The sequence below is a fragment of the Lacerta agilis genome, chromosome 3, assembly GCF_009819535.1.
Source record: "Lacerta agilis isolate rLacAgi1 chromosome 3, rLacAgi1.pri, whole genome shotgun sequence".
Classification (NCBI taxonomy): Eukaryota; Metazoa; Chordata; class Lepidosauria; order Squamata; family Lacertidae; genus Lacerta; species Lacerta agilis.
Window position 1 is genome coordinate 10,456,929 of NC_046314.1, and position 288,358 is coordinate 10,745,286.

Below are 288,358 nucleotides of genomic sequence, written 5' to 3' on the forward strand. Positions count from 1 at the left end.
GTGCAGCTTGCCATGTCACAGGGCTTTCAAGGGTTTGGAAAACTGCACCCCCTTTAATTTCCTTGCTCCAGCCAAGTATGCAGAACATATTTATGCCCTCCTAATGACAGTGAAATATTAATTTCCTGTTTTAGCAGTCCTTTTCTGTGCTTGGTCTTCAGACTATGACAAATTATATAATGGGTGCCAAGAAGAGGCTATACATGCACACATATAACGTTTGGGTGTCTTGATTACTGTCAGCTCAGATGTTTAGGGTACACAATCAGTAAGTGTTTGCTGTCTTCCAGGTTTAGCTGCCCATGATTGAAGGGTGTCCATAAAAGAGAACTTTCCTTTCTGACAAGAATAGCATGGCCTCGTGAAACTAAGGATCATCCGTCCCCAGTGATCCTGGCACGGGTGAGTCTAGATAGAACCTTCAAATTTTAATTACTTCATACATGTCCTTTGTGGGGGGGGGGGGCAGAAACAGCTACGAGGAGGACCCAGCCCCATTCAACTATATATGCATTTGTAGCCAGAAAGCAGTTACGTTTTTTTTGTAGGGTTGAATGCTGACTGATCAGATGTGTTAGCCATTTCTGTTATAGAGGACAAGATGTCCATGCTTTAAGCATGTAGCACAAACAGCTGACCTTGCTCCTCCACTCTTGGGAATGCTATGAGTCTGCAGGGCCTGATCAGCAGATTAAAACTGTGGAAACCCCCGCTTCACAAAGCAATATATCACTGATTTATTCCTGAAGCTGATGGTCTTCTTTGTCCTGAACTTCATAAACACTAGGGCATATGTGGACTTGAAGCACACAGATGCTTTGGAAAGGTCACGCTGTGCCTGGCGCCATGATGGTCAAGTTTTACTCCGTATGTTTATTTCATTCCAAAGAGCATGACTGGATTTCTTGGAAGGCAGCTGTTTGCGTGACAGGTGTTGTCAGAGCACGCAGCTAGCTTGTTTGTCTTTGGCAGGTTTCCCGAAAGAACAGTTGCAATGTCGGAGCAATCTTCGCCACTTCGGTGTGAGTGAAATGAGGAGCTCTTCAAAAACGTTAGCTCCAGCTTAGATTTCCACGAAATCAGCTGCTTTGCAACTAATCCCCGATCAGCTTTGTGACCATTTTCTGCCCCTGCTTCTTCTGATTCATGTGTCTCTTAACTTTTCTACTTCTCTCCTTTTAGAAAAGTAGAAAAGGCAAGTGAATGAGATTAAACCATGATGATTTGGTTACTGCTGTTCACAGTAGGCTTTTTTTGAATTGGCACAAAAACATTGCTCAGTTAAACAATGCTTTTGTGCTGATTTAGTTTAGTTCAATGAAACACAAGAACTGGGCAAAATATCCATTGAGAAATGGCTGTAGTTTATGTTCTCAAAAAAACCTGTTAATATAATTCCCAGACCTGAGAAATCATATGAGCGCATGCTGCCTTATACTGACTGTGACCATTGGTACATCTAGCCTGGTATTGTCTGCTCTGAATGGCAGCACCTCTTCAGAGGGTCTCAGGCAGAGATCTATCCCAGCCTTGCTGTCGAGTCTTTTGAGTGAAGAATCTGGTAACTGAACTTGGGACCTCATGCATCCAAGTTTTCACCCAAAGTTTCACTTGGCAATACTGTAACTTGCTTTTCCTGCCTCACCCCTGTCCCTGTTATCTTAACATGGAAACTGTTCTTATTAGCATTAACCTTGCCTCTGTTCTCTAGGTCAAGTAAACTGATCATGTTCTGATCAGAAAACTGATACGGTGGAGTTAAGTAGCAAGTATGATGCAAAGGGCAAGTTCAACAGCATTCTGTAGAAGCACACCCACCCACACACACAAAATAAATAAATATCTGGAGCCAATAGAAAAGATCTCTCTGTATTTATTTAAAATTATTTTTGTTTGTAGGGGTGGAATGGGTCTAACAGGGAATATTGGAACCACTTTTCACCATACCACACAGTTGAAAGTTCAAAAACACATGCAGGCATAATGCTTTCTCTAAGCTAATTGTGTAAATTGTTCTCGCTTGCTTGACAATAGCAATGTGCTGGAAAAGAGCTCTCTGGTGTCGTCTTCTCCGACCTGGTTGAATGTCATTGGCATTGTAGCACCTCGTGTCTGTATATTCTCAAACACAAGGGTGACATAATACAGTTATGAAAAATTGCTTCCAATGTGTAAGTTTTTTTCACAAAATTTTGGCCAGTGATTCCCACACTTCTAAGGGGCTCTGCTAGGGCAGCATAGTTGTACCCATCTGTCAGTCCCAGCATTCAAACTATGAGGCAGCGCTCTCACACTTTTTGTGATACATTCTTCCTACTGTCAGCAGTATGATTCCCATGCATGATTGTTGTGCCTGCACTAGGGCTGCACATAATACTTCAGTGTGCAGGCTTTTCCTACTTTGAGATTGCTCTTCATGTAGAACAGGGCTGGAAAAGTTGTGGTCCTCCAGATGTTACTCCATTTGCTCATACTCCATTAAAATTTCCCTTGGAACAGATAATTCATCCTTATTTTCTTTTTGTAGTTAGGTAAAGAAATTATTTTGAGTAGCTGCCATACGTATTCTGATCTTTGCTCTCAGTTTGTGCAAATCGTGGTTGTGCCTGATAAACTTGATGGGTAATCGGGCGTTTTAACAAATGGTGCATAGTGCTTTAAAGCCCAAACCACCAGTTGACAATCACAATGCCTGAGAGTAGATTCTTGACCTGGATGCAAAAAGATAGTGGTGTAAGTATTAGGTGGACCTCTACTGAAAAAAACTCTTGGTCCGGTCACCCTTCATTTTTCTACCAGAGGAGGCACTCAGAGAAGGGCCTCCAGTGGTGACCTGATGGTCTGGGCAGGTTCATACAGGAAGAGATGCTCCCTAAGGATAAAAGTTACCCAATAGAAGCTGCTGGATTGTGTCTTTAAAGATTTGGTCCTGCGCATTTGTTTGGAATTCTTTTATCAAGTTATGTAGTCCCTTCTGGTTTTCCTCCGTTGAGTCTGCTTAGAGCAGGCATGGCCAAACTTGGCCCTCCACATGTTTTGGGACTACAACTCCCACCATCCCTAGCTAACAGGACCAGTGGTCAGGGATGATGGGAATTGTAGTCCCAAAACATCTGGAGGGCAAAGTTTGGCCATGCCTGGCTTAGAGGTTTCTCTAAAATGCATTACTGGAGAGTTGCCTCTCAGCCTCTCCTGTGTAGCACAACTTGCTCATCATGATGTCAGCTCCTCCTTTGTTGGCTACTTTAATTATGATGTCAGCACTGCTTTTGAGACTGTGGGTGGCTTTATATGCTGCACGGCTGAGCCCCTGAATATCAGAAAGGCAATATGCATTTTCAATGTACTCTTCTCCCTCCCTCGAAGGAAACAAAATACTTCAGTGCTGCCTATGGACCTCTTACCACTGGGAGTGCTTTATAGCATGTTTCCAGAATGTACCGTACACAGTATTCCCCCAACAGAGAAAACCACCAGCTTTGTATCTTAAGACAATTCCAAGCTAAGATATGTCATGGTGGTGTTCCCATGCGAAGAAGCCCATAGTCAGCATAATAAATCTCCCAGTTTGCAAACGGGGTTCTGCTTTTCAGTTCATTCTACATTTACTCAAAACTGGAAGGCCGGCTGAGTTCAGTGGGGCTTGCACCCAGGTATGTATGTCTAGGTCACTTTGTTGCAAACAGGCTTGCTTTGGAGTATTTCCCCCTTTCTGTTTTCTAATGGGTGGAGTGAAATACTACACAACATCCTGAAATGAAAAAGTGGGCTGTCAAAATAAATCTAAAGAGCAAAATCAATTCTTGCCTTTGTTTCAGTGGTCTTGCCATGGAAGGAAGCGAAGCGGCTTCAAGCTGCCAGTCTGGAGAAAGCAGCTTGCTGGACATACCATGCGCCATAAGTGCAGAAAGTTTTCTGCTGAATCCCAGAACTGGGAGAAGTGATGATATTCTCAGCCCTGCTGGCACATTTGTTTCTCCGGCATCCACAGAAGTTGACGCAGGTACAGGACCATCACTGATACTACTCTCATTGGCACTTATGCTCCCCTTCCCCTGCACAGAGTAGCCAGGTAGAGCAAGGGCACATATTTCTCTAATACTAGGCAGCTGTTTGCACGAATATGAATGATTTGCTTGCCTTTCAAAAAGTTGGGATCACGACACCTTTTAATTCAAGTTCAGAATTAAGAACATAGGAAGCTGCCTTATACCAAATTGGACCATCAGTCCATCTTAGCATTTTCTTCAGTGACTGGCAGTGGTGCTCCAGGGTTGGAGACAGGAGTCATTCTCAGCCATGCCACTGAGCTACGGCTCTTCCCCATAGGGGGAATTGTCACACGGCAGTGCTGGCTTAAAGTTATATTTGTGCCACGAAGTTCTGGGTCAAGTTGATTTGGCGACTTGCCTTGCTGAGTCATTCATTCCCTGCTTCGTGTCTGGCAAAGGTGACTTACTGCAATCTCTTGTGCTATTCTCATTCAATTGTTCTCTCTTCCTGGGCAGAGGACTGTTTTGGTGGACAGGGGACCGAGATTAATATGAATCAATGAGATCATGTCTGCAGTTTCAAAATAAGCTTTTAGATGAAAATTTTTGGTTGGAAATAGAAGTACAAACCATGGTACAAAACTTAGGGGTTTTTTGTTTTTGTTTTAAAAAGGAAACTCTCTTCCTGCTTCCTGACTGAAGCCATTCAGTCTGTGTATAAGTAGAAGAGCACCCAATAGGGAGTTGTCCACTTCCCTCTGGAGTCAACCAACAATTGGCCTTTCTATTTGTAGTAGCACACCCCACGTCACAAACACCTACCAAGGATACATGGTGGGAGGGTGGGGGAACCTGCTTGGGGGCTTAGAAAGGGTTTTCTAGTAGCTCCTAATAGGGAAACATAGCATCTCAAAATAGGGTTATGTGGCTGTTGTTGTAGTTACAAGAAAGCAACTAGGCTAGTCTGAAATCCTTCTGAAATTTCTCAGTACACGTGGAATCCAGTCACATGGTCAGAAACACAAGTATAGTGGGGGCAGACTGTCCTACTTCCCTTGAAGTGAATGTTATTTTTGCCCACCAAAATACTGTCAAGCAGAAATCCTCAAACTCAGCTCTCTTGTGTTGTGGTTACAGGTAGGTAGCCATGTTGGTCTGCCGTAGTCGAAACAAAATAAAAAATAAAAAAATCCTTCCAGTAGCACCTTAGAGACCAACTAAGTTTGTTATTAGTATGAGCTTTCGTGTGCATGCACACTTTCTCAGATACACTGAAGATACACTGTTGTGGGCATTAGATGCCCCAGCTCTGTAACCTCACATGCCGTAACTAGAAAAGGTCATACTGGGATCTGGCATCCTATGCATAGGAGATTATGACACCTTCCTTGTAGTCATGCCAGCATTACTATCACAAGCCATGCCCATTTCTGGAATACTCTCTGTGTGTTTTCTTTTAAACTGGTCTAAAACGTATTCTGCTCCAGTTTGACAGACAGATACACCTGTTACAGTGCTGCATATTTGGTGTATTTGGTCTTGGAGTAGTTTGAGTATACTGCTGTCTGCTTTCTGTTTTCTGCTTTCTCTCTTTTCTACAGTGCGGGGGCAGAGATAGACTTTGGCATCTCACTACGTTGCATCATGTGATGCTGTCTGAGATCATGTTGTGATCTGCCATTTGTTCTTCCTCTCTGACACGTTTACACAGGCGGTTAAAATGGCATAGTTGCCCTCTGCCTCTTAGAGTCACAAGGGTGTGTGAGAGTGTGTGTGTTCTGTTTATTACCTTACATTAGACCAGGATAAGCTATCCTCGTCTGTCAGAAGTTAAATTCCTTTTGCGCTTGCATATCGTAGACGTCATGTCAACTCCTGGTTTCTGGCTCCATCCACATACTAATTTAGATGGGGAAACTAGTGGCAGGGAGAAGGATGAACCCCTTATCTGCCAGCACTTGCTGCTCTAATTCCAATTTAGATTTCCATTCCCTGCAAGCTCCCACTGTTTAAGTAAAACTTAAAAAACAAAATATCATGTGTCGTTTGACCCTTGAGAGTGGATAGGTGGTATTTGCTATAGGGTAATTTAAATATCCAGCTGATGCGATCAGCAAGAGATAATAGGATAAGTCAGATTTTTGCTCTATCCTGTCAGAATTGTAATAAAACTGCCTCATAGTTTTAGGACTACTAGCCAGTAGAAACCTACAGAGGGCAAATAAACAAAGTATTAGTTATTTTTCCCTTTCTTGAAGAGGTGATATTAAATTGTCAGATTAGTTAATCTCTGTTGTGAGGTTTTTGTACTGTTTTCCATTTGGGTGATTCAGGAAAGAGAAGAACATATTTTATGTTCAACTTAATTTCTGATGATTTCAGCTTTATTGGTGGTGTGCGTTTTAAAACAATACATAGTTTTGCTGCGTGTTCTTTGCTAAACTGTCTTCTTTGCTAAACTGACAGCCCAATTCTATGCCTGATTATTCAGAAGTATGTACCGCTGAAGCAAATTCCCAAGTAAGAGTACCTAGGATTGTGGCCTAATGGTTTACTTGAAAGTAACTCCTATTGTGTTCAGGGGGACAACTCCCCAGTAAGTGTGTTTAAGAGTGCAGTCTGAGTACCCTAAAAATTAGGTGCCACTCCCCCCCTAAATAATATTCTGTAATATTTAGTTTTCTGATTTCAAATGTAAAGCAAAAAAGAGCCATGCCTATATTGGTGAGAAACACGAGCTGGTCACTGCTTCCATTTCCACTAGAGGGCTGTCAAAGTAGGGTTTTTGCAATAACCTGATTTTTTTCAGACTTTGGTGTGGGAAGACCCAATTTATATACCTTATCATAAGGTACTGCTCTGCATCTCATGCTTCCTAAACTGTTGGTTTCCAGATGCAACACTACCCTTGCTTTATATTTAAAAAATACAGATGAGGGATAGGGAAATGGAATTAGCCAAATTCTTATCCTCCATCCTCTGTGGGACAACTTTGACAGGTGGGTGGGGGTTGCTCACTTGTCAAGGTGTTACCTGGTGACCCGTTTTTGCTGATGCAGATGTTCCGTAGAGAGTTGAGGCTTGGAAAGTGTCACGCATGGTGCTAAGCAACTCCTGACAATCAGCTGCTATCCTTTATAGGGTGGTACTTTATAGGGTGGACGCGGGTGGCGCTGTGGTCTAAACCATAGAGCCTAGGGCTTGCCGATCAGAAAATTGGCGGTTCGCATCCCTGCGACGGGGTGAGGTCCCGTTGCTCGGTCCCTGCTCCTGCCAACCTAGCAGTTCAAAAGCACGTCAAAGTGCAAGTACTGTAGATAAATAGGTACCGCTCTGGCGGGAAGGTAAACGGCATTTCTGTGCGCTGCTCTGGTTCGCCAGAAGCAGCTTACCATAGTCATGCTGGCCACATGACCTGGAAGCTGTACGCCTGCTCCCTTAGCCAGTAAAGCGAGATGAGCGCCGCAACCCCAGAGTCTTTCGCAACTGGACCTGATGGTCAGGGGCCCCTTTACCTTTACCTTTTCAATGCTATTCCTTCTATGAGTAGACTCACTGAAGTTAATGAACATGACTTAGGTTCATTAATTTCAATGGGTCTCCTCTGAGTAGGATTAGCAAAATGTTGGTGTTTATAGAATTTCTGACTTCCATTTTTTGACTGTCAAACTCCGAAAGATATTTTAGCAGGGTTGCTTCAATCCAAATGAAGAAAAAGTATGTCTTAGCTGCATTTTAAGCTGGCAATGTGTACATAGCCTTTGTTGAATTGTGCATTGCTTCCATAGGAATTTTCCCAGGGTGGGAGGTAAAGTAAAATACCAGAGGTGGACAGTAGTCAAGTTTCCCCCACACGAAAATGAGTGCCTACACATGCTACCTCATATACCTCAGATTCTACAAAAATACTTACTTTTTAAAATGGAAATCTGGGGATTATAGTTCATTCAGGGCAGGGGGTGGATTCCCCCTCTTCAATCCCAAGGTCATAGAGACATAAGTGCTCATATTGAGCAGCCAGTGTGACATCTGAAGTGAGAAACTATGCTCACTTGAAAATGCACATGTGAATTGGGCTTATTAAAAAATTAATGGAGATTAATACCATCACAGCTTTTGAGTTCTTGATGTGTCTTTGAAAAAGTGGAAGCCTTGTTCATCATAATAGTGGGGAAAGGGCAGGCAAGTCTCGTAAGCTTCCTTCAGGATCATTCTGTGGCTGCCTCTCTGACATCTACAGCAGTTCCATTTCCCTTTCGCCATTCACGCAGTCTTAAAACTTCCTCTCATGTATCATGAGGTCTTCTTCCTTTTACTCCTTTATACGCCATTATTCCTCAAAGTTTAGAGTCAACCCCACAATAGTGAGGACTAGAATCTTACCGTGGCGGAGTAGGATGAGAGCCACATGGCGGGCAGCTGCAGTGCTACAGCTTCTAAAAGGAGCCATTTCTAGCTGAATAGCATAGGCTGGAACTAAAACATCAATCCTTGAGACATATATTTAAAGGTGAGGGATTCAAATGTTCCTTAAATAAGGTAATGTGTGCATGATTGGTAAGGGAAATAATTCTTCACCACCACAAGTTTGCTTTTATCCATTTGTGCAGCAAGACATTCCCATTGTGGTTCAGCTTCATGAGTTTTTATTTCATTTTTTTCTGTTTAATTTCAACCCACAGTCCTGAAAGGATATTTGCTTCTGGAAGACAAAGTCATGCATTACCAGTTAGGTTGTATTGGAAAAGGCTTTACAATGGAAAAGTCTTGGTGTTTTGGGTTGTAATCATTTAGTGTAAAATGGCCATGGACTCCTGTGGTACTTGCAGAGTAGGGAGCACTTCAAGTGGCAAAACAGGACATGCCGTTCCTGAGTGGGGCTGCCTCGTTTGGTGGGTTTTGTTACCTATCACTGCTGCAAAACCTATTCATAAACCAGCCTGGCCAGAGTAGACAGATGGACACTTACCTTTGACTCCCTTGACTCTGTGCCCAGGACAAGAACCAGAGCTAGCAGATAAATTGCTTGCCTTTCCCATATTCACTTTCAAACTTAATTACAGTTAGGCAGCTTAGGTTTCATTTTCTCGAGAGTGCTTTTGAGACAGTTAGAAAATGTCTTTCTTAAGCCGTAGACATTCTAGGTTGCTCTCTCCACACACACACACACCCCACTGCCACCCTTGGGATCTAATTTGAGCTGGAATTTAAAAGAAGCACCATAGTTTAGTTCACAAGATTAGAATCTGAAGATGAACACAGGATGTTCTTGCTGGGGAGGAAATCTCACTGATACCTGTGTTGGTTCCTTTCCCAAGCGCGGTATCTTATCCTTCAGGAGGACTGAACTTTATATATTGCTGTGGGCAAGAGTGGAAATACAGAGAGCAGAGAAGCAAAACAGGAAATTAAATTCCAATCTATAAAGCTAAGCCCATGTCAAATGTCATTCTGTTGCAGCAGAAGCCGTATGCTTTATTGTAACATTTCCAAAGCAAAATAAATCCAAAGCCTAGCAGGTAGTATGGGTTGCAAGGGTCGTGCATGGATGTCATGCTCTTGCTATCTTTTGCCCCCTGCTAATGATATGTTGGCCTTTTTCTGAGGACTGAGAGAGGATATACAGTATTGGTATTTTTCAGTCTAACTAGACATACATGAATCCTCTCATTTACTGTTGGTAACCTTGTAGGGTAGTTAAAACCCAGATACTTTGATTGAAATGCATATTTTTAAAAAAGGATAAGTGCACATGCATCTAATGAAGTAGGTCTACCCCCTCCCCAAACCCCCCATTAACAAGTGTCACAGTAAACAAAATACCATAAATGAAATGGCACTCTTTTCAACTATTGCATAGACATGGGTAGAGACTCTGTGGTCCTCCAAATGTTGCAGGACTACAGCTCTCATCATCTCTGACCTTTGGCCATTCTAGCAGAGGATGATGGGAGTTACATCTGGGAGAGTCACAGGTTCGCCACACTTATTTCTTTCGTCAAGTTTATAAACCGCTTGATTGTAAGAACAACAACCACCCAACAACCTCAAAGTGGTTCATGTGTAGAAGCACACACTAAAGTCTCATTAGACATGCATTTGCAACAACACATTTCTCAAATATGTAGCTGTTAATGAGCATCACTAGGAATTTGAATTCCTCTGACTCTTGACTGAAAAAGTAAGTTTTCTGGCCCTTCAAAAATAAATTTAGAATTTAGAAATATTTGTCAGGGCTGCTGGAGATTGCTTTCCCACAATAGGTTAAGAAATGATGTTTGGATCAGTGCTCACTCCCATCACTGGGAGCCAGTCATGACTTAATGCATTTGTCTAGAAGCAGAGCACGTGGCAGGGTAGAGAGAAAGTGGTCTGGAAGGGCTCTCCTGCTGGGATATAAGTTGCTCAGACTGAAGAGCAGGCCTTGCAGGTGCGGCTTTATAGGACCGGGTTCTCTTGAGTCATATGACTGGGTGCTAAGTCAGGTGGCAGCATTGATTATGTACCCAGATGGCATTTCTGGACAGTAGAGTTCAGTCTGCTGTTCTTTCAGCAGAGATTCTACCTAGTGGCACAGGAGGTTAGCTGCTGGAGCCAGGTTGGCAAGACTCCTGGTTCAAGACCTCCTTGCACCTTAAGATGCATCTAGTGAACATAGCTCTCAATACCTTTTGTCACCCATTCTCTTGACACTATTCTGAAATTCTCCATCCTGTTCCGATACACTTATTGCCAAAACAGGAGTAAGTAGAGTGTTTCATTTTAAACATGGGGCTTTGGGCACCCTAAGAACCTTTCTTATTAGAAGGAATCAGCAAATTCAGTAAAAGGCAGCTTATGTATGTACTACTTCTGTTAATTAAAGATTGGCCTCATTTTGATCGGATTGTTTTGATCAGATTCCCTGCGGACAGGCAGGTGGTTGCTGTGCTTGCATGTTAGAGGGAGGTCAAGATGATTGACAGTGATGGTGTGGGGGGACTTGCTAGTTCAGAGGGGCAGGTGCATTTGACCAGTCTGCACCAGCATGTTGCTCATTGACTCTAATAATTATTTATTGTTTTATTTATTAAATTTGTATACCGCCCGTCGGGGACGTGGGTGGTGCTGTGGTCTAAACCACTGAGCCTTGGGCTTGCCGATCAGAAGGTCGGTGGTTCGAATCCCCACAACTGGGTGAGCTCCCATTGCTTGTTCCCTGCTCCTGCCAACCTAGCAGTTCGAAAGCACATCAAAGTGCAAGTAGATAAATAGGTACCGCTCCGGCGGGAAGGTAAACGGCGTTTACGTGCACTGCTCTGGTTCGCCAGAAGCGGCTTAGTCATGCTCGCCACATGACCCGGAAGCTGTCTGGGGACAAACACCTGCTCTCTTGGCCAGTAAAGCGAGATGAGCGCTGCAACCCCCGAGTCATCCGTGACTGGACCTAACGGTCAGGGGTACCTTTACCTTTATACCGCCCGTCATGCGTATGAACTGATGTCGCTGAGGTGGTCAACATGGGTCTGGCTGCATTACTTGCAAGCAGGGGCACATGTAACTGAACATACATCATTAAAAAAGATGTCATTCCCCCACCATGCAAAACTAGCATGTCAGGAAGAAGGCTAGATGAGAACCTTACTTCACAAGCTATTTTTCTCTGTGGAGGGAACTTTCAATTTGGAGGGGCATTCAGTCTTGTGTGCAATCTGAAATAGTGCAGCCCAGATTTGGTTTATCACCTCTATGATAACTAGGCATATTCCAGAGGTGAGGCAGCTGCTAGTACATTTATTCTGGTGGTGTTCAAAGTGTTTTCTCCTCCCTGTTATGGGACCAAACATTTCCTCCTTTCTGAGCCCAGGAGAGGTGAAAACACTTCTTAGGTGTCAGATGTAAACATAGCATGAAGCTATGCTGCTTTGTTGATGCTGCTTGATTTTGGCATTGGATATTCAGTTGTCAGCTCACACAAAGATGCCAGATTTATTTTCTGAATAAAGATGCTGTGCCTGCGATGCATATAACCTGTCGCAGATCGATTGTCTTGAAGGCTTCATGAAAAATGAGCAGCACTGCTGCATGATGATTTGCTGTTTCAGGTTTCAGCGAGTTAAAACCCCAATAGAACAGTTGCTGTACAGTAGCTGTAAGGCTGTATTACTCTAGAGTTTGTACTGTGGTTGAATTAGTAAGAGGACCACGCAGAAGTACATAAACAGCCTAGGAGGCACCCTTTAATCATTATAATGTGATAGCAGTAGAGTGGGGATGTGTTGGTGCAGAATTTGCATTGTGTCGACTCTCTACAGGTCCTAAGACCCTCCTGCATGTCCCGTGCATGCAATCTAGAGAGATAGTTAACAGAGGGACCCATCAGATGATGCACTGTAACTCAACCCCAGCAAGTATGACCAGTGTTCAGGGATGATGAAAGTTGAGTAAGAGTAGTCAACACAGGGCCTTACTCTAGCTCCATCAGCCTTTCTCAACCTTGGGTCCCTAAATGTTGTTGAACTACAGCTCCCATCATCCATAGCCAGCAGATGCAGCAGTCAGGGATGATGGGAGTGGTAGTCCAACAACATATAGGAATCCTAGGCCGAGAAAGGCTGCTCTAGACCAACAAATCCCATCATCCCTGGCTGTGTTTGCTGAAGCTGATAAGTGTTACAGTCTGTCAGGGACTAGCAGCATGCTGACAAGTGTGCACAGAGTGAAGCGGGGCTGGAGTCGGACTCAGGAGAGGGGGCCAGTGATTTGTGGAGAACTCAACCAGCAAGGAGGCAAGAGCCGGAGACAGGGAAAGCTGAGCTGGAGGGTGGAACATAGCATGGGTGTGGAAAAGGAAGAAGAAGCATGTCGAGCAACAGAAAGGCTCTCCCTGCACCACTGTCTCGCAGAATCAAAGGGAGTTGAAGAGGAAAGAGCAAAGGAAGCTTCCACGCAGGTATAGTCTCTGGCTGTGTGTGCACAGCTCACCGGGAGAAGGTACAGAAACTGGTGAAGTGGGGAGTGACCCCTTGTTGTTGCAACTGCTTCATAGAGTGCAGACCTGGGAATAGATACTAGACTGGTTTTTGTGAGTATTTGGAGCTGTAGAAATGACTGTAAGTGTCCACTTTGACAATGAAGAATTCTCTATCTGTCATGTGTGCTCCTTTGGCTGGTGAGCACCCCTGACACACTCCCAACAACAACAGGAGGGCACCATGTTGGCTATCCTGGTCTACAGTTTCCTCGTGTATGGGGAAGATATTTTAAATGTGAAGGGGGTGCTGTTTTCCCAAGGCCAATCCAACACAGCCACAGGCCACACAAGCCTAGCTCCAACAGTGTGGTCCAAGTGTGGTATTTGGTAGGTGGCTTCCTAAGTCCTTCCAGATGCCAGTGGAAACAGAGAAGGCCTCTGGATCCCACCGCAGGGTTTACACACAAAGGTAGCTGACACTCAAAATATATTCAGCAGGCACAGAGCTCCCAGGAGTCTAGCTGTCAGAGGTGTTCACATTCATGTCCCAGCTACAAACACAGTGTGAGTGTTTTGAAGATGCAAGAAACAGACATATTTCCCTGCTACCTTAGTTCATCTTCTAGATGGAAATAATTTTCTGGCTTCTGAGTTAGTTCTTAAGGTTACCCATCTGGGAGGTGAGAAACTGTTGATACTCTTAAATAAATGAAGTGCAGATTATCTGAGGGCCGTAAAATATTCTGCAATCCTGTTTACTTTTCTAACCGAACAGAACTCTGGCTTACCCTGCTTGGCGTTGTGTACCTGGAGCTTAAAAATTCAGTGGGGTCAAGAGCAGAACAATCTGTGCCTTGTAGAAGGCTTACTTCATTTTCCCTTTTGCCTGACTGTTGCCTTCTCAAGTAAGGAATCATTTTCTGAGTGTTTATTTTGAAATGCTGCTCTGATCTCTGTTCCTCAAGGGAACATTTCAAGCTCTTAGATTTTGCACCTGCCAAAAAACGGAGCTGCGCAAGGTCTGCTTCTCTTGCCTGCTGGGTTGGCAAGTTGAGAAGAATTTAACAATTAGTGTTCTTCACCCACTGGCTAACATGTACTGTCACATCTCCTTGGATTTCTCGTGTCCATGATTTCAGTCTTTTCAAATCTGGTTCTGAAGGACATGTTTTCCTTCTCAGTTTTCATGCTATATCATTATCTTGTAGATTTGTCTGTGCTTGGAGTTCTTAATCATTACCAGTCATTTATGTGGAGGGAACTTTGAGCTACACGTAGTTCAGCCTTCGCCAATCTGGTGCCCATCAGATGTTTTGGATTACAATTCCCATCAGCTTCAGCCAGTACAACTGTCTGATGGGGCTAATGGGATCATGGTTATGTTGGGTGAGTGGGAATCTGATGGGATTTGTAATTCAAAACACGTGGAGGGCACCAGGGTAACAAAGGCTGGTATTGCTAATCCTCTTCCCATCTCTTTGCTTTTGTATTTTGAGTTTGGACGTTTTATATTACAATCTTCATTACAAAGAGTATTCATTTGCTAGACTGCAATATATTAGGAAATACTTGGAACAGCTCCTGTTGCTTTTCTGCCCAAAGATTTTGCTCCTCTTTAGGAGGAGGGAGAGGGTGTTTGGGGGAATTTGAGTGAACAGCAGATGCTATGTGGATCCATTCAGACATTTGTAACAAGAAGTTGAAATGCACTGGACTTATTAGAGTTATTTTCTACCTTTGTATTGCCTTGTTGATCTTTTCTTATGATGCTCCATAGTGGTTGAGTGCAACCAGCTTGCTGGATTATCCTACAAGAGACCTTGTTTGCGCGGGTGACTGCAAAGTCAGAGCAGAGGGAGCTTAAACAGGCCCTGAGATTCCACTGCAAGGCATAACATTCCTCAGCCTTTACGGTTGCAGTATTGGTACATGATTGCTCAGGTTCTGTATTGGCAGTGACTCCAGTGTTCAAAAGGTATGTGGTGTGTCTTTGTTGCTGCTGTTCTCTTCAGCAGTAATTTTCGCAAAATTAAATGCTACTTTCAATTGAAGTGTGAGACTGGAGGAAGGCACAATTACAACGCTCCCACATCCATGCAGTTAAGAAAGCACCACTTTGGGTTTTTTAGTATACTAAACTGGATTGCTTTTTGGTTTAATAATAATTCTCCTGGTCTCAGCTTAATTAAAAGATATTTTTGGTGTATATAAAAAGTTAAAATATATCATTGCTGCAAAGGTTGAAGAAAAACACTAGTCCAGCCCCTTTCTTCCCATGCTCTGCTTTGAACCCTTGCTGCTATTTCCGGGAGAGTATCATGTCATAACAATTCCTAGGGCTGTGACTCCATTTATTCACTCCTCTCCAGGACCGGCCCTACCATGAGGCAGATTGAGGCAGCAGCCTCAGGTGGCAGATGCTGAGGGGTGGGGAGCAGATAGAGAGCTCTTTGTGCCATTTTGTCTGCTCAGCAACATCTAAGTTAGGCTGCTGCCCTCTTGTGCACTGGAGGACACAGACCTGGTCAGCTTTTGTAGATGGAATGGGGACAGCTACCATCTTGTCCTTTGTCTTCTCAGGCAGCAAGATGCTTTTGGCTGGCCCTGCTATTCTTCCCCTCCCCGGCCTTGTAGTTATCCTGTTCTGGTTCTGTGCCTGCAGGATGAGGCTGTTTGGTTGTCACAGCACCACGGAGAGCTCCTATTGAGCAACTTGCTCCAACAAGGGTTGAAAGTGAACTACGTCTTTCTTCAGTCCACTGCTTCTGTGCTCTACCCCAAGGGTAGCCAACATGGTGCCCTCCAGTGTGTTGTCAGAGTTCAGCTCCCATTCTCCCTCACCGTTGGTTTTGCTGACTGGAGTTGCTGGGAATTGTAGTCTATCAACTTTTGGAGGGCACTGCATCTGGCCACTTTGTTGGAGAGCTACAGATTCTTTAAGGGCCAGTTGCCTGGCCTGAAGATTCACACTTCTGCTGTTGTTCATAGAATCATAGAATCATAGAGTTGGAAGAGACCACAAGGGCCATACAGTCCAACCCTCCGCCAAGCAGGAAACACCATCAAAGCATTCCTGACAGATGGCTGTCAAGCCTCTGCTTAAAGACCTCCAAAGAAGGTGACTCCACCACACTCCTTGGTAGCAAATTCCACTGCCGAACAGCTCTTACTGTCAGGAAGTTCTTCCTAATGTTTAGGTGGAATCTTCTTTCTTGTAGTTTGAATCCATTGCCCCATGTCCGCTTCTCTGGAGCAGCAGAAAACAACCTTTCACCCTCCTCCATATGACATCCTTTTATATATTTGAACATGGCTATCATATCACCCCTTAACCTTCTCTTCTCCAGGCTAAACATACCCAGCTCCCTAAGCCATTCCTCATAAGGCATTGTTTCCAGGCCTTTGACCATTTTGGTTGCCCTCTTCTGGACACGTTCCAGCTTGTCAGTATCCATCTTGAACTGTGGTGCCCAGAACTGGACACAGTATTATTCCAGGTGAGGTCTGACCAGAGCAGAATATAGTGGTACTATTACCTCCCTTGATCTTGTTGGTGACCTTCCACCTAGTCTGTGACATTTAGACTGGTGAGCTTGTTATGGGAGGCCTTGGGTCCACAGGAAGGATCCTGTGGGAGTCTTTGTTCTGGCTCTATGGGCCATGGAATTCTGGGATCAGTCCCAGCAGCTTCCTACCTTCAGTGGGTCCCTGGTCAGCAACATCAGGCTCACAGCCAGGAACCTGATCTGGCTGCTCAGCTGGTGGCATTGCAGCCTCCATTTATTGTTCACTGCTGGGCTCCCGCAGTCATGACAGCTATGCAGTAGTTTTTGCACTGAAAGCAAGTACCCGATCAGACTTTGTTTCGAAGGATGCCACAGCTGACAGGACCTGAAAATATGCAAATAACCAGGCACATGGTGAAGCTGTTGTTGCATGGGAAAACTTGTTGGGTGACCTTTGGCTGGTTGCAGTCTCTCACAACCTGACCTACCAAAGCATTGTTGTGAGAATTAAACAGGGAGGGAGAGAACCATGTAGCCACCTTCAGCTCCTTGGAGGAAAGGTGGTGTATAAATGTAATAAATAAATAAGTAAATAAAAAATGGGGTCATGTGAACCTACCCTCCAAGCATACTAGAAACTTGTGAATATTTTATGCAGCTTCTCACCATGCAAATGCCTACTTAATTTGATCCCTTTCACTTTGGGGAACAGGAATCTGTTCATCTGTTTCCCTTAATATTTTATGCCCAAACCGTGTGAGGAAGAGGAAATGAAAATGTTTCCAGATAGAGAACTTTTATTAAAGAAAAAGGGAGAAAAAGGAACAACTAGCGATGTGTAACTGTGTGGGATACGCAGCAGCAGCGAGCCATCCTTCCTTACAAAAATAAATCTCAACTGATACGGAAAGTTTAATTAAATTTAGCATTCTGCCTGAGCAGGGCTTGTCTGGGGATCTGTAATTTTTGATGCATCTACCATTGTGCAGATGGTCTTTATTAAAACAAGGGTATATTAAATATTTTTTTGGGGGGGAGACAGTGTCACGATGTTGCTTACACAGGTACATGTGCTGGAAACTAATTACCTCTCTTAAAGATAAGCCTGATAAGGTGGGTTTGCTTGGCATCTGTGGCAAAAGCAATTAAAAGCTCTGCACTCTTTTTCTTTGTTTGTTTTAACAATTACAAATGACCTGGTTTTTTAAAGGACAATTTAATATGCCTTGATGTTTATCACTGCCTAAAGTGTTTCTTGCTGGGTAGCCTGCTCTGACTAATATAATTTACCTGCCTCTGTAATGCAATTTCTTTCAATCACCTCCTTTCCTATCCCTAGGCTGTTAATGTTGGAAAACACACTAGTCTTCTCTATTTTGTTGAGTGGTCATGAGGTGGGGTGGAGGTGAGAGAGAAACATGTTTTTGCAGTGGCTGTTTTTCACATTAGTAGAGAGATGCAGTTGCATAGTTTTCACAGAAAGGCAGGGAGCTCTGGTTCCTATATTTCACCCGAGGCGCTGCTGAAGCAGCAGGAAACAGCTCTTCTTCCCTACACTGCACCCATCACCCTCCCTTGTGAACTAGGATTGCTCTGGTTTAATCATCTAGCCAGCCACGTTGAGGGTCAGTTTGGATGATCCTTTCTCTCCCACCTTTTTGTATGACCCCTGCTTACTGTTAATATGCCATTTTAAGATTAGGAGGCTACAGAACCCCAAAGGAAAGAAGGCAAGCCACTTTACACTACAGAACTCCTGGGTCAGCTTCTGGCTAGTGATAGCTCTGCCTGATCTACAGGAGGAGAGATACCTCACTGCGATACAAAATCTCATTGGCTCATTGGTGTGTGGTCATGGGCAGTGGTTTGGTGTTCCAGTTTGCTCCTTGTGTGCAACAAGGGCAGTACTCATTCTTGCCCCCCTTTTCCCTGCTCCCCAGCATCTACCACCTGAGGCAGCCGCTCACTGCCTAATATTAGGACTGGCCCATCTCACTCTAGTTCTAGTGAAGGCAATCCAAAAGCAGAGTTCAGAAAGTGATGGAGGGTTTCTGACATGTCCCTGTGGTTAATATGGAAGCAGAGACTAGGCCATAAATTCTCTATTTTATACTGTGGTGCTGATTAGGTTGTTAATGTGTCCACTGGGAGTAAGCCCCACCTTGTTTCCCCTGCTAAATAACTTTTTATTCATTCACAGAAGCAACTGTTCATAAACTGTGCTCTTTTACCAGTTTATAATTGTGACAGATGGGATTGTAAATATGCTGTATGAAAGATAGTTATGGAAATGAAGCTTGTTCAGTTATTAATTGGTACCTTTTTGACTAGGGTGAATTTCATGTAGGCACTTTAGACTGGCAGGCAGTCTGCTGATTGATAAAGCCATCCACCCTTTTAAAGACTCCTTATTGTCAGCATTCTGCGCAAGACATTTCAAGAAGGTGTCAAGTGGATTTCCTGATTTACAAAGTACTGTGTAGATTATTCATCCCCTGGAATGCCTCTTTTGAAGAATTGGGAAAATTCTCATTTCCATGAGACATGGAAGCCTTTGTTCTGAAAGAGGTGCCAGTGTTGGCTTCTCAAAAACTCTGCATCCTGGATCCACTTCCTTTGGCTTTCATCAGAAGGGAACAAGATCATTCTTTTTTATATCCTTTTCTATTTATGGCAGAACTTTAGATAAACACAAACAATTCAGACTTGATGGGCCTGTGTAAATCATGCTTTGTACTTTCAACTGCTACATATACTGACTTTACACATACTCTAGCCCAGAGCTTTCCAAATTGTGTGTCACAACAGGTTAGTGTGTCGGCAGCAGTGTGTAGATGTGTCGTGACAACCCTCCCTGTGCTCCTCCCGTGGCTGGAAAGGGGTTAGTTTAACCTCCGGTTTGCTAGTAAAACTGAATTACTGTGTCACAGAATGCTGCATGTCTAAAAAGTGTGTCACCAACATGAAAGGTTTAGAAAGCTCTGCTGTAGCCTATCTTCTATAATGGCCAGGTCAAAGATAATGCAACATGTCACGTTTGCAAATACAAACACTGAAAATATTATGTATATAAAACATACAGTAATAAAAGTCAGAATCAAGGATTAAAAAACAAACAAAACCCAAGCGATAAAACAAAGGACATAAAGAGCAATAAAAAATAAGTAAAGCTGTCATCTTGTCAAGGTCCCTTTGTAGTGTGAATCCTGACTTTTAAATGGGCCTTTGAACTTCTAGCAAGTATTCAGCCTTCTTCAAAGCACTATAGTGGAAGAAAGGCTGTTAACTTGTCTTAGTATAGATTTAAAGCAAGGCTCCCCATCCTTTCCAAGCCCAGAATCACATTTGGAACAAGCTGTCATGAGCACTACCCATTTCACAGAAAAAACTAGTGATGCTCATGGTCCTTTGGTCTGCATTACAAATACATGCCAAAAGGTAAACAAATTGGAGGCATTGTGGAGTTGCTGTAATAATGGTGTGTGTTTCGTGCGTGATCAACACACACACATACACACTGATTGGTATCCAACTAAACATTTACACAAGCACAATGATGTTTACCTGCACAGTGTAACTTCCTTGCCCTCTCCTCTCCCTGTGTGAGCCCCACACACCTTAAGTCTGCTGCAGTTGGTTAGGGGAACCCCTGTAGCAGGTTTAAGGGGCGCACAGGGGAGGGATGGATGAGGAGGTTACATTGTGCAGGTAAAAGTTGTTGTGCTAGTGTAACTGGTCACTTGGTCCTATAGTGCAGTCATTTGGTTAACTGTTATAATGTTCAGAGTTACTTGTTGTGTCTATTGTTTTTTTAACCAAGTACAAATAAAAGGTTAAATACATAGACGGCGAGATTATAATAGCTTGGTAGGCTGAGCCCACTCTTTAAAAGGATAGGCACATTTCAGTATCTTGTGGTTCTTTTCTAGTCGAGCTGGGCTCTGATTGGGCAAAAAGTGTCAAGTGTATAGCTCCCATTGAGTATTTCTATTTTGTACTTTCTTTTACCACACACACAGTGAATGTGTTTTTCCCAGATAAAACTACTCATTATGATTAGCAATGACGACTGCTAATTTTACTAGGGGTCAAAAACAGGCTACCATTTTTAATCCTTCAAGATAGTCCCAATGGTGCCATTTTTTGGACCTGTGGACTAAGAAGAACATTGTGGGGAAGCTTATTAGAGTCTCCTCCCTTGTATCTTGTCAATTTAATTGGCTCTGAGCGTTCAGGATAAGTGGTTTTCATCCCTATGGCTTCATTTAAGCATGTCAAATCCTTTTCATTATTCAAGAAGCTATCTTTGAAGACATTTGACTGTTTTCACGCCTTCAACAGAGCAAAGTGCACACATACCTCCCACAACCCCTTTCTGTTAAAAAAATATTAGTCCATGAAAATAGTTTGACACCATAAACTGTGGTAACTACAGAATACAGGGGATTTAAGCCAAAAGAATTCAGGTAGCCCCTTTCACCCAAGGTTGAAACAGGTGACTAGCTCTCAGTTCATTTTTCTTGTTCCCAGCCAGTCATGGAGATGTATGATATGGCGCAGCCCACAACTTATTTTGGGGACGCAGAAGCACATAGACATCAGTTCCTTATTCAGGCTGCTCATGCAACTCTTGTTTTGAGTAAGGAACTAGGAGACAGCAATACGGTGTTGAGAGATAATAACCAGCTTCAGCCTCATCACTTTCACCCAGTTGGAAGCTCTGTAAGTCAAATGTGCAAAGGGGGAGCAGGATCTTGCTCCTTGTCCTTGTCATCACCGCAGTTCTTCAGCTGTGGGTGGACCAGGAGCTGTCTCCAATCTGGTGCCCTCCAGAAGTTTCTCATCTCCTGGTAATTTGTCAGAGATGATAGCATTTGTGATGGAAACACATTGAGGGCACCCGGTTAGGAAAGTCTGATCTAGAGCAATAGCCTTCAATGGTTTTCAGACCTGGGACACACTTTTAAGCCAAACATGCATTTCGGAGCCTGTTTCTTAACCTTTTAAACCATATCTTTGCGTAGTGGTAGTGCTGTTGTTGCAACCCACCTTAGGTCAGGATGCTGACCCACCATGCAGACTCGGGAGCATTCCATTTTTTAAACTACAGTATAGCAGCCTGTTGTGACAATGGCTGAAGTTTAGGTTGCAACAGGCCTACAAATCCTACTTGGTGGCTGCACAATACACACAAACTGTGGTGTGGATTCTGGAACCTTAACTTACTATAAAGCTTTGTGATATGTGTGCTGTTGGAGAAAAAGATAACTGGGAAAACGTGTGGCATCAGTCTTCAGCCCCTCTTCCTATAGTTACATCTGTCCTTTTTATGAGCAGTCTTATTTTAATAAAATGTTGTGCATATAACCTACTTCAGTAGAGTCTGCCAGCCAGTTAGCATGCTTAAAATGTTTAAAATGCAAACCCAAAAGGATTGTCTAATAAACAAATCTCAGTTTTTGTTTCATTGTCTTACACTATACATTTTTATCTGGTTCCTTTTCTTTCTGATTTTGCTTTACATATTTTTTTCTTTAGTAGCAAGTTATCATTTTGGGGACTGATTGGTATCTATGGTCCAATTATTTTTTACGTTCTCATCCTTTATTATCCACTATAGTTTGAAAAGAAGAAGAACTGCATTAATTTGCTTCAGTTCAGAAGACGGGGGGGGGGGGCAACCCAGAGCCCTGTTAGCAGCTTGGGAGACAGAAAATAAGAATGAAAGTTAACAACTTAATAATGTTTTGAAATATATTGGAAGAGTTGTCTCCCACTTGTGCTATTTTTGAACATAGAAGTTACTGTTCATTCATTTGTTCTGTTGGCACCTGAGCATGCACCAAGCAGGTGAAAAGTGTTTTGTGTGTGGTTTTTTTAAGAGCGCAGAGCGATATAGACTAGCCTAGGTGATCAAAAGTCTCTGTGTGTAGAGGGGGAGAAGGAAGTAGAGTCCAAAGTAGAGAAGGAAGTAGAGTTCAAAGGAGTTAGCCAACCTTTTGAGGGTCTATAGGTTCATCTGGAATTTTGAGAAAATCATGTGAGCACCACTCAGAAAATGACTGCCACCAGGGCATGGAGTAGCACAAAATGACTGCCATGGGGGTGTGGCATAGTGCAAAATGGCTGCCACATACAAAAGAGCAAAAAACAAAACAAAAAACAACCTAGCAGTACTTTAAGGAAACCATTGAAGACATTTTTGTTTTGACATACTTTTCCAGCTAGATGAAAATGTGTCCACCTTAGGTGTTCATTTTTTACAGTTTTAAAATTATAAATTTGTACTCGTTTTAACATTACTTTAACTAATTTTAAGGATATGTCTGTGAATCACCTTGGGATATAGCTGTAAGGTTCTCAGTTAGTTGCTCATGAGCAGCCAGGACTCCGCTGTCTCCTTTAAAGATTTTATTGTGCAACTATGTACAGTGCAGAGCTAAAAAGTTCATGTCTGTATCAAGCGGTGTCAGAATCCGGGAATGGCCCCTTCCGGTTCTGACCCCAACAAAAGAGCTTCGGTATATGAAAACCCCGCCTTCCATCCTTTCTCTTCACCCCATGACGTCTTTGGGGTGACGGAAATTGCATTCCCCCTGTATCGCCCTCGGGACTGTGGGAGTGCTGGGTCTCTCTTGCATCCCCATAGCCTCTACTCCCTTTCCCCTGTGAACTCTCCCGTCTCGCCGCTCCTTTCGCTACCAGAGGAGGAGCTGCTTTCAAGGTGGGACTAGGGCTCTCTGTAGCATCTGGAGAGCCCTTCCACCACCTTGCGCTGCATTGGGGACAGTTCCCTGACAATATGTGTGGAATGTGATTCACAAATCAGCAAATAGATGAGACCACAAAATGGTGTAGGCATAGCTTCCTGCTTCATCAGCCCCCATAAACAGGAAAAAGATACCTACATCAGATACTATTTCACTTGCCCACAGAGAGAAGTGATTCCCACTTTTCCTCTGTTCATAACATTTGGGAGGGCGGGTATTCAATAAGTGGACATATTTAAGGGAACATGTTCAGTGTAGGAGAGGCTGAGCCGAGGGAGGTACTAGTGGGCACAATGGTGCCCATGGGCACCACACAGCCCCCCCCCCACTTTTCCAAACACATTTTATTTAAGGGAGGGAGAGCTGACTGTAGAATTCTAGACATGTCTACTCAGGAGTAAGTCCCATTGAGTTTAGTGGGGTTATCCGCAGCTAAGTGGGTATAAGATTGCAGCCTAAGCCCGAACATTTCATTTTTAAGCCAGCTTTATTTAAGACATTTTAAGCTGCCTTTAAAAATAACGAGAGAGCACAACAATAAAATAAATGTAAAATTATGCAGCAAATGCACACACAGATTAAAAGCACACCAACAGACATCTGAGAAACCTCGAGGGAATAAGAATGTTTCCAGAGCCCTTCTAAAAGTGGGAAGAGAGTGGGGATTTCCTTTTCAGCAAAGCTCAGTTGGTTAGAGCATGGTGCTGATAACACCAAGGTTTGATACCCATATGGGACAGCTGAATATTCCTGCAATGCAGGGGGTTGGACTAGATGATCCTCAGGGTCCCTTCCAACCCTACAGTTCTATGATTCTATGATTTTTCAAAGACCAGTTATGACACCACCACTGTCCCTGTTACCTGCCTATCTGATCTTAACTAATGATGGGCCAGAAAGCAGGGCATCTTAAAAGTCCCTGGTGGGTTTTCATGGGTATAAGTAATCATTTGAATAACCTGATCTCAAGCCATTATACGGACTCTAAAGGTCAAGACCAACGCTTTAAACTGAGTTCAGAAATGAATCGCTGACCAACATAATTGGTGTAAGATAGGCGTGGCATGTTCTGACTATCTTGCTCCTACAGTCATCCTGCCAGCAAAACATCTTTACAGCAGGGATGGAGAACCCTACAGGTGTCGCTGGACTCCCAATCAGCCCTGGACCAGCCAGCATCGCCAGTGGTCAGAGACGATAGGATCTGTAGTCTAGCACATCTCCCGGGGTATCGGTTCCCCAGGCCTGTTTTAAAGGCAGAACTATTGTATTTAAAATTGGGTGTCGTCTTATACACGGATAGTGAATGCAGAGGGGGGGGGGAACGTGCGATTAATGGCAGCAGCAAGCAGGAGATTGGCAGCGGTGATTGGGCGTGTGATTGGTGGCTGTAGCAAGGCCTGCTAGTGATTGGCTGCGGCTGCGGCAATTGGGTAGGTGATTGGCGGTTGTGGCGAGGTGTGCGATCGGCAGTGGCTGTGGCAAACGATCAGCAGTGGCGGGCAGGCGATTGAGCGATTGGCAGAAGTGACCTACCCTCCCCCCCCCCAAAGCCAAACAACTTAATTTCTTAATTTATGGTTAAAATAAATAGGGGTTGTCTTATATGTGGGGGTGTCTTATACACGGAAAAATACGGTACATAGATTGTGTGTAGTCATCCAGTCCAGATGTCTCCAGTGCAGGAGTCATGGAGGCAGGTGTTTGCTAAACACATAGCCCAGAAGCACAGGCTGTCCTAATGATCTTTCACGCTGGCTATATTTTGCATCAGATTCTAGCTGTACCATGTTACACAACATGGTCCATTTGTAAATATATGGAGCTGCCTCACATGCCAGTGTGTGGCATCAGATTGCTTACTTGTCGAGCTGCCAAAGGATCTTGCGTAACGTTGATATAGAATGGCACAGAGGTGGAGGGGGGTGCAGACCGAAAGGTGGACAGCGCTGCATCTGGCATAGAACAAAGGATCTCTGTTGACCACATGCCTAGAATTTATTTAGGCTTTCATATTCACATATTGCCACTTCATAGAATCCTAGTTTTGTAGAGCTGAAAGAGCTCTTACATATCAGAGAATTTTCAGGTGTACATTCACAAATTCAAAACTTGATTCGAGTTGTTCACAACCACTTAAAGGTAAAGGTCAAGGGACCCCTGACCATTAAGTCCAGTCGTGTCCGACTCTGGGGTTGCGGCGCTCATCTCGCGTTACTGGCCCAAGGGAGCCGGCGTACAGCTTCTGGGTCATGTGGCCAGCATGACAAAGCCACTTCTGGCGAACCAGAGCAGCACACGGAAACGCCATTTACCTTCCCACGAGAGCGGTACCTATTTATCTACTTGCACTTTGACATGCTTTCAAACTGCTAGGTGGGCAGGAGCAGGGACCGAGCAACAGGAGCTCACCCCGTCGCAGGGATTCAAGCTGCCGACCTTCTGATCAGCAAGTCCTAGGCACAGTGGTTTAAGCCACAGCGCCACCTGGGTCCCCCTCACAACCACCTACTTTGACCCTATTCCAGAGATTGGGATCCAACTGTAAACCCCCCCCCCCTTTCTAGGCCTCCCTATCTAGTCCTCAGGACTTTACCCAGACCACACTCCTCCCCCTGCTTTGCACATTCCTGAAGTGGTTTTTTTCCTGGGCAGAAATCATTGAATTCTGAGAATGTCTCTTGCTTGTCTGGATAGAGAGAGGTGTGTGAGTGCGCACAGAAACTAGACAATTGTACAAAGGTAATATTTGCATCAGTGCTTCTGACCACTTTTGCCTCTTGCCCTGCCCATCACTAACTCTTGTCCCCCAGAATGGCCTTTGGGCAGAAAAAGGTTTCCCACTGGGAAGGCTGCATTTCCTTCCCCACATCTGATGTAGGCCCGAATCCTGTTTTGCCTGTGGGGGAGCCCAGTCTTCTTGGTTTGAATCCCCATTGAACAGCTGCCCTTCCTCCTATTTCATGAGGCCACTTCATTCCCCCCCCCTGCCTTTTAGAAGAAATTCAGCTCTCGGATAAGGATAATATATTTGTTTCTGAAATGTGGCACAAAGGACGGGATTCTGAGTGGAAGGCTCAAGGGGTTTGACTGAGTTTCCTGCAGAGACCTCTTTCTTTGCTGAGAAGCAATTAAGGAGGCTGTTAACTGTCATTTCTTATCTTTCTATATGTTATGGCTTTATAATGCTGGCAGTGGAGGAAGGCAGAACATGATCCATTTATTTGTAACAAAGAACATACAGAGCTTGGTTATCTGTTTTCCAACTTAAAAATACACATTATTTTTCTTCAACAATACTTAGCTTTTGGTGTATCCATTAATCACCCTATTCAAAGTTCATATCAGGTAATTACTCCCAGACCACATTAGTTTTACTCACATCGTGTCTTTGCTCTGTGCCTTTAAAAGTACGTGTTAAAGCTTTTTGGACCTGTTTGCTTTGCATTCAGAGTTCAGACCTTTTAATATCAAAATCCTAAGTGGCTTATGAAGAGCCTTCCCATCATAAGACTGGAGTGTGTAAGGCAATACTAGTAATTACAGGAGCCAGTGCAAATTTGTGAAGTTAGAAAAGGAAGCTGTGGAAGGAAAATGAGATATTTATTATCAAAGCTTCAAAACCAGAAGCACAAAGGGAAATGAGTGAAGGAGCGCAAACATCGTGTAGCTGGCAACATAGTTTTTCCAAAAGCCATCTGCAGAGGAATGAGAAGATACCTTCTTGTCCCCCCAAGGAATGAGACCTTTCAAAGTGACAATTTCCCTCAAAGGGACACCCTGCTTTCCTGAGACCTTCACTCGCTGTGACAGCAGAGGAGCTGAGCAGGGCACATCTATCAAGTTTCCAAAGGCCTCATCCAACAACCTTTCTCTGCCTCTCTTAGCTTCTTCAGGTAAACCACCTTGGCAGCAAGGGAATGACCTCATTCATGACTTTTGTCTAACAGGCAGATAGTCATACATGTTCTGTACAATATACTGAATAGCTCCCAGCCCTGCTACTGGTTTTTCACCCTCTTGCTCATGAAGCAGCACTTGAGATGCTATATTTTAAACACGAACCTGTACATCTCCCCCAGATGTTTCCCCAGTGGCTAGAATGAGTAAGACAATGCAAAGAACATAACAGAGCTTAAAAGACTGTTCCTTGGTACCACAGCCCATTCATGGATTTTGAAGTCACAGAAGGCCAGTTTACCATATTCAGGTTAGGTTAGCTTGAAGCTGAAGTTCAAGGAGTCAATCCTGTATGTATTTCTCCTTTACTGTATCTGGCTACTGAATGTTCAGTTCAAACTGGTTACTTTCCCAAGAGTTGTGGTACTTCAGACAATGAAAGCAGCAGAAATATACAGTGGACGCTCGGGTTGCGAACGTGATCCGTGAGGGAGGCAATTTGCAACCCGTAGCGCCGCGTGTGCACTCGTGCGGGTCACGATTCGGTGCTTCTGTGCATGTGCAAAGCAGATTAGTGCTTTTGCACATGCATGAGCGCTGAAACCCGGAAGTAACCCATTCCGGTACTTCCGGGTTCGGCGCGGTGCACAACCCGAAACGCACAACCTGAAGCAGCCGTAAGCTGAGGTATTGACTGTATTCCTATTTTTAGCCACCCCTTTTAATACTTTGTTCCTTCCTTTCAAGACAAACACACTTTCCTGGTGCTGCTGCTGCTGCTCATAGTTTTCCTGTATTACCCATTGCAGTGGTGGGATTTAGCAGCAGCAACAGCAACAATTCCCAACTGGCTTGAAGGCAACTTCAGTGAGGCTTTGTTGTTTCTGTGACATCACAGTTGATCAATTCGGAGTCGGGACAACTTTTTTGCCCTACGTTGTTGCCTGGGACACACTTTTAAAAAGTATTGCATGATTTCCTTTTTCCTCCTTTCTTTTTATCTCAGGGGTTTCCCCCCCTCATCTCTTTACTCTGTCGCTCCCAGTTTTTGTGCCTCATTGAAACTTCTCTGAAACTTCAGTGTCTTAAATTAGAAGCTATCAAAGCCAAATTGAAGTGAACTTCCTTTTGTCTGAAATGTACTTAAGAGAATTTTGAATCCTAGGCAATGCTGTACGCAAGTGGTTTAGAGTGGCTTATGAGTGCTTTAGAGTACCCAATTCATCTCTTTCTGAGTGGCATAATCACACCAAAGGTAAGGAAGTTATTTTCATTTCCTGTTTGATGCAACTCTACCATGAAAGGGGCTGTTCTTCCTCTTCCTCCTGCTTCTGTTGCCCCTGATTTATGTGATGCTTGTGAGAGTTACGTTGTTAAATTGTCAGCTGTCAATGGTTTTTCAATAGGGCATTTGTTGTAATTGTCAGGAGTATAGATCAATAGCTTCACCTGAAGGCCATGTGTTTCTGACTGCAAATTATTTTCATCTCTAATGCTGAAAAAAAACCAGTGCTAGAGGGAGGTTCTGCAACAGGCAGCCTTGTGGTTGCCTACATCGTCATAAGAATCTAGAGTTGATGCGGCCAAAATTCTCAAACTCCTGGAGAAAATCTTTTAGATATCTACTGCCCTCTTGTAGCCCTTATTAAGAGGGAATGGCAATGTATCTTTGAGCTGCATTCCAGCAGGGTATTGATACCGCTACTTGTTGCTATTTACAATTATTTGGTTGTTGTTTTTTTTTATTAAAGATTTTCTTGGTTTACAAAGTGTGTGTAAGTCTCTCGTATTTTTCCATAAACATTTTTACAGATCAATTTTAGTTGTTGAGACATTAGGGAGAGGGGGGGAAGGAAGTGGGTGGGGATGGATGGGAGGGTGGGGTAGGGTGGGGAGATGAGGTTTCTATTTTCCTTAATATATGTAGGATGTGTATTCAGCGCGCTTGTGTTGGTTCTCTGTTGTTTGCTTGTGTTTCTTTGCCGTGAGAGGTCGTGATCGGCGTAGGGTTTGATTGTTCATTTGTGGTGGCTGTGGTGATCTTTGTTTTCCTGTGTGAGTGGGTGGGTGGGTGTTTTGGATCAGGTTAGCCATATTGATTTGTATGCTGTCGGTAGATTTTTGTCATTGTCTTGTTGGGCTGCGTGTGGGATGAAGGGGGACTATACGGGGGTGAAGGTGTCTTCTTCTGTTTGTCCCCGTGCTAGTTTTAGGTTGCTGCTTAATTTTTCTAGTAGGGGCTGTTTCCCATACTACTTGGTACCATTGGTCCATGTTGACTCCTGACAGGTCTTTCCAGTGTCTGGTTATGATGTTTCTGGTTGCGAGAGTAGATGGATTATGAGTTCCTTGTTGTGTAAGTGGGCATTATTGTCTTGGTGCTATTTACAATTATGAAGGTTGTCTACCTGCTAGATTGCCAGAACTGCACTGGATCCTCCTCTCCCAGTGATAATTAACTGTCTACATGGATGCAGAGCCCAAACAAAAGTATGTCAAGCATAGTATGTAATCCTGTTCTAAATAGGGATCTCCACAATCAGAGAACTTCTTCCTTGCCTGTCATGTGGAGAGTTATCATGTATTGACTCTACACATGGCAGTGGGACGATCTTTGCACAAACAGTTCTACATGCACGTGGAATAGATTCTGTTTAGCAGTTGTAATGTATAGGCTTGCGCTCAGAGCCGTAACCGAAGATGGTAGAGAGCTAGAAACTAGATAATCTCACCTGAATTTCTTTGTACTACTTGATGCCAAGTTAAATTTGATATTTGTCATTATAAAACTATTGTTTGAAATATTATCCTCCTTGCTTATTTCAAAGTGCAGTGTATTAATTCTGTTTAGATAAGGGAAGGGTGGTGCATACTGTATTGCCACCAAGATCTGGGTTGTGCAATGGATGAGATGTTGTAAATGAGCAACTCTAAAGGGAGCTTCTGAGTGGACGACCAATGGATTAAAGTGAGAGGGACATTCAGAGCACCTGATAACATGCTTATTATTGCTTGCATTGCTTGATGATACTTTAGCATGCTGCACACTTCCTCCATTAGTATCTGATGCTGCAAAATCAGAGGGAAATCTATAAAGGGCTGCATTGAAATGCACAGTTGTAGCAGAAGGTTATAATGATCTACAAGGTCAAATATCAAGAAAATGGAAAAATAAAGCAATTTCTACATTCAGTGGCCAGCACAGTAGGTCAAAACCTCAGCTAGTTTAAAATTGTCTGTTAATTCCCTGCCAACAAAAGGAAAAGAAAACTTCTTAGCAAGCATGAGAAACATGTAAAAATGCTTAATGTATTTATATGTCTACTTTTCTAAACTGAAGTGGTACACCATTAAGTTATAAATGGTCTCTCGAGCAATTGCATTGATTACATTATATCCACCCTTTCCTCCAATGGAGCTCAAAGTGGTGTACAAGTTTCCTTTTCCTCCCCACTTTATCTCACAACAACCCTGTGAGGTAGGCTAGGCTGTGAATGAGTGACTAGCCTGAGGCCACCCAATGAGCTTCAGAGCTGAGTGAGGATTTGAACCAGGTCTCCAGATTTAGTCCAACACTCTAACACAGGCATAGGCAAACTCGGCACTCCAGATGTTTGGGACTACAACTCCCGTGATTCCCTAGTAACATGAACCAGTAGTCAGGGATGATGGGAATTGTAGTCCCGAAACATCGGGAGGGCACGAGTGTTGTCTATGCCTGCTATAACCGCTACATCCACACTGACTCTATTCTAGAAAGCTAGTAATTATTTACGTTTTTACACATGCATCAGGATGGAGAGAAGCTCCATATTGGTTTCCCTTTCGATAACAACAACACCACCACCACAACAACAACAATCCCTTGTATGGTTATGATGTGGTGCGTCACTCTGGACTTTGTTGAGTCCTCTCCCACCTCAACTGAATCCATTTTTTCATAGTTAAAAGGTGGTTTCTATTTTGTGCCACTATATAAATGCAAATTGTATGTCAGGGAGAGGCATTTTTGTTCCCAATTGCTTATGAAGGGATTCATTAGGGAAGATGAAAGCTGGCAAATAAAAAGGAGAAAGCTCCCTTGATAACAGCACAATGTACTTGAGTGGGTGGGGTGGAGGGTATGCCCATACTGTGATTACTTTTTAATAGTCACATCATAAGATGACTCAGCTTTGTGTTTAATAGCCTTGTGTATTCAGCTCTGTTTCCTTTGAACGGGATTTCATATTTATATGAAGTGTTGTTCCACTCTTCGATTTTCAATGAATTATAAAAGACCTGGCTTTTTAAAACAAACCAACAAGGCACAAGTGGCTTATATAACAGACAGCCACAAATCTCATAAGGTTATAGAGGCGGAAGAGGGCAAGAAGCCATAAGCATTTGTCCCCCCCCCCCCCCATGAAACCTCAAGGATCACATCTGTTAGCAATGTGGGTTAACTTGGCTTGCAGATGCGCTAAGCACAAAAAATGGGTAAAGGCAGAATCTAGGGTTAGATCCCCACAGGTCACGCTCCACCCCGTTTCCCCAATATGTAGGAAAGGACAGTGACTTGTGCAGCATGCGGTTGTTGCATTTTTCTCGCACTGACGCTGCCCTCCCCGGATCCCAGCCTTGCAAGGCTGCTGGGGGTTGCCGGCGTGGGAATGTGATAGGCCTTTTGTCGCCTTGCCACTGCCTTTGGGGGTCCATTGAAAGCATCCGGATCAGAGACACGCTCCACTGCTGGTTAGAAGACCCCTGTTTTGTAATACAGATTCCAATTTTGACAATCAAACTCTCAGCACCGTTAACAAGTGACAGGTCTCTGGATTTCCTGGCGAAAGCCATTACTGCTTCCAGTGCTACCGTATGTTGCTGCTTGCAATGTATTGTATAATGCAGACGGGGCCTGCGTTTCAGAAAGGGTCTCCACACTGCTTCTCTTTCCAACTATTTGCCTTCTGAAAGTGCCCCCCCACACACCTCAAACCGCTTTCCTGCACATGGGGTAGCGCCATACCTTTTCTCCCACAGAGAGAAAAGCAACCCTGGGTGTGATTTTTAAAAAGTAATGTGATTTCATAAAAATAGCCTGCTGGATCAGGCCATCTAGTTCAGCCTCCAGTTCTCACAGCAGCCCACCAGAGGCCTGTGGGAAACTAGGAAGCAGAACATGAGCACAGGAGCACTTTTCCCTCCCATGGTTTCCAGTATCTGGTATTCAGAAGCATTGCTGCCTCCAGATGTGGAGCTAGAGCATAGCTATCATGGCAAGTCATAGTAAATAACAACAACAATTGTACCCCAACCATCTGACTGGGTTGTCCCAGTAGTCTTTGACAGCCTTATCTTCCATGAAATTTGAATTTGTGGGGGTGTGTGTGTGGAATTTAGAGGAAAGGGTTTAGTAGCTGTTCCTCCCTCTCAGTGCAATGCTGAAGATTCCAGTCTCCTATAGCCACTTTTCATTTTTTGAAACAAGATGAAAAGCGGAGAGGAAATTACAGTAACAAATGACTAATCAAGTATAACAGGCATGTCCAACAGGTAGATCGTGATCTACTGGTAGATCACTGGACGTCTGTGGTAGATCACTGGTAGATCACTGGCTCCCCCCCAAAGAAACTCAGCAACTTTGGCTCCCCTAAAGAAAGCTCTACATCTTTGCCCTGAAGCCCCCAAAACAGGGCTTTCCTTCCTAAACAAAGCTCAACTTTGACCCGAACCCCCCAAAACATGGATGGCTTTCCTTCCTAAAAAAAGCTCAACAACTTGAACCTGAACCCCTCAAAAGGGGGTAGATCACTGCCAGTTTTTAACTCTGTGAGTAGATCGCAGTCTCTTGGAAGTTGGCCACCCCTGAAGTATAACATGTAGTTTGAGCCTCAGCATAGCATAAAATCTAGCGCAGCGATAACTTACATATTACTCATGTTAATGTACATATAATGTGTTTGTATGCATATCTACAGTCATCTCGGATGGGTCATTATGTATATAGCCAGGTAGTTGACCAATTATTGCTCTTTTGCAAATGTACATTTTTACAGGAAACTTACTGCCGTAACCACTGGCAACATTCCCACCCTGTTTTGTTGTTTGGCTTTATTAAACAAACTATCCTCATTTTCAAAGAAAATTACAAACACTTCTAAGCTTCTTATTTCCCCAAGGAAGCTCACATCATTTCAGCCACAGCATTCAAGTGATACAGGAACTCCTTGCAGATAAACATTGAAACTTCATTTTGCCATTGTTGTGTTTTGTAATGTTGTGGGATTTTGGGCCACTGATGAGGGGCTGTCATGGGGATGGCAGAGCATCCATTTTGATCCCTTGTGCCATGAAAATAATAGAATCATAGAGTTGGAATGGATCCTCTAGTCCAACTCCCTGAAATGCAGGAATATTTCCCCCAATGTGGGGCTTGAACCCACTACCCTGAGATTAAGAGTCTCATGCTCTACTAATTGAGCTAATATTGGATACCATATGAATGTGCCTTAATGGAGTCACACTATGGCCCCATCTTACAGCACCACTGTTATCCCTGACCCAGTTAAGCAGGGCATGGGTAAGGAACACTTAAGGAACCCCCTCCATCCCCTACCAGAGATGAATGGCAAACCAAGCTGTTAAACTATGCTGAAATGGCAAACCTGAAAGCTCAGAAACCAAGAGGACAAAAACGTTAGGAAAGAATGTGACAAAATTACAGTATAATTTATTTAGGGGACCACTGTAAGCAGATTAAAACATTAGTAGGATTTTAACCTCACTTGTAATGTAACAAATACTATGGATAATGTGGATAGATACAAAACATAGACTATGAAATAATATGCAGTTGGAAATGTTAACAACAGGACCAAGGGAGGGATGGGGGGGGGGAAGTCTCGAGATTCAGAGAAATCTCATGCATTTGTAATTGGTATTGTAATAAATTTACACTTATAGAATCAAATAAAAATGATTTCAAGAACAAAACAAACCTGGTCAGCTTTTTGTATTTCCATTTCCTTACTTCAGTCTGAATAATATGTCTTTGCAATTTCTTTCCTGGCAGACCCAGATAATGCCATCTTCCTAGCGCACACAGTTGGAACCAGCGTAGCTTGGAGGCCTAGACGATGTGAGAAGGCAGAGCCAAGTAACTGTGTGGACGGTGAGCTCCCTCAGCCTAGTCAACTTCCCTTGTCTTGGACATGTGAGCAAACGGAGGAAGGGGGGCCTGCCATCAGACAATCTCTGGATAAGTTTTATGGGACTTGCTGCCAGAAGAAGCCATTTGGAGGGAGTCCAGCCTACGAAGCGGCTTCCCAGTGCCTGTCTGTCAAAATTGCAGAGCTGGCAGGCAAAGAAGGAATGACGTACGCACAGAAGAGTCTCCAAATGGCCCAGCTGGTTTTGAACCGAGATGAGAACAAGGTGTTTCCTCAGCGCTCCAGCAGCACCTGCTTTTCCATTCCCACGGAAACCAGAGTTATTCTGGAGGAAAGAAAGCATATGCCTGGGCTCTCAAATGATATCCTTCAATTCATCTTGAATCAGAACGTAACAAAGTGATTTACCGGTATTTATTTTGCTGGAGATGGTTAGCTTTTTAAGCACATGTGCGATTTGTTGTCATTTGTCATCCAGCAATGAGGGCCAAGACATCCGCTAGTGCTATGGGGCTTTCCTTCTTCTCCTCCCCCTGTGTGCTCCATCACCCACGATTGGGGAGTGGTTAGGGAGTACCCTCCCCCAGAACAGTGCATGGTGGGGTGGGGTGGGGAAGAGGGGGGTGGATTCTTCCCCTGGCAAGCAAAAATGCTTGCGCTGGTGGAGTAATCTGCTCAGCCCTACGTTGAATTCCTTCCAAGGCATTGGATTTCTTCAAAAAAACAGAATCATTGGGGAGTGTTGTTATTTTAAAAAGAATAAAGCTGACTTTCAAGAGAGATCAAGCATAGCCTTCCCCCGGTGGGATTGACCTAATCAGTGTGTTGCAATGTATGCATACGGTAACCTGCTCCTTTCTCCTCAGGGAGGGGATTGTAAAGCTTGTTCTACTGTCACTGCTCTGGGCATGCATCAATTGGCAGGATATAAATTGGGGTTTTATGTCCCTTCCCTCCTATTCTTTGCATAACTTTAAAAGAGACAATGTAAACACATTGCTGAAACTGAAGAATATAATTCCCTGGGGAAGTAGAAATAGCTAGTGGTTGGTTTTTTTTAAGTGCAAGATCTTGTTGAATCTTTGAAGCGTGTGCCTTGCTTGTCTCCCAACTGCTGAAAGGGCAATGAGAAAGCTGTGGCTGCTGCTGAGTCCAAAGGTAGCTCTTTCTCTTTTTAAGAGCTAAAACCTTAAAATAACCCAAATACTGCAACCATCGCTGGTGGTAATTCAGTGTGTGGCTCACACCAGCTGAGCATCTGGCCTCTGCTTATTCAGCTTATTCAGCTAATAAGATTAATATTCTCAGTTCTATACAGGACCTGTGATCATTGGTGGTTGCTGTTTTTTAAGAGCAAAGTTAGCATCTGTGTATATCAAGAATATAGAGGTTTCTCCCCTTGTATCAGTAGAAGTAAATGATACCGTGGAAATTCTCTTGAAGCTTGCTGTTTGGATCATTGTAGCAGCTGCTGGGGAATGAATTTGCAGTGACTGGGCTTTCACTAGATTGAATCTTCCTCCTGTTTAGCTTTATTGCTCCTTTTGTTGTTGTCTTACAGAAATAATTGATCCACTGTTGCTCCGTTCAGAGTAGCTTTGTTTTGTTTAATTCATTAGTATTACATCCCACTTTTCCTCCAAGGAACTCTGAGTTATATTCTCATAGCTACCTTCTAAGGTAGGTTATGGTGACAACAGGGAGTGATTTAATCAAGGTCAGCCAATGAACTTCATTAGCCAAGCAGCATTTTATATCTGGGGTTTTGACAAACCAAACCAATTCCCAGCCCTGCCATCAAAGGCCCCAGAGCATCTGACAGAACTTCCTGGACCATGGATTTCAGCACTAGCTAGCTTAGCAACAGTGTCAAAGGACAGCCACAATTCCTCTTAATTATTATTCCACAGGAGTTGAGTACCACACCATACTCACCGTATACCTACCACCTTTTTTTACCCTGGAGCTCTCCCTTTTTACCGCTTTTTTTACAGCAACACCTGGAGGGCCAAAGGTCTTAGGATTTATGCAAGCCGCAGACATGCATTCACAGACCATTTTGCCTGTTGTACCTTCCACAATCCAGATAATAAATAAACACCATCTGGACATTATTTGTCAGGGATGCTTTGCGCCCTTTTTTCAAATCTTTTCCCCAAAAGTTGTTGAACTCATTGGGGCTCTTACATAAACTGAGCATTGGAGCTTTATTCCCAGAAGAATTGGGGGGGGGGGCGGTGGCGCTATTTTCTGCGAAACACAAATGAGCTTAAAATCTTTGCATAAAGAGCCTCCTTGCAAATTCTGCAGAGCAAACATCTCTGCCTGGGGAACTGCAAGCCTATGTCTGACTTAGCTAGATTTTCCACCCACTCGTTTTTGAGATTCAGTAAATTATAGATTTGTTTTCTTCCTCTCTTAACCTGTGTTGTATAAGTGAAACACACAGAGGCATTGGGATGGTTGCTGTAACTGCCTTTGGAGCTCACTTTTTCTTCTCTCTGCAGTTCTCATGGAAACATGTCAGCTGCAGGAGGAAATGAGGGAACCGCAAATGAAAGGAATTCCTAGGGCATTTCCATATGAAATTGTTGCCTTCAAGCAAGCTGCACTTGCTGTTATCTATAAAAACAATCTAGTGGGGAGGTTGTACTAGAGTGAAGGAAGCAGTTCCCTGAGCATTCCAAGCTCACTTTTTGATCCACCAAGTAATAGGCATATTGAGCTTACCCTTTTCCTTTTAGTAAGAGGTGAGCATTTCAATGCTTATTAGTAATGATCTGTTAAATAATCTGTTAAGCCGTCTTTTCCCTGTCCACCTCTTTTCTACTTTCTCTCACTTTGGAGCATAAGTAGGTGGCTTGAGTTGCTGTGCTTAATAACAATAACTGTTCTTTATGGAAGAATGTCTAAGGACTGCACTGTCAACACATTAGGAGCCTTTCTTATACCAAATCAGACTGCCTAGTTCAGTGTTGTTTACAGCAGAGGTAACCAAAGCTATAGTTAAAGCTATGGTTTTCCCAGTAGTAATACGGAAGTGAGAGCTGGACCATAAAGAAGGCTGATCGCAGTGATGCTTTTGAATTGTGGTGCTGGAGGAGACTCTTGAGAGTCCCATGGACTGCAAGAAGATCAAACCTATCCATTCTTAAAGAAATCAGCCCTGAGTGCTCACTAGAAGGACAGATCCTGAAGTTGAGGCTCTGGCCACCTCATGAGAAGAGAAGACTCCCTGGAAAAGACCCTGATGTTGGGAAAGGTGGAGGGCACAAGGAGAAGGGGACGACAGAGGATGAGATGGCTGGACAGTGTTCTTGAAGCTACTAACATGAGTTTGGCCAAACTGCGAGAGGCAGTGAGGGATAGGCGTGCCTGGTGTGCTCTGGTCCATGGGGTCACGAAGAGTCGGACACGACTGAACAACAACAACAACAACCAATCTGGTGCCTTCCATATATTGTTGCCCTCTCAATACCCTGCTGCCTTCCTCTGCTTCCCCAGCATCTGTTGCCTGAGGCAGCTGCCTCACTCTGTCTAATGGAGCCAGTCCTGAGTAAGTCCAGAGTTCAGTGAGGCTTACACTACACAGTGTGTCAAAGTTTTGCAACCTTCTCTCCTGGCTCCTGTATGTAGAGCTCCACATTATCTGCCTTTCCTAATTGCTCTTCTTTTGGCTTGTGAAAGTGAAAGCTCCACATTGTCCTAATTACCTAATGAATATTTCCACTTACCTACTGTATATGGTTTCTAGAAATGCAGAAGAAACTGACTCATTCAGACATATTGACTAATGCTTCTTGGGTCAAGAGAGACTCAAAATAGGCAATTATTTCTCTCAGCATATGTTCCAATGGAAGAGATTTCGCCTCACTTTCCATTTCTAGCTCCACATTTTCCAATGTTTGTAGTAGGCAAGTATGTCACAGCATATGGTTGCTAAACCGAGCACACATCAGCCAATTTGCCGGCTCTATAAATGCATCCCTTTTGTTGTTCTGTGTGGGTAGTTGTGTAGCATGATTTCCCCCCCTAATGTGATGAAAATATACCTGATTCTGTTTGTTCATAAGGTAATGGCTATTTTGAATGCTTTCCTTATTTTAAACAATGGCAATCCTTGTCATGAGTGGCTATCTTTAAAACACTTTCCGAAACTCACTTTTGGAAAGGGGGTGAGTAATTAAAGTTATTAATCTAAACTTTACAAGTTGTAGCTGAAGTAGGGTTGCCAGGTCAGATCTTCTGAGATCACACACTCACACTGATATATCTTATACCTAAGGAATGGAGAACTGGGTCTGGTGAAAGGATCCTACCAGGTGTTGCTGGACTTCAACTCCTTTCATAAGCTGGGGGTGATGGGAGTTCAGCGACATCTGGGGGGGCATAGTTTCCCCACCCATGCTCTAAAAGCTGGTTTTGTTTGTACAGTGGTTCTATCCACAAAGGTTTGAGAAGAACTTTGCCATATTAAAAGGCAGTGTTACTTCCCTAGTGTGGTGAAAGTTTCAGTGCTGGTTGGGTTCGTTGTGACTGTTCCTTGCTTGTTAAATGCTCTAAGAGCACCTGGCCATAGGAGTGCACCAACAGATCTCTAATTTCATGAGGGGTTTGGGTTTCTCTATATGCATTTTGTGTGTGTGTGTGTGTGTGTGGTGTGTGAGAGAGAGAGAGAGAGAGAGGCAGGCGCAGTTCTTGTCTCTCACATGGCACTGGCAGAAAGTGTAGGTCAAAAGTGTGATGCTGTTGTTTTTAATATTTTTTATTAATTTTCCATTAATAACATTCCAATTAATAATGTTAATAACATATCAAATACCAATTCATAACACAAATAATAAAGTCAATTATACATTCCAAATTAAAAGCCAATTATACATTCCAAATTAAATAAATTAAAAAGGACCTCCCATGTTCTGGCCGGAAGGAGAAAGTCTTTTATTCTTGTTCCTGCATTTTCTCTGTTGCTTGTTCTCAATTTCATAATTCTGATGTTAACCCTTTATCATCATCACAATCACTGCTATGTGATTTTCCATTGTATTTAACAAATCCATATTTATGTTAACATGCAAGAGGAATTTTTCTTCTTTCTATAATTGTCCTCAGTCATTTTCGGCTGCATCCCCTCAGAGAGCCCCCTTTCCGTTTAATGCTTTTACCTCTAAAATTCTGGGCTGTATTCCAACTATCCTTTAATTAAGTTCAAAGTACTGGTATATTCCGGAATTTGGTTCCTCTAAGTTCCAAGCTTGCTCTCCCCAGGCCCTAGGGAGGGTTCGCCAGGACCAAAGATCCAGCTTCATTTTGATAATCCATATATGATACAAATCCATACAAGCAGATGCAGTTTGATGTGATGTGAAATACACCCCATTTTTAGTGTATCAGCTGTCTTGCGCCCCCTTAAAGAAGCTTCTTATTTTTCCCCCAAATCTTTTTTAATCATTTTATAAAACATACAAAATACAATACAAACACTAGTACAAAATACCAATATTCAACATATTGAAAAGCATAAAAATAAAACGACACTACCACAAACACTAAAAAACATTTAAAAAACAAAAATATATTTTTATATATTCCATCTTCTATTAACATTGTATGGTGACTTCCTTCTTTCCCTCAGTTCGCCATTTTATGATCTCAAGCGGAAAGCACACCCTTGTTCTTGTCAGTTCTAATTAGAGCCCTCCACAGAAGGTGGCGCCATAAAGCATCTCAAATCGTTACATGGTTCCTCTCGCATTCCATTTGTTTAATTAGATCTTTCTTAGTGAGGCTTGCCAAATCGTGAAATAAAGAAGTATAGGAAAAGAAAACAGCCACTCACCTCACATAAACTGCAGCAAAACAACTTAAGTCCATCTCAGATCAAAGCTTTGGCACATGGTGACTGAATTAATTAGCAGGTCTTTTTTTATCTCTTTCTTTCCAGAACATGCCTGTTTCTTAGTCCGAATTCTAATAATTTTTGAAAAGTAGGGATCCTCCCGCTCCTGGCGATGACTCTGGAGACTTTCCAATTCGTGCAGTGCTCAGCACCCAGCGTCCCTGCCCCCGCATTCTGTAGCGAGTGGCAGTTATTGGATGACCCGCAGGTGTCGGCCAGTCCCTCTCTACCCTGGGGGGTGGGGTCAGCAGGGATAATTACTCCCATGTTGTCCCTGAAAACCTGCACAATTGGAGTCCGGTGCTCTGGGAAAGCAGCCAAATGCCATGGAAGTCTTGCAAGATGTCTAGGAGAGCAAATATGTATTGAGATTTGGGAGAGATCTTGCATGCTCTTTAAGGGACCAATGCCAGCACTGCTGCAGCGCCAAGGGCAGGTGGCTAAGTGGTGGTGAGTGTCCCATGGATGGTGGTGGGGTGGCAGAGCAGGGTGGCACTTCCTGTTTGGCCTCAAGGAGCGAAATGGGACATACAGGTGAAACTCGAAAAATTGGAATATCGTGGAAAGGTTCAAGGCTTAGATCAACTCTCCAGATGTTCAGTGTCCAGGGGTTTAGTGCCTGGCACCCAGAAACTCATAACATTTCACTTCCTTGCAGCCTAAGGAAAGCTGTTTATTGGTAGAACAGTGGGACAAAATTGAAAGAAACTGGGATGAGGAGGTCTAAGGGTGAAGTCTTGCTCCTGTCCATCATAATACTGGACAGATTACTGCAGGGTGTTGAGAGGGGTTATTTTTAACTATTAAGTGAGAAACAGCAGCCATAGTCTAGGCCAGAAGTGTTTTCCCTTGGTGACCCCGTCATGTTGAAAAGTGTCCTTAACCCACTAATATATATATATAATATATATATATATATATATAACCACACACACACACACACACACACACACACACACACACCATATATATATATAATATATATATATATTATATATATATATATTATGAATATTAAGGGGAGCCATGCCCCTTGTAAAGCAAGGTAGCTAATGTTGTCATGTCCTCCGTTGTGACACATTCCCCTGCTGAGTGACTTAGCTGAGGACTTTGGGAAGAGCAACTATTTGAGGATAGTGAGTCCAGGAGCTAGTTTGTGAGAAAGGATAGTTGCTTTCTGGCGCAATGAAGAGACTTTCTTCATCTAAAGTGTAAGTAGGATTTCTCATTCTTTCCGCAGTCTGCTTCTTTTGCTATCCCTCAAGATTTAGAAACATAGGGAACCATGTCATGGTTAGATTAGTTTTTAAAGATTGTCCTCAGGACCCCCCTTAGATGCTTTGAGGGAAATGACTTGCCTTCTCCCTTGTGGGCATCATCACAAGAAGGGCATCTCCCAGTTTTGGAGGGTCTTTTGACAAGATGCCCTCCTCCGTGGGTTCAGCTGCTTGCTGAACTCTCCATGATAGGTTTGTGAAAGCAAGTTCAGCTGTCAGGTGCCCCAGATTCAGCGCAGAGACAGAGAGTATCAAGGAAGTAACTTGACTCCTTTTCCTATGTATTTTCCCTCTTCTTCCCTAGGTTTCGTGGTCTTTGCAGGCTGCGTGAACTGCTGGCCTCCTGCTGTCGTGCCCCCAGAATCTATCCCCTGGTCTGCTAGGAGGAGGAGGAAGAGATATTGGAAGATAGATGAGATAACAAAGTTAATGTTAGGAAAGATCAGAAGGAAGAGTTACTGAAGGTTAAAACTATTTATGTGAGACCATGCGACCAGGGGATGGATGCCGCCATTGCTGATATGGATGGTGAGTGTTGATCTTTGTTTATGAGAGAATCTGCCTGGGGGGGGGGGGCAGCTCCCTGATTCAATAGAGTTCAGGGATGGGATGAGGACTTTGGGAAGAGCAACTATTTGAGGATAGTTCAGGTGAGAAAAGGTCGTTTTTGAGGAAGCAAACATGTTTTCTAGTGCAAGGAAGAGACTTTCTTCATTTAAAATGTAAGTAGGATTCCTAATTATTTCTGCATTCTGCTTACTATCCCTCAAGATTTAGAAACATAGGGAACCAAATTCAGCGCAGAGATAGAGAGTATCAAGGAAGTAACTAGAATCCATTTCCTGACTATTTCCCCTCTTCCCTGGATTCCGCAGTCTGCACAGGCTGGGTGAGCTGCTAGTCTCCTGCTGCCATGCCACTAAGATCCATCCCCTGGTGACTGAGTGTGTGCCACACTCAGTTGTTCTCAAAGCCTGTTGAAAGAGAGAATGGCCAGTGTGGCAGGCTGTATCTGCTGGCCTCCTGCTGTTGTGCCCCTATAATCCATCATCTTGGGCATGGATAGGCAAACTAAGGCCCAGGGGCCGGATCCGGCCGAATCGCCTTCTAAATCCAGCCCGCGGACGGTCCGGGAATCAGCATGTTTTTACATGAGTAGAATGTGTCCTTTTATTTAAAATGCATCTCTGGGTTATTTGTGGGGCATAGGAATTCGTTCATTATTTCCCCCAAAAATATAGTCCGGTCCCCCACAGGGTCTGAGGGAAAGTGGACTAGACCCCTGCTGAAGAAGGATTGAACCTTGGGGATTGAACCTTGGCTCATTCATGCTTTCCATAGGCTGGCCACTGTGAGAACAGGATGCTGTAGATAGGACATTGGCTTGATCCATCAGGGCTCTTTGTTTTTGTTTTTTTAATTTTAATTTTATTTACTTTTAATTTTATTTACTTTATTACATCTATACAAAAGAAAAAGAACATTGAATAAAAACAAACAAACGATAACCAAAGAATAGCAATGTTAAAAGATTACATTTAAATTCTTCCTAAAAACCACAAAATGCATTCAATTAATGCCTTCCTATATTCCAAATAATTCAGTTGTAAATAATACAAAGGAAAACATAACATCCAATTCCATATTCATATAAATCCATTCTACTAACCTTTAGTAGAATCAGGGCTCTTTGTGTGTTCTTGTGTCACCATGAGCCACCATGCCTCACCTGCTGTATAGCTGAGAGGATGGTGCCACCTCTTTGTGTCTTTTCACATGAGCAATGGGAGTGATTGGCACATTTGCAGGATGTCAAGGGGATCTTTCCACTATGAATGAACAGTTAGAAAGAACTAGGTGTCCCTCTTTTGAACGAAGTGCTTTTGCTTAAGGCTTCCCATTACTTTGATGATATACAGTGTAATCCATAAGAATAAATCTGGGAAATCCTTCCACTCCCATTTGAGAGCCAATAGAGAAAAATGCTGGTAAAATAGTGAGCGTTAAATGCATGGCTGTGTGCTAATAGACCTTGGGATTTTAAAAATGCTTATAGCTCCCATAGTCACTATATATTGTTGCACATAAAGATGGGTTTAATTTATAGTGCCGAGATTCCTCTGTGAATCTAGCACACAGCTAGAAAACTCAAAAGTGATTTTTTAATTATTATTAAGCAGTACTTAGAATTAAAGCACTATAAATATTTAAATGTGTGAATTATTAAGGCAGCCAGACTAGCCCAGTTTGCTGAGAATATTAAATGGGATATGGGCAGATAAATCACTACCTGTAGTCCACGGCCAAATATAGCAAATGAACTGTTCCATCGCTAGGAAAGAATGGTATGTTTTAAAATATTCTCTCTAAGGAGGGTAGCTTAACCCCAACTGAATTCTTGCAACGGCATGCAAGACAATAAAGCTCTTAGTTAGTATAATGCAAAGGTTAAAGTTGCAATCCTATAGACACTATAGAGATTGAACATTGAATAGAATTTACTTCTGAAGAAAATTGGATTGCCTCTTCATGTGCATAAATGTTCGTGCTTGCATGTGCACTTAAAGGGGGGGGAGCTCTTTCTCCCTTCTCACTCCACTTGTCAATCCCCCATTCCCCCCAGACTCAGTGGTTTAGATCACAGCACCACCTGTGTCACTACAACACCTGGTAGCCGTCATGGAATACACTGTGTGAAGGTACTGTGAAATATTTCAGGGCTCCACCTCCATAATCTTATTCTTATGACGAAGATGAGGAGTGGAAGAAGTAGAAGTTTGAGTGCAACAAGAAGCGAGGGACACTGAAGTATTCCCCGCATTTCTCCCAGTGCTCCCTCTTGCTCCTCCGCAGCAAGACAGATGCCCCTTTTAGCCCCATCCACATCTAGCTGGCCTTTCCCCAGTTCTCTCCCCTTTCCACCCTATCACCAGAGGCCTAAAAGTTCCTCCCTCTCTCACACCCACCTTCCTCCCTCCCTCCCATCGCTTTCCTTTCCCCCCCCCATCCTGCATGCTTGAATAAAAAAGTAAAGGGACCCCTGACCATTAGGTCCAGTCGTGTCCGACTCTGGGGCGCGGCACTCATCTCGCGTTACTGGCCGAGGGATCCGGCGTACAGCTTCCGGATCATGTGGCCACCATGACAAAGCCGCTTCTGGTGAACCAGAGCAGCGCACGGAAAGGCCATTTACCTTCCCGCCGGAGCGGTACTAATTTATTTGCTTGCACTTTGACGTGCTTTTGAACTGCTAGGTGGGCAGGAGCTGGGACCGAACAACGGGAGCTCACCCCATCGCAGGGATTCGAACCACTGACCTTCTGATCAGCAAGCCCTAGGCTCTGTGGTTTAACCCACAGCGCCACCTGGGTCCCTTGCATGTTTGAATAAGGTTGCACAAAAAGCACTCTGAAAATTGAGTTTGCTGACAGGATCTTCCTCCCCACTTCCCATTAAAGTGCATTAAAGTGGTTTGCTGTTGTTTCCTCTCTCCCCTTTCTGTATGTGTTTTTCTGTGTAAATAATGTTTAAAACTCAATACCAAAAAAAAAAACCCAACCCTATACATAAAACAAGCAAATCCCAATGTACCCGTAATCATTGGGTTTTTCTGACCTGTGGCTGACTGTTGAATCCCACGGGGAACATACATACATTTAGTCAGAACTTTGGTTCATCTAGCTCCGTATTATCTAAACTGACAGCCTCCCCAGGTTTTCAGACTGGACTCTTTCCCTGCCCTACTTGGAGAAGCTGGGGATTGAACCTGGGACATTCTGCATGCAAAGCATGTCTTCTGCCACTGAGCCACGGGCCTTGTCTGAATTTTAGAATGCAAGGGATTTTCTTGACTGGTTTCTACAGCAGCTGTATCCCCGAGAGGAGCAGCATAGAGAAGCAGCAGCCACAGAAGCCTGGAGTAGAGGAGAGGAGAGGCTCACAAAAGGATGCACTCATACCTTTTCAGTAAAGCTTTCATCCTTCAGAAAAAGACCCCCTGGTTCCCTGCCGGGCTCCATAGCTCTTTAACAATCCCTTCACATCAAGGCTTTGCACAATTGTTAGGAGATGTGCCTCTTTCTCCAGAATGTTTCTGAGCCTTTGTTAAATTCAAGCTGTTATCTGTTGCTGTTTGAATGCACTCTTCTGCTCACTTTCCATGGCAGGTTATGATCAGTTTTCATCTTCTTTTGAAAATAGATAACCTGATCTGTCACTTTCAGAGTTGCAAATGGGGAAAATTTGCATTGATTGATCCCAGAAATGACAACCCCAGATGTGAAGAGGACTCTCTTGATCAGATCAAGCTGCCATCAGGCTACAATAAAAATAATTTTAGAAATGTTCTAAAGCAGGCAGAACCCCTTTCAGAACTTGCAGTGTTGTATTTGATGAGAGAAATTTACTGGCTCAGACCTCACTGAGCGGGGTCACATAAGCATAATTACAAGAGAAATGCTACAATTATTGCCTGAAGCAAACCAAGCTCAGTTGAGGACCTGATACAAAAACCCACTAGGAAACTGCAGTGTTGCTCAGAGCCCAGACATGTTGGGCATACAATATGGCGATATTGTCCTTAGTTCAGTGACTCTGTGCCATTCCAACCAGGCTTGGGGACCTGGGCAGCAATGGGTCTAGGGCTCAAACCCCCAGATCCTGGGCATGCCTGTACATGGACAACCCCAGAGCTATGTATACAGTGCAAGAGGGTTGGCTGTAGTGAAAACAGCAGTCCAGAGACACCTGGTGTTCAGCAATCCCTGAAACCTAGTTGTTATGTCCCCATGATAGAAAAGCCCGCTACACACTTCTAGGACAGCCTGAGAGGGCTGTGAACAAGCCTGCCATCATGGATGCTTCCTGGTGAGGTTATAACCCCTGTATGTGCCTGGCAACGGGTAGAGGATGTCATCATTTGCCATCAGGCCCCAGAGACTGTAGGGTCTCCTATCAGGCTGACGGTCCACAGTCCACACCTCATGACCATAGTTTAGTGGTAGAATCCCTGCTTCACAGGCAGAAGGTTCTAGGTTCAATCTCTGCCACCTCCAGATAGGCTTGAGGAAAGCTTCTGTCCAAAACTTTGGAAAGCCACTGCCAGTCACTGTAGATTATATTGAGCTAGAGGGACCAGTGGTCTAACTGAGTATAAGGCAGCTTCCTATGCAAACATCTCTTGAACCTGCTGAGGAGATCCAGAGGAGTGTAGATGCTGGGGAGAAGGTTTGAGCCAGTATGGCTTGGAGGTGCCATGAGAGCATCACTGCTCAGCTCTGCAGAATTTGACTTGCCTATGGGAGCATAAGCCCAGGGCTTATGGGGCACTATCCATGACCCACCCTGCTCAGGGACTTGGACTATTCAGGGGAGGAGAGGGTAGACATAATTCGGCATTGCTGGCTCCATCCCACAGCCCACCATGTGCCTCTTCACCCTTGACACCTGGACCCCTGGTACACATGATGGTGGCAGGCCTACACTCACCACCACAGCTTGAGGCTCCAGAGAGGCCTCCGGGACACTGCTGCTGTTGATGCTCCTGTGAGTGCTTGGGAAGACCGCTCCCTCCTCTGGCCAACTCCATTGGGCCTAGGAGGCGGGGCTTACACTCACCCACCATCACACCAAGAAGGGCAGCCTCGGCTCTTGCTCTGTAATGTACTAGTGTTTGTATATTTTTACATTGCAATGTAGCCAAATCAAATTCCAAGTATGTTGGAAAATGTACTTGGCCAATAAAATTATTCCTATTCCTAGAAATAGTAGTAACAATAAATACATGTAGTGCTATAAATTTCCTAGTCCTGCCTTGCTTTAGTAATACCAGCTATGACTACATATTTTGCTTTCCGTGAGCTCAATAGCTCTGCTGGTTATACGGCTGCCCCTGCCTCACATTGAGCACTGTAAAGAGTTCATAGAAAGATGGATTGAGACATACTGCAAGATCGGTATGTGTGTGGTCTTTCAGAGTTAGGTAGGCAATATAGGCAAATCTCTGTTCCCAAGGAGCTGACAGTCTCCAACAGGCAGCTGGAAAGCAACAGAAGGCAGTAGGGAGAAAGGAGGTAAAGGAGTGAAGAATGTGGGCAGATTTCTCTAATCCATAGTGGTGTTTCGAGACAATGCATTTGCTGTGAGGAAGGAGTGTGGGGTCCATTCATTCTGCTCAGGGCAAATCAAACACCCCCCCCCGCGAACTCTTTGGACAAATTCTTACGTCAAGGGTCGTCGTGTCCTCCCCCCCCCCGTTTGTTCCATTTCCCCCAAATCATTACAAGCACTTCAATAAAGAGGATGTTGCCGTGGAACATTTTTCATTTAGCCTCTCTCCAGGAGTTTCTATCAGCTCATTAGATAGATCGGCAGTGGGATGAGACAAGGTGAGGAAACGTAATTGCTGAAATAGGGCTCATTTGACAGGGATTTCTACGCAGGGGGGGGGAGAGAGAGAGAGAGAGAAAGAAAGGAGGAGTGTGTGGGGGCGTGAGTGAATGCGGGCGCATTTGCCTGTGAGTGACGCTGGAGGAGGGAATATTAATTATTTTACAGAGAGGAGCTGGAAATCCCTTAGCATCGAAGCCCTCAAATAAGAACGGTGGCTCTTTATTCCTGCAGGTTCAAGTCAGTTCTGCACTTAGTTACCCCGCCACCGCACCCACCATGGAGGCCAGTGGGGACGATGATCTTCTTGCAGGCATCTTGTTGGGTCCGTGTGTATAATATGAGGGAGGGGATCCCTGTGCTCTGATGCGGGATAGGAATCTTCAGTTGTCATAATGAGAGGGGTGGAGGTGGGCATAGAAACTATCTTTATCTGGGGCCGCTGGGCGCTGCAGAGAATCATAAGATAAAATTGCGCTCACAGTGAAAAAATGGATTGAAGATGGAAGTGAGGCTCTCTCTTCTACCCATAGCAGGGTAGGGACATTATCCAGGTGGTCTTCTGGGAAGGAACATACCAAGCTGCCTTCTACTGACTCAGACCATTGCGCCCCACTAGCTCAGTATTGCCTTCCCTGACTGGCAGCGGCTCTCCAGGAGCTGGGTTGGACACCATGCCATGCAGATACTCTACCACCTAGCCGTTGTGTGCTAGGAGGAGCGAAGGGGCGTCGGGGGCGAGAGCGGGCTTGGCAAGCTATTGAGAGGAGTTTTGTCTGGGGGTTGGCTTTGCGCGGTGGCAAGGAAGCGTTGTGTGGGCTGCTGGCAGCGGTAGAGGGAGTCTCGCTGTCTTCGGCAGCTTCTGGAGCAGGATCTTTCTGGCGATCCCAGGGACTCTCCGCCCCGATCCCCTGGGGGCCACCTCTGACGCAAACCCCTTTCCCCTGGCTCCGACGCCCCCTTCCTCCTCTGTATTCCCCACCCTCCCTTAAATAGCGTGGAGCTGCGGCCAGGAGGCGAGCTGGTGGCGAAGCAGCTTCAGCTGTTGCAAGCAAGTCTGTCCCTCCTGCTTGCCTGCCTGTCGGCCGGCCATGGTACCTTCCGTGGCGCTGCTCAGTCTCCTCGGAGCCGCAGCTCTGGCAGGTGAGTGAGGGCGCAGGGGGCCGCGCGGGTTGGGTCAGCACCACGAAGAGCGCCGCGGGGTCCGATCAGCACTGTGGACAGCGGCACGGCTCGGATCAGCGGCACGGAGAGCGACGCAGGCGCGGCAGACCGCAGGGAACAGTGGAGGGGAAGGCGGGATAGGGATATGGAGTCCGGTGGTGCTTTCCTAACCCTCGCCCACCTACAGCTGAGTCAATGCACCATAACCAAGAACCGGGTGGCAGGGACCTCGCCTGGGCACGGGAAAGCCCTCTCTCAGTCTGCCAAGGGATCCATCTCCTGTATCTCGTCAGGTTTCCATTCATCCATCCACATACCCACCCCTTCAGTTATGCACCTAAAAGAGAGAATCATGTCTTGTGTTTGGCTTGAACGCATATAGGGAGTATTCATTCAACAGCTTCCAGCTCCAGTTATGCCCACTTCAGTGCCCTAGAAGGAGAGCCAGTCTGCACTAGCTTCTCTTCAAAGGCAACAGCATCTCATACAATGCATGGGAGACCAAACCCAAAGATGGGCTCCTTGCCCATGTCAGAAGTGCATTGGGTTTCAAGTGCGCATAACTTGAATTCAGGGTCCCCTGACAGCAGGAGGAGAAAAGATCATTAAAAGGGAAATATATATAAAATATACCTTCTCGGTGTGTGTTCTCACACACCCATGTATGTAAGGGGAGGAGGAGGAGGAAAGGAGTAATTTATACATGCTCAGTATTTGTGTGTAGTTACCGAGGGCATGTACCAAATCCACTGTGGGTGAACAAGCACTCCTACATGCTGGTTGTTCATTCAGTTTTTTGCCTGAATGGAACCAGACAGCTCAAATTAAGCATGTTAAAATGCTGAAGACACGTTTCTAGAAACAGGCATTTTATAGGTATAAAACTGAAAGATAAAGTGACAGCCAGCACTTTTCACACATTTGCTATTTGTCCATTTCGTAAAAGTATATACCGGTATGCCACTTGACTGTAAAAGACAAATGAAAGAAACCTCAAAGCATTTGCTTTGGTTTGAATTTAATTGTCTGGCAAGATCAGGAAACAAGGATAATTGAAAATTCCATATCAATTTTATCGATTTTAATAACATACTGGATGTTTTAAGAAATCCTTGCTTTAAAACTTGCCTTATTAACTATAAATGCTGTTGAGGTGAACTTGACTTGCCTGTAAAGAGAACAATTTCATTGTGGAATGAGGCACCCACTGCTGAAGTTCTGTTGCTCTTTCCCTCCACTCTGGCAACTGGATTGAGGGTGCGTGTTGCCTTTTCCTGAGATGAGTCACTTACATGCGAGTGCTTCCCAAGTCTTGGAGCTGTAGGAAGGGTAGGGAAAGCCCATTAATTCTCAAAACGTTTACTTCTGTCAAAAGCAATATGCTGTGTTTTATGTGGGCATGTTGGTCTGTAATACTGCTCATGAAGAAAAACCTGAACACTCAACCAGTGGTTTTAAGTGCCATGGACCAGCTGATGTGTACTATTTTAAAAAGTGATAGCTATATATGATTGATTTCTATAAAAATCAACTGCAATACTGCACTACCATGATAGATAATTAAGGCTGCAATCCTGGGTGGATAATTAAGGCTGCAAGTTGCACTGAGACAGTATAGTGCAGTTGTTAGAGACTAGGAACTGGGGGACCAGGGCTACCCAGCAATTCCTTCCTTTTACAGCACAGATGGAGAACCATTTTCAACTTTTCTGGGCAACCTTCTGAGGACCACATGCCTTTAATGGGCCAAAGGCAAGAAATGGAAGAGGAATGAATGTGAATTTTACTTTTGTAGAGTAGTCTAGTTTCTACATACACACTCCCACACTACTTCTACTCTCCTTCCAGGCAAGCAAGAAGCACTATCACTGTTCAAGGAGGCATTGCAGAGAGCCAGAAGCAAGGTCAGTGGGGAGAGGCAGGTGGCCTGGGGAAAATCCCGAGGTCCAAATAGAGAGGGCTGCATTTCATCCTCCAGACCTGAGGATCCCGTAAAACACATTTTTACCGTAAAACACATTTTGAATGCTAAATAAATTAAACCAATTGAGTTATTCTTGGTGGTGGCAGTATTCAGTGGTGGTGAAACAAAACTGATTGCCTTTTTTGCACATTGTCATAAATGTATGTATTAAGCTCTTAACCCCCTTCGGCAGAAGGTTCTCTAAGACATTATTGCCCCAGCCAATCGCACGGACAGTTGCCCACATTGTTGGAGATTGTGCTCTCCAGCAGTGATCCATTTGGTGCAATTCAGCCTGTACTGTAATGGACAGGTGCTCCTTTTTGTGCAATATGGCTCTACAGCCATCATATGGTATAATAGGTAAAGGTAAAGGGACCCCTGACCATTAGGTCCAGTCGCGGATGACTCTGGGGTTGTGGTGCTCATCGCTTTATTGGCCGATTGAGCCGGTGTACAGCTTCCAGGTCATGTGGCCAGCATGACTAAGCCGCTTCTGGCGAATGAGAGCAGCGCACAGAAATGCTGTTTACCTTCCCGCTGGAGCGGTACCTATTTATCTACTTGCACTTTGACGTGCTTTCAAACTGCTAGGTTGGCAGGAGCTGGGACCGGGCAACGGGAGCTCACCCTGTTGCGGGGATTCGAACCGCTGACCTTCTGATCGACAAGCCCTAGGCTCAGTGGTTTAACCCATAGCGCCATCCGCGTCCCTCATGTGATATAATACCTTATCCCAAATGGAACTCTATCTGAAATATGCCTTTGATGATGTAACATCGCAACAGACAGCACAAACTATATTTAATGTTGCTTGCTTAATTTAGTCAGTGAGTGTTCCCTTCATTCAGGGCAGGGAAGTATTGCCTTTGTTTTGAAATAATAATAATAATAATAATAATAATAATATATAATAATAATACAATATGGCTTTATTGTCTCAGTAACACTTTACCCATTCCCACTCCCCCACCCCCCCTTTACTTGTTAATCTGCTGCTCCTGTCCTCCTTCTAGTTTCTTGATATAAAAATCCATAATTCTAAGAGGACCACATGTTCCCCACCACTGTTTTCAAGAAAAGGGTCAGTTTCCCCATCCCACCTTTTTTTGAGATGTGATTCTGTCTCAGGATTAACCTCCCCCCCTGGTTAGCTCATTCTAACAAAATGAATTTCAGCAGGGACAAATGTAAGGTTTTGCACTTAGCCAGGAAGAACCAGCTGCACAAATACAAGATATGGAGCACCTGGATTGCCAATAGTACATGTGAAAAGAATCTGGTGGTCTTAGTAGACCACAAGCTTAACATGGGTCAACAGTATGCAGCGACAAAGAAGGCAACATCTCTTCTAGGCAACATCAACAGAAGTATCAAGTCCTGATCAAGAGAAGTCATAGTTCCACTCTATTCTGCCTTGGTCAGGCCACTCTTGGGAGTACTGTGTCAAGTTCTGGGTGTCACAATTTAAGAAGGATATTGACAAGCCGGAACATGTGCAAAGGAGGGTGACCAAGATGATCAAGGGTCTGGAAACCAAGCCTTGTGAGGAACAGTTGAGGGAGCTGGGTGTGTTTAGCCTGGAGAAGAGAAGAATGAGATATGATAGCCATCTTCAAATATCTAAAGGGCTGTCATGTGGAGGATGGAGCAAGCTTGTTTTCTTCTGCTCCGGATGCTAGGAGCTGAACAAATGGCTTCAAGATACAAGAAAGGAGATTCAGACTCAACATCGGGAATAACTCTGACAGTAAGAGCTGTTTGACAGTGGAGCAGTCTCCCTCGGGAGGTTGTGGACTCTTCTTCCTTGGATGTTTTTAAGCAGAGATTGGAGATAGCCATCTGTCATTGATGCTTTAGCTGAGATTCCTTCATCACTGTGGGTTGGACTAGATGACCCCCCAGGTCCCTTCCAGCTGTATGATTATATGATTCTTCATGCTGACAAATTATTGTTATATGCAAAAGTATGAAGCATGCATGTCAAAAGCACAAATCATTTTGCTCAAACAATCGGGGGGGGGGAGTTTTATTATTTATTATAAAGCCTTCAAAATTGGTGTCAGTGACTGCATCTTCTGGTACATCATCCCACAAATCAGTTGCGTGGTCTGTGATTAAGGCAGAGATCCGAATCATGTGTACTCAGAAGTAAGACTCCTTGAGTTTAATGGGACTTGCTCCCATATATGTGGGGTTAGGATTACAGGCTAAACACTTAGCCTGTCCTAAACACATGGCCTAGTCACAATGGTTATATTCAGTTTTTTTCTCCTTTTAAAAAATGTATAGGGGTACTCTCATTTTCCTACTCATATCGAAATATTGCCCCTCAGTGAGGCCAAACTTAGATTCACAAAATGTTTAGGGGTATGCATACCCCTGCATCCCCCCAGAAAAAAAGCACCGGTTATATTCTACCTCAAGGGAACAAAAGGGGGAGAATGCTATTGCCCTCCTGTCCTTCCAGCGTTCACAGAGGCACCAGCTTGGCCACTGTGGAAAACAGGATGTGAGGCTTGATAGGCCTTTGGTACAACCCAGCAGGGCTCTGTCTAAGTTTTTACAGTCAATTAATCTCACAGGGAATCCCAAGTTGTAAAATGTTGATAGAAGAGTGGAAGAATTGCTATCTATTTGCTGTCTCTAGACCACACATTACGACAAAAATATATTAAGTCAGCTACTTTCCCACCCTAAACTAAAAAGTCCCGAACAATTCTGCTTTTCTAAAGCCCCACCCCACCCCTTGGTCATTTTGGTTACCTTTTTTCTGCACCTTTCCCATCTCTTCGATCCCCATTCTGAGAAGGGATGACCGGAACTGTCCTTGGCATTCTGTGCAGCTGCACCATAGATTTATATGATGAATTGAACTAGAACTCTGTGGCGTTCCATTTGATGCTGTTGGACTCCAACTCCCATCATCCCTGCGCATTGACCATTCCGGCTGGAGCTGCTGGGAGCTGGAGTCTAGCAGCATCTAGAGAGCCACAGAATCTCCCCAACCCACATCTAGAAGGTGGAACTCAGAAATTCAGTGCTCTGCTCTGGCTCTGAAGAGGAGGTCCAAAAGCTGCAAACAGCATCACCCAGGATAGAGAAGCAACGGTAACGTCTGTTATGCAACTCCCGCTACAGTTTTGATGCAGAGTTCATGTGAGGGGAGGAGTGTGGCTAGAATAAGCAGCGCTCCAGGAATACCATGCAGGCAGATGGTCCTCTGTAGTCCTCTGCCAGCTGGCTGATGGCTGCTTTCAACGGTTAGATTTATGCTAGGCAGAACTGGCGGTGCTGCAACTGGCTTCATTACATTCTCTGTCTCCTTAGGCTAGGGAATAGGGAACCTTTTTTTCAGTCTGAGGGCCACATTCATTTTTGAGTAACCTTCCAGGGGCCATGTGACAGCAGTGGATGGGGCCAGAGGCAAAAGTAGGCAGGGCAATGAATGGAAGTTTTGTTGTAATATACAGTTACTGATTCACACTTGCAGGCATGAAAGAGTTAACCTGAGCCCAGACCTCAGGTTGCAGGTGGGTGTGGCTTAGCAAGCGCTCAGCAGCCTCTGCTCCCCTCCCTTTCTCAATCTTTGTCTTCATGCTTCCTGGAACAAGTGAAGAAGGAACCCTGTGCGGGGAAAGTGCCCACACCATCTTAAATCCAGAGCTGATGAGAGCTGGTGTCCAGCAATGTCTGGACATATTCCTTTTTCTGGTGCATACTCAAGGGATTAGCTGAAGTATACAATTATTATGGCTGAAATGGTGCACGCTGGTGCAGAGCTGTGCATGTTTTGTTCCAGACCATAAGTTCTTTGATTCACAAAACCAGAAAAGGTCTCCCTGTGTCTCCTTTAGGCTGCTGCTAGATGTAATAATTCAAGGTATGCAAAAATCTATAAAAGGGTAGCTGCATCTGTCATTAGAATAATGTGGTGATGGATGTCGGACATCTTGGGGGCTAAACTAATTATCCTCAATGATAAATACTGCAGAAATTGAATGTGGGCTTAAACACTAAAGGGTTATTTCATTGTTTTATTCAGTGAACTTCCATTCTGCTCTGGCGTAGCTGCTACTGCCTTCATTAAGTATTGAAGATCATATATCCTCGTCACAGCGTTATTGTTTAATAAGCACGCTTGGTTTTGAGGAGTTTGGAACTATGGAATTATGCAAACAGGCAGTAAATTCACTTTGCATTTCCTGACGGAAAGGAGGTTTTGGACTGGTGGCACCAAAGCTCAATCTTGGCTAGCTCACTTTGAATTATGGCATCTAATATGTTGAGCCTATTCTGCACTGGTGGGTGGTTGTTTTTGCACTAGTGTAATGTTGGATGGATTGCTGCATACTCAAGTTATTCATTCATTATTAAAAACTGCTTCAGCAAAACAGCTCGCTTCCAATGATGCAGCAACAGAAGCCTGCGCTCTTCTGGCTTTGGACTGGCTGCGTTGCAGAACAAGTCAGGCGCATTCGTGGAAGCGAGCGGGGTCGGGTGATGGGGCATTTTCACAGAGACAGAAAATGTGATCTAGCTGACTCATGGAGGCAGGGAAATGCCAGCTCCCATTGCCAGCACATGACTCGCTCTCGTGAATAAATTTGTTTTATTACTGCCATAACTCACGCACAAAGCAAGCATTTAAAAAATGATATCGCTGCTTAATGTTCATGCTTCCGTATCTTTTTATTACCATTTGAATCTAGGGAATGTTAAAAAAAACAAAAACAAAAAAACCCCACTCACTTTGAGCAAGCAATATCCAAGAGCTAAACAAGTAATAGCTTTTAACGACGATGAAAGATCATGGGATTAAATTCATATTTCACACTGGATATGAATCTGTCTAGAAAGGAGCTGGGGAAGAGGCTGTAAACCATTTCCCCACCCGTGTACAGTAACAGAACCATATAAGGGGGGGGGGGGGGGTCAAAATACCTAAAGACTGAAACAGAATGAGTCGCAAGCATAGGAAACCAGTATGTGGAAGGATTTCATTCATTTGAAGTTTGTCCGGGCTTTTTTGCAGATTCCTTTTCAAAATCAGAGCAGCAGGCACAACAGAGGCCTGCTGTTCTAACTCTGCAAACAACTTGCAGACTGTAAAGCAGGGATAACTAATATGGTTTACCACCCTGCTATCTAGCATCCTAGTAAAGAGGCGTCTCCTCTTCTCACTGACTTTCATCAAGGATAAAGAATGAAATGGGGACTGGGAATCTGAATTAAAGCAGGGAAGTATTGCAAGCAACAAGACCCTGCATTTGGAAGCGACTTGTTCAGCATTCCTGTTATGTACTCCGGTGGTTGACATGATATATTCAGGGTACCAGGGAAGACTGGAAAATTATGTTCTTATTGAAGAAGGAAGGCTGTAATATGCAAAGCACATAGTTAGGATTCCAGGAGTCAAGCATCACACAAAATACCAATTTAATTATGGTGCAAAGGTTGGAATCGGCGAGTGAAACAAAGACAATGGGTTGTGGTGCTGGAGGAGACTCTTGAGAGTCCCATGGACTGCAAGAAGATCGAACCTATCCGTTCTGAAGGAAATCAGCCCTGAGTGCTCACTGGAAGGACACATCCTGAAGCTCCAATACTTTGGCCACCTCATGAGAAGGGAAGACTCCCTGGAAAAGACCCTGATGTTGGGAATGATTGAGGGCACAGGGAGATGGGGATGACAGAGGACGAGATCATTGGACAGTGTTCTCGAAGCTACCAACTGCGGGAGGCAGTGGAAGACAGGAGTGCCTGGCATGCTCTGGTCCATGGGGTCACGAAGAGTCGGACATGACTAAATGACTAAACAACAAATGTTGGGGCTCATGCAGACTTGCCCTGGCCCCACCACTTTCCCTTGGAAAAACACAATATTAAAACGCTGAATCAGAGCAAACACCAATTGGGTTTTCTCCAGATCGATGTTTGCTCCAATTTATTGGTAAAGAGTGGGTTTTCCAGGTGAAAAAGGTGAGGCCAGGGCAAAACTGCTTGAAGCCATGCCTAGGAAGCATGGGACAAGCAGAAAACTGCCCAAACACATGCTTTCTAGGTGCAGGACAAGTGCAAGTGTAGGATCCACTGGAATCAATGGGTCAAGTTAGTCATGCCTTAAATCCCATTGATTTCAATGGGAACTAAGTGCAACCAATTTAGTCTGCTCTGCTTATGGGTGCCATGATTTAGAAGGTTTGGCTACCGCTTTCTAAGGGAAGATACATTTGCTGGTCTGGAGACAAATGTCTTGCAATGCAGCAAATATCTGTTGAAACCAAACCGATTTTTGCTGCAGTTTATAATGTTGGTTTGTTTTCACCTGTTACAACCTGCCATTGGGGTTCCCATGTTTCTGACATTGGAAATGTTTTTATTCAAAGGTGTTCATTCAGCACCGGTGGAAAAAGATGACCATGTTGAAGAAATGGTGAGTAGGAAAACTCTTTATTGCACTAAAATATAGGTGAATTAAATTGCCCACCACGGGTGATTAAAGCTCCTTGCCTGCAGTAAGAAATGCTCTTTACTAAACAAGGGTGGGGTGGAGAATATCTTTCTATTTCCTTTGAGAGGAATCCGAGACTCATATGTTGACATATGTCTGGGAACAGGTAGGTAGCCATGTTGGTCTGCCATAGTCAAAACAAAATAATATTAATAGTAAATTCCTTCCCACCAATAAATGTGAGGGATCCTATTCCCTCCCCTTTTCAATGCTTCCCCAACAGTGACTCTCCCTAGGTTTCACTGACAACTAGAATGAATCCTTCAGTGTTCATATGGGAGTTGTCTCTGGGGTACCTCAGGGCTCTACGTTTGAAAACCTCTTGCCCCCTATGGGATCTCCCTCCCAGGGTTCCCAACTACTGCAGTTTGCCTTCCCTTTAGGCAGATAAGTGGCACATTTGGCTTCACTGTCCAGCCCTCTGTATGACAGGAGAATAAGCAAACAGTTTCCTCTTCCTCAGGAAAGCTTTGTTCTCTCCTCTTCGGCACACCTCTTAAGGTACTGATACACTGCCACAGTCAGCGAACGTTTAAGCACATTTAACTTTATTAGGTAACTTGAAAACATGGATGTCTCGGGTTATTACTGGTACAAATCTTCTACTCATGTAATTCAGCTTTGTTATAATATTTCCTGCATCCCTTTAGCAATGGTAATGACCTTTCCTCCCATTTCCCAAAGCCTAACCTCTCCTTTTCTCTCTAATCCTCCACCCCCAACTGCCAACCCCCCAACTGCCTTTCCATTATTATTAATAATAATAAAATTCCTTCCAGTAGCAACCCAGAGGCCTATTTCAGACATTTCAAGATGTCTTTCCACTTTAAGAACCTAAGAGTATTAAACACCGGGTGGAGGAGTGGGTAAGAATGTGTCACGCAAATGTTGTATTCTATCCCGAAAATGCCTCTGACCCACAATAATGCCTGGCAGTGTTCCATCTGCAATTAGGGAAAAGCTTTGGCTTAATAGTTCTTTAATGCTATGCCAAGCAGATCATCCAATTACATTTGATTCGGGGGGGGGGATATACATTGTATGGTACAGGTTGCCCTCCTGAGCACACTTACTTGGGAGTAAGCCTGTTGGAGCTCAGTGAGATTTTTCTTCTGAGTAAATATTCCTAGAAGTGCATGGGTCAACAATTCCCTCTGCATTAGAAGACAAAAGATTAATGACATTAAATACCACTTCAAAGGACTGTTTGCTTTCAAATTAGTGTAATGGGCTGTGCACAGAGTATATCAGTCTTGTACCCACTACGTTCAAAGGAAGCATCCATTCTCACTCTGGGATATTTGGATCTCCTCTTCCTTTTTGGTGGCAAATGAATATGCTTGTTGTTGAGTTGGGTGTTTGTTTATAGAGTATTCTCTCTCTCAAAAAAACACAACAACCCTGGAAATTTGGCTTCTGCTGTGCTTCATTGTTTTGACTGATGTGTATTAATTCACTTTTGTATTTTTTTAAAAAGCAAACACTTGTATTCCAATCCTATTCTGACTCTCTTGAAGGTCTCAGTTGGAGTAGAGTATTTTTTAAAAACAAATAAAGAAAGAAAACATATTGACCTCTCTTTCCTGTTACTGCTCTAGGTGACGCGGTGCATTGTGGAAGTCCTTTTGAACGGTTTGTCGAAAGCTAATGTTCCACCCATCAACCCCCTGTGCAAAGAGCTTCTGAAGAGAAGTAAGTGCTCAGGTCTTAAGGAAATCCGACCCATCTCATCTAGCCCCACTTTTACACTAAGGAAATATGGTAGATGATGCAATTTCACAAGCAAAGCTATCACGACTTTGTCCGAGAACCCGTTCATGTTGAAGTGGCCCTTAATCAAGTGCGGCAAACTTGCTGTTTGTTTGGGAAACTCAAGGAGGATTACGCTTTCGGAAGATTTAAGATGGGGTGGGCAAACTAAGGTCCGCAGGCCAGATCAGGCCCAATTGCCCTCTGGATCCGGCCCTCAAACGGTTCTGCAATTGCTGCTTGGATCGGCACAATCGCCATTTGTTTTCATTTTCCCCCAGGCATCATTTTTTGGCGATCCCCCCTCACCGTGGCGGCGCCTCCTACCTCCTCCCTCCCTTCCTGGCTTCTCCTCACCCCGAGGAGAAAGGGGGCTGGGCTTTGATAGGAAGCCCGCCCACCGCCTCTCCCCATGGTTGCTCTGTGGGCTGGAGCTTGGCATGATTGCTGGCCCCTCGCCACCCACCCAGGAAAGCTGGCCTGAAAAAGAGAGGCTCTGCCACTGCCGCCGGCACCCAGCCACAGGCAGAGCGGTGGAGGAGTAGGCAGGGGGGAGGGGCTGGGGAAGAGAGGGGGGGAGAGAAGCCCCCTCTGCAGAACACGCAGTCTGGCCTGCCACTAGGTCTGGAGGACGGTGAACAGGCCCCCTCCAAAAAAAGTTTGCTGGCCCCTGATTTAAGAGCTTAACAGGAATCACTGTGCTCAAGTACATTTGTTTATTTTTCTAAGGAATTTTCTTCCTCCTCCTCATCCACAACACATTTTAACCGTCTTATCACACGCATCAGTGTAGTGAGATTATGGTCAACAGGTTGTTTCCATTCCCATCTTTGAAGTGCATGAATGTTGGCAGGTGTGTGCCTTAAGAGACAATGGAGTGCTCCTCTGGGGGTGAAGTTAAACTGCTGGAGAATCACAGTGCCTGCTGTGGCTGCAGAGACCAGTAACTCACAACTGCTGTCTCCCACAGTGTGGTGTGGTGTGGTGTAGTGGTTAAGAGCGGTAGACTCATAATCTGGTGAACCGGGTTCGCGTCCCCGCTCCTCCACCTGCAGCTGCTGGGTGACCTTGGGCTAGTCACACTTCTCTGAAGTCTCTCAGCCCCACTCACCTTGTTGTGGGGGAGGAAGGGAAAGGAGAACGTTAGCTGCTTTGAGACTCCTTCGGGATATCAAATCCAAACTCTTCTACTCTTCTTTATGCAGCCTTAGCAGCATTGAAGTGACCTCTCTGAGCCACAAGTCTGGGCAGTGTATGTGGAGGTCCTGGACTGCCCAGATGACAAGACCCCCCCCCCCATTGGCTTCATTGATGTGGTCCAAAGGAAAGCAGAGCAATACATTTGGTACTAGCTTGACTGCAAGAGTTGCCAGAAAGAGACATACAAAGTGCCATCTAACCACCTTAGGGACCCCACTGATTTGTTTAGGGCAGAAGTCGGCAACCTCTGACCCATGGGCCAGATGCGGCCCATGAAGACTGCTTTATCGGCCCATGAGCCACCCACTCACCGAGCCACCTGCTCGTCAGGTCCCCTGCGTGCCGTGCTAAACCGGCGCAGCGTGGGGTGGAGATTCCGAGTGGTGCTGGAAATGGCATCTGCACATACGCAGATGCCGGAAATCGCGCCTGCGCATGTCCAGACACCGGAAATCGCTTCTGCGCAGGCACGGTTTTCGGTTTCTGGGCATGCACAGACGCGATTTCCAGCATCGTGGACATGCGCAGACGTGATTTTTGGTGTAGCAGACATGCGCAAACGCGATTTCCAGTGTTGCGCTGCGCATGTCCGGCCCACGGACAGTCTCTGTGGGAATGATCTGGCCCATTGCTGGAAAACCTTGCCGACCCCTGATTTAGGGTTTACGCCTTAGCCCAGGGGTCAGCAAACTTTTTCAGAAGGGGGCCGGTCCACTGTCCCTCAGACCTTGTGTGGGGCCAGACTATATTTTGGAAAAAATAAATAATAATGAACGAATTCCTGTGCCCCACAAATAACCCAGAGATGCATTTTAAATAAAAGGACACATTCTACTCATGTAAAAACACGCTGATTCCCGGACCGTCCGCGGGCCGCATTTAGAAGGCGATTGGGCCGCATCCAGCCCCTGGGCCTTAGTTTGCCTACCCATGCCTTAGCCTTTTCTCCTCCTGAAGATGTCACACAAGGCAGCAGGTAAGTATGACTTCATGTATTATATGTTTATGCCACCTTTCTTCCAAGTAGCTTCAAGGCAGCATTCTTCCTTCCCATTTTTGTTCTCACAACAACCTTATGAGGTGTGTAAGGCTGACTCAGGGCCTTGCATTGAAAGCTTACAAACCAGAGAATTAGTATCTACTCCCAGTTTCCTCCTGAATGGCAAGCATTTCGTGTGTGTGTGTGTGTGTGTGTGGTGTGTGTGTGTTTTGGCATGGACATGTTCTCTGAGAAGCAACTGACCATGTGTATCAGCCTGTGAGAGTAGCCTATATGTTTCAGATTAAATATTTGAATCAGTTCACTGTAAATGCAAAACCAGTAAGTGACTGTTGTTCTGGATTTATTAATTTATGGGCTGCAGGTACGGGATCCTAGATAGGTCATCATAGGTGCCCCTAAGACACCCCAAGCTTGCAAATGTACATCTGTGGTTTTTTGAGAGGCCCAACAGTGGCCTGACGAATGAGTCAGAGGGAAAAAGCAAAAATGAGCGAAGAACTAGAGCAGAACAGAACTGAGAAATTACAGGCTCTTTTCGATGCATCTGTGGCCATGACATTTCACGGTTTGTTTTCAATAGCCTTGTCCATGAGGAGGATTATTTAAGACACAGATGGGGAATATTGAGGAGAGGAAATGGAAAACCAGATGGGAGGGGAAATGGCTGACTGATGGGAGCAATGAGCAGGAGCATTCCACAAGGCAACGTTTTATTGGTTCTCCTACTTGTTCCCTTGCAATTATATCACAATTACCGAAACAGTGGGTAGTGAAAAAAGTCTCCCACATTAAGGCTGCACGCACACTGTACATTTAAAGCGAATGACTTCGCCCCAAAGAATCTCGGGAGGCGCAGTTTGTTAAGGGTGCTGGGAATTATAGCTCTGTGAGGGGATAAACTACAGTTCCCAAGATTATCCTGGGGGGGGGGGTGTCACATGCCTTAAATATGTAGTATATATTCAACCTACGCCTGTCACTAAAATAGTGTGAACTCTTGTGCATTAATGATGCTGTTTTGGCAACATGAGCAATAGCATTTCGACCTGAATTGGGAGAATCAACGATGTTCTTTTTTCTGGTCCTCAGTCTCCCAGATGAGCTGTAAGAAGAGAACAGGAATGGGAGGCAGGCAGGGATGGAAAACAGGGCAGGCAGAGGGTGAAAACATGATGGCACCGTCCTAAAGAATCCACAACTTGTTTTGTTTTGTTTTTAGCCAATCGACAAAAGCAAGAAGAAGAAAATATAGGCAAAGATGCAGAACTTGAGCTGAGGCATTTATCAGAATCAGAGGAGTTAGAGAAGCCACCAAAAGGAACTGTGAGAGGAGGAGAAGGAGAAGAAGAAGCGAATGAAGAATTGAAAAGACAGGCGGAAGGAAGTGAGAAGTGGCACCCTGAGGAGAAAATCCACAGGGGAAATGTCAACCCACAAGCCATCTCCCAGAGAGTCCTTATTCTTTTGATGAAGCCCATAAGAAAAAAAAGGGTGATGCCGAGAAAAGAACTGAGGAAGAAGGTAGCTATAAAAGAAATCACCAGAGTGAAGAAGAAAGCAATGAGAAAAAACACAGCGAGGAGCTGGATCCTGAGCTTCTTGACAAAAAGTCTCCTCCTACAGCAGGAAGGGTGGCTGAGGGTGACCTCAAACCTTCTGGAGGCCAAAAGTACTTGGAGGAAAACGCACATAGTCAAGAGAGGGAATCCAGAAAGCAAGGAAGAGGAAGATGCTGAGGAGGAGGAAGAAGAGGAGAGCAGCGAAAAATATCACCACAGCTTTCACCGAGAAGACGAAGACTCTTATGAGAGGAGAGAACCTGATGCAGAGAAGCGAGGCCGCAGACCGAGACATTATCACAGGAAATCAAGGCTGGGCAACTCCTCTGAATACAAGAGACATCATAATGGTGAGAAGAGGGACTCGCCCGAAGAGTCTAGCGAGGAAGAAAGCGAATTCTGGGATAAAAGGAGCCACCACCCCAGACATTATTATGAGGTAGGGCACCATTTTGAGGAGAAGAGAAACTCTGGCGAGGTGCATGGCTCTGAGGAGATGGAGGGGAAGAGCAGGGGCAGGTGGCATCACAGCAGGGAGGACAATGAAGGGGGAGACATGAGGCAGCGCAGCAGGGAAAATGAAGAGAAACAGCACCACTACGAGAGAAGACTCCATGACGAACCACAAAAGGAGTTGAGGCGCCACTATGAGGAAGGGACTCTTCGCAGCAAGGCGAGTGAGGAAGATATAGGCAAGCAGCATAGCTACGGCATCCGGGATGAGAAAGGCACCAACACGACAAAGAACGGCAGCGCTTGGAATGGGAGGAGCTGTCAAAACCGCAAACTCTAGAAAAGGGAGATGGAGCAGAGGTTCTATGGTCCAGAAGAAAGGCACAACCCCGGCCCAGAAGAGCCAGAGATGAGGCGACACAGTGAGGGTGGGAGGCATGAGGGCAACAAAAGGGCCCTTCTGATGGAGGAGGGCTATCCAAGAAGCCACTACCTTGTGGAAACTGTGAAAAGAGCTGTGCCTCCACACATCCCTTACTACCAGCAGCTCAGGTGGAAGGGCAGACACGCTGAAAAGAAGGGCGGCATCGCCGATCCGTTTCTGGAGAGCGAAGAAGAAGAAGAAAGAAGAGGAGCCCAGGTCCCACCCAAACGAGAGCGCTCTTTCCCGAGTATAACGATTATGACACGCCATGGGAGGAAGCAGCTGACGGATGGCGTGAGCCGCAAGCATAACAGCAACGACCCCAGATTTGAGGTGAAAAGGCAATACAACCGGATGGATGAACTTGCCCATCTTCTGAGCAACCGGAAGAAATCTGCAGAGTTCCCAGAGTTATACAGCTCCAAGGAAGACGTGAAAAGGGGGCACGCCGTGAGGAGCGGCAAAGGGAAACTGAGTCAGCGGCCTCTCACGCTGGAAGAGGTATTCCTTTATGATTTTGTATGAAATGCTCATTTTTTTGGGGGGGGGGAGGAGTCAAACTTTAATTTCAGCAACATGACTAGGGCAAAAGCTTATGACTGCCGTCATTTCCAAAGCCTTATAGTGGTGGCCTGATAGCAGGATCAGCAAGTCCTATCCACGGGGTTGTGCCCTACAATGGGCAAAAGATTCCTGCATTTCAGGGGGTTGCACTCAGAGGACTCTTGTGTTCCCCTCCAACTCTGATTCTGTGATTCCCTATTCTAAAATATCTCTACATTTCGCAGTAGAGGCTTTCACTACAGAGTCAGGCAAATTTTATTATGCACATTTGTTTTGAAACTGCTGATTTTAGTTATGCTTTGATAAATTTTTATGGTGACTTGTTTTTAGAGTTTGATTTTATCAGTATTTTTAATGAGTATTTAATATTATGTAAACAGCTTATAGGTTTTTGTGGATTAAGTGGTGTGTGTGTGTGGTGTGTATATATACACACACACACACACCACCACACACACACACACACACATGTATACAGTCATACCTTGGGTTGCGTTCGCTGCGGGTTGCGTTCGCTACAGGTTATGAACGCGCCGAACCCGGAAGTACCGGAACGGGTTACTTCTAGTTTTCGGCACGTGCGCATGCGCAGAAGCACTAAATCACGCTTTGCACATGCGCAGAAGCGCTGAATCATGCCGCACACATGCGCAGATACGGCGCTTCAGGTTGTGGACCTTTCAGGTTGTGAACTGGGCTCCGGAACGGACCCCGTTCGCAACCAGAGGTACCACTGTATATATCTTGTTAATACTTGTTTCCCATATACCTTACAATGCAATCCTATATATTTTCACTACAAACTAAGTCCCATTTGGAATGGAACTTGCTCCCAGGTAAGTGGACGTAGGATTGTGTAAGGTCCTTGGGTGGTTGCTCATGAGAAACCAGGCAAAACTCCAGCCGTTTCTTTAGTAGTTTTATTGTGCATACTATGTGCAGCGCAGAGCTTTAAAGTTCATGTCTGTATCAACCGTCTTCAGAATCCGGGAGTGGCCCCTTCCGGTTCTGACCCCAACATAAGAGTTTTGGTATACGAAATCTCCACCTCCCCTCTTTTCGTTTCACCCCTCTGCGTACTTGGGGCGACGGAAATAGCGTGTCTCCCTCCTCGCCCGCTGAGCGAGAGGAGTGCAGGGTCTCTCCAACATCCCCAGAGCCTCGGCTCTCCAGCTCCTGAGCTGCCTGCTCCTCCCCAATGGAGACCTCGCTGCTCCCTCCGCTGGATAGGTGCTGCTACTGGTCAGGTGGGGCTGAGGCTCTCTGTAGCACCCCGAGAGCCCTTCCACCTCCCTGCGCTGACCGGGCGACAGTTCCCTGACAGATTGCAACCACAATCATAGTTTTTCCTTAGTTGCCCTCAGGAACTTCTCCTAAGGTGCTAACTGTATCCTGCTGTTCTGTAATTGGCTCTACTGTAATCTGAATCTATGCCAACCTATTGTGGGTGTTTGGGCAGGGTGCATATTTTGGGTTCCTGCCAGCTACATGATATTGGGATTCACTCAGCAGTAATGAAGATTTATATGTAGTGCATGATATCTGACCCCTTTTCTTCTGAGAGCAACCGGATATTTAAACAGAAGCACATTTCTTCATAAACTCTAGATTTTTGGAGAACTGTTGATTCACAACTGAGAGACTCTCCTTTTAGTATATGGGACAGAATACTTTGCGATGTTTGCCCTTGCGGAACTGACCGCAGAGCCTTCTGCAAGGCTGCAAATATTTCTCATGAGTGGCACATTCCGACTCTCGGTACTACATGATACTACAGTACAGTATGCTTCTCTGAAATTACCGACCGAGGGACTGTAAGGGCAGTGGCAGAGTCACAGCACTAAAATTGCTATCCTGAGAAAACCCACAAGCTAAATTACTTGACCTAATTGGTGGGAAGGTGCCAGGCATTCCTGAAATGGAATATGTTGTTGTAGATTTGAAATGAGCTCTGATGATCGGGCAAAACAAACAAAAACCACCGCCCAGGTACCCCAATGTAACAGGCTAGTCCTTAGGTTTAATGTAGCTCCACATCAGTGCGGAGGACAAACTCGCAAAACATGAACTTGCATAAACATTGTGGTGTCCAATATTGCGTTCCTATGGTGGTATTCATGGGAAGAATGTCTGGGTGTAACCAGGGTGCTCACTGGAGAGTGAATATGAGAGAGCAAGCTGGACTGGAGATCCAAAGAGATTCCAGAAAAAAGGTCTGGGATCTAGCTGGTCACCAGTAGTAGTTGTTGTTGTTCAGTCGTTCAGTCGTGTCCGACTCTTCATGACCCCATAGACCAGAGCACGCCAGGCACGCCTATCCTTCACTGCCTCTCGTAGTTTGGCCAAACTCATGTTAGTAGCTTCGAGAACACTGTCCAACCATGTCCAACCATCCCATAGTTCATTATGTGTATTAATGGTGGCAGAGAACACCTTTCATGGGATTCTCTCATTTGTGGAGGTGTTACTGGTGACCTGTTGACCTGACAAAGACAACAGGTCACCAGTAACACCTCCACAAATGAGAGAATCCCATGAAAGGTGTTCTCTGCCACCATTAATACACATAAGATGAACTATGGAAGAATTGTTCCTTCAGGAACCCTCAATCCAGGCAATTTGAGGCTTTAAAGTTCAGAACCAGCACTTCAGATAGCCCAGAAACAAACTTAGTAGCGGATGAAGATGTTGATGATTGGGAGTAATCTGATCTTGGCAGCCAGGGTCTAGACCCAAAGCTATTAATGTTTTTATTAGAGAACGTTTGATTACAAATCAAGGTTCGCGCAGTGAAACAGCATATACAATTCCTGTGGAAATTGCATGCAAAGAAAGTTTTAGTACTTAACTGTAGGAAGTATATAGTAAGGCATGGAAGTCCGTCATGTACAAGGTAGATGGCAGGTTGAAGTCAACATCTGACTAAGGAATACAGTGGTACCTCAGGTTACAGACGCTTCAGGTTACAGACTCCGCTAACCCAGAAATAATGCTTCAGGTTAAGAACTTTGCTTCAGGATAAGAACAGAAATCGTGCTCTGGCGGCGCAGAGGCACTGTCCTCCTCTATCATGTCACGAGGATCCAAAAAGCTGGTACAGTTGGGTGTCAGCAGTATGCTGATGACACCCAACTCTGCACAGCCTCTCCTGGGAACTCCATGCAGCTGTTAAATAGCAGAAGCTGGATCCTAACAATACCCTGTGGGGAAACTCCTATGGGCCAGCATAAAGGTAAAGGGACCCCTGACCATTAGGTCCAGTCGTGGACGACTCTGGGGTTGCGGCGCTCATCTCGCTTTACTGGCTGAGGGAGCCGGCGTACAGCTTCCAGGTTATGTGGCCAGCATGACCAAGCCGCTTCTGGTGAACCAGAGCAGCGCACGGAAACGCCGTTTACCTTCCCGCCAGAGCGCTACCTATTTATCTACTTGCACTTTGAAGTGCTTTCGAACTGCTAGGTTGGCAGGAGCAGGGACCGAGCAACGGGAGCTCACCCTGCCGCGGGGATTCAAATTGCCGACCTTCTGATCGGCAAGCCCTAGGCTCTGTGGTTTAACCCACAGCGCCACCCAAACACCACCTTTCCTTTCAGCTTCCCTGACAAGTAGGAACAGAACCACTTCAGGCAATGCCACCGGGCCCTTTCTGCGACAAGAAAGGGCGGTATTGAAGGCTGCTGAGAGATCCCGGGGGAAAATAGCGGTGTCACACCGCGAGTAAAATAATATGTGCAAACGAGCAATGGCCAGGTGTAGTTTTCTTCCACCTTGAGGGGTGACAACACGCCTTTGATGTAAGTGATGAATGCTAAAGAACAAAGGAATATTTGTACCATGATCCGGGGTTGCTAATAAAGAGTAATCTAAACCTGTGGTATCTTGGCCTACAATGATTTGCATTGTTTCCATTCTTCACAGGAAAAGGAACTGGAAAATCTGGCTGCTATGGATTTGGAGTTGCAGAAGATAGCAGAGAAGTTCAACGGTAACAGGAGGGGATGAATCTGGCCTGGCCTAACGTGGGTATGGGAAAGTGCAGCTTTGTTTAACAGTATACTATAGTTACTGGTGAAGTCACTGCCACAAGTGTTAACTCTCCTTCCCTTCCTAATAAAGAAGTAAATGCAGTTTACTGCCCACTAGTTACCCAAGTGATGGCTTGCACAGGCCCAAGTATCTTTATTCCAAATATGCTAGGAAGACCAGATCAGCATGAATTTTAAGCATCTAGACCTGTGCGCAAGGCAGACATTTTAAAATGCGTGTGGAAATAATTGTGTGTGTATGTTCTTCAGAACTATGTTGTCTCTTAGTTTGAAATAATAAAAAAGTATGTTGTTCACATTTAGCGCACGCTTGCCTTCTCTGTTAAGTCTCATAATGATTTGCAGTGTTGCATCGATCAGGGGAATAAGGTGTGTGGGGGGGGGGGGCCAGCAACACTTAAAACAACCAAGTCTGAGGTTCAGCCATTTTTGCCCAACGTATGTTAAGTCACACCAGCAAACAGTGGTGTCACAGGCACACAACACACCATACATTTAAAGTACATTTAACGCACAGGGCTTCTCCCAAAGAATTCTGGAAACTGTAGCCAAGGGCGCTGGGAATTGTAGTTCTGTGAGGTGCGAACTACAGCTTCTGGGATTCCTGGGGGGAAACCATGTGCCTCATAGGTATGTTGTGGATGTGAGGCTCTTTGGGTGATGGCACCAAAGCAAGTACAACAGTGAACCATGTTACAGTGGGGCAATGGCAAATGCTCATTCCTTGGAACCCGTTTTTGAGCCTGTTGAATCTCAAATTGAACCTGTTTTTGAAGCACAAACATACCCAAAGGAAGCATGGTGTTGACATAACCCTGAAGGAGCATCTCCACCCTCATCGTTCAGCCTGGACGCTGAGGTCCAGTGCTGAGGGCCTTCTGGCGGTTCCCTCACTGCGAGAAGCAACGTTACAGGGAACCAGGCAGAGGGCCTTCTTAGTGGTGGCGCCCAGCCTGTGGAACACCCTCCCACCAGATTCCAAGGAGATAACTATACAACTTTTAGAAGATATCTGAAGGCAGCCCTGTATAGGGAGGTTTTTAAAGTTTGACGTTTTCTTACGTGTTGGAATCTGCCAAGAGCCACCCACCCAGATGGACTGGGAATAATAATATGTTCTATTTTGGCGCTTATCATTCTAAATTATGCAAGTATTGCTAAGAATCTTTAAAAAAACCCAATATATATAAACACTATCATGCTTATATATATATGTATGGGCCGTTTTCTAGGATTACACTCTTCAGAATCGTGGCCAATATGTCTGGTGTAAATATTTGTAATGTGGTTTTGGTTGTGCAATTTTCTGGTTTGGGTCAAATTTTGAGGGATGCGTCCTGCGTTAATGCCGACAGTCTGGAGGCTCTCTAGCGTGGCACAGAATTTGGTGTGGATATGGAAGCATATTTTTTTAAAAAAAATACTCTGAAAATGGAAATGGGGAGGAGAGTAAAAAGACAAAAAAGCAGGCAGGCCCACAAGCGATTTCTGACAGTTCACAAAAGGAGGCCCAGATGTTTCCCACAGCTGTCTACACGTTTATCAGCAGGCTTGCCACCACCCTGACTCCACGACTGCCACCTACTGTACATCAGAAGTGCTGCTCCGCATAAGACCCATTCTGTGTTCAGAGCAGTAGTCAGTGGTCAGGAGTTGTATTTCGACAAGATCTAAAGGGTCTTATGCAACCCCATTTCTGGCATGCGTGATTTGCTTTGTGTAACTGGGCTATAAAGGAACATCTTTCTTTTTTTTCTTCTTTCTACAAACCATGCCTAACTGGGGTCTGTGCGGAAAGCTAGGACACTATGCACAATGGAAATACCATCAAGGAGAAGGGGATTCGCTGTGTAAATGGCCCCATTTCACACACTATCTGGCTTCATGCGAAGCGAGTTTTTCACTTTGGCCGCTGAGCGGATACGGAGATCTGCCAGCAGCTGTTGAGCCATAGGTTTTGCCAGCAAGTATCCAAAACTTGGGACGGGGGGGCGCTGTGGGTAAACCACAGAGCCCAGGGCTTGTGATCAGAAGGTTGGCGGTTTGAATCCCCGCGATGGCTGTGAGCTCCGGTTGCTCGGTCCCAGCTCCTGCCCACCTAGCAGTTCGAAAGCACGTCAAAAGTGCAAGTAGATAAATAGGTACCGTTCCGGCGGGAAGGTAAATGGCGTTTCCGTGCGCTTCTGGTTCACCAGAAGTGGCTTGTCATGCGGGCCATGTGACCCAGAGCTGTCACCGGCTCCCGCGGCAGTAATGCGCAAGATGAGCCCTGCAACCCCAGTCGTCGCCGGTGGACCTAATGGTCGGTCCTTGACCTTTTACAAAACACAGACACCAGATGGTATCCAATTAAACAAGTTGCTAGGGGAAGGAGTTTGCGCGGCGCTCGCAATGCCCATGTACCTGGCACACGAAGTCTTGCTGTCTTCTTTTAAGTATCATTCACTGCGTTGGCAACAGCACTGGAAGAGGCTACCAGAAGCGGTTTTGTCGTCGCATCCCATAGGACTCTGAGGGCTGGGGACCCTTCAAGAGTGTTACTTAGTCTGATCCTCCAAAATACAGTAGTTACAGGGCTAAACTGTTTCCAACTTACTGTTTCATGTTCAGAAGAAATAACTCTTGCATAGGGGAAAAAAACCCTTAGAATTTATTGAAATGCAGGTTTACAGATCATAGACTCTACATAACAATATGCAGTTATCACATGTTAAAAAGGCGAAGAGGGAAACCAGCTTTTACATTTTTAAAAGTTATAGTAAGTGAAAATGAACTATTGAGTTGTTTCCAACCAAGCTCTACTCAGAGGAGAACCACTTGAAATTAACAGACCTCAGCTAGCCATGTCTATTAATTTCAGTGGGTTTACTCAGTGTATGACTAACACTGGGTAGGTAAAAAATGATAAAACCAACTGTTACTCTAAAATGCACAAACATGATGATCCTTAGTTCTTGTATCCAAAACAGATTAAAAAATACAGTTTTCTAGCTTCAATCCTGTTTCACCCATCCATAATGAAACTGCATGATTTTGTAATATCCATTTCACTTATTAGTATTAACAACTTGATTTCAAGGGCTTGAAATGAAAAAAAAATATTATGGATTTTTAACCAACAACATAATATGACATCAGATTTCAAATGAGGTGGTGGTATAAATAAGAGATTCAAATTCAAACACAACTTTGAAGAAGAACAAGACTGGAGTTTCGGTCAATTTTTGCAGCAGCTCCAGGAAGAGTGATTCTTATATCCTGAAGTCTTTAACTGTGCGAACATTGTAATACGTTGGTTTTTTTTTAAAGCTATGGCACTATCCGTGTACGAGTTGGATAGGATTCGAATGCGGTCCCTTCTCTGGATAACCTTCTCTGCCAACAGCTGGCAAATGCAAGACAAAGTACGTTTCTCTGTGCTCTTAAGCACAGGTAGCGATAGAACACACTGTTCCATCTGGTGCCCTAAGAAAAACAAGTGTTTCTTCAAGTGTCAACGCTGCTCTTGAAGTTTGCGTTTCTTAGATGTCGGCTCTTCATCTGCCTGTTCTGAGCAGTCCTCGGATTTTACACTCTCATTTATAACAGTGATGCCTGTCAGAAGGTACCCACCGGCACCACTCATCATCAATTTGGGGTGACTCCGATCTGGCAAGACCTTTACAAAGAGCAAGAAAATGGCACGCAATCATGATTACAGGGAATAGTTTTAAGTAGCCACACAATGCATTTTCCCCCCGGCAAGGTTTAAGTTCTAACTGAATTCAGATGGAGATATATATCGTATCAGGCATGTACAACAGGTCGATTGCGATGTACCGGTGGATCTCAAAGGTGCTCTAGGTTGATTGCAAAGGTGTTTCCCCCCCCAAAAAAAGCTCAACAACTCTGGTTCCCCCCTCAAAATAAGCTCAACAACTGTGGGTCCTCCATCCCCCCCCCAAAAAAGCTCAACGACTCTTGACAATGACAATGGGTAGATCACGGTCAGTTTTTTTTCCCTGGGAATTCTGGCCTGTACTACATCATTTAACACCTACCAAGAAACAGATCTGCCATAACACTCACGTTTCACAAAACGGCCAGCGCCATTTTGGAAATGTGATGGGCTAGTTCATGCATAATGCTAAGCCATGGTTTAGTGCCACTCAGAAAAGTCTCAGTGAACCACAGCAGAGGATTGCCTTATATTTAATCCATTTCCAAGTATCTCAGCATAGTGTGTGGGAATCAGGAATTCTGGTTTAAAAATCAAATATAAACAAGTGAGCTTGGGGAAGCTGTGTCATTTAACCACTGTTTTTTTTTTTTAAACTAGGATCCCTGGTTTGCATATCATGAAATATTTTGTCCGTTTCTTGAAAGTGAAAGTAAACACAGCCAAAGTTATTATCTATTGTGCCATTGGTCCCACGCTGTAAAACTCAGTTAACAGTTTTGCATTGATGGAAGAAAAACCCTCCCAATACAGAGATGCCAGTGACCGGTTGATATTTTATTTAGCAGAAAACTAAAAGTTACTGCTGACTTAAACAGTGATTTGTGTTTCTGCTCATACTCCCAATTCCTCGAGAACTGAAGGCAGCCTTGCATTAACACGGCTACTTAGGCTAAAACAGACACTGAATTTTGAGAGTGGTGCTAAGTTAAATGTTAGAATGCTTGATTCCTCTATTTTATCCATTGGGCAGCTGAGATTGAGAGGGAAGGAAAGAGGCATTAGATACAATTTTCTTTTTCACACTTTCCTATACTAAACTTCCCATTTGCACCACCATATGTATGGCGATACATATATACGTGCAATTCTTACCTGATAATTTCGTAACCACGTTTCGGAGAGTTTCAGATTAATGACACCCCCCTTTTCTCTCAGTTTCGTGTAGCATTCCAGTAATGGCTAAGAGAGGAAAAACTGGTTAAACGAACTTGCTGAAAACTCAGGGGGATAATAAAAAATGAAAGGTATTGGATTCACCTCTTTATATTGGCAGTAGACAACAAAAGGCCTTGAGGGAGCAACAAATTCTAATAAGGAGAGTAATAAAGGCGCTGGATGAAATCGACTGGCAACAATTAAACTGCAACAGAAAGTTGTACACAGGTTAGATCAAAAGATTGTTCATATTTGCCTGGGCAAACCAAGCTGAAATAAGGAAAGGCAATCTCTGGCAAAGCATATTGTCCATTTATTAATGTTGTTGTAGATGCAGGCTTTAGTGCCACGCTGAGTCAATATATTTCACTTTCAGGCGCATTTTGCCTACATGTGGAAATCTGCAAGTCACTCATACAGCTTGGAAGGAGCCGATAAAACTCAGGTAATTAGGTCTACTTCAGTAAATTTTCAGAGCTTGCATTTCTACAGTATAAAACATAACAATTTTTTTATTTTTTTAATGTTTTACAAAGGAACATTTCTCCCCAAGCAAAACACATTTAATGCTCTGGTCCAGAGATCTCAAATAAAATTCTGTGAGTCAATATTTCACGACAGCCTTCAATAAATCCCCGTTTCATTCCAATTTTCCAGAATGGTCAGCAAAGATTAGCGATCACTATGCTGGGACAGAAGACGAGCAAAATAATTTAGAAATGAGTTGCTTTAAAGTCATTTATGCACACATGATTTAGGTAGAAGTGAACCGCTAAAGGAAATGAGAAATATTTCCTTTATATTTCCCAAATGAGAAATATCTCTTTTGACTCTGTTCTCTTCTTATCTTTGGTTTTCATTATGCCCATTCTACTTTATGGTTTGTTTTGGCATCCTAAATCATCCTTCATAGGAAAGAGGGCGAGGGAAGAATTGAGGAAAGAATTTTAAATGTCGTGAAAAAGCTCCTAGCGCAATACCAGGTGAAGTTCAAAGAGCAAGATGGACAATGCTAGGCAACAAAACCCAACTTACCACTGTGAACAACTAACATTCAGCCCACGCTTGGTATTGTAAGGAAAGACCCATTAGGCTTTGTTGGGTATTTGCACACATGTTTAACTTGGGGAATAAAGTACAGGTGAAACTCAAAAAATTAGAATATCGTGGGAAAGTCCATTTATGTAAGAGATTGTTTTCATTAGCTACTGGAGTTTAATATATGAGATAGAGACATGTCATGCAAAGTGAGATATGTCAAGCCTTTATTTGTTATAATTGTGATGATTATGGCGTACAGCTGATGAAAACCCCCAAGTTGAAATTGTTAATTTGGGGTTCTCATCAGCTGTACGCCATAATCATCACAATTATAGCAAATAAAGCCTTGACATATCCTGCTTTGCATGTCATGAGTCTATCTCATATATTAGTTTCACCTTTAAAGTTGAATTGCTGAAAGAAACGAACCTTTCCACGATATTCTAATTTTTCGAGTTTCACCTGTAAGGCCCTTAATTTTCCAGGAACATTTAGCGTTATGTAAATCAAACTCACCCATCAGCATTTTTTTCTTTCAATAAAGCTGCAGCTTCTATCAACTTTTTCTGCCTCTCCTCTTGTTTCTTTTGTTTGTCATGTGTCTGGGAAGAAAAAAAACAAACAGCTGACAACCCATCTGTTGGATGCTTTGACTTTTAATGCCTACGTTCTTTAAATTTAAAGGGCTATTCAAACTAGAAGAGCTGCAGGAAGTAAGATATGCTCCACTGTTTTCCTCTGGGGGCACCCTCAGTGGACCACCACATATAAGATATCTTGCCCCTAAGCTCAAAATAATTTATATTAGGAATGTGAAACCGAACCGCTTTCCAAAAGCTTCGCAAGCCGCAAAGTGCATTAGGAGCACTTTGCAAAGATCTTCCCTACACTCTAATCCTAACATCTGTTGAGCTAGCACAGAAAGGCTTAAGCTATTTGTTTGACATACTCTACAGCTAACTTTACACCGTAAAACCTATTGATAAGAGTTGGAAGGGACCCCGCGGGTCAGCTAAAAGATCACATTATTCTGGTGCTGCAGGTAAACATGCCTGGCGATTCTGAATAACTAGCAAGTGTAAATAAACGCAAAGGCGTCGCAAAAAAAGTTTCGAGTTCTATCAAAAGACCCTGATGGCTGACATCAGTCACAAATGAACAGTGGTACCTTGGTTCTTGAATGGCTTAGCTGACGAAGAAATCGGCTCCTGAACGTTGAAAACCTGGAAGCAAGTGCTCCGGTTTTCGAACGCTTTTCGGAAGCCGAACGTCTGATGCGGCTTCCGTTTGAGTGCAGGAAGCTCCTGCAGCCAATCGGAAGCCGTGCCTTGGTTTTCAAACCATTTTGGGAGTCGAACGGATTAAGTTCGAGAATCAAGGTTCCACTGTAACTATTCCACTAGTCACTGAAGCTATAGGGTGCCAGTGAGATGATGATGATGATGATGATGATTATTATTGTTATTTATACCCTGCCCATCTGGCTGGGTTTCCCCAGCCATTCTGGGCGGCTTCCAACAAAATATTAAAATAAAATACCGTAGTCCTTCAGATATTAAAAGCTTCCCTAAACAGAGTGAGAAATGTTTTAAGGTTTCAAGTGACTGTAAATCACTCTGGAAGCTGCAAAACTCATGGGTGGGTCACCACATCTTTCAGATAAATGACGAGATGAACACCACTTGGATTAATCCCAAAACGGCAACATTTCCTTGAGGACAGTGCCTAAAAGTTAAGTCAGTAGATTCTTACTGTTCCCTTTGCTTTACTGTCTTCAAATGCATCGCCCTCCGTTGGAATGTCCATTATTTCTTGTTCTTCAGGCTGATTGTCTTCCGCAGCTATCTCAGTGCTGCATTCTGCGTCGGCTTCTTGGACGGAAACCGGTTTGTCATCCACCGAGCCATTGCTTTCTTCGGCCACCGCCGTATTCTCTTCAGACTCTAAAGGCAGTTTCTTTAAAGAAAATGTACCGGAGAGAAGACTGTCCACTTTGCTGAGAGGGAAATCGTAAAGCGTTTGGAAGAAGGATCCTGGAAACCCAAAGCAGGTTGTGGCTGCTCTAACAGGTCCTCCTCCGGGTACATTTGAATAATGGATCCATAACCTGCAAGCATGGATCACAGTCATTACAACAAACATGGAGGCTCACACCCTGCACTGGGACAGTCTACGTACCTGTGTATGCTTATCAGAAAATGACTTGCATGAATATAAACACCAACACAAGCAACACTTCACAGAAGTTTCACATCACATCAATTCAAACTATTGCTGCTCACAGTGGCATTCAGTTTTGCACATTCAGTTTTAAATCAGGTACCATATTTTTCGCTCCATAAGACACACATTTTTCCTCCTAAAAAGTAAGGGGAAATATCTGTGCGTCTTATGGAGCGAATGGTAGTCCCTGGAGCTAAATTGCCCAGGGGCCAAAAGCAGATTGTGCTTTTTATTTTACAAAGAGAAAAGGGGGTGTTGAAAGGACCCCGCTCAGCAGCTGATCAGCAAGAGATCAGGAGAGAGATAAGAGTCCCTGGCTCCCTTTCAGCCCCGCCCTCCTTTGTTGAATGTGCTGCAGAGGGAGGTTGTTTGTTTCCCCAGGACATGTGACTGGCTGATTAGATTATCTGTCTGGAAACAGTAGAAACTGCTCCCTTTCCTTCAGAAGCTGCAGAAATGTGAGTTGAACCCCATAAAAATGGGGCTTTTCCTCTTTGCTTTTCCCCCTTTGCAAAATAAGCTGCAAAACTTTTAGCTGATCCTCAAAAAAAACAGGGCTTTTAGAGGAGGAAAACCAGAAAAAAATCCCTTGTTTCCTCCTCTAAAAATGAGGTGCGCCCTATGGTCCAGTGCGTCCTATGGAGCGAATAATACCGTATTTAAGGACATGATGAGAACCCAAGCAACTTTGGGGTGATTACACCAAAGATACAGGTGAAACTCAAAAAATTTGAATGTCGTGGAAAAGTCCATTTATGCAAGCAATTGTTTTCATTAGCTACTGGAGTTTAATATATGAGATAGACTCATGACATGCAAAGGGAGATATGTCAAGCCTTTATTTGTTATTAATTGTGATGATTATGGCGTACAGCTGATGAAAACCCCAAAGCTGAAATTGTTAATTTGGGGTTCTCATCAGCTGTACGCCGTAATCATCACAATTATAACAAATAAAGGCTTGGCATACCTTGCTCTGCATGATGTCTATCTATATTAGTTTCACCTTTTAAGTTGAATTACTGAAAGAAATGAACTTTTCCTCGATATTCTAATTTTTCAAGTTTCACCTGTACGTGCATACAATTGCTGTCTGCTCCACCCTGCCATGCGGCAAACCTGCTTTGAAGCTGAACCGAACTCCAAAAGCAGTTGGACGTGACCAGGAAAAGACATTATTTTTATTTTAAATTAAAAAGCCACTGAACAGGCCCAAGCGGGCACATCTGAAGCAGCTCATTAGATACTGATTAAATATTCACCAGAGACCAACCCCCAGCAGTAAATAACAAGAGAGAATGAAAAAACAGAAGTTCTAAAATTTCTCTTCAGTTGCTTACGCCAAAGAGGTTGCCAAGGCAAAATAAAACGGCAGATGGCGGGGAGGAGAGAGAGGAGAGAATTTGTGTTCTCCGACAACTCATATTTTAATACTTTTTTTTTGGAGCTTTACATTTTGGTAGAACTGCCGTTATCAGGCTCGAGAAATTCTCTCCCCGCCACCCCCGATGGTTTCAAGAAGCAGGGGAGAAACAAGAAAGCTCTTGGTTATGACTTATTCAGTCATTTGTGACTCGAGGACCCGCACTCAGAAATAAAACACAATGACACAAAAAATTTTGGTTAATGGAGGGAAAAGGCCACAACTTTATTGGTTACAGCATGTGAGTGGTATTGCCTTAGGCATTGGGTTGAACAAACTACAGTTGACTCCCCCTGCAGAGCGTGGAGTCACACTAAGGGTTAACCGCCCAGGAGGTGGAGCCTGTTGATGCAAGATACAACTGGAAGCTCCACCCCTGAAGTCACCGGGGGTCGTGCCATGGCCCTAGCCACCAACAGGGCATCGGACAGGATCCACAACCGCCGGATTCCTTTACGGAATACCCACCATTTTGAAACAACGCTAGAATAAGGGAATTTCCCGCAAAAAAGGGAAAGTTGACAGCTATGTACCGGCGCTCTGGACTGAAGGGGAAATGCCAGCCAGAGAAGGCCACGGGAAGACATTCCGGAGACTTGGGGAGTCTGCCGTCTCTCCCCAGGGCGTTTTTTCCAACAACCTCCACCACTCCCTCCTCCTCTTCATTCCAGTCCCTGACACTTATTTGCAAGAGTGATTTTGAGCATGAACTCCTTAAGACCTAAAGATGATATAAGACTCATGGTTTTTTTTTTTTAAAAAAAGGTCAAATAAATATGCTACCATAGAAGCAAGACTATGTAAATGTTCCACATTTACATTAAAAAAACTAAACAAAACCACCACGAGGTTCTGCATACTGCAACCCTGCTATTCTTACCTCCCATTCGCTCCATTATAGCACCTAGAACCAACCCAGCGCAGGTTTCCATTACAATCATCTTATTGCCAGCACGGACGTTTCCCCAAGTCAGCATCTGGGCTAAAGTATCGTATCGCAGATAGCTGAGAAAGGAAAAACAACGTCCACTTTATTATCAGCACATGACAACAACAACAACAATTTTATCATTTGTGTGCCCCCCCCCATCTGACTGGGTTTCCCCAGCCACTCTGGATGGCTCCCAGCAGAATATTAAAAACACGATAAAACCAAAGCCTCGAAGTTGTTATCAATCCAGGATTCTGCTCTTGAATTAGCGCCTTTATGTTAGAAATACAAAAAGCTAGAGAAGGAATTGGCAAGTTAAGGATACGCTGACTAAATGTTATAGGAAAATATATAGGAGGACTGTAGAGCAGGATTGGAGGACCCACCCACTCAGTGTTGCCAACAGGGCTATACTTGATTATAGTAGCCAACTAATATAAAGGTAAAGGTAAAGGGAGCCCTGACCGTAAGGTCCAGTTGTGGATGACTCTGGGGTTGCGGCGCTCATCTCGCGTTACTGGCCGAGGGAGCAGGCGTACAGCTTCCGGGTCATGTGGCCAGCATGTCAAAGCCGCTTCTGGCGAACCAGAGCAGCGCACAGAAATGCCGTTTACCTTCTTGCCAGAGTGGTACCTATTTATCTACTTGCACTTTTTTTTTTGACGTGCTTTCGAACTGCTAGGTGGGCAGGAGCTGGGACCGAGCAATGGGAGCTCACCCCGTCGCGGGGATTCAAACCGCCGACCTTCTGATCGGCAAGCCCTAGGCTCTGTGGTTTAACAAACGTAAGACTTATTTTAAATCACTGATGGAAATCAATCCTCTCAAGAAGTTAAGATCAAGTCACCCTGCTCCATGCAGGAGCTAATGGACTCACTGACTCACAACACAAAGTTGGTCTAAACTGCTTTTTTGTTCCGTCCAATGCTAGGATTCAGACACCCACTAACATGCCACAGATATTACTGTCTTAGGTGCTGGCTGAAGCAATCAAGAACACAAATCAAGCTATAAACAACACAAATAACTGCTATTCTATGTAGTCAGTGTTCGGACAAACCTTGGTTTTTGCTCATGGTTTGTCTGGAGAGAGTAAACTATGAGACCAGACTCAGATGATACACTAAGCCAAATCCCACCTTATTAAAAACATGACAAAACAAAAACTTTAAACTTTGTTATTAATTCATGATTCTGTTCTTGACTTAGCTCCTTATGTTAGGAATACAAAAAGCTAGAGTCATAGCCAAATGACCGGGAAGGAGTTCCTATCCAGGAGTTCCTAAGTTTGCTTGTTTGCGCTAAGCTATGGTTTGGCTTGCTGTTAAGTGTAAACTGAGCCATAGTCAATATAGCAAATCTCCTACATCAGCTTTTAAGTTCTACTCTTGTAGAACCTACTACAAAAAAAGAAAGAAAAGGGAAAAAAAATGTTGATACTCAGATCAGAATGTTTAACATGCATTCACAAAACATTATAGGTTGTGTTCTTTCAGGTGAAGGCTCTCAAGTTTAATACACCAGGTTTCCCATATGACTGAAATAAATTGAGCCTTACTTTATTTTTCCCGGTTCTCTTCCATAGTACATTGTTGACAGAATACGTGTTGATGGCTTTACGATTGTAATAACTGCCTCGTATCTGTAAGCAAAGCACAGCAATTGTGTTTTAAACTAAAGCACAGATAATTTGAGAGCCACAATATACTGCTCCTGGCTTGCTAATTTGCAACTTACTTTTTTCTCTTTTTCTTGATGTATTTATGCTGGGCAAATTCCGTCTTGTCTCTGAACGTGGTGCTGTTCTCTATCAATTGTTGAACTATTTCCTTTAGAGAGAGGTGTGTCAGCATTGTCTCCCTACATTATACTTACTTGAAGAAGAAAAATAAAGTTTTCACATTTAAACCAGAGTACACAAGCAACATCTAATGAAAGTACCGTATTTTTCGCTTCATAAGACACACTTTTTTCCTCCTAAAAAGTAAGAGGAAATGTCTGTGCATCTTATGGAGCGAATGCATGGTCTCTGGAGCCGAATTGCCTAGGGGCCAAAAGCAGATCGTGCTCTTTTTTTAACAAAGAGAGAAGGGGGTGTTGAAAGGAAGCCGCTGAACAGCTGTTCGGCAAGTGGTCGGGAGAGAGATAAGGCTCCCTTTCCAGCCCCGCCCCCTTGCCCAGGCCTCAATTGTTGAATGCAGAGGGAGGCTGTTTGTTTCCCCAGCGACATCTGATTGGCTGATTAGATTATCTGTCTGGAAACTGTAGAAATGGCTGTAGGACTAGAAGCTGCAGAACTGTGAGTTGAACCCCATAAAAATGGGGCTTTTCCTCTTTGAAAAAGAAGCTGTACCACTTTCAGCTGATCCTCAAAAAGCAGGGCTTTTCCCTTTGCAAAGAAAGCTGCACCATTTTCAGCTGATCCTCAAAAAACGGCTTTTCCCTTTTCAAAAAAAAAAAAAAAGCTGCACCACTATGAGCTGATCCTCAAAAAAAACAGGACTTTCCCACCTTTCCTCCTCTAAAAACTAGGTCCATCTTATGTTCAGGTGCGTCTTATGGAGCGAAAAATACGGTGCGCACTTTTGGTTGACTACCGGTTTTGGGTAGCATATACTTAACCTCATGGGGGAGGAAGAGGAGGGAAGAGAAGAAATGTGCTTGGCAAACACTCTGCCACAAAACAAACAATCCAGGGACTTCACTCTTCCCCAGGATCACAGCAGGCAAGATTAATTATGTGCCAACTGAAAACACCATGCACCCCAAGGAGAGAAGCAGATCCACTGGATTTTTCTATGATGGAATAAAAGGTCTTTTCATTTCACATTAGGGCCACATGGCCCTGCATCCAGCCAGCTGGGGGAGGGAGGAAAAGACTGCTATGTGAGACATGGAGTACAGTTGCCAACCAGGGAAGACAACAGCATGTCAAGAAGAAGAAGAAGAAGAAGAGGAGGAGTTTGGATTTGATATCCTGCTTTATCACTACCCGAAGGAGTCTCAGAGCGGCTAACATTCCCTTCCTCCCCCACAACAAACACTCTGTGAGGTGAGTGGGGCTGAGAGACTTCCAGGAAGTGTGACTAGCCCAAGGTCACCCAGCAGCTGCGTGTGGAGGAGCGGGGACGCGAACCCGGTTCCCCGGATTACGAGTCTACCGCTCTTAACCACTACACCACACTGGCTCGCAGCAGCCTATGATCCCAATGGGGCTGCCTCTGAAGACGGATCGGAAACTTCAGCTGGGGAAGAATTCAGCAGCCAGGCTGCTCATTGGGCGACACGGTTTGAGCATATAAACTATGGTTGCATACGTCTGGAATTTTCGGGACATAGCCGGTATTCGATTCAAAAACTAAAAAATATTCTTTTGCCAAAAAAAGCTCGACAAGTTTTGTGTCTGGATTTTCACCCTTTAAAATATGGCACCAACCCTAGCCCAACTGAACTGGCTGCCAATCAGCTTCCAGGGCCCATACTGGAATTTACCTATAAAGCTTTAAACGGCTCAGGCCTGCAATACCTCAAGGACCGCCTCTCTTCATATAAACTGAAAGTCATCTGAGGCCCCTCCTCCTTCACAAGAGGTCCGGATGGTGGTAAAATGAGAATGGGCTTTTTCTGCAGTGCTTTCCTTTTTTTGGAGTGCTCTCCCCAGGGAAGCTCACCTGGGCCTTCATTTCATCCCTTCAGGTGCCAGACAAAAGAAACCCCCTTCTTCCAGGCCTTTGTTTAAGTAGCCAAACTATGGGCTTTTAAACTGGGGAGGGGGGGTCTTGTTTTTGTTTGTTACTATGGTTTTTGTTTTTGTTTTTATGTTGTAAACTAAGCACCCAGTGATCTTTAGGTGAAGGGCGGTATAGAAATGTAAACAGCAATAGTAATAATCACCTCCTGGCAAATTGAAGGGGAAGAAATGGAGGCAGTGAGAGATTTTACTTTCTTGGGTTCCACGATCACTGCAGATGGTGACAGCAGTCACGAAATTAGAAGACGCCTGCTTCTTGGGAGAAAAGCGATGACAAACCTAGTCAGCATCTTAAAAAGCAGAGACATCACCTTGCCGACAAAGGTCCGTATAGTTAAAGCTATGGTTTTCCCAGTAGTAATGTACGGAAGTGAGAGCTGGACCACAAAGAAGGCTGATCGCCGAAGAATTGATGCTTTTGAATTATGGTGCTGGAGGAGACTCTGGAGAGTCCCATGGACTGCAAGAAGATCAAACCTATCCATTCTGAAGGAAATCAGTCCCGAGTGCTCACTGGAAGGACAGATCCTGAAGCTGAGGCTCCAATACTTTGGCCACCTCATGAGAAGAGAAGACTCCCTGGAAAAGACCCTGATGTTGGGAAAGATGGAGGGCACAAGGAAAAGGGGACGACAGAGGACGAGATGTTTGGACAGTGTTCTCGAAGTTACCAACTTGAGTCTGACCAAACTGCAGGGAGCAGTGAAGGATAGGGGTGCCTGGCGTGCTCTGGCCCATGGGGTCACAAAGAGTTGGACACGACTAAACAACAACAACAACAACAACAATAATAATGGCACAGAGATGCACTGATGGGAGAGGGATAGTGCCAATGCTGTTTGTACATTAGAATGCATCTTCTTTAGCTGCAGTGCTCAAACGTGTGTCTTTAAAGGTAGGGAAGCAATGCTGTGTATGTGGGGAAAAGCAGAAGAAGTTACTTTTAGATTCCAGCCTTGTGACAACTCTACATGGCTGCCGTCAACCTCAGAACATCGGATAAAGCAAACTGTCTAGCATTATATGTCACAGCGAGAAGAGTGTGCTGGATAACCAACAGAGAAGGGTGAGAATCACAATTGTTAGTTACCTGTCCTTTAATGCCTTTATCCTTCAAAGCCTTTATATCATCATGAGTCAGTTTTTGAGACTTTCCATCATCAACTATATTACGATTATCTGCACCTGCTTCTTTCGTTTCTGAAAACAAAAGCACATAAAATTGTGAAATATCGGTGGAGAAATGTGCAGAACAATCGTCTTAAAGCTACTTTTAAAGCCATAAAACCCGGGGTTCCAAAACTGTTAGCCACAGTTTCCCAGTTGGGACAAAACAGGAAACTATGGTTAGTTAAGAGTCTTCCTGCTTTGATTCTTCACATCGTAAAGGGAAAAGATTCAGGTTCAATACATCTTGGCTTATTAAGACAAATTATTCCCAATGGAATAAGGTCATTCAGTTCTCTAAGTCACAGCCTGTGACTTGGAAAATGCTGGGCCACTGTGTTGCAGACATTTCCCTCCAGACAGACAATTCCTAAGCGTTCATAATCTTTTATCAGACAACTAGTTTACTTCCTCCTGACTATTTCCAGCTTGAGGTGTAGCTGGACTGATGCCTCCCCCTGACTTTTGCCTAACAGCAGAGCTGAATCAATGCTGACTCTATACTATACAAATATTAAAAAGGGGTGAAAATAGCCCTCTCAGAAAGGTTAACATTTACAAGTCAAACTCGAAAAATCAGAATATCGTGGAAAGGTTCATTTCTTTCAGTAATTCAAATTAAAAGGTGAAACTAATATATGAGATAGACTCATGACATGCAAAGCAAGATATGTCAAGCCTTAATTTGTTATAATTGTGATGATTATGGCGTACAGCTGATGAGAACCCCAAATTAACAATTTCAACTTTGGGGTTTTCATCAGCTGTGCACCATAATCATCACAATTATAACAAGCAAAGGCTTGACATATCTCGCTTTGCATGTCATGAGTCTATCTCATATATTAAACTCCAGTAGCTACTGAAAACAATTGCTTACATAAATGGACTTTTCCACAATATTCTAATTTTTCGAGTTTCACCCGTAATTCAAGCAGATAACCTCCACCCTCACCCTGCAAAGGCTACACTTTGGTCAGATGTGCCAAAAATTGTTACGCAGGACTGTACATACAATTTTTATGCTACAAAACTATTTGCCGGTTTTCTCTTACCTGTGGCAGCCTCTTGCACCCTGTTCTTCGGCTGAAGGGTCCCACCGCTGGTCACTTCAAACGTTGTTCCATAGATATGCCCAATAGCGTTATCCAGACAGAACCACTGTTTTTCAAATACGATTTTCCTAAGAGGAAAGTCAGAAGTAAAAAACTGAATGATGTGGGATACTAACCTCCAAAAGATCATGGAAATCGGAATCTCCCCATTCAAACTACTGGAGCAGGATATAGTTCCTGCTAAAAGAACAGTAACGTGTAGATTAGAGGAGATGGACTTGCAGCAGAAAATGGTGTTGGGTAATGGTACCTGTTCACCTCTAAACCTTGGTTTACTACCCCCCCTTAAAACTCCCAAATTATTTGAATTCCTTAACTTCCTCAGCTCATAGATATGCCTTTATAAAGGAAAGATTCAACACCTTCCCATCCAACGTGTTGGGAATATAGATTCTCCAATGGACAAATATCGCTCTTATGTGACTGTAATTGCGGAGCACCAGAATCGTTGTATCACTATAATCTTTGATTGTGCTCTTCACTCATCCAGGAGTAAGTTTCTTGCTCCATATTTAAAGGGAATTGCCGATGACTCGAACAAAGCCAAACTGAGATACCTACTGAATGATGAAGACCCTCCATGATCACTTACGGTTGCCAGATTTTTGATCAGTGTCCTATCCCAAAGAAGAAAAGCGGACTTCTGTGCGGCTTGGGCCATCCTTTTAATCATGACTCAGGATGTAATTACGTGATACCCTAATTGATGTTTTTATAAATTTATGAATAGGGGTGATGTTTTATGTTGTAAATTTACTGCATAGTCTGTTACTTTAAAGTTCTCTCGAAGTTTTAAGTTGAAAGGCTAAGTATATATATGTTGTTTGAAAAATTGTGTGCGATGGGCCAATGGCCGTAATAAAATATATCTAACCTCCAAAAGCAATCAAAAACTAAGTAGATGTGACATGGAACACATTTTCCCCGTGTATAAGACGATATTTTATTATTAGAAAAAAATAGGCAAAAATAGCAGAGGGGGTACGGGCGAGTGGTGTCAGCAGGCAGCATGAGACTGGCAGCAGCGATTGGGTGTGTGATTGGTTTGCTCTGGCAAGGCCTGCTGCTGTTTGACTGCGACTGTGGCAACTGGGCGGCAGATTTACGGCATCGCCGAGGCGTGTAAACGGCTGTGTTTGCGTCGAGCGTACAGGTGGGCTTTGGGCGGTGAGCGTGCAGAGGACTGGTGGCTGCGGCAATGCGTGCGATTTGCACTGCCGGGCAGGCTTGTCTTGCTCAAAAACTGTGGGCAATTTCTGCCCCCCCCAAAGCTCTACAACTCTGGGCAATCTCCCCCCCACAAAAAAGCTCAACAACTTTGGGGCAATTTGGCCCTCCCCCATTTTTGCTGTCCAAAAAAATAGGGGCCTTCTTATACATGGGGGTGTATTATACACAGGAAAAATATGGTAAGCAGACAAGTTATAGTGCGAATAGCTTCTCGTGGGCTTCTGGATGTATACGAGATTAGAAGTTTCGACATGCCTTCATAGGAGCAAAACAGTTAATTTAGTTTCATTTTCTAGTCTCTTTATTAGTACTGTAGTGGTTAAGCCTGGGAAGGAACAGAAGAAGCCTGTTGTTGTTCAGTCGTTCAGGTCGTGTCCGACTCTTTCGATGACCCCATGGACCAGAGCACGCCCAGGCACGCCTATCCTTCACTGCCTCCCGCAGTTTGGCCAAACTCAATGTTAGTAGCTTCGAGAATACTGTCCAACCATCTCATCCTTTGTCGTCCCCTTCTCCTTGTGCCCCTCCATCTTTCCCAACATCAGGGTCTTTTCCAGGGAGTCTTCTCTTCTCATGAGGTGGCCCAAAGTACTGGAGCCTCAACTTCAGGATCTGTCCTTCTAGTGAGCACTCAGGGCCGATTTCCTTGAGAATGGATAGGTTTGATCTTCTTGCAGTCCATGGGACTCTCAAGAGTCTCCTTCCAGCACCATAATTCAAAAGCATCAATTCTACGGCGATCAGCCTTCTTTATGGTCCAGCTCTCACTTCCGTACATTACTACTGGGGAAAACCATAGCTTTAACTATACGGACCTTTGTTGGCAAGGTGATGTCTTTGCTTTTTAAGATGCTGTCTAGGTTTGTCATTGCTTTTCTCCCAAGAAGCAGGCGTCTTCTAATTTCGTGACTGCTGTCACCATCTGCAGTGATCATGGAACCCAAGAAGTGAAATCTCTCACTGCCTCCATTTCTTCCCCTTCTATTTGCCAGGAGGTGATGGGACCAGTGGCCATGATCTTAGTTTTTTTGATGTTGAGCTTCAGACCATATTTTGCGCTTTCCTCTTTCACCCTCATTAAAAGGTTCTTCAATTCCTCCTCACTTTCTGCCATCAAGGTTGTATCATCAGCATATCTGAGGTTGTTGATATTTTTTCCGGCAATCTTAATTCCGGTTTGGGATTCATCCAGCCCAGCCTTTCGCATGATGAATTCTGCATATAAGTTAAATAAGCAGGGAGACAATATACAGCCTTGTCGTACTCCTTTCCCAATTTTGAACCAATCAGTTATTCCATATCCAGTTCTAACTGTAGCTTCTTGTCCCAAATAGAGATTTCTCAGGAGACAGATGAGGTGATCCGGCACTCCCATTTCTTTAAGAACTTTCCATAGTTTGCTGTGGTCGACACAGTCAAATGCTTTTGCGTAGTCAATGAAGCAGAAGTAGATGTTTTTCTGGAACTCTCTGGCTTTCCTCCATAATCCAGCGCATGTTTGCAATTTGGTCTCTGGTTCCTCTGCCCCAGAGGCAGAGCTGAGGCTGTTGGAGGTTGTAGAAGAAGCCTACAAACCTCCAACAGCCTCAGCTCTGCCTCTGATTTGGAAAACTAATACTGGTGCAGAGCTGTCATTATACCATAGATGACATCCACTACTAGTAGATACAAACCTCCTGTGTTCAAGGACTAGATGACCCCATGGTCCCCCCAAGACTCCAGCGTGGCAGGAGGTTGGCCTAGAACCCTAGATGACCCTCGGGACCCCTTCCAAAAAGCTCCTGCGTTTCATGGACTAGATGACCCCATGGTCCCCCCAAGACTCCAGGGTGGCAGGGGGTTGGTCTAGATGACCCTCGGGATTCCTCCCAAGGAACTCTTGCATGGCAGGGGGTTGGACTAGATGACCCCCGGGTGCCCCTCAAACCACCGATTCCGTGATTTATCAGCCTCCGGAGGTGCCACCACAAGGCTCCTTTTCGCCGCCCCCCCCTCCCACGTGTTTCATGCGAGCGAGGGTCGGGGGAGCCAATAAGCGAGCGGGGCTTCCGGTGGGTGCGCGTCATAAAGCCCCCGCGGGCCCCGTGGCCCCTTACCTCCGCCTCGCCACCGCCACCGCCTTGAAGACCTCGTCGCGCTTGAGGACGGCGAAGTCCCCCTCGCGGATCACGCCGGGGAAGCCGGGTCCGGGCTCCCCCTCCATCGTGAGCGACGCACGCGCGTAAGCCACGCCCCCTCGCCCGCCTGCCTTCCGCCCAAAAACCGGCCAAGGCGCCGGAACGGAAGCGGGACCGCCCTCCTCGCCCCGCTCCCCTGTTTCAACGGGGAAGCAGCGCGTCTCCAAAACGGGGGCAGGAGAAGGCGGCAAATGGGCAGAGCTCCTCCTCTCGCAAATCCCGGGGCTGGAGTTTCAAAGGCGAGATGGGAGCAGGAAGAAACAGACAATGTTTTTTCTGTACCAAGTTTTACAAGGTTACAGTTGACTAGTAGTGACATTAAACGTTGGAAGCCAGGGATTTTGCTCTTTTGAAGAGGGTGCTGGAAACCCAATAAAGTCTATAGGAAGAAGGATGCATCTTACCCACTGCCAAGGCAAGCATCTCATTACTAACTATTCCCTGGTCCAGACTCATAAATGGCACCTTCATGCAATCTATTGCAATATAGGCAAGTGAAAACTGGAAATTGAGCGAGAGCCCTGGCTGCACACATGCCATAGATTTAAACAGTGCTTTCCCCCCCCCTCTAAAAAAATGTTTAGGGTACTCTCATTTTCCTACTCATATTGAAATACTGCCCCAGACCTGAAAATCTGCAATAACAGCAATTATTTTCATAGCAATGGGCAGGCACCACGCGTATTTTATGCAATGAAAATGGAATAGGATGGAATGAGGGCGCTGAGAGGGTTGTGCCTGAACGGCGCTTAGCTCTTTTATTTTTTAGTTGCTCTTTTGTTAAATGTTGCTCTACAGATCGTAGTGCCCGTGATGATTTGCTGATCGTGTGACATGTAGTTTTCCTGGCGGTGGTTTGGTCGATGATTCGTTCATTATGAACGCTGCATTCGCGATGTTATTGGTAAGCCGCCTCGAGATTCAGTGAAGGGAAAGCAGCGCAGAGATGCAATAAATCAAATCCAAAGGTTCCCTCGAGTCTAGCTTCGCTCCAAGCCTTTGTCACCTCCTCTGCTGGAAAGCGGCGGGGGAGAAAAGTGAGAAAAAGAGCCATCTCTATAACTCTGCACCAACATGGATAGGGGGATGGTGCAATTGTTTGGAGAAGGAGCTTCCAGGCTCGATTACTATTACTATTCTTTCATCTCATCATCATCATATTTGGGGGGATGTCTTCTCATTTGGGGCGACAGTGAGAAGCAAGGAGTGTAAAGTACTGTAAACGTTTTCGCAATACGTATGTCCTAAATCGAGCCAAGAAACCCTGTTTTGTAAAAGGTTGCACCCATGGCATGCGGTACACGGGGCACGCACACATTTTAAAACTGAAGAAGTGTGCATGCACACGAAAGCTCATACCAGAACTCAGTTGGTCTCTAAGGTGCTACTGGAAAGAATTTTCTATTTTGTTTCGACAATGGCAGACCAACCACGGCTACCCACCTGTAACTGGGAACATTTTAAAACTGTCCCGCCAACGGCCAGGCAAACCATTTCTTGCAAACAGTGCAATTTGGGGTTTCTTTGTTTAAGCGTAGTAAAAGGAAACACGCCAAATAGGAATAGGACTTAAGAAAAGAGCAGCAAGTTCCCCATCTCTTTGCTTCTGCACCCGCCCCCGTCTCGCCCCATTCCCAGGGAGGTGAGAAGAGCGGAAATGCTGCTGCCCAAACGCAGCTCGGCTACGGCCCTGGATCTCCCTCCGTCGTTTCCTATGGGACAAAGGCGTCTGAAATCAAGCTGCGCGCTAGTCTAGCGGCTGCCCCTGCGCGGGGAACCGGGAGCCCAGCCTCTGCCTCGTTTCCCCTTCCCGGCCAAGCAAAAGGCGACGAGGAATCACCCTAGCCTCCCTATTTCCTTCCAGAAAGGAAAAAAAGAAGAAGAGGGAATTGAAGGGTGCTCTCCCTTTGGGGACGCAGGCGCAGTAGCCGTCTCCCGTTTGTTGACGCCTTTAGGGAAAGAGGAGGTTCCCATGGTAACCGGGCAGCCTGCGGACGCGCGCCTTTCATGGGCTTTCTGAAAGCCCGGCGCGTTGGGTGACGACAAGACGGAGCGCGTTTCATGGCCTTCTGACGGCCTGGCGACAAAGGCGACGCGTCAATCGCGCGCCAAAATTCGAAAAGCGGAAGCTGCCTGAGGAAGAACGAGTGGACGGGCCGGAAAGGGGTTTGGTGAGCAGCTGCTGCTTTCAGCTCTGGGGTTGCCCCACATGACCCGGAGGTGGCAGGTGGATGTGGGCAGTGCCGGATTTAGTATAAGCTAAGCAAGGGACCCAGGTGGCGCTGTGGGTTAAACCACAGAGTCTAGGGCTTGCTGATCAGAAGGTTGGCGGTTCGAATCCCTGCCACGGGGTGAGCTCCCGTTGCTCGGTCCCAGCTCCTGCCCACCTAGCAGTTCGAAAGCACATCAAAGTGCAAGTAGATAAATAGGGACCGCTCCAGCGGGAAGGTAAACGGCGTTTCCGTGCGCTGCTCTGGTTCACCAGAAGCGGCTTTGTCATGCTGGCCACATGACCCGGAAGCTGTCTGCGGACAAACGCCGGCTCCCTCGGCCTATAGAGCGAGATGAGCGCCGCAACCCCAGAGTCGGACACGACTGGACCTGGTGGTCAGGGGTCCCTTTACCTTTACCTTTAAGCAAGCTATAGCTTAGTGCCCCACTCTCTTGGCCCGCCCCCCACAATTCACTATTAATATACTTCTTAATTGTATTTCAGTTCAACAATTACTTTGATAAAATACATACTTTGTTATGTGCAAATGGCTTTAGATACCTATAAACTCCATAAATTACCACATAGCATATATTCAACACAAAAACAGCGACAATTTGTTCCTAACAAAGGACAGCTGGACATATAAAGGGCCCCATTACCTTCAGTAGCTTAGGGCCTCATCAAACCTAAATCCGGCCCTGAGTGAGGGTGTTGGTAATGAAAACGAGGCATGTCTCCCTGACATGCTAGATTTTTATGAGAAGAGATGATTGTTGTTATTGGTTAAAGGGGGTTGGACTAGATGACCCTGGAGGTCCCTTTCAACTGATTCTATGAACATGTAGCACCTGTACTGTAGTCTGAATGGGCGTAGGCTGCATTATAGGCTGGCCATGCTCCTTGAGAACTGCATAATGTCTAACTGGCTCAAATGAGAGCATTTGTGGCTCAGGGATGCAATGTATCCTATCCAAAGTACAGTACTGCTGTTATCTGTTGAGTGTTTTTAAAATCCCTTTGCTGCTAAGTTTTAAACAAATGTGTAGGCTGCTTCACAGCTTAATGCCTTCAGAATGATGCTCAACACAGAAACAGGCTAAAACGCAGATTCTTTCAAACAGCAATCATGTCAACAAACTCTTGGAAAAAGCATTTTTTTCAGAGATATAATTGTTCCATAGGTCGCACCTTCTTAAATGAAAATGCTCTTGAATTTTGTAATTAATGTATGTTGATTCAAAAGAAAATTCCCTTATGTTCAATGGGACTTACTCTGACATTTGCATAGGATTGCAACCTAAGTGTCTTCTCTACTCACTGTGCATTGGATCATTGGATTTCCATGCTAGCTCACTCCCAAGTGTTTTACCTACAAGGAGTGGTCATCATTTCATTTCATATATGGATTACTTGCAAGGTGTAATGTTACTTGCCACACATGTATTGAAAGCAACGTCCTTTTTGTTTAACTCTGGTTTCAGGTCCCTTAAGAGTGCTGAGATGAGCAGTGAACCCAGAGGAAAAGGTTCTGGGCGAGGAGGAGGTGGTTTTCAGAGATGGCGAGGAAGAGGAGCATGGCAAGGGAGAGGGAAAGGACGTGGACAGAGAGGAGAAGGGAAAAGTGCTGCCGGGAAGTCAGAGTCTGGTATGTTAATTCCACAACGTGATTTGCTTTTGTATTATTTTTATTAAAGGAAGGTGTTTGTTGTTGGAAGGATAACATAAAGAAAATGTGTCCTGTGATAACATAATGCAAGGCCTGGGGCTTGGGGTTGCCATATTGTGGTATTAAGATGGAGGGAAATTTTAAAATGTGAACCCCTTGCAAATGTTGCATCTGTGTACCGTTTGAGCAACTGTTATCTTTTAAAAAAATAACTTTAGTTCTAAACTGTATTTTATTTATTATTTTGAACTTATAAATTTATAGCCTGTCCTGCCTTCCCAAGAGGACCCCAGTGAGTCTTTAAACAATAAAATTGCATAAAACATTATGAAATATTACAGGCAGAGCCAGTTTCTTATTCCACAGGGTATGCTAGAAAAGAAGGCATAAATGTCATATGTGGTAAATATGACCCTGTGGACAGAACAGGCAGATATGTTATGATTGTTCTTGCTTTGTGTATTTACCTTTTGCTATTGCATTTTTGTGGATCTTTTTATATTGCTATATATTTGGATATTTAATAAAAATGATATTATATGGTATATATTGCAGACATCATTTAAAAGCAGCATACAGGTGAAACTCGAAAAATTAGAGTATCGTGGAAAGGTTCATTTCTTTCAGTAATTCAACTTAAAAGGTGGAACTAATATATGAGATAGACTCATGACATGCAAAGCGAGATATGTCAAGCCATTATTTGTTATAATTGTGATGATTATGGCGTACAGCTGATGAGAACCCCAAATTAATAATTTCAACTTTGGGGTTTTTATCAGCTGTGCACCATAATCATCACAATTATAACAAGCAAAGGCTTGACATATCTCGCTTTGCATGTCATGAGTCTATTTCATATATTAAACTCCAGTAGCTAATGAAAACAATTGCTTATAAATTGACTTTTCCACGATATTCTAATTTTTCGAGTTTCACCTGTATGTAGGCAGATATATCTATGAAAAATTGAGAACTGAAAATTGACTAATATCACTGACTTTCTTGGGAAATGCTTTTCAGCTCTGCCTCAGTTCATTCAGATGACTCTGGATCAGATTCCTAATTATAGAGGCTGGAAACTATATTTCTCTGAAGGTAAGCTTTTTCTGTAGTTCTATACAGAACTGACTTGATGGCTTGAGAATAGAATAACATTTTGGCTTGTATTTAATTCTCCTCTTTAACTCAATGCCTGATGAAGCCAAATCCTTGATACTGTATGGTATAAAATACATACTTACGCAAAAAGGACAATTTGAAGTTAATGAGACTTGTACATATCTGCTAGTAGTTTATCATCTTGTCACTTTATATGTAAAGCACTATGAATATTTATGGTGCTATATAATATATGGTTTATGTGAGCTGTGTTCAGTAAGTCAATATGCAAACAACCCTTTTTTTATGGTGGTTCCAGTGTGACCAGATATTTTGCATTTCCCTCAGAAATGCTACTCGCTCAACAGCTTCCTTGTCATCTAACCTAAGCCTATGTTTGTGTACTATTAAGTAAATCCAGAAGAGTTCAGTGGAACTTACTCCTAAGGTCAGCAGAATCCTATGCAGAGTTAGGCATGCCAAAAATCATTGATTGCCTAGCACTTCATAAGATCAGGATGTAAGTGTGTTTAAGGTTATAATTTTAGTGGATTTTAATGTCCATAGAGCTAGAGTTGGCCATAAGCATCAGAAAGAATGAGTTGGTTTGTGCATAGTTTTTTAGGATGGGATTTGAGAAATTGTGTTTTTGAATTTTAAGCAAGATGTTTAAAGCTGCACCAAAAATGTTAAATAACTAATGAAAATTGTCCAATTCAGCATATGATGAAACTCCCCTTTTGTTCAGAAGATTGAAGCATTTGAGAAGTTTTTTGTGTCTCGAATAGAGCTTTATGATAAGGTAAGTCTTCACAATCCCTTTCTCATTCCTTATCTTCTCCCCAGCTTCCACTATCCTATGGTCTGTAATAATGATAATGATAATTTATTATTTATACCCCACCCATCTGGCTGGGTTTCCCCAGCCACTCTGGGCAGCTCCCAATAGAATATTAAAAACACATAAATAACATCAAATATTAAAAAAAACTTCCCTATACAGGGCTGCCTTCAGATGTTTTCTAAAAGTCAGGTAATTGTTTCTTTCCTTGACATCTGATGGGAGGGCTTCCACAGGAAGGGCGCCACTACCGAGAAGGCCCTCTGCCTAGTTCCTTGTAACCTCACTTCTCACAATGAGGGAACTGCCAAAAGGCCTTCAGCACTGGACCTCAGTATCTGGGCTGAACGATGAGGATGGAGACGCTCCTTCAGGTATACTATACTGGGCCGAGGCCGTTTAGGGCTTCAAAGGTCAGGACCAGCACTTTGAATTGTGCTTGGAAATGTACTGGGAGTCAATGTAGGTCTTTCAGTACTGGTGTTATATGGTCTCAGCAGCCACTCCCAGTCACCAGTCTAGCTGCCGCATTCTGGATTAGTTGTAGTTTCTGGGTCACCTTCAAAGGTAGTTCCACGTAGAGCGCATTGCAGTAGTCCAAGCTTGTTTTGGACACCTTTCCTTCTGAGGCTTCCATCACCCACAAGTAGTAATATTTTCCATGGTGTGACTTTCCTAGAAAGGCTTAACAAGTTCTGCAGTGGCTTTTAGAAGATCTGTAAAACCCTGTACTCTCAGATGTGGAGGTTGTGGTCTATTTGGATCCTTGCTGCTGACCGAGTCCTTACTAAGTTTTATAGTGTTCAAATGTATATTTTTAGGACACATTTATGATTTTACTCTGTGTCTTGAAGGCTTTGGTGGGCATAAAGCGAGGCTTTCATTAATTATTATTAATGTGCGTGCAATCAATTAGCAAACTTCATTAGCAGTCAATACAATTTCAGGACTGGAGGGAGCTGAACAAATTCTTGTCGGCTTCCTTGTTCTGACAGGATCTTTATGTGCTAAACCTCTTGCTATAACACTCGTATCCCGTGTTGTCAGTATTTCTGAAAACAATTCAGACAAGCCTTTGAAAATACTGTGACAGATTCACACAGTTCCCTTTTATAGGATGAAATAGAAAGAAAAGGAAGTATTCTTGTGGATTATAAAGAGCTGGCACATGATAAAGAATTAATGGAATCAATGCCTGATATTGCTTCTGAATTAAGAGATATGCCACAAAAGATATTGGACTGCATGGGCCTAGCCATACATCAGGTAAATACATCAAGCACATGGTTAGCAGTAAAATTTTGAATGTAAATCATGCACAGACCTGTGGGAGGAAGAGGTGAAAAGTGTCATTTAAGATTCTTTTTAACAAGTGTATGTGAAAGGAAGAGAAACCCATATTTCTAAATTTCTCATAGAACTAGCCAGGGAACTTCCCTCTCCATGACTGTCTTTTATATTTGATAACCAAATACTTTTCTCTATGAGCCAGCAGAAAGAAACTTATTTTTTTGTGACTGTGCTGGAGTATTTTCAAAGAAATAAACAGCTAATGAGTTTTTTGATTTTCTAACTTGGCTGCTTGTTTGAAATATGAAGCTTATGAAATCGTAAGACACTTCACCTTTTGGTTTCAGGGGTCTGAAGTCTATTTTTGTGTTATAACTTGGATTTTATGCATGATTGACTTAAAATGACTTAGGACCACAATACCTCAAGGAACACCTCTCTCCATATAAGCCGACCTGGACCCTTTGTTTATGGTCTGAGGCCCTTCTTTGTGTGCCTCCTCCATGACAGGTCCGGAGGATGTCAACATGAGAATGGGGCTTTTCTGCGGGGGCTCCCTGTTTGTAGAATGCTCTCCCCAAGGAGGTTCAACTGGTGCCTTATCTTTAGGTGCCAGGCAAAATGTTCCTCATCAACCAAGCATTTGGATGATTAACATTCTACAGCCTTTTAAATGTGTTTGTGGGAGGGGGGTTATTATTTTGTTGTTTCAGCTATTTATTTGTGCTTTCATCTCGTGTTTTTTATATTGTGAATCACCCTGAGATCTTTGTAAATAAATAAAATAAATAAGCAAGCAAGCCTCTTCCTTGGATTAAACAAAACTACTCTCAGAGCCAGTATTATGCCAAATAAAAGGATCAGAAAATGATTTTTAAGAAAGGGGTGTGTGTAAAATGACTGTTAAGAATGCAGAGTTTTGATTCTTGAAACCTTTGTGATTTTTTTTCGTACAGGTTGGAAAATACTGTTCAGTGTTACCAACATCTTTATTATGATGGTTGAGGCTTTCTGAGTATTTTTTTTTTTATGTTACAGGTGCTAAGCAAAGATCTTGAAAAACATGCAGCACAACTTCAGGAACAAGAAGGGCTGTCCATTGATGAAGAACCCATAATTAATGTACCGTATATTCATGCAAGGTAGCTATTGCTTAAAAAAGAACAAGTTTTCTTAAAAGGCTCAAACTCCACATGCTACATGTTATTTGCAAAGCTCTGGTCCATTTCCCAGATATTGGAAAATTAGTCTTAAGTTCCATTGAAATCAATGGCACAAATTATGATGAATAGCTTGTTGATTCTAACCCGCCCTACTGCCAGACTGAGATTTTCAGTATGATCCTATGCATGTTTTCTCTGAAGAAAATCCCTTTGTGTTAAGTAGTAGTTAGCTCCAAGTATAGTTGTGCATAGTAGCACTGTAGCTTTTAACATGATTAACTTTCTGATGTTCAGAACCAGCTCTCTGGCATCATCTGCAGAGGTGTGGGACCCAGCAGAGAGCCTGAAGCTGGCAACCAGGAAGAAGCTTAAGACCGTAAGCTCAAGACCCTCAGAAATCATTTCTCTTGACTGATCTTCTTCCAATAGGCTTCATGTCATTGCACCAGGCACCTCTCATCCCCAGTGCCTACTCATCAGTGCAGGGAGTTTACCAAGCAGGAAGTAACGGAGATTGTATGGTTGCAGGCCTGAGGATCCCCTTTAAGGGCCTTTGCTTTCAGCAAGGGGCTGGAACCTGAGAGGGGTAATGTGGGCCAATATATTTAAGAGGGATTGACTGGTGCTGGCACTACATTGGAGTAAGTTGCTTTCTCTCAGTGAACTGTCCATGGTCCTGCAAGACTTGTGTCGTACCATCCTTCTCCTCCAGAGATTTGTCAATATCCTGTCTTCCTTCCATGTGTGTGTCTGAAACCTCCATAGGAATATAGGAAGCCACCTCATACTGGGTCAGACCATTAGTCCATCTAGCTCAGTAGTGTTCCCAGTGAGTCATAATGGCTCTCCAGGGTTTCAGACAAGGAGATGCCAGGGATGGAACCTGGGACTATGTGTGTTGTTTTTTGGGAGGGTCATGCTAACCCTGGTCTACTCTGATGGGGGGACAATTATGAAACCCTTTAGGGAGGATGTATCCATAGAAGTTGCTGGTTGACAAGGAAGCATGCCCAAGGGTGGATGAACTTACTTTGTACCATGCTTTCTTGTTGGCCACAAGGTTGGACTGGGAAGTTTTATTGAATTTATTGAATTTGTGTACTGCTAAAGGATGTTGAGAGACAAAATATTGCGGCAGCAGTAAACAAAATTTGCTCTCCTATATTCTATGATTTAAATATCCTCGATAGGGTCAACTACGTTACTAAAATAATACCAGCCCAACGTAGGGCATTTATGTTGGCCCGACTGAATATCTTTCCCTCGGCATTTGTCAGGGGTAGATATCAGAATGTTCCCAGAAACAAGAGATACTGCAGATGTCCCCTGAATGTCCCGGACACTGTGGAGCATATTCTCTTTTATTGTCCACTGCACAGTACGCTGCGTGAACGTGTGTTATCCCCCCGTTTGGACGGTTTGGAACCGCAGCAGGGTGGAAGTGTTGGATTCTGTCTCTCTGACATCGACCAAGGGTGACTGCGGGGGTAGCTGAATTTTTGGCAGCAGTGCTTCAAGGAGCACTTTAACAGGAGGAAATTTTAGATTTTACTAACACACACCATACATCAGCCTATGAGTTTAAATGTTGTTTCTTTGTCTATATATTTTAAAGTTTTTGTCCGTGATTCTTGATCTTGCAATTTTATATGTAAATGCCTAATAAAGGTTTGATAAGTAGATTAACTTTCTCTGACAGTCATCTAATTTTCCATATTGTTTTATTTTAGGGTGTACAACTATGACCCACTTACTCAGCTTAGGAATATTCGAGCTAATTGCTATGGGAAATTTGTTGCTTTGCGTGGGACTGTGGTGCGTGTCAGTAACATTAGGCCTATCTGCACCAAGATGGCATTTATATGCAGTGCCTGTGGAAATACTCAGAGTTTCCCTTTACCTGATGGCAAATATACTCTTCCTTCAAAGGTAATGAACACTTTAAAACCATTTTTTTTTTAGTCACCGTTTATTATTAGACTGCTGGGACTTTAAAACATCAGGCAATAAAGGGAAATCGGTTAACACGGGGAAAAGACTAGGCTGAATTGCTGAAAATGAACCTGTCACGTCTTCTGGTTTACTGCCAGTTTATATACATGGCTAAATTAAGCTAAAGCATTCTTTATCTTCAGAGCATTGTTTTCCAAAGAAGGATTTGTACAAACTGAAGCCTCTGAGAATTAGTGTGGATGAGCTTTCTGCTCCTCCAAAACAAATGGGATAACGTCAAGTATTACAGTTTCCAGGGTGGCAGCCATGTTAAGTTTGTTGCAGCAAAAATGAATCTTGTGCCACTTTTAAGGTTAATAAAAATATTGTGGCATAAGTTTTTGTAGAGCAGATGAAGTGCAACTGATGAAGGGGACTATGGCCCACCAAAGCTTGTAAAGGTAAAGGTAAAGGGACCCCTGACCGTTAGGTCCAGTTGCAGATGACTCTGGGGTTGTGGCGCTCATCTTGCTTTACTGGCTGAGGGAGCCGGCGTACAGCTTCCGGGTCACGTGGCCAGCATGACTAAGCCGCTTCTGGCGAACCAGAGCAGCGCACGGAAACGCCGTTTACCTTCCCGCTGGAGCGGTACCTATTTATCTACTTGCACTTTGACATGCTTTCGAACTGCTAGGTTGGCAGGAGCAGGGACTGAACTCACCCCATCACGGGGATTCGAACCGCCGACCTTCTGATCGGCAAGCCCTAGGCTCTGTGGTTTAACCCACAGCACCACTCGTGTCGAAGGATAGGCGTGCCTGGCGTGCTCTGGTCCATGGGGTCACGAAGAGTCGGACACGACTGAACGACTGAACAACAACAACCACTCGTGTCCCTATAATAAATTTGTTAGTCTTTAAAGTGCCACAAGATTTTTTGTTTCAGTACTGTACTTTAAAATAAACTTTTTTGTGCTAAATTTGAACATGCATTTTTTAGTGTCCTTTGCCCGAATGTCATGGACGATCATTCACTGCTGACAGAAGTTCTCCTTATACAGTTACTGTGGACTGGCAGTCTATTAAGTAAGTATATTTCGGTTTTGCTCTGTGTTTTTTGTTTTGTTTTGAATCTATGATATTTTGAATGTATCAACTGAAATAGATTTTTGTGCGTGTGTTTGTAAGTATGTATGATACAGATTGCAATTAAAGGTTTGGATGTATTCTGTGGAAGGCTTCTAGGGTATAGATGTCCTGCTGGTGGTGGGGACTGAGACTGAAAAGTGTTTGAGTGAGGCTGGGGATTCCCAGGATTCACAGACCCTTAAATGGGCATGGTTAATACCCTACCATTGCAAATTGGGATGTTAGTGATGACTATTGTGAATAGCCTAGTTTGTCCTTCCTTACTGATACTTACTTGGACTACTGCAATGCGCTCTATGTGGGGCTACCTTTGAAGGTGACCCGGAAACTGCAATTAATCCAGAATGCGGCTGCTAGACTGGTGATCGGGAGTGGCTGCCGGGACCACAAACACCGGTCCTGAGAGATCTACATTGGCTCCCAGTACATTTCCGAGCACAATTCTAAGTGTTGGTGCTGACCTTTAAAGCCCTAAACGGCCTCGGTCCTGTATACCTGAAGGAGCATCTCCAGCCCCATCGTTCTGCCCAGATACTGAGGTCCAGCGCCAAGAGCCTTCTGGCGGTTCCCTCATTGAGAGAAGTGAGGTTACAGGGAACCAGGCAGAGGGCCTTCTCGGTAGTGGCACCTGCCCTGTGGAACGCCCTTCCAGCAGAGGTCAAGGAAATAAGCAGCTATCCTATTATTAAAAAGACATCTGTAGGCAGCCCTGTTTAGGGAAGTTTTTAATATTTAATGCTGTATTGTTTTTAACACTCGACTGGGAGCCGCCCAGAGTGACTGGGGAGACTCAGCCAGATGGGCGGGGTACAAATAATAAATTATTATTATTATTATACATCCCCCATAACTATTTAGCATATTTCCTTTGATTTAGACCAGGGGGTGTAAATTTTGACTATCTTTACTGTAATCTGTCAAGGTTCAGGAAATCCTATCCCTCCCCCTGTAGCAGCCCAAAAAGCAGATAACACGAAGAGTCCTTACCATGGAATTTATTCAGTATTCATAGAGGGAGACAAAGGGATGTAGTCTTTATGCCATGATGGCGTTGCTCCAAGTAAAGTGTCCCGTCCCCCCACCGCATCATCTCTTTTCCACATCATCTCTGCGCCGATTAATCAGAGCTTTCTGTCTCTGAGCTCTCTCTTCTACTACCCATAATGCCCGCCTGGCTATGGGGGGGGGGGGTCAGGAATGCTTTCCAAGGCAACTGATTCTGTCAGCTGTCTCTTCCTAGTGCTTCTTCATCTTCCTGCTATTCCTCTTCCAATATTCCCCAGCTTCTCCCCTCTGCAGCCTCTGATTCTGCAAACCACTGTTCTAAATCTGTACTGTCCTCCTGTTCCCAGGAAGGTTCAGGAGAAGGGGGGACGGCCCCCACCATTCGTCTTCCGTCCAGCCCCTGACAAATATCACGAATACTAAAAGTATTATAACATTTAATTCTAGGATTCAAGAACTCATGTCCGATGATCAGCGAGAAGCGGGAAGAATTCCTCGAACAATAGAATGTGAACTGGCACAGGATCTTGTAGACAGCTGCGTTCCGGGAGATGTGATTACCGTCACAGGCATTGTCAAAGTGTCAAACACCGAGGAAGGTACACTTTAACTGGCCGTAGCTTTTGAATGTTGACATTTGTGCAAGTTTTCTCTGTTTTTGGCAGAGTGAGAGGAAGTGACCAAAGTAATCCAACTACCTGACAAAGGTATCTACGTGCGTGAATCTAATCTAATAAATTATTTTAGGGAGAGCTGCAATAGTGTAGTGCAGTGGGTCTCAATTAGCAAATTACTGAGGACCCCCTATTTTTCAAAAGCCAAGCCACGGACCCCCTATCTTTGAAAATTTTGATAGCTCTACCGTAGTTACCTCCGCAAAGTAATTTTTTGAACATACTGTGGGATAGCCCCTAGTAAGCAAATGATTTTAGGTATGCTAGAAAACAGACTAGGGCTGAGCGATATATGGTTTTCACCGTGATATATCAGCACCTAAACATTGCAATGCAGTGGTACCTCGGTTTAAGAACAGCCCTGTTTACAAACGATTTGGTTTACAAACTCTGCAAAACCGGAGTAGTGTCCTGGTTTGCAAACTTTACCTCGGTCTAAAATGGAATCTGAACGATGGAAGGGCACCGGCAGCGGGAGGCCTCATTTAAGCGCACCTTTTAAGCGCGCCTTGGTTTAAGAACGGCTTTGGTTGAAGAACGGACTTCCGGAACGGATTAAGTTCGTAAACTGAGGTACCACTGTAATCTGATATATCACGATGTCTGAAATTGGAGATCAGGCGTGGGGATGAGGGAAGGAGCAGCTGCGGAGATCGGATGGGTGAGAGGAGGAGAGGAAGCAGAGTCACCTCCACTACACGATTTTAGTGGGAGGGGATAGGGGTGTGCCTCAAACCACTGTCTGTGGGGGGCAGCCAGCGAAGAGCCACATCCACCGTGGCTACTACTACTTTCCTGCTGTCTGAGAAAAGTTGCTCCACGGTGCCTTGAAGTGAGGGCAATCAGCTGCCCTTGTCTCCCTCAGCGTGAGGGAAGGCAGCTTAGAACAGCAGCGTTATCGCTGAGATCATTGTGCGATATCAGCGGTGCCTTGAAATCGGCTACCCTCCTGTCCCTCATGCGAGGAGCGATATATTGCTGCATATTGCTGGGTCAAGATCGTTATCGTGGTGTGATTTCAAACCAATTTGGTCAGTATATTGAAAGTGTTATAGTTCTTGTATATATCTTGTATTCAGGAATTATCACCCTGTGTTTGAAACTGTGTGTGTGTGTGTGTGTGTGTGTGTGTATACATCTATCTATCTATCTATCTATCTATCTATCTATCTAATATCCCCATATAGAGAGAATAATGTGATTGTTGCTGTGATATTTTAACAGGAGCATCTAGAAATAAAAATGATAAATGTGTCTTCCTGTTATACATCGAAGCAAACTCTATCAGCAACACAAAAGGACAGAAATTCAAGGACTATGAACATGGAATAAACCACCAAGCCTGCATGGAGTTTTCACTTAAAGATCTTTATGCTGTCCGGGAAATACAAGCAGAAGAGAACCTGTTTAAGCTCATTGTCAAGTATGTCACTTGTTGCACGTCATTGTGAATTTTAGACTTCGCATACTATCTTGTTTCAACAATCCCAGACGATCCACTCGTGACGCCCTCTCCTCTTCAGTTTTTCACTTCCAGACCCCTTAATTCATTTAATGTAAGGAAAGAAGGAAGTGTCTGCATGAATCTGCTTTTCTACAGAAGAATCTCCTTTTAAAATAATCCTTGAAACACACGCTGGAACAACTTGTTCTGTTCTCCATTCTACTTACCTGGAACTAGATGGCTGACTGCTAAGTTAAGAGAGCCAGTGTGGTGTAGTGGTTAAGAGAGCCGTGTGTAGTGGTTAGAGCGGTAGACTCGTAATCTGGTGAACTGGGTTTCGTGTCTCCGCTCCTCCACATGCAGCTGTGGGTGACCTTGGGCTAGTCACACTTCTCTGAAGTCTCTCAGCCCCACTCACCTCACAGAGTGTTTGTTGTGGGGGAGGAAGGGAAAGGAGAATGTTAGCCGCTTTGAGACTCCTTTGGGTAGTGAAAAGCTGGATATCAAATCCAAACTCTCTCTTCTTCTTCTTTCTTCTTCTCTTCTTCTTCTTTTCTTCTTAGGACATGAAGCAGATTGTACATGTTTCTTGGGGGGGGAGGCTATTAGAAGAGGAATCTTAAATGCTCATTCTATGCTCCTTGGAGTCTAGGACATTGTTCTGAGCGATCTGATGCTTTGGTAGGGGAGACAGTGAGTGCAGGTACTGTTTGTGTAACTAGTACACATTGATACAGTAAGTGTCCATAAATACACTTTCCATGTTAAAACAGTTCTGATATTAACTTACCTCGATCTCAACAGAAGAGAGATAGTGATTGAAATCAATGGGTGGTGTCAATGAAGTTTTACCCAGGGTAAAGGTAAAGGGACCCCTGACAATTAAGTCCAGTCGCGAAAGACTCTGGGGTTGCGGCACTCATCTCGCTTTACAGGCCGAGGGAGCTGGCATTTGTCCGCTTCCGCAGACAGTTTTTTGGGTCATGTGGCCAGCATGACTAAGCCGCTTCTGGCAAAATCAGAGCAGCACGGAAACGCGTTTACCTTCCCACCGGAGCGGCACCTATTTATCTACTCGCACTTTGACGTGCTTTCAAACTGCTAGGTTGGCAGGAGTTTACCCAGGGTAGACTCATTTAAAATAATGAACATGTACATGTCTAAGTTAAGTCCACTAATTTCAAAAGGTCTCCTCTGAGTAAAAGTTAGTTAATTCCACCCAATGGGTCTTAAAAGTGCTGAACTTTGGCGGGATCATGCCATTGTATTGTTAAGAACTTAGGTTTCGACGCTTGCATAGTTGTGAGACTTGGTAAGAAAACCCAAGTATCCTTTCTATTTCTGTAATTGCTATCAAGCTGTTACCAGGGCAGTGTGCATTTCATAATTCCGTGTAAGGAAACTGATGTGATCATTGAGATTTAAAAATCTCAGCATTTTTGTTACCAGCTGTTATAGATGCAGAGAAATTTGAAAATGTGTAGGCAATGCTTGTTAATTAGAAGCTGGGTTAGGATGGTGCTGTGGTTGGCGGTTTGAATCCCGGGCAGGGTGAGCGCCCGTTGCTCTGTCCCAGCTCCTGCCAACCTAGCAGTTCGAAAGCACGCCAGTGCAAGTAGATAAATAGGTACCGCTGTGGGGGAAGGTAAACGGTGTTTCCGTGCACTCTGGATTCCGTCATGGTGTTCCATTGTGCTAGAAGCCGTTTAGTCCTGCTGGCCATGTGGCCCAGAAAGTTGTCTGTGCACAAACACCGGCTCCCTTGGCCTGAAAGCGAGATGAGCGCCACAATTCCATAGTTTGCCTTTGACTGGACTTAACCATACAGGGGTCCTTTACCATTTACCTTTACCTACCTTTTGTGTACAAATAAATGTGGCTAATTCATTACCTTGTTATTATAGACCTCTGGTAAGGAAACCTAGTATGCAGGAACAGGAGAGTTTAAGCAAGTTAAGAAACCCCAGTTTGGTCCAAGGTGCAAAGGACATAATTCTCATGAACATGGTGAGCAATGTGCTGGCGTGCCAGGCAGTGTCTGCTTGTTATTCAGGTGAACAGCAGTTGTGGGCTGGTACATTGGCCTGTTTCTCTCTCCTTCAGCATCAGCATGACATCACAATGGCCTGTGTCTCTCCTTCTGGTTGGACACATCCGTGTGAGAACACAGTGGCCAGTCTGTGAAATAGGCAGCATCAGCATGAGATCACAGTGGCCAGTTTTTCTCCCTCAGATGGCTAGCATGGGCCACAGTGGGCAGCCCTGTCCTTCAGGCAGGGAGCATCATCTGTGGGGAGAGGCATCCATTCGTCTTCATTCCTCTTCCACTCAGGCAGGCAGTAGCATGTGGGCAGAATATTTATTTCTCTTACGGAAGCTGCCAAAAGCAGGTACATGTCAGCACAACCTCTTTCCCAGTGAGGCGGGCTTAGTTGGGAGCAGATGGTGGACCCTGTATGTTCTTCTCTTAGTGAGGTGGCCAGCAGAAGTATGAGTGTAGTGGTCATCTCACCGAAATGGGCAGCAGCATGCGGACAGAGAAGCAGCAGGCAAGGCAAAGAGCTGGCAAGTAGGCAACCCATCTATTACAGGGCCTCTCTACTTACAGAAAGTGGATGCGGGTGGCGCTGTGGTCTAAACCCCCGAGCCTCTCGTGCTTGCTGATTGTGAGATCGGCAGTTCAAGTCCGTGCAAAGGGGTGAGCTCCTGTTGCTCAGTCCCAACTTCTGCCAACCTAGCAGTTCGAAAGCACACCAGTGGAAGTAGATAAATAGGTACCACTGCAGCAGGAAGGTAAACGGCGTTTCTGTGCGCTCTGGTGTTCCATTGTTCCAGAAGCAGTTAGTCCTGCTGGGCACGTGACCCGGAAAGCTGTCTGTGGACAAACGCCGGCTCCCTCAGCCTGAAAACGAGATGAGCGCTGCAACCCCATAGTTGCCTGGACTTAACTGTCCCTACATAGCACCTTGCCCCTCTCCATAACTGTTAGGAGCAGCATAAACCATGAACTGTGCATGCAGATTTGCTTAAATAGCACCATCTATGTAGAATTCAGTTTATGCTACGAAATCTATATTCTTTTAGCAAAACACTTGACACAGTGTTTTGCACTACCCTGGGTACATAACATGCATACCCTGGGTACTTGTCTTAAAATTATGTGTTAATTTGGTTTTTCTCTTCCTTCTAGTTCTCTTTGTCCTACTATCTACGGTCATGAGGTAAGTGCATCCCTATGGAAAAATTCTGATGTCTGTTCTAAATGCTCACCGGAAAAACGTCCCCCCGCCCCCCCCCCCCCCCCCCCCCCCCCCCCCCCCCCCCCCCCCCCCCCGTAACCTAGTTTTGTCAAGTGGTTGGAAATTCAGGATGAGTAACTTGGAATATGAGATTGGGATGTTCTTCGCTCTTTTGTTTCCCTGTCCCTTGTAGGAGTTCAGTCAGTTATGTTAGCATTAAAAAATAAATAAAAATATTTATTCATATGGACTAGGCCTGTTTTGAAGCCCCCTGACAAATTGTACATTGGCTGCATTTTCATACATTTTAAAATGTATGTTTTAATTTTCAGTGTTATGCTACAGGTTTGTAATATTTTATAGGAGCTTCTTGTTTAATGTTGTAAATAGATTTCCTGTGAGTGTAAAACAATCAAACTGTCAATCTTTTATTGCATTGTTTCTGATACACGCAGCTCCTGCTTTTTGAACACCATTTATTCCCAGGAAATGGTTGTTAGGCGGGTTTTCACATAATGAGCTGACAATTTCCATTATTTCTAATGGGAACATTTCTAGTCAGTGTTTCTAGTCTAGTCTCCCTCCTTTCCCCATAGTTTCTGCCCAGAACTGCTTAAGCAACCAGCAAAAGACAAAGGAAGAACTGATTTGTCTGATCCCTCCTGCTCCCTGATTTGTTTGATTTCCTTCCCTCCCTCCATGGAGAGCCAGTGTGGTGTGGTGGTTAAGAGCGGTAGACTCGTAATCTGGTGAACCGGGTTCGCGTCTCCACTCCTCCACATGCAGCTGCTGGGTGACCTTGGGCTAGTTCTTTGAAGTCTCTCATCCCCACTCACCTCACAGAGTGTTTGTTGTGGGGTAGGAAGGGAAAGGAAAATGTTAGCTGCTTTGAGATTCCTTCGGGTAGTGATAAAGCGGGATATCAAATCCAAACTCTTTCTTTTCTTCTTTCTGCCCAAAATGTCTGCTGCCAACCAGCAAAACTCAAACAAGTAAGGAAGTGGACAAACTCGGCTGTTCAGGTACCTGAATCAGCCATTTGTTTAGCGAGGTTTGGGTATAATTCTTTGTGTTCAGATAAAATTTTGGATAATGAGCATTTCAGGAGCAGGACCTACGTGTACTTAGTATTTTGCCATTTTGCCTGCACCTCAGGCTGGGATTCTCACACTCCTAAGAGGTATGAACAGACCACATGTGGACTATATGCCGCTGCCTTGAGCTATCCATTCCAATACTTATGTATCATGCTTCCATTTAACAGATTGTGAAAGCTGGCTTAGTGTTGGCATTGTTTGGAGGCTGTCAAAAGTTATGGATGATAAAAATCGAATTCCTATTCGAGGAGACCCTCATCTTCGGTGGTTGGAGATCCAGGACTGGGGAAGAGTCAGAGTTGCAAGTATATATTCTTTCAAGTGTATATTATTCATTTATTAATGAATAGCGCTTATTTGTTGTGGTTTTTTCTTACTGACATCCAAAGTGGTTTTTAAAGCATACCATATTTTCGCTCCATAGGACGCTCCGGACCATAGGGTGCACCTCGTTTTAGAGGAGGAAACAAGGGAAAAAATATTTTTCTGGTTTTCTTCCTCTAAAACCCATGTTTTCTTTGTTTTAATCAGCTCAAAGTTTGCAGTTTTTTTGCAAAGGGAAAAGCCCTGCTTTTTTGAGGATCAGTTCAGATTTGTGCAGCTTTTGCAAAGGGGGAAAAGCATTGCTTACAAACCAGTAAGCACCAGTACAGACCAGTACAGACCAGTAAGCACTAGTAGAAACCAGTACAGACCAGTAAGCACCAGTAGAAACCAGTACGCACCAGCAGGTATAGGAAGCAAGAGGAAAGCAAACCAGTACAAACCAGTAAGCACCTGTACAAACCAGTACAAACCAGTAAGCACCAGTACAAACCAGTACGCACCAGCAAGTAATAGGAAGCAAGAGGAAAGCGAGCTAGTACAAAGCAGTAAGCTTACTAACTTACTCAAACTTACGCAAACTTACTAACTTACACAAACTTACTAAAACTTACTAACTTACGCAAACATACTAACTTACGCAACATACTAACTTACGCAAACTTACTAACTTACGCAAACTTACTCAAACTTACTAACTTATGCAAACATACTAACTTACGCAAACATACTAACTTACGCAAACTTACTAACTTACGCAAACTTACTCAAACTTACTAACTTACACAAACTTACTCAAACTTACTAACTTACGCAAAGTTACTAACTTACTCAACGTTACTAACTTACGCTAACATACTAACTTACGCAAACTTACTAACATACGCAAACATACTTACGCAAACATATAACTTACGCAAATTACTAACTTACGCAAACTTACTAACTACGCAAACTTACTAACTTACGCAAACTTACTCAAACTTACTAACTTACGCAAACTTACTAACTTACGCAAACATACTAACTTACGCAAACTTACTAACATATGCAAACTTACTAACTTACGCAAACTTACTCAAACTTACTAACTTACTCAAACTTACTAACTTACTCAAACTTAATGTATTTTTCGCTCCATAGTACAAACCAGTACAGACCAGTAAGCACCAGTACAAACCAGTACGCCCCAGCAAGTAATAGGAAGCAAGAGGAAAGCCAACCAGTACAAACCAGTAAGCACCAGTACAAACCAGTGCACACCAGTAAGCACAGTAAAACCAGTACACACCAGCAAGTAATAGGAAGCAAGAGGAAAGCCAACCAGTACAAACCAGTAAGCACCAGTACAGACCAGTAAGCACCAGTACAAACCAGTACAGACCAGTAACCACCAGTACAAACCAGTACGCACCAGCAAGTAACGGAAGCAAGAGGAAAGCCAACCACTACAAACCAGTAAGCACCAGTAAGCACCAGTACAGACTAGTAAGCACCAGTAGAAACCAGTACGCACCAGCAAGTAATAGGAAGCAAGAGGAAAGCGAACTAGTACAAAGCAGTAAGCTTACTAACTTACGCAAACTTACTAACTTACGCAAACATACTAAAACTTACTAACTTACTCAAACTTACTAACTTACTCAAACTTACTAACTTACGCAAACATACTAACTTACGCAAGCATACTAAAACTTACTAACTTACGCAAACTTACTAACTTATGCAAACTACTAACTTACGCAAACATACTAACTTACGCAAACTTACTCAAACTTACTATCTTACATAAACTTACTAACTTACTCAAACTAACTTACTCAAACTTACTAACTTACACAAACATACTAACTTACGCAAACTTAATAACTTACGCAAACTTATACTTACGCAAACTTACTCAAACTTAAAAACTTACTCAAAGTTACTAACTTACGCAAACTTACTAACTTACGGAAACATACTAACTTCGCAAACTTACTAACATACTCAAACTTACTAACTTACTCAAACTTAACGTATTTTTCACTCCATAGTACAAACCAGTACAGACCAGTAAGCACCAGTACAAACCAGTACGCATCAGCAAGTAATAGGAAGCAAGAGGAAAGCAGCCAGTACAAACCAGTAAGCACCAGTACAAACCCAGTACAGACCAGTAAGCACCAGTACAAACCAGCACACACCAGCAAGTAATAGGAAGCAAGAGGAAAACAAACCAGTACAAACCAGTAAGCACCAGTACAAACCAGTAAGCAGCAGTACTAACCAGTATGCACCAGAGTAATAGGAAGCAAGAGGAAAGCCAACCACTATAAACCAGTAAGCACCAGTACCAGACCAGTAGAACCAGTACGCACCAGTAAGCACCAGTAGAAACCAGTACGCCAGCAAGTAATAGGAAGCAGAGGAAAGCCAACCAGTACAAACCAGTAAGCACCAGTACAAACCAGTACAGACCAGTAAGCACCAGCAAGAGGAAAGTGCACCAGTACAAACCAGTAAGCACCAGTAGGTAATAGGAAGCAAGAAGAAAGCAAACCAGTAAGCACCAGCAAGTAACAGAAAGCGAGAGGAAAAGTAACAGAAAGCCCCAAATGGCTGAAAAACTCAATTTCCCAGGATCCTCAGCCCTTGCAAAGGAACTACTGCTAGCTCCCTTATCTCCCTCCCCGATCTCTTGCAATCAGCTGTTGAGCGGGTTCCTTTCAACACACTCTTTCTTTCCCTCTTGTTAGCCTTTAGCTCTTGCTAAAACAGAAAAAGCAGGATCTGCCTTTCCCCCCTGGGCAATTTGGCTCCAGGGACCATGCATTCGCTCCACAAGACGCACAGACCTTTCCCCTTACTTTTTAGGAGGAAAAAAGTGCGTCTTATGGAGCAAAAAATAGGGTACTTTAGCTATATCAATCTGAATGCAGGGAAAAGACGTATATTCTTCAATGGGGAGGTTGTTCTTTTTAGTATAAGTAAATAGTATATAGTATGCAAAACTAGCCTTTACCCTTTGTTTCTTAGGCTGTATGCAATATTGCACCTCGTGGTGTGTATGTGTGTGGCAATGCGACGACTGCAGCTGGTCTGACTGTAACTCTGTCCAGAGACAGTTCTTCTGGAGATTTTCTTTGGAAGCTGGTGCCCTTGTGCTTGGAGATCAAGGTACTATAGAAATCATCCTCTGTAGCTGGAAACTTTGAGCCAATGCATAATCCCTTCAGCTGGTAGCTGATATGGTACATTACCTTGTTAGTTCTAGAAATATTAAAAAACTGTGGCTGTAGCCTTCAAAGCACTTTTTGACATTGACTTTGGTACTACAACACAGAAGGCCAGTCCATTCCTCATTTGTGATCTTGTAGGAAGTTAGTTTTTGCTTTCCCCACCTTTTCCGTCTGGGTATTTGATACTCTACTGGAAGATGATCCAGCTCACAGGGTGTGCAGAATACTTACAGTACCATGGTGGTTGGCTGAATTAGGGTGGCCAGTTGCAAATGAGGACACACACACACATACATTTTATTAAATTTTCTGTTTTACAATTTAAATACGGTACTCATTTTACATCCTTAAGATATCAATGATATTATTCTCTTTCCATGGTTCATTTTACATACCATAAATCCCTGCATATTTTACAAAAACAATACCATTAAGTATTCCATTATTACATCCATCAAAACATATTTACACTGTTGAATTTATCTTAATGTTAATAATTTCATTTCATTGTACATACTGGTAGGTTGTACATTGACAATAAAAGTATTATTATTATTATTATTATTAATGCTGCCAGCGTTTCCAGCTATATACAATTTTTTTTTTTACCAGAATTTATTAACTTTTCCATACAAAAAAAAAAAAACAGAAACACAAACCCGACCCCACACCAACAAATATAAAAACAAAAACAAATACACATAATGTCAGGATTTTTCTTCTTAACAATATTCCTTACAAAAAAAAAATTTCTACTTTCGAATCTTGACGTTTGACTTCCCCCGCCTTTTCACCTTCGGTTTTAAAACAATATACTTGATTCCTTAACAACTTCACTTTAAAAAAAGATTAGTTTTGCTCAAAAATAACACAAATATCTTAATTTACCATTTTAACTTCAGTCATAATCAAATATTCTTATAACTAAACTTATTCTTCTATCCATTAACATGTGCTTTTAACTTAAAGTTCAATATCTCCTTTCTTACTTAAAAATAAACTTTTACTTCGCGCGCCGATTTCGGATACCATGACAGACCATTTAAGTTATAAATTTAATACTTCAACCCACCCTTCTGTCCATTATCTTTTTCTGTCCTGCACTGGAACTGACTCTCCAAAGATCTTCCTCCAAACGTCCACAGATCCAGGCTGCACTCGCAACAGGCATTGCATCGGGCTCCAGGGTGTTCAACCTTCTCCTTCTGTGCTTCTCCGTTCCTTGCCATTCTTGTTCTTGTAAAAATCTTAATTCAATGTCCCTCAACATCAAGCTGCCACCTTGACGTCTGGATATTATAAATTTCCTCGACCTGGGGCTGCCACCCCCAGAAATCGGTTCCTGTTTCCGGAGTTGCACAAGCTCTTCAGTAAATTTTCCAATCACCCCTTCCAGCCCTTTGCACAGACATGATTCCATTCCGTCAAATCCTTTCCAAGCCTCCTCTGTGGAAAATAAATTCTTTCACTTATAATTCCACAAAGCTTGTAGTTTACGATTTATCAGTTCCAGCCCCAAGAGAGCAAGTTTTCCTTCATCTTGTAAATCAGAGTTCAGCGATAATGCAATCACAAAGTTCAGCATTCTCAGAGGGAGAGTGGGTATCACGTTTCAATTCCTGTCTCTTCCTCCCTTTGTTTCAATTTTTTCCTGCGTCAGTCCCGGTCGCCATTTTTTCCGAAGCCGAGGCACAAAGCCCAAAACTTCAAAAGGAGATATTTATCACCAATTAACCCCCTAAGGGGAATCTCTGCAGTCTCAGTTTTAAAATTCCCAGTGCCTTCTATGATTGTAGTAGCAGCAGTCACTTAAAGAGTTAATTTCTTTCCTCTCCGAAGGGAAAGAGGCGGGCTGCCTTTCTCCTTTGCCCCAGGTCATTCCAAGAAAACAAAGAGCCATTCAATTACTCACAGTCACTGGGTTCTTATCAGCTCATCAAAGACAGGTAGAACTTAGACGCTCATCAAAGGCTTTGTCGCCGCATTTACATCCCGGTTGGGGCATGTCCCCTATAGCCCAGCTCCGTCGTCCCTTCACCCCCACCTCCCCTTTACAGGGGAAGCGGGGGAAGGGTTCGGAGCCACAATGGGCACAGCCGGGGAGCCCAGGGTGTGGGACGCTCTTCCCACACCCCAACCAGAGCCCCGATATGCGGGTACAGGGCTCCTAACCCCCGGGACGTACTGGCTGCTTCGCAAGCGAAGCAGCCACGACCACCATCAATGGCGTCGCCGCCGGAAGTGTCCAGCTATATACAATTATCTCCCATATATTCAATAAACGTTTTCCAATCTGTTTTAAATATATGTTCTTCTTGTTCTCTTATTCTATATGGTATGTCTGCAAGTTGTGCATGTTCTGTCAACTTTAGTTGCCATTCTTCTTTGTTTGTGACCTCGCTTGTGTTCCATTTTGGGGCTAACAAAACATGGGCCACAGTAGTGGCATACATAACCTTTTTTGACACTTGGGAATTTCAGTCCTAATTATCCCCAACAGAAAGGACTCTGGGTTTTTTTGGGGAAAGTACATTTAAACATTTTTTTCTCCATTCATTATGGATCATTTCCCAATACTTCTTTACCCTTTTACAAGTCCACCATATATGAAAGAACGTTCCCTCTACCTCTTTGCATCTCCAGGTCTTCTCCACTTTCTATAGTTTTGAAAATGAGGGAGTTTCATCAGGCATAGCTTGTCACGCAGGCAGGAACCTTTCCTCTTCTGCATGGGACCACTCTGTTGTTGTTCAGTCGTGTCTGACTCTTCGTGACCCATGGACCAGAGCACGCCAGGCACACCTATCTTTCACTGCCTCCCGCTTCGAGAACATTGCTTGTCGCTTCGAGAACACTGCCCAACCATCTCATCCTCTGTCGTCCCCTTCTCCTTGTGCCCTCCATCTTTCCCAACATCAGGGTCTTTTCCAGGGAGTCTTCTCTTCTCATGAGGTGGCCAAAGTACTGGAGCCTCAGCTTCAGGATCTGCCCTTCCAGTGAGCACTCAGGGCTGATTTCTTTAGGGATGGATAAGTTTGATCTTTTTGCAGTCCATGGGACTCTCAAGAGTCTCTTCCAGCACCATAATTCACTCTAGTCTGCATCAAGTCCCCTTCTTTTCAAGTAGATGTTCACTACTGGCTTTACTTCTGGCACTGATAATCTGATGGGTGGCTTAGCATGAGCAACTGTATGTGTGCATGCGGACCTTGACAAAGCCAAATGCTAAAGTTTGCCAGAACCTATTGCCATGCTTTTTTTTTTTTAAACACACACATTCAAAAATAAGATTGCATAGCTCCAGTTGTTGAAAGTGCTGGTTCAAACAAGTTTTTTGGCGCACCATCTTCACTCTCTGCCGCCTTTCACTTACCAAGTTTATGAGAGTACGGGAATAGCACCTCTCTTTTCGTCGATTTGTTTTTCAGGTATTTGTGGAATAGATGAGTTTGATAAGATGGGTAACCAGCACCAAGCCTTGCTAGAAGCTATGGAACAGCAAAGCATCAGCCTCGCCAAGGCTGGTATTGTTTGCAGTTTGCCAGCGAGGACGTCAATAATAGCGGCTGCAAATCCAGTCGGGGGGCACTACAACAAGGCCAAAACGGTATCTGAGAATTTAAAGTAAGTACTTCTAAAATGCATGCATCAGAAAGAATGAAGGGGGGATATTTTTTTATTTTAAAAGTGACTTTTAAGTCTGCATCACTGATTTGTCAGAAAGGTGACCTTTCTGGAGGGAATTACTTATTTCTCCCTTTAAAAGTTCAATGTAAATATTCTCCCCACCTACCCACCCCTTTTTTGCTGAATGTTGTAAAATTCTGAACAAAGAGCAACCAAATTACTGTACTTTTCTGTGTACTAAAAATTAAGAAAATGGGGGAAGATTGCCCAGAGTTGTTGAGCTTTTTGGGGGTGGGGGTGGGGCAGGGTTTGCCAAAAACCACTCACCCCACAACAATACAAACACAACACGTAGGCTAATAGTTGGTAGAAATATATAATAGAATAATGAGATTCATTATTCTATTATATATTTTCTGTTAACTATTTGCCTACATGTTGTGTTTGTATTGTCATGATTGAAAATCACTCACCGGCCTGGCCAATGCTAACACTCGCGTGCATCGCAACAGCCTCCTAACGTCTGTCTCCTTGCCGGCAGAAACAGACTACAGTGGCACCTCGCAAGCCGAATGCCTCGCGAAATGAAAAACCCACTAGACGAAAGGGTTTTGCGATCGCAGTGGTGACATGCAAGACGACTTTTTCTATGGCCGTTTTTCGCAAGACGAAAACGTTTTGCGATGTTTTTTTTGCACAGCCGTTTCAATACAAACCGCGCTTCGCAAGACGACATTCTTGCAAGACAAAGCGACTCGCGGAACGAATTAATTCCGTCTTGCGAGGCACCACTGTATTTCCCGCCCATTTGCCTCAGCAACACCCAATCAACACCACCCTTGCTGCAGACACCAATAACACACATACCATCTCCAGCTCATGGCATCAACCGATCTCACGTCCTCCCTAGGCACTACCAATGTATAAGACTACCCTCTATTTTAAACATAATTTTTCAGTAAAAACACCTAGTCTTATACGCGGAAAAGTACGGCATGTTCAAATTGATGTAAACTTGTATATAGAATTTTTTTCTGCTCAAGAGACCTCAAATTATTTTGAATTCTTCACACTAACTGTGCTTTCAAGTATGCTATAAAGAATATACCCAGGGGTATGTGTGTGGGTTTAAGCACACGCACTGTACTCACAGATTTTTCTTTCCGTGTAGAATGGGGAGCGCTTTATTGTCGCGATTTGACCTGGTGTTCATACTGCTGGATATACCGAATGAAGATCATGACTACCTGCTTTCCGAACACGTGATGGCAATGCGAGCAGGAAAACAAACTGCATGCCGCAGTGCAGTAGTGGTTCGTGCGAGCTCTCAGAATTCAAACATATCGGTCCTTGAAGCCGTTTCAGACAAGCCGTTGTCAGAAAGATTGAAGGTAGTGCATACTGTTCAGATTTCCTGGCCCTATACCAGGGGTCCCCAAACTAAGGTCCACGGGCCGGATATGCCCCTGCCGTCTGTTCTTGGCAACGCAGCTGCCCACTTCCAAGTCAGCAGAGCACCGGAAATAGCTTGTGTGCATGTGCAAGCATTATTTCTGGCGCACTTCCGGGTCGGAGGAGGCCATGCGCATGCACAAGCTATTTGCGGTATTCCGCTGACCGGAAGTGCGCCGGTAATGACGCTTGTGCGTGTGCACAAGCTATTTCTGGTGCTCCGCCGACCTGGAAGTGCGCCGGAAATAGTATGTGTGCATGCATATGTGTGCACGCTCCCCCGCCCTCTGGCCTGCCGCGAGATTGCCACTGGAGAAACCGGCCTGAGGCCGGATAGGTTTGCCAACCCTGCCCTATACTATCCTATCTCTCTAGGCAATGATCAGAGGCTGCCATGAAATGAATTCTAGGAACTCGCTTGTTCAATTTTTCTCCTGTTTTTGTTAAGTATCTAAGGTGCTACTGTATCTGAATGGGGTTTTCACATCCAAGTCTGAATTTTGTTGTAATAAAAAGAAAGGCGAAGTTTGAGGGCAGGAAATGCTTCCTGAAACTGGGCACTACAGGGATATTCCTGTTATCAATACCAGATTTAGATATAATTTTTATTGTGAGGATTTTTGTAAGCCCCTTTTTTGAGAGACTCTTTGTGAGGGATCGTGCTGAGGAGGGCTACACTGAGGAGAAATGGAGCCCCCCCCCCCTCCCCCTGATCCTGATCAGGAACAGTGGTTTAGTATAGATTTGGAACAGTGGTTTGCAGAGGGACATAGTTCAGAAGGCAGAAGTTGGGAAGAACGGCGTGGTCAGGGGCGTCGCTGGGGAGGGGCGGTGGGGGCGGGACGCCCCCAGTGACAGGGTGAGCAGCGGCGGGTGTGGGTGACAAGCGGCGGCCCCTTCCACCACTCCCAGCGCCGCTGCCCTCCGTCACCCCGGGAGCAGCAGCACACAGGATGGGGTGCTTCGCCGCTTTTTTTCGGCGGGGGGGGTCGACCAGCGAGGGGGGGGTGTCACGCTTGTCACCCCCTCCTCGCTGGTCGCCACCCCCGCCGAAAAAAACCGCGGGGGGGGGGGCGGGGAAAGCCTGGAAAGGAAGCAGAGCAGGCGCGTTTAAGCGCTGCTCTGCTTCTTTTTTCCCTTTTTCGCCGCTGTTTTTCGGCGGGGGGGGCCCGACCAGCGAGGTGGGGGTCACGCTTGTCACTCCTCCTCGCTGGTCACCACCCCCCGCCGAAAAAAACCGCGGGGGGGGGCGGGGAAAGCCTGGAAAGGAAGCAGAGCAGGCGCGTTTAAGCGCTGCTCTGCTTCTTTTTTCCCTTTTTCGCCGCTGTTTTTCGGCAGGGGGGGCCCGACCAGCGAGGTGGGGGTCACGCTTGTCACCTCCTCCTCGCTGGTCACCACCCCCCGCCGAAAAAACCGCGGGGGGGGGGCGGGGAAAGCCTGGAAAGGAAGCAGAGCAGGCGCGTTTAAGCGCTGCTCTGCTTCTTTTTCCCTTTTTCGCCGCTGTTTTTCGGCGGGGGGGGGGCCCGACCAGCGAGGTGGGGGTCACGCTTGTCATCCCCTCCTCACTGGTCACCACCCCCGCCGAAAAAAAACCGCGGGGGGGGGCGGGGAAAGCGTGGAAAGGAAGCAGAGCAGGCGCGTTTAAGCGCCGCTCTGCTTCTTTTTCGCCCTTTCCGCCGCTGTTTTTCGGCGGGGGGGGGGGTCCCGACCAGCCCCCCCGCCGAAAAAAAGCCTCGGAAAGGGGGAAATCCCCCCTTTTTGCATACACATGCGTCGTGACGTCATGATGACGTCACGGCGCACGCGTCGTGCCCCTCCCCCAGGGGGGTGCCTCTGCGCTGCCGCCGCCCCCAGCAGCGCAGAGGCTAGCGACGCCACTGGGCGTGGTGAACAGCTAGGAGAAGAAGAACTGGGAGAGAGAGAGTTAACAGACTCAATTTTGCTGGAAAGCGTCCCTCTGCTCAGCCCAAGGTCAAGGAGAGCAGATAAGGTGGCAGTACAGAAAGCACAGTGGTTGTGAGATCAGGTTGCCAGACGCGGAAGTGACATGGATGACTAGGGGGAAGTGGGTGGTACCCTTAATTGGGAGCACCTTCATTCCTAGGAATGGATTCTTTGTTCTCTCGCTGTGATCGTTAAAATTTCTAACTGGTAAGAGACTCCTTTCGCTTTGTTCTGCTTATCTACTGCCAAAGGGTGGTTGGGGGGGCAGTCCCTGAAGCCTGACACCCTTGGGGGAATATAAATCAGGATATAAGTATTCAAAATAAATGAAGCCCATGTTTGTGTATAAGTAGCTAAGACTCTTAAGTGCCTTGTGTGGTGGTCTGCTCGTGTATGGGGACTTTTCAGCTCCCCACTTCCCAACAACTGCCCCTGTTGCCAACTCCCAATTCCTCTGATGATATCCCATAAAGTACAAAGATCTGCCAGTGGATGGAAGTCTATCCCCCTCCCCTGCTTGCACAAAACACTTACACCCAGGATGGGAAGCTAGATCCCAGCCATTGCGTTTGCTATTTAGTATTTAAGCGTTCAAAGCGTTTTTACAAGTGTTACAGCCATTCTCACAATCTACCCTGTGTTGTGAGGATCTGTGAGGCAGAGTGCCTTACATGAGGTGAGAGACTTCGGCCTGGGTCTCCCAAGTTTCTCACTCTTACCGTGGGAGCCGCAGTGGTTCAAATCTGACGGCACTGTCCATTTCCACAGCAAGGTGGAATGCCATAGTACCTAAAGCGTGTTTTCCATCGTCAGGTCATTCCGGGAGAAAGTTTTGACCCAATTCCGCACCAGCTGTTGAGGAAGTATGTTGGCTATGCCCGTCAGTATGTGCACCCCACGCTGTCTCCAGAGGCCGCTCAAGTCCTCCAGGAATTCTACCTTCAGCTCCGACAACAAAGCCAAAGAGCAGACACCACACCTATCACCACACGACAGTTGGAGTCGCTGATACGCCTTACCGAGGTTTCCATTCATTTTTATATTTCTTGCCGCTTGGATTTCTTGCAATAAGAAAGTTTCGACAAGTGACAGACCGCTCAAATGTTAGTGATTTTAATGTGGGCGGTGGGAGACAGCACAAATATTTTCTTTAAAAAAAACTAATTTAAATAAATAAACATAATTCCATCAACCTGGTGGGACTAGATTTGGATCAAATCTGAGTTGCCAGATATTTGAGATTCTAGGGAAGCAAGGAAAACTCTCACCATTTGGTTTTTTTTTTAACGCTGCTACCGTCTTTTCTGTAAATAAAGTTGAGGATACTAAAAGTTAACAAACTGGGCTCAGCCGTGTTTGCTCCCTTCCGTTTCTTGAATGACTCCCTCGTACATCCCTTAAATTTAATGCCTCATGCTGGACATTATTTCAGAAAAAGATCTTGCAAACATAGAGATATCTCACTTTTTAAATATGATTCTGCTGGTGCCACCCGGATTATCCGTTCTTTCAGTATCTTGTGGCTGATTCAACTTCTCTCTCCCCAATCCATTACGTTGATGCTCTAAGCTGCCTTTGTTCCAAGGAAGGAGTTCAGTGATGTGCTCTTTTTAATCATTTCTTCAGCACAAGTATGGAGCAATCCCCATTCTTCCTCTTTAGTTTTAAACTGTATGAAACTGCCTTAAACTGGGCCATGCCATGGAATCCTCTAGTCCAGCATTACTTATTCCATCTGTCAGTGATTCTTCAAGGTCTTGGCACAGGGACAGTTCCCAGGTTGGTTACTTGATGTCCTTAAAGTAGAGATACCAGGGATTAAACCTTGTGTGTACGAAGCATGTGTTCTCAGCCATTACTGATGGAGTTCTGTTCTGTTCTGTTCTTTCCTAAATGCCACAAAATTCAGCAGCTTTGCTGAACCATATCCACATTCAAACTGAAAAATGTAGGGTGTATTTGTCTGTATTTTCAGCTGCTGGTGTAAACTGCTTTCACATAGCTTTTCTGATCTGAATAAATTAGGGAGGTTATTGCAAAGGGTTATTGCTGACTAAATCCCACTTGGCCTACCCATTGAAGTCAATGGACTTAAGTTAATCAGGCCCCTTTATTTCAGCAGGTCTACTCGAGTATGACTTGGATAAAACCCATTTTAATTTTAATTATTGTTTGTTTGCTTCAGGCACGGTCAAGGTTAGAATTAAAAGAAAAGGCCACCAAAGAAGATGCTGAAGATGTCATAGAAATAATGAAATACAGGTAGTATGCACCAGAATAAACCCAATTTACAGCAAACCAAAGGTCTGCGGGGCTCTTATGCACACCTGGTGGTGCTTTTATTTATTTCCGTGATATGTACACATTTTCCTGCAGGGAGGAGGGTATCCTCACTTGGGGTGTCCCTCCACTCACTGTACCAGGCAGGAATATGCAAACTGAGCTGCTCAAATTCAGTGGCTCCAATGTTCACAGTAGGCCCAATGTTACATTCTCCATTGGGTACACTAGAATGGAAGGAGAAGCCATGGATGATGGCAGGTGGGGGAGAGAGCTCTAATTGATTGATCCACTGGTGATTCCCTCCATTCCCTGCAGAAAATAATCAACAGCTTCAAGCTTGTATGGTTAACTCTTCCAAAGGCACTTCTCTGCCTAGTTTTACGCCTTCATTGTTTATTGATGTTTCTGTGTGTTTCTCCTTCAAGCATGTTAGGAACTTACTCCGATGAGTTTGGGAAGTTGGATTTTGATCGTTCGCAACACGGTTCCGGAATGAGCAACAGGTCGCAAGCAAAGAGGTTTGTTTCTGCCCTTCATCGTATTGCAGAAAGAACCTACAACAGCCTTTTTGAGGTTCAACAGCTGCGGCAGATTGCAAAGGAGGTAAACGTAAAAGTAAGTAAAAATAATTGTGTATTTGGAAAGGATTAACTTTGGTATTGGAATTATCAGTTGGAAAAACAAGCTCCGATCCCAGCACCTGTACTTTCATGGTTCAGAGGACTCTAATCATATTGCTCCAGCTTTGATTGCTGAACTTTGCCTATGTATTTAGAAATTGTATTTGAGACTTTGTTGTTACTGAAACTTGCCTTTCTTCTGCCTGACATCTGTGAACCATCTTGAAGTGTGTTGCAATTTATGCAAATTTTAATTTTTTCTTCACTATTTTGCTGTGCGAACACTGACAATTGGACAGTCAGAGAGAGTTTAATGTGCCCTGCTGCACTTGTAACTAGAGAATGATTGAAAATGATCACTTTTTTAAAAAGAAAAAAAAATTAAATATCAATGGTGAGGAGAGGTGAAAATATGGTACTTGATATGCTGCTTCATGCAGCTTTGAAAACACACTTCAAAACATTCCTGGCAGCTTGACACAAAATGTGTTTTGATGATTTCATGGAGCGTTTCCACATAATAGCAAGGAAACAAGGTGTTCCTTCAGATGAAGGGCTTGTATTAGCTTAGGAGAGTTTTTGATCCCTCCACCCTTTCACATAGCAGATACTTGTGCCACAAATTGTTTTTGAAATTCCCTTCCTGATGAAAAATATTTAAATAGTTTAAATATCAACTACTTGTGAGGAAAGAGGCTTATAGCATAATGTGTAGTGTTTTGTCTCTCCAGATAATAAACTTACTTTGTGTGATTCTTCCAGGTAGCTGACTTTGAAAACTTCATTGGCTCTTTAAATGATCAGGGTTATTTCTTGAAAAAGGTCCAAGGCTGTATCAGCTTCAAACTATGTGAAGGAATTCAGCAACCAAAGTAACAGATTTTTTGGAAGAGGATCAGTAGAACAGAACACGATACTCTTGTTAAGGCTACCAAGGCTTAAATTCAAGATGTTTCTAAAAATCAGTATTTTCTGTTACACCAGGTGGCCGAATTACACATAATATGTGCAGAAACCTACTCAAACAGATTATAGTAGTAATAATGGAGAAAATGACTTCAGCTGCCATTTCAAAGTCATGTAAATAAGTAAAACTTAAACAATAAGTGAAACTTATGCATTGTTTTAAGATGCCATCTTCAAAAGGCACTGCAAGAGAGAATGTTAATCCAACATGTTTAATTGCAACTGCAATGATTAAAAATGCTTAGCAGATTCTCATGTTGGCTCTATGCAGACAAGCAGAAACATACAAGTGTGTTGCGTGTTCACAAAAGGCTTCCTTTTGGTTTGTGTGTGGTGGTTTTCAGAGGTGAGTTGTGCTGCTGGTCTGGTTGCTGTTAGATCTTGGGTTCCCCATGTTCCTTTTGCTGTTTCATGTGTCGGTTGAAAAGGCTTCCTTTTCAACTTTTATCTCAGTTTGAACTGTAGCTCACTGATTCAAACATGACAGCAAACAGTGGTTACCAATAAACGAGATGGACATAGAAGCCGTATGTGAGAAGGGAGTATGAAAGTGTGTAACTCATTCATGATTCTTGTATGAGTGATTGCTTTTTAAAATGTTCATTTTGAAAAATTGGGCACAGTAGTAGTAAATGTTGATATTTTGTTTAAATACAACAAATAATGCGCTCAGTAATAATATTGGGTTGCATCCAACCAAGGTATGCTTGGGTTAGATTCATTGGATTTAAAGTTAGACATGTCCATTCATTTCAATGGTTCTATTCTAAGTGTAGCTAATATTGGAATGCAACCCATAATATTTAGCATGGTTTTTAAAAAGGGAGAGAAAGAGTGTCAAGTGAAGGTAACATGTGATTTTGAAATAGTTCTGTATTGTGTTGAACTTATCCTTGGCTGATAGCCAGTTTCGAAGGCAGGTTTTGAAGACTGTAAGACCACTTACAATCAACCGTAGGCTTGGGAATACTGGAGAAACTTCCAACACAGCGCACGAATACTGTTTTAGAATGTTATTATTTTTCCATTACATTTGTATAGAAGAGGAAGGTATCAGCTGTGACTGTATTGAATTTGCTTATGGGTAGAATAGGAACACTTTGTGCCGTTCCCCACGCTGTGCCTACCTGTTGCTGGTTAGGTGGAAGAGGAGGGTTTGTGAATAGTAGACCATTGCTGTTCAAGTGAATCACAGCCTCAACTAAGGCGGCTCACAACAACAGCATTGCCACCATACAAACATACAGTAAAAAGTTAAGGGAGTCATGGTTGGGTTAAAGCTGCAGCCCTTGTCTTCGAAGGTTTAAGATTACTCATGCAGACAGTCTTGTAGCCTTTGAATTGATCAGGTATTGTTACTGCGTCCTTAAATTCAGGGAAAAAGCAAGCTGCCAACATTTTAAAATTACGGACAGAGTCAACACCCCTCCTCAACCTGCTGTTACATTCATCTACAGAATTTATTTGTGTGCAATAAAACTATTCTGTTTTGTTTTAACTACTCGTTTAGCGGTTTCTGTGAATAAAAAATAAAATACTGTTCTAATTATTTGTTCAATAGTTTTGAGTGCAATAAAGCTATTTTAAAAAACCAAAACCACTTACTGCTTTGATTAAATAGTCATTTATTAGTTTGCATGCCACAGAGCTATTTTTTATCATGACTTTAGGCGTTAAGCTGCGGATACCTTAAAAAAAAAAACAACCCACCAGCTGGCTTTGGCGACCGGAAGCCAGGAAAAGCGTCAAATCAGCACGCGGCGAGCGCGCTCCCCCGCGCAGGCTGCGTCCTGACGTTCTCCCACGTGCCGCGACGCTCCGTCTCCTAAGCAACGCCGCCGCCCGCCGCCTTTCAGAGCCGCAGGTAGGGAGCTTCGCCGTAAAGCGCGGCGCTGTCGCGAAAGGCGCATAAGACGCCGCTCTGAGGCAGAAGGCCCAACACGGCCTAAGTTGAATGGAGGGCGAGGAGAAGGCGGCGGCGGCCGGCGGGGGGGCAGCAGGGGAGGAGGAGCCGCCGCTGCCGCCCCTCAGCGTCGTCGTCGCCGTCCTCTGAGCGGGCGGAGAGTCCTCTCGGGCGAGCCATGTTGCCCGCGGCCTGGCTGGCCAAGGGCGGCGCTTGCGGCTGGCGGTTCGTGAGGGGAGCCAACCCCGCCAGGCGCGCCGACGGACCTCCTCTCCCCGGGCGCCGCTCTCCGCGGACGCCGCCGCCGCCTATCCTCGCCGCCTGCTGCGCCGACGGCCTCCGGCAGCAGCAGCTTCTGGCCTGGGCTTGGCCCGGGTGCTCAGCCCGAGGGCCCGGGCAGCAGCCGCGACCGCGAGCGGACCAGCTGCGGGGTCGAAGGTCCTGCGGGGAACTCGGAGAGCGGCGCCGGGAAAGCGAGGCCTCCCCCCGGATACGCCGAACTGGTAAGGGGAGAAGCGCGCCGGGAAAACAGAACCACAACCCACCCTCGCCTCCGGCTTCTCACGCCGAAGTAGGTAGCCTGGGCCTGGGCTTCGCGGTCACTCGAGGCCCGGATGCGGCCCTCGTGGCCCATAGCGCCTCCACAGCAACAGGGTCAAGGGGGCGGTCGCGGGGAACACGCACAAAAAAAACAACAAACCGTCATCACAAACCATATTTCCGGCATTGGCAAACTCGAGGAAGGTTTCGCTCTGGCTTTTTTACTACTTCAAAAGGTTTTGGAGGGGTTTTTGATTTTTTTGTTTTTTGTTTTTCCCCTCCCGTATGTGAAAGGGCATTTAATTAGCGCGCGTCCTCACCCTGCGATGGGCAGAGATGGATCGAATGGGTCAGTTGGGTTCCTTGCGATGGTTTTAGAAGACTAGGAGATCCCAATTTTTTTACATTGGGGGAACTAATCTGTCGGGCTCAAGGAGGGTCTGGGCTGTACTACTTCTGCAAGCGAAACAAATAAAAAATAAAAAAATTCATTCCAGTAGCACCCTTAGAGACCAACTAAGTTTGTTCTTGGTATGAGCTTCGTGTGCATGCACACTTCTTCAGATACACTGAAACAGAAGTCACTAGACCCTTATAAATATACCACACCTATCAGCCGAACCACCCATTCCCACCTCCCTTCTGAGTAATACCCCTCCCCACCCTACTCTACTATATATAAGGGTTTGGTGACTTCTGTTTCAGTGTATCTGAAGAAGTGTGCATGCACACGAAAGCTCATACCAAGAACAAACTTAGTGGTCTCTAAGGGCTACTGGAAGGAATTTTTTTTATTTTTTATTTTGTTTCAACTACGGCCAGACCAACACGGCTACCTACCTGTAGCTACTTCTGCAGGAAGGTTCTCAATATGGAAAGAGTTGCTGGCTTTGTATGCACTCCTCTTTTTGACCTGCTAATTGTCTGTGGCCTGGGAAGGTGTTTTTTTGTATTGGTCCTGGATATCGGATACAGCAGACCCTCCCAAGTGTCCCTATTTTCCAGGGACAGCCCTGATTAGAGAAGCCGTCCTGGTTTCTGATTTGATCCTGAAATATTCTCCACTTTTCCTTAGGATGTTCCTATTTTCATTGGATAAATGTTGGAGGGTATGGAGTTATCAGACCCCCTTGAGCTGTCTGAAGGCAATCCTGTATAGGGAAGTGTTTTTGTAATGTTTTAATATGCTTTTATGTATGTTGGAAGCTGTCCAGAGTGGCTGGGGCAACCTAGTAAGATGTGTGTGGTAGAAATTGTAAAATTATCATTCTGGGATGGCATGCCCCTGTTTTCATCGGAGAAATGTTGGAGGGTTTGTAAACACACAGGCTTGTATACAGGCTGCCTGCATCAGTAAGAGCTTGGCTTCCATTTCTCTGTGTACCAGTCTCACTGTGGTGATGAGTGAAAACGTCTTTCCCACTGACCTTAGAGAAAACTCCTTCCCCTTACTATTTTGGGCACAATCCCGGATGGCAAATTCTAATAATGTGTTCTGCAGTGTTAGTCCTGAACCTGTTTCCACCTGTACTTGAAATGACTTCCTTTGTAGGTCTGCCAGATTGCCTAATGGAGACTGACATCGGCTGGTGCCAAGTGCTCGCTTTGCAATCTTGTGCAGATCCACAGAGAAAACGGGTTCAAACTACTCCATAATCATGTCAGGTTCCAACCCCATGTGATAATAAGAACTCATGCAGTTGTTAAGTTTGGAAAGTTTTATGCTTGGCTTTCGGTATATAGGGGACGCAGGTGGCGCTGTGGATTAAACCACAGAGCCTAGGGCTTGCCGATCAGAAGGTCAGCGGTTCGAATCCCCTGCAACAGGGTGAGCTCCCGTTGTTTGGTCCCAGCTCCTGCCAACCTAGCAGTTCGAAAGCACACAGTGCAAGTAGATAAATAGGTACCGCTCCAGTGGGAAGGTAAAACGGCGTTTCATGTGCTGCTCTGGTTCGCCAGAAGCGACTAGTCATGCTGGCCACATGACCCGGAAGCTGTATGCCAGTAAAGCAAGATGAGCGCCGCAACCCCAGAGTCATCCGGGACTGGACCTAATGGTCAGGGGTCCCTTTACCCTTTACCTTCCATATATAAGCTTATACTTGATTGTGGAGATGGAAAAAGAAGCAAGCTGCTTCAGAGAAAAAAAAATGCATTTTGAGATCTTAAAATGGCTATTGCGACCTTTATTTCCCCATTTCAAATATTAGGAAATTATATTATTATGGATATAGGCCATTCATGTTTATTGGAAGACATAGTCATGTGCAGGACCTTGTTTCCATATGGAGAATTGAAACATACCAATGGAGTTAAGAAGTAGAAGAGTTAATGCATGGCTGCAATTACAGGCTGACCAGTAATGTAATGATGTGTAAACATCAACTCAGCAGTTCTTACAAGCTGCTAAGCACATAGGTGGTTGCAGATGCCTGTTTCAAATGTACATAGAATCATAGAGTTGGAAGGGAACCCAAAGGTAATCTAGCCCAATCCCCTGGAATTCAGGAATCGTAGCCAAAGAATCCCTGACATGTGGCCATCCAACCTCTGTTTAAAAATCTCCAGTGAAGGAGAGTACATTAATGACCTTGTGTTTAAGTAGTAGCTTGAAAATAATAGACATCATAGATCACTACAGAAAACTTCCTTCCTTCCAGCCTATTTTCAGTGGAGCCAATTCATACATTCAGTTATGAATCAGAAAAAAGCAATGTGCGAATTGGCTCTGAAGTGAATTGTCATTCTTTACATGGGGATTTGCTTATTTGAAAATATTTTTATGTCAAAAATCACTTCAGATTCTAAACCGGGAAGACTTTCTCTAGGGCATTGTTTTCACATGTGTCCCTTATAGTACAGTCCTAGCCATGTCTGCCTTTTGTTTCAGTGCAGCAGACTTCCAGGTAAGCAGGGTTAGGACTGCAGTCTTAGCCATCTCAATGTGTTTTCCTGTGTTTTTTTTGGGGGGGGGGTATTGTTTATGAGTAGCCTTTCCTCGCCTGCTTTTCATTCTGAATGCTAAAAACAATACTAAGCAGATTGAGTTCAGGTAATGGGCACAGTGGTACCTTGGGTGAAGACTTAATTCGTTCTGGAGGTCAGTTCTTAACCTGAAACTGTCTTAATCTGAGGTACAACTTTAGCTGATGGGGCCTCCCGCTGCCGCTGTGCCACCACTGCGCAATTTCTGATTTCATCCTGAAGCAAAGTTCTTAACCCAAGGTAAAATTTCTGGGTAGTGGAGTCTGCAACCTGAAGTGACTGTAACCCGAGGTACCACTCTTACTTGATTTGAATAAGCCTACTTCCTGTTGTTTTGTTCTTTCAGTATGAAAACCCTTGGACAATTCCTAATTTACTCTCAATGGCAAGGATTGGTCTGGCACCGGTTTTGGGCTACTTGATTGTTGAAGAAAATTTCAATATTGCATTGGGTGTATTTACCCTGGCTGGAATAACAGATTTTGTAAGTTTTAGCATACCAGTTTGAAACGTTTTACAGAAGAAATGAGAACGTCTTTCAGTTTAGTTTTTGTACATCTTTTTATTTTATAGAATAATATGATTCAATAGATAAGAGAAATATTTCTGTTCTTTTCATTTGCAGCTTAAGATAAGAGACTGACTATGGTTGAAACTACTTTTTACAATTCTTTGACTGTGTGCTTCTAATCTCTACTTGGTTTTTTTTTTAAGCATGACTTTAACAATTTCCCTAAGAATAAATGCTTGTGTCATTGTACTTGGCCATTATTGTATGCAAGAGGTGCTTCTATTTAGGATGCCAGCCAGCCAGCCAGCCCTGCCCTCTTTCAGGTTGCTATAAGAAATTTAAGGAAGACATTTCATTCTCTTGCTCCTCTACCCCAACCCTTGGTTTATGTTTTACTTTTCCAACCGATACTAAATATTTCATAGCTACTGAGTATGCTCAGTTCAACATATATAGTTGTATTTCTGCAAGCCTCGGATACCTCCTGTTGCACTAATAGTCTATTGTTTCTCAGTAGCCCCATTTTGATCCATTCCTACCAGCCCTCACCACCCAATTCCTGCCCCCACCCCCAGTCCACAGATTAGGTTCAAATGTCTGAACATGCCTGTACCATCTCTTTCCAAACTAAGGAGACTTTCAAAAGCAATTTGTGATATGGCATGCTGCCATGCTCAGGTGTCTGCTGTTCAAAGGGTTGAGGGGAGTCAGAAATCTCACTTTGGCATGTCTTAAGCCCATGGGCACTCCTGAATAAGCTCTTTAAATTCTGGCAAAGGTTTATAGGTTAATAGTAGCATTAAAAGAGTTACTTTGTCTTAGCTGTCTGTTCCACTTGGGTTTCAGTTGGATGGCTTTATTGCACGAAACTGGGCCAACCAAAAAATCTGCTTTGGGAAGTGCCCTGGACCCTCTGGCTGATAAAGTTCTATCAGCGTCCTGTACATTAGCCTGACTTGTGCAAATCTTATTCCAGGTAAGCAGATGAATATTGTTTTTGAATGCCTTGAATAGTTAATCACTTTAATTGTATAGGGCAATATCCCCCCAAAAAAGGGACGTGGGTGGCGCTGTGGGTTAAACCACAGAGCCTTGGACTTGCTGATCAGAAGTTCAGCGCTTCGAATCCCCGCGATGACGGGGTGAGCTCCTGTTGCTTGGTCCCAGCTCCTGCCCACCTAGCAGTTCGAAAGCACGTCAAAGTGCAAGTAGATAAATAGGTACCGCTCGGCGGGAAGGTAAACAGCGTTTCCGTGTGCTGCTCTGGTTCGCCAGAAGCGGCTTAGTCATGCTGGCCACATGACCTGGAAGCTGTACGCCGGATCCCTCGGCCAGTAACGCGAGATGAGCGCCGCAACCCCAGAGTCGGACACGACTGGACCTAATGGTCAGGGGTCCCTTTACCTTTAATATCCAAAAAACTCATTCTGTCAGTACAAGGGTAGCCACTTGCGCAACAGAATTTCCCCCTTCCTATGTGTGAGACCCTTGCCCTCCCCAAATCTGCTCCAGGGAGTTGGGGGAACCCATGAACAGATTTGGAGGGAATTACATTGCACAAGCTGATGGAGCAAGTTATCTGGAGACCACACATATTGTATTTTCGCTCCCCCTCAAAGTCATTGCCTAACTGCCAAACCTTACAAAGGGACCGAGCAACGTGCTTCCCTTCTCTCCAGCTGGCTTTAAAGCAGCGGCAAAGGGGCAGGGGAGGAAGGAGGAGCGTTCCCCCTCCGCCCCTTTGCCGCTGGCGATGGCGGCTGCAGAGGAGGAACATGCAGCCCAAAAGCTGCTTTCTTCTCCACAGCCACCGCCACCAGGTTTGATGCAGATTTTTTTTTTCTTGTTTTCCCCCTTAAAAAAATAGGTGCGTCTTATGGACAGAAAAAACATGGTAGCTCCCCAGCTTGCCCTCACAATATAGTATCCAGACAGTGTGATGACAGGGTTCACATAATCATCCACCTGCAGAGCAGTGTATTAAGACTTTACGTTTAGTTAATACATGTTCTTCCTTGAAGTCACTTACTGAATTCATATTTGTAGAGAGTGGTGGCTTTAAATGTTTGTTACTCCTTCATGAATTATGTTGCATTTGTTTGCTTTCCGGGATTTCTGTCCTACCTTTCTAGGATGCAAGTTAGAAATATTTAAACAACAAAAGATAAACAGTTAAAAGATAAAAAACACACATTTTATCTATAAGTTTTATTAAATTTTCTGTTTTAGACTATTCATTTACACAACCTTAAAATATCAATGACTTCCCTTCTCTTTCCATGGTTCACTTTGGATAACATAAATCCCTGCATATTTTATATAAACTGAACCATTCAGTACTCCATTATTACATCCATCAAAACTTATTTACACTGTTGAATTCATCTTAATGCTGCCAACTTTTTTCAAGTGTACACAATTTCCCCCATATAACCAATAAATATTTTCCAATCTCTTTAAATGTATGTTCTTCTTGTTCTCTTGTTCTAGATGTTAGGTGCGCAAGCTGCGCATATTCCATCAATTTAAGTTGCCATTCTTCTTTACTTGGGACCTCACTCATTTTCCATTTTGGGGCTAACAAAACACGGGACGCAGTAGTAGCATACATAAATAACCATATAAATAAGGTTATTTATCTATGCAAACACACATTTAAAAGTATCCTAAAAAAAGTATCCTAAAAAAAGCCTCCATTAACTTAATATATCTGAATGAGAAGTTGATTGCTGTGGAGATGTTAACCGCTTGGTTTAATACTACTCAAGACATTACTTAAGGAGAATGTATGCTTTATTTTTTTAATGGGTTTATTAATTGACTTTTATCCACTTTACAGTTGTACTTTTGTAGCAGCCAGTGCATATTAAACAATGGGTTTTTGTATTCCTTACCTGACCTTAACATACTGTGTTTTAATGTGTGGTATTCAGTAGGTGGACAGCAAACTAAATGCCCTAATTTATGCTAATAAAAGAGAGCAAATTATTTAAAAAATTATTTATGTGCTGATGGGTCATTGGATGTTATACAGTGCTACCTCGAGTTACAGATACTTTGCGTTACGAACTCCGCTAACCCGGAAGTAGTTGCTCTGGGTTGCGAACTTTGCCCCAGGATGAGAATGGAAATCGTGCGGCGGCAGCAGGAGACCCCATTAGCGAAAGCGGGCCTCAGGTTAAGAACGGAGCTGCAGAACAAATTAAGTTCGTAACCGAAGTACCACTGTACACTTGTATATATTAGGATTTGAATTGCCTTTCTGCATGCTTATGTTAATAAATATCATGGTTTTTTCCCCAGTTCCTCTTACATCTATGATCATTTTAAGGGACATTGCATTAATTGCTGCTGTTTTTTATGTGCGATACAGAACTCTTCCTCCACCAGTAAGTATGCAGGTGTTTGTTTTGACTTTTTAAATAATAGTCACACCTTATTGTACCAAGGGGGATGGAATATAAATAGTAAAATCACCATTTAAATTATTATATTATTAAATAAGAAGGTGAAAAATGATTGTGTTGCTTTTCTAAATGCCTTAGTTGGTTCTTACCAGCTCACATGCTTATTAGACTTTTCTCCTCGATAGTATTACAAATCAAACTTTCTGTCTTCCACAGAGAACACTTAGTAGATATTTCAATCCATGTTATGCCACTGCTCAGTTAAAGCCAACATTTATCAGCAAGGTAAGAGCAATTGTACATCTTGCTATTCATTTGATACTTAGTCTGTGTCACCATGTAGCACTGTTGGGTATGGATGTTAAGTCGATGACAAGCATGAACTGGCTGTATCATGGCTTCCACAATGCTGTCATGGAGAGTACAGATAAGTGACAGCTTTGTACTATTCTCTACATCAACAGGCCCCAGTGAAGTATAAGAGAGAGGACTTGGGTGGAGGCTCCAAGTTCTGATCTGGCAGTGTGGGTTTTCTTCCTCTAAATTCTGACATCTCTTTTAAAGGGACAAGTATGGGATCCCTTTAGGGGATATCTGTGCTGCCTCAACTTCTCACCAGTGAAAAATGTTCATTTAAGCCTTCAGTTTGCAGAATCCTGTTCTTTATGAGAAGTTAATTTCAGCAGGGTTTTACTTCCGGCCTGGTTCAAACATAACAGTAAACCATATTTTAAGCGTTACTTGTGCGAGTCACAGTTTGTGAACTCCTTTTACAAGGAGGTGTGAATGCTTCTGTCTTAAATCATACAAGTTTTCTGTTAATGTCTGAACTTTGGAAACTCTGGTTCATTCATACCACAGTTTAATCCTGGTTTATTTAAGCAACTACAATAATCTGCACTTTCCCAAGTTTGAAACAGGAAATTGTTGCTTTTTTAAAAACTGAATTGGGCCCCTAATGTTCACGGTGTCAGAGGAAAACTGCAGGAATTACTTCTCACATTCTTTGTTTTATTTTTCCAAATGTTTAGCCTTTAATTTACAAATTTTCATTACTGCTAAAAGTCCAGCACTTTTAGTTCCCGTTGATTTCAGGGTGGAAAAGGAACGTTAATGTGTGACTTCAGTTTTCATGTAATCTCTCACCAGATGAACACGGTTGTACAGCTCATCTTAGGTGGCAGCTTCTTTAGCAGCTCCAGTTTTCAATTATGTGGACAGTATGTATCTTTCAAACCTTATGGTATGTAGCCTTATAATTGTTAAGATACAACTGATATGTGGGGGGACAGGCAATTCTGAAAGAATAGGATGCAATGAAAGATGGGATCCTGAGCAGTTTTGGGACATCACTGATTTGTATGGTTGCTGAAATCACACTATAGTGGCTGCAAGCAACCAAGTTAAAGCAATTGCAGATCAATTTTGGGCCGTAGTAACATGGGATTGTATTCCTATAGACAGAGTTACTACTTATGCCGAGTGGTATGTGGTCAGTAAATTTAGGACTAGAATTATCTCTAGGCAATCAGCACTCCTAGGCTCTTCATGCAGTATGAGGTAAATAATGCTGTACTAAAGATTCCCTCATTGCGGGGGCTGGTCTAGATGGAAGTGTTTTAAGTGGGGTAACAAGATGATATGTGTGAATCAGTTTAGAAGTATTGTAATGGAGAGGCCCCTTGACCGTATACTTAACCCTGCAATTTACAAAGTCTGGTTCAGTCCTCTTCAGCTCTTTGGTAAGTAGACTGCAGAAGACCTCTACAAGAGCTGCAGCCAGTGACCAGATGGGTTGGTGGTCTAGCTTGTTATAAGGAAGATTCAGATGTTCCTATTTTGGCTTAACTAGATTTTTGTTTGGGCTTCCAGGCAGCTCAGTGTTAAAATCAGCTCCAGCTGCTGTAGGATAAATTTGTTCTATTCACAAGAAGTCGAACATCCCTTGCCCTTATGTATCCTCCTTTGGTACTTTTTTCTCTGTGTGATCCTAGGGAACTAATACGATTGTTTCCTCCCTGAAGGTGCATCACAGCTTTCACAACAACAGCATCTGCTTACAGTTACTATCATATGGCCGAAAAACAGTTCAGGTACTAAACAGCAAATGAAGGCTCCGAGTGAGTTGCTTACTTCCTGCACAGTTTGTGCTGGGATGGCATTGCCTGCATTATATTTGGACGATAGATAAATAACACTTTTGATAGCTTTGTCTCAGTGGAAACCATGTCTCACATTGAAGCTAATCAGAAGTTAAAATGAAGTTTTGATCATGTAAATATGCAGAATTTTCAATGTACTTTTTCAATTTGTTACAAATAAAATATAATTTTCTACCTTAATGCACAAACACTTGCAGAGATTATCACTGATGGTTTTGCTCATTGCTTTTCTGAAGTTTTCACTTACTTGGGGGGCATTGCTATGCTACACTCCTTGATGTATCTGTATTCAACACATCAGCCCATTTCATTGTTTTTAGGATGTGGGGCAATCTGTTGAGAGACAGTATGTTGATGTAGGAAGGTAAACAGATGCCTACATCTATAATATTTTGAAAGTCACGGTCCTTTGGTTTAAGTCTTCCTGATTAAACATTTTTATCAACAGTGTAGGGAAGATAAACTAAAACCTTGAACCACCCTTCTCAATAGTCTAATGTTTAGGAAAGGGCAGCCTTTGTTATGCAAGCACATGGTAAATTATGATGTACACTAACCTTGCGATTCATATAAATGTTTAGATTTGAATTGCCGACTAAGCAAGGCAACCCTGAACCTTTGGAAGATATAAATGGTCTCCTCACAAATTAGACATAATGATTAAATGTGTTGAAATAATGAAAAACGTTGGTGTAGCATAGTACATAAGAAAATGGATTACTAAAATTGATGTATGAAGCTGCTAATATTGCCAGAACAGATGCTCCTCTTGTTACCTGTATGGTACAAGAGTTTGGTTGCCCATATTCAACAAATAGCACAACACACAATATTCAGCATAACACAATAAAATAGAAAGGACTTACAGTGTGGTTAGCTTGTAGGATGTTGAAAAGTCCACTGATGGAAAAAACATGAAGGGATTAAGACATACGGTCCAAATCTCAAGTTCAGGGTTTTGTTAAAAACCTAGGCAATGTTACAGGTGATCTCTAGCACTTCTGTAGCTCAAGCAAGCAAGTATTCTGCATTAGTGGTCAGAATGAAATGGATATGCTAGTTCTTTTAATAGAATAGTAGGAGGCAGTTTTTAAATTTCCTGTTTAAAACATCAGAATGGAAGATAAATGATGGCCTGTCAGAGCACAGTCCATCTATAGGCATGTAGTCTTTTGCATCTGGTGAGCAAGATGACCTGTAAAAAGGTTTTATAAACTGAAAATGAACTTTTGCATGTTGGATTATGCTGCTATCTCACCAGGAGTGAATTTATTGTGGAATCAAAGGCTTGATGGAGTATAAAAACAAGTTTAATACATTTGATATATTTTAACTTGTATAAAGGTGGTATATTGAAAAGATACTTGATAGTTTATGTAACAACAGAATGCTGCAGTCCAATTGTGTTGCAGTGTAAGAAGATAAAGAAGCTTTTTATCAAGACAAAATAGAGCATGATGTACTGTAGAAGCACTCAGGTACATTCTTTCAACTGGACAAGAATAGATACCACATGTCTCAATGTTTTAAAGAGAACTGAAAAATGATGTGAAGGCTTGTCCATAGTCAGTGCCTCTGCACTTTTAAAATAAATTTTTCTATGACTTGACTATTGGTGTCTAATTGTGCTGCTAGTTGTTATCCAACTCCTATGGTAGGAATAATGTGAAGATGGATTGGCTTTCTAATGTGGCTTCTACACATTTATTCTAGTATCTTTATCTCACTGGTAGATTAATCTAGCTGTTGCTAGCATTAACTTAGCCTGATCTCTCTTCACTATCGTGTGCATCTGCTTCCAGCCTGACCACTTATTTGATACTGCAGATCACAACATCATAATTACATAACCAGGCTGTCCCAGATAAATAGAAGGTGCTGCTAGGAACAACAACCTTGCAAAAAGGCTTTTTAGCCCATGTAAAGCAGATACAGCGATGAAAAATTGCACGCTCAATTTTTTGTTCTGAAACTTGATGTAGAATTGAAATTAACACATGGCATTGTGCAAGGGACACAATGGCCAGGATTCCACTAATGAGTCACGTTAAAGAAGGTGGTAGCAGCATCGGACTGGGGCTCAATTTTCTGACAGCAGGCTCCTGGCCAACATTAGAGGAAGTGGGAGGTACTTTTTTTGCTGATTCTCTCTCCTGCTGCCCACAATCTTTTAGGGAGCTACAGGGAGAAGGAATAATGGGGGTGGAACCCCCCCCCCCTGCAAATTTAGATTCAACCCTTCATTTTTCCAAAACTAATTTCCAATAACAATGTTCAAAAAATCTTAATGAATACTTTAGTTTTTTTAAGACACTTTCAAAAGCAAAGAAATACTTTCCTGTGCCTAACTTCCCCTATTTATTTATTTACTGTACTTATGCAAACAACAATTAAATTCTAGAAAGAATTTTAAAAAATTCTCACAGAGGAGGAAAGGTATTTTAAACTTTTCTTCCCTTTTGCTGTACAAAAAGGCAAATGCCATCAAATAGATTATTTTTTTTTGCCAATCCTGTTCACCTTTATTTTAAGGAGTAATCAAAGCAGGGTTTTTATACGAGACAAGGTGTGTGTTATAATGCTCAATGTGGCGTCCTTTACACTTTTTGCAGAGACACACTGACAAGAATATGGTAGCAATAAGAAGGAATCCACTCGTTGCACACAAAGTGGCAAAGATAGTTTTGTAGCTGGACTTTGTTTTAAAGGAACCACATGGAGCACTGGGCACATTCCAGTCTGCAGTCTGGCTCAATCCTGCCTTGTTTGAAGCCATTATGCATACTTGGTAAGTTGAGCCAGGCAGGAGATTGTACAGCGTGTATCGCCTAGCCGTGGCATAAATCTCTCCAGATACAGTGAAATTCTTGCTGTCCTGAGGGCGGTAAGCAAGCTGGTAGAATCTTACTGCTGAATATGGGGCACACCAGCAGACCTCTGCTGAAGTGTCCCTAATTTCAGATATCTCGCGGAGCCTCGGAGGATCTGGGATGGTGAATTCATCAGAGATCCCCGGGCACAGGCAAGGAGACAACAACTGGAGATCAGAGCAAGGCTTTTGGAGGTGCCTGCATGGATCGTAATCACAAGGCCCAAGGCCCTGAGCCACAAATTCCTCCTCCTGCTTATCGTAGTCATAATTGTCTTCATAAGATTTCGGACTGTTACGAGTGGTTGCAATATTCAGAAGTGGGACTGCCTTGTTGGGGCTTTGTGTAGACTGAGCTGGCCTTACCGTATTGTGTGGGATCAACACAGAAGAATCTGCCGCTGTTTCTTCAGCTGTAGGACTGAGCGGAGCGAAGTGGGACCATGTTTCGTCCATGTGGCCAATAGAATCATCCACTACTGTGGTGTCATGTTTCCTTTGATTCATTCCAGTCATGCTCACTAGGGTTGGATCAGAAGAGAGTTCCCTCAGAGTTCTTGAGGAAGCTGCTGTGTGAAGAGCTGCTGTGGTGGGTGGGCCGTCGGTAGATCTGCCAAATGTTTTATCTTTGTAGGCAAGAATGTCTGCTTTGGTTGGAGCCTCCTTTGCTGTATCTCCCCAAGTCAAATGAGGGTATTGAGAAGAAGAAGGGCTGCTGGGCCATTCTTGGGGAAATGTACTGGAGTCTGTAAGGGTGTCTGTCGTGAAGCTGGGAGACGTACCGTAAAGCTTGACTTGAGTGAAGTTGGAAATTCTTTGCCTTTGGCACCACTCAGTGTTGAACTTGGACAGCCGCATACGTGCAAATGAAGATGCTTCTTTGGCCTCTGGGTAGCACAAAATTTCTGATGCCCTAATATATGGGAAACAAGTAAGAACAGTAGTCATTATTGTCCTCAACATAATATCACTCAGAGATATATCCATAGTTTGAGGCAGGGGCGTTTATTTGCATGCATGCATGAGTGTTTCAGACCATTATACCATGTGGGCCAGCCACAGGCTGACAACTCAGTTTAGAAATGTAACCTAATTGTAATAATTCTAGAATCCTAGAACTCTAATCCTCTCATCAACAATATTCCAGTCACAGTGCATATTTCTGGTGCATAAGTTTAGCCTGCATGTCCTTTTCTTGAAAGATATAGTGAAACTGACAGGCATCTGAGCACGTATCTTCGAGCTGATGCTCTTAAATGTGTGTGAGGGGGAACTGTGTGTGCTAGCCCCACAAAAACCGAAATAAGGCTATTTTAGAGAGATATTTTTTAAAAATTTCCCCTTATCAAACCTTTATTAGGCATTTACATATAAAATTGCAAGATCAAGAATCACGTACAAAAACTTTAAAATATATTAAACCAGCATTTCCCCCAACCTGCTATCCTCCAGATGTTGTGGACTCCAGCATAGCCAGTGTTGGTCAGGGATGATGATAAGTGTTTTCCAAAACATCTGGAGGACAATAGATTTGGGGAGGCAATTTTTATTCATCTGTAGTACTTATTGCTATTATATGCTCAGTGTTATCTTTGCCACCACTAGAGTTAGACATTTTTTTTATATCAAAAGGAAAGAGATGAGAGCAGGAGTTTACAAGCAGCATCCTGCCCTGAGCAGAGCAACTTCAGGCAATTCTGCACTGAATACAGCACCACAGACTGCTAACAAAGTACCTTGAACCAGCTTCTAAATTTCTCCTTACCTCTCTAGAACTATTCTGACTGGCTTGGAGAGCAGCCATGAAATAGCACAACTACACACCAAAGGGTTGCCATAGAGGTTGACCGTTGGGATTACCGATGAGCTGAGATTCCATGGACTGAAAGAGCTCAAATTGCAGCTGGAATAAGAGAAACAAGGTCAACCAATGTATAGACTTATCATTTTAATAGCTAATTCTATCAAATTACATGCAGTTTCTGCCTTCTCCAGAGGAGAGTGATTACCGTATATATACATACAGTGGTACCCTGTGTTACGTATGCGATCCGTTCTGGGTCGTGCCACGTAACCCGGGCGTACGTAACGTGAACGAACAAAAAACCAAAACGACCCCCCACCCGGAAGTTCGCTTTTTTGTGCTTCTGCGCATGCGCGAAGTACGCAGGATGTTTTTGTGCACCTGCGCACCACGCACGCTCCATGGAGGACTTCCGGGTCGCGGAGGTGTGTAACTTGAACGTACGCAACATGAGGTATGAGTGTGTGTGTGTGTGTGTGTGTGTGTGTGTGTATGTATCCACCTTCCCTTTCAGAAACACCCAAGACAGCTAACAATGTATTAGATCAAACACATCAGGCCTGGCCCACCCATGAGGCAAGGTGAAGTGACTGCCTCAGGCAACAGGATCCACAGGGCCAGCAGACCTGACCTCCAAGGAATTCTTCAGCTGCAGCGCATTCCTTGGAGGCTGGATTTGCCACCTCCTGAGCGGCCTTCCTCCATGCCGCTTCTACAAGAACCTCTTCACGAATAGGAGGCTCTGCTAGTCTCCACCTACCCTTGTTCCTAATGTAGATCTTCACTCAAAATGGTGCCATTTTGTGCTTTACCTCAGGTGCCAGAATATTGGACCAGCACATGCACACACACATGTATGCGCGCACACACACACACACACAGAGAGACAGATCAGTTCAAAGACCTGCGTAGGAATGAACGTTGAAACGGAGAAATAGAAAATCTAAAATGTCTGACGATGTATAAACCCTAAATCATTCTGATAGAAGCATACCAACATTTGGTTTTCATTCAGGATGCAGAGTTCAGTCTTGCCCCTTACCCAGAAAATACAAACAAGCTTAAAACCAGATCAAATAACTGAACAAACACATTTTTACAGGTCGCTTTCAGTGCATCTCCAGGTAGCAAAATGTCCCCAAACGAAGCCATGTACTAGTCAGAAGAAAGGTGGTTACGCCTCCCTCCCTGCATCTGTGTCCGTTTTTGTGAGAGGCATTTTAAACACGTTAACATTAGCTAGGGGAGGGGGGAATGGGACAACACAGTGGCCAATAATCAATATTCTTATTTTTAGACAACTTTTGTCCTAAGGTCTTTTTGTTTTCAAAAAGCAAACTGTGCCTGGGCCCTTAAATTTACACCACTGGATTACTGGAAGATATTTACCCAAACACTTTTCCTCATTTGATGGGACAAAAAAAGATCCCCATAATTGGTTTTCTTTGAATACTTTTTGGCTCCAGAAACATTTTGCATACAGAAGGAAAACTGAATAGTAAATAAAATAAAATAAATTCTTCCAGTAGCACCTTAGAGACCAACTAAGTTTGTAACTAGTATGAGATTTTGCGTGCATGCACACTTCTTCAGATCTGAATACCAATAACAAACTTAGTTGGTCTCTAAGGTGCTACTGGAAGGAATTTTTTTTATTTTGTTTCAACTATGGCAGACCAACACGGCTACCTACCTGTGAATAGTAAATGACTACTTTATAGGTGTACACCAGTTTAAATTTGGTAATGAAAAGTGTTCTCTCTCTCTCCTTGTCTGTGTGTGTGTGTGTGTGTGTGTGTGTGTGATTTTATCCCCTAAAGTCTGGGTAATGGTTTAATTCTTGCATCCCAGCCAGCAATTTTGTCACCTTCAAGTGTCCCAAGAACCCTTCCACCATTACAGAATCAGTCCATTTGATGTCGTAATAATTTATCAGATTATCAGACCACAGTCCTACAACTGAATTCAAGTCTTAACAATGTTCACCTGTGCTTACAAGGGAGGCCTGGAGTCAGGGGAATCCTCAGAGATAGGAAAACTTACTTTTGGAATAGGAGGAGAGCCATGTGAGGTGTGTGGGTGAAAGACTCTGTTTCCACCAGACTGAGGGCACGGGAATCTCGGCAGTCCAATAATCTCAGTTCAGGAAGATGCAGGAAGGTGTCAGCGTCAAGGCTTCTCAGCCTGCTCATTTTTGTTAAATAAAGGTTTGAGAGCCTGGGCAGATATTTGATCCAGTCCTGATGCACTGAGGTTCAAGCAGAAGACAAACAAACAAACAAACATATTAAAGAGGAAACTCCATTTGAGATGGGACTGACCCAACCATCATACAAGCAACCTTCATGACATCTTAAAGAGAACTTGTTTTGCTCCTGACAAATACTGGCGAGTGTGCAAATATTCTCTAGCGGCTGAGTTGAAGAGAAGCAAGAATTACATGAAGGCTGAGATGTTTCCTGAGTCCTTAGTTACACTTCCGGAATTCAGTATTGGGGTGGAGTTGCATAGAGGTCCTCTGAAATATACTATGGGCTTGTATATTGGTTCATAGTTACGTCCCTACCATGTAGACAATTCCAATAGAATATTCCAGATTGATGTAATCGGTGTGAATGTCTCTGTGCTCTGAACTATAGTGCCATTTGTTTGTGAATAGAACTGGTGTTTCAGGCTGTATGAGATTACTGGGAACCACTCCATTTTGACTCTCCAAAATGGAGACTCTCCAAGTTCAGACACTTCTGGCTGTTCACAGGCTTCAAGGCCCCCAGTCTTCCAATTGGTTGCCATTGATTGCTCATCTTCCAATAAAAAAAACTAGGAGGTGATCAACTCTGCATCCCGGTGTGGACTACCCCACATTGTATTCTGCACCACCAGGAAGTTAGCCTTTATGACTGCTGCCTAGTCTGAAAATGTATGCTTTTCTGTAGTCCAAATGTTAGTTTATTCCTTAATCTCTTGCAAACAGAGGACTGTCCTCTGATATAGCCCATTAAACAGGACTTTTCCCTCTGTAAAAGCAAGTCACATAACTACCCAAATCTGGGATGTCAAGGGCTCTGATGTGCATCCTATGAGATGATGTTGTTAATACCCCACCCATCTGACTCTGGGTGGGTTCAATCAGAATATTAAAAACATGACAAAATATCAAACATTAAAATCTTCCCTACACAGTTGTTTATTCCCTTGACATTGGATGGGAGGGCGTTCCAAAGGGCGGGCGCCACTACCGAGAAGGCCTGGTTCAGTGACTACTGATTTTATTTATTTTTTGGTTGGTTGCAAGTTTGGGTTTCCTTTTAGCGTTTTCCATACAAGTAGGCTAAGGCATTACATAAATTAAAATACAATAGAATAAAAGATGTCATGTAGTTGTGTGGGGTTTATCCACAAGATTGCTGTGCATGAGTTATTTTGAGGGTTCGACAAGTCACTATGGCTACTATTGATTTTGAATTACAGTGGTACCTCTAGTTGCGAACGCTTCTGGTTATGTGCTCCGCTGGTTGTGAACTTTGCCCCAGGATGCGAGCGGAAATTGCGTGCTGTTGGCGTGAATGCGCAGCGGGAGATACCATTAACGAAAGCGCATCTCAGGATAAGAACGGTTTCCGGTTACGAATGGACCTCCGAAACAGATTCGGTTCGTAACCAGAAGAACCACTGTATTAAAACTTTCTATGTAATGTACCATGAGCATTGGGGACGGGGGTTATGAAAAATTGAATTCATGCTAAGTAGGGTTGAATTTTTGCCCAAATATTCCTTAACAAATTCATCCAAAGACTGAATTTGTATTTCAATTTTAAATACGTGATTTATTCACAGATATACTTCGGGATGGGGTCCAGGTTTTGCCTTAGAAATTTTGGTGAACGCTCAAACAAAAATTTATAAATGTCCTGAAGCGGAAAACGCAGTCGAGCTATTCCCTCATTCATTTTGCACTTTTATAGTCAGGCTTTAAACGTGCGAACAAATTATGTGTTTCCAGTTCAAATTTAGTTCTAGTGTTACACACGGAATTATCCTCACCACCACATTGGCAAAACAATTGAAATCCTTACAGTCGCTGTCTGCTCTTTCCCCCGCACCCTAAGTGGTGCTTGACGCTTTCCTTTTAAGTTTCGGTACTTACATCTCTCCAGATAGGTTGCGCTCAGGTCCAGCACATGGATATCACTTCCAGCCTTTTTAGTGGTGTCCCCAGGCAAGATTGTCGCAAAGGCAGATTCCTTAATCCCCTCTTTCCCATCCTTCCCCAGCCAAGTAGAAGACAGGTTTAGGAAATGCAGCTGACGGTAGTAGGAGAAAGCAAATGGATGGATTTCAACAATGGGGTTTCCAGCTAGAGAAAACCACTTGAGGTTTTGCAGAACAGATGGGTTGCATGCGGGCACAACTGATAGCAAATTGAAGCTCAGGTCCAGCGTCTGGAGGCGGCTGAGGTTGCTGCCGTCCCATGTCACTTGCTGGATCTTATTCTGCCTGAGAAAGAGGAATTTCAACGTCGGCAAGTCAGCCACCTCCTGGCTGTTGAATTCAGGCAAGAGGTTGACACTCAGATCCAAATACTCCAGAGGCTCAGGCAGGCAGGCAGGGAAAGAAGTCAGGTTCTGATTTCTGAGGTGCAAGGAGGTCCATGGCTGGGCCCGCAGATCCCCACAGGACAGGCTACTGAGGTTGACATTTTCCTCCCCAATGTTCTGCTTCACCAACTGGAAGAGGGCTTTCGCATCTCCAGGAGCTGCAGATGCCGTTTCCTTCGTTGGCCTGGTTGGCACTTCCTGTACAAGAACCAACAGGCAGGCAAGGAAGCAGAACATGGTAACCGCTCCCTCAAGAAGATGAGAAGCCTGTTTTCAGAAAGAGAAGGAAAGCAGTGATGTTGAGTGCTGCCAAATATTAACTTCAAGCAAGTCCACAAAAGCGTATCATGGCATCTTATCTGGGCCTTCAAGGGGCCACAATATGCAGTGAACAAGACTAGCATGGCTGCCCAGCTGGAAACTGCCAAATATCCATGTTCACAAAAGAACGTCTCCATTATCCTAATAATAATCCATATATCACAAGAAGCTGAACTGACAAGAGAACACTACCGTGTTTCTCCTAAAATAAGACACCGTCTTGTATTTTTTCCCCCCTCAACAAAACACAGTATGGCTTATTTTCAGGGGATGTCTTATTTTAACCACGTCGCATCGATACGCTGCATAGCCACGCCTCTCCAGGCTGTTTTAATGGGAGGTGCCGCGTCACTATGGCTTATTTTCGGGGAACAGCTTACATTTTGCAAATGCATAGAATTCCTGCTATGGCTTATTTTATGGCTATGTCTTATTTTAGGATAAATACAGTAAGGCAAGTGTGTTGGAAACTCGCCTGGTTCACTGGGCTGGCTGCAGACAGCTTTTTTGATAATCCCAAATAATGAGTCCTACCTCAAAGGATTGCTGTGAAGTTAAGGATTTGGTCAGGCATAGGCAAACTTGGCCCTCCAGATGTTTTGAGACTACAATTCCCATCATCCCTGACCACTGGGTCCTGCTAGCTAGGAATCATGGGAGCTGTAGTCCCAAAATATCTGGAGGGCCGAGTTTGCCTATGCCTAGATTTGGTAAACACTGCTTTGGGGGACAGTGAGAGTAGACGACCGCCTGGCCTAAGGCTACAAACGTCCATATTGGCCGCCTCTGCTCTGGCTGCTAGGCATAACCATGCAAGTGTTCTTTCGTGGCACTGCTGGATGAGGGCCAGAGACAACAGTGGCACGAAGGTAGGCTATGTCCCCTGAAAAAAGTGCACCAAGAACTCTGGCCAGTAAATTTCAATGGCGGGGATAAATCCTACTCACAAGTCAAAAATCAAACAAAAGTATGCATTCTGAAAAGAATTACAAACTTAAACAAAGAATGCAAACTTAAACAAACAATACAACTTCAAACTCCCAGTGATATGTGTGGCACAATAATTCGTTACAGTATAAGAATACAAAAGTTTTTAAGTAACAAATTCATATTAGTCCATACTCAGAATGCCCGTTTCATGTATTGAGCCGAAGTTAAGAGTCGATTCCGGGTCAAAAACCTGTTTTGATGTGGACACCTTCGTCAGCTAGTTTTTTAGGGGTCGTGTTAATTTGTAGAACTCGCATGAATATATCTTGTAATTTCTATGATGTAGCAACTTGGGTGTGGATTGATCAATGTGTATCTCAAACTTTTCTGTGCTATGTCCCCTGGCATCAAGTTTGCATCCTTACACCAGACCACTGCAACCCTAAACATGGGCGTAGCCAGGGGGTGCAGGGAACGGCAGCTCTCGCTCCCCCCAATCAAATCAATAAATAGAAATACTTAACTGACCAACTGCGCGGCAGATAACTCGGTTCTGCTCCCCCCATAAAGGCCCCCCCCCAAAAAAATAAATCCTGGCTACACCCATTGCCCTACAGGTCTGATGTTTTTTCCTATCACATTGTAACCCTAAGAAAAACGCACACCTCTTTTACCTAGATGCATAATTTTTTTACTTACTCTTCGCTTGGAAGGTATCAGGGAGCTCAGTTCTCACTTGTTTGCTCATAGAGGGGGTGTCTTCTGGTCTTTTAAAAGCTGAGGCGCAGAAACCCCCCGTCGAAGCCTTGCCGTGGGAGAAGAAACGGCACGTGCAGAATTCCCCCCCTTTAATGTGAACATAAAGAGGAGCTTCATTTGCGTCAGAAGATGCTGGCGTAGCGCTAAACCCAACCACCCCTGCTTGCCGTCTTGCCCTCTATTGCAAAACTTGGTTTCTCTGTCCTATTCATTGGGGGGAGGGGACACCCAACCTCCCAAGAGCAAATCCGTCTCCCTTTCGCGCCCTTTTAGGATCAGCAAGCACTTACCCGCCAAGGTGCTTCTCAGGAAGATCGCTCTGCTCCGTGTCAAGGCTCCCCGAGTTTTCCAGCACTTGCTTTATACATTCCGATGATTCAGAGCTCAAGCATGAACCGCTGTCTGTTCCCTTGTTCCTGTCCTCTCTCACCACATCCGCTGATTCCAAGTCAGGCCCCTTATGCCAGTTTGCCCCTTCTTCTTAGGGAAGGGGCTGTTCCTTTTTTTTTTTTACTACACCACACCTATCTCCATCCCTTTATGGGAGGTGGGCAAGATTTATTCCCCAAGCTACACAAATGGACTGTCAGCAACTCCCTGCATAGCTTGGAGGTGGGGGGAGAGGCTGGTGGGCTGAAAAACATCTTTATTGTAAGAGGAGAGGATTGCTTTTTCTTTTTCTTTTTCTGCAAAGGTGAAAGGTCCATGGAGAGTGCCAGACTGCTGATAAGGAGGCCAATGTCTTCTCCCTCTCCCACTAGAAATAGGCAATTTTGACTTCTCTGCAAGTATAAAGGGCAAACTACACCTTGTATCTATTTAAGGAGCTCCACCATTTATTTATTTTGTAAAAGAAGTGGACTTGGGAATATACGGTTTCAAATGGAGGTAGAGGAGGAGGGTGGGGGGTGGGAGACCCTAAACCAGTTCCCTGCTCAGAATTGCTCACCACCAATGGCCTGTGCATCTCATCTCTCTTCTGCCTCCCATCAGAGACTGTGTCATGAAAATGCACACCCTTTGTGAGGTAATGATCTGGTCATAAAGGTGACACCTACATCCCCCATCCTCAGGCTGCCTGTTTCCATGACAGCGTAATACAACAAATCCAACATAGTACCTGTCACATGTGTCAGTAACAATGACTTGATGTAGCTGAGTGTGTTATGAGGGACATGTATTTTTGAGCCACAGCCTAGGAGGTGGCCTCAGGATGAGATACCTGGATACGCCACATGAGGCATGGGGCTTCAGCAGATCAAAAAGCCCTGGATCTCATTATAAGGTATATGCATTCAAATTTGATTGTGCATAATGTATCCAAAGGGACGTATATTCTTTCAAAGAAGTGTGATCCTGTTTCATTAAACTCCATCCCATGTTTGATCAAGTGGAGTAGTCCAGAGAGTCCTTGGGGGAATTATGAAAGTGATGAGGAGAGGGATGTGTGCTAAAGCCGGTATATAGAAATCGAAAAGAAATAAGAAGACCGATAACTAGAATATATAGACATCAACATTGTCAACTGGGAGAATTAACATGTTATCTGGAATAACAGGCAGCTATGGTTTTTGATAGGGTATAACTGTCTCAAGGGTCAAAATGCCATGTGAGTTTTCTGTTCCCATTTCTTGCCTAACAATGGAAAATCAGTACTCAAGAGTACAATGCAACACAGTATGAGGGAAGCTGGATTTCACTCTAGATTAAATAATGTTGGCTGGGCAAAACCCTGCTCTGAAGCCTTGGTGTGGTGTTACCATTCACAGCAGGCAGTGCAGGAAATAATAAATTCAGGATTCAGACTTGGGGCAGGTTGAGTGCCAGTTTAGGCCCAGATTTGTGTGTGCATGCGCATAGCCCTACACACAGGCTTACCCTAGCTTAGCAACTGAGTAACTAATGCTAGTAGGGTCCAATGAGTGTCAGTCATCCCAAGGGCCCTGTTCTGGAGTGGTCTAGACTACATCTTACTGTTAAGATGTGAAGTTGTGAAGAAATGTGGATTCAACATTAAAAGCTGTAACATTAAAAGCCCTGAGCAGATTGGGCCCAGGATACTTGAATAACCACCTGCACTCATGCCAACCTATCCATTTACTGTTCATTTAGTGTTGGAAGACTTACTTAGGTGTCCACCTGTGAAGATGATTAGGTTGGTGGGCACCCTTAACAGAGCCTTTTCATTGGCTCGGCAACAATGGAACTCCATCGCTTTGTAGGCTCTATGTAGAGCAGATTGTTAGCAGCATAAATGCCCCCAAACCCAACACTTTTGAACACCTGTCCTACAAGAAACCTGCCAAATAACAAAACGAGTACGAGAAGCAACTCTAGAACATAGCCCTAGTAAACATCTGCCAAGACAACAATGCACACTGACCTTACAAAGAACTCATAAGCCACCTACTCTCAGCAGCGAGGAGCGTCATAACTAAACACTGGAGGGACCGGCCACTGCTACCAAACTGTATGGGAAACGGCCCTACTAGAAAAGTTAATCAACAAATTGAAACTAGCACAGGGACAAACAAAAGAAGATGCCATAAATGCTGGTATGGCTCCCCTTTATTACACATACAGCCCAGCAAGACAACAACATAACCCCCCCCCCACAGCATACCAATTGATGCGGCTAACTTGACCCAACCACCCTCCACCCTCTCTCACCGGTGTGGTGTAGTGGTTAAGAGCGGTAGACTCATAATCTGGTGAACCGGGTTCGCGTCTCCGCTCTTCCACATGCAGCTGCTGGGTGACCTTGGGCTAGTCACACTTCTTTGAGGCCTCTCAGCCCCACTCACCTCACAGAGTGTTTGTTGTGGGGGAGGAAGGGAAAGGAGAATGTGAGCCGCTTTGAGACTCCTTCAGGTAGTGATAATGTGGGATATCAAATCCAAACTCCTCCTCTTCTTCTCACATACAAACAAAACTCATTGCAACCAACCATGCTCTGGGCTCTCGGTCCGCCAAAACAGACAGACAGACAGACAAATAAAGAACCTATCCCTGTGATGCCGACACAAAGCAAAAGAATGGAAAACCATTTATCCCCTTTCTACCCCACCTCTCTCCCCAGTTCAATGCCCCCCCACCTCACAGTGTCTCTCACCAGACGGAACTGGCCTATAGAAAGGACTCTATGAACCGAGAACAAATATGTTTGTTGTATGTACCCTTGCAGTTCTAGGAAAATCCAATAATAATAATAATAATAATAATAATAATAATAATAATAATAATAATAATGGCATCACACTCCAAATCCCTGGGAGGCATCTCCCAGCGGTTTCATATAGCTATTAAATAGGTTGGCTATGACACATTGAGAAAGAGACTACAAAATCACAATTTGCCACCCTCCCAGAGTCACTTTTCTAGAACAAGCCAGTGTCAAGGCTTAATTATTTTTGTGCAAATTAGCAGTTTGCTGCTCAGTTTAAAGCAAGTGAGTGAAAAACAGCAGGTATCATTGTCCAAGGAAAACCATGCACACCGTACAACTACCATAGCAATTAAAGCTATGCTTTTCAAAGGGCCTCGAGAATGCATGCTGGGCTTATCTTTGCACATGTCACTCATCATCAGGGGAGCCTTGAGATCTAGCAGGCTTCACAGAAACTCTTAACGGGACTGTCTGGAGCCCTTTTGGGTTCTGCCTCCTTTGTTACGAACAGATCAGTGTGTACTTTTAGAAAACCCCTTTCAAGCGAAGGAGCGTCATCTGGTATTGCCCAATGCTGTTCAAACTCCGGTGAATACTGAAAGGTAATTTCTCCCGCAGCAACTGTCCTGGAAAAACAAAGCCCAGGCAGAAGTAGGTCAAAAAGAGGAATACCTCAGATTACAGACACATTTGGTCAAACTGTCAGAGATGACAGAAGGTCAATGCAGTTAGATGCTTCAGAATGCCCAACTGTCTGATTTAAAATATATTTATAAAATGCACGTCCCAAGTGCTCAAGTTGCTTCATTCACCACTACCCAGAGGTCCTTATGGCAATCCAGTCAGCTTAAAATAAATACTATTTTATTTCCAAAATAAAACAAACAACAAAAATCAAAAAGTTACACCATATAAATACTAACAGAAGGTGATGATGCATTTAAACCCATTTCTCCTCTGTAGGTATTTAGGTATGCAATATGCACTGGCAACTTGGGAGATTTTGTTCTGCTTCTTCGTAATATTACAATTTCTACTTAAGCTCTTTCCCACAATCTATGGAAAGCCTTTGATACGTGTCCCTGATTTGTATACGAGATAAAAGCACACCACACTCTATAAAAGTTTTGTCTTTAGCTGATTTACATTCAATTTTTCCCCCAGTCCATTTTTTCCCCTGCCATGGCTATTTGCCAGCAGTTTGTGGTATTAGGAAGTCAATACAAAAAGCTCTTGCAGTTTTCCAGTTAGTTCCTTAGATGTCGCTTTGATGAGGTTGACTGGTTTTATTATCCTGCTAATGCATACGGGGAGAAGGGAAGCTGAGAGCTCAGAGTTTACCTAGGGCTATCTAAAGCGTTAATGGCTAAACTGGGATTTGAACTAGTGACATCTGCCTCGTATCTCATGATCTTAACTGCACTGCTTCTGTAAGTGAAACACATTCCTGATTTCACAGGTTGAAAGCAGAAAAAACAACGCAAAAGAAAAAGCAAGCGAGAGTGCGCATGGCCATCTCAAGCTTAACGTTTCATTCTCCAGGAAATGACATAAACTGCCAAGATATTAAAGAAGAAAGATGGAAGGCGGAAGACAGCAATAAATCACCTGCGTTTGGGGTGACCCTGATACTTGGGACAGTTAGCCCTGGTGATCCCACTGATGTTTGTTTTTTATGCTGTTTTTTAGCTGTTTTTTAAGTTGTTTTAATCATTGTCTTATATTTGTTGTCAGCCACCCGGAGCCCAGTTTTTGGATTGGGAAGGGCGGGGTAGAAATAAAATTTATTATTATTATTATTATTTCAAATTTTGATCCATAATTTAGAGAACAAATCTTATAACAAAATTAGACTGAAAGTTAAATAAAGTGATCCATTTTGATTTATGGAGAAAATAAAGGTACAATAAATATTCACTGGTGATTGGGCTTAGCACTATTATCAGCATCTTCCGACGCAAATGAGCTCTGTTCACATTAAAGGGGGGAAATTCTGCATGTGCCTGTGTCCTGGTCCCTTCCCACATCTGCTCCAGAGATAGGTTAGGGTAAGGTTACCAGAATTTTTTCAATGAATCTGGGGACACTTTTCAACTTCAATGTATTTTGTATGGGGACTGATCTGTAAATCTGGAGACTGTCCCGGGAAACAGGGACATCTGGTAACCTTAGACTGTTAAAAGGGACCCCTAACCGTTAGGTCTAGTGGTGTCCGACTCTGGGGTTGCGGTGCTCATCTCGCGTTACTGGCCGAGGGAGCCGGCGGGTCATGTGGCCAGCATGACTAAGCCGCTTCTGGCAAACCAGAGCAGCGCATGGAAATGCTGTTTACCTTCCCGCCGGAGTGGTACCTATTCATCTACTTGCACTTTGACATGCTTTCGAACTGCTAGGTGGGCAGGAGCTGGGACCGAGCAACAGGAGCTACCCTGTGGCGGGGATTCGAACCACCAACCTTCTGATCAGCAAGCCCTAGGCTCTGTGGTTTAACCCACAGTGCCACCCGCGTCCTCTTAGACCGTTAGGGGAACATATTTAGGAGGCACTCAGTGGGAAAAGAGTGGGAGAACATTTCACTGCACAAGCAGAAATCCTCACACTAACCAAACAAAGCGCTACATTAGATACAACCCATTATCATTTATTTTTAAAAGTTATTGTAAAACGTCTGCTACACTATAAGCTGGTGGTTTCGTCATCTAAAGTGCCTTAAGAAATATCTCATTTTTTGATCCCACCGCACAGCTACTATTAACAAGTTGCTGAAGTCGTATTGGCCACTTGGTGCCCTAGTTACCACTGTTGGGAAGTGCAAAACTGGTCCAGGTTCTCTGGCTGTGAAGTACTGAGCATATGGTGAGCATTCCCTCATCCATTTTAGCATGCAAACTACTTCACTGAATGAGAGTGATTATTTCCAAATGCACACAGGATCACGGTTTTGGAATCATTATCTCATTTACTACTGGATAAAAATGGTCGAAATCGACTCGCTCAAAGGGATTTAAACCCAGATCTCCAAGTTTTCGAGGCCGCAAGGAGGGGGGGGGGGATAAAATTAGGGCGAGAACTAGGAAAAATACAGAAGTACAAAAAAGGTAAGGAGGAAAAGAAAATGTTAAGAATTAGACAAGGAATATAAATGTTTATGTAAAAATGTTTAGGAGGAAAGAAAAGTGGTTTAAATTAGATTTAAAAGATGAAAGGAAAACTGTAAATTATATGTTATTATGGAGTCAGCGGGGGGGGGGGGGAATCTGAGGTCAGTGCAAAAGATTGGATATATGATTTCCTGACCCAGGAGGGGGGTTGGGACTAAGCAATGATGTTAATATTGTATGTGGTTAAACGTGAAATGATTTTAGTTGCTCCTGTGAGAGAGGGGTCTGGATATTTAGCTCCCCTCAGTGGGAGTGGGGGGAGTCATGAAAAGTTTAACCGTGTAATGATTTGTGCTTTTAATTGGAAAATCTTATAAAATTTTAATAAAAAATAAATAAAAATAAACCCAGATCTCCTAAACCAGGGGTCAGCAACCTTTTTCAGCCGTGGGCTGGTCCACCGTCCCTCAGACCATGTGGTGGGCCAGACTATATTTTGAGGGGGGAAATGAACGAATTCCTATGTCCCACAAATAACCCAGAGATGTATTTTAAATAAAAGCATGCATTCTACTCATTTAAAAACACGCTGATTCCCGGACCATCCGCGGGCTGGATTGAGAAGGCGATTGGGCCGCATTCCGGCCCATGGGCCTCAGGTTGCCCATCCCTGTCCTAAACATACAGGAAGTAGACTACACAGATGTGTGTTTGCTTCAGAAACAGGATAGAAGTAAGTTGCACTGTGTATATTATAATAGCACCTTGAAAGCTACAACCTCCTTCTCCTCTCCAACTCTAAAGGGATGAATCAACGCTGGCTGCAAATCATCCAGGCTGGAATGTGAAGACTGAAAGCTGAATTCCTTACTGACACAGGAAGATAAACAGACCAGAGCAGTCCCAAGACGAGATGGTACCAGGCTCCAGAGATGAGCTCCTCCTTTAGCAAATAGAGAATGATAAGAACTGAAATATTCAACAAAGGCTGAGGAATATCTATCTATCTATCTATATATCGCACTCCATAAAAATAGCATGTCATATTCAACCCAGACTGAATCAGATCCCTGCATACAACTAATGTGTAATGAAGGAAAAGAAAATATCCCTCAGAGAGAAAGAACATGCTGTTTTCTTCTCTGCCCCACATTCTGACACCAAAAATCGAGGCGATTTCTACAGAGGACCAAAAGATCCGTTACGTTTTAATTAGTTTGGCATTAACTCCATAGAATATAGTTCATGTAGCAGGAGATGCTGTTTCAGTCCCCCGTTCCCCCCCCCCATTTGCACTGAAGGAAACCACCACCATGAAAAGCACGATAGAATGTGCCCTCTGGAAAACAAGACTGTATGTTAAAGCCTGCAGTGTAGCGCCCTTGGCAGGACGCGGGTGGCGCTGTGGTCTAAACCACTGAGCCTGTTGGGCTTGCCGATCAGAGGGTCTGTGGTTCGAAGCCCCCCCGCGACAGAGTGAGCTCCTGTTGCTCTGTCCCAGCTCCTGCCAACGTAGCAGTTCGAAAGCACACCACTACAAGTAGATAAATAGGTACGGCTGCAGCGGGAAGGTAAACGGCGTTTCCGTGCGCTCTGGTTTCCGTCATGGTGTTTGGTTGCGCCAGAAGCGGTTTAGTGATGCTGGCCACACGACCTGGAAAGCTGTCTGTGGACAAACGCCGGCTCCCTCGGCCTGAGAGCAAGATGAGTGCTGCAACCCCATAGTTGCCTTTGACTGCACTTTACCATCCAGGGGTCCTTTACCTTTTACCTTTTACCTAGCACCCGTGGCACTGGATTGGATCCAAATAACTATGAACAGAAGAAAGCACCAGGGCAAGAAGCACCAGGAAGATACCTGTGCCCTTGTGTCCGTGGGCACGACATTGGCAACTCCTGTTGGACTCCAACACGACAATTGCCCATGTTGACTGGGCCAAAGGGAGTTGGAGACAAACAGCAGCTAAAGTGCTACAGGTTAGCCACCCCCAGTGGCGTAGGAAGGGGGGGCGATGGGGATGGGGTGCCCCGTGTTCCACCCTGGAGGGGGTGACACTCTGGGCGCCCCCCCCCCCGGTGACACCCAAGCCGAGCCCCGCGGCTGCCCGGTAAAAATCCACGCTCGGCGGAAGGGCTCGCAAACCTGCCCGGTGTGCGCTTTGCTGCTTGGGCTGCGGGAGGAGGCGAGCTGCGGGCCAAGTTCAGCCCCTCCCCTCCGCCCACAGCCTGCGCGGGAAGGAATGAAGCAAAGCACCGAGCGGGCTTCTCTTGGGCTGCTGACGCCCCTCCCTGGCTTGCCTCCGCTCCGTAGCGCGCATGCGCAGCATTGCTACGCATGCGTCAAATATAATGACATATGGGTTGTGCGTAGCAATGTTGCACATGCGTGCTATGGAGTGACTCCGACCCCGCGTGCCCCCGGGTTTGCCGCCCTGGGTGGCGAAGCGGCTTCCTCCGCCAGGGGCCACCCCTGCAAGGTAGAAAAACAGCCTTTTTTTTGGAATGAAAGGTACGTTCTGGATGAAACCTTTGGATCCAGCTTGTCCCCTCTTTCTCACTGCATATACAATTCCTTTGCAAGTTTTTCGAGTCCTGCCCCTGCTTTGAGAAAAATTACAAACTCATTGGGAAAGTGCTACATCCAGGGACATGAAGATTAGAATTTTTTTTTTTTGTTCTCTAAAATTTATATACCGCTTGATTGTAGAAACCTCAAAGTAGTTTTTATTTTTAAAAAAGAAGGCAGCATAGAATAAGTACAAAAGGAAAGGCTTTCGCAGATATCCTGGAAGCATCACTTGGATGCTATTATTTTGCAAGAATGTATGTATTTATTTCAAAATCTCTATTACACAGCTTAAAAAATTATGGTTTCAATAGGTTCATTACTACATGCCGGCAGTTTTGATATAAAATGTGAAAATGGCTAAACGTTAAGAACAAACTGGAAGTTGAATTTCTTCAGAAGATGGCATGAAATTAAAACTGCAGTTTCCCTTCAGCAAGGCACTAGTTGCAAAGCTTTACAAAATGCAAAAGCGCTGTACAAAAAACAGGTACTAATGGCTTATGAAAATACGAGCAATTGCAACAAAAACTGGGAGGACGCTGATCAAATCCTTTCCATGAGAACAACAACAACAACAAAAATGCCCAGGTGCAACAACACCCTAAAAATAACATTAAATCTTTTGGTGGCACTTGTTTTCTTGACTTATTTAAGGAGTAAGGAAAAAAATCATTGGAATTAATGAATTCAAATGAATGCTTTTCACAGCTTGTGTGTGTCTGACAGTTCATAGTCTTTGGGAGTGAACCCCAAGGAAAAATCCATACCTGATGCATTGTGGGACATCTTTAGGGGGAAAAAAGCTAAGCACAAATCTGGAGAGGAGTCCCTAAGACAGTTGAATGTCGTCTTGTATGCCTCCTTCTGGCAACTCCTGCAGCCAAACTGGTGCCAAACGTATCGCTCTGGTTTCCTTTGGACCACATCAGCGAGGACATTGGACCGAGATTTGTTATCTGGGCAGCCCAGGTCCCCTATACACACTGCCCAGAGGTCACTTTGGTGCTGCTGATACAGCAAAAACAACGCAGGAGGCAAGCGGTTACAAGTTACCAGTCTCTGCAGCTACAGCAGGCGCCGTGGTTCTCCAGCGGATTGACTCCTCCCCGGAGGAGCACTCCCTTGTGTCTCGAGACGGATGGATGCCAACAACCATGCCGAAGGGGTTCAGGAGTGGGCGGAGGTGAGGAATGGGAGGCACAAAAGGAAACTGGATTGGTCCTCTATAAAGTATTTGCCGCATTGGAGCCTTAACTGGATTTCACAGGCTCCCCCTGCGTCACACGCCAATAAAGATTACGGATAAGTCAAAACCGTGTGCTCTACACACATTGTAGATCAGGGATAGAGAACTCTTGGACTACAACTCCCATCATCCCGGTCCATGCTGGCTGGGGCTGATGCGGCTTGGATTGCAGTATCACCTGGAAGATTGCAGGCTCCACATTATCTCTGCCGCAGGTACTTGGTTGCAATACAGTGGACTCTAGGTTTGTTGTTACACAGTAGGCTCCAAGCCAAGGATGGGGAGCGTGAGGGCTTCCTGATTACATGGACTACAACTCCCATCGACCCTGCCAGCACACCCAGCGGTCAGGAATAATGGGAGTTGAACAGCATTCAGCAAGACACGAGTTAGTTCAGGGGCCCCCAAACTAAGGCCCGGGGGCCGGATGCAGCCCAATCACCTTCTAAATGCGGCCTGCGGACGGTCCGGGATTCAGCGTGTTTTTACATGAGTAGAATGTGTCCTTTTATTTAAAATGCATCTCTGGATTGTTTGTGGGGCATAGTTCATCTTTTTTTTCAAAATATAGTCGCCCCCCCCCAAGGTCGGAGGGACAGTGGAGCGGCCCCCTGCTGAAAAAGTTTGCTGACCCCTGGGTTAGTCTCTCAGCCCCACTCACCTCACAGAGTGTTTGTTGTGGGGAAGGAAGGGAAAGGAGAATGTTAGCCGCTTTGATACTCCTTAGGGTAGTGATAAAGCGGGATAAAAAATATCCAAACTCTTCTTCTTCTAGCCACTCCTGTGCCAAGTACTTACATCCAACTTAGGTAAACCCTTGAGGTAAGCTTTTGTTTCTTTCCCAACAGGTTACTGGGCTGCATCCCTTTAAACTTTTCAGGTTCAAAACCAAGACGAACCTAGAAGAGGCACTCTCATTTTGGAGTTGTCGATAGGCTTCTTGCTTCTCCTCATTCCCATCCTCCAGTTAACTTGTGGAACAAGTCCTCGTCCAGTGTTTCGTTCTGGTCTTTGGAACGGGTCGACAGGAAGATGTAACCTCCAATGTATTCGTGCACCACCTTGCAGTCTGCGCTCAGGCAAGCGAAAGCAATGGACACGTTCTGGTCAAACTCAATGGCAACCTGAAGGGGAAATGCAAAGAGGTATATATATATGTGTGTGTGTGTGTGTGTGTGTGTGTGTGTGTGTGTTGATGTATCACCCAGGCTTAGTTCCAGCACACTGGTTCCTGAAACGTAAGAGCATCAGAAGAGCTTGTTTGGATCAGACCAACGGCCCATTTAACCATGCATCTTTTATCCAATGCCTCCACACAGCCTGTAAAGATAATGGTAAAGGGACCCCTGACCATCAGGTCCAGTCGTGTCCGACTCTGGGGTTGCGGCGCTCATCTCGCTCTATAGGCCGAGGGAGCCGGCGTTTGTCCGCAGACAGCTTCCGGGTCATGTGGCCAGCATGACAAAGCCACTTCTGGCGAACCAGAGCAGCGCACGGAAACGCCGTTTACCTTCCCGCTGGAGCGGTCCCTATTTATCTACTTGCACTATGACGTGCTTTCGAACTGCTAGGTGGGCAGGAGCTGGGACCGAGCAACGGGAGCTCACCCCGTGGCAGGGATTCGAACCGCCGACCTTCTGATCAGCAAGCCCTAGACTCTGTGGTTTAACCCACAGCGCCACCTGGGTCCCTACACAGCCTGTAGGCAGGGCCCAAAGGCCCAACCTTTCCCACCAGTCACTGGTATTAGGAGGCTAGACTGCCTCTGCACTTGGAGGTTCTGTTTAGCCACAACTGCTGAAAGACTGTGACAGACTTTTCCCTCGTGAATTTGCCTCGGTCCCCTTGACAGCTTGTGTCTATCAACGCTTCTTGCAGTAGCAAATTCTGTTAAGTGAATTATGCATTCTGCGAAGCATGTTTGCTTCTTTGCCCTGAAACTATGAACATATTTCAGAGATTATCTTTTTTGTGACTCCCAGCTGAGTTTACGCCATGCTCTATCCCCTTGCATTCATCACATTTATGTCTCCCACACTCCCAGTTTTCCTTCAAATGACCGTTAAAGAAAGAAACTCCACAGCGATATTTTATATCATGGTGGAGATCGTGAAGTCCAAAGCCTTAAATAAAAACCGTAGTGAATAAAACAGCCCAATGTGATGAAAAACCACCCAATATAATAAAGTATATTTCTGTGATGCATATTAGGAAACACATTAATGCAGAGATAGGGAACCTGCGGCCCCCCAGATACTATTGGACTACAATACCCATCAGCCCCGGCTGACATGGCCAACAATAAGGGATTATGGGAGTTGTAGTCCAATAGCCGCTGTAGGGCCACGGGGGGTCGTCCTCCCCGCATTCATATAAGGGTTTCTATGTATATTATTCTGCAATTTCAAGTACATCACAAAAGGGCAGTTTGCCAGGTTTATTTGCGGAAAAGCTTAATCGCAGTGTGAGAGGCAACTTTACCTGCCGTATCTCCCAGTTCACATTCCACTGTTTCATATTTGAGAATCTCCATGTCGTAATTGGGTCCCCGGTGGCTGTATCTATCCTTATCAGCCTGTTGTAAGAAACGCCCAAGAGGTCATCCTTCTTGCTTCCTTTAAATCTAAGGAGGGGGGGAAACCCAGTCAATTACCGGTAATTGCTCCCCTCGACTTCCGGGAGGGGAGGGAGTAACATCTCTCTCTGATTGCCGTACCTCCTTGGTTTGTTTTTCCTTGATTTTTACTATTTTATATCGTTTTATCTTTTAACTTTTTTAGCTTAATTTTTAGCTTAAACCATCCGGTTTTATCCTAAATATTTCAAAGGAATTAAGCTCCAAGGAAGTTGCTATAAACTGTTGATTTTCACTTGGATACGAGCCAGGGGAGTGTCGGGGCCTTCAGCGTTAACTGAAGAAGGAAGCCTCATATTTTGCGGCCGCCTTCACCCTAACCATCCTTTCATCTTTATCTCTGCCTGACTGTACTCCCTGCCATTATTATCTCAGCTAATGAATGGCAGTGTGACTTTTTTTAAAAAAAAAACTTTAAGCAAAATAATGGTGTCGACTTGGAGTGGCTGTAAAACTTCCAAGGCCTCCACTGAAAGATTCGGGATCTTGCACAAAAAGACCTACTCCTAAGAAAGTGCAAACAAAAATTACTCGTTGCTATCGGAGCAAGGGCAAAGTGGGGGTGACTAAGAAACGGCGGGACCCAGACTCTATCCCCTCCCTCGCCGAGCCTCCTAACATCCACAATGAAGGACCTGCTGTGCAGAGAGAGGATTGTGCTGAGGGAAGTTACACCAAGGGGACAAAAGTAAGCGTTCTGAGTCACCTCAGAAACTGAGTCCTAAATCCCGAACACCCCACGAGTTACTCCAAGCCCAAATAATCGAGGAACTAATGTTAAAGCCAATTGCAGAACTGTCCTCTGGAAATGCTAAAACAACTAATGATCCTAATTCTCAAGCCACCGAGACGAATGAAGAGGATCTTTCAATTATAAAGTGGCTTGTGCTTTTAACAGAGGACATTGAACTCATAAAAATCCTTTCTTGCCATTTGTACTAAAATTTTGACCACCGTGACAGCCGCTTGTAAAACCTTTTGGGGAAAACATGGCAGTGAGACCACAGAACCCGCAAGCAATAGTAACCCCTCTTTCGTAAAAAATAAATTATTAAAGAAGACAAAGAGAAGCTATAGGGCTAAAGCTAAAGCTCACAAAAGGAGATTCACCAATGTAATGAAGAGCAAAAATGTTAAAGATGCCAAGGCAATGAAATATAAAAAAATGAATTTCAAAAAGCTATTTAAACTTCTTGAGAGTCCCTCAAACAGAGGGAACTCGGCGATACCTCCAGTCAAGGAGCCTCACAAGCTATCTAAGCAAAAGAATACCCTAATCCCTTGCTCAGATCGTGCATTGGAATCTCTGGACTCCCAAAGTGTACCTATACACACCAAATGTCAAGCAAGATCCCCTGATTCAAGAATCCTTGGGCCTACGTCTTATCTGCAGATAAACCCAAACCCCATAAGAAGAAAATTCCGCCAAACAATAACTGGAAATTGGTATTGTCTCAAGACAAACTTGTTCTGTCAAGATACCCTAAGTCAGTAACTAATGTAAAGAGGGATGAAATGAGAATATCAATGTTTACGATGGGATTGCGCTTCCCTCTACAGGCCAAGCACAGAAATGCAATGGGAAACTATGTTATGAAAATAGTTATCGCTAAGCATTAAACTTTCCGAAGGCTTTTCCGTGTGTGTGTGTGTGTGTGTTTTTAAAAAAAATCTTATTGTGAATAAAAAATATTTTGGCCCAAACCCTGATTTAGTAGTAGCAGGGCAAAATGTAACGGCCTTGTAATGACTGGGAAATGTAGCTTTTTTCTTTTTTGCAGGAAGACAGCCTGTTGTGGTTGAAATCTGCACTAGTATTTGAGAGTTAAATGTTAAAGCCAGAAAAGATGTGTACACAGGACCCAAGGGGGGGAGCACGCAGTATTTAAAGACCTGAAGCTCCCTCACATACCAGCAACAGTTTTCAAAAGGGCACGGTGGTAAAGGAAGCAGATTCAGCCTTGTGGGCGTTCATGGTTGAGTAATAACTGCTCATTATGGTGCAGGTATTTTTTTTTCCTGGTTAAGAGCACATGACAACAGAAAGAGAACTGGGCCTCTGGCCAGGTTACCTGATCTCATGCGCTCTGAATTTGAAAAATGTTGGTGGTGCTCTCTGCCCAAACAGGGCTCACCCTCAGTTACTGCTAACTCGTTTTGGAGCATAGGCCCAAAGCAAACGCCAGAATTCGAGGCCCATAGTCAGGAATTCTATGATGGGAGTCAGCTAAGGGTGGAGAGGGGGAAAATATGCGACAGCCAGGTCAGTGTGAAACAGCAACCTCTTAATTGCAAACAAAGGTAAAGGGTCCCCTGACCGTTAGGTCCAGTCGCGGACAACTCTGGGGTTGCGGCGCTCATCTCGCCCTATAGGCCGAGGGAGCCGGTGTTTGTCCGCAGACAGCTTCCGGGTCATGTGGCCAGCATGACAAAGCCACTTCTGGCGAACCAGAGCAGCGCATGGAAACGGCGTTTACCTTCCCGCCGGAGAGGTACCTATTTATCTACTTGCACTCTGATGTGCTTTCAAACTGCTAGGTTGGCAGAAGCAGGGAGCGAGCAACGGGAGCTCACCCCGTCATGGGGATTCGAACCGCTGACCTTCTGATCGGCAAGTCCTAGGCTCTGTGGTTTAACCCACAGCGCTACCCACGTCCTAACTGCAAGCAGGAGACACCTAAACAATTTCCCAGTGGCTCAGGATTTTTACTTGCATGAATTCAACAGCTGCTTGAATTCAGCCTTTTTCTTCTGCCTTTCTCTCTCTTTCTGGCTGCCCCTCCTCTGGCTGCTAGCATGTGGAGCCATAGGGAGGTAGTAGAGACACAAGGAGAGCCTCCCTCTGTGACTTCACTCATTTGCCAGCCAAGGGCCGGGTGCAAAAAAGGAACGTAACCCCCATGCAAAATACAAAATTGTAAAGTTCACATCTTCTCCACAGCCCTACAGCTGAGACCCAGATGCATTCCAGTCGAGAGCTCTAGCAACGTGGGCCAACAACCCTAGAAAAAACATATTCATGTATGTGCAGGTGAAACTCGAAAAATTAGAATATCGTGGAAAAGTCCATTTATGTATGCAATTGTTTTCATTAGCTACTGGAGTTTAATATATGAGATAGACTCATGACATGCAAAGCGAGATATGTCAAGCCTTTATTTGTTGTAATTGTGATGATCGCCATACAGCTGATGAAAACCCCAAAGTTGAAATTGTTAATTTGGGACTCTCATCAGCTGTATGCCATAATCATCACAGTTATAACAAATTAAGGCTTGACATATCTCGCTTTGCATGTCATGAGTCTATCGCATATATTAGTTTCACCTTTTAAGGATGAGATGGTTGGACAGTGTTCTCGAAGCTACTAACATGAGTTTGGCCAAACTGCGGGAGGCAGTGGAGGATAGGGGTGCCTGGCGTGCTCTGGTCCATGGGGTCACGAAGAGTCGGACACGACTGAACGACTGAACAACACCTGGGAGAAAAACTGATACATCTTGAAGAACACTGTCGGGCCACGAGAAATCGTGCTGCAGCTGCCACAGCTTCTGTTAAATGTCACCTCTGCCTGATCTAATTGCCAACTCACTTGGCATTCAGTCGAAACGAAGGAAGCGGAAGAGTCCAGAGAGTCGCCCGCCATTAAAAGGTCGGGGCAGCGCAACATGGCCCTTACCTCACAATGTAGTACGATAAGCCAAACTCGGGGAGCGACTGCCACGCCTGGACAAACCTCAGCTTGGCTTCCACCAGAGACATGTGGGCGATATTTTGGTGCGCCTCCAAAATGCGAGTAGCTAGCTGCGAAAACAAGGAGGGGGACAGAGGTTTTGATTGGCAGATGCAGGGTGTGTGTGTGTGAGAAAGAACAGCATTAGGAAGATGGTTATGCATGTGGTCAGAGAGCAGCCATCCCTGCTACTCCCCTAAGGAAGGAAGGCAAAGGGGTGCAAACTGGGGACAGCTCATTCATTTCAGGGGGGCCTTCTTACCTGGTTCCCCTTATCCCCAGAATCTGATATCCCCTAAACACAGGGACAAGAGGCCTTAAACGGCTACACGGCGACTCTGATTTCCCATAGCTTTTGTTTTCTTTATCACTGGGACAGGGCGTGAGTAGGGAACTCAAGCTATGAATGGTATTTGATGGCCAAGAGGACTTGGTGACTGTGGTTTGCTACAGGGCTGTCTGGCGCAATACACAATACGGCAATCTTAATGGAATTCAAAATTGACTTCTTTGCCCATACACCTCCCATTTCTCTCATAGCCTCATTGTGTGGCGTGGGCAATTGGCTGTTCCTCAGCCTCTCCGATTACCCCCCTCCCCCCATTTTGCAAATGAGGAAATGACCAGCTAGGGTTGTTAGAAGTGAAACTTTAACACACAATGCAGGGGCGTACCCAGGATCAAAACTATGGGGGGGGGCAAGCCATGGTCGTTCAGGTTCAAAAACAAAAACAGCTTCAAAAAACAGAAAAACTTCCCCCCCAAAAAAGAAACAGAAAGCTCCAAATGGCTGAAAAACTCAGTTTCTCGGGATCCTCAGTTCTCGCAAAGGAACTACTCACCATGCAAGGGAACTCAGTTTGCCAAGCTCCCTTGCAACGATGAATTCGCCCCCTGACACTGCCCAAGTCTCAGCCTGCATCCCCATTTGACCAAGCAGGGTGCAGGCTAGGATCCGGTCTCTGATAGGCACGCCAGCTCTTTGTCAGCATGAGGGAGGGGGAAACAGCCGGCGCAACACACACACACACACACACACACACAGTGGCCAACTGCCTTGGCAAGAGCGGAAGAGCTCAATTGTTATTGAGATTTTGGGAGGGGGAGAAAGACCAGTTTTGAGCTTTTTTTTCCTTTTAGGCTGCCGATAACCATTTAATTTTTTTTTGCTGCTGGGGGGGGCAGCTGCCCCCCCTGCGTACGCCCATGACACAATGCAACAATGGACCAAGCAAATTTTTAAAAGCAATAAACGTTAGAGGGAAGGCAGGTTGGGGTTGGGAAGTTTTGAACAATCTGCATTTTAATCTTTCTCTGTTAGGAACAACGCTGCTATTAAGGATTGTTTCTCAAGTGTCCTTAATGCTTCGAGGATCTTTCTGTCCATAATATTTCTTGAGGCCAGTTAAGTACACAGGATCTGGGTAGCTGAGGATGCCTTGTACTGGATCAGGCCGTCTCAGGCACAGGGGATGGAACCTGAGGCCTTACAGAAATGCTTGCAATTTTGCCCAGCCCTACTCTACTCTTATACCCATTCTGCTGAAGGAAAACTGGGAACCAGCAATGATTTACACAGGGTCAATACAGTGAGAATGTGAGAAAGTTGATTGCAAACTCACAAATTTTAAGCTCAATGCTCTATATCTGTTGGATCATGCTGGGTCTTTGGTTATTATGAGCAGATCTCATAGTTCAGGGGGGTGACCAACCTTTTTATTTATTTATAAATATGATTTTTATTAAAATTTTCTGTTTTACAATTTCAGATAAACCTTTTACCTACTTAAGATATCAATGACTTCCCTTCTTCTCTTTCTATGGTTCATTTTACATATCTTATGACCCTGCATATTTTACAAAAACTATACCAATCTGTTTTCCCTTATTACATCCATCAAAACTTATTTACACTGTTGAATTTGTCTTAATACTGCCAGTGTTTTCAGCTGTACACAATTATTTTCCATATATTCAATAAACGTTTCCCAGTCTTCTTTAAACGTGCGTTCTTCTTGTTCCCTTATTCTATATGTTAAGTCTGCAGGTTGTGCATGTTCTGTCAACCTAAGTTGCCAATCTTCTTTGGTTGGGACCTCGTTCATTTTCAATTTTGGGGCTATCGAAAAATGGGCCGCAGTTGTTGCATACATTAAATAACCTTTTCTGACACTTGAAATCCTCTGAACTATCCCCAACAGAAAGGACTCTGGTCTTTTTCGGAAGGCAATTTTAAACATTGTGACCAACCTTTTTAAGTTTGTGGGCATGTTTGGATTTGGGACTCTGACCCACCTCCAGTCGCTTCTTATCCCTCAGATCAGGTTTTCTGAAAGACCAAAAGTGCATATACGTGCACACAATTTGCCTTCCAAGGGATCTGGATAAAGGTTAGATCCAGTACAATTAATCTGAGCCCTGAAAAGCATATAGAACTGAAAGAGGAAATCGGAAAGGGTATCACTCTTCCAACTTCATCTTGATGCGCTTTTCAAAGGAGAAAAGGGAAATCACACCCACCACTTTATGACCAACAGGGAAGTGTGTGTGTTGTGTGTGTGTGAGTGTGTGTGTTTGTGATCTTCAAAAGCTTCATAGGTTCAGAGGAAGACCTCAAACGGTCACTGCACCCACGGGTGTCATGCTTCCGACTCTCGCCCCGGTTTAAGATCTCGCTGAAGAAAAATACATGCTTTTGGCTTTGTTAAGCAAGAATCATTTGTATCAGGCTTGAGTGAGCTTGACAAGGAAAATCTACACTAGATCCTGCTGTTATTTCCTTCTGCCAACCCCTCACCCCACCCCCCGTTACCTGCTTCGACTTGTACTTCTTTGCATATCGAGGCGAGATAAAGCATTCTGGCTTCATATCCATGCTTTCCATGTCAGAAACGTCCTGGGAAGGAGCAGCAGTTCTGCTTTTCATTTTTAAGAAAGACAAGATGTTGTGGACCTCCGGCTGGTAGGAGCTGTCGGCCATCGTTTTCCCTTTGGAAGCCAAAACGCAAGCAGCCATCCACCTGGCATACTGGTTTTCCTGCAAAGAACACAGCCAGCGGAGTCCATGAAGAAGAAACTCCTGCAAAGAAACCTTGCACCGTCGTTTGCTTGCTTCTCCCCCACCTTGCAGTCGCTTGGTAAGGGATGGTGGAGGGCCCCATGTCGCCTCCCCCCCCCCCTTTTTGGTTAGGTTTAGACACAGGCCCCTAATCCGAAAGCAACACGGTACAGCCTAGACTTCACTTGAATGAGTTCTGGGTGGCTTTGCAAGAGGACTAGACTAATTCAAGGAGGATCAGTGAACAATGGCTACCAGGCATGATGGCGACACTCAGGTCCAGAGGCTTTCCGTCTCCGAAAAACAGCTGCTACCTTTACCCCTTGTAAACTTCCAAAAGATACTTGGCATCGCTGATGTAGCTGTGCTTGGTAGAGATGGGAGATATCAGCTGCTGGAAGCTACAGAAAGGAAAGGTGTGCTTGGATCCTGCGTGCTGGTTTCCCACACGCATTTAGCTGGCCATTGTGAGAGGATGCTGGACTGGATGGGCCATTGGCCTGGTCCAGCAGGCTATTCTTACGAGGAATTACTGGTTACCTATCCAGCAATGCAACATATGGGGTTCAGAGTGGTGGCGATGACGTGTGGGCAAGAGGCTAGGTGCAGACCCTCCAGGTGTCCCTATTTTCCAGGGACAGTTCTGGATTTACAGGAGAGATTAAATCTGGGACGTCTTCCTTGCCTGGTGCTATAGCTCTTCCCCCAAAGCTCCTGTGAAGCTTAAACAGTTTTCTTCTTCGCTTAGGAGGCTCTTATAGGACAAAGGTTGAACAACACTCCCAAGTCTGGAGAATGCAGGGTATTTCAAACGGACAAGGTTGAGGTTATTGCCGAGAGGTTTGGGAACTCCAGATCTTATCTGAAAGACAGATTTCACCCAGACACTGTGCTAACTCCCTTGTTTACACTGGCCTCCCCATAAATCTCCCCACTCACAGGCTGGTCTGCATTGTAAAGGAACATAAATCCAAGGCTAACAGGAGTTCACCCAGGGGGGGGGGGGCAACAGCCTCCCAGCAACAGCAATAGCCTTTCCAGCAAGCTGTTGCTTAACGGAGAAGTTCGGCATGAGGACAGGGCTATGTGTATCTAGCTAGGAAGCTATTGCTTGAGCTCTGACCCCCACCAGGTGAACCACTCCCGACATGTGGAAGCCAATCTGCAGCCTACTGCATTGTTAATTTGTTCCCTGCACAAACCCCATTTCTGTGCAATATTTAGGCCCGGCAGTTGTTCCCTGTGCTTTGCAATGCCAGCCAGGCACCTGGGCATCTCAAGAGACTTCCTAAGCATTGCGCTGCCATGCACACAAGGGACCTTAAACTCTCCTACAGAATTTGGGCTAACCCTTTTTCCGCTACTCACATTATCACATCTCAGGTGCACTTCATTCATTCCGTCAGCTACAGGGATGAGTAACTTAATCCCGTATTTTCTGCCCGACACACTCACGTCCGGAACAATCTCACATCCTGGTAAGACAGAAGGCACGAAAAGTCAGAAGTTAAGTCATGCTTTGCCTACTTTTAAGGGTGAGCTATGGTAGGAAAAACTTGGAAACCAGAAGAGGATTAAAAAAAAAGCATATACCGTATTTTTCGCTCCATAGGGTACACCGGACCATAGGGCGCACCTCGTTTTAAGAGGAGGAAACAAGAAAAAAATTATTTTTCTGGTTTTCCTCCTCTAAAAGCCCTGTTTTTTTGAGGATCAGCTAAAAGTTTTGCAGCTTTTTTTGCAAAGGGGGAAAAGCAAAGAGGAAAAGCTCTGTTTTTATGGGGTTCAACTCACATTTCTGCAGCTTCTAAAGGAAAGGGAGCCTTTTCTACAGTTTCCAGACCGATAATCTAATCAGCCAGTCACATGTCCTGGGGAAACAAACAACCTCTCTCTGCAGCACATTCAACAAAAGAGGGCGGGGCTGAAAGGGAGCCGGGGACTCTTATCTCTCTCCCGATCTCTTGCTGATCAGCTGCTGAGCGGGGTCCTTTCAACACCCCCTTTTCTCTTTGTAAAATAAAAAGCATGATCCTCTTTTGGCCCCTGGGCAATTCAGCTACAGGGACCACCATTCGCTCCAAAAAAATAGCTGGTTTAGGAAATACTAGAATTAATTTCCTTAACTCCCTCCACGTGTTAGGTGTGGCAAGACATGTTATTAATATTGGAGCATAAAACAGGCATTCCCAACCTGCGGCCCTCCAGATGTTTTGGCCTACAACTCCCATGATCCCTAGCTAACAGGACCAGTGGTCAGGGATGATGGGAATTGTAGTCTAAAACATCTGGAAGGCTGAAGGTTGGGGATGCCTGGCATAGAAGTTAAGTGAAATTTAAGGCCAAAAGTAACGCTCTAAATCAGTGCCTCCCCAACTTGCATCGCCATCTGTTGCTGGACTACAACTCCCATCACCCCTAGCTAGCAGGACCAGTCGTCAGGGATGATGGGATTTGTAGTCCAAAAACAGCTGGAGACCCAATTTGGGAAACCCAGCTCTGGAGTCATAGTGCTGATGGACAACGTAGTCATCATAAGCATCAAAATCCTAGCCCATGCTAAAGCAGAAGCAGTGATTCGGAAAACAGCAAATTCAATCGAAACACTGGGCTTTGTTTGCACACAATAAACCACACAAATAGTACACAGTTTGGCGCCCTCCTTGCTTTCTCCTCCCTTCCTAGAGTGGAGAAACATAGTACGGAGCAGCCGTCCTAGCATTAAATGTGGAAGCCACAGTTTGCTCTTGGCTCCCTGCTTGCGGGTTGCTTGGGGGAAAGCAAGACACAAGACTTTCTTTTCACGTAACACCTAGGTAGCCGCTCCGCCGTTTGTTAAACTGGTTTAGGAAGGGAGGAGCTGCATCCAGCAGCACGTAGTTCCCGCACAGGCTAATTTTCCTAACCCTGGTTTATGGCCAACTCATGTCCGAGTGGGGCCACAAAGCAGACTACAAATTCTTGTTGGAAATATAAAGAAAAAGAAGGTACCTTTTATCATATGTGGTGGACTTGTAAGGTAATAAAAGCTTTCTGGGAGATGATATACAGTGAAATGAAGAAAACGTTTAAAATAACTTTTGTTAAGAAACCAGAAGCTTTTCTATTAGGGATTACAGGTACTGATATTCGAAAGGAACAGAAGAGACTTTTTATGTATGGAACAACAACCGCCCGGATGTTACTAGCCCAGAGATGGAAAGAAGACAAAGTCCCTACCAGAGAGGAGTGGCAAACCAAACTGAGGGACTATGACAAGAAGGCAAAACCAACTGGAAAGCTCAGAAACAAAGGGGACAAAAACTTCATAAAAGAACAAAAAAAAAATTGTAAGTTATTTAGGAGACCATTTCAAGCAGATGGAAACATTAGCTGGGTTTTGATCTCACTTGTAGTTTAACAATTACCATGGATAATATACTTTGATATTAAAATCGAAGTATGAAAGAACAGACAGCGGTACCTCGGGTTACAAACACCTCGGGTTACAAACACTTTGCGTTACAGACTCCGCTAACCCAGAAGTAGTACCTCAGGTTAAGAACTTTACCTCAGGATGAGAACAGAAATTGTGCTCTGGTGGAGTGGTGGCAGCAGGAGGCCCCATTAGCCAAAGGGGTACCTCAGGTTAAGAACGGACCTCCGGAATGAATTAAGTTCATAACCAGAGGTACCACTGTACAGTACAGTGGTACCCCGCAAGACGAATGCCTCACACAACGAAAAACTCGCAAAACGAAAGGGTTTCGCGATTTTTGGGTTGACTCGTGAGACGAATTCGTCTATGGCCGTGCTTCGCCAGACGAATTCGTCTTGCGCAGTACCACTGTAAGCCGGCTGGAGCCGCGCCGCACCGCGTTTTAAAGCTGCAGCGAGTGAACAGCAGCGCTGCTGTTCGCTAGCTGCAGCCTAAAACGTGGCATGGCGCGGCTCCGGCCGATCGCGCCCGCCATCTTGGGTCGACGTGATCGGCCGGCACCCCTTCCGACCGGAGCCGCGCCGCCCGTTTTAAAGCTGCAGCGGGCGAACTTTTTTTTTTTTTGCCCCCGGACTTTCCCCCCCATAGGAACGCATTAATTAAATTTTAATGCGTTCCTATGGGAAACGGTGCCTCGCAAGACGAAATCTGCGCAAGACAAAAAGTCTTGCGGAACGAATTAATTTCGCCTTGCGAGGCACCACTGTATTAAATGTTCAAAATGGGACCCCACGGAGGGGATGGGGGGAAGCCCTGAGATTCGGAGGAATCTATTTATATGAATATACTTTTTAATTCTTTGTTTATAACTTTGTATTTGAAAAACAAATAAAAAATGATTTTTTAAAAGTAGATTACACGGTGCTTGAGCACATATGCACCATAAGTGAAGAGCAATGGGGAGCACGGCATCGTGCTAGAAATTCCCCAGTAGGCAGTCAACCAGGAGCGGCATTTCGTAAAGGTGGTCTGAAAAATAGCACTCTGTACCTCTTAGGTTCAGCTTCTCAATGGGTTCTCCATGTTCAGCATCCTTATTTTTAAAGTAAGAGACGGACGTGTCCTTGAAGACAAACCAATATTGCTTGAAGGTTTTCAGCGCCAGCTTTTTGGACCTGCAAATTAACAAACGATCTGTATGGAGGGGGTGGAGCAAGATTGTTCTCCCCTGCTCCAGAGGTTAGGAACCTAAACCGACGGCTTCAAGTTACAAGAAAGGAGATTCCGATTAAATATCAGGATGAACTTTCGGACAGTAAGAGCTGCTTGAGGGTGGAACAGACTCCCATGAGAGGCAGTGCACTCTCTTTCATTTGAGGTTTTTTAAAAGCAGAGTTTGGATATCCATCTGTCATGGATGCTTTAGCTGAGAGCCAGTGTGGTGTAGTGGTTAAGAGCGGTAGACTTGTAATCTGGGGAACCGGGTTCGCGTCTCTGCTCCTCCACATGCAGCTGCTGGGTGACCTTGGGATAGTCACACTTCTTTGAAGTCCCCATAGCACTGCTGCCTTTGAGGGAGCTAACACTAGTCCTCAGGATGATGCTGAAAACTGGCATTTAATCTTGAAAGCACAGCTCCTGCCCTTTGTCACTTGCATATGAATTGAAACGATCTTTTATTAGAGGTTTCAAAAATAATCAAATTCCCTTTGAAGCACACCGCTTCATTTCTGGGGGAAATGGCACCACCGATTAGCAAAACTAAACACTCTTAATAAGAGTTCAAAGCTACAGGCAATCTCTTATCTTATGTTTTCCATAGAATTAAACGTTTGGAATCAGTCACTTCAAGGGAGGAAAAATGCTAGCGACTTTCCAGTGCAAATAGCTGAGCTTTATCTCAGTCACTGGAATGTTCAATTTGATTGTCAACACACACAACTGATAGTGACACAAGTAGCTGCTCCTACCTGAAATTCATGCTCATTTAACAATATACAGGCGTACCTTGGTTTTCGAACAGCTTAGTTCTCGGACATTTTGACTCCCGAAAGCCACAAACCCAGAAGTGAGTGTTCCGCTTTGCGAACTATTTTTGGAAGCTGAACGTCCGACGGGGCTTCCACGGCTTCCGATTGGCTGCAGGAACTTCCTGCAGCCAATCAGAAGCCGCGCTTTGGTTTTCGAACGTTTTGGAAGTTGAACAGACTTCCGGAACGGATTCCGCTAGATTTCCAAGGTACGACTGTACTTAGAAGCATGCAGGCAAAAGTTGCTGGCAGCTGTGTTGGTCTACTAAGAGGATGGGGTGGGGGGAATCCAAAATAGCAACAGTGGTATTAATTCTATTTTTAAGACTAACTAAAAAGTCACCGAGAAGCCAGCCTTAGTGTTTCTTAAGCCTATTGATCTTGACAGATGTTAAGCGCAAAAGAAATGCCCATGTAAAAATGAGGCAGGAAGAGAAAGAGAAAAAATATGTTGCTGGCATGATAAGGAAGGAAAAACCCAGTCTGCAATTTGCAAGATGTGGTGTGGGTTCAGTGGCACAATATCTGCTCTCTGTGCAGAAGGTTCCATGTTCAATTCTTGGCACCTCCTGGTGGTGCAAGAAGAGTCCCTGGTCTGGAAATTCTGGAAAGCTGTGGACAGTCAGTGTAGGTGTTTTCTGAGATAGATGGGTCAAGGGTGTGACTTGGGGGAAGGGAGCGGCCTTCCAGTCTTCCTAACAGTCTTGAGACACAACGGAGGAGGTGCCCTGCAGATTAACCACACTTATTAGGTAAAAGGTAAAAAGGTAAAGGCCCCCTGGATGGTTAAGTCCAGTCAAAGGCGACAATGGGGTTGCGGTGCTCATCTCGCTTTCAGGCAGAGGGAGCTGGCGTTTGTCCACAGACAGCTTTCCGGGTCATGTGGTCAGCATAACTAAACTGCTACTGGCGCACGGAACACCGTGGCGAGTGCCAAAGCACAGGGAAATGCCGTTTACCTTCCCACCACAGCGGTACCTATTTATCTACTTCCACTGGTGTGCTTTCGAACTGCTAGGTTGGCAGAAGTTGGGACAGAGCAACGGGAGCTCACCCTGTCACGGGGATTCGAACCGCCAACCTTCTGATCAGCAAGCCGAAGAGGCTAAGTGGTTTAGACCACAGCGCCACCCACGTCCCACTTATTAGGGACTTAGTCCCATTTAACTCACTAAGACATAGTACAGTGGTACCCCGCTAGACGAATGCTTCGCTAGACGAAAAACTCGCTAGACGAAAGCATTCGTCTAGCGGGAGGCTGCCCCGCTAGACGAAAAAGTCTATGGGGCTGCCTCGCAAGACGAAAAAATTTCGTCTTTTTTTTTTTTTTTCGTTTTGCGGAGCGCGGCTCCCATTGCCGCTCCGCAAGACGAAAACCCCGCTAGACGAAAATTTTCGCGGGACGAATTATTTTCGTCTAGCGGGGCACCACTGTACTTCTGCGTGAGAATACATAAGTCTCTGCTGTACACAAGGTTAGACTGTGAAAGGCCTAAAGTGCAACAAGGCAACCTTGTCCAACCATGTAGCCATTCCAGTTCGCAGCACAATCCTTAAAAGAAAAAAAGATTAAAGAAAGCTATTTTACGAAGGTGGCTAATGGAATTCATCACATTATAGTGTTACATTGGTACACTCTGCATCTCAGTGGGAATGTTAAATTATAGCCAGAAAACCTTTCAATGCTAACTGGTGTCCAATACAGTCCATATTTTAATTTTATGATTTACAAAAACAAAGAAAACTTTATATGCTTTTTTGCTTACCTAAATAGTTTGAGGTTATCTGCAAGCTTTGGTATGTCTGTGATATCCTCCTAAAGACAACCAAAAATTGTTTTAGTGCAGTGCGCTTATAATTTGCTGATACTATCATATATATGCACTTGGTTATAATGTTTTTGTTTTAATTCCCTTTCATCATTTCTTGAATCCCAACAGCATGCCACCAAACAGGTACCGTATTTTCCGGTGTATAAGACGACTGGGCATATAAGACGACCCCCAACTTTTCCAGTTAAAATATATAGTTTGAGATATACTCGACCGCAGATTCTCCACCCGGCGTATAAGATGACCCCTGACTTTTGAGAAGATTTTCCTGGATTAAAAAGTAGTCTTATACGCCAGAATATACAGTAGCTTTCTTCACATTTGGGAGAAGCAGACTATCCAAAAGATGTTCTCCAGGGCATAGCAAGTTGACGGAAAAAGTTTCTCTTTAGGACAATCTCAGCAGAGTCAGAAATTGGTGAGCAATCTCCGCACTGTGAGAGATTCAACTGAATTGTTGCATATGCAAAACAAAGTCTACTTGTGCAACAGGACTTCCCCAGCACCCCACCTGTGCTCCCTAAATCTGCTCTGGAGGGTAGGTGGGAAGCCCAGGACAGGTTTAGGGGACTCGTGAGGGGAGGAGAGGGGAGAAAAAAATCCCATTGTGCAAGTGGACCTCGTTCCCCATGTGCATTACCCCACTTAGCACTTAAGCTGAATTCCACCCCATGGAAAGAACATTTATTTCAGTAGAATAGTTGCAACCATACGAGAGATGGGCTGTGATTGCAGGGGAGCCAGAGTGTGTTCCCATATTGCAGGGATAGCCAAAATGGAACCCCCAAGATGTTGCTGGACTACAGCTCCCATCAACCCCAACTATCATGACCGATGGACAGGGATAATGGGAGTCATTGTCCAACACCCAGATCCCTCAGTTGGTTAGAGCATGGTGCTGATCCAGTCAAGGCTGCAGGTTTGATCCCCATATGACAAAGGTTTTCAACATTTTTGAGTCCAGGGCTCCCCTGACCACCTACAGGTGAAACCCGAAAAATTAGAATATCGCGGAAAGGTTAATTTCTTTCAGTAATTCAACTTAAAAGTTACAGGTAGGTAGCCGTGTTGGTCTGCCATAGTCAAAACAAAACAAAATAAAAAATTCCTTCCAGTAGCACCTTAGAGACCAACTAAGTTTGTTCTCTAAGTTTGGTATCTGAAGAAGTGTGCATGCCCACAAAAGCTCACACCAAGAACAAACTTAGTTGGTCTCTAAGGTGCTACTGGAAGGAATTTTTTATTTTGTTTTGTTTCAACTTATAAGGTAAAACTAATATATGAGATAGACTCATGACATTCAAAGCGAGATATGTCAAAGCCTTTATTTGTTATAATTGTGATGATTATGGCGTACACCTGATGAGAACCCCAAATTAGCAATTTCAACTTTGGGGTTTTCATCAGCCGTACACCATAATCATCACAATTATAACAAACAAAGGCTTGACATATCTCGCTTTGCGTGTCATGAGTCTATCTCATATATTAAACTCCGGTAGCTAATGAAAACAATTGCTTACATGAATGGACTTTCCCATGATATTCTAATTTTTCGAGTTTCACCTGTACATTCTTTCTGCGGCAGCCCTGTGGGGCTCAGGAGCCCAGTTACGTCACCCCTTGCCTGCAGAGCTGCCAACTTCTCACCCTTTCTCAAACAACCTCCCTTGCGGTGTGTTCCCTCGGCCTCCTCTCCCCTCTCCTTGGATTTCCTCCTCACACTGTCCATTCCCAACAGCAAGGGCTGGAGGACTGCTTACTCTGAGGCTGCCTCAGCTCCTGGCAACCTGCACCCTCTGACCAGCCTCAAAGGCACCATTCGCCTGGGGAGTTTGTAGCCAGGGCTGCTGCAACAAACAGCTGTGCATGCCTTTGGGAGGCAGAGATGTGAGAGGGCATCAGAGGAGGGAGGGAAGGAAAGAAGGACAGAGGCCAGTGTTGCCTGTGGCACCCATGACCATCATTCAAGGCACCCCAGGGTTGAAAACCACTGCCGTAAGGGACAGCTGCATATCCCTAAATTGCAGGAGGCTGGAAGAGATGGTCCTCAGTTTCTCTTCCAGCTCTATGAGTCTATCACTTCTGGAGGGTTTCCTGTGTTGTCCACACCTGCCCTATTGGATGTAGCTTGAGAAATGCTTAGCGACAAGTCCCAGGCGCCACCTCCTTCTCTAGCCCACCCAAGTTTCTCAACTTTGACCTCTACAGGCATGCGTGTGCATGGTATACCAGAATATTCTCTGCTTTCCCCCCTTCCAGAGTGACTTCAAGGTTAGAAAGGGCCGCCTCCACTTCATCCGTTTCTGCTTCGGTTGTGAAAACCTGCGACCCCGATGACAGTGTCAACTTGCTGATGTGGTACTACAGGAAAGATAAGAAGATAAAGACAGAGAGTTGAGCAAGAGGAGGTACGTTGGCTTCACACCCAGGAGGGATTTGTTGTGAACTGGCAACAAAATCTTATGAAACTGTCCTTTTAATAAAATGTATGCATTACATATGAATGCAAATGAATGTTTTGTTAGCCCCAAAATGGACAACCAACTTAAGATGATGGAATATGCTCAGCTTGCAGATGTAACAGTGATGGCGAACCTTTTAGAGACCGAGTGCCCAAACTGCAACCCCAAACCCACTTACTTATCACAAAGTGCCAACACGGCAATTTAACCTGTATATCTCATTTTTTCTCTGTGTTTCACATTTCTTCTTTATGACTGCTGTTGTAATAAATAATCCTTCATAAAAGTTATTGCATTACATTCTTCATTAAATCATCTTTCCATTGATAGATAATTTTATGGTATAACTCAGTGCCTTTTTTTCTAAAAAAAAAATGTTTAGGGGGGGGGAATGAATACAGTTCAAATTGGGAAAAATAAATATAGTGAATTTCTTCTCCTGCTAAATTCACAAAATGTTTAGGGGTATGCGTCCCCACAGAATAAAAACACTGGTATTACTCCAAAACAAAGTGGTATTACGAGCCATCAAAGCTCGGAAATACATTTTTTTTTCCAGAAGGTTCCACAATTTTGGCCACTAGTGTACACTGGAGGGCTATACTAAGAGCCACCCGCTCCCAATTTTTAATATGAGGTAATAATGATTGTCTGCATTCGCACATACAAATATAAATAAATAAATAAACCCAGCCAGATGGGCGGGGTATAAATTATTATTATTATTATTATTATTATTATTAGTTGGCTTTCTTCGGCTGCTATTTGATCACAGCCTTCACGGAATGAATTTCTCTGTTGGCTTCCATAGAAAAGCTCAGCGAACATATAAACCCAGCAGCCCCTTCTCAGGTTGCTGTTTTTATATGCTTACTGACCTGGGAGTTAAGCCCTGCTGAACTCAGGGCAGCTTACTCCCGAGTAGGAAAAAGACTGGCTGCAGAGACCTCCTCTCCTCCCCCTACAGCCCTGCTGGGGCGACGGCACACAGTGGCCACAGAGAGGGCTCCGAGTGTGCCATAGGTTTGCCAACACTGATATAGAATAAGAGAACAAGAAGAACATATGTTTAAGGAAGATTGGAAAATGTTTATTGAATATATGGGAGGGGGGGAATTGTGTACGCTTGAAAACGTGGGCAGCATTAAGATAAATCCAACAGTGCAAATAAGTTTTGATGGATGTAATAATGGAATACTGAATGGTTTAGTTTATATAAAATATGCAGGGATTTATGTTATGCAAAGTGAACCATGGAAAGAGAAGAAGGGAAGTCACTGATATTTTAAGGTTGTCTAAATGAATGTTCTAAAATGTAAAACAGAAAATGTAATAAGTTATACAAAAGAAATGAAAAAATGAAAAATATGTATGCATTAGATTTGTCCCATTTTTGGACCAGCTCCCAGAAAGACTTACTAACAACAGCCAAGCACAACAAGAGACTGGAGACTCCTGTTTAATCGGAGTCTCCCGTTTTAATCACTGTGTTTTAATGGGAACTTTGTACATTTATACCCCACCTGTCCTCTAAGGAGCTGAAGATGGCATACTCAATTCTGTCCCCTTTCCAATTTATCCTCACAACAACCCTGAGAGGTAGGCTGAGAGACAGTGACTGGCCCAAGGTCACCCAGTGAGCTCTATGGCCGAATGGGGCATTGAACCCTCGTCTCCCAGGTCCTGGGACATCACTCTAACCACTATGCCACACCAGCTCTGTTTCATTGCATATTTTGACCATGGGCCTTAATATTTTAACATTTCAAGCAGACAGTTTTATTGTGCATTTTAACAATGAACGCGGAGCCTGCAGAAATCACTTTCTGGGAATCTGTTGCAGGGACTAGCAGGACAGCTGCCTGCTTGATTCCACTCTGCCTGCGCCTTTGAAAGCAAAGGGGAAAAAGTACAGAAACACTCTTCTCTCATCTGAAATAAACTGATACCTGCGGCACTCCTCCTGAAATGACCAGTCTCTTGGAAACGGCAAGCATATAACAATGCTTTGAAAGGGATGGTCCTGTTTGCATTTTGTGTGGTTAGATTTGTTCTACCAAAGTGTAGCTTAGCAGTTGCCGCCGTTAAAGTCAATTATTTACATGGGTCTCAACGGAGCTTGAAAGAGCCAACCCGTTAATCACTGCAGAGAGAGGCGGGGTTGGAGCAGGAAAAGGAAAGGGAACCAGTCTGAGCTCGGTTCATTGTGTTCGTGTCCTGGCAGGTGTTTGCCTGCCGCAGATGGGGAAACTGGTTTGTCAACTTGAGGATCAAGTACGTACCTGCAGCGCAGCAAATATGAAGGTTTCTTCCTCCGTGCAGTCTATCTCTTCCAGCAGAATGGCCCAGCGGGCTTGTTCGTAGAGCTGGTTGATTCGCACCGCGTCGTACTGCCAGGAGAAGACAAACAGGGCCATGTTGTTGTCAGAGGCGGCCAACATTTTGAGTGAGCCTGTCATTATGTACAGCTAAATACAAAAAAAGATACCCCTGCGTTGCAAACTACAAGCAGGATATGAAAAAAGGCAACACGTGGACCAAATAATGTAGGGCAAAATGTTTCCTTATAATGTCAAATAATATGCAGCAAAATTTCTTTAATGTCAAATAATATGCAGTGAAGACAGCATTCCGGGTAAGTGCACTGTTTCGGTGTAATCTTCTTCAGTTCATAACATGTAACCACTACTTATGGCTATGAGCACTACTCCACGCAAGGAGCATGTATATTAAGTTATGAACTGAAGAAGATTACACCGAAACAGTGTACCTATCCGGAATGCTGTCTTCACTGCATATTATTTGACATTATAAAGAAACACTTTGCCCTACATTATTTGGTCCACACGTTGCCTTTTTTTCATATCCTAATCCATTATGTACAGCTAAGCAGTGCGACACACAAACACACAATGCCTCAACCCTGTGCACTTCTAATAGGAAGCAAGCCTGAGACAGACAGAGATAGTTGGCAGGAGAGAGAAAACGTTAAAAGGTAAGTGGAAACCTTTAACTGAATTCATGAATAGGTAGAACATTAACGTTGATGGGACCTACGTTGGCTCCCAGTATGTTTCCGAGCACAATTCAGAGCGTTGGTGCTGACCTTTAAAGTCCGAAACGGCCTCAGCCCAGTATACCTGAAGGAGCGTCTCCACCCACATCGTTCAGCCCGGACACCGAGGTCCAGCTCTGAGGGCCTCTGTGGTGGTTCCCTCCCTGTGTTTTTAATATTCTGTTGGGAGCCACCCAGAGTGGCTGGGGAAACACAGCCAGATGGGTGCGGTATAAATAATAAATTTTATTCTTATTCTTAAAGCCGAATGGTGTGTTGTGTTTGAGTTCCGGACCCGAGGTTCTCCACCTCTGATGAGAGCCCTCCAACTGCGCATTTGAGAGTTGCTTTCATCTTTCTTTGCACAGGAGAAAAAAAAAATCAAGCATTATCCTTCCCAAAGGTACGTGGAAGCACAGCTTGGCTTTGGTCAGGATATAAGAAGAAGAAGAGTTTGGATTTGATATCCTGCTTTTCACTACCCGAAGGAGTCTCAAAGCGGCTAACATTCTCCTTTCCCTTCCTCCCCCACAACAAACACTCTGTGAGGTGAGTGGGGCTGAGAGGCTTCAGAGAAGTGTGACTAGCCCAAGGTCACCCAGCAGTTGCATGTGGAGGAGTGGAGACACGAACCCGGTTCCCCAGATTACGAGTCTACCGCTCTTAACCACTGCACCACACTGGCTCTCAATAAGTAATAAATTATGATCAAACAATAATAATAATAATAATAATAATAATAATAATAATAATAATAATAATAATAATAGCAGTTTTTCTACATGGTAAATTTGTAGTGTGTTATAGTTACTGCATTGTGATGTTTATAATGCTGGTATTTATAGTTGTGGGAGACAGAAATGTATTATATAGATGGTGGAATTCAACGGAGCGCTGTGGAAATTGTTTGGAAACCATCTCCCTTCTCCTCTCCAGGATGTTCTGCAGTTCTCTGAACTCTCCAGAGCGGATTTGGGGCAGGTGCCTGGGTGGGTGCTAGTGGGAGTCAATGCACTGGCTTCCGCTAGTGGAATGAGTTAGCTGAATCCAGTGTACGGGCAGAGTTGGCAAGTGGCACGAGGAGGGGTGGCAGCCCCTAGTTCTTCTATATTTATGTAGATATGCATTTGCTACATGAGCCGCGGATGGCCCAAACTCAGAGAACAAACAGGAAACCTAGTAAGAGCCAGTGTGGTGTAGTGGTTAAGAGCGGTAGACTCGTTATCTGGTGAACCGGGTTCGCTTCCCCGCTCCTCCACATGCAGCTGCTGGGTGACCTTGGGCTAGTCACACTTCTCTGAAGTCTCTCAGCCCCACTCACCTCACAGAGTGTTTGTTGTGGGGGAGGAAGGGAAAGGAGAATGTTAGCCACTTTGAGACTAATTCGGGTGGTGATAAAGCGGGATATCAAATCCAAACTCTTCTTCTTCTAAGAACCTCGCGGCTGCTCTTTATCCAACATGCCCCAAGTCACGGCAGATCGTGAAGGGAAGCGGCTCTTAAAGAGTTACTTACTTTTGCATTCAGATCAAAGAAAGAATAGTACTTGAAGCGTAACAAAAGCTGGTCGTCCTCCTGGATGCCTTGTTCCATAAGTGACCGAGAGGAATCTAACCACCTGAAAGAGGACGGGACACAAAGGAACAGAGCAGGAAGGAACCTGTTAATTTGCAAGGCGTCTGGGGAGCATATATAACCATGCAATCAGGGCTTCAGGTGTTGTCTCCCAGACCTACCTGGAGATCCCACGGTTTAAATCAAGAACTTTTGGCTGTATCACTGATTTTCAGCCTCCCTCCCCCCCCCCCCCCCCGTAAAAAAACCAACAACCCATAATACTGTAAGCTGCCTTCAGTCCCTGCCAGGAAAAATGGCAAGGTATAAATAAAGATATATTAATAATAAGCCCACGCAAGGACAACACACACTCATCTTGGCTTGTCCAAACTGGCTAATCCCGATACCCAGTGGAGTATCTCTTACCCAGAATTCAGCTTTGCTTTGTCGACCAGAGTCCGAGGCTGGTACATTTTGGCAAGCGATTCCGGTGTGCAGTTAGAAGGGCTGAAGGCAAGGTTGTTCCAGCTCTGCTTGGCCAGAGGGCTGTCACCAAACCAGGCAACTGCAGAAGAGACAGGTGTCCCACTGACAGGATCGTAGGTGGGAGTCATGGTTTTGCTATAGAAGCCAGGGCTTGCTGAAATAGAGGAGATGAACAATTCAGTCTACAACAGCACAGCCAGTATCAAAACAAGGAAAGTGGCTTTTCCTAAATCCTGGCTCAGAAGTGACATTCCGGCGCAATGGGGCATCTATAAAACAGGTATAGAGAATTCCGCTCTCTCCAGGTGATGCTGGACTCCCAACTCCCATCAGCTCAAAGCAGCATGGCCAATGGTTGGGGATCATGGGAGTTGTAGTGACATCTGGAGGGATGCAGGTTTGTCCCATCCCTGATGGGAGCTGTTCATGACACAGGAAATTGAAGAAACCAAAGTTTTTTTTAAGGCTAAGAGCATACTGTGGTGAAGGAACGAGGAACGAGCTAGGTGCTCCCAGTTACTGACTGCATGTCTCTACAGGTCTACTCAAAAGCAAGACCTATTTATTTCCATGGGGCTTACCCTCATGTAAAGGGGTACAGAATGGCAGCCTTAATGCCATTTTTAAAAAGGCTGTTTTGGGGTAGTCGGAGCAGGCGACTTTCAGGTGCCCGGTACCCCAGTTGTCCCAAGGACCAAATCTGCATCAGGCAGAGCCTTGCTTTCCTGAGAAAGGCACTTCGCGATTCATCTAGTTAGAGCAACAGCTCCCATGCGACTGTGGTTCATTAACCAAGACTGCAAACTGTGTCTCAAGCAGACCTTCTTTCCAGGTCCCTTCAGTGAACCTACTTGGCTCCTCTTGATAGCTTTCTAGGATATGTGGCTTCTAAGGCAAGAGATCAGTGACACAAACCAGAAGACATTGGTGGGGAGAAGAGGAGCCCATTCCACCAAGGAAAACTCATTCCCTTTGATAGCCAATCTATCATACTACAACTGTCCCTTCTTCAGCAGGCTAATCCTGAGGGGATCTGGTGAGAGACTGAAATGGGAGGAACAAACTAGAGCGGAGTCAACATTTCTCAGAAAACATTTTTCTGATAAACTTCCTGAGATTTTCCTTTGTCTCGTCCCCCACCCAAGTAAAATAATCTCCCATTATTTTCTACCACTTTTTGCTTGGTTTTTGTGTTTTGCTTCCTTCGGTGGCCACTATTTCCAACCCTTCCAATAGCCCAGAAAGATGCTAGGCCTGAGGCACTGGGGTGGATTCAAAATGGCGGACACTTTGCCAACAGCAGCAGAATAAACAAAGCCAAACTTGGTGACGAAGGCTGCCAATGGTGAGCCCCAACCCCTGGGAAACTGTTGAAGAGTTTCCCATCTCCCTGGAGAAACAGGTCATAGCCACACCTCTTCCCCCAAAAGAATCCTGACAGCTGTAGTTTACCCCTCACATCACAGCACCCTTAACACACTACAGTTCTCAGAATTCTTTGGGGGAAGCCATGTGTTTTAAATAACAAGGTGTGGATGTAGCCTTGGTATCTCCTCCAATTTCTCTGCCCACGGAGGGGAGAATTTCAAGAGGCCATTTTGTGCACGGCTCCAGAGTTAACCTCCCACAGACAGATTGTTATCCCACCAACTTCTCTCTCCATTTTCTCCTTGTTCAGCAGACTGAAAGATGCTCAAGGCCTTCACTGCTGTCACCCAGCACAGCTAACGAGATTTGTTACTGTGGAGACCATTGATTCCCTCCAGATTGTATTGATGCCTTTTTGGACTTGGGTACCAGTTTTATGGGCGTCACAATGCAGATGGTGAAGAATGGTTTTGCCCTTCTTCACCATAAAAAGTTTGAAAAACCACCCAGAGATGGAAAGAAGAAAAAGTCCCTACCAGAGAGGAATGGCAAACTAAACTGTCAGACTATGTTGAGATGGCAAAACTGACCGGGAAACTCAAGAGACCAAGAAGACAAGAAATTCAAGAAAGAATGGGGAAAGTTTATAATTTATTTAGGAGACCACCATAAGCAGATGAAAACATTAGCAGGATTTTAATCTCACTTGTAATGCCACAAATACTATGGACAATATGGATGGTTATAAAACATAGATTATGAAATAATATGCAGTCGGAAATGTTGACAATAGGACCCATAGAGGGGTTGGGGGTTGAGTCTTGAGATTTATTTTACGGATATGTACTTGGGATGGTAACTAATTTACTTTTGTAAAATCAATTTTACGGATATGTATTTGGGATTGTAACTAATTTACTTTTTTAAAATCAATTTTACGGATATGTATTTGGGATTGTAACTAATTTACTTTTGTAAAATCAAATAAAAAATTATTTCAAAAGCTAAAAAAAAAAGTTTGAAAAACTAATTTAGCCTTTGGTACAACCCCCATAATGCTCACCCTCTACCGAAAGTAAGCCTTCCTATGAACTCAACACGTATTCCTTCCCTCTCTTCCCTGTGTCGCTTGTGACAAATTTAAAGATCGCAAGCTCCTTAGGACAGGGACCTCTTTTATTGTTGCTGCTCTGTGAAACACTACACAAACCGATGGCACCAAATAAGTAAGTAAATAAATAAACAAACAGTAGTGTCTGTTGGGTTATTTACCTGGCAATGCCAAACTCACAGGAGAGTTGTTCAGATTTAAAATATCTTCTATGACTGGTTCTTTATCTTTCTCTTTTCTCTTTTTCTTTTTTGCGTCTTCCGATGGTCTCAGTAGAGAAAGTTCTTCTGGCCGTCTGATACCTGGGACGGAGTTTCGGAAGGTAAAAACGGAAACATCTTTGATGAGAACAGGCTGAAAAGGCTTCCCTCATTTGTGCTTCCTGAGCTTTGACAAATTTGGTTTAGCTCTTGCAGCCTTGCCTATGCTTACAATATTTCATTTGCAACCCTCCCTGGACCAATTTATTATACCAAAGGGCAGCACATAAATGCTATGTTTCTTTCCCTCAAATTTTCTATATAAATAAAAGTTATTTTTAGGGGAGGGGGAAACCTTGGAAATGAACAAAAATAAAATAAAAATGAACCTGACTACCTACGAGCTGGCAATTCAAACAAGAAATATTGTGTGTTATTTTTCTTTCCTTTTCCCAATGTATGGGAACATTCCCCTTGCTTGCTTGACCAAGGTGCAGGGATGAGAACTACAGGGCTGCATCTCTGTTGGGAATGACGCTCTCTCGGAGACGGCGAACTCCAAGACCCCTGACCGACTCCCAGGAGGCCCCTCTGGAATGGCATGTCCCTTCACTCACAGAGTGCCTATCTACGACCCTTCTCTTATGAGAAGAGCACACAAGTCTTCTAGCATCACGCAGCAAGAAGAAGGAAACATTCGTAGATCTAAACTACGTTTATTTACATTCTATATATAAAGAATCCATTTCGGTGTCTGTGTTCTCCAAGCTCTGGCAGAGCAAGTAACAAACTGCGACACAACAGAAATGAAACTAAATTACAATAACACTCTTAGGGGAAGAGATAAGACAGTCTACCGTTCCCACACTCAGACACTCATGTGATTTATACTAATCACAATAGTCCTGCTGAAGCAGCAGAGGCTACACAAAAATCCTAATATACTCCCCCATTTTTAGGTAACCAATGCTGCGTAAGCAAGGGCAGCATTAAGTGACATAAACGAACAGTTGTTATACACATAGTATACCCCTGTTGTACCAGTTCCACTCTTGGAACTACATGCAACTGGATCGACCAGTTCATACCTCTGGTTACCTTTCTCTGCCTATGTAGAACAAACATGGTCTGATGTGTATGATTAACCCTATTTTATTTCTTCAGTTAACTCAAGCAATAGAACTAACTGCTGATATTGTAGCAGAAATACTGCAGTGTTCTGAAAACAAAATCAATTGTATTAAGTGCTTCCTGCTTTTCCTTCTTCTTTAATTACGGTCTTATAGCAAAACCATGCTCTTATTCTGTGAATTTGGTCACACATATTCTCCTGCAGGCTGAACTAATTTATCTGCTCCATAACTGCTATTTGTGGTTAGGAAGACTGAAGAGCCAAAATTCCAGTTGAGCAATATCTGGGGCTTTCATCAGAGTAATTGTGACACTCAAGACAGGTTTACACTCATGCGCTAGGAATTTAGATAGTGAATTGCACAGCTGTTAATATGGCTCGGGGTGACAAATTCCATCCCTAGGGAGCGTGCACATTAATTCACATGCCACGGGAGATGCGAACGATATGCACTGCGGTCGTTCCAAAATTCATGGCCTTAAAACAGCCTTATTGGGTTGAGGCAACAACCTCAAGCTGCCGCGTCGATGCAAACGCCATTAACTCTGTGGTATTTGTACCAGTAGGAAGATGGTGTGTTATCGCTACCATTTTGACGGTTTCAGAACCACTACTTCTCATCTCTCTCTAAAGATTGATCAATAATTTTATTGCAATGGTGCATTCCATTTTTCTTTGTAAAAACGAATCCAAAGTTTCTCACGGGGAGGGGTTTGAAGTGTAAAGGGAGGGGGGTTGATTACCGTATTTTTAGCTCCATAGGGCACACCGGACCATAGGGCGCACCTCGTTTTTAGAGGAGGAAACAAGAATTTTTTTTTCTGGTTTTCCTCCTCTAAAAGCCCTGTTTTTTTGAGGATCAGTTCAAAGTGTTGCATCTTTTCTTGCAAAAGGAAAAGCCCTGTTTTTTTGAGGATCAGCTCAAAGTTTTGCAGCTTTTTTGTAAAGGGGGAAAAGCAAAGCTTCTTTTGCAAAGGGGGAAAAGCCCCATTTTTATGGGGTTCAACTCACATTTCTGCAGCTTCTTAAGGAAAGGGAGCCGTTTCTACAGTTTCCAGACAGATAATCTAATCAGCCAGTCACATGTCGCTGGGGAAACAAACAACCTCCCTCTGCAGCACATTCAACAATAGAGGCCTGGGCAAGGGGGCGGGGCCGAAAGGGAGCCAGGGACTCTTATCTCTCTCCCTATCTCTTGCTGATTAGCTGCTGAGCGGGGTCCTTTCAACACCCCCTTTTCTCTTTGTAAAAAAAAAAAAGTCTGTTTTTGGCCCCTGGGCAATTTGGCTCTAGGGACTACCATTCGCTCCATAAGAAGCACAGATATTTCCCCTTACTTTTTAGGAGGAAAAAAGTGCGTCTTATGGAACAAAAAATACAGTAAGTATGGGGGAAGGATAGTTGGCAATGGGGTTGACAAGTAGGTGGGGCAGCAAAGCAAGCAGGGGCAGAAACCCTAGTGTGTGTCTAATATTCATCTCTGCTTCACATTAACTAAGGTATATATTTGAGATTTTTTTCTGGATATAATAGGTCCCTAATGTTTAGTCTATATCCTCTTTCTTTTTTGAGAGAAAATGTTTCTATTCTTTCTTTCTTTCTTTGTTAGAATAACTTTTTATTATTATTACGCTTTTACATCAAGTTTAAGATACATAAAAATAAAACACAGAGAACAATATTCATAACAAATGAAACGAACAAGTGTGGGACAATCAAATGTTAAATCAACAACAACAATGTGCTTCCGTATCTGTGCCAAATATAGTCCATAATCTTCTGAGAGTTGTGGGAGGGTGAAGAATGCCCTCAGACTTAAGTTTCATGCTCGATAAATTTATGCCATACGGCTTAAAATTTATCTGCTTCCGGAACATTTCTTTGAGCCTTTACTTGAAAGGTAAGGTTTTCCATCAGAGCAATTTGCCACATTTCCTTATACAGTATTCTTTTCCCATTTGTTCAAGTGCAGGTAATGCTAAGTTAGTTATATAATGCATCTTTCCATATTACTAATTGTGTTAGCAACACATATTCAGGTCACCAAATAGAACTACTGTACCCAGAGTCTTGGAGAGTCCACACTTACCAAGGGTCCTGCAGATGTCTCCAACTACCTTGAACACCACAGACGAGAAGCTAACGTTCAGCCTCACCGTTTTCATGCTCGGCAGACGAAGGCGCAACATTTTGTGCTGAATAGTGAACAACAGCTTGGCATCTGCCTGCACCCCATATTTATCCAGTGTCCAGTGAGTTTTTAGAAGCCAGCACTGCTTCTGCTCCCACCAAAGGGCATAGTCTGACCAGTCCTGCGACACTCCTGGGAAAAACAACAAAGCCAAGCACAAGTATTAACAACTTGTTAAAGGTTATTGGTCAGGGATGATGGAAGTTGTAGTCCGAGAACATTTTTAGGGCTGCGGGTTCCCCATCCCTGAGTTCAAAGAACAGGTACCATCATAAGCCTTCTTATGTAAACACTAATCCACCTGGCTCTACTTTGAACCTAGGCTGGTGAGCCGGACCCTATTTCCCCCAATTCTCCAAGTTTGATTGATGGGTGCGGCTGTCCATCTGTCCATCCCATGTCACCATGACCTCAAGTGACCTCTTTTCACCCCATGTGGGGCATGAAACTTGAAAGCCCCAACAAACAGATGAAAGCCTAATTTGAGCCTTTGGTTGTTGCTCTTGTTAATCAACGAAAGCCAGAATTTCTTGACCGTCTACTGCAAGTCATCCAAGCATTACTATGAATTATATTTATTTGTCGCTTGCTACAAATACCGGTAGAGTTCTCTCTCTCTCTCTCTCTCTCTCTCTCTCTCTCTCTCTCTCTCTCTCTCAGAGTGGCTTACAATTTAAAAGCAAAACAAAATTACAATACAAAATTAGAATGCAGCAAAAGATAAAGCATTGGGAAGGACTCAGTCATTCTGTCAGTGCAAACATTTCTCCTTGTCACACAAAATACTCTCCCCTCTTCTTCCCATGCACACCATTCTGGGGGTTCTCCTGACCCCCACCCCCAGCCAATTTTGGGGGGAGCGGGAGCCCTGTTACACTAATGGGATTTCTTGCACTAACTCCCACTAGTGCAACTACTTGGTGGAATCCAGCCTTTTATTAACAAATAGTGTCCATCCTGCAATGGCTTAAATAGGACACATCCTACCCTGCCCCCCAAAACATGAACACCAATGAAGAGTATTGGACAGTGACACTTGAAGAAACTGCCCATATAAGGAAATAAACCAAAATGTTTTGCCTTGGTGCATAATATACAGAAAAGTATATATCTTTGAACTCACTGATTTGTTCCACAAGCTTAAGCATCACTCCTCCAATGTGGAGATCTCCTGATACTTGGAGGGTGCTTTCCTTTTGGTCCCCTCCGCACTGGTGATCAATAGCAACGATGAGCTCCCAGGAACTAGAACCATATTCATTCGACGAAGTCATATTGCTACTGAAAATCCCAGAGGCTCAAGAATGGAAGAAAAGTCAACATCTGTTCAGAAAGAAAGGAGGGGGGGGGGGAAAGAGAGGTATTATTTTTTCTTGCACAGTGTTGGTGCTGACCTTTAAAGCCCTAAACGGCCTTGGTCCTGTATACCTGAAGGAGCATCTCCACCTCCATCGTTCAGCCCGGACACTGAGATCCAGTGCCGAGGGCCTTCTGGCGGTTCCCTCATTGCGAGAAGTAAGGTTACAGGGAACCAGGCAGAGGGCCTTCTCGGTAGTGGCGCCAGCCCTGTGGAACGCCCTTCTATCAGAGGTCAAGGAAATAAGCAGCTATCCTATTTTTGAAAGACATCTGAAGGCAGCCCTGTTTAGGGAAGTTTTTAATATTTAATGATGTATTGTTTTTAACACTCGATTGGGAGCCGCCCAGAGTGGCTGGGGAAGCTCAGCCAGATGGGTGGGGTACAAATAATAAATTATTATTATTATTATTAATTATTATTATACCTGGCTGTAAGGCCACTTCACCTGGTTTAGGACCAAGGTGACTAAAGCCAGATCACCGCGTTCACTGCTGATGTGATGAATGAAGCTTTTGCAATGCCATTTGACCTCTAGAATTTCACATGGGGCACATGCATAAGAAATACGTCACAGCTTGGTGACAGTTTCTACCGGCATTCCCCTCTTATATGGTGAATATCACAGGTTTTCCCCACCCCACCCCAATATTGGGGCATACTCTTAAAAAACGTTCCACGATGAGGAATCATACATTGTTCTACAGTGTGTTTTACGTGCGGCTTCTCAGGTGCCTTCACGTTGCGCCTAAGAGCTTCCTGATTGACAACTACAGAAAACAGGATGCCAGGCCAGATTAGTGTGCCCCGTCACTCTTCTGATGCTCTGAGTTTATGCTACAATTGAAGTTGTGGTCCCATTGTCTTCTCAACAAGTTCCTTTACTTAGCAGAGTTTACATTCCCCTTTTAAACGCACAGCGGATAGCTGGTTGAAGGCTTATATAAGCCTCTCACTATTGGGTTCCTGGTAAGTTCCCATATGTCCCTCTTAAAAGAATAAACACACCGCAATCTTGTTTAAAGTCAATGAAATAAGTTTACTCACATCACCAGTTCACAGTTGGATCCCTGAAGGCAGACTTATTTATAAAGTATATACATGTGGATCTATCCCATATGGGGATAATTTCAGTATCCTCTGTTGGCTGAAAGCCAACAGAGCATTTCTAGTTAAAAAGCTGCTCCAACAATGGAGGAAGTAAAAAAGAGAGTGTGTGGCAGCATGCTTTGTCCTTTTGTTACCTGGACAGGTAAGCTTACACCCACCTCTAGTCACATGCAAAGGAAGTATGCTCCAGCCCAGAAGACAAGGAAGTTTCGACTGGCTGGACCAAACATCCCCTTGCATGTCCACTGTAGGAAAACAAGGAATGTTGTATTTGGCTGCTACTTATGTATCACATCCCACACTATATTGTTTCTCCATTGATCCGTCCTGCCAATTGGTTGGAAAGAGTTCTGGCACCCCACATCCAAAATAACTACTGATGCTCTTAGTATGAGTTAAGATTCAACTGAATCTCAGTTTAGATACCACTTCCCTGCTCTAGGGAACCAAGGATAGATATCTTCTTATCTGGAGCTTTGTTTCTGAAAAGCACAGCTTAGTTCACAAAAGCTTGCGCTGCACCAAATTTAAACACAATGCTGAGCGTGTCAGGCTAAGACCAGGGAGACTCAGGTTCAAAGCCACACTCATCTGTGAACCTTTCCTCATAGGATCGTTGCAAGGATGAAATGAGGGCACCATGTACGCTGCCGTGAGCTCCTTAGTGGAGCGGGATCGATATATATAAAAAGCATAGCTGTCAAGTTTCGGATTTGAAAATAAGGGATCAGCAGTCTCACCTATCCCGGGGACAGTCACATGTCAGTGGTGGGCGGAGCCAGAAGCAAAAGTGGGCAGAGCAGCAATGTAAACTCCAAGTGGGCTCGAGCTCGGAGCGGAGCGGAGCAAAGAGGAGGGCAGCCATGTGCTCCGCGCGATGGAGCCCCATCGTCTTCTTGTCTGATCCCATCAAAACAGGACAGGAAGCAGCAGCTGCTCAAAGGCAGCCAGGCTCCGCCCACCAGCTAACCCTATTGGCCGGCTGAGGGGCTCGGCGGCAATGGATAGGGGCTGATGCAGGGGGAGGAATACACCCCCCTGTAAGCACGGGAAACGGCTCCCGCTTGCTTTGAGGGCTGAGGCTTTTCTCTCCAAGTAGGCGAGGTCTTCCCACCCAGTCCCTGGCCAGCAGGGGAGGAGCTGCTTCCATTAAAAACGGGAAATTTAAGGGAAATAAAAAATAAGGGAGAGCAGCTGGAAACTGCTTGAAATAAGGGAGAATCCTGTGGAAAACGGGATACTTGACAGCACTGATAATAAGCACAGAAATCACTTCCTATTTTATGGAGGGTTTTTTTCAGAATTACAATAAACAAAAGCATAAAATAGAAAGTCATACCCCCTCGCTTTCATTGCTCAATCTATAAAGGCGACAACTAAATCTGTCGGTCTTGGTTACAACTGAGGCATTATAATGATGGTTTCCCAGAAACTGGAGATATTCCCATGAATGTTCGGCTGGTGCCTTCATGATATGCCTTTAGGCTCCAGGCAAAAACATTCCTCTTCAACCGGGCCTTTGGCTGATTGACATCCAATGCCCTTTAAAAATGTGATGCAGGGGAGGGGTTCTTGGGTTGTTTTTGTTTTTATTACGTATTTTGTGTTTTTATATTGTGATTTTATGTTGTGAACTGCCCTGAGACCTGTGAGTATAGGGCGGTATGCAATTTTAATAAATTATTATTATTATTTCTGAATGATATTATATCCTTTAGCGCATTTGATAGTTTTCAATGGGGATGCCCTTTCTGGAGAGGTACACACATCCCATTCAATGCAATCCTTGGAATCTCCCCCCCCCCCACCAATAAACAGGAAGAACCACTAATTAAATTCCAAGGAGCTTCTATGAACTATTGTTTTCCTGAACTCTATGACCCAGCAACAACAAAAGAAAATCCTATGCTATCCATCAAACTCAATAAATATACCAGCTGTCTCTTGTTTTCAAGGTCTTGTTTTTTTTTCTTTAACACTCCCCCTCCCAATAGCTTATTCAAGACTTGAAAGTCCATTAAATCTGAAATCCTTTAAGGTGCTCCTGTGGTAGGAAATTTTGGTGCTGGAAACCATGTTTGTTAGAGCAATCATCCTTACATTTATGGCTGTACATATTATTTAATCTGCTTAGAAGACTCATTCATTCATTCATCATCATCATCATCTATTATATTTGCATACTACCCCTCATCTGAACATCCTAGAGAGGCTGACAACAGAAAAATACAAATTGAGAACACAAAAATACAGAATAAAACAAGAACAAACCTATAACCTTCCTTCCCACAAACACATTTAAAAAGCTATAGAATGTTAATCAGCTGAACACCTGGTTGAGGAGAAGCATTTTCACCTGGCACCTAAAGATATGTAATGAAGGCACCAGGTGAGTCACCACAAGCAGGGAGCCACCACAGGAAAGGCCCATTCTTGTGTTGTGGAGGAGACACACAAAGAAGGGCCTCAGAGATTGGCTGGTTCATGTGAGAAAGGCAGTCCTTGAAGTATATGGCCGTCCTGAGCTATTTAGGGCTTTATAGGTCAAAACCATCACTTTGAATTGGGCCCGGAAGCTAATTGGCAGCCAGTGGAGTCAGGCTAGGATCAGTGCGATAAGCTCAAACCCCAATGAGCAACCTGGCCATCAAATTCTTTACCAGCTAAAGTTTCTGAACTGTCTTCCGTGGTGAAGAAAAAGCTCTTCAAGCAGTGTACAAGCAATTATATATATATATTGCTAGCGCTGGCTTTAGGGCAGTGTGGGTTGTTCCCCTGCACAGGGCGCTGAGCCAAGGAGGCACATAACAACAACAACTACTACTACTACTACTACTACTACTATATATCAGTACCTACTGAGAAGATATGAAAAAAGGAACTGTGCCTAAAGGAATTATTGTGAAATAGGAAATATTTAGTGGTGGCACCAAATTTTGTCCTCGCTCAAGACATCGTATTGAAGACCAGCTCTGAGATATATACATGCCAATGAATAAATCTTCGAAGTAGAACAAATAATATGGACAGCATATCAGTGTGTGTGTGTGTGTGTGTGTGTGTAAGTATAACATGACCAAGGTATCCTCTGATATGCTATCCATATTATTTGTTCTACTTCGAAGATTTATTAATTTGCAAAGGAAAGAAAAAGCTCTTCCAGCAGTTTACAAGCACCTACCTGCATGTCTGTGGGAATATATGTATTTGTGTGCTCTTAATGTTGTACACCGTCCTGGGATCTTTTTATAAAGGTGGTATATAAATTGAATAAATTATACACACACACACACACACACACACACACACATATATATATGAGAAAGTTGGGAGGGTCTACTAACTTCTTTGGCTGGTAGGCCTAAGCGTTAAGAACTATCTTTAAGAAAGGACTCCATACTCTATTTTTTACTTTTTGTATCTGCTTTTGTTTTTTGTTTACATTAAGTTTTCTATAGCACGGAAAAAGCTTCAATAATAATCTTAACAGCAATACGTGTGCACGGCCTCCTCTAGTGCCTTCCTAAGGACTAGCAGACGTACCGCTGCAACTCCCGAGTCGCACGCTTCCCGCCCTCTGGAAGAAACCCGCGCGCTCCCCACTCCCCATGCCCCGGAGCAACCGCGCAGGTGTTCCCACTGACGGAGCTGCTCCGAATCGCAGGCTTCCCTTCCGTAAGCAGCCTGGGAAATCGCGAGCGCGCTGGCACCAGCCCCGGTCACCCTGGCTTCCCCAGATCCCCACCCGATAAGTCTTTGATGGTGCCCAAATCCACGCGCTACTCACTCGCTCCTTCCCAAGCCGGGCGCCGTCTCTGCTGCTGCTGCTGTTGCTGCCGCCGCGTCTCCCAGTCCCGGAGGAGCCGCTGGGTGCAGGTCCCGACAGCGCCAGGCGAGGAGGTGCCTCCCTCCTTCCCCGCCAGCCCCACCCTCCGAGGCGGCGGGGCCCCGAGGAGCCGGCGCAGATGCGCCGATGACCTGCGCTCTCGTCGAGCCGCGTGCGCAAAGACGCACTCCTGGCCCGGGCGCGAGATTCCTCAGTCTCCTCCCTGTCTGGCACCGGCAGGCAGGCAGGTAACAACAAGCGAGTGCGCCGGGCGGAGCTTCCTGCAGACGCCTCGGCGAAACGCGCGCGGTTCTTTCCCAGCGTCTGGCTGGAGCGAAGAGGAACGTCGTCGAAGCCAAAGAATGCGCCTCCTGCAGTTCTGTGCGCGCTGACTCCGAAGGAAACTGCACTGGGTTCAAGGAGTAGGTTTGTTGCTCCCCGGGAAGGATGTGCATGGTGGAAGCGTCGTGGTCTCCACTTCCCTATGTGCACGTGTTGCGCGCAAGAAGAGATCTTCTGTGGATCGGGCGCTAAGGACTCGTTTGGCTCAGTTTCCCATCTCAACAATGGCAAACTAGCAGAGGGAAACCCCCCAGAGCAGAGGTGCAAACTTGAATAAAATATTGGGGGGGGGGAGGTAAGCCCCTCCCTGCATAATCAATCACAAGATGCAAATCAGGGGGGGCTGGCCCCCTCAAATATTTTATTGGGGGCCCTGAAAGGAGCTCTGCATCTAAGAGTTGGCTCCTATGTCCCAAACACATACAGAATTATTTTTAAAAGTTATTCTTCTGTATTGTTTTTATTTTTGGCTAAACAGCACTGAAAATAAATACATCCTTCTGTCAAGTTCAAGAGCTGTGTTACTGCATTCATAGCAATGAGCCGCTGTGCAATTTCAATACATTCAGAACTTTCAAAATGTTTCCTACCAGACTAAAACCATACATTCTAAACTGAGGAAATGACATTGCCCATAAGGATACTAAGTATTTCTGCTTGTTCCAATGATGAAAACAAATGTCTACATAAAATATAAACATACCATTACTTAGAACCTATCATTTCAAATGCTTTCCAAATGTGTGCTGCCACAAGTTTTTGGTGTTCTAAATGAATCCTGATCAAACCAGAGGCACACTATTTCGACAAGAGTTGGTTCCCTTCTAATTTATGATATCAATGGTCCAATATGCTTAGCTAATGACTTCATATTCACATTCTAACTAAAAAAAAATTGAAAGAGTTTCAGTGATAGGTCTATGGGGAGCTCAGATGTATACAGCGATAAGTACAAATTCCAAAGTTCTGGTTGTTGCAACAAAAACAAATAGTTTTGTGGCATCTTAAAAACCCAGCAGGTTTATTGCGATACATAGGATTTCCTTATCCTGAGCTAAACAAATGAGCCGTCTGGCTCGGTATGATCTACATTAACTACCAGCATTCCTCAAGGGATTCAGGCAGGCCTCTCCCCCAGCTGTACCTGGCGATAAGGTAAAAAGAAAAGAAAAGGTAAAGGTAAGGTAAAGGACGGTTAAGTCCAGTCAAAGGTGACTGGGGTTGTGGTGCTCATCTCACTTTCAGGCCGAGGGAGCCGGCATTTGTCTGCAGACAGCTTTCCGGGTCATGTGGCCAGCAGGACTAAACCGCTTCTGGCGCAACAGAACACCGTGATGGAAACCAGAGTGCACAGAAACACTGTTTGCCTTCCCGCCGCAGTGATATCTATTTATCTACTTGCACTAGCATGCTTTCGAACTGCTAGATTGGCAGGAGCTGGGACAGAGCAACAGGAACTCACTCTGTCATGGGGATTTGAACCACCGACCTTCTGATCGGCAAGCCCAAGAAGCTCAGGGGTTTAGACCACAGCGCCACCTGCTCCCCTAGTACCTGGAGATACCAGGGATTGAGCCTGGGAACTTCTCTGCATGTCAGGAATGTATCATTCCACCGCTGAACTTTAGCTCTTTCCCGCTGCTAGCCAACTGTTGACAGACATAGCACACACTTATCTGGAGAAAAATAATATTAGTAACAATAACAACTGTTACATATACTCTAAAGGTAAAGGTAAAGGGACCCCTGACCATTAGGTCCAGTCGTGTCTGACTCTGGGGTTGCGGCGCTCATCTCGCTTTACTGGCTGAGGGAGCCGGCGTACAGCTTCCGGGTCATGTGGCCAGCATGACAAAGCCACTTCTGGCGAACCAGAGCAGCGCACGGAAACATCATTTACCTTCCCGCCGGAGTGGTCCCTATTTATATACTTGCACTTTGACGTGCTTTCGAACTGCTAGGTGGGCAGGAGCTGGGACTGAGCAACGGGAGCTCACCCCGTTGTGGGGATTCGAACCGCGGGCCTTCTGATCGGCAAGCCCTAGGCTCTGTGGTTTAACCCACAGCGCCACCCACATCCACTTACATATACTCTCTTCTCCCAGCCCCCTGGAGTCTTGCCACAAGTCAGTTAGTTAGAAATGTAAGGAAATTAAGAAAAGCTAATGGGTCACTTTTAAAAATGTGGGATTTTTGCAGCTGGGAAAGTGATGGGATGTGAAGAATGTGGGATGAACAAAGGATTAATAGGAAGACCTATAAACACCCTGCAAGCAGCTCAGGATGAATGTAGGATGAATTCTCCTTGTCATATATATTTTCCTGTAAACAAAACACAACAAATGCTCACTAAAGACCAGACACAGTAACTACCGTGTAAGCTTTGGGCAAACAAATCAGGATGGTTGCTGAGTAAACTAGTTGTCTTTGTTGTTGTTGTTCAGTAATGGACAACATTTTTCAAAACATCATGGATTGCGGGGTGAGGAAGAAGTTTGTTAGGGAGTCCAGGGAAATATTTGGGGCACTGGACATGAAGATTCCTATAGCTCAGATTATGGACACACTATACCTTTTAAGGACGTGGGTGGCACTGTGGGTTAAACCACAGAAGGTCGGTGGTTCGAATCCCCGCGATGGGGTGAGCGCCCGTTGCTCGGTCCCTGCTCCTGCCCACCTAGCAGTTCGAAAGCTCGTCCAAGTGCAAGTAGATAAATAGGGAAGGTAAACGGCGTTTCCGTGCACTGCTCTGGTTTGCCAGAAGTGGCTTAGTCATGCTGGCCACATGACCCGGAAGCTGTATGCCGGCTCCCTCGGCCAGTAAAGCGAGATGAGCGCCGCAACTCCAGAGTCGTTTGGAACTGGACCTAACGGTCAGGGGTCCTTTTAACTTTATACCTGTGAAACACATTCAAAGCTCATTTCCCACCCTCAAAGAATTCTGGGCACTGTAGTTTGTTAAGGTTTGGTGGGAATTGTAACTCTGTGAGGGTTAAACTACAGCGCCCAGAAGAGAAAGAAATGTGTTCTGGGTGTGCTTTAAAGGAATAGCGTATAAGCAGCCTGAAGACTACACTAGACTTAATGGCCTTGCTATGTAATTGCAAGCTCGTTGTGCCAACCCAACTCTATTGGTCCGAGAGGGCACAATCCTACTGCAGGCAGGCAGAAGCAACTTGAAGATAGGATTGCTCTGTTTAAGATCCCAACCCTCACGGTACGTATTTGTTAGAGAGGATTTCAGGGCAGAACAGGGCTAGTCCAAAATGTTTTGCTACCTGAAATGGAGCAGTATATGCCCCCCTCCCAATTGAAGTACAGAGTAGTCAGGCACGGGGCTTTTTTCAGCTAGAACTCACTGGATTTCGGGCACCTCTCAGGTGGATGCCATTGCCATTGTAAGAACAAGGGAGGTGTTCAATTCCAGCACCTCTTTTTCTAGAGAAAATAAAGCACTGGTCAAGCTGTTTTGGTACCCGAGAGACAAAGTCCCACAAGCACTGTCATTTAAAGGCTACTCAGTATCGATCCTGAGCAGATTCCAATGTATAGTTAGCAGAGTAAAACCATAAACACATTGCAGGATTCCCCAAAATAGACCAGCGGCAATTGTATTTCATCCAGCTGAGCTTTACCGCTACTGAAGGCAAAAATGAGCATAATGGTCACAAATCCAATACAGTTATGTTCCAAAGGCTGCGGGTTATGTTTCTTCGGGTTGCACTCACGCCAAACCCAGAAGTACCAGAACGGGTTCCTTCTGCATTTCGGCGCTTTGGCATGTGCAGAAGCGCTGAATCGCGACCCGTGTGCGCACAGAAGTGGCGCTGTGGGTTGCGAACGTGCCTCCAGCACGGATCATGTTCGCAACCCAAGCATCCACTGTACATTCAGGATTGGCACTGTCCATAAGAAATCCAGTTGCAGCAGACTTAACTTAAACTTACAACAACTTTTAACAAGACTAAAACTTAACACTAAGCATATAGAACACCACACCAGACAGAAAAGAGATAGAAAAAGAAACCCAGGCTCCTTCTGGCCCTACTATTACAGGTATAGTCAGCATGACGTTGACTGAAAGAGATAACAGAACCAGTTTAAACCAACTGTACTCAGCTTTCCAGAAGGAATAACCCAAACACCATGAAGCTTCTTTCACACAGAGAAGCGTCTAGAAGCTTCCTGAATCAAGTAGAATAGGAACGATATCTACACATCAGATCGATACTTTCTGTACTAAAAAATGCAAACTGACACTCCCCCTCCCCTTCTCTGGCAGCCAAATTACAATAACCATAAATTAAGCCATTACTTGCTACTCCAAGGTAGCCACTTTACTTTGTTAAATGGTAGCGCCATGTTGTGCCCTGACGTACAACACCACACAAGAAATGATCATATGGCAGGATAACCAATGAAAATCCAGAAATGTCTGCATGAAGTCACCAGTGAGTAAACATGAGATGTGTGCGGCTGGGTGGAATTCTTTCTCTGATTCAAAGGAGATCAGTAATACAAGCAAACGTATCACAACAATGTGGAGTTTCCTATGCAGTCTGGGTTAGTGATTCAGATCTTTGTCATGCTTCCAAACATGAATCCCCAAATCTGGGCCCGGTTAGATGGCAGTGGAATCATTATTCATACTCAGAAAGGTCTCTCGTTGATTCAACTTCCTGCAGACCTTCCTGTAATGTGTCATGGATTGATGGCAGTGGCAAATACAGGCGTTCTCTCTATGGATAGGAGTTCAATAGCGAACCAGAAGTGTATTGGAGAAGACTGGAAAACAATCTGTGAATTTTTTATAGGCCAGCCATCAGACTTGGTTGCCCCAGCCACTCTGGGCTACTTTCAACATACATCAAAACACAATAAAACATTCATCATTTTTTTTTTTTTAAAAAACAAACAGCTTCCCTATACAGGGCTGCCTTCAGATGTCTTCTAAAGATTATATAGTTACTTATCTCCTTGGCTAAGGGTGGGTGGGTGTCACATACGGTAACTCCATACCCTCCAACATTTCTCCAATGAAAATGGGGGTGCCCTCAGGAAAAGCGGGACATTCCAGGATCAAATCAGAAACAAGGATGGCTTATGTAAATCCAAGACTGTCCCCGGAAAAAGGACACTTGGAGGGTCTGCAAATCTAGGTTTGAACTGGCCAGGACACTGGGGCAGCAACATCCCTTTCCAGAAAGCATCTTATCACCTGTTGAGACGGGGCTGTGGGAGTGAGCAAAGGCCCAGCACCTTCCTTTCCCAGCAGTTCTAAAATCACACCAAAACTTTCCTCGTCTGAGTAACCCCAAACGTCAGTCAAGATACCTCTCCAGATTTGGATGCTCTCACCCGTGTTCTGCTTGGGGATTTTTAATGAAGATGTGTGCCAATGCAGTTTCACAACAGTCGGAGACAAATGTATTTCCCCTCCAAGGCAAGTGTTCAGCTATTTGTTTCTGAAGGTGTTTCTTGGCGCTGGGGAAGTCATGCACATAATCTCATGGAAGTTACATTGACTCAGAAGAACCTGTACAGGCAGCAAGGTTGCAACCTTATATACTGGGGAACTGTTGGCCCTCCAGATGTTGTTGGAGTAAAACTCCCATTGTGCCTGAAAACTGGTCATACTGACCAGGGCTGGGAATTGGTTTTACTGACAGGGATCTTCCCAAGATGTCCATTCCAAATTCTCAAAAATTTTACACCAGGGATGGGGGATCTGTGGCTCTCCAGATGTTGGACTCCATCAGCCGCTGCCAGTACCAGTGGTCAGAGATGATGGAGCTGCTGTCTACCAACATCTGGAGGGCCACAGGCTTCCCATCTGACTGGCAGAGGAGTTTATATCTCATAAATAACAACATTCTCATCACCATGTTTATTTACATCTTTAGGCACCAGGCAAAAACGTTCCTCTTTAGCCAGGCCTTTGGCTGTTTGACATACATGAGAGCCAGTGTGGTGTAGTGGTTAAGAGCGGTAGACTCGTAATCTGGGGAACCGGGTTCGTGTCTCCACTCCTTCACATGCAGCTGCTGGGTGACCTTGGGCTAGTCACACTTCTTTGAAGTCTCTCAGCCCCACTCACCTCACAGAGTGTTTGTTGTGGAGGAGGAAGGGAAAGGAGAATGTTAGCCGCTTTGAGACTCCTTCGGGTAGTGAAAAGCGGGATATCAAATCCAAACTCCTCTTCTTCTTGTTCTACAATGCCTTTCTAAAGTGTGTGTGTGTGTGTGATCATTTTGTTTTAGTTTATATTTTGATGATGTATTTTGTGTTTTTATATTGTGATTATCTTGTGAACCACCCTAAGACCTCTGGGTATGGGGCGGTATATATTTTAACAACAACAACAACAACATTTGTATGCTATTTTCTCAAAGCAGCTCACAAGCATCGGGAGTTTCCATTATAAAATATAACAACATTTCACAAGAACTCACCAGGAATTATAAGAAATATCAACCAAATGTCTATAGCCATACAAATATTAATGGGCTATAATTAAAAAAAAAACAATCAAAGAGATAAACATACACTAATGTTTTATATATGTAGATAGTTTCAATTCTATCAATGTTTAATTCTTTCTTTGATGGTTGTTTTTTCCTATGTTTTTAGTGGTTCTTATTTTCACCTGTAAGGGAAAAGGTGGGGTATAAATAAATATATTCTGCTAATCAAGTTACAGTCCAGTATCAATTCATATTTAGTCCTAAGAATAAAAATACAAGATCATAATCCAGATGGCAGCAAAAATAGTAGTATATTTCCCCCAGAATTAAATGTTGCTGCCAACTAAAACCCCCAAGCTAGCTCCCGCCCCGATGGTTCCTATTAGGCCCTTTGAGCAGCATGATCAGCTTTCGTAGTTGGAGTCAGTCAGCCAGGGAAGAAGGGACTAGCTCTTATATGGCTTACAGGTGGATCAGATCAGAATGGATGGGGAACCTGTGGCTCTCCATGTGTTGCTGGACTACAACTCCCATCATCTCTGACCATCAGCTGTGCTTGCAGGGGCTGATGGGTACTGGAGGCCAACATCTGGAGAACCACAAATTCCTCACCCCTGAGCTAGATGATCAGTGCCATCATTTCACACACCGGCACATGTGCATACTCACCACTCTGGGCTGTTGGTGCATGCGTGCTACATCTCCTTGCAAACCCTCCTCTACAGGTATCTGCAGCTAGCCCTGAGAAGCCTCTGGGTTATCCGCAGCTGCTGGCAACAACCTCAGCCAAGACATCCTACCTGGCAAGCGGCGTTGCAACCCAAAGCCTTTGCTGATCAAGGCTACAAGCCGGAGCATGCCGTGCACCGAGTGATGAGGCCAGCCAGAGGAGGAAGCCAGGGAAGGTGCCATTCTGGCTGGGCGTGTGTGTGAGAGGCAGACGAAAGGATGCAAGGAGAAGCCAGGAAAGGATGCTTGTTGCCCAGGCTTGGAAAGAAGCATCTCATGGAGCCTCCTGTCTAAAGGTCTTTTCCCATGAAGAAGAAGAAGAGTTTGGATTTGATATCCCGCTTTATCACTACCCGAAGGAGTCTCAAAGCGGCTAACGTTCTCCTTTCCCTTCCTCCCCCACAACAAACACTCTGTGAGGTGAGTGGGGCTGAGAGGCTTCAGAGAAGTGCGACTAGCCCAAGGTCACCCAGCAGCTGCATGTGGAGGAGCGGGGACGTGAACCCGGTTCACCAGATTATGAGCCCGCTGCTCTTAACCACTACACCACACTGGCTCTCTATTGGAGTTTCTAATGGCTGTTCTACCTCCCAACCAATTTGGTGGACAGGAGCTCACCCAGAAAGAGTGACCAAGAGATGGAAATTCCACATTATCTTTACTTATCTCATTTATCTTGGACTATAATGTAACTTAAATAGAAAGCTATCTTTAGAAAGATTTTTCCTCCAAAAGCATTTTATTTTTAAAAAATCCTATTTAAATAAATAAAAAATCATATTTAAATAAAAAAAATCCAATTTATTTTATTTTTTAAAATCATTGGTTTTTATCCAACCTGCTCACACTATACATAGAATTGTAGTGTCGTAAGGTACTAGTCCAATCTACTCCAATCCCCTGCTATGAAAGAAGAGGAGGAGGAGGAGGAGGAGGAGGAGGAGGAGTTTGGATTTGACATCCCACTTTATCACTACCCAAAGGAGTCTCAAAGCTGCTAACATTCTCCTTGCCCTTCCTCCCCCACAACAAATACTCTGTGAGGTGAGTGGGGCTGAGAGACTTCAGAGAAGTGTGACTAGCCCAAGGTCACCCAGCAGCTGCATGTGGAGGAGCGGAGACGCGAACCCGGTTCACCGGATTACGAGTCTACCGCTCTTAACCACTACACCACACTGGCTCTCATGACCCTTCTCCCGCACCTCTTGGTCTTGCCAAAGGCAGCAGGGAGGCTTACAACCTATTGATGTGCTGCACCAGATCCCATCGTACCCAGGGACAGGCAAAAAAGAGAAGGCGTGGGGAATCGATTGCTCACTTTTGGGAAACAGACACACTTCTTAGACCAAAGCCAAGCCGTGCTTCCATGTACATTTGGGAAAGATAATGCTAGATTCTTTCTCCTGTGCAAAGAAAGATAAAAGCCACTCTCAAATGCCCAGTTGCAGGGCTCTCATCAGAGGTGGGGAAGCTTAGGTCCTGAGCTCAAATACAACACACTATCCGGCTTTAAATAATAATAATAATAATAATAATAAATAAATATATTTATTATTATTATTATTATTTATACCGCAGGGTTTTCCCAGCAACTCTGGGCTGCCTACAGCACATTAAAAATGGCAAAACATTAGACATTTAAAATTCCTCAATACAGTGTTGCCTTCAGATGTCTTCTAAAAGTCAGATAGTTGTTTATTTCCTTGACATCTGATGGAAGGGCGTTCCACAGGGCGGGCACCACTACCGAGAAGGCCCTTTGCCTGGTTCCCTGTAGCTTCACTTCTCGCCGGGAGGGAACTGCCAGAAGGCCCTCGGAGCTGGACATCAGTGTCTGGGCTGAACGATGGGGGTGGAGACGCTCCTTCAGTTATACTGGGCCAAGGCCGTTTAGGGCTTTAAAGGTGAGCACCAACAATCACTGAAAAGACAACAGAGAAGGAGCCTCGCTGGACAGCCTTGCATGTATCCTAACAGTTTGGCACAATCAAGTAAGGGAGGGGGAAAGGTTTCGTGGAACGGGAAACAAAAAAGAAAATATACATATACATATACATTCTTTTATTCGACCGTCAGTCAGAAAAAATAAAAAGAAAATAAATAAAACGGTGTTCCCACATTATGGCCAGTAGATGTCACTGTGCCCATGTCAACCGTTTAGCCACAAATGCCAGTTGCTACCAGCTTGTGCCCAAAGGAAAATTCATCAATGCATTTTAATATCCCTTGGTTACTCAGCCTTCCCTCACAGCTGACTATGAGCTGATTCCACAGAATTGCGTTCTGTTTGTGGGGCGATATGAACGTTTGACCTGTGGCGGTGAATTCATGCGTGCAAGTCACCCCGGCTGGGTGCCGCGTGAATCAGCCAGAAGACCTGAGGCACCGTCAGTCTCTACAGACGCAGACTTCCGTGCTCTTGCAGTCTTCAGTGGCGCTCAATGGCACATTCCACCGACAAGGACCATCTACAGTGGCCAGTTGCCAAAGAGGGCAGAGAAGCTGCATCTTTAATCTACTGCTAGGGAAGGAGAGTGGTCCTCTTTTGACTTTGGCCAATCCCTAACCACAAGTGAGGATTCCCCCCTCCCCCCGTCTCCTGTTGTGTCTTAATCATGCTATTTATTTTTGTCTAGCAGTCTTTGATGTAGAGTTATTCCTACCAATCCAGCGCACTGGGCCTCATCAGCACTACTCACAGGGCCGGATTCAGGTTTGATGAGGCCCTAAGCTAGTGAAGGTAATGGGGCCCTTTATATTATCCCTGTCTTTTGTGTTGAACATATGCTTATATGGTAATTTATGGACCTAATAGGTATCTAGACCCATTTGCACATAACAAATAGGAGCCTACACATTTGTTTTTTATCTTATATTTTGGAAGTGTACATCCAGTTATTTTTTCTTTAATTTTTTTGGGGGGCCCCCCAAGAGAGTAGGGTCCTAAACATAGCTGTCAACCCTCCCTGCTGTTCCCCACTGCTATATACATAGCTGTCAACCCTCCCTGCTGTTTCCCAATGCTATAATAAGGGAATTTCCTGCAAAAAAGGGAAAGGTTGACAGCTATGGAAGCTATAGATTGTTTAGCTTATATGTAAATCTGGCACTGATACACATTTAGAGCGCTAGAATACCAGCCATGCCCCCTCTCCCCAAATAATTCTGGGAACCATAGTTTGTTAAGGCTGCAGAGAGTTGTCAGGGGACTCCCATGTTCAGCTTCACACAGCTACAGTTCTGGGGGTCCCCTGGGAACAGGGGTTGGTTGTTACAACCACTCTCAGAATTGTAGGGCTGTGTGAAAAATAGGCTGGGCGCATGTGTCTCCTTACAACTCTCAGTATCCTTGCCAAACTACAGTTCCCAGGATTCTGATTGAAGCCATGGTTGTTTAAAGAGGCATGAAACTGCTTTAGAAAGGGGGGGAGGTTATTGGGTTGTTCTTGCTTTTATTTTTATTATGTATTTTGTGTTTTAGTATACCACCCTGAGATCTGTGGGTATAGGGTGGTATACTAATACTAATACTAAATACTAATACTAATGTTATAAGAATACTAATGGGCCACTGGTCCCATCACCTCCTGGCAAATAGAAGGGGAAGAAATGGAGGCAGTGAGAGATTTCACTTTCTTGGGCTCCATGATCACTGCAGATGGTGACAGCAGTCACGAAATTAGAAGACGCCTGCTTCTTGGGAGAAAAGCAATGAAAAACCTAGACAGCATCTTAAAAAGCAAAGACATAACCCTGCCGACAAAGGTCCGTATAGTTAAAGCTATGGTTTTCCCAGTAGTAATGTACAGAAGCGAGAGCTGGACCATAAAGAAGGCTGATCGCCGAAGAATTGATGCTTTTGAATTGTGGTGCTGGAGGAGACTCTTGAGAGTCCCATGGACTGCAAGAAGATCAAACCTATCCATTCTTAAGGAAATCAGCCCTGAGTGCTCACTAGAAGGACAGATCCTGAAGTTGAGGCTCCAGTACTCTGGCCACCTCATGAGAAGGGAAGACTCCCTGGAAAAGACCCTGATGTTGGGAAAGATGGAGGGCACAAGGAGAAGGGGACGACAGAGGATGAGATGGTTGGACAGTGTTCTCGAAGCTACTAACATGAGTTTGGCCAAACTGCGGGAGGCAGTGAAAGATAGGGGTGCCTGGCGTGCTCTGGTCCATGGGGTCACGAAGAGTCGGGCACGACTGAACGACTGAACAACAACAACAACAATGTTATATATATAAAAATAAATGTTCATAATTGTATATATAAACCACATGTCTGAAACCCTATAGAAAAGGTCCTGAACCACGGGTGTCGCGAGGGGGGCAGGGGGCGGTTCGCCTTGGGTTGCAGGGGAGGGGGGGTGAGACCTGGGCCAGCCCCACCCCGCCGGCGTGCCCCAAGCAAGCCGCGCTGCTATGGAGCTGCCCCGCGCGATCGGCGGCTCGTGGGGCTGCCCCGTCTGTGCTGCTCTAAAGCAGCACGGACGGGGAAGCCCCACGAGCCGGTGCTTGCTCAGTGGGTCGCTCAGTTGCTGCTGGAGCAGCAGCGCCGGCTGAGATGGACTGTGCATGCCCAGATTACCGGGCATGCGCAGTCTGTCCTGACGCATGCGCTGTGATGTCATGACACATGCGTCAGGACGCCCCGCGACCAGGGGGTGCCTCTGCGTGGCAACGCCGCCCCGGGTGCCCAAGAGGCTTCCTACGCCTCTGCCTGAACAAATTGACCTCAAATATTTCTCTGCAAGATCAAAGTGGGAAACCTCCCCATCGTCTCTTTCCTCACAAATCCTGTCTTAAGGGCACATTCAAGATATGAACAGGGTGTGAGCCTGTGACCTGTGACCTAGATTCAGGAATTAAGTAGTTATAACATCAAAAGGTGTATGGTGCTGGAGGAGACACTTGAGAATGCCATGGGCTGCAAGAAGATCAAACCTATCCATTCTTAAGGAAATCAGCCCCGAGTGCTCACTAGAAGGACAGATCCTGAAGTTGAGGCTCCAGTACTTTGGCCACCTCATGAGAAGAGAAGACTCCCTGGAAAAGACCCTGATGTTGGGAAAGATGGAGGGCACAAGGAGAAGGGGACGACAGAGGACGAGATGGTTGGACAGTGTTCTCGAAGCTACCAACATGAGTCTGACCAAACTGCGGGAGGCAGTGGAAGACAAGAGTGCCTGGCGTGCTCTGGTCCATGGGGTCACAAAGAGTCGGACACGACTAAACAACAAAACAACAACAAGAACACCAAAAGAGTGGCCAAAACCCAGATAATGCAACCAGGTAACTTGCCACACATGAGATAAACAACACACTCAGATTTCTGTTGTAGACCGCCTTTTCTGTGACGTAGGTATGATGTATCGGGGAGGGGGCGGTCTTGGGCTACACCCCTTCTGTGTTGTATGTATGCTGTTTCTGCGGGCGGTCTTGGACTCCAAGGCGGGCAATTAAAAATGTCTATATAAGGGCGGACACACCTTTGTTCTGGGTCCTTCTCTCTCCTGCGTGTGGGGGAGCACCCTGTTGCAACAGTTAATAAAGACCAGGCTTACTAGCTGCTTTGCTTCTCAATATTCTCTGGTTGGTCTCTGTTATTTTCTCCTACGGATAGAGAACCTACAAAAGGACTCTATATAGGCTCTTGGGTACCCCACTAAGGGAAAAAGAGCAGGTTATATAACTAATAAAAACTACTAATAGGGCCTCAGAGTGGAAATCCCCTTGAAGTTAACAGACACCAATTCATTCATTCATCCATCCTCATGGGAGATTGCTGTGGAGAGGTGTGTGCAGTTGGTAGGTCACACATTTCAGCGAAGCACTGATGTCATCTTTATCCGATGCCAAGAGATTTAAGAGTTCAGAGGATCAGGAAATGTCTGCAGCACTTAGAAGTGGGTTGTGACTTCTATCAGATGACAGGTTTATTTGGACTCTCCGTGATAAGCGACCTGCTAGAAATTTCCTTTCTGAACAAGCAGTTTTTAATTCTCAGTTGGAAGGTTTGTGTGCATGCATGATAAAAAGAGGTTCCATCTGCAATATACGTACATTTAAAGCAGTATTATACCACGGTTTGAATCCCCGCAATGACGGGGTGAGCTCCTGTTGGTCGGTCCCAGCTCCTGCCCACCTAGCAGTTCGAAAGCACGTTAAAGTGCAAGTAGATAAATAGGTACTGCTCCAGCGGGAAGGTAAATGGCATTTCCGTGCGCTATTCTGGTTCGCCAGAAGCAGCTAGTCATGCTGGCCACAAGACCCGGAAGCTGTCTGCGGACAAACACCGGCTCCCTCGGCCAGTAAAGCGAGATGAGCGCCGCAACCCCAGAGTCGTCCGTGACTGGACTTAACGGTCAGGGGTCCCTTTACCTTTATACCACTTTAAACAGTCCTGACTTCCCCCAAAGAATCCTGGGAGCTGTTATTTGTTAATGGTGCTGAGAGTTGCTAGGAGACCCTTATCTACCTCACAGAGATATAATTCACAGAGTCCCCTGGAAACTATGAATTGACTATTACACCACTCTGAAGTGAGGTAGGATGGGGAGAGGGTCTCAAAGAAACCCACCAGTGCAACCATTTAATTATACTAAGCTTTAGCCTACCTTCTTCTTCTTTGGCGCTCACTCGTAGCCGAGTATGATTCTCTTCCATAAACATGGTTTTAACAGTAGGTCCGTAAGTGACTGAAGGCCAATTTTGGATCCACACATCTTTCCACAGTGGGGAAATTGGTTTCCGGGCGGGAGTTGATCACGGTGATGGTTTGCCAAGCTTGCCTTCCTCTTGGCACGTTTCTCCCTTTCGTCCTGAGTTCGAGCGTCTTCAAAACCCATGACACCCAGAAGAATTACCAACGATTGAAGAATGGCAGATGAAAATGATGGACTATATGGAGCTTGCAGAAATGACCGGGAAGATCCGTGACCAGAGAGACGACGCAGTGGAGAAAGAATGGGGAAAATTTAAAATGTATTTAAAGGAGCATTGTAAGATTGAAAGTTAGATATACTTTGAGGATAAGATAGGCTGTAGTTTAGAAATTAGCTATTTTTGATGTAAGATGATATGATAAGATAAGAGATAGAATTACCGGTAATTAATTAGATAAGGTTATAATATGAGATAAGAGATAAGAGAGATAAATGGATAAGTTGTTTGTTAGAAAATAGATTATAATTATATAGGTTTTGGAAGTTACGAAAAAGGTATTCACAAGGGATGCAGGAGGAGGAGATAGGAGGAAGTCCCACTAAGATGTGAGGAAAATTGAAATTTTTTCTATAGAAGTGATAAGGTGTTATTTTGTTGTGTTTTGTTATTGTATGTTATTGTAGTTTTTATGTTGTTATTTTTCTTTTGTTATGTTAAAAATCTCAATAAATATTATGTTAAAAAACAAAAAACAAAACCCATGACACCTTTGGTAAAGGCTGTTCTCCAATTGGAGCGCTTGCAGGCCAGTGTTTCCCAGTTATAAGTGCTTATACTACATTTTTTTTTAAGATTTGCCTTGAGAGAGTCTTTAAACCTCTTTTGTTGACCACCAGGCATTACACTTTCCATTTTTAAGTTCGGAATACAGTAGTTGCTTTGGAGGACGATAATCAGGCATCCGCACAACCTGACCAGTCCAACGAAGTTGATGTTGAAGAATCATTGCTTCAACACTGGTGATCTGTGCTTCTTCCAGTACACTGGTATTAGTTCACCTGTCTTCCCAAGTGATGTGTAAAAATTTTCAGAGACACCATTGATGATATCTTTTGAGGAGTTGGAGGTGGCGTTTATAAGTGGTCCATGTTTCATAAACATACAGTAAGGTTGGTAGTACAATAGCTTTGTATTTTAGCCTATAGCCTTCTGAAAACAGTAGCTAATGGAAGTCATTTACAACAAGTAAACAGATGGGGCTCCTCTATGCATAAGAGCAATGTAAAACTTCAGCAGGCAAATCTTGGACCCTGTCAGTGAGCCATGGCCAATGTTACAAGTCCAACAACATCCCTACTTTGAAAACAACACCACAAAACTGGAAAATGTGGGCAATGATAAAGTTGGCATGAAGAGTTTCTCGCCTTTTGAAAACACCTCTTTTGTTATGTTAATTCTCTGGTATTTTTTTAAATCAGTGCAAGTGCTTTCCTCAATTTCATGCCCAGATACTTAGCCAAATATATTTTTCCTCATTTTTTGTGGGGGTTTTTTTTAAGTGCTGATTCACAATTCCCTTATTTGGTTTGATTTCTTCTTCTTTTAACAAGTAAATACAGTCATTCTGCAGGTGTCGGGGATTTCCCTTACTCGGGCCTGCTTCAGAAAGGGAGGCAAATCTTTGCTGAACTGCTGCGCTGTACAAATATTTGCTGAGCCCTTTAGGATTTCTGGTAGAATCATAGAATCATCGAGTTGGAAGAGACCACAAGGGCCATCCAGTCCAACCCCCTGCCAAGCAGGAAACACCATCAAAGCATTCCTGACAGATGGCTGTCAAGCCTCCGCTTAAAGACCTCCAAAGAAGGAGACTCCACCACACTCCTTGGCAGCAAATTCCACTGTCGAACAGCTCTTACTGTCAGGAAGTTCTTCCTAATGTTTAGGTGGAATCTTCTTTCTTGTAGTTTGAATCCATTGCCCTGTGTCCGCTTCTCTGGAGCAGCAGAAAACAACCTTTCGCCCTCCTCTATATGACATCCTTTTATATATTTGAACATGGCTATCAGATCACCCCTTAACCTTCTCTTCTCCAGGCTAAACATACCCAGCTCCCTAAGCCGTTCCTCATAAGGCATCGTTTCCAGGCCTTTGACCTGGTAGAAACTATTCAAACTGAGATCACGGAACTGATCAGAATGGAGCCAGCTTTCCTTCCTTCTGCCATAACTCATAGCGATTAATTTTATTACACAAATGATATGCGCCGGAGAGCAATGGGATCCTACTGCCTTTCCCTACACTGGGAAGTAGCAAGCGTTTCCACATCAATAATAATTGTTCTAAATTCCATGAAATGCATGGCTGAGATCCAAGGAACTCTGCAACTAATTCTGCATGCCCAAGTTGGGTTTGGGCTGGAGTTTCAGAAACAGTAGCTTCCCATGCCACAAAAGCAAACCACTTCTGAAATAGAGGAGTTGCATAAGACATTTGCGATCAGGACTGGCCCAAGACATTTGGACACCTGAGGCAGAATCCAAAATGGTGACCTCCTCCCCACCAGGGAAAAATGGGTGAGGGGTGAGGGAAGATCTGCATCAGGAACCAGTGGGGAACTGACATGGGGATCTGCTGCCCTGGTGAATCCTGCTGCCTCAGGCAGTCACCTCACCTTGCCTCATGGTTGGGCCGGCCCTGTTTGTGATAAGGCAATGTGGAATGGCGGAGTTTTCCATTAAACAACTTCCTGATGCCATGCATATTTCACCGCTTACCACGTGCACAAAGGTAGCATTCTGAGGTTTTTCAAAGTAACAAAAATGAAGCAGTGAAGGTGTGCTGTTTGAACTGCACCATGTTTCAAGGTATTTCCTCTCTCCACCTCAGATGTGGCACCAATGACTTAATTGGTTTTAATATAAAAAAGTATTGATATAAATTTACAATTTATTTATTTGCAAGGTGTTTGTATACCTGCTTTGTAGCAAATTATTCACAAATTCGAACAGCTGCCAATTTATTCTTAAATTCCTGATCATCTGTGAAAAGGCTGCGATTCTTTTAAGTGGTCTATGTTTCACAAGAATACAGTAAGGTTGGCAGTACAATAGCTTTGTAAACAAGCATTTTGATTTCCCTGCTAATGTCCCGGCCCTCAAACACTCTGCACTTCAATCGGGAGAAAGCCGCACTCACAGAGTTCAGGCGATGCTGGGTTTTGGCATCAATGTCGGTCTTTGTGGAAAGATAGCTGCCAGGTAGGAGAAGTGATCAACATTTTCCAACATTACACCATTGAGTTGGATTTGTGGCGCTGCAGAGGGGTTATTTTGTACTTGTTGGTGCAGCACTTTGGTTTTTGGGATGTTGAGCGATAGGCCAAGCTTTTCGTAAGCTTCTTCGAAGATATTTAGGATGGTTTGGAGGTCATCCTCTGAGCGTGCGCACACTACGTTGTCATCAACATAATGAGAAATAATATAGGGCCATTGGCAATGCAAAAGAACTGTCCTTGAGGTGTGAGCAGATTTGGAAGATTGCCAGGGTACCTGGGTGTGAGGTGACAGGGAGAGTTTAGGGGCATTGGCATGAGGCTTGGAATAACTGAGAAGAGAGACCAGACCGATCTTGGGTGCTTGGCTGCAGGCAGGCTGGGAAAGATGCCTTGGACTCCAGTAACAGCTGTGGGGAACAAGCCCCTCTTGCAATGACCATGCTGCAAGATCTGGACTCCATCTAAATCTCTATCTAAATATGTGCATAAATCAGCCTCCACAGCCTCCACCATGTCTTCAATTCTCCAGAGCAGCACAGCTCCTGGTTGAGGGCCAAGACCCCTGGAATCCCATGCAAGGCTCAGCAGGTCTGGGGGTGGCCTGTGACAATACAAATAGATGTGAAGAGGAACAGGGACATTTGTTGCCACGTCACAGACCTGTGGCCATCTTTACCATGAGATCAGCTGGAGGTTGTGCTGCTCTTTAGTGAATAATGCATACAAGTGATAAAGGCAGGGATCAATGGTGCCTTTGGGATTCATGGAGTCAGATCCCAGGCAGCTGGGGAACCTTGCAAATTTTAAACACAGTTCGGACTTTTGCCCTGAGGCATTATAGATTTGTGCATTTGCTTCTCTTTCTGCTGTATTTTTCTTCTTTGATAAAGCAGGACTTGAAGGAAGGAAATCTCGTTTGATTAAGACCGTTAGCCGGCGTGCTTAAGCCTGAGCAGAATGCAACTTTGGCTTTTGCTCTGATATTTTTTCCCCAATCAAGACATGTGTAATTCTGTTTGCTGGCTTTGCATGTCCCTAACAGGATTTGGGAACCCGTTCATAGAGCTTCCCCAGAGGGAGCCTAGCGCTTAAAACTGGAACTGTGCCGTTTCCGTGATTTAGGTTGCAATCTTACCCCCAGTTAGCAGGAAGTAAGGCCCACTGAACTCAAAGGGACTTACTTCCAAGTAGATGTGTATAGGTTTGTTGTGTTAACAGTTATGCTATATTATCTGAGCTTATGCAACAGAAGCCAGAATTGTGTGATGCATTGGGATTAATGTTTAGCCGCAGGCTGTTTCCCTGTCTCCAGCTAGTGCTGGGAAAGATTCCTGTCTAAAACGCTGAAGACAGATGTGAAAAATATTGAAACTTAATAAATTGTAATTGGAAAAACAACAACAACAACAACAACCCTGAAGAGCTGTTGCCGGCCAGCGAATACAATATTGAGCCAGTGGGAACAATGGGATGCTTCTAGACTGTCAATATCTTGGGGTGGGATTTAGTCGCATGCCAGAAAATCTAGGTTGCACAACTGAAGTTGTTTTGGAGTAATTTTGCAACAAACCTGCTCCCCCCGCCCCCCCAATATTGGACCTTTTGTGGTGAGGAAATTGTTGTTGTAGTGGTTAAAATTTGTATACTGCTCTATAACTGCAGGTCTCAGAGCGGTTACAACATAAAATCACAAATATATATATATATATATATATATATATATATATATATATATATATATATATGTATGTATATAACACATAGCAACAACAACTGAATTATCCTCCCCCTCCCCAACACTTTTTAAAGAGGCATTGGATGTCAGTCAGCCAAAGGCCTGGTGAAGAGGAACATTTTTGCCTGGCGCATAAAGGTACGGTATATCATGAAGGCACCAGCCAAACCTCCCTGGGGAGAGCATTTAGTGGAAGGTGTGGGAAAACACTTGCTTGACATCTTGTATTATCTTTAAACTTATTTTCAGGGGGCGTTTTGGTACCATTTTTGGAAGTTTTTCTAGTTGCTTTTATGCTGTGTTTGCAAAATTGCCTTGACGTGCAGGTAAAACACAATTCATAAGTTAATTAATAACACAATGATAAATATAACCTCCCTGTAAACAAAGCAGAATGTAGTCTCAATAAATAGCTGACATTGTAAGTTCTCCACAGACAAATCAGCGTGAATGCCGAAGAAACAGGTCACGTGACCTGTGTAGGCCTATTAAGTAGCTCCCTGTGTTCCTCATTCTCTGGTGACACAGCACTCCAAATATATGTAAGTCCTGTAGGCAAGTTCTCATGGCAGCTTACAACATTTAGGGTTGCAGAAGTGGATGAGAGGGTCCTGCCAAGCCTGGGATACCTGCTTCTCTTCACTTTGCGAATGTGCATGAGAAATTTCATAGGGGGGGGGGCGGGAATCTGCTGGGTGTCACCCAAGCCTAATTGCCAGTCCCATGATTGATTGCTAATGCAACACGTGTTGCATAATTAGAAGAGACACAGACTTTTAGGGCACCATGCCACTGTCAGATTCATTTCCAGTTTTTCAGAAATGCTGACAAAAATGTGTTAAATGGAAACAACAGCTAATTTAATTACTGTATATGGTGGGATAGATAAAGAGGGATGAAATTAAAACAAATCAAATCAAGGCAAGGCAAGTAAAGCCACCATTCTTTAGAAGATTGCCATGTACAATGATCTGGAAATAAAAATTGGAATAGTTTCACTCTAAAGAACTAGTAACAACCACCTTTGAGTTCTGCAAATCCCAAATTATAAAGGCCGAGACAGACAGAGAGAGAAAAAACTTCAGGCTCCATGAAGTTTCTCATAAATGCTTTCATTTTATCTAGGACCACTTGCAATAAAAAGCTTGCATGACATAAATGGCCAATTTCCCCTTGTACCCATTTCTTCACCATTAGGAACAACGACTGGTTATTTGTCGATTCAGAAACACTATACAGTGGCACCTCGGGTTAAGAACTTAATTCGTTCTGGAGGTCCGTTCTTAACCTGAAACTGTTCTTAACCTGAGGTACCACTTTAGCTAATGGGGCCTCCCGCTGCCGGCGCGTGATTTCTGTTCTCATCCTGAAACAAAGTTCTTAACCCGAGGTAAAATTTCTGGATTAGCAGAGTCTGTAACCTGGAGCGTCTGTAACCTGAGGTACCACTGTAATCTCTGTTAACCCTAAATTCTAAAGCTATCCTGCAAGGACATTAAGTTGCATAGAAATCAACGGGACTCACTTCTGGTCTGAAAGAAAGAACATCAGGCATCTTTGTGTCCAAAGCTTGAAAACAGGAATATGTGTATTTTTTAAAATAAAAATAATCTTTGCATGTGACTGCCTTGTGTTTGCTCAGTCCACTGTCCCAGGTACTAACTACTGAGGACCACCTCAAACTCCAGCTGTGATTTTTGATGGCTCCTTACCTGTGAACTGCTCTTGGATCAGACAGACTACAAATAAAGGGCTCCCTTCAAATAGAGGACTGCCTTCTTTGCAAACCATCCCCTGTAAAGTAGGACACAGAGCCAGCCTTGATCAGTGCTGTCAAGCATCCCGTTTTCCCTGGGATTCTCCCTTATTTTAAGCAGTTTCCCGCTGCTCTCCCTTATTTTTATTTCCCTTAAATTTTCCGTTTTTAATGGAAGCAGCTCCTCCCCTGCTGGCCAGGGACTGGGTGGGAAGACCTCGCCTACTTGGAGAGAAAAGCCTCAGCCCTCAAAGCAAGTGGGAGCCATTTCCCGTGCTTACAGGGGGGCGTATTCCTCCCCCTGCATCAGCCCCTATCCGTTGCCGCCGAGCCCCTCAGCCGGCCAATAGGGTTAGCTGGCGGGCAGAGCCCAGCTGCCTTTGAGCAGCTGCTGCTTCCTGTCCTGTTTTGATGGGATCAGACAAGACGACGATGGGGTTCCATTGCGCGGAGCACATGGCTGCCCTCCTCTTTGCTTCGCGCGGAGCACATGGCTGCCCTCCTCTTTGCTCCGCTCCGAGCCCGCTTGGAGTTTACATTGCTGCTCCGCCCACCACTGACATGTGACTGTCCCCGGAATAGGTGAGATTGCTGATCCTTTATTTTCAAATCCGAAACTTGACAACTATCGCCCAGATCCAACTACTGCCAAACATTCTAATCCGACAAAAGGATGTGTTCATAAAATAATATTTTCTTCCTTCTCCCCAAACCAGTGTTAATATTTAGCTTGCTTTTGCAAGAGGCCACTTCCTTGGGTTAAATTTTGTTCATAGAGACCTTATCGCAAAGCTTGATCTGAGCATTGACAACTCATTTCCATGCATGAATCATTACCGTGATGATTTGTTTGGGGCAATGCAAACATATGTCTATATCTGTCCCAATGCAGTTTAATGTTAATGCGAAAATCCTGACATTGGACAGGACTCTAGGAAGTAAGCAAGCCCTTTGCTTTTAGTTATTAATATTATGTGCATAAGCCACTGTTATGTACTGAGTTGAATAGGATTCAAAATGCACCAGTCTGACTGGTCCCAGAACAATAGGATTGAGATTGCAGCAGTCTGATTGGTCCGCAGGAGCCACCCAATCCAGCTCCAGGTGGAAGTGAATCCGCATTCCGATTGGCATACAGGAGTATCCCGGAATTAGCCAATCACGTGGGGCCAATTGTGTAAATAGTGTATATAAAGCAAACGTTTTGGGGAAACTGCATTCCTCACTACTATGAGCTGAATAAAGAGCATGAAAGTCACACTGGACTCCGAGTATCTTTCAGCCACCCTTCCTCCAAGAAGCTGAAGGTGTTGTACGTGGTTCTGTCCCTCCCCATTTTTATCCTCAAACAACCGTGAGGTAGGTTAGGCAGAGAGACAGTGAGTGGCCCAAGGAGGTCACTCAGTGAGCTTCATGTGGCTGCACTGGGATTTGAACCCTCGTCTCCCAGGTCCTAGTCAGATATTCTTAACCACTGTACCACACTAGCTCTAATCTATGAGCCAAGTTCAAACAAGAGTGTGTAGAGAAGCATTCTTGGCAACTGCTTTCCAGTGGAGTTCCCTTCCCACTTGAAAGTTACCAAAGCTATTAAGTACTGTAGTGGGTGGACATAGCAGATGACACAGTGATTCTCCAAGCAGCTCTCCTTATTCTCAGGCTGGAACAGATCTGAACTGAAGGCTCAGCCAGCCTGCTTATATAGTACTCAGTAACATGCAACAGTAACAACTCTCTCTAGCTATCCAATCCATGAACGGCACTCTCAATCCTTCATTTGCATGTGGACCGGAGTGAGAACTGCAGTCACAGTGGGCAGAGGGAAACTATATACACAACACCCCTAGTGGCCTAGGGTGAGAACTTCAATACATAACAAAAGCGAAAACGTTTTCTAGGACTAAAGGCAGCCCTTATTATTTAGATGGCATTTAGTGGCAAGGGGTAAGTAAGGTTTGTTTGTTTTTTTGTATGTGTGTGTGATTTATGTTCACCCCATGAATGCTAATCATTTTTTTAAAGAATTAAATCCATATTCTATATATACATATTTTGTTGTAAAAAGTAGTTACTCTGAAAAATAGTTACCCTAAATGCATGGGACAGATTATACATTTAGCCTGGAATTGTTAGAGAGAGAGAGAAAGAGAAATCTCAGTTGGTAGAGCATGACTCTCAATCTTAGGGTCATGGGTGCAAGGCCAACGTCAGGCGGGAGGTTGGACTAAATGACCCTCACCATCCCTTCCAACTCTACGATTCCATGATTATTGAGTTATTCAATTTTTAATTTTTTTTTCTCATTGATATCCCACCTTTTCCTCCAAGGAGCTCAGGGATGACTCACACCCCGGCCATCACCTCTTTAATCTTCTACCCTCGAGCAGGAAATATAGATATAGAAGTATAACCAGCTGCACCAACAGCCTAAAAAACAGCTTCTATCTGTTGGGCTGTTAGGTGTAGTGGTTAAGAGCGGTGGACTCGTAATCTGGTGAACCGGGTTCGCGTCTCCGCTCCTCCACATGCAGCTGCTGGGTGACCTTGGGCTAGTCACACTTCTCTGAAGTCTCTAAGCCCCACTCACCTCACAGAGTGTTTGTTGTGGGGGAGGAAGGGAAAGGAGAATGTTAGCCGCTTTGAGACTCCTTTGGGTAGTGATAAAGCGGGATATCAAATCCAAACTCTTCTTCTTCTTCTTCTTCTTAGGCTTTTCGAACGGAAAATAACATAGCGCAATTGACTTGAGAGGTGGTGTGTTGTTCGATAAGAGATTGAGTGTTTGGGTGCGGGGGAGGCTTGTTTAATTTCATTGTACACAGGTTGTACAATGACAATAAAGGTATTATATTATATTACTACTACTACTACTAAGGTGTCATACATAGTTCTCTGTCTCCTCATTTAATCCCCAACAACAACCCTGTGAGGTAGGCCTGAAAAGCAGTGGCTGGCTCAAGGTCACCCAGGAAGTTTTGTTGCTGAATTGGAGATTTGAGCCCTGTTGATTTAAGAACCCTGCTTGTTTAAGAGAGAATCCAGACTCTTCATAGGATAACTTGTTCTGTTACCATACCACTTTTTCAGGTTTAGGAATCAGTAGCCACGTACGTAGAACTAAATGTACAGATTTATAGATATAGTTATATATGAAAATGTCAGTGCTGAGGGTAATATTGGAAGCAGCTGTGATCCGAAACGAAGCAAAGGCACCAAGACGAACACCAAGCAATTAACGCAAGCGTAGAGGAGTGCCATTAAATCGTAGCAAGAGGCACAGATTTTCTTTTGAGAGAGAGAGAAAAAAAGAGCGCAGATTTTCTTCCGTTATTCCCACAACTTATGTTATTAATTCTCCTGGCATGTATCATAGTAGAATGATTGCATTTATGAGCTTGGCTACTTCTTTTAACATGATCCGATATCTGCTTCCTAAAGCCCTTGTTTTTATATCCATTACATACCGCCGTGAGCCGCACGGAGAGTGACTCAAAAGGGCTTGCTCGTGTCAGATGAAGATTGCCAACTGCCAAGTGCAAAATGTGGATATAATTTTATAACATTATTTTATAATTAAAGTAATAAGTGAGGTTTCCTGCTATTGTTTAAAAATGTGTCGCGATGCATTTAAATCACAGATAAAGACATAGAAAGTGCTGCTAAGTAATATGTTGGCAGCAGAGATGGTATAAGGGGGGGGGGGGGGAGGAGAAAGAGAGAGAGAGAGAAAGAGAGACATGTGCAAACAATTTCACCGGAATAGTTATGTTTATGGCATGTAGATTCTGTTTTAGGAACTCTAACTACTTAGAGAAAGTGTTTTCATTCATGCCAGAATGAGGTTAGCTTATTTGGTATTGTACATCTATGGATTGGCATGTGTGTGTGTGTGTGTTTAACTGCCAAGGAAATTTAATCTGCTGCTTTTATGAGCGAATAATATTTTTAGCAAACTGTAAAGCAGTGCCCTAAAAGAACGCGGAAGATTTAGTCGGTTTGAGTGCAATCGTGTGCCTAGATGCTCATGGGTGAAGGGCCACTAAAGACAATGGCCAGAATCCCATGAACCGCACAATCAGTTCCATGCACACAAAACGGGGTTCAGGTTCCTCAACAGCAGTCCGTGTCATCTCTCCCTCCCTCTCTGTCCCACATGTCATAGCAAATAGCTTTTAAGATGGAAGGGGGCTTTTCAAAGGCAGTTCTTGGTAAGGCAGGGCAGAGTCTGATGTTCATTAAAAGGAGGGAAAAACCCCAAAGCCATTGCACTAGGGATGCCAAAAGCCTCGGAAGCACTTAAAATAGCTCTTTGGATTTTGGCCAGTGGCCCCTACCTATGAAAGATTGCAGGTGGCCTCGTTGGGAGTGCTTTCCATCTGCTTGGGCAAAGCTGCAACTCTGTCTGGACAGGGGTAGTCTAACTTGTGCTGTCTACACTCTGGTAACCTCTAGGTTAGATTACTGCAACATGTTCCACATGGGGCTGCCTCTGAAGATAGTTCGGAAATTTCAAATGGTGCAGAAATCAGCAACCAGGGGCGCACGCAGTGGGGTGCGTGGTTCGCCCCAGGTGTCACCTTGACGGGGGGAGACAAAATGGCGGGCGACACTCGTCACCGTGGGGCTTACAGCACGCACGAACCATGTGTCTCAGTGCTCGCAGGCTCCGTGATGTCCTCCTGCTACCTCCCCCCCCAGCTGTAGGGTGGCTGAGACCCCGCTGCATGCCTGTCCCTATGGGCGCCGCACACCGTCTCGTCTCTATGGGCACCACATGCCTCTTGGTGCACGGCGCCCATAGGGATGGGGTGCCCCATGGTGCCCATAGGAACAGCACAGGATGGCATGGGGCGCCCATAGGGATGGCATTGGATGCCATGCAACTCATTCCGTCCCTATGGTAGCCACGTGCCCAGCCCCGCTCCTGGGAATGCCACCCCAGGTGCCTGAGAGCCTTCCTCCGCCGCTGTTCCCCAGGGCATTTTTACACAGAACAAAGTCTCACTGAGGTCAATAGTATTTACTCTCTGGTATGTTCCTGATCGCCAAAGAATTGATGCTTTTGAATTATGGTGCTGGAGGAGACTCTTGAGAGTCCCATGGACTGCAAGATCAAACCTATCCATTCTCAAAGAAATCAGCCCCGAGTGCTCACTAGAAGGACAGATCCTGAAGTTGAGGCTCCAGTACTTTGGCCACCTCATGAGAAGAGAAGACTCCCTAGAAAAGACCCTGATGTTGGGAAAGATGGAGGGCACAAGGAGAAGGGGACGACAGAGGATGAGATGGTTGGACAGTGTTCTTGAAGCTACTAACATGAGTTTGGCCAAACTGCGAGAGGCAGTGAAGGATAGGCGTGCCTGGCGTGCTCTGGTCCATGGGGTCACGAAGAGTCGGACACGACTGAACGACTGAACAACAACAACAATGTTCCTGATCATTCTCATAGTTTCTGCTGCTGCTGCTGCTGCTGTTCTTCTGCCTTTTTCCGACAGGAACTCAAGGCAGCTTACAGCTAAAATATCATTTCATTTATCTGTGGAAGTTGGCGTGCACGATCCCTTTCCTTGCACATTCCCCCCCCCTTACAACAACTCTGCGAGGTAGGCTTGGCGGAGAGGTTGTAACTGGCTCAAGGTGACCGGTGTAGATGTGAATATGATGTCTATGTGTGTGGCGAGATCCAGCGTGGGAGAAACTTCCTGATGTGGAACGATGTCCCTATTTCCATGAGAGAAATGTTGGAGGGTATGAAATGGTTGTTTGGGTAGCTGACTTCTTGGAGTGCGTCTGGGGTGTGTGTGCTCCCCTCCCTCACACACTCTTTTGACACACAAACATCCCACTTTATACGTCAATGGAGCAGAGACATGAACATGGCTGCATTGTTCCATCTAGTTCCGTCCTTAGAATGAAGCCAAGCTTAGTGGCAGGAGTCAAGAATGGATGTAAGTGGCCATCTTCACATCTTCCCTTTCAACCCCATACATCTGAGCAACCACAAGATTCCCGTGGCCTGCTGCTGCTGGTCATCACCACTACCCTTTGTTTTGCTGTTGATACAGAGTCCACTTAAATTCCTCGCCAGTATTTCTGCAGAGAGGCTTCTCCTAAGAGCAGTTGTGCCATATCTCTTGACAGATAAAAGACAGACTTGCCGTCTTGAAATTCACAGCATGTTGTACACTGAAAGCAAATTATATGAAAATGATGTGCCAGTAGTATTTAACTCCTAGTAAGCTAGCAACCATCCCAATGAAAAAGAAATGCAAGAAAGCAAAGTGGCTGACCAATGAGGCCTTACAAATAGCGGGGGAGAGAAGACAAGCAAAATGCGAAGGAGATCGTGAAAGATACAGGAAATTGAATGCAGATTTCCAAAGAATAGCAAGGAGAGACAAGAGGGCCTTTCTAAACGAGCAATGCAAAGAAATAGAGGAAAATAACAGAATGGGAAAAACCAGAGATTTATTCAAGAAAATTGGAGATATGAAAGGAACATTTCGTACAAAGATTAACACAATTAAGGACAAAAGTGGAAAGGACCTAACAGAAGCAGAAGACATCAAGAGGAGGTGGCAAGAATACACAGAGGAATTATACCAGAAAGATATGGAGGTCTCATACACCCCAGGAAATGTGGTTGCTGACCTTGAGCCAGACATCCTGGAGAGTGAAGTCAAATGGGCCTTAGAAAGCCTTGCTAACAACAAGGCCAGTGGAAGTGATGATATTCCAGCTGAACTATTTAAAATTTTAAAAGAGGATGCTGTTAAGGTGCTGCACTCAATATGCCAGCAAGTTTGGAAAACTCAGCAGTGGCCAGAGGATTGGAGAAGATCAGTCTACATCCCAATCCCAAAGAAGGGCAGTGCCAAAGAATGCTCCAACTACCGCACAATTGCACTCATTTCACACGCTAGCAAGGTTATGCTTAAAATTCTACAAGGCAGGCTTAAGCAGTATGTGGACCGAGAACTCCCAGAAGTGCAAGCTGGATTTCGAAGGGGCAGAGGAACCAGAGACCAAATTGCAAACATGCGCTGGATTATGGAGAAAGCCAGAGAGTTCCAGAAAAACATCTACTTCTGCTTCATTGATTATGCAAAAGCATTTGACTGTGTCGACCACAGCAAACTATGGCAAGTTCTTAAAGAAATGGGAGTGCCGGATCACCTCATTTGCCTCCTGAGAAATCTCTATGTGGGACAAGAAGCTACAGTTAGAACTGGATATGGAACAACTGATTGGTTCAAAATTGGGAAAGGAGTACGACAAGGCTGTATATTGTCTCCCTGCTTATTTAACTTATATGCAGAATACATCATGCGAAAGGCTGGACTGGATGAATCCCCAACCGGAATTAAGATTGCCGGAAAAAATATCAACAACCTCAGATATGCTGATGATACTACCTTGATGGCAGAAAGTGAGGAAGAATTGAAGAACCTTTTAATGAGGGTGAAAGAAGAGAGCGCAAAATATGGTCTGAAGCTCAACATCAAAAAAACTAAGATCATGGCCACTGGTCCCATCACCTCCTGGCAAATAGAAGGGGAAGAAATGGAGGCAGTGAGAGATTTCACTTTCTTGGGTTCCATGATCACTGCAGATGGTGACAGCAGTCACGAAATCAGAAGACGCCTGCTTCTTGGGAGAAAAGCAATGACAAACCTAGACAGCATCTTAAAAAGCAAAGACATCACCTTGCCGACAAAGGTCCGTATAGTTAAAGCTATGGTTTTCCCAGTAGTAATGTACGGAAGTGAGAGCTGGACCATAAAGAAGGCTGATCGCCGTAGAATTGATGCTTTTGAATTATGGTGCTGGAGGAGACTCTTGAGAGTCCCGTGGACTGCAAGAAGATCAACCTATCCATTCTCAAAGAAATCAGCCCTGAGTACTCACTAGAAGGACAGATCCTGAAGTTGAGGCTCCAGTACTTTGGCCACCTCATGAGAAGAGAAGACTCCCTAGAAAAGACCCTGATGTTGGGAAAGATGGAGGGCACAAGGAGAAGGGGACGACAGAGGATGAGATGGTTGGACAGTGTTCTTGAAGCTACTAACATGAGTTTGGCCAAACTGCGAGAGGCAGTGAAGGATAGGCGTGCCTGGCGTACTCTGGTCCATGGGGTCACGAAGAGTCGGACACGACTGAACGACTGAACAACAACAAAGCTAGCAAAGATGGTTGGACAGTGTTCTCGAAGCTACCAACATGAGTCTGACCAAACTGCGGGAGGCAGTGGAAGACAGGAGTGCCTGGCGTGCTCTGGTCCATGGGTCACAAAGAGTCCGACACGACTGAACGACTAAACAACAACAACAAAGTTAGCAAAAGGGACACGGGTGGCGCTGTGGGTTAAACCACAGACACTAGGGCTTGCCGATCAGAAGGTCGGCGGTTCGAATCCCCATGACAGGGTGAAGCTCCCGTTGCTTGGTCCCTGCTCCTGCCAACCTAGCAATTCGAAAGCATGTCAAAGTGCAAGTAGATAAATACCTGTAGCAGGAAGGTAAACGCCATTTCCGTGCGCTGCTCTGGTTTGCCAGAAGCGGCTTAGTCATGCTGGCCACATGACCCAGAAGCTGTACGCCGGCTCCCTCTGCCAATAAAGTGAGATGAGCACCGCAACCCCAGAGTCATCCACGACTGGACCTAATGGTCAGGGGTCCCTTTACCTTTAAGCTAGCAAAAATATATATAAAACAGGTACAAATACCTCCTGGAAATGTAAAGAAAAAGAAGGTACCTTATATCATATGTGGTGGTCATGTAAGGCTTTCTGGGAAATGATATATAATGAAATGAAAAAAATATTTAAAATAACTTTAGAGAAAAACAACAACAGAAGCCTTTTTATTAGGAATTACAGGTACTGATATTCCAAAGGAACAGAAAAGACTTTATGGATGCGACAACAGCAGCAAGGATGCTACTAGCCCAGAAATGGAAAGAAAGAGTCCCTACCAGAGAGGAATGGCAAACTATGCTGAAATGGCAAAACTGACAGGAAAGCTCAGGGACCAAGAAATTCAAGCAAGAATGGGGAAAGTTTGTAATTTATTTAAGTGACCACTGTAAGCAGATGAAATCATTAGCAGGATTTTAATCTCACTTGTAACAAATACTATGTACAATATGGATAGAGATATAAAATATAGATTACAAACTATGCAGCTGAAAATGTTGACAATAGGACCCTTGGAGGGGATGGGAGAAAGTCCCGAGATTCAGAGTAATATCTTTATAACCATACCAAATATACATCCATATAAACTTATATTTGTAAAAATAAACAAATGATTTCAAAGACAGACTTGCCGTCCTTTCAGTGGGACCAGGCTCTTATTTCAAGCGGTCCTAATCTGATTGCACGATGTGATCATCAAACTGGCAAAATTTAAAGGAAGAGAGATGGGGGGTGGGACTTTTCATTTACCCTGTAACCTCTTCCTGCTACTGGAACTGCTGCAATTCCTTCAATTTTTGTTTTTCAAGAACCTAAACCTCTCCGCTTACCCGACACCTAAACTAATGAAAGAAAAGCACAGACGGGTTAATCCAGTTCACTTCCAGTATTTGCTATTCTAACTCGTTAATCTAGTTCGCTTCCACTATTTACTGTTCTAGTTAGTACAGGAAGGAAACAGATGCTTTGAATGTGCAATAAAACACCAAGCTCACAAACGCAGCAAGCCCATCATAATGTTTGAGAACCAATACTGAATGACCTCATCTTTGTAGGCAGTGTAATGAATTGGACTAGACATTCCTAACTTAAAACACAATATTCAACCATAGCATTAAGACCACAAAGTAAAAGATACGGGGAATGTTCAGTCAAGAGGAATTCAAGTGCTTATAAGGCTTGATTCTTTAGGGGGGAAGCATTCTTCTAAAGTTTAGCAGGCTCACACCTCTTTGAAACGCTGTGTCATATGACACCCTTAAGAGTCCTTACTGTTTGCATTGCTCATTTTGCAACAAGAATCGGGAAGTTTGTCTTATTTGTTCACTGTACTGCGATTTCAAATGACCCAAACGTTTGCAATTGCATTGATCTCAGCAAGAGACGTGGAGTAGATTGAAATGGTACCTTTTATCTTTTATCATATATGAGAGTGTGTGGGTTTTAATCTTCTGACACAGATGTTTAAAGTACCGGTAACCTGCCCCAACTTGGTGTGTACTAGGTGTTTCGGACAGCAACTGCCCATCAGCACCAGTGACCCAAAACATCTTGAAGGCACCAGGTCCAGGAAAGATGGTTTGGAACAACGACAAACGGCCTTGGCCCAATATATCTGAAGGAGTGTCTCCACCCCCATCGTTCAGCCCAGACACTGAGGTCCAGCTCCGAGGGCCTTCTGGTGGTTCCCTCCCTGTGAGAAGTGAAGTTACAGCAGGCTTCCTCAAACTCGGCCCTCCAGATGTTTTGAGACTACAATTCCCATCATCCCTGACCACTGGTCCTGCTAGCTAGGGATCACGGGAGTTGTAAGCAAAAAAACATCTGGAGGGTTGAGTTTGAGGAAGCCTGGACAGGGAACCAGGCAGAGGGCCTTCTTGGTGGTGGCGCCCGCCCTGTGGAACGCTCTCCCATCAGATGTGGGTAGGTCTAGCTTGGCCCTTAATAAAAAAAAAAAGGCAAAGGGTATTTTGAAGGGCAGAAATTAATGCAGCTTGATATTCGATATTAGTTATAATTAGAGTAGACCCAATGAAATCAATGAATTTAAGTAACTTAAGTCTGATGATGTGAGAGGTTCTGCTCCGAGTAAGGCCAATCTACACTATATATTTAAAGCTGCACCATATCACTTTAAACAGTCACGGTCGTCCCCCCAAAGAATCCTGGGAAATGTAGTTTGTTAAACAAGCCCCACAGAGCCTCTCTAATGCTGAAGGAGCCTTCTGACCCCCTGCTACAAAGCCAAGCTTTTCAAGCTCGGGGAAGGGGGAGTGGTAGCAGGAAACGGGCAGCAATGGCAAAATTTGGCATTTCCGATCACCCAAAATGCCTTTCACGCGATCAACACACACCCTTGAAAAATAACATTTTCTTTTTTTCCTGTAGGGCAGGGCTAGATTAACCATTAAGCAAAATACACCCATGCTTAGGGCATCAAGGGAAGGGGGGCACCACAGAAATTTCCCATTGTCGGATTTTTAACATTAATGGTCACAAATTGCTCAGCTGAGCATTCATTTTCTCAGCTGAAGTATATTATAAATCCCAACAGAACTACTACTGGTATGTAACAAGGAAGGCTGGATGCCTTATCTCTACCAAGCATAGACACCGATGTGTTACCGAAAATTAGTTTTGAGGATCTGATCAAACACTTTGAAATTAGAAGGAGGTTTTTTTAAAATAAATAAAGTGGAAGTATACGAAAAACCCCAATTATTTTCCATCCTACTGTAGTTTTTGTTTCATTTCAAAAAATAAATTTTATTTTACAGTTTATTATTGCTTGTATTTTGAATTAGATATATATCGGGGAACCAAAATCTTTTATGTGCTTGGGGCCTCTGTTACCGCAGCATCCTTATGCTTACTTTGAACGGCAAAAACTGTAGGATTGTCAAGCCAAGATAAGCTACGCGGTTGTTGAGATGTGTTTGGCTTGGTGGGTGATGAGGTTCTGCCAACTTCATGTTACTGCTGAAAGCCCAGGTATTATAGCCTCAAAACAGAAGTCCAAGAGCAGCAGTTTACTAGCCCCAAAGCAAGGTAAAAGGTAAAGGACCCCTGGACGGTTAAGTCCAGTCAAAGACAACTATGGGATTGCAGCGCTCATCTCACTTTTCAGGCAGAGGGAGCTGGCGTTTGTCCACAGGCAGCTTTCCAGGCCATGTGGCCAGCAGGACTAAATGCTTCTGGTACAACGGAACACCGTGACAGAATCCAGAGTGCATGGAATCGCTCTTTAACTTCCTGACAAAGTGGTACCAATTTATCTAGTTGCACTGGCATGTTTTCAAACTGTTAGATTGGCAGGAGCTGGGACAGAGCAATGGGAGCTCACCTCTTCACGTGGACTTGAACTGCCGACCTCACAATCAGCAAGCACAAGAGGCTCGGTGGTTTAGACCAGTGTTTTTCAACCACTGTTCCGTGGCACACTAGTGTGCCGCGAGATGTTGCCTGGTGTGCCGTGGTAAAAAATGAAAAATTACTTTATATATAGTCAATATAGGCACAGAGTTAATTTTTTTAACATTTTCTAATGGTGGTGTGCCTCGTGATTTTTTTCATGAAACAAGTGTGCCTTTGCCCAAAAAAGGTTGAAAAACACTGGTTTAGACCACAGCGCCACCTGCGTCCACTTCCTGTAAGTAGAGAGGCCCTGTAATAGATGGGTTGCCTACTTCCCAGCTCTTTGCCTTGCCTACTGCTTCTCTGTCTGCATGCTGCTGTCCATTTCGGTGAGATGACCACTACACTCATACTTCTGCTGGCCACCTCACTAAGAGAAGAACATACAGAGTCCACCATCTGCTCCCAACTAAGCCCGCCTCACCGAGAAAGAGATGTGCTGACATGTACCTGCTTTTGGCAGTTTCTGCAAGAGAAATAAATACTCTGCCCACATGCTACTGCCTGCCTGAGTGGAAGAGGAACAAAGACGAATGAATGCCTCTCCCCACAAGATGATGCTCCCTGCCTGAAGGACAGAGGCTGCCCACTGTGGACCATGCTAGCCACCTGAGGGAGAAAAACTGGCCACTGTGATCTCGTGCTGATGCTGCCTATGTCACAGACTGGCCACTGTGTTCTCACACGGATGTGTCCAACCAGAAGGAGAGACACAGGCCATTGTGATGTCATGCTGATGCTGAAGGAGAGAGAAACTGGGCAATTTACCAGCCCACAAGTGCTGTTCACCTGAATAACAAGGAGACACTGCCTGGCACGCCAGCACATTGCTCATCATGTTCATGAGAATTATGTTGTTTGCACCTTGGACCAGACGGGTTTCTTAATTTGCTTTTAGTCTCCTGTTCCTGCATATTAGGTTCCCTTACCAGAGGTCTATAATAACAAGGTAATGAATCAACACACATTTATTTGTACACAAAAGGTAGATAAAGGCAAAAGGTAAAGGACCCCTGGATGGTTAAGTCCAGTCAAAGGCAACTATGGAGTTGTGGCGCTCATCTCGCTTTCAGGCCAAGGGAGCCGGTGTTTGTGCACAGACAACTTTCTGGGCCACATGGCCAGCAGGACTAAACTGCTTCTGATGTGATGGAACACTGTGACAGAAACCAGAGAGCACGGAAATGCTGTTTACCTTCCTGCTGCAACAGTACCTACATCAGTGTTTTTCAACCACTGTTCCGCGGCACACTAGTGTGCCGCGAGATATTGCCTGGTGTGCCGTGGGAAAAATTGAAAAATTCAAGAGAATTACTTTATATATAGTCAATATAGGCACAGAGTTAATTTTTTTAACATTTTCTAATGGTGGTGTGCCTTGTGATTTTTTTTCATGAAACAAGTGTGCCTTTGCCCAAAAAAGGTTGAAAAACACTGATCTACATGCACTGGCGTGCTTTCAAACTGCTAGGTTGAAAGAGCTCACCCTGTTGCGGGGATTCGAACCAACCTTCTGATCGGTGACCTGAAGAGGCTCAGTGGTTTAGACCACAGCACCACCCGCATCCCAGCCTAGCCCCCAGGGGAGAGATACTGGCCTTGACTTCCAAGCAAATATAATTCCAGCTGCCACAATTACGAGTGATGATCCCAACTGAAGCAACAGGTGGCACTGCAGACTCACATTTGTTTTGCTGCTATAATCAGTACTGATGAGCTTTGCCCACTATGCAAGCATCTGCCTTTCCACAAACAGGGACAGGGCTGTTTCCAACTATTCCAGAAATATGCGCAAGTCAGTTTGCTCATTCCTAATCATATCTTTGCAAACGTTAAATATATTCTACGCAAAAGCAGGCCACCAGGGAGCAAGGCATTTATAGGATTCATAGCGTCATAGGAAGGAATTTCAGAAACAGAAAAGTGTATTAGGCTGCCATCCACTCCTCGTCATTTGCACCAGAATCGTTCCATTAAAGTCAACTGGTTCACTGACTGATTGCATTTATAACTGGTCTCCTCAAAGCGGCTTAAAATAGGATCGAATACATACAAATTAATAAACTGGAATATTTAAACCAGAAAAGACTAGCAAGATAAAACAGCACAGTGGGTTGTTTTTTTTTAAACAAACCAAAAACCTAGCTCTAGAAAAAAAAAGTTCATAAAAACTTCCCTAAATACAAGCAGGGCGGGGCAGGGTAAGCAGCCCAGCCTCTTTTGGCAAGGTGTTCCAAAAAGCGAGTCCCATAACAGAGATCTAATTGCCTGGTTGCCACCCATGACACCTCTGGAGATGGAGGGTTCTCTCCTACACATGGGCAGCTGCTGGAATGTGGCTTCCAGGGTTACGATAGAGCGAAGGTAACCAACTCCATGTGTTGTTGGACTCCAGCTCCTACCAGCATGTCCAATGGTCAGGTCAGATGGGGGTTGTAGTCCAGCAGCAATGGCTGCCTCTGCAACAGAGTCTATACCAGGCACCCCCAACCTTCGGCCCGCCAGATGTTTTGGACTACAATTCCCATCATCCCTGACCACTGGTCCTGTTAGCTAGGGATCATGGGAGTTGTAGGCCAAAACATCTGGAGGGCCGCAGGTTGGGAATGCCTGTTCTATGCTCTAATATTAATAACATGTCTTGCCACACCTAACACGTGGAGGTAGTTAAGGAAATTAATTCCAGTATATACATATTCAGCGCTGCAGCGGCACAGAAAATGACTTGTGCCAATGTGCATGCAGTGTCATCCTGTAAGATGCCAGGCATCTTCCAGTGCTTGCTACAATCAAAAGGGTGTGAAGAATTGCACTGGTGCTGCTAGCAGCCATGGCAAAGCTCAGTGGAGGGAGAAGCCAGCCAAACAGACAAGTCTCGGGGGGGGGGGGTTACTTGCCTGGAGCCAGAGTCCATATACAAGGTCCAGTCCAGTCCTAAGGTCAGGAGTATCTCGGTTGATGTAGTCAGACGATCCGGGCATCAAGAAAGCTGAGGGTCCAGGGTCACAAGAAGCAGCAAGGTCTGGTCAGGAACAACAAATGTTGTTTCCTGCAGCTGGCTGAGGCTGGAGACCCAGCTTAAGAAAGCTGGAGCCAGCTGGTTCTCATCAGGAGCAAGAAGGCTGATCAGCATCAGGTGTTGTCACTTCACCTTCTGCTCCTTCAGGCTGCTGCTCAGCAGGTGAAGCAGACTCCTGGCCCATGACACATAAGAAGAAGAAGAAGAAGAAGAAGAAGAAGAAGAAGAAGAAGAAGAAGAAGAAGAAGAGTTTGGATTTGATATCCCGCTTTATCACTACCCAAAGGAGTCTCAAAGCGGCTAACATTCTCCTTTCCCTTCCTCCCCCACAACAAACACTCTGTGAGGTGAGTGGGGCTGAGAGACTTCAGAGAAGTGTGACTAGCCCAAGGTCACCCAGCAGCTGCATGTGGAGGAGTGGAGACACGAACCCGGTTCCCCAGATTACGAGTCTACTGCTCTTAACCACTAAACCACACTGGCTCTTTTTTGGCCTCTTTTAATGGCTATGTATTGCCTCTGTGCCATATCTGACAACAGTGGCTGCTACTGAAAGAAAACACTGCACCTAGCATAGGATGCTGCCTCGGGGCACATGGTTATGGATGCATTCTATGCAAAGGTTAAATGCAACTGATATTGAATTAATACTGAAACAAGATTAAAATAATATATATATACACCCAGGGTCTCTGATTTTTACATCAAGGGCACCTGACTTTGAATCTAGCCAACTTTGTGTGGAGCTAGACCCTACTTATTTTGAGTTAGGCGTTTACTCCGTAAAGTGGTACCTTGGGTTACAAACACCTTGGGTTACAAACACTTTGGGTTACAGACTCCGCTAACCTGGAAGTAGTAAAGGTGAAGGGACTCCTGACAGTTAAGTCCTGTTGCAAACGACTTTGGGGCTGCGGCACTTATCTCGCTTTACTCGCCGAGGCAGCCGACGTTTGTCCGCAGACAGTTTTTCCGGGTCATGTGGCCAGCATGACTAAGCCACTTCTGGAGAAACCAGAGCAGCGCACGGAAACGCCGTTTACCTTCCCGCCGGAGCGGTACCTATTTATATACTTGCACTTTTTGGGGTGCTTTCGAACTGCTAGGTTGGGATGAGAACCGAAATGGCGCGCCGGCAGCGGGAGGCCCCATTAGCTAAAGTGGTACCTCAGGTTAAGAACGGTTTCAGGTTAAGAATGGACCTCCGGAACGAATTAAGTTTGCAACCAGAGGCACCTCTGTATATGATTGCAACTTTATTAATCCAAAACACAGCCCATAGAACTGGACCACTGGCTTCTTGGTAGAGTGACATTTCAATAAATATCTGGGATAATTTTACTATCCCTCTTTTGCCTGGTGTAGAATTGCTGTATTTGTTTCACCGAGAGCCCATTTCTTTTCTACTGTGAGAAAAGCCCAATAATTTTTAGCAGTAAGTTTGAGGCAAACTTAACTGCTACATCTGATGTCAAGGGCAGACTTTGGTAATCTTTGCTAATGTGGTGCCCTGAGTGAGTCCCAAATCTTCTCAGTTATGGATCTTCTCAATTTTGAACGCTCTCGGCTCAGTGCCCTAAATCCAGCGCAGCTGATGCCCTGCATCTCACATCTAAGTTTCCCTCTTTCTGGCAGAGAAAATATTTAAGGTGTAAATTGAGTCAGGTACCTTGATTTGATACCACAATAAGAAAAGAATAAGACAAATACGGTGCTAGAAGAAAGGAAATCCAGAGAGTTTGACAGGCTTTTAAAAGCAATCCACAGGCTCCTATGTCACCCCTAGGAGTCTTGGTACACCATAAACTTGACATGAGTCAACAGTGTGATGCAGCAGCTAAAAAAGCCAATGCAATTCTGGGCTGCATCAATAGGAGTATAGCATCTAGATCCAGGGAAGTAATAGTACCACTGTATTCCGCTCTGGTCAGACCTCACCTGGAATACTGTGTCCAGTTCTGGGCACCACAGTTCAAGAAGGATACTGACAAGCTGGAACGTGTCCAGAGGAGGGCAACCAAAATGGTCAAAGGCCTGGAAACGATGCCTTATGAGGAATGGCTTAGGGAGCTGGGTATGTTTAGCCTGGAGAAGAGAAGGTTAAGGGGTGATATGATAGCCATGTTCAAATATATAAAAGGATGTCATATAGAGGAGGGAGAAAGGTTGTTTTCTGCTGCTCCAGAGAAGCGGACACGGGGCAATGGATTCAGACTACAATAAAGAAGATTCCACCTAAACATTAGGAAGAAATAATTGACAGTAAGAGCTGTTCGACAGTGGAATTTGCTGCCAAGGAGTGTGGTGGAGTCTCCTTCTTTGGAGGTCTTTAAGCGGAGGCTTGACAGCCATCTGTCAGGAATGCTTTGATGGTGTTTCCTGCTTGGCAGGGGGTTGGACTGGATGGCCCTTCCAGCTCTATGATTCTATGAAATTACAACACTCCATATCTCAGGAAAGATACAAATGGATTTGTCATGCTTCTGTTTTTGTTTGCATCCCCGATCCTCATAAAAAGAGACAAATGAAGCCCATACTCAGCTGGCTGTATCTTCAACATCCCCATCCTGTGCACCTGGATAGCTTAGTTGCTAAGAGCATGGTGCTGATGATAATGCCAAGGTTGCAAGTTTGATCTCCATATGGGACTGTCAGTTTGCATTTCTTGGTACTGAAAGTATTGATCTGATGTGTTCTTTCCTATTCTAATTAATTCAATAGGGTTCTGGAAGCTTCTCTGTGTGAAAGAAACAAGCAGAAGCTTCATGGTGTTTGGGTTATTCCTTCAGAGAAGCTGAATACAGCTGGTTTAAACTGATTCTCTCATCTCTTTCAGTCAAAGAGCTGACTATAAAAGTACTGGTATGTAATGCCAGAAGGAGCCTGAGTTTCACTTTCTCTTCTCTTTTGCTTCTGGTGTGGCGTTCTGTACTTAATCTGCTTAGTGTTAAAGTTTAGACTTATTATAAGTTATTGTAAGCTTAAGTTAAGTCTGCTACAACTGGATTTCTTATGGACAGTGCCAATCCTGAATGTACTGGATTTGTTACCATTATGCTCATAAGCAGTAAAGCTCTGCCGGAAGAAATATAATTGCCTCTGGTCTATTTTTTTTGGGGGGGGGGAATCCTGCAATGTGTTTAAGTTGTTACTCTGCTAACTATACATTGGAATGAACTCTGGATCAATATTGAGTAGAATTGAGTATATTGAGAATATTGAGTAGACAGGGACAGCTGCATATTCCTGCACTGCAGCGAGTTGGAATAGATTATCCTCAGGGTCCCTTTGAACTCTACAGTTCTGTGATTGGAGCTATTCTGTACTCCATGCAGATCCAGCTGCAGGGACCCTACATTTTCCCCTAACTGGGAATTTCCCATGTGGAATTTGTCACTATGTTCTGCAGAGAATTTTTAAGGAAAGTAAGAGAGTAAGACATATGCACATCTTTATCTCGTTCAGGAAATCCCAGAGAACTAAACCATAGCTAGGGCACCTGTTTACCTGTCTCTGTTTTGCTACAAAGAACTATGAATGAATGAGATCAAGTAGGGGAAAGGCAGGTGATGAAAAGTATGCAAGAAACAGGTTGTATGGATTATTTAAAGGTCACTGAGGGTTAAACTGTCCTCCTCCTAACTAGGGATGCTGGTGGCACTGTGGTCTAAAACACTGAGCCTCTTGGGCTTGGCGATCAGAAGGCTGGCGGTTTGAATCCCTGTGATGGGGTGAGCTCCCGTTGTTCTATCTCAGCTCCTGCCAACCGTGCAGTTCGAAAGCACGCCGGTGCAAATAGATAAATAGGTACTGCTGTGGCGGGAAGTTAAAAGCTTTTCTGTGCACTCTGGTTTCCGTCACGGTGTTCCGTTGTGCCAGAAGTGGCTTAGTCCTGCTGGCCACATGACCGGAAAGCTGTCTGTGGACAAACACCGGCTCCCTTGGCCTGAAAGTGAGATGAGTGCCACAACCCCATGGTCTTGAATGGACTTAACCATCCAGGGGTCCTTTACCTATTTCATTTTCTCACCTGCCTCATCCAAACTGTTAGCTTTCATTCCACTTAGCTGAACAGGGCCAGAGACTTACCCTTGGACATGAAGGCAGACCATGGCTGAGCTAGAATTTACATCCATGATTCCTGTGTTCAGTCCCATATATAGTGGTACCTCAAGTTACAAACTTAATTCATTCTTAACCCAAAACTGTTCTTAACCTGAGTTGCGCTTTCGCTAATGGGCCCCCCGTTGCCGGCTGGACCGCTGGCACACAATTTCCGTTCTCATCTTGGGGCAAAGTTCACACCCCGGAGCAACTACTTCCGGGTTAGCAGAGTTTGTAACCTGAAGCGTTCGTAACCAGAAGCGTTTGTAACCCAAGGTACCACTGTATGGCAGCTCTAAATAACTTGTACCATAATTTATTCAAGCTGAATACAGGCCAACAGTCAGTCACTGGGGCCTCTGAGGTGCTTGAGAATTATCCTGTTGCACAACCTCAGCCAGACAGGAAAAAGCAGGGTCACAGAGTCCTCGGTGGGCTTACATATGGCAATTGGGGGGCTGTGTTTGACTGAGGGGTCACCAACTGGACGGACCTGCTTACGTCACACAGCACATCTATATTGCAAAGGTCTGAGACATTTCCGTTCCACAGAATTAGCTTCCATCAGGCCGGCAGGGAGAGCGAAAACTGGTCTCCAAATACCATTCCCCTTATTAGGCCGCAGAGCTCAATTTGCAGAGGGTTGGAATCCAGGTTTTGATTGCTTATGTTTGACAATGGTGCAGATTATTAAGAGAGAAAGGCTTGCCAGCACCTACTTAGTGGCACATTGGAAGTCACTTCACATAGCTGATGGCAAGGTTGCCAACTCTGGCAGCTTTTTTGTGTGTGCGCCTCATTATTTTACTGCTCTTTAAAAGCCAACATTTGCAGGAATCTCAGTGTTCACATAAAAATAATAGCCCAGGCGATTGTGGCTGAAATGCAAAGGTTGAGTATGTCAATTTTAGATGCCTCCAAATCATTAAAAACAAAAGAAGAATGTTCAAGTTTTTAAAAGACTGTGCTTCTTTTAACGTTTTTTTTGGGATATGCCAATCCAGCTGTGCCTTATGAGACAATTGGAGTGTGTCCAGACTCTTGGGAGTGAGGAAGAAGACCCCCCTCAATGCATACTCAAGGCACACTCCAGATTATGGCTGCATATGCACCATACATTGGAAGCACATTCCCTAAGAAGCCTAGGAACTGTAGCTTATCCCACATAGCGCTACAATTCCAAACACCCTTAACAAACCGCAGTTTCCTGGATTCTTTGGGGGAAGCCATGACTCTTAGATTGCTACAAGAGTGCATTGGCTGTGGCCAATGTCTCATGGCCCATTTCCCCTTTCATTCATAAAGATCCAAACCGCACCCATTTTGCTGAAAGTGCTGTCATCTCACTCACCCACTCCAGAAATGTCTCCAGAAGTGAGGGCCAAACTTCAAAATAGTCCTTATGGTGGCGCAAGAATTAGGGCCCTAGTGCCTTGCTGGTGAGGTTCCAAGCTTGCAGTGGTTCAGGGTATGTTGCAGTCTCTGTGCAAAATTAGTAAGAATGCCCCTTCTCACAACCATAGTGTTGCTGTTGCTATTGTTGTTGTTGTTGCTGTTGTTGTTGTTTTTAATAAGAGGACACTGCTTCGCATGGCAAGGAATAAACTCTGATGATTAAATATGTCCGCTGCTTACTGTACCCCCCCAACAACACTTCTCAGAAAAAAGGTTCCTCAAAGAATGGTGCCCGTGACCTTAACAGTGCCAGCAGAACAATTCAAAGAGTTTTCTATGGCTAAGTACTGTAGATGCCAGGCCGCCTTCCTTTTTGGCGTTGAGCATGTGCTGTAGGAGACTCTTGAGAGTCCCATGGCCTGCAAGAAGATCAAACCTATCCATTCTGAAGGAAATCAGCTCTGAGTGCTCACTGGAAGGATAGATCCTGAAGCTGAGGCTCCAATACTTTGGCCATCTCATGAGAAGAGAAGACTCCCTGGAAAAGACCCTGATGTTGGGAAAGATTGAGGGCACACGGAGAAGGGGACGGCAGAGGACGAGATGGTTGGATGGTGTTCTCGAAGCTACCAACATGAGTCTGACCAAACTGCGGGAGGTAATGGAAGACAGGAGTGCCTGGCGTACTCTGGTCCATGGGGTCACGAAGAGTCAGACACGCTAAACGACTAAACAACAACATGTGCAAATGGCAGGTCATCTGCCAAACCAAAGTTCTGCCTTTCCCATTGGCCATTTCATGTCCCCTTCCACATTATTCAGTGGGTAAGGTACGGGTCCCTCCTGGGTCACTGTCCACTTGCTGCAGCATTTCCAAGGATCATATAACCTCCTGCACTGACGTTAGCACAACTGTTTCATATCCACTTTTCTAATGGGGGAAACTCCTGTTTGGGATGTTTGTGTGTGTGTGTGTGTGTGTGCATCCTGAGGAGGCGTTGTGTGTTGTATGATAACCTGATAAGAAAAAATGTTTTCTCCCCCAGGAAATTGTTGCTTATCTGAATTATCCAGTCGACAGCTCCCTGGTTCAGAAATTCCTTTAAAACAAGTTGTCTTTACAGCTCCAATCTATCCTACATAACACTGACTGCGATTAAGGCTAGCTTTATTCTGGGTAGACGGGGACTGCAATCTACAGCCACCTTCACACAATTCATTCAAAACACTATTGTACCACTTCAAGCAGCTGTGAGTCCAGATCCAGAGAAATGTAGCCAGTTAAGAATTGTTAAGCGGCCCTTATTCCTTTCACAGAGCTGCTGTTCCCAGAGTTCCTAGGGAAGAGATTCATTGTTAAACTATACCTCTGTGACTCACTGGGTTAGTGTGTCTGGCTATTAACCAGAAGGTTGGTGGTTCGAGCCCTCCCAGGGACAGGTATGGGCAGGATTCCTGCATTGCAGGGGGTTGGACCAGATGACACTCTGGATCACTTCCAAGTCTACAATTCTATGATTATACTCTGGGAATTATAGCTCCCTGATGGGAATAGGGATCTCACAACACCTTTAACAAACCAGAGCTCTAAAATTCTTTTTTTTGGGGGGGGGGGGGAGCCGTGACTGTTTAAAGTGGTATCACAGTGCTTAAAATATATGGTGTGAACATGGCCTATTTAAGACCAACCATATACAGACTCAGGCACACCAAACCCCATTGATTTCAACGGCCCAGCAGGGCAATTCCTATGTTTTGTGTAGAGCAGGTAGATTCGAAAACCCTAGAGGAAATACTGCTAGGAGAGGCTGTCAATGAGATTAACAAAATTTAATGTGCATCTCAAGGCCTGTGAGATGATTCTCGAAGGAAAGCACACGAAGGCTGAGGGGATGCCTACGGTTGTGGGAAAGCAGGCCCTTGTCTTTGGGAGAAATCTGCTCTAGTAATTGCATGTGATAATTAAAGCTGATTCAATCTTTCTATCATGCATTAATGCCATTAGTTGCCAACTATTCGTAAGCACTGTCAGTCCTTTCTCCCTCCCCCTCCCAGCTTTTAAAACAGCACAATAAGGGAAATGGACCATTTGGATCACTCTAAATGCAATTTGTTCAGTTCTTTTCAAGCATATAATCCTGGTACAAAGAAAGGATTTGGGGGGCATTTTCAGCTCCGAAGGAACAAAGGCTCAGAAGGCAGAATTGTCACTTGCAGCTGCACTGATAAAAGAGCAGCCACTAAATGCCTCTACAGTTTTGGATGCTTCTTGGGGAAGCTGAACTCTCTCTCTCTCTCTCTCTCTCTCTCTCTCTCTCTCTCTCTCTCTGCTAGCAGGTGCTTTCACTACAACTCTCTGACCTCCCCCCCCCCCCCGGGGCTGCTCTTCCCTCTTTCTAGGTCAGGGTGCAGAGCCAGTTCAGGAACGAGGGCGAATGTGGGAGCACATCACCGAACACTCAAAGCTGCCTCGTGCTCAGCCCAGCCACTGGGCCATCTACTACTAGATTATTAGGGCATGTTCACATTAGCAGCTTAAAATGCAGCAACGTCACACACACACCCCACCTCCACAGCTGGATTTCAAGTCGCATTTGAACTGCGTGGTTTGCAACAGAGAGGCGGCAGGGATGTCGTCCCCAAACGCACGTTTCCTTTTTTGTTTGTTTGTTTGTTTCCCTGACCCTACAACCACCCTGGAACTCCTATTCACGAAGCTGTCATCTGTGCATGTGCAGTCATCAGCGCATGCGCATCTGCCCTATCCTATAAAAAGCATTATACAGAATAGCAGTTTGCATGACCCGCTAAGGAAGGTAACAACGCAACAGAATTCACAACAGCAACAACCAATTGCAGATTTTTTAATAAAAAAATCCAGTTAAAACTATTTTGTTTAATTAATTCAACAAAACGTATGAACATGGCCCAGTGACACCAGCTTTGCAAAGTCTGAGAGTCATTTACACTTCCAGCCCCCCCCATTCTGTCCCCTTGCCCCTTAGCGCCCCTCTACGTCATCCCTCCGGCCACCAGAGGGCGGTACCACCCACTTTGAGAACCACTGCTTTCAGGGAACATAGTAAATATCTACTCAGACCACAGGTCCATCTAGCTCAGTATTGTTCACAGTGACTGGCAGCAGCTCTCTATGGATCCTAGCAGGAGAAATTCCCAGCCTAGCTGCAAAAGTCACAGATTGAACTTGGGGTGTTCCACACACAATGCAACTGCTCTACCACAGAGCAACAGCCTCCCCTCCCCGTGCAAGCAGACAGCACCCCCTTTCCTGTTCCCATTCCCATCCCTGCATCTCTCCCTGCTGACAGCCACTATCTGCATCTGGATGTGAACAAACACCAGTGCCACTTTGTGAGTCAAGTGTCGGGACATGGCATGGCCTGATACTGTCTGAAGTTGCTCCCTCGGCCCCCAGAGATAGCAAAGGCAGGTGCTCTTGAGAGCGAAAGTTCAATTCCTGTTTGCCCCCCATTTAGAACTAGAAACTGCAAAGGAGGAACAGTGGCAAGTTACCTGGTGTTGACAAGTCGGATGAGGGAAGGGTCACGCACCCATCAGTGAATTCCTCAGCAAGCAGAGTGGGAGGCAGCTGATCTTTGTCTATAGTTGAATGCTGAGCTTAAGCCCAAGAACAGGTTTCATCAAATGACAATATGGGATTCTCCACCATGGCCATCGGCCCCAACTGGATCCATGAGACTTAAATTATTATTGATGTCATTGATGGGAAGGTGTTCCACAGGGCAAGCACCATTACCAAGAAGGCCCTCTGCCTGGTTCCCTGTAGCTTGCAGTGAGGGAACCACCAGAAGGCCTTTGGAGCTGGACCTCAGCTGAACGATGAGGATGGAGATGCTCCTTCAGGTATACAAGGACAAGGCCATTTCGGGATTTAAGGTCAACACCAACACTTTGAATTGTGCTGAGAAACATGCTGGGAGCCAATGTAGATCCTTTAGGACTGGTGTTATATGATCCTGGTGGCCACTCCCAGTCACCAGTCTAGCTGTCACATTTTGGATTAGTTGTAGTTTCTGGTTCAACTTCAAAGGTAGCCCCACGTAGACTGCATTGCAGTAGTCCAAGCGGGAGATAACCAAAGCATGCACCATTCTGGTGAGACAGTCTGCGGGCAGGTAGGGTCCTAGCCTGTGTACCAGATGGAGCTGGCAGACAGCCACCCTGGACAGCTGTCCATTTCTAAATCTGCATCAAATTTTGGCACATGCAAATTGCATGCAGATCTATGTCCTCTTTGGTCCTCTGTCTTGATGATGCATTTCTTCTCAGGTGACCACATTATTGACAGTCCTTTTTTATATGTGTAACAACTCATATGGTGGGACGCGGGTGGCACTGTGGGTTAAACCACAGAGCCTAGGACTTGCCGACCACAAGGTCGGCAGTTCAAATCCCCGCGACAGGGTGAGCTCCTGTTGCTAAGTCCCTGCTCCTGCCAACCTAGCAGTTCGAAAGCACGTCAAAGTGCAAGTAGATAAATAGGTACCGCTCCGGCAGGAAGGTAAACGGCGTTTCTGTGTACTGCTCTGGTTCGCCAGAAGCAGCTAAGTCATGCTGGCCACATGACCCGGAAGCTGTACGCCGGCTCCCTCGGCCAGTAAAGTGAGACGAGTGCCACAACCCCAGAGTCGTCTGCGACTTGACCTAATGGTCAGGGGTCCCTTTACCTTTAACAACTCATATAAAAGGACAGAAAAATGAAAGGACATACAGTGGTACCTCGGGTTAAGTACTTAATTTGTTCTGGAGGTCCGTTCTTAACCTGAAGCGTACTTAATCTGAAACATCACTTTAGCTGATGGGACCTCCTGCTGCCGCTGCACCGCCAGTGCACAATTTCTGTCCTTAAGCGGAGTTCTTAACCTGAAGCGTACTTAACCTAAAGCGTACTTAACCCAAGGTACCACTGTATTCACACAGTTCAGCCATGGAACTCACTCCCAGAGGAGGCTGTGATGGTCTCCAACCTAGATGGCTTTCAAAGAGGATTAGACAAATTCATGGAGGAGAGGGCTATTGAAGGCTACTAGCCACAATGTCTAGGATCTGCTGTCACAGTTTGAGGGAGCAATGCGTCTGAACACCAGGTGCTGGAAATGGCAGGAGGGGAGAGGGCTCTTGTGCTTGAATTCTGCTTGTGGGTTCTCCCCCATGCATCTGGCTGGCTACTGTGAGAACAGGTTCCATGACCCGATGAGCCATTGGCCTGATCCAGTAGGCTCTTTTTAAGTTTTTAAGTCGGTCATCAGTATCTGCATCTCTGCTGGAACTGTTTTTAACACTGCTTTCATTGTTTTTATATGTGGATTTGTTTATGAGTATTGGGACAGAGTGATTTCTGCAGCTGTTGTTAAAGTTGTGAAACAACGAAGCCCAGGACGGAGCAATGGAGAAATTTCTGGAACAACAATGGGATATCAGTTCCGCCCAAGGCATGGTGGATAACAGCAACAACCGGGGGGAAGAAAGACATAACATCTTACAAGGACAGGAAGAAACACCATAGACAGAATAATTGCCACATACAGGAAGAACAAGGATGGAGTTTGAGTTCCTCCCTTGTAGTTTTATAAATCATTTAATGTGTCAACACGAATAGAAGTTATTAATATTGCACTTGTTGTATAAGGAATTATGATGATGACTGTAATGTAATGGAAATTAATAAGATTTTGGAACGCAGAAATAAAGCAAATAATCAAGCCATCAATTCCAGCACGTGGGGGGGGGGACCTTATCTAAATTATATAATTTGGTATTTGAACTATTGGTATTAATAATTGTATGATATAAATTGGCATTGTTATAATGAGACTATTATTGGATTGTAATTGAAAACTAATAAAAATCATTATATATAAAAAGATTTGTTTATGAATGGAAATGCTTTTAAACTTTTCTTGTATTAGGGTTGAACCAGTTTTGTTTTGTTTTGTAATTGTATTTTGTATTGTTGTAACCTGCCCTGGGTCTTTACCGGTAAAGGGCAGATAAGAAACAGAATAAAACAAATAAATAAAATAAGCATCTCCATGCAAGAAACAGAGAATGAAAAGCTCCTTTTCTCTCTATCCCAAAGATATGCAAAGATTCTATTGGTAGGCACGGATGTGAACTCATGGCTTCTTCATGTGAAAATGGTTTTGGATGGGGAATCAATGCACAAATATAGAAAGTGAGAGTTGGGTTTTCTATATTTGCACATATCACTAATGTTCAAAGTATAGGACTTGCACATCCCTCCAAAGGATGCCCCAACATTGAAAGAGCCAACACTGAAAGAGCTATTCTGCCTGGCCTTCAATTTAGTCTGATCCTTCATTCCCCTTTCCCTTCCCTTTTTCTATGAAGAAACCCTTTTGAGACCCCACATTTAAACTCTTCCCCGGTCTCCCTGCTGGCCCTTGCAAGACTAACTTGGCCAGCTAGCCCTGGCGATGCTACATTTATGTTGTACTTCATGCTGTTTTAAAGCTGTTTTTAAAGTCATTTTTAATCAATGTTTTATATTTGTCATTAGCTGCCCTGAGCCCGGTTTTTAAATCGGGAAGGGCGGGGTATAAATAAATTTATTATTATTATTTATTATTATTATTATTATTATTATTATTATTATTATTATTATTATGCAAACACTAGTTATATGCACCTACGGAATAACACGGCTAAATTTCCTAAATTTTCACATATGATTTACAGCCCCAAACACTCGCTACTTCCACACTGGGCATTTATAGTATAATACCCAATAGCCATGCTTTGGCCATACACTTTTAAGGAGACAACAACATGAGCAAAACATCTTCCTCCCATATTATCTTCTTCAACTCCTCATTCACCCCCAGATCTCAGAAAATCATAATAAAACACATACAATGGAATGGCTGTGCGACCTCTCCAGAGAATTGAGATGTGATGGTCTCTAAATCCTACATGCTTGTGATAATCTGCTCCAGAGAGTTAGAGGAAAGCCCACCACAGATTTAGGGGGTTGTATTTCAGTTGGGCTCCCAGTCAGAAGTGGAACTGCCATTTTTTTAAAAGCCAACTGGTGGTCTACTGGCCAGATATGACCAGCAAACCAATTATATGAGGCTACTCCATTTTAAGCCAGGTATGGCTAAATGGCTGAGCCTTACAACAGTCATAAAGCCACTGTTCCCTTTCCGAAGAACAATTTCCCAAATGTAACAAAAACCAAATGTGCATGTTTAAAAGATGCCAAACAAATGTTTACGCAAGGTAAATAGCTGGGCACTTGAGAGAAAGATGGACAGCCTGACTCAAAGAGGAAGAGGAGAGATTAACAATGGGTTTCAAGAAAAAGTATTTATTTGTGTGCTCGTTGAGGAGCGTAAAGAGGGGAAACCCAGCTCACCACAGAGCAGGAAAAAAAATCAGGACTGGTGGCCCTGATTATCATCTGACAATCTTTGTGGCTTCCCTAAGTTTTCTTTTGTTTTCTCTGGTTTTGAGGATGGTGTCATGAATATTTTTCTGTGAGCTGCCATAGACGTCTTTGAAGAAAAACAAATGCGGAGAACAAACGTGATAGGCGGATAAGATACGACTGTAATCTGCAAGGCTGAATTCCACCAGCTGAAGATCTGGCTTGTGCATGGGTATGAATAATTCTGCCCCCCATCCACAAATATTCATGAATATCTTCCTCAAATTACGCAGCCCACACATCAGACCTCTTCTTTGTATATTCACTTCACGTGATGTTATTTTCATTTTTTTTTTTAAAAAAGAGTCAAACACAAAGTTGCTAGGCTGCTGGTTAATTTTCAGGAGGCTTCATACTGAGCATATACGCTGCAGGCCTATCTTGTTGACAAGGGATGTTGAAAGATTGTTGGACGAGCCATCCTCCTCAGGCTGAGAGAGAGAAGCTGAGGGAGGAGATGAAAGAAGTGGGAAACAAATTGACTTCAGCTCTGAAGCTCTGCGCTGTCTTTTAACAATAGTTGAAACAGACTTCAGAGGACATTTCCCTGCCCCATTTTCTTCTTCTGAGTAGTAGTCATTGGTGTGTGGGTGTGTGGAGAACAGCAAGAGTTCTGTGATCTCCTCTTTCCTCCAGGTTGGCTGTGGTCTTCGCTGCCATGCTTCACTGCTGGGTCAGATGATTCTGAACTCTCTTTTTGGTATAGGTGATGAAAGGATGCCTAAGTCAACTTGCTGGCCTTCAGATGCGATCTGCCCCAGCCAGCATGGCCAATGGCCAGGGATGATGGGACTTGTGGTCCAGCAATATCTGAAGGGACATCGGGAACCACTTTGGGAATCATAGAGTTGGAAGAGACAACAAGGGCCATCCAGTCCAACCCCATGCCAAGCAGGAAACACCATCAAAGCATTCCTGACAGATGGCTGTCAAGCCTCTGCTTAAAGACCTCCAAAGAAGGAGACTCCACCACACTCTTTGGCAGCAAATTCCACTGTCGAACAGCTCTTACTGTCAGGAAGTTCTTCCTAATGTTTAGGTGGAATCTTCTTTCTTGTAGTTTGAATCCATTGCCCCGTGTCCGCTTCTCTGGAGCAGCAGAAAACAACCTTTCTCCCTCCTCTATATGACATCCTTGGCTGCCCCAAGGTCACTCAATGAGCTTCGCACATGAACGTGTATTTATAGCCAGGTTTCTTTGACTGTAATCCGACATTTTAACCATTTCCCCATACTAGCCCTCTCATCCCTAAACCTAAACGCACTGGATTGTATCCAACATGGTGCTCAGCAAGGCTCCCATCAGCACAAGCATTTCCAGTTGCATAATGGGACTCCCTCCTCTCTTCCCTCTACGTTCCCCCTAAAACTATTATGGGGGTCCCCCCCACTCTCTGAAGAAGATTTGGGGAGGGTATGGAGCACATGCCATGGGGAGGGGAAAATCTTGTTGACACAAGTGGAAATGCATTCGTTACAGGATGCATTCGTTGAATGCTGCCCAATGATCTGCAAATAAGTTCACCTGGTCACATCCACGACTTGTTTCCAAGAAAAGGCATGCAAGATGGGCTTGATAGGGTGTGTGTCTTGCAGCAATCCTTGGAAAACCTACGCACATCCTTTCAGGTGTTTGTTTTGATTTTCAGAGCCTGATAAGAAGGGGTTGATTAGCACTTAACATTGACACTGATAGTTCCTACAGAAGCAGAAACGGTTCGGGAAAACAGTGTTTAAGGCTTACAATCCCTCACCTCACCAGCTTTTTAGAAGGCCGTCTTCCTTCTCCGCCATGGCAGTAGTTTGTGGCCTCTGATGGGAATCATTCTCCCCTTCTTATGAAAGAGAGGGGCAATGCTTTTGTTGGCAAAGGCTTCACACAGCATGCTGAATTTATTAAAACAGGCAAAGAAGAGAGGTGGTCTTCTGAGTTACAAGAAAAACACACACGCATTGAACATAGGAATATTAACTATATAAGGCTGTTTAAAATAGCACTTAATTGACTCCTTCCAGTGCAGCTTGGTAGCAAATGGTTATAGCACTGTGCCGAGCAGGGATCTCGTCTAGGCCGGCAGAAATGGTGGGTGGGAGCGGCGGTGGGAGTGAGGGAGAAGCTATAAAAGGTGGGCAGAAATTTATTATATGAACAAAGCCTTCCTTAAACCTTTTATTTAAGCCTCCAGCACCTAGGTTGTTGGCTTCTCGCAGGTCAACCTCAACTCCTTTAGCATAGTGAAGTATGAGAAAAGGCTGAATATCATTACATTTGAGCTGTGCCTATTTTCTCCCCACATGAAATGTAAAACATCTCGACTCAAGGGGGCCTGGGAACACTTAAAAGGCATCTATGTTTTTCGTTCTATTTTTAAGCAACTAAAACCTCTGGAAAAAACGTTCCCCCTAAATGGTTTAAGCTGTCCATCTTGAAAGAAATTCTTAAACACACACACACACACACACACACAACCCATATCTGAGTATTAAATTTATTCTAGGTCCTCCACATTGACTCAGCTAACATCTCGACATGTTGACACGGATTCTAATGGCACGGTCACACTGGGTGCATGGTAGCTACAGGAGAAGACCGAAAGGGCAGCATGTATCAGTTCCTGCATTGGATGCAAACCACTCAAAACAGAGTGATCTTAATCCTTGACTTCCCATGGCTCAGGAAGTAGTGGAGGTGTCACTCCAACTCTGCTCAGGTGGGTGGAGAGTTAGTCACCAGGGAGGTTCCGCTGCACCTGGTGAAACTGTAGGCAGGTAGAAGCTACTGCCAGTGGTCTCTCCACCAGAGGAACCCCCTAACTGGGGGTTCCTGTTCTTCCTATTCTTTTGTTTCAATGTTGAACAATACTTTCTTAATCTATTCTACTCTGAATTGGCCAACTGCATCTTGCAAAACCTTACAGTACACCTCTCTATCAGCTCAGGTTTATCACTTTTTTTAAAAAAGTTTATCATCTTATCTTTTCTCAGAAGCCCCTGAGATCTTGTCAAGAACGCTGCTTGGTTATGGCAGTAAATGACTGCAAAGGAAAAGACTGCTTTTGCCTTAGCTTATCAGGGGTGGAAAATAGATTGATCCCAATCCAGGGAACCATAAATAGAGCTGAAGATTGTTTATTGACGGGGCTTCATTATTATTCCTACAAAGATGTGGTCAACGCTATCAGTTCTGTCAGTCATCAATAATCTGCTCGGTGGTGTTTATATATAGTGCAGGAGTTCCCTAGAAATGGGTCTTGGGTTGGAGGTGTTCCTCCAAAGCAGCTATTTCCGGAGTTAGAGCGGCTGCTATGAGCATAGAAAGCTGTTTCTGTGCTCAGATTGTTTGTCTGGATTGAGACAATTGCATTTATAGTATCATTAATTTAAATACAAAAAGTGAAGTCCATAAAATGTAATCTGTTTGAAAGGCCAGGGTTGCGTTTTAACAGTCCCTCTGTGTTTATGGTATTTTATCTAGCTTTCAGCAAAAGAATTCCTGTGGCTAATTACTGAGCGAAAAGGCCAAACAACTCAACCAAATGGCTGGATAAGACAGCAACACTCATGATAAGTGTCAGCATAAGATTATGCCTTAATGACAATATTTTGATGTCAGGTCACAGGAGTCTACTTTGGTCTTTGTAAACAACCATATTAAGACAAACAGGACAAGTTAATGAGAAGCTATCTCTCTTTCTCTGTGTGTGTTTACAAAGGCACATATGCAAAGCCAAAGATTACTTGTAAAACCTGAACATTTAAATGCTATTAACAGTCTATCAGTTCATCTCAACTAACTCTCATTCACCTGACAGCTGTCTCCTTCTTTGGAGGTCTTTAAGCAGAGGCTTGACAGCCAACTGTCAGGAATGCTTTGATGGTGTTTCCTGCTTGGCAGGGGGTTGGACTGGATGGCCTTGTGGTTTCTTCCAACTCTATGTTTCTATGATTCAGCAAATAAAATCACATATCTCTCTTTGCCATTTTGAATAGAGGCGGTTTTAGGGCAGTGCGACTGGTTCCCACACACTGACCACCAAACCAGTGGCGGTGGGCGGCAGTAAGCACTTGCTTGGCTATAGGAAGGAGGCGTGAAGGCTCTGGCAGGGTCCTAGAGTCCCCCTCCTCCTTCCCAAAGCCTAGCCAGCTCTTTCCCAGGTTTGGGAGGAGACAGGAGGGCTCTAAGACTCTGCTAGAGTCCTTGCACCTTCTTCCCAAAGCCCAATTTGAAGGCGTTGGTATGTGTGTCAAATTTTGGCCTAGCTCAGGGCACCATATTACCAAACCTACCCGTTTTGAGCTTGAAAAGGTGCTACAGAAATGATCAATTACACAATGGATATGGTTAGACATTAGGAAAATTAGATCTAGAAGTTCTAAAAATCTGGTGGTGATACGAGAGGAAAGAAGGCCTCTCTTAGTCTTCATTTTTCTCAGTCTTTTTTTAATTTTCTGAAGAGAGCTTTAATTATCAACAAATGGCAATTAATTTCCTGTCATGTAAGGGTTGTATGGTATTAGCCCATCACCCATTAGGAACAATGTTGACAGTACATAGCTCCTTTCAAAGATGAGAACTCGCTTAGTTATATACAGTTGTCATTGCAATTAACTTGGGCCTTTAATTATAACCAGATGGATTAATTGTTTTAATCGCAGCTATATATCCCGGAGTTCTCAACATCTTTACAGTAGCTTGTACATTTGACACGAAAGTCAAGAACATCAAACAGACGTTAAATGCTAGCGCAGGAAACTTGCCAGCCTCTAAGGGAAGCTGCTGATCACAACCTGTCATTTTAAAAGGTTCGAAAATGCCAAGCAAACACTCGGGATTAGTGTCCTAAAATATGGTTTTATCAAGCCAGCTTTCTCCTGCCTGATAATTCATCGGTATCATTTGTCTAAATACTCTACACTACACAGCTCCAGCTCTATAATTATACAGCTTCAGGTATTCCCTTCTTCCTGCCTTTGAAATATTTGCTTTGAGGCTCTTCAGAAAAGAAGATATGAAGCTTATTAGCGTGCTATTTGATGAGCGGTACAAAAAAAGGCAAGCTATAAAACTATCCATCTTAAGTGCTCTGCCAAGAGTGAACGGAGTTCAGAATGGCCACCAAGGAGAAGCTGGCTTTTATTTTATTTTTTAAATAATTGTCACTTTTGCAATTTGCACACGGAATATTTTTTCAGATTGCAGGAGTGCCTTGATTGACATTTCCAAGTTAAGGTGAGTGACTGTCAATTTCAGTTCCTCTCAGTTTCCCATTTTTACACTATTAAGCTCAGTTCTCCACATCATAGCTGTCAACTTTTCCCCTTTTTTAAAGGGAAATTCCCTTATTCCGAATAGGTTTCCTCGCAAGAAAAGGGAAAAGTTGACAGCTATGCTCCACATTTCCACATCAGTTTCTGGTTGTTTGTTTTTAAAAGTCCTCTTGAACAATAATCAGCATTTTGGTGTGAATTTTTCCTAACAAGCACATTTTTCTATGCTGTTTTCCCCCATTTGCATATATGTTGCTATTCACTGGGGGACCACCCCTAAATTTAATCTACCTCACAGTTGTTGAAAGGATAAAGCGAGTGTGACAACCAGGCCTGCCATATTGTGATGCTAGGAGGAAAGGTGGGGTAAAGATTTGATAACTTGTTCACTGAATAGGTAAATATATATCCCTAATATTATTCTACTCCAGGAAAATAAAATCAGTATGTTGGTGGCTCTTTGAGATCTAGAACCATGACATTGATTTAACTGTATCGCTTTGCGGCTGTGCCACAATTCTCTTGAGCGGTGAAAACTGCCGGTTTTTGTCCAGGGTTTCGATTTCCTTAGAATGAGATCACTGGAGATATTTGGCCATTGTGTAGTATAGGAGGGCCAGGCCAGGCCAGGTTGCATATGCAGCTTTGTCTTCCAACAGTGGGGAATGACTGGGGTGGGTGAGGTGCGTTTCAGAGGAACAGCCAGGGGGCTGCTATAGATCTGGTTTAAATTAGAGATAGGGCTTGATTTGCGCCCAATTTATATGTGGCAAATCTTGGCATGAAAGCACCCACCCCACTCCAGTAATGTCTTAGGGAAGCAAATCACATGAATTCATGCGGCATTGGGAGCAACGTATTAAAAGAATCACATTCAGTTCCTGCGATGGGTAGCGAAAACCTCCTTGCAGGGGTGAATTTAACAACCTTGGGGTTCTGAAGCCTTGAGCAAAACTTGAAAGTGCTTGCGCATCTGTCAGGGGCTGGACTGAGGAGGAATGGTGGGGGCCATCCCCCCTTCTCCTGAACCTTCCCGAGAACAGGAGGACAGTATAGATTTAGAACAGTGGTTTGCAGAAGGTCATAGTTCAGAGGCTGCAGAGGGGAGAAGCTGGGGAATATTGGAAGAGGAACAGCAGAAAGAAGAAGACCAGGGGAGAGACAGCTGACAGACTCAGTGTCCTTGGAAAGCATTCCTGAACCCCCTTCTCTCAGGACCAGACAGGCATTGAGGGTAGTAGAACAGAAGGCTCAGTGGCAGAAGGCTCAGATTAGCCGATGCAAGGGTGACATAGAACAGGAGTGGGACTTTACTTGGAGCAACACCATTATCTAGGGGAGACTGCATTCCGTCATCTCTCGCTGTGAATATTGAATAAATCAATTGATAAGAACTTTTATTGTCTATCTGCTTCAGGGATTGGATTCCCCGAAGCCTGATAATATCTTTGATCAGGTGGCAATGTTTGCTTTTCGGGTTCTTTATTGGCTGTTGCTGCCGCCACCCATGCGGTCTCATGCAGCGCAATGCTTGTCCCTGTGCCTGCTCTGCTCTGCTCGCCAACCCCTCCCCAAACTCATCCCTTTCCCTTGCCCCCGGTCCCCATTCTCCCCCACAACCCATTAGACCTTTCCCTTTCCACTTCATGTCACTTCTTGGGGGCTTCCTGCCCCCGTGCCGCCACTCCTCCTCCTCCTCCTCCTCCTGCTTTTCATGCTAATCGGCAATAGCAGCAGAGGATCTCAAGGCCGCCTGGATGCTACATCTGGATGCTTTCCTCATCATCCTGTATCGTTGCGGCAGGATAAGTGAGCGCTTTGCTCCGTGCGCTGGGCAAATCAAATAAATAAATAAGTCCAAAATAAGACCTCTATTCATGGGGACGAAGAATGATGAAAGACAGAAGGGAGAGAAGACACAGAGCTGACAGCTGAAGCTTGTGTCTGCTCTCTTAGCCAGCAAAGCTGACAAGTAGATTGCCCAGGACAGGCACTTACAGGTTACCCTGTCAGCTACTTGAATGCCCTGTTTTTTATCTGCCACCTTCATGGAGGACTTAAAAGAGAGAGAGAGAGAGAGAGAGAGAGAGAGAGAGAGAGAGAGAGAGAGAGAGGGAAGGGAATCAGTGCCCATCTGATCAGCTGGCTCACACTGGCATGTCACCAGCTTTTGCAGTGCAAGAACACAGAGGGGGGCAAATTGACAATGGGATCTTTCATATACTGTACTTGTCAGATTTTGTACCATTGCTGGATTACACTAAAATCTTTGATGTTTGCAGATAAATACATAGCATGGAGTTGCAGAAGCAGTGTAGGCACCATGCATTTTGAAGAGTGAGTAAATGATAGCCCCCAAAATACAAATTATTCTCTCTGGTTTTCTTTTACCTTCTATGACTACATTAGGGATGGGGAGATGTTGATGGGCACCAATTCACCTCAGGCCTAGCCATAAAGATTGATAGTCAGGAATGATGGGAGTTGTAGTCCAATGTCATGCTCTATAGGCTCCCCATTTCTGGGACTATCACCCCACCCCCACCAAGTAATTCCAAGCAAAATACTAGACTTTTTGATAGGTTGATCAAAATGTTGGTGGCCTTGCTGCTATGCCACCAAAACTGAGATTTATTGAAAGTAGGGAGACATCATTTTGGGAACCAAATGTTTGCTTAAAGATACACTACTTGAAGCTTCAAATAATTCACCATTGACCAAAACAGTTCATTATGAAGTAAAACAAATGCTTGTGACGCCATTTTGGTTGTGCTACAGGCAGGAGCATTTTCATCTACTGTAGGGTTTGCCTAAACCATGGGCAAACTAAGGCCCGGGGAGCGGATCCAACCCAATCGCCTTCTAAATCCGGCCCGTGAAATCAGCGTGTTTTTGCATGAGTAGAATGTGCCCTTTTATTTAAAATGCATCTCTGGGTTATTTGTGGGGCATAGGAATTCATTCATCCCCCCCCCCTAAAATATAGTCCGGCCCCCCACAAGGTCTGAGGGACAGTGGACCGGCCCCCTGCTGAAAAAGTTTGCTGACCCCTGGCCTAAACAGACGAGAATTTTCAAGTTGGAAGAAGATAATGCTGTCAAAAGCCAAATGCATCATCCAAGGCCAGCCCAGCCTTCTCCAGCATGGTGCCTTCCAGATCTTTAACCCGTGCTTAACCTAAATTCACTGAATTGATGCTGAACTGACTAGTGCGCCTCAGAAATTCAACTTTTCCCTAAGCCAGAATAGCACTTTGAGCCCAGATATTAAAGCAATTTGATTTCTTCCACTGTGAAATGGGTGTGTGTTTCCCAACAGGTTGGTCAACTTTACAAAGGTTCTAAAGCAGATCCCATTGTTTTATTGGGGCACCTCCCAAATCAGCACAAGCTAGTCAACTCTAGCCAATAGGAAATCTAATTAGCAGCTGAGCTGGTATTTTTATGCAGAAACAATCCCTGGCTTCAATCAAATGGGCCCATAAAAGTTCTGCTATTATTATTTTTTCGGGGTGGGGGATTGCACCATAAATTTATGAAGACTTCCATGAAAGTCAAAAACTCCCAACATCTTTAAAGATGCAGGTTGGGTTGAACAGAAGATATCATCTCAATAGTTCCATGTCTTGATTTCAACAAGTTGCACAGAACAAAAAAAATCTTTAAAATTTTTTAAAGTGCCCCACCTTAATGTTTCTGTAAATGTAGTTTTGAAGGAAAATTCCTCCCTAAGGACAGTGTACTCAGTGTTTATATATTATGTCAGCAAAAGATGAGCAAGATACAAGGCTTTGCAGATTAATTAGTGGATGGTTATAAGGCACTTTGAAGTTAGAAAGTGCTATATAAACTTTAAGTATGATTACAGTGGTGATGTATTTGTGGTCCATAATCTACTCCTGGTATTGCTGTAATTACTGATAACTCCTTTAAAGCCTCAATAGCTGCTTTATAATTAATCTCTCTGAACCAACTTATCTACCACAGAATCAAACAATTTTCTTAGGCAAGGTTTACGCAAGTCTTTGCCATTACAAATAATTTGAGATGATAGTGTTATATGTAATACCATGTCTTAATTTTAACTGACTTGGATAGACCTTCAGTTGATTTCAGTTTTGCAACAGTGTGTGGAGATGTGGTGTTTATACCACACTTGCTTAGTTTTCTTCTAGGAACTTTGACTTGCTGGGAGATAATTCCTTTTAACAGGGGGTGGGGTGAGTGTAGGGTTCTCCAGTTGGATTCCAACTCCCAACAACCTCTGCTTGCCTGGCCAGTGGTCAGGGATGATGGGAGTTGTACCCAGCAGGTTCCCCACTTCTGGCTTATAAGAACTTAAAAAGGAACCTTACTGGGTCCAATAAAAGGTCCATCTAGTCCACTGTTCCCAACAGTGGCAGGAACAAGGAAGGCAAGTCCTTGTTCCCCATAGCAATTGGTATTCGCAGGCATACAAAATTGAACATGGAGAGCCCATGATTTTATGAAAATGGGAGGAATCAGGTGGGGACTGTAGATTTAATGTCAGAGGGGTGTCAGAGAATTCTGATGAAAACAGAAATAGTAATAATAAATAATAATTTATTATTTATACCCTACCCGTCTGGCTGGGTTTCCCCAGCCACTCTGGGTGACTCCCAGCAGAATATTAAAAACACGATAAAACATCAAACATTAACAACTTCCCTAACAGGGCTGCCTTCAGATGTCTTCTAAAAGTGAGATAATTGTTCGTTTCCTTGACATCTGATGGGAGGGCGTTCCACGGGGCGGGTGCCACTACTGAGAAGGCCCTCTGCCTGGTTCTCTGGTTCTTGCAGTAGTGAGGGAACCACCAGAAGGCCCTCAGAGCTGGACCTCAGTGTCCGGGCTGAATGATGGTGGTGGAGCTGCTCCTTCAGGTATTCTGGGCCAAGGCCATTGAGGGCTTTAAAGGTCAGCACCAAAACTTTGAATTGTGCTTGGAAATGTGTCAGGAGCCAATGTAAGCAGGGCCGGATTTAGATGAAGAGAGGCCCTAGGCTACTCCACTTGTGAGGCCCCTCCCCACTCCCACCCCCACCCTCACAACTAGAATAAAATGGAAGATTCTTATAAACAAAATAGAGTGAACCCAAGGATGATGACGGGTATTCAAAATTCTACAATTCACAATTTCTCCTCTAAAGGACCTAAGATATTATTGTTAAATACCATGGTGATTTAAAAAAAATGCATAAAATTAACACTGAAAAACTTTTGCAATAACTGAACTTTGTAAACCTTTCATGGCCTGGGCAGGCCTGGAACTAGTTCCCATGTCTTGTTCCTCTCTAAGGAATCAAGTTCAGCCTTCATGGCATTTAACCATGGCTCAGCATCCTCTGAGGTTAAACTTTGGACCCCTTGGAAGCTTGAAGCTCTCCTGTAGCTGCCTCTGATTGGTTATCATTTAACTCTTGGGGGAAATAATTAGCATCACACGTCATGTGCATGGAAGTTGCCGAACCAATTAACCAACTAGAAGGATTACTGTTAATAGCACCAGTTTCCCTATAACTTGATATTGCTGGATAGTTTTGATGAACTGAAAAAGCATTTTTAGTTTGCTTTCTCTTGGCACCCTGGAACTTTTCTATATTAGTGCCACTTTGTTTTGTACGATTCCTTGCAAATGAAGGGAAACAACTTTTCTGCTTGTACATGTTGATAATATAATTTTGGTTACTGAAGACAAACAAGATTGTACAAAAACAAGATTGTTTGCAGGCCTGGCCAGGACATAGGCGTTCTGACTGTGACAAAAGGTGACCTGTGTGCTTGCTTGCTTGATTAACAGCTGTTGGGAACTTCAAGGTCTCTGCTCTCCCTTCTTATGGTCTTTGTACTGGACCTGGAGACTCCAATAGAGAGCATTCCATGTCAAGAAGGAGGGCAAGTAGACACTCTATCAAATGACAGGGCAGGAGCTACACGGAGCAGGGCTTTTCACTGGTGGTGCCCATTGTATGCCTCGTTCTTCCCAGACCTGATCTCTTTTGGCCTGCATTTTGGAGCTTTATAATTTAGGAAGACTTTGGAAGAACTGGTTGACACGTCTTATCAGTTGCTGACGCATGAGCGGATTTTATTTGCTGCTATTATGTTTAATGTTTTATTATGCTTTTATATGTGTTGAAAGCTGCCCAGAGTGGCTGGGGCAACCCAGTCAGATGGTTGGGGTACAATTATTATTATTATTATTAATCCCAGGTCTGGAATGGAAATCTACCCAGCAATCCACAAGCAAAGCACTTGTGTTATTCCCATACGATCTTGGCGAAAGAAAGCATGAAAGAGAGAATGAAAGAATGAAAGAAAGCAGTGCCACTCTTGTTCTCCCTTTGATGAGATCCTGACCAGATACCGCTGATAAGGGCTGCACCACCCAAAGTGAGAGGAATGGATGTTGTGTTAGCAGCATCGCTAGCTGGGCTGAACGACACATTGTTACCATTTGAAAAGAAGTGAAACCTGGAGGCATGGCCTTCCTGAATTTATGGGGAAAGCCTGTTTGTTTTTCATGCACTGGAGAAACTGTCTAAAAATAGTTCATCTTTGTGAAAACATTACTGCTGGAATGTTACCAAGGGCAACAAGAGCCTGAATTATCAGCCTTGTTAATGCTCACATAAATTCAAGCTGTCAAGTATTAACTTGTTCAGCTGAGATTTTTATAAAAAGGCCTTCCTTTTCCTGCGCTTTCGGAAATTCCCCTCCGCATTTGAGAAGCATGGATATTCCAGTGTGCAGGGAGCAAGCAATCTGTGGACTGAGCTCTAGGTCCTGTTACACATATATTATTAAAACAATTGGCTATTTTCTTAATCACAAGTCAGACCAAGCTGAAACATCTGTAAAAAGCATCGGAAAAAAAGCTTGCTTCAGTTCTGAAAATCAAATGCACCTTTGAGGCACACTGAAGAACTGTATTGAACTGTGGGTAATTTTTAGCGGTTTTCCAGATCAAATACCATCAGGGCAATCCCATAATGGTAGTGCTGGCTCCCTTAGGTAAGTTTGTATAGAATTTCAACCTAAATTAAGCTACCGTACACAGTCCCAAGGCAACTTCTCCCAACCACATTTTAATTAATTAACCCAGGATCAAATCTATACCCTGGTGTAATCCACTCAATGTGGGTAGAAATAATCAATCCATATAAAACATACTTTGGGGGGGGGGGAAATGGACACAGGTAAAACCTCACAGGACAAATGGAAGTGTGGATGTGTGTTATAGTACTACTGCTACTAATTTTACAAGTTATACCACACCCATCTGACTGGGTTGCCCCACACAGTCTTAGAGAGCTATAGTGCTTTCAGGAAACACACACACACATTAAACTGGTAAGATTTTACACCATATTCTCCCCCTCCCCTTAGTCAAATAAAACTCCGCTGTTACCTGTTGGGTGCACACACTCGCCCAAAGCATCATCATCTATGATCTCATAGTGCTTTCAAAAAGTTACAGCCTCTATCTTTAGCAGGCTTTTTCCACATGAAAAAGCACCATCACTGACCTTCTGCAGTCCGTAAGTATGCGTCAAATGGTGTAGGTTGAAGGCCGCTCTGTGGCCGCAGCCTAACCCAGTTAAGCACATTCAGACAAGAGAATGCAGCTAGCGGGGAAGAAGAGAATCAGAGGGAAGGGACAGGTAATGTTGATGGAACGGAAAGATCCAATCAATTTTGCTTTAGCCATGCCTTCTGAACATGGAGCCATAGCACAGTGGCGGAACTTCATGCTCCGGCACCGGGGGGCGGAGAGCAGGCGGAGGCGTGGCTGAGTGCATCCTGGGGGCGTGGTGTCCAGCGTGGGTGGGGGAGCCAGCCGCGATGGCGCCCCACCGGGATCACGCTGCAGGTGGCAGTGCACTCCCCCTGCCCCCTCTTTCTCCGCCAGTGCCATAGAGCCATAAGCAGCGTGAGCACTCTGTCTGAGCAGATGTACCCTTAAATGCCTGTGGACATTTTTGAGATGAAACACTCTCCAAGAGAGTTGGCCAATCCAGTTGCAATCCCTGCCTCATACTATTGCAGCCTGATGCAACGTGTATTTATATGGAAGTCCCATTGCATTCAAAGCGGCTTGAAACTAGAAAGTTGTGCATAGAATTGTAGCCTTAACTTGTTTAGATATTTAATAATCTTTCACAAGGCTAGATTGTCCTTTCGAATGTGGGCATTTCATTTGGGCATGTGGAGGACAGAGAATTGGGATCAAGGCCCAGGAATTGAAATACAGTAGTTAAAGCATTAGTGTGCTGGTCCCAAGGGTAATCTAAGAAGCAAGGTCCAGGTCTGGGGTCTAAAGAGTCAGCGAGGAGTCAGTCCGGCAAAGCCAAGGCAGGATACAGCGCAGGAAACCAGGCAAGGCCAGGAACACAATAACAGGCAGAATCTGGCAAACAGCAATGTTGCTCCCACAACCTGGGGTGGGGTCCGACAGCCTTTTATCTCTGACGAGGTAATGGCAAGTCCCAATCCCCCAAGGACTCACCACCCTGTCTCACCTGAAGGCGAGCACTCATCCTGCAAGTACTCAGGTCCCTCCTCCTCTCAGACCTGAGTCTCTGCAGCTCGGGAGACGCTGGTGATTTACTAGACCCAGGGGCCACCTCAGCCTCTCCTGACCCAGCCAGTAGTGGAGCAGTTGTCAGTGATGACCCAGCTGATGGCAACGAGATATTCCCCGCATCTGGAGCCAGGACAGGCTCAGGCCCCTGACTTGGCCCAGCTGGTGTTTGTTGCAGGGGAACCTGTGCCGACTGGGGCTCTTCAGGATCAGGCCCCAGACTTGGTTCAGATGATGTCTGACTGAGGGAGAGGATCTGGTGCAGACTGAGACTCCTCTGGTTCCGAGTCTGAGCCCGAGTCCCAGGCCATCACACCTAGGGTGCCTTGAATGATAGCTAGGGGTCCTGCAGGCAACACTGGTCTCTGTCCCTTATTCATTCCCTCCCTCCTCTGATGCCCTCTCATTTATCTGCCTCCCAAGGGCTTGTGTGGCTGTTTGTTGCAGCAGCCATGGCTACAAGCTCCCCAGTTGAATGGTGCGCCTCTGGGGCTAAACAGGGGAGAGGAGAGGAGGAGAGGCTGAGGGAACACTCCGCAAGGGAAGGTGTTCAAAAGTGAGTGAGGGGTTGCTGGCTCTGCAAGCAAGGGGTGACCTAACAGGACTTCTGAGGCTGCCACAGGGGAGCTGCAGAAAAACAAGTGTTGGTCAAGGGGGCCGTGTACTCAAAAAGGTTGAAAACCTCTGAGTTAAAGTATTGGTGCTAAACAGCTGTTAATTGTCTGCTGGGAACAACTTTGACCAGAGCTGGCGGGATTAATCTTCCGGCTCAGTACCGAATGGATAATCGCAAAGGGAACGTTCTCTCAATTTCACTGATCTGGACCTTCATCCAAAGCAGAATTGTATGCCTGTAGAATCTACAGGACAGATAAATGTTTCTAGAGTCGTGTGCTAACAGATGCTGAGCAATAATTGCGGTCTTGGGTATTTGCATTAACTATGGAAACGCTCACTGTTTCCATTTTTTGCCTTAAGCGGTTATGGGGTGTGTAGCAAATTTACTAATGCGCTGCATAGTCTTTTTGTGAATGGCTTTATATTCTCAGGGCTTCGGCATCTCAGATATCAGTGTGCAAACCAACCGTTTGGATGCCATTGTATTTAGACAGATTCTATTATTGTTTTAAGTCCGGTGGTTAGGAGAGCTTTATTCTAACATGAAGTGGGGGAAGGGAATGAACCTTCCTTCTGCAAGTCTGAAATCTCCAAAGGCTCATAAGCCAGCATGACATATTGACTTAATGGAGCGGTATATTTTTTGATTCAGGAAAGAATCCCCCAATCCTCTGATTAGACTGATACATAGATTTTCCAGAGATTAGCAAAATCTGAAATGCATTAAAATAAGCCAGTGTGACAAAACAGTTTTGGCAGCATAAATAAAACCTTACCCCAAAGTAAAACATAATTATTGTAACTTTTTAGGTGGCCCTGCACTATGTAGTGCCTACCCCCCCACCCCACCCCGCCCCATTGTCTCTTGGAAGCAGGTTGCCTTCATTCCCGTTCTTTGTGTTGAGTCATGTTTGGAACTGGGTGTTTTCCCAGTTATTTTCCCTTATTTCCCCCCCCCCCCATGCCCCACTTTAAAATCTTTTGGCATTTCTGCACACTTTGTATCAAAAAGGTAAAAGCAAGATGGTTGCCAAAAATGAGGAGGGGGAGGGACAAAAGGAAATTCCAGTTTTCTCCGTAAATGATGTGGGCCTACTTCCCAAAGAACAATGAATAATAGAGTGGCACCTTGGTTCTCAAACTTAATCCGTTCTGGAAGTCCGTTCCAAAACCAAGGCGCGCTTTCCCATAGAAAGTAATGCAAAATGGATTAATCCGTTCCAGACTTTTAAAAACAACCCCTAAAACAGCAATTGTAACATGAATTTTACTATCTAACGAAACCATTGATCCATAAAATGAAAGCAACAAACCATGTACTGCAGTCACACAATCAATCAATCAATCAATCAATCAGTGGCTGAACTGGATTTCACACAGTCATAAAAACAAAACAAAAAAGCTGCAGAAACAAAAATAGCAAAAACAGACAGACCTCAGTGTAACACTGAAAACGGAAGTGTGGCACTAAAATCAGAAACTTAATACCCAAAACGGAGCACGTTCGGCTTCTGAAAAAAGTTCACAAACTTACTTCCGGGTTTGCAGTGTTTGGGTTCCAAGGTGTTTGAGTACCAAGACATTTGAGAACCAAGGTACCACTGTACACACATTAATAATACACACAAACAACCTTACACAGAGTTTGGTCACTGGGCCATTTAGATGGGGCCTAGACTTCTTTTCTCTGGACTGAGTGCTATGCTAGTCCTACTCAGAGTAGACCCACTGAAATCAATGACGTTAGGTCCTGCTTGGCAGGGGGTTGGACTGGATGACCCTTGTGGTCTCTTCCAACCCTATGATTCTATGAGTATTGGGTACAACCCTTCAACTGGTGGCTGCAACCCAAGGCCTCTGACTGAGATGTTTACCAGCTCTGCTTGCTTTTGGAGGTCCTTCAGTTGGGGACTAAACCTTGATTCTCCTACATGTGGAACATGCGCTCTTTCACCTCTGAGCGAAGGCCTCTCCTTTTGCGCTCAAAGTGGTGTTAGACTTTGACCCCACCTTCACTTAAAGAAACATCACACTACTTTGAACAGTCATGGTTTCCACCAAGGAATCCCGGGAAGTGCAGTTTGTTAAGGGTGCTCAGAGTTGGTAGAAGACTCCTATACCCCACACAGAGCTGCAATTCTTAGACTGGTTTAATAGCCAATGCCTCTTTCCTGTGAACTCTGGAAATTGTAGCCTCTTGAGATCAGGTACTGTGGCTTACGAATTGGGACTTCCACCTGCAAATTCTAGACAAGGCTGTTATTGGTCCCTGTGGTATGCCTTGCCAAATAAGATCAAACAGTGCTGTTGGTGCTCCCTGTTGTATGAACCGCCTTACTAAGTAAGATCATCATTCAGTTGCCAAAATAGGATCTTCCTGGGCAAAGGGCGGGATTCTGAGAATTTTACCTATAGAATCTGACTCATCTATTTCTTCCTCCCTTATTACCATTGTAACTGATGTCCAGGGCCATCTTAAGCTTATCTGGTGCCATGGTGAAAGGAAGAAGAAAAAGAAGAGTTTGGATTTGATATCCCGCTTTATCACTACCCGAAGGAGTCTCAAAGCGGCTAACATTCTCCTTTCCCTTCCTCCCCCACAACAAACACTCTGTGAGGTGAGTGGGGCTGAGAGACTTCAAAGAAGTGTGACTAGCCCAAGGTCACCCAGCAGCTGCATGTGGAGGAGCGGAGACACGAACCTGGTTCTCCAGATTACAACTGTACCGCTCTTAACCACTACACCACACTGGAAGGCACTGGATCCTTCCGGTGCCTTCCCCATCCCCACATCTCCCTCCCAGCAGGCAGCAGCTGGAGGGCGGCTCCTCCGGCGGGCTGGAGGCTCCGGGCGCAGCGAGGTGCAGCATGGCGGAGGCGGGCAAGGGCGGTGTTGCCAATGGGGCCGGATGGCGGCTCCTCTGGCAGGGAGGATGCTCCGGGCATGGCGTGGCGTCGCATGGTGGAGGCGGACGAGGGCGGTGAGCTGATGCCGGGAGGTGCCGCGTCCAGCCTCCGCCTCTTCCCTGGCACTCTCCCCGTGCCACTAGCCTCTATGGCTAAGACGCCCCTGCTAATGTCGAAAAGTGGGTTCCCAAGTTTTCTTTTCTTCACACTGTGCCACCCCATGAGTCCACACCCATATTACTCTGTCAAGGGTTGGGTGTGTGGGATGTCTGTCAAGTCCAACGTTCTAAGGGAGGACCAACCGCCACTTTGTGTCAGTTAGCTTTGGTGTGTTGGTCAGTTAGGCTGCTGCTGCTGCTTAAAGGTGTGTTAAGAGACTCACTAATCTAGTTTATATAGTTTATATCTTTTGTTTTGTAACCTAAATATGTACATGAGTGAATCTGACAATAAATTACTTTGGTTATTAATCAGATTCATGTGTTTTTCTTATTTTGAGGGGGATAAAGGGATTGACAATCAAGAAAAGGACGAACAACTCAAATGAGTCAGCAAGCCGTTTGCCGCTGTGGAGGTTTAAATAAGGAATGTTTAACTCTGCTACTATATTATATAAACGTTCCCACAGGGTGAATATGTCAATATCTCTCTCTCTCTCTCTCTCTCTCTCTCTCTCTCTCTCTCTCTCTCTGATTTTTCCAGTCTTAAATTCAGTTCTTCACATTTCCACATCAGTTTGCAATTTTTTTAAAGGAAGTCCTCGTGAAAATTCAGCAGCATATTAGTGCTAATTATTCCTATTTTTTGTATGCAATTTTGCTAGAAAGGTGCTTTTTTTTTTGCAAAGCAACTCCTCCCTGAAATAATGCTTTTTGTATGTTTATTTCACTGATATCAGAAGTTTTATGCATGCTTTATGTTAGCTTATGGCATTTTGTACACATAACTTGGCTGGAAAACACACCAGCAAATTTCAAAGAATGGCAGTGTTTTAGTTCTCATGTTGTTTCAGAAAGTGTAAATTGGGAAAGTTCACCCTTAAGTGCAAATGGACCCCCAACTGCTCCCTAGTCCCTACTCAGACATTGTCGCTGAGCTTTTTTTTGGGGGGGGGGTCGCCCAAAAAGTTGTTCAGCTTTTTTCCAGAATCGCTCAGAAAGGGAAATAATAATAATAATAATAATAATAATAATAATAATAATAATAATTTATTTGTACCCCGCCCATCTGGCTGGTCTCCCCAGCCACTCTGGGAGGCTTCCAACAAATATTAAAATACATTAAAATATCACAGATTAAAAACTTCCCTAAACAGGGCTGCCTTCAGGTATTTTCTGAATGTCAGGTAGTTGTTTATCTCCTTGACCTCTGATGATACTCAACCACACACTTCCTAGTTCTGTTGCCAAGAACCTGGACATTTTGCTGATTATTCAAAATTCCCCCTGGAAGCTAATTTCACTAAGTCCTAAACCATTTGGGCCATACTACCTTATTTGATTATAAATGGTTGGAAGTGTTAGACATTGCAGTATTAAACATAAGCAATGTTTTGCATGATGGATTTTCCTGTAAGAGATGCATGAAGGCGAGATGTTCACCTGGTGTGCCTTCTCCCTTTACCCCAAGGGTGGGTACTTTTCAATATACTTGGACTCTCAACTTTCACCAGCCCCAGTCATCCTGGCCAATAGTCAGGGATGATGGGAGATGGAATCCAACAACACCTATTTTTATTTTTCATTTTATTTGCTGACTGTGTGCCACCCTTCTTCTCCAAGGAGCCCAGGGAAGCAAAACAGATACACAATTCAAAAAATGCAGAAGCCTTCTAAAACAGTTTAAGCATTCTAAAAAGAAATGGTAAAAAAAAACCTTTTAAAAGCAGTTCCAATTGAAAATCTAATGCCATCCAATGAGCTCGAACAGTATTCTCCAGCACACTAAATGGCAAACGTTTGTGTTTTCAAATTCCTCCAAAAGTTAATAATGACAGAGATAAGACACACCTCACCAGGGAGGGTATTCGACAGCAGGGGAGCCACGACTAGAAAAGCCCTGTCATTTCTCAGCACTAATAATAATAATAATAATAATAATTTATTTATACCCCACCCATCTGGCTGGGTCTCCCCAACCATGCAGCCACCTAAAGGACCAGATTCCCCCAGTCCTACTTTGTTTTAAGGTTGCAATAGGATAAGTTCCTTATGACAAATTTCCTCCTGCCATACAACCAGAAAAGGGATAGAAAGATGGATGCATAACAATAGTGACAACAAAGAATGGACACAATCCAGTTATGTGCTTTTAGATCTCATAGGTTTAGCATACACCCACTATGCAGTGGTCAGTGAAGATGCGAAATCTATTTATAATGAGTGGATTTTCTTTTTTGTTTGTGGGATACAGTAAATGAGCTCAAAGATGATCTGAGTTCAACCATAAATGCCAGTGGTCACAGTCTCCCTCTCTCTCTCTCTCTCTCTCTCTCTCTCTCTCTCTCTCTCTCACACACACACACACACAGAGAGAGAGAGAGAGAGAGAGAGAGAGAAAGAGAGAGAGAGAGAGAGATGTATGGTGTCAATACATGGTTTAAGCCCCTTGGAATAATGGATTTTAGATTTGATAATCTCTAGAAAATCTGTGTGTCACTTTAATCAGAGGATTTAGGCTTCTTTAATAAATCAAAAGTACACTGCTCAATTAAGCCAGTGTTTCACACCAGCTTACAAGCCTTTGGAGATTTGGAACCTCCACAAAAGGGAAAAGCTTTGTGTAGGATTTACACTTTGGTAACAATAACAGTGGCTCAAAGGAAAGGCAAGATAACAAGCAAAATAATTAAATCAACGGATAAAACAGGCCGCTTCCTAGCAGCATGGCAAGTATGCTGTCCCAGCCGATAAGGAGTAAGATAGCAGCTACAACAGTTGTATTCTGTACTACAAGAAAGGAGGACACCCCTCTAACTGTCATGTAAAACGTAGATTTGTGAAAGTGAAATAAATATACATGAACTAAAATCAGTGCATATTTTTGGGTAGAGGAGAAGGGGAAACGAGGAAGCCAGTTTGTGGGTCTAATTCAGGCTTCCTCAACCTCGGCCCTCCAGATGTTTTGAGACTATAATTCCCATCATCCCTGACCCCTGGTCCTGCTAGCTATGGATCATGGGAGTTGTAGGCCAAAAACATCTGGAGGGCCAAGGTTGAGGAAGCCTGACTCTAATTCTTATGTGGGTAATTTTGGGGTATTTTTTGTGGCACTTTTAACATCCTCATTTGCAGACCCTCCAAGTGTCCCTATTTTCCGGAGACAGTCGCGGATTTACAGAAGCTGTCCTGGTTTCTGATTTGATCCTGGAATGCCTTGCTTTTCCTTAGGATGTCCCTATTTTCATCAGAGAAATGTTGGAGGGTATGGTGATGAAACCCCTGAGCCAAGGAGATAAGTAACTATTCAACCTTTAGAAGACATTTGAAGGCAGCCCTGCCTAGGGAAGTTTTTTAAAAAAAATGTTTAATGTTTTCTTATGTTTTTATAAATGTTGGAAACCACCCAGCAAGGCTGTGGCAATCCTGTCAGATTAAAGGTAAAGAGACCCCTGACCATAAGTCCAGTAGCGGACGATGCTGGAGTTGCGGCACTCATCTCGCTTTATTGGCCGAGGGAGCCGACATTGGTTCGCAGACAGTTTTTCTGGGTTGTGGCCAGCATGACTAAGCCACTTCTGGCGAAACCAGAGCAGTGCACGGAAACGGCGTTTACCTTCCCGCCGGAGTGGTACCTATTTATCTACTTGCACTTTGATGTGCTTTCGAACTGCTAGGTGGGCAGGAGCAAGGACTGAGCAATGGGATTGCGGGGATTTGAGATTGGTGGGGTATAAATAGAGGAGGAGGAGGAGGAGGAGGAGGAGGAGGAGGGGGGGGACCAAATTGAATAGGACATCCTTATTTTCATCAGAGAAATGTTGGAGGGCATGCACCTGAAGCTAGTGGCAGGTAAGGCCAGAGCCAAAATGGATGGAACTACCCAATTTACTCTCCTTTTCTGCTACCCATTCTCTCTCTCTCTCTCTCTCTCTCTCTCTCTCTCTCTCTCTCTCTCTCTCTCTCTCTCTCTCTCCACCCTTCCCACTTCCATCCCACTTATAGTATATCAGGGAAGATACAGATTATGCTTGCCAAAGGTCTGAACTCACTGTTTGCAAAAGGCTCTTGAATTTAGGCTGGGGGCCACATAAAATTAGACTGAGGGCCACTCAATAAAGTGATTTTGCTTAGTAAGGCTTGGAAAGGGCTTGGCCTGAGAAGCTAGAGCATTGTAAACTGCAACTTCATCCACACGCCGAAAGCTTGACCACAGCAGTTTGTATGTGATAAATGCCCTAAAGGGTAGGCCTACACAACTGGGTAACAATTGTACATTTATTTAATTTTTTTATAAAATATCCAAAATCTCTCTGTTCTAGAAGGGGAGGTGTGTGTTTGGAAAAGACTCAGTTGTGTAAGGTTAGGCAAACTATATGCCAGAAAAGGAAGAATAAAATGAGGAATTCTTGACCTCTGCCATCATTGCAGTAACTCAGTGTTGCAAATCCTCCAATATTTCTCAGATGAAAACGGGGATATCCTATTCCATAAGAATAAAAATTTGGCTATTTATACCCTAGCCATCTGACTGGATTGCCCGAGCCACTCTCCAACATATAGTGGAACCTCGGGTTGCGGATATAATCCGTGACGGAGGCACGTCTGCAACCTGCAGAGTTCGTAACCTGCAGTGCCATGTCTGCGCATGCACATGACCTGATCTCACGCTTCTGCGCAAGCGGCGAAACCCGGAAGTAACCTTTTCCAGTACTTCCGGGTTTCCTGCAGTCCGAAGTGTTTGTAACCCAAGGTACCACTGTATATAAAAACATAACAAAACATTAAACATTAAAAAACTTCCCTGTACATGGCTGCCTTCAGGTGTCTTCTGAAGGTTGTATTTATCTCCTTGGCTCAGGGGTTGCATTACCAAACCCTCCAACATTTCTCTGATGAAATGTCCTAAGGAAAAGCAGGACATTCCAGGATCAAATCAGAAACTGGGACGGCTTCTGTAAATCTGGGACTGTTCCTGGAAAGTAGGGACACTTGGCGGGTATGGACATGTGAAGTAATAAGGACATTGATGTGGAAAAAAAAGTTGCCCACGTGTTTTAATCAGAGATATCAGGAACTGAATTTCCATGCAACACATGTGCCCCATCACCACTGCGCTGTAGCCTCTCTCACTTGATTTCAATATCTCTTTTCATTTATTTTAGCCTCTTTTCCTCCAAATACTTACCCCCCCCCTTTTCTGCAGGCTGTTTAAACAAAGCCATAACCACCCTCCTGTGACCTCAGTGAGTAGCTTCATATCACATCTGTAGAGGGGAGTGGGCTGAGGTTGGCATTTAATATATAGATTTTAAATAAACATACCCCCCCAAAACAAAACAAAACAAAACCCCCACCATGTTTGGCATGGAATCTCTGAACTCACGCAAGTATTTCAATCTAACAGCTTCAAACTGGTTTGCTGTTTTCAGCCCTCAAGGATGAAAAGAAACAAAGTTCATCTGTTAAGAGTCCTGAGGTATATGGAATTTGAAGAGTTGTGGTTACAGCAACTTTGTTCCAGGACGTTCAAATATTCAGCAGCTCATAGCAACTGCAGATGGAAAATGTTAGAAATGGAACTTCCAAGAGGAGAGGGGCTGGGCATGGCTGAGGAACAAGAGACCCTCTCACTGGACTAATCTGAACTTCTTGAAAAAATCTCCCATTGCAAGGAATGTGACATAGAGGAGAGATCTGATGGGCAGGAAGGACCAAATCTGATTCTTCTAAGGAAACCCATGGTTGTTGTGAGAAAATGTGCATACATTACTATCTTCCTGCTCTCCGTATGCTGGATCAAAGGGAAGGTTCTTCTTCCTTTTGTTTCCCTCTCCTCTCTTCTAAAATGCATGCCTTGGTTTTGAGGGAGAGAGAGAGAAAAATGCAGGAGGTCAAAGCAATGAGCTTTGGGGCCAAACTACACATTACACAGTAGATTTGTGATTGAATATACCAAGTTTACTTTGCTCTCTCCCTGTGCCAATTTCATTGGGAAGTAATGCTGTGTGTGAATTCCTTTATACCCATGCCATTTTCCTGGTTTATTTTTTAAAAAACATGTTTGTTGATTTTTCAAAAAAAGGCAGTATACAAGTGAAATAACAATCTGCAGAACAAGCAGCAACTGTGTGAAACACTCATTGTCGTTCAGTCGTGTCCGACTCTTCGTGACCCCATGGACCAGAGCACGCCAGGCACACCTATCTTTCACTGCCTCCCGCAGTTGGGCCAAACTCATGCTAGTCGCTTCGAGAACACTGTCCAACTATCTCATCCTCTGTCGTCCCCTTCTCCTCTTTCCCAACATCAGGGTCTTTTCCAGGGAGTCTTCTCTTCTCATGCGGTGGCCAAAGTACTGGAGCCTCAATTTCAGGATCTGTCCTTCCAGTGAGCACTCAGGGCTGATTTCTTTAAGGATGGATAAGTTTGATCTTCTTGCAGTCCATGGGATTCTCAAGAGTCTCCTCCAGCACCATAGTTCAAAAGCATCAATTCTTTGGCGATCAGCCTTCATTATGGTCCAGCTCTTACTTCCATACATCACTACTGGGAAAACCATAGCTTTAACTATACAGACCTTTGTTGGCAAGGTGATGTCTCTGCTTTTTAAGATGTGGTCTAGGTCTAGGGACACTCATTACAGATGTAATAATACAAATAAGAAAGGCATTACTCAAGGATGCATCTGGTTGGCACCTTTGGCACCTGAGATGTGTGTTTTCAGTACTCAACCCATTTTTGTGAAGGCAGTATGTTTTCACTGTTTTAATTGTTAATTTTTAATTGTTGTAACCTGCCCTGGGGCCTTCTGGCGAAGGGTGGGGGCAACTGATGTATTGTATTACAATACAATCAGATGCGGGTGGCACTGTGAGTTAAACCACAGAGCCTAGGGTTGCCGATCAGAAGGTCGGCGGTTTGAATCCCCATGACGGGGTGAGCTCCTGTTGCTCGGACCCAGCTCCTGCCCACCTAGCAGTTCAAAAGCACATCAAAGTGCAAGTAGATAAATAGGTACCGCTCCAGCGGGAAGGTAAATGGCATTTCCATGCGCTGCTCTAGTTCGCCAGATGTGGCTTAGTCATGCTGGGCACATGACCCGGAAGCTGTACGCTGGCTCCCTCAGCCAATAAGTGAGATGAGAGCCACCACCCCAGAGTCGTCCGCAACTGGACCTAATGGTCAGGTGTCACTTTACCTTTAATACAATACAATACAATACAATACAATACAATACAATACAATACAATACAATACAATACAATACAGAGGTCTATGAAGGTATTCATATTGCAAATGCCAAATGCAACAACAAAAGGGGGAAATCAAGTAGTTTCTCCACAGTGTTGCCATGATTCTATATAACAGTTTTTATTTATAAATCATACAAAGGGGAACCATACAACATCAAAACGGTCCTATTCCACAACCCATCTAAGCACCCTACAATGATGAGCTAAGTGTTCAGATAATGTAATATCACACTTTCTCAAGCCTCCCATCCTGAGGAGGTCCAGATGGATACAGTGGTACCTCTGGTTACAAACACTTCTGGTTACAAATGCTTCTGGTTACGAACTCCGCTAACCCAGAAGTAGCTGCTCCTGGTTGTGAACTTTGCCCCAGGATGTGAATGGAAATCGCGCGTCAGAGGGGCACGTGCAGGGGGAGGCCCCATTAGTGAAAGCACACCTCAGGATAAGAACGGATTCAGCTTAAGATTGGACCTCCAGAACGAATTAAGTTCATAACCAGAGCTACCACTGTACTTTGAGAACTTAGGCACTCAAGTTTGACAGCAGCTAGCAACGGTGCTACCAGCTCCTTGTGCACAAAGGGTGGGGAAAGTACAGGTTCCTGAAAGAGGATGGACAGAGGATGCTAACAGAGAGAAGTTGTTCTCTCCAGATGTTGCTAAACTATAGCTTCCATCTTCTCTTACCAATGGCCAAGCTGGCTAGGGGTGGTGGGAGTTTAACAACACCTGCAGGGCAACAGGTAAAAGGCCACCTGCCTAACCTCAATAGATGATCGAAACAAAATAAAAAATTTCCTTCCAGTAGCACATTAGAGACCAACTGAGTTTGTTATTCTCCTGCCCACCTAGCAGTTTGAAAGCACGTCAGATTGCAAGTAGATAAATAGGTACCACTCCGGCGGGAAAGTAAATGGCATTTCCGTGTGCTGCTCTGGTTCGCCAGAAGAGGCTTAGTCATGGTGGCCACATGACCCGGAAAAACTGTCTGCGGACAAATGCCAGCTCCCTCGGATAGTAAAGCGAGATGAGTGCCTCAACCCCCGAGTCATCCGCGACTGGACCTAATGGTCAGGGGTCCCTTTACTTTTAAGTTTGTTATTGGTATGAGCTTTCGTGTGCTTGCTAGCTCTTTGCCTTGCCTGCTGCTTCTCTGTCCACATGCTGCTGCCCATTTTGGTGAGATGACCACTACACTCATACTTCTGCTGGCCACTTCACTAAGAACATACAGGGTCCACCATCTGCTCCCAACTAAGCCCACCTCACTCAGAAAGAGATTGTGCTGACATGTACCTGCTTTTGGCAGCTTCCGCAAGAGAAATAAATACTCTGCCCACATGCTACTGCCTGCCTGAGTGGAAGAGGAACAAAAACGAATGAATGCCTCTCCCCACGAGATGATGCTCCCTGCCTGAAGGACAGGGGCTGCCCACTGTGGCCCATGCTAGCCACCTGAGGGAGAAAAACTGGCCACTGTGATCTCATGCTGATGCTGCCTATTTCACAGACTGGCCACTGTGTTCTCACACGGATGTGTCCAACCAGAAGGAGAGACACAGGCCATTGTGATGTCATGCTGATGCTGAAGGAGAGAGAAACTGGCCAATGTACCAACCAGCCCACAACTGCTGTTCACCTGAATAACAAGGAGACACTGCCTGGCACGCCAACACATTGCTCACCATGTTCATGAGAATTATGTCCTTTGCACCTTGGACCAGACTGGGGTTTCTTAACTTGTTTTTACTCTCCTGTTCCTGCATATTAGGTTCCCTTATCAGAGGTCTATAATAACAAGGTAATGAATCAACCACATTTATTTGTACACAAAAGGTAGGGAAAGGTAAAAGGTAAAGGACTCCTGGATGGTTAAGTCCAGTCAAAGGCGAATATGGGGTTGTGGCGCTCACCTCGCTTTCAGGCTGAGGGAGCCAGCGTTTGTCCACAGACAGCTTTCTGGGTCATGGGGCCAGCATAACTAAACTGCTTCTGACATGATGGAACACCATGACGGAAACCAGAGAGCATGGAAACACTGTTTACCTTCCTGCCGCAGCGGTACCTATTTATCTACTTGCACTGACGTGCTCTTGAACTGCTAGGTTGGCAGGAGCTGGGACACAGCAATGGGAGCTCACCACATTGTGGAGATTTGAACCACCAACCTTCCGATCAGCAAGCCCAAGAGGCTCAGTGTTTAGACCACATCACCTCCCACTCCTTTGCACTGCAGAAAATATATCTACCCCAGCTCTTCTTTTACCCTTGCAAAACTGCATGTGTACATTTTGAATGCAATCTACTGGGACGTTCTCCTGTGCATGCTGGATTGCAATGAATCAGAGCTGTACTAGGCCTACCTTATAATTCATTTCATTGGGGTTTTGTGCAGGAGACCTTCCAGATGAAGTGGGCCCTTTGTTGGATGTAAAACCACAGACCTGCTTCCCTGTGCATCTTAAACGCACACTGGTTGCTGTATGCGGAACCTTTGGCTACATTCTCTGGGATTTGAGGGATGGAGCGAATAATTGTCTGCTGTGAGTTTTTAGTCATTACTGGGTCGTTAATGCCTTGATACTGATAACATGTAGCAGTTCACAAGGCAATATCAAATGTTTTCTTTCAGACCTTCAACAAGCTTTGCAGATAATATGACAGCCTAATATAGAGTTTGATGTATGTGTCTGGAGAGAAAAAAAGGCCGAGGCTCTTTAGTTAGTGCACTGTCCTTAATGGATTCTTTAGATTAAAGTAATCCCTATGGGAATCCACTATGACAACAATTCTTACACAGATTTTCCAGTCACTGCTTCTATGCCATAACTGTTCTTTGAAAGTGTTTATAGTCGTGAAAGGCCACAGTCTAGATTATTTTTAAGAAAAGAAAGAAAAGAAAAAAGCTTGTGCTTTAATTCTATTAAGGATATAAGAGGGTACATTTGCGTCAGAATAATAATGTGCCCCATGTGTCCCACATTCTCATATCGTTGACAATGTGCAGAAATGTCTAGCTGTCTTCTAGCTAAAGGGTGAGCTTAATGTTTATATTTAAATAATAATTATTTATAACACAGGAGAAGTTATGCTAGGGATGTAAGACGGCAATCAACCTGTATTTGTCACAATCAGTGCTGTTTCTGTTCCACTGCAGCTCAGTTTCCACCAAATACTATGTTATTTGCCTCCATGCTTACTATTTAATATAAGGTACCTAACATACCTAACCACCTAACTTACATAACTTACATTTGTTTCTACGTAAAAAAGCCATCATGATGCATCTCCTGGACTGAGGTTTGCTTAAATGTTGCAAAAATGCTAAGTACAGTCATACCTTGGATCCCGGACATCCTGGAATTCAGATGTTTTGGCTCCTAAACGCTGCAAACCCGGAAATGATTGTTCTGGTTTGCAAACATTCTCTTGGAACCCGAACGTCCAATGGGGCTTCCACGGCTTCTGATTGGCTGCAGGAGCTTCCTGCAGCCAATCAGAAGCCATGATTTGGTTTCAAACATTTTGGAAGTCGAATGGACTTCTGGAACGGATTTCGTTTAACTTCCAAGGTACGACTGTACTGAATAGGCAGGGTGCAGCATCCCCCCTATCTTCTGTGAAAATGCATCTGCATATTTACATGGTGCTGACTCAGATGTTTGGGGAGCACTCCCAGTTCAGGGGTGGTGAACCTGCTTTGCACACACACACACACACACACACACACACACAAAAGAGGATTATCTAATTTCGATACTGCTTAATATATTTAAAATATCTCTAAGTGGTGTGTGGAAAACTAAAGCAACAACAGACAACTGAAACAAAATATTACAAAAACACATAGTTACATATAATAATGTTGCATAAATGAGAAGGTCCTAATATGAATTCATTTTCCTTTGACATACTCTCCCTCTCAGCCTCTGGGTTCTCACCCAGGTTCCAAACAAACTCTTAGCTCACCCACCAAAGTCTTGCAATGAGAAAAATTCCTGGAAACAGTGGACATCACTCTCACCAGTCATATATATATATATATATATATATATATATATATAGAGAGAGAGAGAGAGAGAGAGAGAGAGAGAGAGAGAGAGAGAACCTGTCAAACCTGTTCCATTGTTAAGGTAATAACCTTAGCTGCTCAGCTAAGTACTTCCATTTGCATGTCCAATGAGGTTGTCCTGCTGCCATAGAGATAAGCATCATAGAGATCAATGATGTGGCATCCAGGCTTGTCTTGCTCTGTGCCAGACCCCAAAGCTCTAGCTTGGGGATCTCCTGGGGAACCTAATGGGGAAGTAAGATCTGTTGGAGCATTAATGCTCCACCCTATGCTCAGATTATATGTATGTGTAAATAAACCATATATCCAAAAGACACCACAGTCTCCAAAGACCTTCATTCCAAAGAAACTGAACCCTGGGTGACCATTGGAAACCCTGGAATCTTTTGCCGCTTGGAGACTAGGGCAGTGTGAAACAATATTATAAACATGCAACTGCTTTCCAAACAGATTAAATGTAGGTAATGCAGTGCTACTGCATTAGCTAATGCAGAGGGCACAAGGAGAAGGGTCGACAGAGAATGAGATGGTTGGACAGTGTTCTCGAAGAAACTAGCATGAGTTTGGCCAAACTGCGGGAGGCAGTGAAAGATAGGCGTGCCTGGCGTGCTCTGGTCCATGGGGTCACGAAGAGTCGGACATGACTGAACGACTGAACAACAACAATACAGTGCCATCCTTCAAGTGTTACTCCCATCGTATGAACATGGCAGGGTGTGTATATGTATGGAGGAGGGAGAGGAAGAAGCCAGTGGTCAACATATAAGTGGGAATGGGCTCTTGCATCATTCAGTGTCTGCCTTCTGTCAAACTTAATTAGCATTTGTGCTTGCTGACTCATTCACAAGAATCCTGTGTGCTGGCAAAGACAGGTGTGTGAAGTGGAGCCAGCAATGGAGGTTTAGACTGTTTTGTCATTAGCAGAAACAAAGAAAAAGTTAGCAAAATTATGTTTAATCAAAATGCAAGTCAAAGACGTTTTGGCATGCAAGGAGCTCCCTCTGCCCTCTCCCGCCTTGCAAACTGAAATCTAAACAATATATCCTGGTCAAAGTGCAACTGTATAGCTATCTGGTTTCAGAACTTTTGTTTTAATGTGCTCAACTACAAAAACATTTTGCAGCCCTTTCTCCAACTGGAGCAAGCATTCACCGTTCAATTTTGTTTTCAAGAGCTCAAAACGTCAACATCTCAGGTTCATTTTCTCGCCGACAGAGTTGTCGGAAGCGCAGCCCCTTTCCACAAGTCCCACAAACTTGGATTCCAGCTTCTCAGTTTGTCTTTCCTGTTTCCCACACACTGCAGTCACAAACCTTTGACCAGGGCAAAAAGTGACCACTAATTAGCTTGAATGTCTCCAGGTCTGCTTATAACCCCATGGACACAATGGCAAAGAAGAACAGCACGCTGTGACCCATTTCTATATTTAGACAACGAGAGAGGGAAAAAAGACAGGGGCGGGGAAGTAACGGTTTTGGAACCGTGCAAGTCAAAAAAACAATTACTTTTGGAAATCTGTTCTTGAGATTTTTGATGTCATCACTGGTACTCCAAAGGTTGGGATAAAGTGATGCATTTATAAATGGCTTGGGGTTAACAGACACAATTGTTTCCTACTGGTGTTTTCCACATGTATGAACTTAGGCACCAGCCACACCATAACTGATCATGACAAACCCAACTTGTTTTGGCACTTTTCTGTAAGAGGGCAATTGCAATTACATTTTGCGGAGGAATCATGTCTGGGCTCAGCAGAGTATGCAACACAGGGGAACCTTTTTTTGCATTTACTTGTACCATGGGCTCAGCAGAGAGCATGGGATTCTTTGCCCAAGGCTTCAGAATCAGGTGTAGGACAAAGGGAACATCTAACTTTCTATAGCCTCCTCTCTGGCCCTGATTCCAGGCCAACAGCTATGCATGACACAACCAGTCCTCATGGGTCTGGCTACCACTAGCCCTTCCATGCTGCAGAACACAGTGCCCAAAAATAGAGTGTCAGGGACCGTGCTGAGGAGGGCTGCATTGAGGAGGAATGGTGGGAGCCTCCCCCTCCCCTTGAATCTTCCCAGGAGCAGGAGGGCAGTATAGATTTGGAACAGCGGTTTGTAGCGGGACATAGTTCAGAAGGCAGAAGCTGGGAAATACTGGGTGGAGAACAGCTAGGAGACGAAACACTGGAAGAGAGAGGGTTAACAGATTCACAGTCTCTGGAAAGCATTCGGGTATAGGGTGGTATAGAAATTAAATAAATAATAATAAAATAATAATTCCTCCACTCTCCCCAAGGTCAAGAAGAGCTCAGAAAGTGGCAGAACAGAAAGCACACAAAGCACAGAGGGTACAAGATCAGATTACAAGACGTAGTAATGTCGTAGATTAATAGAGATATAAGGGGGTGGTATCCTTAATTGGGAGCACCGCCATTCCTCAGAGATGGGTTCTTTGTTCTCTCGCTGTGATTATTAAATTTTCTAACTGGTAAGAAGACTCCTTTTCCTTTGTTCTTCTTCTATACTGCCATGGAGGCGGGGCAGGAAGCCAATTCCCCGAAGCCTGACACAGAGGGAGGACAATGCCATTCTTTTGAATTATAATCCCCAGAACCCATTTTTAGCCATTGTGTCTTGTTATTGCCTTATTAATTTCATTTTGGGGTAGACTATTTGTTTCAGATCCATCTTCTACTCATTGAGTAACAGAAGAGCAGTTAGGCAATGCCCTCATTCTCTTAGAATGGCAATGGCACCCACCTGGGAGGTGTCAGAACTGAATTCCGGTGAGCTCCCGCTGAAACACCCCCCCCCCCTTAATGCACATATTTAGGATTTGGAAGAAATGTCCCAGGTCAAAGTGGCCCTGAGATGTGTGTGTGTTCTGCCTTTGCTACATCATGAGAAAAGCAGCAAAGGATGTCAAGGAGATAAAGAACTACACAACTTTTGAAGACAGCCCTGAATTGGGAAGTTTTTAACGTTTGACGTTTTATTATGTTTTTATATTCTGCTGGAAGCTGCCCAGAATGGGAAAACCCAGTCAGATGGGTGGGGTATTATTATTATTATTATTATTATTATTATTATTATTATTATGCAAGTATCACAGTCTGACAGCTGGCATGGCAAACATGAATAAGCTAAATTATCAGACACTTTCCAAGTATGATGCTAAACCCATTTTCTGAGGAGACACAGGGGGACGCATACCCCTAAACATTTTGTGAATTTAAGTTTGGCCTCATTGAGGGGCAATATTTCAACATGAGTGGGAAAATGAGAGTATGTCTAAACATTTTTTTTTAAAGAAAAAAAGCACTGGCTATACCACTGCTGTAATGCCAAATGAGAAACAATTGCAGTGCAAACTTATACATGTTTACTGAGAAGTAAGAGCCACTGAATTCAGTGCACCCAGGGATATATGTGTTGCCACTTTAATATACAACTGATCCACACACCATTTCTTTTTCAAACCATTAAAATGACATCAATTTACAGACAGTTTATGACTATCCTGTGGTGGTGGTGGTGGTGGTGGTGGTGATTAATTTTGGCTTAAGTATAGTAATCTTCCAGTGATAAACAAAAGGAACATAAAGACTGAAGTACTTCTCTCACTGGTTTCCGCTATAAAGAAAGCATCAAATTTGTGAAAAGCTGTGTGTATTGAACAACCCCATAATTGCAGTAGGATGCAGCACAAATTGTTACTGGATGTAGAGTTCAGCATACAGACACCCCAACTGTTTGTTCGTTCCTTCCTTCCTTCCTTCTTCCCTTCCCTTCCCTTCCCTTCCCTTCCTCCCTTCCATTACCCTTAAGGCCATGCAGCTAGATTTCAAAATATGTGTGTGTTTGTGGTCACATTTTGACCACACATCTAAATATTTCAACAGTCATGGCTTCCCCCAAAGAATTCTGGGAGCTGTAGTTTGTTAAGTGTACTTAATTGGTAAAGGTAAAGGGACCCCTGACCATTAGGTCAAGTAGCGAACGACTCTGGGGTTGCGGCGCTCGCCTCTATTTCCCTCACAAAGCTACAACAGACCCTCCATGTGTCCCCATTTTCCAGGGACAGTCCCAGATTTATATAAGCCGTTCTGAATTCTGATTTGACCCAGGAATGTCCCACTTTCCCTTAGGACATCCCTATTTACATCAGAGAAATGTTGAAGGGTATGGGATAAGATGTCCCTGTTTTCATCGGAGCAATGCTGGAGGGTATGCTACAATTCCCAAAGTTCCTTCGGAAGAAAGGATGCTTGCTAAACCACTCTGGGAGCTGAAGTTACGTGAGAAAAATAGTAGTCTCCTAACAACACCAGCAGCAAACCTCTCTTCTTAGGACTCTTTGGGGGAAGCCATGAATATGTGTGTGTGTGTGTGTGTGTGTGTATATATATATATATATATATATATATGTGTGTGTGTGTGTGTGTGTGTGTGTAATTTGTCTCTTTATTGTTTAAAATCACACAAATAAACACACACATCACATATATTTACATCTTCAAACATAACTACTTACATACTTAAACATCAAACATAAATGCTTACATACATAACAACTATCCACACTTGTACGAACACCTTCCAATTATCCTCTCTGCATTTTTTGATATTATAATGACATAACGTACAGTTATAATTTCCTTTTATTATTCATATTTTTCTTCTTTCAATTTCTATTTGCTTGTTCAAAGGTTCAGTCTGGGTCTGCTGTTAGGATTCCATTTATACCACTACCTAATAAATATTCCTTAAATATCCTCCATTCTTTCCATACTTCCTGCATCATCTGTCTTCTTATTTTACCCGTTGTTTTGGCTAATTGCAAATATTCTATCATTAAGTTTTGCCAGTCTGCTATAGTTGGCACAGCCTTATTTTTCCAGTTTCTAGCCACTAGCATTCTTGCTGCTGTTGTGCCGTACATACATAATACTCTTTTTGTTTTTTCCATTTCTTCTGGCAAAATACTTAACAGGAACATTTCTGGTCTTTTTTCAAATGTACATTTTATCATTTTTTTGAGCTCTTCATATATATCATTCCAATAAGTCCTTATAAGGGGACATGTGCACCACATATGCTTATATGACCCAATTTCTCTGTTGCACCTCCAGCACAAAGGGGATCCATTTCTATACATTTTTACCAATTTTTCTGGCGTTTGGTGCCACCTGTACATCATCTTTAGGACATTTTCTCTTAAATTGTAGCAGGCTGTAAATTTTATGTCTGCCTGCCACAATCTTTCCCACTGCTCCATTAAGATGTTATAGCCTAAGTCCTGGGCCCATCTCACCATCACCGATTTTACCTCTTCCTCTTTAAGCTCCCATTCTAATAATAAATTGTAAATGCGTGAAACGTACTTCCCTTTGCTTTGGAGCACTTCTTTTTCAAATTTTGATTTTTCTTTTGCTAAGCCAATTTTTTAATCAATTGTAAATCTTTCATGAATATTTAAAGTGGGATGATACTGCTTTAAACGTGTGGCGCGAAAGTGGTTTAAGTGTATGGCTCTTGGTGAAATCTCAGTAGGGCGGGGTAGACTAGGATTTCTAGTTGTCTGGAATGAGACTTCCATGTCATTCCAAGCCCCTCCCCATCATGGGCAGAAATGAAAAAGGTACACACACATTAAATCTAGCTTTCCTTGAAGTAGAAATTAAAAAACAACAACAATCCTCTAGATGCAAAACCAGTTGTTGTTGTTGTTCAGTCGTTCAGTCGTGTCCGACTCTTCGTGACCCCATGGACCAGAGCACGCCAGGCACGCCTATCTTTCACTGCCTCCCGCAGTTTGGCCAAACTCATGCCAGTCGCTTCGAGAACACTGTCCAACCATCTCATCCTCTGTCGTCCCCTTCTCCTTGTGCCCTCCATCTTTCCCAACATCAGGGTCCTTTCCAGGGAGTCTTCTCTTCTCATGAGGTGGCCAAAGTACTGGAGCCTCAACTTCAGGATCTGTCCTTCTAGTGAGCACTCAGCAAAACCAGTAGGCCTATACAAAACCCTAACTCTGTTCCTGTGCTCCGATTGACAAGAAGGATATACTGGTAGTTCAATATGAGTAAGAGACACTGGAAGATGGACAGGTAAATGAGCCCCTATTAGCAGGAAAGATGGCAGTTAAGTTCCTGTAACTGTATTGTCACTGCGGATGCAAGGCCAGAGTTGGTAAGGGTGGGGTGGGGGGAGCCTGTTGTAGAACTTGGTTTCATATTATCAGCAATTAAGATACCACAGATTCTTCGGTATTACAGGAAACAGTGTCTTGACAGCAGACTTCTTCAAGGAGAGGATTATCTACCTAGATACAGGGCTCTCTAATAGTTATCTCCACATTACTCAGGGCACCTTTGAACATTCCACACAAAGCTGGCTAAAGCGCTGGTTCAATGAAACGCCTCTAAAAGTTTAAAGGGCTGTTTTCACCCTGTGGATAGAAGCAGTGTTAATTTCCTGAACCAAACCTTTTTTTTTTTTACTCCAAAAACAAATAGAGAAATTAAATTCACTCATTGGGCCCAGTTTGGCCTTTTCTTTCTCCTTTCTGTGAAACAGCCTGCAATAATGCGGTCCAAACATTTTCAGGGGGCTGGTGAGGTTTTGATCAGGACTGCAGTGGGGAAAGGAACACAGCTATTCTGATTAAAATGCACACGGAGAACCCGCTATTAACTGGGTTTGAAATTTTATTTTTAACAAACCAAAGGAATGGCAAGTGCCACGCCCACTTCTGGTATCAGTTCTGAATTGCTGGCAGAAAACAAAGGTCTCCGTGGTAGGGAAAGGGAGCCTGTTTGCCACTGAGGGACACATTTCCTACTGGGCAATTTTCTGGGGGGTGGGTTGGAAAGGGCCACTGCAAAACCATGAGAGCCAGCGTAGTGTAGTGGTTAAGAGCGGTAGACTTGTAATCTGGGGAACTGGGTTCGCATCTCCGCTCCTCCACATGCAGCTGCTGGGTGACCTTGGGCTGGTCACACTTCTCTGAAGTCTCTCAGCCCCACTCACCTCACAGAGTGTTTGTTGTGGGGGAGGAAGGGAAAGGAGAATGGTAGCCGCTTTGAGACTCCTTCGGGTAGTGATAAAGTGGGATATCAAATCCAAACTCCTCCTCCTCTTCTTCTTCTTCTTCTTCTTCTTCTTCTTCTTCTTCTTCTTCTTCTTCTTCATGAATGCATTTTTTACCTCTGTACAGTAAGCAAGTTTCTATCCAGACAAGCAAAAAGCATGATCAGTGTTCAAGGACACTAACATGGGGGCATGCAGAGGCTGTAAAGTAGGGCAGGTAAGGGATGTGGCCTGGCTAGAGTCGTGAGGACCAGGCAGAAAGGACTGGAGAGTCACATTTGGCCTCCTGAGATTCCCTACCCCTAACCTACGGGAAAGACCACAGGGAGGTAAAGCGATGGTTCGGCTCTCCTCATCTATGTGTCCCCTAAGATATTGAAATTAGACACTTCCTACCTGATATGTGAATGGGGCAACACCAAAGGTGGGTGTCTCCATTCTATCTCATTTGACCCGTGGTCATTAGCCAGGCCAGCTCACACATTCCTAAGACTATACTTACCGGTAACAGTGTTTTTAACAGGTTTAGTTACACTTTTTAGCAAGTTGAATGGAAAAAGTATTATATGTATAGACGTAAATTCATACATATGACACAGGTTCATAGGAGCCAACTCCTAGGAGCTGAGGTACCTTTGTCCCCCCCCCATAAAATAGTTGAGGGGGCCAGCCGTGCCCCCAGTTGATGGATATTGCCATTCAAATGCTGTGTGTGTGTCATGTCTTGTGATTATGTGGGGCAGGGCCTACCTGCCCATGCGCCAATATTTCATTCAAGTTGGCACCTCTGCACATTCCTAAGGAGCAAATGTTGAAAGGCCTTCCTTTCCTGTTGTTGCTGGGCCCCTAAACTGTGACCATTGGCCACGAAGACTGGGGCGGAGGGAAGATGGAGCCTGAAAACATCCAGCTCTCCGCTCATTTTAAGGCTCCCATTTCAATCTACTTTACTGAAAGTAGATGTGATGCTCGCATTTTGGGTGCATTTTAAGAAGCACCACCACTCCCACCTGCATTCACTAAGGTGGGTATGTCTCAGGACCAAGGGTTCGATGTGGCCCTTAAAGCCTCTCTCACTGGTCGCTGGGACTCTCTCCCAAACCATACCCCCTTCCCCGACCTCATAGACTTGGGACGTATCCTAGAACTGTGAACACGATGATGGTTTTCGTTGTTTTTGTAATCTCTGGGGCTCGTACAATCAACAGCACAATGGAACAGAGTAAGAGCAAAAGCCACTGTGACTACAGGTGAAACATTGCAGCCCTCAAATATTGAGGCTACGGCATGGCTGAACATATAATCAAGAAAGAAAGAGCTTTTCCTAAATTACCCTTAATAATCAGGGGAAGGACCATAGCTTAATGGTACAACATTTAGAGTTGGGGCTGTCCCCTGTTTTGTCTCACACTCCAGAGAGCCATTGCTAGCCTGTACATACCAGGGTTTCCCAAACTTGGGTCTTCAGCTGGTTTTGGACTACATTTCCCACCATCCCTGACCACTGGCCTTGCTAGCTAGGGATTATGGGAGTTGTAGTCCAGAAACAGCTGGAGACCCAAGTTTGGGGAATACTGAGCTATTGGCCTAACTTGGTAAAAACCTAAAATTTAGGAACCGGGGGTTGTCTACTGACTGCCACGAGAAACCATTTTTCCAAAGTCCCGGGCAAATCCCTATTGTTCTTGGGAAAAATAATAATCTGGCACATGCATACATTTAATACTATACAACACAATGCCTTCTGGCCTAGATTTGTTTTTATTTTATTTTTTAGAAAATACAGTTTTATTGTTGTGGAAAGGCCTTAATGAGGAAGAAAAAAATATTTAATAAAACGGATCAAGTGCCTTTGGGAAAAATTAGCAAACAATGCCTTCTTGTGAAGCCAGTTGAAACAGCAGACTGATGCTGCGATCCGACCTTACAGGAAGTATTTAAAAAGCACAGATGGCTCAGGTTTACATGTTTACAAAAAGCTGGAAAGGCAGTTAAAGTCTTCAAGTGTGGTATAATTTACTAGAAGGTCATATACTCAGTGGTTAAAAAAGAGAGGAAAGAACCCAAAGACTATTGTAAACACACTTATTAGGGTTTCTGAAGGTTTAATCCCAGTATATTTAATTCTTCTCGGCAATATTAGAGGTAACTGTGTTTCATTTCTTAGTAAGAAGAAATCCCTCGAGCATGGAAAAAAATGTAACTTTTCATTGAAGACTTTGGAAGCAAGTTGTTGCCATGTGCGGGAGACTGTTATGCAACTGCTACTGTTACTATATAATTAGAATACTTTTGACACTAATTTAACAAAATGGCTCATGATGTGACCGAAATAAAAATTCCCAGGAGGCAAGAGAGAGAGAGAGAGAGAGAGAGAGAGAGAGAGAGAGAGAGAGAGATTAGAAACACCGTAATAGCAAGCAGCAGTCAGAGAAAGAGGGAACAGCCACTTCTGCTCTGAGATTCTACAGCACATGAAAACGGAAGGGCACTTGGTAGGCCCTGGAAAAACCGGCTTCAGGCTCCTAACTAGTTTCTTGCTGCCTTCCACATCCAGGTGTATTAAGGCAGGTACACTGGTGCTAGACTTTGAAGCAACCTTCAGCATCCTTGGGTCCCCAGATATTGTTGGACTGCAATTGTCAACGTCCCTGACCATGAACCAGGCTGGCTGGAGAGAGATGGAGATTGCAGTCTATTAACATTTTTGGGGAGAGGGCACCAGGCCACGATAGGAATTGTCAGGCAGCATGCACACAGAAGTAAGTGACACTGCCCATTGTATTACTCAGGAGCAACTAACGCACAGAGGCAAAGTTTTATTGGTGCAACAAACGACATTCATTTTAACTTCTCTCTTCTCATTGAAGTAGGAGGCAGCATAAGGAAATGGGGGTCACAGAAGATGAGCCCTGCCCCACTGCCAAACTCATATATCAAATGAGTTTCAGTGTATCTGAAGAAGTGTGGATGCACACGAAAGCTCATACCAAGAACAAACTTAGTTGGTCTCTAAGGTGCTACAGGAAGGAATTAATTTTTTATTTTGTTTTTTCATATATCAAAGTTCAGCTCCCACCTTACTCATGAAGCTCTGTGGGTGGTCCTTGAGAGGTAACAAGGTCCTTACAAGTAAAAACTCCCAGGTGGTGCTAAAGGTTCACAGGGGATGTCTCCTGACATGCTCTCCTTTTCAATTAGCCTCCCCTCCACACATTATAAGTCCCATCTGGAGAAGGTTGTACAAGTACGGTATCTAGGTGCATACAGCCCAAGGCATATAGCAGACACATGCCCATCTAGTGCTCTGTCCCTTAGCATGCTTTCTATGCCACTAGATGGGCCTTAAATTTATCATACGTCTGCTGAAGAAGTAACATTGAAACAGTGAACTTTATCTGGAAACGCTGTCCATTGGAAGATCACATTCACTAGTTTCTTCATCAATTCGGCTTTGCTGGAATACTACATTTATTGTGCCATATATATAGACTATTTACACGCATTATATTTTGTCATATTATCAGGATGCATTTCCCTTTGAATATTTATATTGACATCACTAAAGCTCTTTAGAGTTCATATTACATTGTTTGGTTTCGTGTTGCTCTGTTTTTTGATTCTCGTTCGAGTTGCAACACAGGGGTTCCCTTTTTGACTTGCTGCTGTTTAAAGACAGTGCTCTGTCAGGGAAAAGGTGGCAATCTTACTTGGGAGCTCCTGGGATGCAGGCTTTTGTCAGGGATCACAGTGTCTTTGCATGTGATCAACCCACTGGCTCATCTTGATGGGCAGATCAGATGTGAACTTTCCATGAATGTACCACATGCCATTTCAGATTCCTGGAATTTGAGTGGGGTGGGGGATGCTTCTCTTTTGCTTCTGGGTTTGGGGCTACTGTTGCTGACCGAGGGTTGATGGAGGTGTTGTGGCGCTGACCTATCGGGTTTCTCTCCTGCGTAAATAGTATTTACCAAGCATGACTCACCACAGAAAAATCCTAACAAAGCGATGATGACCTCATTAGACAAGAAAGTGCAGTTACTATAGCATTTCAACTATAGCTTCAACAACTAGGTCTGGGGGAAATATCCTCCCTTTATAATCTCTAGGACAAGTAGTCCCCATAACAAGTAGGAGGTTGGGTCCCAAATCTTCTTAATCTGGCTGCAATGTTGAATGCATCATACACCTTAAATCTGATGCCTCGGCATTCAGATGAAGTTCACTGCACAGCTTAGCATTTCATCTTGGTCTTATGATTAGCAGGGTGATCTGTCTTCAATCTATCTTAGAGCATCAAAGTGTTTTGCAGCTACGGTATGCATCAGGTTGCGGGAATTGTTAATGTTTCAGAACAAAGGTGATTGTGGATGGAAACGGAACAAATGGAGGGATAAAGCCTGCTCTCAGGTATGGATGCCAGGAGTCCAATAGTGCCAAGAACTCTGGGATGCTGTGGGAGTTGTGGTCAATGAAAATACTGCCCATTTGATAAAACAGGAGGTCTCCAGGATATTGGTCAGCTTTTATACTCAATGTTTTTCCCTAAAAAAAAAAAAAAATCTTCTCATGTTCCACGATGCTTTTATCTTTATTGAAACTGTCCAAGGTAAGGAGATCATTTCTGTTCGGTTTTATTAGCTTATGAACCCCTTTTCTGTATCATTTCAGGCTGCAGATATGGGGTCACTTTTCATAATGCTCCCCTGCATCAATACAAAAAAACCCAAACTTCCAACAGAAAACTAGCAAAGCAGGGAGAGGGTTGGGCAAGGCATGTTCTACCTGATCTGTTCCTTCTACTTGGTGACCAAAGCAGTATCTGGGCCTACTGAGGCATATGGCCTTTGACTGTGCAGGTGAAACACAGTCATCATGGTCATAGCTGTCAACCCTCCCTGCTGTTTCCCAATTCTATAATAAGGGAATTTCCCACAAAAGGGAAAGGTTGACAGCTATGATCATGGCTAATGTGTCCATTGATAGCCTTGGCCTCCATTAATTTGTCTAATCCTCTTTTACAGCTATCCAAATCGGTGATCATCACTACATCTTTTGGGAATCTGGACCCATAAAGAATATTGTGAGGTAGTCCGAGCGTTCAGTGTTCCCTCTTTAAAATGGCAAAATCAGCTGCAATTTTTTTTGCTAAAAAGTCAAAGCCTAACTCCAGAAAGAAGTTGGGCTGTTAATGTTGCTTTGATTAATATCTGAGCAGATACTGTAATTTTTATTTCCCATCTCTGTTCATCCTCATTGCTAATATATATATAAATCTAATAATAATAATAATAATAATAATAATAATAATAATAATAATAATAATAATTTACTTATACCTCGCCCATCTGGCTGGGTTTCCCACACCATGGAAGCTTTTAATATTGTTACTACAGGGAGCGTGAAATACCCCATTCAAAAATCACATTTGACAAACACTGTTTCAAGTCAACAAACGTTGGCCTGATGCTAACCTTGCTAAACTGTCAATTCATGAGACAAGCAAAGGTTCTGAATCAAAAAGCACTGAAACATGGGAGCTTTCTGTCTTCATTTTGACAACACGCCAAAGAAATCACTTCTGCCTTGTTACCTGCCAGTATCAAATCCATCACAGTGAAATTACAAAAAAAAAGTTGTTGGACTGACTGAATCATCATTAAATTGTTCTGAAAGGAGTTTTCCCCACCCAAGAACTCATATAATAACGGTGGGTGGTAGAGAACTGGTAAAAACAGGGAAACTGTGGCCCTTTATCAAAAGTGACTGTACTAACAGCAAACAACAGCCTCTCTTTTCCATACCTCACAAGTTGTATTTGCATTGCAACATTTTTCAGCTCTTGAGTTCAAAGCTCAATATATATACTCAAGGTGAAGAGATGTTGAAGGTGCCAATATGATTTCTGGAGCCTAGACTGTGGTAAAATTGTAGGTGAAGCTAAGAATGGGTGGAAGGGGGTGAGGAGAAGTAGTGCTCACAGCACAGTGAAGTCAGATTCATTTGACTCACTTCCATATCAAACAGAAAGCTACATAATACCTACTGAACTGTCCAGTGATTCACTTAGGTGACCTCAGACAAGCCTTCCCCAACTTTTCAGCATTGGTGGACTACAACTCCCATCATCCTTCGCCATTGGCCACACTGGTTGGAGGTGATGTTGTAGTTCACCAACATCTAGAGAAGCCCAGGTTGAGCATGGCTGTTTTAGACTCTGGACTTGGTAGACTAACTTGGCCCATCTCTTCCGATGTAATGTGTATTACTTACTTCATGTACTTCAGAATGTGGTAAGCCAATCTTGCTGCATTTGTGGGAACTGCTGCTCATTCTTCTGCCCCAAAGACCTACCTTGACACCATCACTGCCATTGTTATTTGACAAGGGCAGATCTAGGGGAGCACAACTGGTTTGGTTGCACTGGGTGTGAAGCTTCTAGGGCAGCCTTTCTCAACCTTGGGTCCCCAGATGTTTTTGGCCTACAACTCCCATCATCCCTAGGCAGCAGGACCAGTGGTCAGGGATGATGGGAGTTGTAGGCCAAAAGGTTGAGAAAGGCTGTTCTAGGGTGCTGCAGCATGGGCCCCAACTATGAAGTCTAATGGAAGGCAAGTGGGGAGGGGGGTGCTGGATTTTAGCATCACGGAGGGCACTACTGAAATTTGAGGTGCCAAGGTCTGCTACTGCTTCTGATTCAGCTGAGAGGATAAACTGAGCTACCATCCAACCGTGGTTAGCCAGGCATCACACTGGCTAAACCTGGTCTACTTAGATAGCCGAAGGCTATCAAGATCTTAACCTGAGATCTTTTCCAGCCCTGATTCTAGAGATCCATTTAGCTGAACATAGCCAGGAATCAACCCGGGATCTTCTGCATACAGTGTTCTACCACTGAGCTACTTGTGTTAGGTTATGATCACTGAAGCAACTAGATCAGTGCTGACATGATGTTTAAGGGTATGTCTGAAAGCACTGTTAATAGCATCTGCATTTAATCAGTTGACTTGTGGATAAACTACTGGTGTCTAGACAGGGGTAGCCAACAAGGTGCTCTGCCGATGTTGGAATAAAACTCCCATCAGCCCCAGCCAGTCTGGCCAATAGCCAGGGACAATGGGAGTTGTAGTTCACAGCATCTGGAGTCCACCACATTGGCTCCCCTTGTCTAGACTGCCAAGATGTAAAGAATGGCCAAAATCGCAGAAACTGCACCAGCTTGTCCCCCCAAAATTTGTCAGAAAGTTCTGCTCTGAGAAATTTTGACCCCACTCTAAAAATAATAATAATGCAGCTCCCTCTATCCACTTCCTCTAAAACATGCCTAAAATGACACACTAACACTCCATTCCTCCTCCTCCTGTTGTTTTTTTAAATGGAAGTAATTAAACAGCTTCTCTAATGCCTCTTGCAGAGATGTGGACAGATTCTGGAGTAATTCTTCAAAAAAAAAAGAAAAAAAAATACGTCTTGGAGGACCATTGCTGTTAGCTCCCCATCTCTTTCCCCTTCCTTCACCCGAGTTGGCTACAGGAAGAATTTGATTATCTACAAGCTTTTAAGTACCTACGTTCTTTCCTGTCCGCAACATCCGTGTCCCGAGGGGATTCTAAATGAATCAGGCGAGGCCCTATAAATCATGATCAAATGCATCGTCACCACAGTGTGCAATTCATTTTGAGCCGGGGGAGGGAAGCAGAAGAAATCTGAGGAACGACCGGGATAAAAGCACCTTCCTGAAAGATTGAGGGCAGATCAGAGATTACTTGTCAACTTGAGCTGCTGGCGCGTTATCTCATGTACACAGGCAACAGCTAGCAGTCCCGTGAAACGGCTTTATTCATAATGCTTAGATGTCTCCTCGAAGGACTTTTTTTTTTTTTAAAGTACCTTGTTTCTATTTATCTGAGAAGGGGTGGGGGGTGGAAATAACACACAGTGAACCCTAAGGGTTATTATGTCTATTTCCATAAAGTTCTTACTGAACACTTGCCTTGAATTAAAATGTTCCTGGGATGAAAGCAATTAGAGTGATTTGAAGAGAGGTGTCTGTGCTTTAGGTCCTTAGAAATTCTATACCTGACGTTTGCAAAAAAGTATGTCGGGGGAACAACTAACGCCCTCAGATTTTTGTCAAAGGAGGAAAAGAGGGAAATGACACAGGAGCGGAAGCCTGTCTTTATGCTTTGTCCGTCTGCAGAACTTTCTTGCTTATGTCAGGCCTGGTTTTTGATATGAGAGAATTCACAGTTCAAAGAGAACAATTTATGAAACATACATCAAAGACTCTCTCTATCCCAAGTATCAGACCGTAAGCTTATTACCCATAATTGTGAGCCGCTAAGATTGGAGTAGAAAGACATCAATATTTTACATACACTGTTTTATAATCTTACTGCGTTTGGGCTAACTGCGCTGCAAAACAGATTGTTTCCATTTAACAGCTGAGAAACTGAGGCATGGTCAGATAACTGCTGCATGTCTGAGCAGGAATCTGAACCCAAACCCAAGCAAAGCTCTTTGTCTGGTTCAGCCTGTAGCTTCTCATGAGCATAAGTTGTGTCTCTTCTCAGACACTTTGCACCGAGTGTCAAAAGATACAGGTTTCCCCCTGCCAAAGAATTATGGGAACCGTAGTTTACTACCACAGAGCTATAACTGATATTGCTGAGATTTGGTCCAAATACAAAATGAAATAATAAAATGAAGTGGCACAGGTGCCCAGTTTTCCTCAAAAAGGCACAGCAGTCTATCATATGGTTTCCTTATGTCCGCATCTTTGCCCTCTGAAGCCTAGCTCTCACTGAAAACATGATAAACCTGGGTGGCACTACCACTTCAGATAGCAGGTGGGAGCTCACATGGAAGTCCCTCCAGACTACCCTCACCCCCCCCCAAAAAAACCCTTCATTGTAGTCAAAAGCTAGATGTCGGAGAGAAGGATTCTAGCCTAGCTAGTTTTCTATGTATAGGGATGAGGGGCTTTGGTTTGTGTGCGTGCTGTTGGGTTTTGGTTTTTTTTTTTTTTAAGAATATGGAAGAACATTCAGTCAGCTGGGCTCCCTCCTCTAGTCTGAAGTGGGACAGCCCAGCCATAGGTCTTACGACTAAAGCCCTGTTCTGGTGTTAATGTCCTCACGGGTAAGCAAACACGTGAGAAGCAGCTGCACACTGCCAAGCCTGTCTCCAATAGGGCACACCACCCTCCAAGATAAGGAGAGGGTCTGAAGTGAGGGGCCTCCTCTACTTATGGAGGCTCCCACTGCAATTTCATATGCTCCAATGTTCTGCCAATAAAAATCAGGACAGGGGCCTCTTTCCTACAGCCTGGGAAGCTTCTGCCCAGTGTTGGGAAGGAAGCGCAATGATCTGACAGGGTCTAAGAGCTTTGCCAAAGCCCGCACAGCTTTGGGAAAGGAGGCAAGAGGGCTCCAGCATCCTGTCAGAGCCCTGGTGCCTCCTTCCCAAAAACCAGGAAGGTTCTGCCTAGCTTAGAGAGAGAGGCGTAATGTTCTGGTGGGGTGCGAGAGCCCTCCTGCCTCATCCCCATATCCCCGTAAGTGCTTGCTGGCTTTGGGAAGGTGGCAGGAGGGCTCAAGGAGCCCGCCAAAGCCCCACAACTCCTTCCCCAAGGCTGGGAAGCACCCTTTCACAAGAGAAGGAGCTGCTTCTGTGAGCTCCACCCACAGGCAGCTCAAAATCGGGGCACCCAAGGACAAAGGCAGAGCCAGGGACACCAAGGAAAGTGTGGCTGTCCCAGTTGTTGTTGTTGTTCAGTCGTTCAGTCGTGTCCGACTCTTCGTGACCCCATGGACCAGAGCACGCCAGGCACGCCTATCCTTTACTGCCTCTCGCAGTTTGGCCAAACTCATGTTAGTAGCTTCGAGAACACTGTCCAACCATCTCATCCTCTGTCGTCCCCTTCTCCTTGTGCCCTCCATCTTTCCCAACATCAGGGTCTTTTCTAGGGAGTCTTCTCTTCTCATGAGGTGGCCAAAGTACTGGAGCCTCAACTTCAGGATCTGTCCTTCTAGTGAGCACTCAGGGCTGATTTCTTTGAGTATGGATAGGTTTGATCTTCTTGCAGTCCATGGGACTCTCAAGAGACAGCCTGACAAAGACAACAGGCTGTCCCAGTTACATTGGGGCTATTGGGAGGTGTGTGATTTGGAAGCACAAACAACCACAAGCCAATATGGCTCCCTGCTTTGGATCTTCATCCTCGTGCTTGTTTAGGGCTCTCAACCGGGTAGCAATGACGCTCAGGAAAGGTTGGGACTTCTCCCTGCTTCTCTTCACAAGAAGACTGAGCACCTCAACAAGGCTAGATCTAAGATGGCAACAGACCGGAGGCCTGTGCTTACATTTCATTTTTGCAAGTGATTTCCCCCCTCATGCATTGTTGATATAACAGCATATGAAAACATGCCGTTACAAAACATTACAGAGGAGTCATCCAAATGCCTGAAGCTGAACCCCAAACATACAAGGTGCGCATGGAAGACAAACTGCATTACGTGGGCAGTGCACACCCAAAATGATCTTCAATACAGCCCTGTTCTATGAAGGAACCTATTTGAGAAAGTTCTGAAGAAGCGGGGAGGGGAGAAGAGGGGGAAACATCGGAATAACCTCGACGTTATTAACCCACATAAAGAGCAATCAATATAGCACAAAATGAGGAATGTTGATGTTGGCATCTACCAGAAAGAAACAGATCAAAGGCCTTCTGGCTACTCTGCTGAAAATGTTTCTTATTAGTTTGTTTGCCGAGCTTTAATGTAAGATTACATTTACCAGCTTACTACTGAAGCAATATTGTTGCCCTGGTCAGTAGGCCTTTTATAGCATGCTCTCATTTATTTAGCTGCTACTTGGGAACTTTGAGGCAATCGTTTCCTGCAGAAACGAGGAAGTTCTCTCCTTCCTTAAGGAGTTGATATTTTAAGGAAAGTGGGGGGCGGTTTAGGGTTATTTATTGATTTGTACACTTTCCAGCTCAGGATGACTGGGAGAGACCGTGTAATTGTAAAATGTGCAGAAAGGATGTAGTCAGCAAATACATTTCAGAGAAAAACAAACACCATAACGAAGAGGAAACCTTTTGATACTTTCCAAGGCACATTGACCTCTCACATTCATGCCGCAGTGCTGCTGACCACCCTGCGGGAAATTGATAATCGGATGTAGAGACCATCTTGCGGCAATGCCTTGCGATAATATGCCCTTACACTTTTCTACCAAGCGAAAAAGCACAAATGCCGCACTTATGTCAGTCAACTTTGGGCAGACATCTAGTTTCTGGTTTGTTTAGTGCTCATGATGAAGTCAAATACAGTAAAAGATCAGCCAAAATAGGAAAGTGCTAAACACACTTAGGTAAAGGGTAAAGGGACCCCTGACCATTAGGTCCAGTCGCGGATGACTCTAGGGTTGCGGCACTCATCTCGTGTTACTGGCCGAGGGAGCCGGCTTACAGCTTCCGGGTCATGTGGCCAGCACGACTAAGCCGCTTCTGGCGAACCAGAGTAGTGCACGGAAACGCCGTTTACCTTCCCGCCAGAGCGGTAGCTATTTATCCACTTGCACTTTGACGTGCTTTCGAACAGCTAGGTGGGCAGGAGCTGGGACCGAGCAATGGGAGCTCACCCCTTTGCAGGGATTCGAACCGCCAACCTTCTGATCGGCAAGCCCTAGGCTCTGTGGTTTAACCCACAGCGCCACCCGCGTCCTGCTGCTAAACACACTTACTAGAGAGCAAATCACATTGAGCTCAGTGGGACTTACTTCTGAGTAAACATGCTCAGAAGTGCACTGCAACTCTGTTCTCTGAGGTTTTCAGTCTCATTTTTGGAACTCATGCATAACAATATCACTTATATAGTGCCTCTAAGTCTTCAAAATACTTCACTTCATACATGCCATCCTGTCCCAACCTCCATCAACCATGACCCTTAACCCTGGGGTATCAAGTCCAACAACATTTCAAAGCTCCAACATTGGCTACCCTGACTTACAACAACCCTGCAAAGTAGATCAGTATTATTATTTCCATGTCGCAGGTTGGGGGAAGCGGGCCAGAGACTGATCAGATTATTGTCACAACATTAAAATGTGACATGTCCCTACAACTGCCACCATTTTACCTTATGCTCTATACCAGTGTTTTTCAACCTTTTTTGGGCAAAGGCACACTTGTTTC

At 44.4% G+C, this 288,358-nt stretch overlaps 6 protein-coding genes and 1 long non-coding RNA gene across 9 annotated transcripts; 4 read left to right on the forward strand and 3 right to left on the reverse strand.

The window, feature by feature from the left end:
• Positions 1-264: 264 nt before the first annotated feature.
• CHGB (chromogranin B) lies at positions 265-68,774 on the forward strand. Its single transcript, XM_033142831.1, is given in 11 exon segments — positions 265-402; positions 3,819-4,003; positions 34,176-34,274; positions 57,352-57,398; positions 59,075-59,168; positions 62,648-62,875; positions 62,878-63,136; positions 63,138-64,059; positions 64,062-64,138; positions 64,140-64,365; positions 68,347-68,774. Coding segments are annotated over 10 exon segments (2,211 nt in total). The 5' UTR covers positions 265-402; positions 3,819-3,828; the 3' UTR covers positions 68,431-68,774.
• On the forward strand, positions 34,897-38,111 carry LOC117043302. Its single transcript, XR_004426172.1, has 2 exons — positions 34,897-35,952; positions 37,777-38,111. It is a non-coding gene; the product is annotated as an uncharacterized LOC117043302 (long non-coding RNA).
• A 2,336-nt stretch (positions 68,775-71,110) lies between the features above and the next one.
• On the reverse strand, positions 71,111-88,434 carry TRMT6 (tRNA methyltransferase 6). Its single transcript, XM_033142832.1, is given in 12 exon segments — positions 71,111-72,132; positions 73,288-73,374; positions 73,453-73,555; positions 74,908-74,993; positions 76,144-76,469; positions 76,472-76,498; positions 78,918-79,042; positions 80,527-80,610; positions 80,706-80,797; positions 83,810-83,919; positions 84,942-85,069; positions 88,328-88,434. Coding segments are annotated over 12 exon segments (1,440 nt in total). The 3' UTR covers positions 71,111-71,967.
• A 2,071-nt stretch (positions 88,435-90,505) lies between these two features.
• Positions 90,506-121,909, forward strand: MCM8 (minichromosome maintenance 8 homologous recombination repair factor). Its single transcript, XM_033142833.1, is given in 24 exon segments — positions 90,506-90,579; positions 92,105-92,268; positions 93,313-93,387; positions 94,111-94,116; positions 94,119-94,192; positions 95,348-95,497; positions 96,560-96,663; positions 98,415-98,613; positions 99,616-99,701; positions 101,217-101,368; positions 102,668-102,866; positions 106,078-106,108; positions 107,391-107,436; positions 107,439-107,483; positions 107,486-107,544; positions 110,566-110,668; positions 110,671-110,706; positions 114,197-114,392; positions 115,567-115,786; positions 118,605-118,814; positions 119,977-120,053; positions 120,500-120,689; positions 121,457-121,508; positions 121,511-121,909. Coding segments are annotated over 23 exon segments (2,493 nt in total). The 5' UTR covers positions 90,506-90,579; positions 92,105-92,123; the 3' UTR covers positions 121,549-121,909.
• Positions 121,910-123,567: 1,658 nt separating this feature from the next.
• CRLS1 (cardiolipin synthase 1) lies at positions 123,568-133,356 on the forward strand. Its single transcript, XM_033142836.1, is given in 13 exon segments — positions 123,568-123,867; positions 123,869-124,066; positions 127,435-127,572; positions 128,446-128,481; positions 128,483-128,525; positions 128,528-128,575; positions 130,903-130,988; positions 131,223-131,291; positions 132,156-132,182; positions 132,184-132,237; positions 132,239-132,249; positions 133,031-133,077; positions 133,080-133,356. Coding segments are annotated over 13 exon segments (921 nt in total). The 5' UTR covers positions 123,568-123,741; the 3' UTR covers positions 133,118-133,356.
• A 2,237-nt stretch (positions 133,357-135,593) lies between these two features.
• On the reverse strand, positions 135,594-142,753 carry LRRN4 (leucine rich repeat neuronal 4). The gene is given in 5 exon segments (XM_033142835.1): positions 135,594-135,713; positions 135,716-136,950; positions 137,803-137,940; positions 139,885-140,089; positions 141,989-142,753. Coding segments are annotated over 5 exon segments (2,289 nt in total). The 5' UTR covers positions 142,677-142,753; the 3' UTR covers positions 135,594-135,690.
• Positions 142,754-155,417: 12,664 nt separating this feature from the next.
• On the reverse strand, positions 155,418-191,112 carry FERMT1 (fermitin family member 1). 3 transcript variants are annotated; one of them, XM_033142837.1, is made up of 15 exons: positions 191,057-191,112; positions 185,926-186,125; positions 184,701-184,934; positions 181,441-181,581; positions 178,741-178,954; positions 178,273-178,375; positions 175,985-176,092; positions 173,470-173,601; positions 171,172-171,221; positions 168,426-168,550; positions 165,326-165,432; positions 163,712-163,936; positions 160,846-160,970; positions 157,013-157,154; positions 155,482-155,655 (listed from the first exon to the last, which is right to left on the reverse strand). In XM_033142837.1, exons 2-15 carry the CDS (start codon positions 186,074-186,076, stop codon positions 155,482-155,484), a joined length of 2,031 nt encoding a protein of 676 aa, XP_032998728.1. In that variant the 5' UTR covers positions 186,077-186,125; positions 191,057-191,112. The 3 variants fall into 3 exon arrangements, with proteins under 3 accessions (XP_032998729.1, XP_032998728.1, XP_032998730.1); XM_033142838.1 differs by lacking the exon at positions 191,057-191,112 and having other exon boundaries at positions 155,418-155,655; positions 185,926-186,076; XM_033142839.1 differs by lacking the exon at positions 181,441-181,581 and having other exon boundaries at positions 191,057-191,108.
• Positions 191,113-288,358: the final 97,246 nt, after the last annotated feature.

What these genes read in the sequence shown, in the direction of transcription:
- FERMT1 (XM_033142838.1), bottom strand. Translation starts at nt 186,076, where the DNA reads ATGACTTCGTCGAATGAATATGGTTCTAGTTCCTGGGAGCTCATCGTT. An exon ending in TAAGCTTGTGGAACAAATCA is followed by an intron (nt 184,935 to 185,925) that starts GTGAGTTCAAAG and finishes TGTTTTTCCCAG; the next exon opens with GAGTGTCGCAGGACTGGTCA. An exon ending in TCTTTGATCTGAATGCAAAA is followed by an intron (nt 176,093 to 178,272) that starts GTAAGTAACTCT and finishes TTCTCCTGGCAG; the next exon opens with TACGACGCGGTGCGAATCAA.